This window comes from Manacus candei, unplaced genomic scaffold, assembly GCF_025592945.1.
Source record: "Manacus candei isolate 608988 ecotype Guabito, Panama unplaced genomic scaffold, ASM2559294v1 h1tg000010l, whole genome shotgun sequence".
Classification (NCBI taxonomy): Eukaryota; Metazoa; Chordata; class Aves; order Passeriformes; family Pipridae; genus Manacus; species Manacus candei.
The window spans coordinates 532,890-821,247 of NW_026138058.1; the positions used below are offsets into that span (position 1 = coordinate 532,890).

General features: G+C 46.6%; 4 protein-coding genes across 14 annotated transcripts in view; 3 read left to right on the plus strand and 1 right to left on the minus strand.

Annotated features, from left to right (window-relative positions):
- The first annotated feature begins 3,919 nt into the window (after positions 1-3,919).
- On the plus strand, positions 3,920-5,480 carry LOC127466560 (uncharacterized). Its single transcript, XM_051777454.1, has 3 exons — positions 3,920-4,010; positions 4,091-4,913; positions 5,336-5,480. Exons 1-3 carry the CDS (start codon positions 3,920-3,922, stop codon positions 5,478-5,480), a joined length of 1,059 nt encoding a protein of 352 aa, XP_051633414.1.
- A 273-nt stretch (positions 5,481-5,753) lies between these two features.
- On the plus strand, positions 5,754-34,651 carry MELK (maternal embryonic leucine zipper kinase). Of its 5 annotated transcripts, XM_051777623.1 has the most exons (19): positions 5,755-6,043; positions 8,061-8,339; positions 9,916-10,017; positions 10,309-10,394; positions 10,838-10,954; positions 11,421-11,564; positions 12,996-13,064; positions 14,149-14,241; positions 15,335-15,433; positions 17,975-18,043; positions 18,581-18,679; positions 19,614-19,700; positions 21,038-21,166; positions 23,528-23,674; positions 24,345-24,570; positions 26,285-26,375; positions 26,808-26,976; positions 28,786-28,889; positions 29,985-34,649. In XM_051777623.1, exons 3-19 carry the CDS (start codon positions 9,954-9,956, stop codon positions 30,160-30,162), a joined length of 1,971 nt encoding a protein of 656 aa, XP_051633583.1. In that variant the 5' UTR covers positions 5,755-6,043; positions 8,061-8,339; positions 9,916-9,953; the 3' UTR covers positions 30,163-34,649. The 5 variants fall into 5 exon arrangements, with proteins under 5 accessions (XP_051633585.1, XP_051633586.1, XP_051633583.1 ...); XM_051777625.1 differs by lacking the exon at positions 23,528-23,674 and having other exon boundaries at positions 5,754-6,043; positions 26,805-26,976; positions 29,985-34,651; XM_051777626.1 differs by lacking the exon at positions 23,528-23,674 and having other exon boundaries at positions 5,754-6,043; positions 29,985-34,650.
- A 63,301-nt stretch (positions 34,652-97,952) lies between these two features.
- On the minus strand, positions 97,953-222,575 carry PAX5 (paired box 5). Of its 4 annotated transcripts, XM_051777531.1 has the most exons (11): positions 222,420-222,575; positions 217,976-218,141; positions 213,415-213,612; positions 209,400-209,464; positions 207,298-207,426; positions 178,871-179,046; positions 161,266-161,322; positions 157,175-157,304; positions 131,678-131,779; positions 105,541-105,627; positions 97,953-98,422 (listed from the first exon to the last, which is right to left on the minus strand). In XM_051777531.1, the coding sequence occupies exons 1-11, from the start codon at positions 222,460-222,462 to the stop codon at positions 98,346-98,348; spliced, it is 1,230 nt and encodes a 409-aa protein (XP_051633491.1). In that variant the 5' UTR covers positions 222,463-222,575; the 3' UTR covers positions 97,953-98,345. The 4 variants fall into 4 exon arrangements, with proteins under 4 accessions (XP_051633491.1, XP_051633492.1, XP_051633493.1 ...); XM_051777532.1 differs by lacking the exon at positions 161,266-161,322; XM_051777533.1 differs by lacking the exons at positions 97,953-98,422; positions 105,541-105,627; positions 161,266-161,322 and adding an exon at positions 128,565-128,801.
- A 27,720-nt stretch (positions 222,576-250,295) lies between these two features.
- Positions 250,296-288,358, plus strand: part of ZCCHC7 (zinc finger CCHC-type containing 7) — an 87,155-nt gene continuing 49,092 nt past the window's right edge. The window contains exons 1-4 of one of the 4 annotated variants that reach the window (XM_051777603.1): positions 250,296-250,368; positions 251,045-251,181; positions 251,715-251,836; positions 253,591-254,294. In XM_051777603.1, the coding sequence (XP_051633563.1) occupies positions 253,592-254,294 (703 nt within the window). In that variant the 5' untranslated portion in view covers positions 250,296-250,368; positions 251,045-251,181; positions 251,715-251,836; position 253,591. Of the gene's footprint in view, positions 250,449-251,044; positions 251,182-251,714; positions 251,837-253,418; positions 254,295-288,358 lie in introns of those variants that run through there. The other 3 variants (XM_051777602.1, XM_051777601.1, XM_051777604.1) reach the window with 3 other exon arrangements.

Here is a 288,358-nt window from a genome sequence, read left to right on the forward strand (position 1 = left end):
TCCCAGCCCGCCCCGACCGCCGGGCGCTGCCTCGCAGTCGCGTGCCGCCTCCCCTTTCAAGATCCACGGCGCATTTCGGAAGTACGGGCCTTTCTTCCCTGAAACCTGCCCTTCCCTAGGAAAAGCTGAGCAATTCACAGAGTTGCTGTTTCTAGCCCAGCTTCCCAAAGGATTTCTCTCTCCCGGCGGCAGCGGCGGCGGCAGCAGCAGCAGCAGCGGCAGCAGCAGCAGCAGCCGCAGCAGCAGCAGCAGCAACGCTCCCCGAGAAGCCCTGACTGAGGCTGGGAATTGACACACAAACCAAGAGCATTAACTCGGCCCCAAAACACTCCACAACCAACCAATTTAAAGTCACCTTTGTCTCATCCCCCCACGCAGGCAGAGGCTTTGGGATTCCAAGGCAAACCCCGAGAGGCCCAGAGAGCAGCAGCCCCTCAGCCCCAGCACGGCCTCCCCCGGGGTCCCCCCGGCCGGGAACCGAGCTACCCAGCCCCTGCTGTGCTGCACAGCACGCGGGGGGATGACTTTTGGCATCCCTCCCTGGTTGCTGCAGAGCAATGCAGGCATCGGGGCCAAGTCCTGCCCGGCCCCCAGGCACTGCAGACAGTTCAGCCCCAGCAGTGGGCTTTTCTGCCTCTTGCTTCCTCTGTCATTTGGAACCAGACGGTGAGGAACAAGCCCCAAGCAGACGGCGCGGGGCCAGCCCCGGGCACAATCAGCACCGAGCAGCAAGGCCTGGGCTCACCAGAGGCCTGGGTCTTCCTAGCCCAGGCTCTGGGCTTCCTTTGCTTTCTTCCGCTGCAATTCTCCTGCCCCGGCAAGTGTTAAAAGATAGACTGCCCAGTGAGACCTGCCCCAAAACAGCAATCAGTTCCAAGGCCAGAAAATCTCAGGGCCACACTCAGAAACCCTTCCATGAGGCCCCCAGAGAAGTCAAGGGGAGCTGGGATTCCCTGGAGTCCCAGGGAACTGAGGGGAAGGTGGGAAAGGGGCAGAGAGCAAACCCCCCCAGCTGCTTCTCACTGCAGCCCCCGCGGCAAGTGCAGCTGCCCTGGGATTTCATGCCCTCTGTGTCTCTTCCATTGGGGGAAAGGACTGGGATGCACTGGGAGGGACTGGGGGCAGTGGGGAGCGACAGGGATGGGACTGGGGAGACTGGAGAAGGACTGGGGGCACTTGGGGGATTTGAGCTGGGAGTGGGGTATGAGAAATAAAAAATCTGGTTTTATTTTAAGTAAAATGAATTTAGTGGAAAACAGCAGGTGGTGGAGTTTTTCTTTTCTTTCATTTAATTCCAAAGTTTTTTTAGGTGCCTTGTGAAGACTGTAAGGTGAAAGGCCCATCTGGGCCTGACGCCAGGAAAACGTGGTGGGGATAGGGAAAATTCATCATCATGGCTAGGCTTTGCGAACGAAGATTTGGGAAGGGCTCTACCCATGTTTGTTGCAGGCACGTTGGTGGCTAAAAAGGCCAATATGAGACAGACACGTCCGGTTGCAAAAGGCACAGCAGAAAGACTCCTTAGATGGTAAATTCTGCAAGGCACGATTCTTTCTGCATTGTCTTTTCTCCTCAAGGTTGATCCTGCTGCGTTCTCAAAAGCATCAGCAGCGTTATAGATGGTGTGTCTCCAGACCTCCCGACTGGAGGCCAGAGTAGACCAGTTATGATGATCAGTACGGCCAAGGCTGAGATGTTGTTTCAGGGAGTCCTTGTATCTTCTCTTTGGGGCTCCTCTCTTGCGTGTTCACCATAGAGCAAGATCTTAGGGAGGTGGCGGTCCTTCATCCTGGAGATGTGCCCTGCCCAACGCAGCTGTGTTCTAGAACAGATGTATTGGTCACGTAATCTGACCAGTGGATGTTTAGGATTGTGTGGAGACAGCGTTGATGGAAGCGTTCTAGGAGACGCAGGTGGTGGCTGTAGATGACCCATGATTCAGATCCGTATAAGAGAGTAGACAGCACTGTGGCTCTGTAAACACTGACCTTTGTACTTTTCTTCAGGTGTTTATTTCGTCAAACTCTTTTATGAAGCTTTCTGAAGGCACTGTATGCCTTTGCTAACCTGTTGTCTGTCTCCCCGTCAATCTTACCATCCGAGGAGATGAGGCTACCTAGGTAATTAAACTGCTGAACTGATTTGAGCTCTGATTTGCCAATGGTGATATGGCCGCCAGGCAGACTCCCAGCCCCCAGCCAAGCCGCTGGGGGGCTACGCTGGGTGGGCTCCCCAGCGGCCGCCACGCTGGATAGGGAAAATTATAAAAATGGAAAATATACCCTGGCCACATGGCCGGCCTTTGTGTGCAGAAAGACCCTCCTGTACGTGTACAGGGGGGTACGTCATCAATCAATCAGGAGGGAGGGTGACATCCCCTCCTGAATTCGAAAAATTACCTTTTAAGGTAAAATACCTGTCACCTGTTGAATATTTAACAGCTTATGTAACCAAAAGGGTACAAAAAGAGCGCTGTTTTTCAAACCGCGTGTGCTTTCCAAGCCATGTGACTTGGGATTGCACCCAGCACTGCAATAAAGGACTTCTTGCTGCCATTTTCCTTGTCCTGCAGGTATTTTTTGCCATTTCATAAATCGAAAGCAAGGATTTTTCCAACAGGGACACTGGGGTGCAACTGTGATTTCAGCTCGAGACCCACAAGCTTCATTTCACTGCCAGCTCTGCTCTCTCAGCAGTAGCTCTGCATCTTGCCAGCACCGCCACGGGAAGCTGTTCCAGGTTCTCACTGCAGGATCTTCATCTTGGCTCCAGCTCTGGGACTTTCCAGCTCCAACCTCACACTCCCAATCCCAGTCCCCCAGTTACTCCTACAGCCCCACAACTCTTATCCCAACTCCAAAGTTGCAATCCCTGCCCTATACTGATTTCAGCTCTTCCCACCCATCAATCCCTATTTCACAGCTGCACAGGGATTTCAGTGACAGTGCCACAGTCTCTATCCGAGCTTGAGACACTCTCCCAGCTCCAGAGACGCAATTCCAGCCCAATACTGATTTCAGCCCCAGTCTCCCTGTCCACATTCCCACTTTACAATCCCTATGCCACCACACAGGGATTTCAGTGATGGTGCCACATTCCCTGTCTCAGTCCTACAGTGATTTCTGCTCCAGTGCCATGGTCCTTATCCCTGCTCCACGGTCCCTTTCCAAGCTCCACTCTCCCTGTCCCATAGCCAGACCCCCAAGTTTATTTCTCTGCCAGCTCCCAGTAAAGCTCCTGCACGTTCCAACCCTAGCATCTTTCTTTTGTTAAAGGTCTGAGTTTTCCACCCCAGCTTTCAAGCCCACATTCCATGCCAAGCCTGACTATTTTTATCCCAGCTCCATGTCTGTAGTACTTATGCCAGGTCCATGCTCCTTAACCCAGCCTCACTCATTTTGCCCACAGCCCTACCGACTTTATGTCTCCACCAGCTCTGCTGCCTGAGCTCCAGGTCCTCAGCTTTCTGCTGCCTCTGCCTAAAGCTGCTTCTGGGTATCTCTGCAGCCCGGGGCTGTTGACAAGGCCACAAATCAGCTTCAGTCATTCACTTAAATATCTCTAGGAGCTGTCCCACCCATCCCAATGGGAACAGTACTACAGCAACAAAACAATAGAATAAACAATCAAGTAGTCAAAGATGAAAATAAAAGTAAAATAAAGTGATAATAGAATGAAACACCTTTTATTACTTTTCTTCGTAACAATACTTTCAATACCAGCCCCCCTGAGAGGCTGCATTCTAGTCCTTCTGGTTCGGGGGAGCACCCCTGAGCACGGGCTGCTCCCCCACTGGGCACTGACTAAAGCCGGCCGGCACAGCTGCCCCGGGACACCGCCTACCCAACGCCCTGCCTCGGCAGCTGTGGAGGACCGACCCCGGCTCCCCCTGGATCGGTAGCCGAGGGGGTGCTACCCCATGGCTCCCCACCGCTCCCTGGAGCGGCAGCTGCGAAGGTCCCACCCTGGCTCACCGCCGCTCCTCGGCCCAGTGGCCGCGCCGATACCGGGTCGGCTCCCGCCGCTCCAGCGCCGCCCCCAGCCCCTCCGCAGAACTGCCCCGAGGGCCCGCCGCCCACGTTATTTGTAGCCCGCAGCCCGCACAGCCCCGCCTCCCCGTGCCAGCCCAGCCAATCCCAGCGTCCGGCAGCGTCCGGCCCCGCCAATCCCCGCCTGCCCGTTCCCGCCCTGCCCGTCCCCAAGAACGCCGCTGTCCCCTCAGGCCCCGCTCCCAGGGGCTGCTCCGCTTCCGCCCGCTCCCCGCCTCCCTCCCCTTCTCCCGGGAGAACTCCTGGACGGGACGGGACCGCGGACCTCCCGCCCGCCCTTCCAACAGCGCCTGCGGGCGCCGCGGCAGCGCAGGCGCGGCTCCGCCGGATCCCGAAGCATAGGCGCCGAGACTGGCGCCTGAGGGGAACGCGGGGGTCGAGGTGGAGAAGGGGGCGCCTCCGCGCCGCGGCTGAGCGGGCACAGCTTACGGGAAAGGGCGGGCTGCGATTGGACGGAGCGGAGAAAAGCGGGCTGGGAGTGGCGGGCCAGGATCGGACCTGCACGTCGGGAGCCAGAAGCTCCCGGAGAGAGCGACCCCTGTGCCCAAGGCAGGCCAGGTGCCTGGAGCGGCAGCCGCGGGAGTCCCGCCCCAGCTCACCGCCGATCCCGCTCCGGCTCCCGCAGCTCCAGCGCCGCTTCCACACCCGCCGCCGAATTGCCCTAACGCGCCGCCCTCCCCCTCCCCCCCCCCCCGTTATTTATAGCCTGCGGCCCGCACAGCCTCGCCCCCCCGTGCCAGCCCCGCAAATCCCCGCCCGCCCGTTCCCGAGAACCCCGCTGGCCCCGCAGGCCCCGCTCCTGGAGCCCCTCCCGCCCACTCCCCGCCTCCCTCCCCTTCTGCTGGGAGAGCTCCCGGACGAGACGTAACCGCGGAGCTCCCACCGCCCTTCCGTGGTCCCAGCAGCGCCAGAGGGGAACGGGGGGGCGGGGCCGCGCGGAAGGGCCGCGCCGCGGCTGAGCGGGCAGAGCTTGCGGGACCGCGGCCGGATTGAAAAGGCGGGCTGTGATTGGACGGCGCCGAGAAAGGCGGGCCGGGATTGGCGGGGTTTGGAGCCCGCGGGGCCGCGGCCGCGGGTAGCGGGAGGTGCTCGAGTGGTCGGGCGGAGGGACGAAAGCCGTGTCGGAGGGGCCCTTCCCGCGGGTCCGTGGCCGTCCCGCTCCCGGGACCCCGTCCCCTGCCCCGCCCCTTGGTCGGGCCGCACTCCCGGGGTCCCGGCCCCAAGGCCCCTGCAGAGCCCCTCGGGGAGCCCCCCACCGGCACACGGGACGGTTCCGGGTCCCGAAGGCGGACTGTGCGGCATGGGGGACCGGGGAGCAGCGGCGACGTGGTGGGCCGGGAGTCGGCGGCGGGGAGCGGGGAGGACGCAGAGCAGCAGTGCGTCTCTGACCGCCTCTCCCCCCGCAGCCGTTTTGCTTCTGCGGGGACTTAAAACTGCCCCGACTGGGCTGAGATCAGCTCCCTGGCCGAAATCTTTTAAGTGCCGTCCCGACCCCCTCTGTCCCCCTGCCCGCCGCCCACCCTCCTCCCGCGCAGTCCCCGCTGATGCTGAAGTTGATCTGCGCCCAGGTTCTGCGAACCACTCTCTGGCACACCTCTCTGCAATCCCAGCCCTACAGTGATTTCAGCTCCAGCTCCACGTCTTCCCACCACCAAGTGAAGTTGCTCCTTGATCAGAGCAGGATGTTTACTTCGGGTCCAGCTCTAGACACTATATTCCAGCTTCAGCCCCAGAGTAGCTATCCCAGCGTATGGGGATAGGGCTGAAGGTGGAATCACTGAGGGGCTGGCATAGTGGTTCTCCAGGTGTAGTGGTGAGGAGTCAGCACTTGGGACTCACTGTGTCCTCTTTTCTTGGCAGCAGCCATCAGAGAAGACAGAAGAGGCATCGTGTAGGACAGTGAGGCCAGAGTGAGTGAACAGAGGAGTGGCCTCAGGCTGGAGAGGGGCAAGAGAAAGGCAACGTGGGCAAAGGGACCTCCCCGTTTTCACCAGGTAACCTGCAGGGTTGTAATATACTTAAGATGCATTTGCTGTGCATCCATATGGATAGGCTGCATCATCACGGCTAGGCTTCGCGAATGAAGATTAAGGAAGGCTCTGTCCACATTTATTACAGGCATGCTGGTGGCTAATGAGGCCAATACGAGATAGACATAACCGATTGCAGGATAGGCTGCAAGCACGGGGGAAAAGTCTCACCTTAGAATGGTGACATGAAATCTTCTTCTATTAACCATCATGCATTTCTTAGTACATAAAATCTATTTAATGAAAACCAAAACATCAAACAGTGGATCGATCAAGTTGTGCCCTGGCTGCAGCAGATGCCTGACTGCACTCAGCAAACAGAAGGTGCCTCTGGGGACCAGTGAGTACTCTGGATGCTAATGCTGTCAGAGCTCAAAATCTAAGCTCTCAACAGAGAGATCTGAATAATTTCTGGTTCCTTCAGCTTCAGGAAGCCACAGTGGCAGATGGCCAAATGTGCAGTCAGTTGGCTGCAAGACCTTTAACTCATCGGACCAAAAGTTACTGCAGAAAGAAAAATAAAAATCTATCAGAGGAAGTTGTTCACGGATAAAAGTCTTCATGCATGGTTCCGTGCAAGTTTCTTTATGCCGTTCCTTCAGTTTTAACTCCATTACAACTGATTCCAAACCTTCTGTTTCTGAAGGTCTCATTCATTCAGGTTGCTTCTCCTCTGGCATTTCATCCACATGTCCTGCATAAAGTTTCTGAAGGCTGGTTCTTCATGACTCTCCTCAGTCACTGAGGGAAGAAATGACAGTTCAGTGCTATTTCAGTACTTGTTCTACTTGCGTTACTGAAAAAAAGCTAGATTCAGGACAGCCAAAGCAACATAGAAAGTCTATTCCATCTTCAACTACATTACAGGGCAAAGGAAATAAGTGATCCTACCCATCAGTGGAACAGGGAAAGAATGAAGATTGAGTCTGTGAGCTATGTAAGAGAAAAATCACACTGTAACAACTTAGAAGATTGCTCCAAGACCATAGTCACAGGAAAAGGGAAGAGAGCCAGGGGCAGAAACTGTAAGGCCAAAAAGATGATGGACACATCTGTGCATCAATCAGGTTCAGAGGTCACTGCATTCTCTGGTTTATGTGTGTTATACACCTATTAATTACTTGAATAGAAAATTTAAAATTCAACTTTCACAAAGGTTACAGAGTGATACCCCTAGAGTGACCATTGCAGCTGAGCTTCTGCTACAGATTCTGACACGTCAGGTGACTGAATGTTTGCTTGTTTTCTAAGCTCTCCTTACAGTCCATCCAGATCATGAAATACAGAGGGGATTTCTTGACTAGACAGGCAGCTTTTAGACCTCATTCCCTTACCTTCATGGTCAATGTCATCAGTGTCACCCTCCCTCTCTTCTTGCTCTTCATCAAGAGTTCCTCACTGTTAGTATTAGCTCAGAGGGACCCATTGCAGAAGCATCAGGTCCTTGAAGGGAACAGAAACGGCTGTACACAAACCAGCTTGCTAAAGGTAAGGTTTCTATCTACACAAAAACACAGCAATGAACACCTGCTCTAAGGGGACAGAAAGCTGCTTGAGGATCCCAGGCACAGGACTGACTCCTTCAGCACCTACTTGGCTCATATAAGGAACAGTGCAGCCAACAGCAGAACTTTCTCATATTCTAATCTGACCGTTTCACCTTTTTAAAGTATTTCATTATTTCTAGTAGGTTCACTGCTTTAGCTACACAGTGGGGTTTCTTCCAAACCTGTGACTGACACAAGAAGAGCTAAGTGTGACCAATCCCACAGGAACTAAAGCCCCACTGCTCTAACATGGAGCTGCTTTCACACTTCTTGTGAGGACAAAGAAGCACTGTATTACTTCACAAGGCAAACTCTTCAGAAAACTTCTGCAGTAAACTTTATCTTCCTGGGGAGGTACCTGCTTCCCTGCACACTCACACTGCCCATGTCCTTCCACAAGTGTTCCAGCTGCTCTCTCTTTTGTTTATTTTCAGCTTCCTCCTGTAGATAAAGATTTACATGTGGATTCTGAGAACATTTAAAACATCAGGAGAAACCTCACTCAAACCCAGCAGTCTGTCCCCCAGTCAGAGAGCAGAAGTCACTCTCTGCAGGTCTTACATTTCAACTAAGGTTACACAGAACTTCTGACTAAGCATGGAAAGCAACCTCCAGTATGGTGGGATTCTAGGACGTTTTCAGCAGCACCGGGAAGCCAAACTCTGTGTAGCTGTGCCTGCAGAGAACTGTCGTTTGGACAGCCAGAACTCAAGGTGAGCAGAGCTACTGATTTTGCACTGCAATTCAGTCTTTCTTACTGTCTAAGTCAAACTAGTACTCTTCACTTTCCCCCTTACATCTCTCACACTTTTCCCCTCACATTTTCTAGACTTTTTCTCCCCTCACTTTACTCCTACTTTCCCTCTCATGTTCTTCACACTTTTCCCCTCACGTTTCTCAAGACTTTCCCCCTCTCAAGACTTTCCCCCTCTCGTTTTAGCACTTTCCCCTTCATGTTTCCTGCCCTTTTTCTCTCCTCAGGTTTTCTGTCCTTTTCCGTCTGATGTTGCCCACCATTTCCCCTCATGTTTCTTTCACTTTCCCCCCCTTTTTTTCACTCATGTTTCCCACCTTTTCCCCCTCATGTTTCCCAAACTTTCCCCTTTGTGTTTCTCATAATTTCCCCCTCACATTTCTCATGCTTTTTTCTGCTTGTTTCCCACCCTTTTCCTGTCCCATTCCCTGGCCTTTTTCCCACGCATGTTCCCCACTTTCCCCTTCATGTTTCTCACACTTTCTCCCTCACACTTCCTGCTCTTTTCCTCATCACATTTCTTGCCTTTTTTTCCCTCGTGTTTCCCACCTTTTCCCCTCACATTTCCTGGCTTTTCTCTCCCCCCATGTTTCTTATGCTTTCCTCTCACGTTTCCTGGCCTTTTCTCCCCTCACATTTCCCTCACGTTTTTTCACTCATGTCTCCTGCCCTTTTCCTCTCACATTTCCTGCATTTTTAAATTAACTGACACATGAGGTTACAGACTGGCTTGTGGGTTTTGTGTGTACAGAGCAAAGCTGCAATACTGCATAATGAGCCTGTTGTCTGTTAATGGCCATCTACACAGAGGGACAGAGGGGATGACAGTGACCTCTCCGCCTGTCCTGCGCTGCTCCAGGCCAGAGCCATGCCTCACCGTGGCCAGGGGCGCCCACGAGCAGGCCGCGCAGGGTGCCGCGGGTGGCCGGGCCTGGGACGGGAGGGGCCGCCGAGCGCGCTGGGAGGCTTCGTCTCCCGGGGCCCGCAGTCCCGGCTGCCATCTTGTGCGTGGCGACAGCCCCAGCAATGCTGGTCCCATTGCAGTCTCAGGTGGCTGCAGGCGTGGATGCGCTTCCTGAAAGGTACGGGTGCTGTTTCCCGTCTCTGCAGGGGACCGTTCGCGGCCGAGGCCGCCCACCTTTGCTGCGAGCCGGGAGTTGACACCCACCCACCGTGGCGGCATCCGCTCGCTCTAGCCCTCCCTCCTGGCACGCCCCTCCCATCCCTACCCGTTCCGGTCCGGCAGCGTGAGGTGATTGGCCCCTCGGGCCCGGCAGCCGGAAGCGGGAGATTTGAACGGTAACGGGCTCCCGAGGCGACTGCGCTGCGGGGTCGCTGCTCCCAGCGGGGTTGAACTTGGGAGTCTCTTGCTGGCACCGCCCTGGGGACCGGGACTCGCTCGCGCCTGTCACCGGATAGCCCTTACGGAGTCCGCCTCGAACTTGCCCGTGAGAGCAGCCGCCCTCCCCGGGGCCGCAACCGAGGCGCTTCCCGTGCCCGAAAGCGTGAGCGCGGGCTACGATCTCTCCTCTCAGGAGCTGAGAAGAGCTGCCTAGCCCCTGCGGGTCGCAGAATGGCCGGAGGTGACTATGCGGAAGTTCTCAAGTACTATGAATTACACGGAACAGTCGGCACAGGTGGGCTCAGTCTGGGAATGCAGACAGGTGTATGTGACGTGTTCGCCCGCCTGAGCGTTTATCTGAGCAGAGATTAACTGTTACTGCGGAGGCAGTGGATCATATTTCCAGGGTGTATTTTGCGAGACAGAAGTCTGGAAATGTAGCTGGAAGGTAGTGGAGTGATCACTTTTTCCCCTAACAAAGGTGCTGTATGCTGTGCATATAGGACGTGTTCCAGGGCGATTGAGGTCACAGGTGAGAAAGCTTGTTGCCATGCAGAGCTTTACACATCTCTGTTTCAAATTCTAGGTGGGTTTGCAAAGGTAAAACTTGCGCGGCATCGTCTCACTGGTGAAAAAGTTGCGATAAAAATCATGGACAAACTTGCTCTACAGGTAAGTCAAAAGATACTTCTAAGTCGGTAACGTTCTGTTTCTGTGGAGTTCTTGGGAGCACAGGTGCAACTGTCTCTGTGGGCTGGTGGTGGATGCTATGGGCTTGAAAGAATGTTAACAGAGCACCACAAAATTCTGTGCCCTCATATGGAGTGGGCAACATTCTCTGGCTGTAAAACTGAGGGAGTTATAGATTTAAATAATGAATGACAAAATAAATTACAGTAATTCAAACGCAGTGCTGATGAGAATAGTAGCAATTGTACATCTATCACTTGGGGCTTTGCTGACTAGTGTGTGAGCAGTGACAGAGCTGGAGCTGCTTGAGTTTGAGCAGTTGGACTGTGCTGTGACATTTAATGTTGTGCAGTAGTCTACTTACTGTGATGTACAGGCTGTCAAACTAGTTGGCAATTTCATAGCTTGCTGTTGTGTTCTCTTAGGATGATTTGCCTCGTGTTAAATTAGAAATTGATGCCATGAAGGACTTGAGTCACCAGCACATTTGCCGGTTGTATCATGTGATTGAAACACCTCAGAAAATATTCATGGTTTTAGAGGTAAGAAACCGTGCTTCTGCTATGACAAAGGTCCCTGGGTTTAGCTATAGCAGCAGATGGTGACTAAGTCCAAATGAAACAATTCTTAGAAAGTCATCTCAATGGCAAGTGTGTCCAAGGTGCCATAGTTTAAAAATAAAGCTGGCAATATGTTCTGTCCTAACTAACTTTAATGCCCATCTCATGCTCCAAAAACTAGCACCAGTGGGATACACAGGACCCCAGAACTCCCACAGAGTTGTCACCTCCTGGGCAGTTTCTGTTGCCTGTGATGTTAAAGTGACATGTCTATAGCAACACGTTGGGCAACAGTTGGGCTCCTGGGCTTGTTGGGTTTGTTGCAGGCTGGCCTGGAACACACTTGGATGCTGCTGGGATAAAGCAGAGGGAAAGGAAGAGTGCTTTCGTTCGCGTTTAGATTTCATGACTGTATTCCAAATGTTTTCTTTCTCCTACCTTTGTGCAGTACTGTCCTGGAGGAGAGTTGTTTGATTACATAATTTCTAAGGACCGCCTTTCCGAGGAGGAAGCTCGTGTATTTTTTCGGCAGGTTGTTTCAGCAATTGCTTATGTGCACAGTCAAGGATACGCCCACAGGGATCTCAAACCAGTAAGTCTGAACAGTAGTCAGATTTGCACAAATAATAATGAAGACCCAGTTTTATTTCTCAATATGGAGCAGGTTTATCTAACATCTTCTCTAACATTTGCTGAAAGAGCATTATTTCTACTTGATGCTTTGTTCCTCAGCTGAGCTGGATGTGTCTGTATCTGAGGAAGGAACTTCCTCTGAAAGAGAAGCAGAACAGTGCACTCAGTTGAGACTGGAGCAGACACAGATCTGATTTGGTGCTTAGGCATTCCTTCTATCCTCTTTATTTCAGCTTGTACCCAGAGAGAGTTGTTATGCTTCCTCTCTGTTGTGCAAACCGTCATGCCCAAAGGAGAATGGTGACCCCCACAGCTTAAACTCAACAGGGCGCAGGGGGAGGGACATGCCACAGGACCTGTGGCTTTGCTGTCACTGCAGGGTTTAAGTGTGGGTTTAGCAAATGGAAGCCTTGAGACCATTTCTCTTTGAAGGGGTTAGAAGTCTGCATGTCTAGAGACGCTGGCAACCCTGAGAAAAGCAAATTCTTACTGTACAAGCATTTTACTAGGCAGCTCATAAAATCATTGTCTCCAAAGAACTTCTCTCCAAGGAAAACCTTCATTGCATCTCTTGGAAGGAGTTGTCTCATAGCTGGAGTGCTGACAGATTTATAGGATCATGTCATACTTTGGGTGGGAAGTGACTTCTAGTGGCTTCTGTTTGAATCTGTTGCTCAAAACAGCATCAGACTGAGCTTCTTGAGGCTTTATCCAGTCACATCTTGGACCTCTCCCAAGGATGAGGCACAGTGTCTCTGCTTTCTTCCTTACGAAGAGAAAGGGTTTTCCTTAGTTCCAGTCATCATCCCACCACATGCTGCTGTGGAGGGGCTGACTCTGTCTTCAGGCCCCCCCTTGAAGGAATTAAAAGGCTGCTATGAGGCCTCCACTGACGCTTTCTCACCTGCAGAGTGTCTCTCCCTCAGGCTCTCCTCACTGAAAAAGCGCTCCAGCATCCTTGGCAGGCTTGTGCCTAACCATGGAGCTTACCTTCGTTTGATGTCTTTCCTGTGCTGGGAGGGTGGGCAGAAACTCGATGGGCTGTTCTTGCTGTGCTGAACAGAGGGTGAGTCAGTTCCCCTACTCTGCCAGCTCTGCTCCTTTTCATACCACCTGGGATATTGCTGGCTCCCTTTTCTGCCAGGGCAGGCTTCTGCCTCACACTCAACTTCCTGTCTAGCAAACTTCCAGGCCCTTCTCAGCAGGTAGGAGCTCATATTGCCTGTCCAGAATACAGGACATAATCATTAACAACTGGTCAAAATCTCCAGAGGAGAGCTCTAGGTAAATTCTAGCTGCTAATGGCAAGAAGAAATAATATGAAAGGAAATGTTGTTTCTGGAATGACTTGGGTTACAGAAGAATTCATTACTGCTTTCTCTTTTACTAGGAAAATTTGCTGATTGATGAGGAACATAACCTGAAGCTGATAGACTTTGGACTTTGTGCAAAGCCAAAGGTAAGAGTGTCAGTTGCTCTCACAGAGCAGAGCTAAATCAGCTACAGTGCACACATAAGAATTGCAGATGTAACTTCAACGTGCAGTGCAGAGCCTTGCATTGAATTCAAGCTGTTTGTCTAGTTGTTGTCCCATTGCTGATTTCTTGGTGGAGCCTTAACAGTATGAGAAAGCAGTAACCTGCATGTTCTAAGCAGAATTTCAGATCACTTTCTCATCTTATACTTCATCTTTTATCCCAATATAAGGCAGAGATCACCTTGTGTGTGTGGAATACCTGCCTGTACTGTAAGAGTTATGTTGGTGTGCATTTTTCCCCAATAAATTTCGGTGGTGTGTGTCTTTTTTCATAAGATTTGTCTATGTGTGGAGATTGTGGATCAAATCAAATAGATTCCCCTTACATTTACAAAGCCTCTGGATCCATATGCTTGTACAGTTGTTTTCCAAGTTTAGAGTTGATTTCTAGACTGCTGCTCTGTCAGCTTCACCTGCAAGGTAGGTGCTTGTAAGAAACAATTTAATGAGAAGAAAGTCTTGCCTGACCCAAAGTCCTCGGATTGTTTTAGCTGACTCAAGTTAGAGCACCTTGCAACCACTGTCTTGATGGTACAATGTCATCTTACTCTGATCTGCTTAGAACAAAGCCCAGGCAAAGTATTTACATGGTTTTAATAAGGGAGCATTTTTTTGTGGTTCTTTATGAAGTTATTGCTTTAAATATTGGTATAAATATCCAACCAGCCTCATGCCCAGTAGCTCTTGGATCACTGCTTCCCAAGTTCCATCTCTTCTCTTTGTGGTCATGAAAGGAAGTATTCCTATCGGAGGAGGAGCTGCAGAAAAGACTAGTGGGATAACACGTGAATGAGCAGCTTGGGATCTGAATGTCTGCAGGACACTCATGGCCGTGGACAGTTTTTGCCTCGTGAACCCATATATTATGCCAAAGCAAAATATAAGGTGGATGTAGATAGACAACAGAGGAAAATGAAGCCTCTGAGGCCTCTTATGTTGTTGCTAGAAAACACCATCTGTGTTAGAGCCAGTGCTTCTGTGTCATTGATTTCTTGTCTTGTTCTAGGGTGGCCTTGACTACCATCTGAACACATGCTGTGGAAGCCCAGCTTATGCAGCACCAGAGCTGATTCAGGGCAAAGCATACATTGGCTCAGAGGTATGTAGCACAACTGTGAATTAGGGTGGTTTTTTTCCTGCCTCCTTTGTATTTAAAGGTGGTGAGGTTGAGATACATTCCCTTGATGTCTCTCTTCAATGCCACTGGATAATGTTGCCTCAGTGGCTCTCAGAAGCTGTATGACTGACAGCAGTCACAGCCTGGAATAGCATATCATGCTCTTAGCCAGCTGGCTTGTTCATGTCTGACTAATCCTTCACTGTCTCCAGGTGTTACTCTGTGTTTTAGTGCCCTGCAAAAAGTAACTTATACTTCTTCCGTCTACATTATTTCAAGCAGCAATTTGTTAATTATTCAACTCTTGTTGTGAAATTTTTATGCAGTCTCAGTGTCTTGTGTACTTTACCTTTAAATTTGTGTATGAAAACTTGCTCTTTGTACTGTGCAGTGTAGTAAAATTAGAGAGAAGAAAAACTGTGGCATTTATCCAACTTTGATTCCATGTCTGGAACATTAGGGCCTGCTACTTGCCTCTGTAAATCCATCCAAAATGCTGTAATTGCAATTCACTCAAACTTAGCTGGCTCTACTGTTGGGTGGAGTCAGTCTTTTTTCCTTTACTGCCCTTTGCACCACTGTCCCTGTCCTCTAACTCTTGTTTTCTTTTTTTTGTTTTGTTTTCCATGAAGTCAGTGCTTCTCTAAACCTCCTTTTGCTTTATGATTGAAGTGTGAATTACAGTATGAGGCACATGGACTTTTTCATGACTATATAGAAAAAATAGAGGGGCTTTAAAGCTGATTATAACTGTGCTGATAGGTATTGTAATCGGTAATACATTTCAGTACAAAATCTCTTCCAATGAGTTTGATTTCATTTTTGCTTGAGACATCCTCGTAGGCTGAAGGTAATGCAGCAATTTGGTGACCTAAGGAGAGGATAATAGTTTTACCAGTGCTCCAGCTTGAGTGAATTGAAAACTGAATTCAGGTTGTGTGCTTTCACTTGAAATGTAAAGACTTAGGGAGCCTACTTTTAGTGAGTTGCATGTGCCAAAGAGAGACAGTGTTACCTGTGTCTGAGCCATTTTAGACAGATCAGGTTTGTGAACTCTCACTCTTTTATTTTTTAGGCAGATATTTGGAGTATGGGAGTACTGCTGTATGCTCTGCTGTGTGGTTTTCTCCCCTTTGATGATGACAATGTCATGGCTGTCTACAGGAAGATACTGGTAGGTATTGATGGTGCTAGAATACATGAGGAACAGGCATCTCTAAGCATTATGAGAGGCTTTTGCTTTCTGATGACAGAACCTGTTGAGCTGTGCTTTGGGCAAAAGGCTTATTTGTGGAATTTTGTTATGCTTTGTTACTTTTCTGATCAATATTTTGTTTTGGATTTGTTTCTGTTTTCCATCAGCCTTTGCAGGACTCTAGGCCAGTCCTGTGATACGGTAGAAAACTGAGCTTCAGTAGAAGCATTTTCTTGCTAGTGGCCCAGATTTTTGTGTCTGAGCCTTTATCTATCTTCTCCTTGTATTTTATGGTTTACCAAAAGTATTGTTCTTAAATGTCAGCTATTCTCATATCTAGGAAAAGCAGGATTCTGCATCTGCTCTTACACTTTCCTCCTCCTAAATGAGTTGAATAAATAGTAAGTTATATAATTAAGCCATTGGTTCTGTTTCCCTGTAAACTCCTCTTGATGTGGCTAAACAGATGCTATTTTTTATCACACATGCACCTCTGCCAGCCACTTTCTGAGCTGCCATAAAATCTATGTTGATAAAGCTTACACTAAGTGAGTGGGATGAGGAACAGCAGTGTTCAGTATGGGCTTTGGGTTCATCTATCTCGTTCTCCTTCTCTTGTCCAGAGTCTAGTATGTTTAAACCCCCCTAGAAAAACTCCTTGAGGTGTTCAAGGGCTACTTTGGCAGGAGGCAGCTGACACTGCTCTGCACAGGAAGTCTTTTTAGCGTGCTAACAGTCTGGTCTCCATGAAGCACCAGACTAGTTCATCAAAGAGTGTGGCTTTTTATTCTGGAATTGGAGCGGACTTAAATACCTGGATAGAAGATCCCTAGGAAGCTTGGTTTGAGTGGTTGCAGAGAACTCTAAAAAATAAGAAGGAAGCAATGGCTTCAAAGAGGTTGTGTAAAGGTGCTGATGTTTAGATGAGGTGCCATTAAAATTACATGACTTCCATACTCACATAGTCATAGAATATCTTGAGTTGGAAGGGAGCTATGAAGTCCAACTCCCTGCTTCTTGCAGGACTACCTAAAACTAAACCACATGAGTGTTGAGGAGTGTTGACCAAATAATGCTAGTGCTGAAGTGTGCTGAGACAAGCGATGACATTTTAAAGTTTAGTCTGGAAGTGGTCAAAACCCAGTCGTGTCACAGGTGTTAAGATGCAGTCTTACTATTTCCACTCCAAATTTGTTTTAATTTCATGTGGCTATGAACTGGAAATTGCTTGAAATGAGAATACTTACCCACTGTTCTGGAATTTAATTTCACACATTACAAATCCTGAAATTTATTGTAATCTCAATTTGGACCAGTTGCTCCAAGTCAAATCTGCTGTTTGAATCTAATTAGAATCGTATGACTTACATACAATGTTTCTTTCCTCAGAATGTTCCACCTCTCTTCATTTGGGAATACTAGAATGAATGTCTTTTGAATGAAAAATCAAGTTGTGGTGTAAATTCTGTAAAAAAACCCTTATATCTGGTGTGATCTTATGTACCTGGTAGATATCGCAACCTATCCGGCATTGCCCATAGTCCAGTAGATGAGAATTGTTTGCTACATCATTTTCTGTAGCAATATATTAAAAGCAAAATGTAGATTACATACATTATTTAGTTTCAGAGTAAAACTGCATTGTGAAACACCCAACAAACTATTCACAAATAACCTTTTACTAAGGTCTGTAAAGAGGTAAGCTAAATTCTTTAACCGTGATGTCAAAGCAGTACATACTCTGCTTAGAAATGCAGGCTGCATATAATGCAAATGTTTTTTCATTGAGGAATTTATCTGTAGAAAGAAAACTGCCATGACAGAATGATAAATAGATTATTTGACAATGACTGTTTATTAATTTTATTTTTTTTGTCAATTTTCATTGCAAAGTAAATGATCCTTGATGGTGAATTTGGTTTGGTTTTTAGCCACTGTTGTACCTCACCTCTGAAAGCAGTTTTCAATTTTCTTCTAATTGAGAATTAAAGAAAACCAACAGTAAATCATCTGATTGAAAAAAACTTACCTCTTAGACCTGTAACCTTTCTCCTGTCTGCAGTATAAGATTGAGCATTAGATTTAACCTGTTCAAAAAAAGAATATCTTAATACTGAGGATGGTGTACTTTTAGTGTCTGAAAAGTATTGTTTTCAGTGAATCTTCACATTTCGGAGCGCTAATATCAGTCATTCATACTCCAGCATGTTTGCACTTCTAGAACTTCAGTATTGACTTGATACAATGGATAAAGGAGCAGGTTAGCTGCAAAAGTGGGCAGAGATGGAAGTTTCAAACAAGCTGAATGGGTCGAAACTACAGCTGGTGATTCAAACATGGTATTTTCCTTACTGATGCAGCTGGGTTTTAGTACTACCATGATGTTTATTCAAGTCATTCTTAAAGCTAACATGTTCCTGCTATTCTTTTTTTTCCGGGTGCAGATGTTACTATTGTCCAAGTACTTTAGTAGTTCCTTCTGAGATTCAAGGTTAGTTTAAATCCTCTTCTTTTCTGCAGAGAGGAAAATACAGTATTCCGAAGTGGCTCTCTCCTAGTAGTACACTGCTCCTTGACCAAATGCTGCAGGTAAAGGTATTGTTTCTGTTGCATAGGTCTATAAAGTACTGTTACATAGGTCAAAACATTACATCACTGAAACATTTAAAAAGAATTCAGTGTTTGAAAAAGGAATTTAATTCTTATACACTTTTGAAGAAATTATTACCGTTGCCTTTGGCTCAAAAATATTTGAGAATGGAAATAATTAAACAAAGTTTAAATGATTTAACAGAGTCTTTGAACAGCTTGCTTTCAGTTGTTCTTAATGTACTATAAAAACAAGAGCTCTTTTGTAAATGAAGGTAAACTTACTAAATATGTATTTGGGCTACGCCTAGGGAATGTAGTCAGTGCTGTATATCCCTGGGACATATATTGTAACTTGACAGTTTCTGTAACTGTCCTTCACAGCTCACATCTTTGAGTGTGAGCTTCCTTTTGATGAAGTTCTGAAACAGTATTGGTTTCCATTTTTACCCCTAGCCACCCATTCTGTGTAGAAGACAAATTATTTTTTCACTTCTCCACAGCTTATGTATCACTTTGATTTTTATTGCCCACCAGGTTGACCCAAAGAAGAGGATTACAGTCAAACACCTGTTAAGTCACCCTTGGCTTATGCAAGGCTACTCTGATGCTGTTGAGTGGCAAAGTAAATACCCAGTAAGTACTCTGGTCAGATGAATATTGAAGTGTTTAATGTAATCTTTACTGGCTTATTACCATCCTTACAGTATGGGGGTGTGAAGGCATTTCTTCAAAGATGAACTTTGAGATGGCCATGGTTCCTTTCTGATTCTTTAACTGTCAAAATATTATTATTTGCTCTTGATTTCTCTTGTGGAGAAATTTCAAATGTGTTTTCATCATATTCTGCAGCTGAATCTGCAAGATAACTGAATTCTCATCAAAATGTGAAGTATTTCTTCATATGAATGACCAATTCCTTCTCCAGGCTGCTTGATACTTTGTTTAAGGTGTAAAACACAAATATTCTGGAGAGCATGCTAAGACATGATTATGGTCTGTCTTGTATGTAGTCCTCACTGAAATAAAAAATTCAATCTCATTGAAAGAATATTTGTGCTGTCTCTCTGTCACTTGTTTTACTTGTGTGAGAGATGAAGGCAGAGGAAAAAAACCAGAATAATCTGGTTGTCAGCAGAAAGTGCTGAGAAGTTCCTGTATGTTGTCACCAGATGCCACTGTTTCTCTACATAAAGAAGAGCTTGACTGTGCTTGCAGTGTCAGTGCTACTAGCTGGCTCTGGAAAAGATATGCATATCTAGTGGCTTTGGATATTTATGGACAGATGAAAGAACGGCCTCTTATCTAGTAAAAATCTCACCTCCTGTTGGGTGGCTTACTTGAATTCACAAGCTCTCAGCTGTGAGGGGCCAGACTGTGAAGCTGTATGACTTTTACAGTCTACTCCCTACAATGTTTAGTTATGATGCTGAACATTTGAAAGATAAGGTCTAAAATCATCGTTGACTATTGATTCAGCCCACTGGGTTTCATGACAGTGTCACTGTGAGGTGTGGATTATGAGACAACTTGAAAACCTCATGTTTCAATATCCATCATGTTCTTACAGCTGGGACATCTTGATGAGGACTGCATAACAGAGCTTTCTGTGTTTCATGAGCAGAGCAGGGAGACTATAATGGAATTAATAACAGAGGTAAGGAGTATATATCAGTAACTTACAGTAATTAATGATGGTAATAGAGTAAAAAAATTTACTGTGTTATCAGATACTGTGTCATGTATTCTCAAGTATGACATTTTAAATACTTTGCAGATTTAAGGAACCCCTGCAGAACTAGAATCTGCCTGTAGCTTGTAACTATAGTTCTGAAGTTCAAATTTGTTTATTTCTTTTTATCTTTTAATTGTGCTCATGATGTTTCCTAAATCTTACTGTTATTTCCCACTATGGTAAAATCCTTCTGAATCTCTGGAAGTTAAAGTAGATTTACAGAAATTTATAGTTGAACAACAGATGCCATTTGCTGGGTTAGCTCTTTGCTTTGAAATGGTTCAATAAGTAGCAGGTGAAGAAAAAAGGAGAAAAATATCAGAGCAACACCAAGGTAGACTACAAAATATGTATTTTTTTGGAGTCACTATTCAGTTTTTTAAAAGTAGTGAGTCACTTTTGACTACAACTGACAAAAGTTGAACTGACTACTTCTAGAAGAATTGTGCAAAGGTTAGCAATAACATTGCAAACTGTAGAAGAGACTTAAAGCATGATGCATACTCCAGCTTTTACCTGAATCTGAAAATTCCTCCTTAAAATTGAATTTTTTGCTTCTTTGTAATTGTTAGCAGTGACAATAGTTGGGGTTTTTTTTCAACAGTTGGGTTTCCCATGTAACTGTAGCAGAAGCAGACTTTGAAACTGTGTGTTATACTTACGATAGGTTTGTGGAGTCGATGCTCCTTGTTTTTCAGTTACAGCAAATGATCAGAAAAGTCTGTCTACATGGGGAAAAGTCCTTCCAAATAGCTTTGTGATATTTGCATAGTCCTTTACTGAAGGACTTCTAATCCCTTATAACTAATTCAAACTAACTGTATATGCTGCAGACCTATCAAACACGGTGCTTGTGTTCCTCACACAAGCAGAGTTGCTGAAAATCCTGCAAAAAGTTGGTGCTGTTTGTAGGGGAAGAATGGGCAGGAGGGACTTCAAAAATATGGTTAAAATATTGGATAAACCCAATTACTAGGTTTGCCATTCACTTCAGTAGATATAGATCCTGATCCCAGCATTAGTTTCCATGCTAGCACATGAACTGCAAACTAACTTGCAAAGAACCTCCGTAGTGCCTGTTTCATGATCTCAGACACATAAAGTGATTCACCTGAAGTCTGAAATTACGCTGTGATCCAACATTAGGGTGGAAAAACTTGTGGAGACGCAGAAATTTTCAGAAGGCTGAGCTTGCCTCATATTTGCAAGGTTTCCAAAGAGGAGATTAAAATACTCTTTTTCTCTCTGTGTCTTGCCAGTGGAAATATGACCACATGTCAGCAACATACCTCTTGCTTCAATCCAAGAAGGCTCGCGGCAAGCGTGTGTGTTTAAGGTTTCCATGTCTAACACAACATGCCAGAACCATGCCGTTGGCAGGCCTCAAGGTAAGCTTGAGTTCAGCAGGATAGCATCCTGGTTAAAATCCTGCTCTGCATTGACAAAGCTCTGCCTGAGGAAACATGCTGGTGCTCTAAATATCATTAAGAGAACATGTATGCAGTCAGCCAAAGTCTTGGTCATTAAACAGTTGAGTCTTATTAACACGACTTAGCAACTGGGATGCTTCTATGGATTGGCTTTATTGGAATAGCTCTGGCAGGGCACAATGTATCAAGTGCTGCACAGAATCCCTCCTTGGCTCATGTTAATGGGCCTAATCCTCTGTTGTCTGACCTGTGTGATCATTCCAGATCTTGTTCTGTGATGACTAACTTCTTACTGCACTCCATGTTTCTCTCTATGTATTTTTGTACCTTGGGTTGCATTTCACATGGCTTAGTAAGGAAAATCTGAAATATCATGGCATGTCACCTGGGCAGCCTGCTTTGAGATGACATGGGCACTGTGTGAGCTGTTGATCAGAGAGCCAGTCCTTCCTCATCTGTTTCCTTTGGGAATGTAATCCTAGAGAGGACCCGGTTTATTTTGAGTAAAGGAATTGCTGCTTTTTTTCTGATGATTGGGATTTTCAAGCAGTTTTGTATATCTTAAGGGAGTTTCTATTCCTGTAGTTTGATAGCAAAGTGCACACAGGGCACTTCAGAAATTGGCCAAAGTTGCTAAATCGCTTGCGGTGTCATATATAATATGCAGCTATATGAGCTGTTGGTGATATTTGTCTGTTAGACAAACTGAGAAGCATTCAGTGGAATCTCAGACTTACCATTAGCCATTCCCCCTTGAGCTGAGGCACCTGTGTGAAACTGCTTGAACGTGCTGTTTTCTGTGTAGAGGCAAGCACTCAGGAGAAATACTTTCTTATGTATCTGATTCAGTTGCGTTTAAATCCTTTCAGTTAACCCATACAGCTTCTTTGAGATGAGAATTGTAGGCTTACTAGAGCTGCATAACAGATCGTGAACCATAAGTGTTTCTCAGGATGCATAATGTGACTTCATGATCATGGTAGGTTAGCCTTCTACACTCCAATGATTAAATGGAGGTTCTCTAGGTTTAGTTGCGCTGATACTGTGAAGTTACTGTATCGCTAGTGATGTCCTAGGTAAATTGGTCTGGCAAATGCTACTAACATATGCATTACGCCTTCCCAGGTGACGGTAGGGAATTGCTGCACAATACAGCAATCCATTAATCCTCCAGCACCACTCAGGACACATTTAACTTGCTTGTGTGTAGATGCTGTGGGTGAATATCAACTGAATTTGCTGAAACACCTACCTAGAAGAGCTCTCTAGCTGAACCTGGTCTAATGTGAAAACAACCAAACAAACAGAACCTTTAATTTAGGCATTTCTGAATCTGGTGGCACAAGCTTGTACGGAATACTTCTTTATTTCAAGCAGTTTAATGTTGAAGGATATTGCAAAAAATTCACCATGCCATGAATTTTATCTGGAACACAGTAGCCCAGGTATCCTAATCAGGCATTCATGTTGTAATGGAATGTGATTTCAACTGCAATATCAGGCTCCTAGATTCTTGGCTGTAGTTAGCAGCCCTCTGGTAAGGGCTTTTGAGTAAATCATCATGGTAGGTCTGGCAGCATACCAGGGAGCTCTGTCTCTATTCCAGTAGCAATGAGAGATCAGTTCACTGTGATATCCTTGATCATAGGCCAACAGAAACTTACCTGCCAGCAGACATAACTTCCTAAAATGGTATCCATTCCAGCCAAGGACTACCAAATGACCGTGTGCGGTTTCACTGAAATACTATGGAACAAGGCATCAGGAAGAGTTTCCCGAAAATAACAAAAGGTGTTGGAAACTAAGGATACCTTGACATGCATCTGATTGTATGTGGTGTGAGCCATGACGGTTAGAAATCTTCGCTGAAGTTATCAATTCCTTGATTTAACAAATGACAGCTTTTTTGGGGAGCTACCCATCAGATGAAAGGTTCCAAATGCTAGTTCCAAGTATGTGTTTACCTTTATCCAGCCCCCTTTCAAATTTTGCTCTATTCTTTTACTGTTAGGATTTTTGGTAAAAAGAGGTTGTAGTCCAAGCCTTGAATTCAAAGGTGGGTATTTCTATGAGTTGCTTCTCTTCTTGACACAGGTAATGAAAGATGACTTGGCAATGATGCTTTGAGAATAGTTTCACATCTGCTTTTGATACAAATAACAAATCCACAATGATGATATTAAAACTTAGGTCACCATCATGGGAACTTCCATTATTAGGAACTTAGAAAGATATTAGATTTAGATTTTAATGGTGCTTTTCTGATGAAATTCTACTTCTAAGCATGCAGTGGAATCTCAACTGAATCTTTCTTTTCAGTCTGAAAACATTGTGATGTGTGAAGACATGCCAGACTGCAGTGAAATGCCATGCGCGTTTGGATCCATGGAATTTTCAGATACAGCTTCACTGCTTAAAGAATCTCCTTTAGAAGAATTTATTCTAAATACTCATGGAACAAAACAGGTGTTTGATAAACTATTCTTAATCCAAAAACGATCTCATTGAACATAAAAATTATTGTGTATTTAAATGTTTAGTGGACCCAAGCCAAGACGAGGTACAAACTAAGTAATGAGGTGTTTTAAATATATAGGCTGCACATATGTTGTGACTTCTTCTAGCTGTAGGTCATGATTGATTTTTTTATAACTTGACATTCAATTTGCATAAAATTAGCATCTAGAAAATGAGTAAATGAAGATTTTAAAACTGCCTAGAAAAAATAAAGTGGAGCGAACAAGGTCTCGGAGCTAGGCTAGAGCTGCAAAAGTCTCCGAAGAAGCACAACCTGTCTGTATTGAACAACAAAATCCAGTGAAGCAATTAAAATTTTACAATTAAGCCAAATGAAAATTCTTAGCTGTGTTTCAATGAGTTGGTCACTAACAGTTTTAAATGGGCAAACAAAAGAGTTTAGAAGAGCAGATATAGTAGTGGCAAATTACTCAAGAACTTTATTAGCAAGTTATAGAAGGAATCAGAAGTATTGAAGAGTTTCTAACTATTTTGCTCTATAGGCAAGCATTGTACGGTATTTTTAACCTGCTTCAGAATTTCCTTTTCTGTAACATTCCTGAATATGATCAGAATACCGCAAAGGATGCCTCTTTTCTTTCTGTTACATCTTTTGTAGCATTCAAAGCCTGATGCTCAATTGGATGATACGGAATTCACACTGTCAACTCCAGTGACAAAAAAAGTGGCATCAAAGAAGCATAAAAACAAAGAGAATGTAGAGACAGAGCCAGCTTTAAGAAATGAAATGCCCTTTGCACTTCCTGCTCCAAAGACTCCTTTTGCGAAGAGTCAGATTGAGACACAGGAACAAGCCATACCCCCTCACACACCTGCCTTCAAAGGTACATGGAATGTAACTAATGACAGCTTAGAACATATATGTGGCTTGGGAATTATTGGAATTCAAATATGAGCACAATACTTGTGCATCCAACACATCTGTTTCTGGAAGACGTCTTTTGTCCTAGTCACCATCTTGATTTTTCTAGTACATCTGGTTGGTGCTGCAAGAGTTTTAACCATGCATCAGGGCATGTTACTTGTGTGCTAATAACAGGAGTTATTACTGCTCACAGTATCACATATGAGTGCCTTTTGACACATTCTAACATGGAACTAAGTGCTGTGTTCCTAAAACTTGCACCTGGTTCTGCTTTTCCGTGAAGGTTGAGAACATGATTTCCTCAACACTCCAGTTTTCCTTTGTGATTACCTTAAGTGAAAATAAAGGTACGCTTTTAGTCATCTGCTTTTATTGCTGCTTCTAAGAGAAGTCATCTAACTTTTGGATTTCTCATAGTTGCATATCAGCATTTTCACAGGAACAGTCCATTGTAGCAGTGAAAATACTTCTGTTAACAACATATAGGTCTTGCAGCTATGCAATAAACCTCAGAAATCTGTCTACATTATGTCAGCTTTTCTGAGTTATCACGTATTTCAATCCTCAGCCTATCTAGTCACGTACATGTTCTGTATGTACATTACTGTTTCCTTCAATGACTACCATAGAAGTTTTGGTGTTGATACTGTAAATGCTATCTCTGTCCTTCAAATGCCAAGTGCTCCTTGCAATAGGAGAGTCGTCTGTTCCAGATGCTAAGGAATATTGTTCAGGAACAGTAAGTCCTTGCAGACTGATTCAAGGAATAAGGGTTCTTGGACCTATTGCTGTTTAATGTCATCCTTCGTAAAGGGTTTAAACAATTGCAATAAAAAGACTAGTTTTTCATGAGTTTATCTTAAGATTGTGTGCGATAATGTGAAGTCTGACATCACAGTAAGTTTAAAAAGCAAAATAGGTACTCTCTGAAATGGGAAAGGCAGAAACACTGTTTTAGCTCACTTATTTAGATTTTTGATTATTAAACAATGAAAGCTAATTCTTCGATGCACTGAAAAATCTTTGATTCAGGAAAGGTATTAATACTTCCCTAGAAGTAGAAAAATGGAAGTATTCATTGGAAATTTTGAGGTTGTTTGTCTGGGATCAGGTGCAACTCTGTAGAAAGCTGAAACTTTGAACATTGAAGTTGGGTATAATTGCACCAACTCATTTGATGACTATTTCACTTAGTGTTTTCTCCTGCACATTCAAAACCATGCTCTGCAGACACTGACTTTTTAGGCTGCTATGTAACATCTACATCATGTATTAAACATGGCTATATAAACTTACACCCTTTGTATAAGGGAAATGAATCAGTGAAGAACACAACTATTTGATGCAGTGGATTGCTCAGTATTTATTGTGGGAGCAGTGGCAGAGCAAGAAAGCAATTCGGATCCTGAAATTCCTTATATTGAACTGCATTGCTGACTCTTTAGGTTTGACTTGTAGAGCCCTGGGGAAATCAGTTGCAGTTTTAATTTGTAGAGTAGAGGTAGTACTGTTGTTGTATGAAAAACATATTTTATCATTTTGAAAATACAGACCTGAGATAGAAAAGGGATCTGATTTTTGAAATAAATTATTAATAATGAGAAATTGTTGCTGAAGAAAAGAAAATCCTTTATGCAAAGACATACCTGTTTGGCTTGGATGCTTTCTTTCAGAGAGCCAGTTCACTGCAGTCACCCCAATTAAACCCACAAACCTGACAAACACAGATGAATTCACAGCAGCTGAGGTTCTTCCTGAAAGAAGGTAAGTGTCCAGTTATTTGTGTACACTCCCGATTTAGAGCAGGACTGCCTTAATCCATGTGCTGCCTAGGAAGTCTTGTTACAGCAGCAAGCAGTAATTTCTATTCTCTTGGTAAAAACCTCCCTTAAACCTCTTTCTACAACACTGATGGTACAGAAAAGTTTTAAAACTATGTAACTCAATTATCTTTAGGATATATTCCTATTTTCCATAATGTGAGTTCCTATCCCAGTTCTCCAGAGGACTGCAGTTTCTAGATACATCTCGGGATTTAAACCTTTCAAACTTTTGAACAGAAACTCCTACAATATCCTGCACTGGATTTGACTTTTTTTGTTATGGCATGTGTGGTAGTATTTTAGTGACATGTCCAAAATACTTAATTTTTTAACACTGAGAGAAAAATAACTGATTGATTTGTTCATGTAGCAGATACCACTCAGTGGAATTAGGTCTCAACCTAGGTCACATGGATAGCAGCCAAAAGAAGAGAAAAGCCAAAATATTTGGAAGTCTTGAAAGAGGCTTAGATAAAGTGATCACAATGCTTACGCCAAGCAAGAAGAAACGATGCACTAGAAGTTGTCCAAGGAAACGTAAGGTATGGTTGCTGCGAAAGTCTTACAGGAGAACAAGTATTAGGACTAAATTAATTATATATTAATTATTATATTACAATTATTATTATTATTGAAAACATCCAGTAGCTTCAGAAATGGTCTTGTGAAAGCTTCTGTGACCTGTCTTGCCTGCTTTCTACAGTAGGGTGCTCTTACTGCATTGTTGTTAACAAGACAATGCCCCAGTTTTCACAGTGAGGCATCTTTTAGTCTGGACTCAGGCAAGTCATCAGATCCAGGTAGGAGTTTCATCATTGCTGCTTATAGCCCATCTAAACCAAATGTGAAGGAAGCAGAATGGTTTTAAAAGAGCCCTAGCTGACAGGTTTTCATGTTATTTGTAAAGAAATACTGCTAGCTGTCCCACTGAAAAATGCTAACCTTCCTGGCTTAGGTTTCTGTAGCCCAGAAGCAATATGTCCATTCTAGGGTCATCCTTAGATGTCTAGGGAATCTGAAATTACACTTAGAGCCTAAATAACTACACCTTGTGAGAGAATTTCTGACAGTGTCCCTGTAATTTAGATTGTTTAGATTTCAATGTCACTGCATTCAAGCTGGTTGGCTATTTATCCTTTAGGTAGCCATAGAAAAAGCAGTTCCTCAGGCAGTGTGCTGTACAGAACACTTTAATATTTCATTATTAATTTGTTCTTACTGAAATTACTCATGAGGTTAATATTAGCTGGGTAGAATACACATCACATGGCATTGGCATGATACTGTTGTAGTGAACAGGACAATCATTTGGTGAAGCAGCAGCAGTGGCAAATGAGGTAAGTCCAGGTGTGAGCATCAGATCGAGCTGTACAGGAGCTCATGGACACCCAAGCAGCAGCTCCAAGCCCTGGCAGGACCCAGAAGCCCTTAGCAGGCAACCAGGTGTTGAGGGGCATTTCCAGAAGCAGCGAGGGAGATTTAAAAGCTCCAGGGAGCACAAGTGAACAGGTGGACAAACGACGTGGTGCAGCAAAGGGATGTGGTGCAGCAGTTTGCATGGCAGTTTGCATGGGCAGGGTGTGTGGGGAGGGTGCTGTACTCTGCAAGTAGGTGAAGGTGGCAGAGCACTGGAACAGGCTGCCCTGGGAGGTTGTGGAGTATCCCTTTCTGAAGACATTCCAAACTCACCTGAACGCATTCCTTTGTCACCTGCTCTGGGTGACCCTGCCTTGGCAGGGGTGTTGGATTTACAGAGGTCCCTTCCAAACCTAGCTATTCTGTTATACATCACTCAAATGCAACATATATACTTCAGAAGCTATACAAGGAGGAATTTGTACTTGAATCTGTAGGCAACATTTGAAAAATGTGATCACCATGAAAGAACGTAGGTTGTGTACCAAGGCATAAACAGTTCTGCAGAAGCCAGTGATGTGTCCCTTCAGTTGACTGGCTGCTGGGACATCTATTGCAGATGTCCGCAAGTTGTTCAAGAGTTCACTTAGTGCATAAGCTCTTATATGAAGTACTAGATGTGATGTATATAAAGTATACTTTACTTATAACAGTAAATTTTTGAGTAGTAAGTTACCTTTTTTCTTTCTACATGAAAAGCGGCATGGTGCTGTGCCTGTTCCTTGATATCGGAAGCACTCAGTCTCAGCTCTAGGCCATCTCCCAACTGTCGGGCACGCAGCAGGGTGATGGTTTGGGGAAGTTGAAGCATTTGTCACGAAGATTAGCTGTTCTGAAACTTTCTTTGTGAAAACATTTTGCAATGTCTTCGGTTTTAGGAGAGATATTTTTATTTTTTTATTCCTCTAATTGTTTTAACAAGCTGACTATTTTAGGCACACTGCAATGTTACCATCACTCACCTACTGAATGCAGACCAACTGTTGAATGAAATAATCACCGCTCTTTCGAAGAAGCATGTGGAATATGTTCAGAAGGGGTAAGTGTAAAATATGATGGCTCAAACTTATATTTGTCTAAATAGATGTTACTCCAATCTTTGATAAAGAGAGTATTTAAACTTACTTTCTCGACACCACTGTAAAATAATCTTATAGAAAATGTACAAAGCACTACATTAATGTGTGCGATAAAACTTGTTGACACAATGCAAAACTATGCTAAGTGAGCTCTAACAGATCTCTTTGACTAACAGTTATCAACCAATAATAGTGAGATAAAAATTCACATCATCTTGTGTCTCATGTGAAATTTTAAATACAAAAAGTTTGCTTGGGTACAGTCATATGACCAAATGGGACAATTTGGGAAGTAACTTACTAATTTTTTAACCCTCATTCTTGGCAGTTAAAAGACATTAGCCTTTAGCCAAGAGATCAGTATTGTCTAAAAGCTGTGCAGAATCTACACCATTGGTGGATTAACTTGTAGGGTTTACTAGCTAGACTAAGGTACTGATTGGTTAGATTGGTTCTTACTTCTGATCAAACTCAGTGTCTGTTTCCTGAGTACCTAACACATGAAATAAACATTGTGGGCACTTTTCAATATGCATTTTCTCAAGTTCTTGAGTATTTCAGTGATGGGCATTGTAAAACATCAGAGTATACATCAGCCTCTGATGCATTCCCAAGCTCTGAACCTGGAAGGATGTTGGATTGTACAGCAGCACCTTCTCCCATTGTAATGTTTCAAGCTGTGCATTCAGATTTTCCTATTTTCACACCAGCTAAGCTGTAACAACCAGAGATAAGAGTGGTCTTGTTTAGGAAAAACATGGTAACTTTCCATCATTCCAGCTCTGAGGATGAGTGTCTGTGGCTAGCAGGGGTTCCTGTGGCTGGGTGGAACATTGGCGCTGAACGCCTGGTCCTTGGTCATAATGATAACAATAGTACTCTGATAATAAAGTATTCATGAAGCTCTCAGTTGACTAAATTGTGGGTTGTTTCCCAATATTCTCAGTAGCAATGGGATATTTTTTGTAAAGTGGTTTTATTAATTTAAAATTGCATTGCAAAACAAACATTAAATGGTTCAATGATTATTCTGTTTTCCTTTTTGTTTTCTACAGTTATACCCTGAAATGTCGAACACGGTCAGATTTTGGTAGAGTAACTATGGAGTTTGAGTTAGAAGTGTGTCAACTCGATAAAACTGAAGCAGTGGGTATTTGGCGACAACGGCTTAAAGGTGATGCCTGGGTCTACAAGAGGCTGATGGAAGACATCTTATCTAGCTGCCAAGTGTGAGTGGCAGAGGCTTTTATCATGATGTTTTGGAAAGGTCTGTTCAGAGAAGTAATTCTTTGTCACAGTCACAGCTATATTTGAAAAATCTGTCATATTTCTTCGGTTTTAACCATCCCTTTTTGTACATATGCCTTCTGTACATTTCCTTTATTAGGTTCATAATAAATGTTCTGCAACTGCAACTTTTCTGAAGCAAAATTCTGTAAGCTGTTCCCTCTCTCATATATTTTTCACATATCTGGGTTAAAAAAGTAGTGGTGTTTATGTGCTGAAGCTTTTTGTGCTATGTCTTCAGTTATCAAGTGCATGTGGCACAGAAATTGTAATTTGCATAATTCTCTTGTCTCTGCTTAAGTAGGATTTATTGAGATCATTAACTAAGTCACAGCTGTGGTTCCCAGAGTTACACTATATGCTCAGTGTTGTACAAAATAGGACTGGCTTCAATAAATGTGAAGTCAAGAGTGCTTGGATTTAAACTGTGATCTCATATAAAGTGTTGCCGTATCTCATTACAAAGCCTCAATGACACTTAATAAGCCTGTGCACTTTCTGATGCTCTCATGTTAACGTGATGATATAAGGATCATTGAAGAACAACAGCACCTTTGAACTGTTGGGAATGGAGAAGGCATTTGTCACCCTGACTGTCTGCAAGGAATCCAGTGACACCTTTAACAGAATTTAAGCACCGGAAATAAAACTTGAAATATGCAGAACAAGAAAGGACACCTAAGAGGTGGCTGGGGGGTTGGGGTAATACCTTTAGAAAATGGTGCGTGTGCTTGTGCTGTCTGTTGTGTGGATTGTTTATTTTTGCCTTTAGCTATGCTTCAGCAGCAACCACATCCGGCTAAACCCAAGCAACAGCAGTGGGAAGACACATGTTAAAGCCTTTCTGTATGCAAAGACATCCAGTAATACCTAGACAAGTTGACAGTGTGCTGCAGCTTTTTCTTAAACTACCTGGAGGCAACTGGCACATGCTGCATGTACAGCCCACGTTATCGCCCCTTAACTGGAGCCTGAGGCACATCCACACAAGGGTTAGGTGGGTGGAGGGCTGAGCATTGCTGAAAACTTGCAGTGACAGACATGTGATATGGCTGGTAATGAAAGCTGTCTGCTTGTTTTCTGTGACCATTACTGCAGGAACTGGAGGAGATGTTTTGTGTCTACCAAGGTAGAAGTGTCCCTCAATGCTTTTTTCCAATGCCAAGTTGTCAGTTTACTGCTTTTTAGGCAAGTAAAGGAACAGGGACATTTTTAGCGGTTTTGAAGAAAAAGTAGGAATACTTGCAAGCAGGGAGAGCAAAGAAAACTGTTGCTCTTCGAAACATTTCTGGTCAAGAACCTTTTAGATGCAGAAGGGACTATAAGGAAAAGAGAGACAACATGAACAATGACGCAAATCCACCTGACAGAGGGTAAGAGAGGTTGTAACGAGAGTCAGGGTTGGTTGGTCATGTTAATTGATAAGGGGTGTGGAACGTGGTCGTGTTCACTTTGGAAAGGTTATCTAACTGAGGACCTTGTCAAATGGCATAATAAGGAAAAAGGGGAAAGTCAGAAATAAAAAATATAGGGATGCAAACCTGACAGGCAGTCCTGCAAGGAGAAGGGAGTCAGACTTGATGATCCTTGTGAGTTCCTTCAGCTTGATGTATTCTGTGATTCCGTTCAGTGACAGAAAGACAATAAATGCTGTCAGTCACAGCGAGTGGAGGGGCTTTGGGAAAACTGCAGCAAACTGGGACTTTGCAGCTAGTGAGACTGGAATCCCGAGGGTGTGGGATGTTGGGGGAGTCAATGGGAAGGTGCTAGCTGATGGGGTGATGCTCAGGGGTCTCAGCCCAGTGCTGGCTGTGGGGCAGAGCGTCTGCACCCCCCCAAGCCATGTTGAATGTGGGTATTCCCCAGCAAATGTGAAGCTGGACCAACAGGTAAGCAGGACGCCCTAGGTCTGGGCAGGGGTGTCAGGTGGGCAAAGACTGCATGCTGGTTTTGAGGGGGACACACAAGCCTGGGGTGTACCGAGGGGCCCATGTGTGACTGCTGCATGCTTTCAGTGAGCGCTGGGCTAGACCAGACAGCAAGGAGGGAACACACATACAGTCAAGGTACAGGCAGTGTTCTGCGGTAATCTTGGCTGTGCTTATGCTAGAGGAGACAATTATACTCTTGACATTCCTTAACTGCTAGTACTGAAGTATAAATGGTGATGCCCACACATATAGGAAATCTCCTAAGTGGAGTGTGACTGGCACATGAATTAAAGGTTTGTGTTGCCAAAAGCACAGCTAACCTATTGTTCTACTAAATTAGTGCTTAAAGCTTCATATCAGCATTTAAATACTTTTGGTATTCCCAGCTGCAACATGACACTCCTGTTTGGTTTCTGCATGCTGAAATTTGAGTTTGCTAAATACAGTTGTAAATCAGGTGCAAGTGGTGGAGCAGCCAAGGGTTGTAGCTGATGCGTCTCTTGAGTGCTGCAGTGTTGTGTGAGCTCTGTTTTTCCTTGCTTTCTTTTTTTTCAATACAAACTTCTCAAGAATTTGGCTTCTGTCTGGAACTTGATCAGAACTGAAGTAAGGGTAGAAGGGCTGATTGAAGGAGGCATATTGATAACAGTCTCACTAATGAATAGCATGCTATATGTTTTAAATCACCAATCACAACCGTGAAGCCCAAGGGCTGAAGAACTGAAACATTCAATTGCCTTTGCACTCCTTGAGTTTTAAATTCAGGAAAGACTACAGAAGTATGCTGGAACACCCTAACTGCCACTGCTCAGAAGCACATTCTGTGTAACTATCTCCTCCCTGTGGTGACAAAACTGATGTTGGGAATGCACAAATAGTAATTAAGATGCCTTCTTCATTCCTTTTAAGGTAAAAATCACTGATTTAATTCACATTGTCTTACAAGCTGATGTGCAAAATAAGGTGCCTCTTCATAGGCTACCATGTCGACTTTTTTTGCTAATATTCCTTGCTGTGAATGCATGCCATCTGGTGATAGGAATCAGTGAATGTGCAAGAACAAGAATCATCTGTGCTTTTTTTTTTTTTAAACTAAACTGCTGCTACTTGGTCAGTAATTGTTTTTACTGAGATTGCTGGAAATCTATTTCAGCTGACTTCAGGTGGAACTCGGAGAAAAAAACAAAGATGAATAGATGGAGGAGATATGTGGATAAGAAGAAGCACCAGTTGCGTGCCAAGCTTGTGGAAGTCTGCACAAAGGAACAGAGGGCCTGAAGATTTATTTTCAGGCAGCCAGGTTGTACATCACGTGTATCAGTCTTGAAAGCATGCTTGGTATGTACTAACCTCTCTCCCTTGGCTAGCAACCTCTTTGAGAGTCTAAACTCAGTTTATGTTCGTTATTATGCTGGTTTGGGCTGAGATTGATTTAATTTGTTCCCAGGAGCTGCTACAGTGCCATATTTTGGGTTTAGGATGAGGATAATGTTGAGAACACACAGATGTTTTACCTGTTGCTAGGCAGTGCTTAACCTAAGTCAAGGACTTTCAACTTCTCATGCTCTAAGCAGTCCTGGGGGCATAAGGAGTTGGAAGGGGGCAGAGCTGGGATAGCTGACCCCAAATGACCCAGTTGCCACTCCCAGATTCCAAGTACCTTCTGAATTGCAAAAGCCATCCAGGTTCACCTGAAGGCACATTGGTATATTTTGTTTGGTCAGATCTTAGTGTTTAAGTAGACTTGAACAAAGCAACTCAGTTTCTGAAAACCTGTTTTGCTTAGTGAAAACACTAAGCTAAAATCTTAAAACTTAGAGACTAAGCTAATTTTCCCAACATCAGAGATACTGAATAAACCATAGCGACTTCTTCTGCATGTCCTAGAAGTAGGAGGGACAATTGCACATTGGTAAATAAAACTGTTGTATCTTGTGAACAATGTATGCAGCATCATTCACATGGATACTTGACAGGTTAGAAAAATATGTATGGCCGATTTACTTATTTTTGTCAGTCAGCTCTGGTTAAATGATGTAGATTTGGACACCCTGTGAACTGTTCCTTTTGTTTAATATAAGGGCTGCACTTTGTTAGAGAAAATGAAATAATCCACTGTCATTTTTGGTTTTATCATATTAGGGTTTTGGCAGACAATTTGTTCAGTTTCCAGGATTTAGTTATTTATGTGCTACTAACTAGCTTTGCTACATTCCCTAGAGAAAGCTCCATTAAAAGTCTTAATGTGACACTACATATTTTTAGTAGATTAGAAAATAGTTGCAATTTTAATTTAAATTGAAATGACTGTGTAATGGCTGGACAGATCACTCTCAGATCCCTAGAGCTCTTAATTGTAATTCTCCATTGTTTCTGTGCATAAATTTTCTTTTTAAGTGCTCATTCTGAAATACTTAACTAATTTTTTTGAATGTACTGTACTCATTTAATAGTTTTTTTATGGTTAACAACTTCATGATTAAACTTAAATGTTAAATATAAGTGGTGGAAATCATATGCCTAATCAAGTGTTGGGAAAATAAAGTGTGTTTGTATCTTGAGATGACATTAATTTAAGGACCTTCTCTTTGAGGAAGGAAAGAGAAGGGGAAAAATATCCTACTGGGAGTAATGGGCAGATTTCATTGTAGCAAAGGAGCAATAACCATTTCTTTAGCCCTTCCTACTGCCTCCAGTCATCGTGACATTAAAACCACCCTTTACCCAACAACTCCCCAAAAAGAAATCAGGTAGTTTTTCTCTTGCATCACCCACATTCTGATTTGGTTTGAGCTGGGCAGACCAAGGGGCAGCTCCTGCCTCTTGGGGGTCAGCACCTGTCCTAACCCTGACTCCCATGGGAAGCTGTTTGGCCCTGCTTCACACAGGGTTTCCGAAGTCCATCTGAGCCAGATACACCTGCAAAGCTCTGTGCTCACCAGCAGCTCGTGGGGTGTGAGTTAGCTTCAGTGGGCACAGACCTCGAGAGCAGACTATAGGCTTTCTCCATCCTCAGCATTATGTTTTCACCTGTAGCAAGTCTTCCTTCCACATACATGTCCCACACCCTTTAGAGCCTTCTTACCCATATCACCTTCCTCCTCCTCCTCCTTCTCCCTTTCTTCCAGAAAACTTGTACCTTCTCAGTTTGTGGCAGCTTTCAGCTCCTTTGCCTCCCACTCAAAGCCTCCCTCTGGAGGATGCTCGTTACCTCCCACAACCCCTCTGGGTCCTTGGTTGCTTCTCCTGGATTTCAGTTTTCCCAGGCTCCCCTTCCTGCCAGCTTGAGTCCTGTGATTGCCACTTTTCCTGAAGACAATATAAACAAAGCAAGTTAAGGACCATCCCTTCTAGTGAAAAATTCTCCCTTTTATCTGCTGGCAAAAGGAGAAATTACTGTCTCAGACAGACTGTTTGCTGCAACAGCAAGATGAAGATGAACCTTCACAAGACATCACAATCCCAAGAAGGAACTATGAGTCATAAGAAACTCTGTAAAGCAAATCAAGATATCCTACAGGAGACAATTACTGCTGATGCCAGGCAGTATTCATAGAATCACAGAAGTATTAGGGCTGGAAGGGACCTTTAAAGGCCATGTAGTCCAACCCCCATGCAGTAAGCAGGGACATCTGCAACTGCTTTATTTTGTGATATGTGCCACCATGTTCATAAAACCACATATGAAAGCTTGTCTATCCCACATTAGGATGCAGCTTATATACATGTGGGAGATGAGATGCTCATTTGTCTTGGTTTAAAGACAGTGTATGCCAGAAGGTGGGACCTCAGATGGAATAGAAACCCCTCCCTCCAAATTACTGTAAATTTGAAATTATGAGACTTCTGAGAAAAGTATAGAAACGAATAATAGTTTTTACTGAAAACGAAGAACAAAACAGAACAAAACAAACAGAAGCAGCAAAACACAGTGACCACAGGAATATAGAGAGAAAACGGTCTGCCTCTCCACCCGCTCCCGTGAAGAGACTGGAGACCAGTCAGCTGCATGGCTCTCCCCTGCCCTCGACAAACAAAGGGAATATAGGGAACGTGGTGGAGAGCTTTTTTCCCACTGATTTCACCTTCCTAAAATAAAACAACACCTGAGTAGTTAATTCGTTCCTGCTGGTGGCATGCATTTGGGTGCGATGGTGAGCTATGTCCGGCGCAGCGTAGCCCTCCAGGCGCCGGCAGCTTGTGGCGCACGGGATTTGTGCGGCTGCGGCGGCTGCAGAAGTGGCATGTGGGCGGTGGCGGGCAGGGATGGGCGGGCAGCTCTGGTTCTGCCTGCGGTGTGTCGGTGCCCCAGTGGGTGGTGGGAGCGGGGGGAAAGCGCAGGGACCCGGTAGGTTGGAGCAGTGGGCAGCGTTTGGGGACCAGCCCGGCAAGCGCAGGGGCTCCGGGGACAGACGGCGCGGCTTCAGCCGGCACGGCGCAGCAGTGAGGCAGCGGCGGCTGAAAGGCGGCGGCGGCGACGGTCGAGGACTTCCTGGGTTCCACGGCAGGGGCAAGAGTGGCTGCAGCAGCTGTGGAGACCTCCCAGGACAAAGAGAAGCGGAGGTGGCTGCGGGAACTTCCTGGGTTCCATCCAGGAGCGAGAGCGGCGGTGGCTGCGGTCTCAGGGCAAAGAGAGCGAAAGTGGAACTGTTGGATTCTTTTATTTCGCCTCAGTTCTCGCAGGACCTTCACTTCAGGGGATCTCATCTCGTTTCCCATGGTGTTTTCGCTTCAGGGATCCCGTCTCCCCTGGCGCCTGCCCCGACCCCGCTCCGCGGCCAGCCCTCAAGCAGCGGCGGGCGCGGCGCGCCGCTGGAGCGCGGGGTGCGGCACAGCCTCCCTGCTCCGGGGCTGCTGCTCGGGCCTGGGGCAGTGGCAGTGGTGCTGCTGCCAGGCGCCATGCACCATCGTCTCCGCACACCACCTCCCCCTCCCACCAAAAACCTCATGGTGGCATGGAAAAATTCAGCAAGAAGATCTAAATCAAAACATTATTGCAGGGAAGTTGGACAAAATGACCTTTAATGTCCCTTCCAACACAAACTGTTAAATGACTCTCTGATTCTGTGAATGCCTGTGAAATTCGCAAGCTGATGTACAGCAGCAGGTTTAGGAGCTGCAGGGCTGAGGCCTCTCTCGATCTCTTATCAGGCCTTTCCCTGGAGCACAGGAGCTGGCTGTCCCTGCCAAGTTCTGGCCAGAAGGAGGATTCCCCACGTTTGAACTCAGGGAAGGTGCTCGTCAGCACCAGACAGTGAGCTCATGGGGCTCAGGAAACACCAGGGACGTTCTGAGGAGTTTCATGAGGCTGAGGAGCAGTATAGGAAGCAACCACAGAGACTGACCGGATTAGGTAACTTTGGCCCAACATCAGAAAGAAAAACAATAAACCTTTTCCTAGGGAGTGAAATGATTGATAGTAAAATGATGTTATCAATTGTGAAAATTAAATTTTCATTTACAATTTAAATTCCCCATCAAAAACAGTTTTCTTGAAAACCTTTAGCTAATTGGGAAAGAAGAAGCATAATCAACCTTGCTCCAGTATTAATTTTCAGGGTTTCAGCTTCACAGACTAGGCGGGAAAATGTGACTGAGTTGTTGGATGTGTTGGCCTAGCAAGGGGAAATTTAGCCAACATAAAGCAAAGTTCCCAAATGGGGAACAATGACATGGCTTCCTGCTGTTGGCAGCAACATCTTCATTTGGAAACATGAAGATCTGCATCCAGATCTTCTAAACTCTCTCAATTTCACTGCGCAACAATACTTTACAGCCTCCTAATGCAAATGTTCAGGGTAATACAGGTTTTCTTTTAATTGAAAGCTCAGCAACTAGAAACTCATTTGTTTTTAATTAATTACATAGTGATACATTTTTCAGTTGTTTAATTTATGGGATAAAAAAAGAGGTTAACATTGGGATCTGGGCTGCTTAGATAAAATCCTGATCAGTACAGAATAAAACTGTAAAGCAAAAACCAACAGAACACCTGCGTTCTGTTGAACGCTTGTGAATTCTGCAAGGCCATATATCATAAACCTGTGTTTCTAGCTGAGCCTGCTTATATAATAACCCTGTAGACATAGACTGTGACCAAATCTGAGACTAAGTAGACCTAAACTTCTCTGGGAAGTTCAGACGGAGAGGGCTCATGACTCAACAGGAGGGACTGTGACCCAACAATACTGTAATCTATTGTAATGGAACTGTACCGGCAATATTTATATACTGTATACTGTACTGTAATAAAATAAAATAAAAATAAATTAAAAAAAATCTGATCACAGTCTTTCTCAAAATCACTGTGTTCTACTTCCCATACATGGCCTAGAGTCTTCCCTCGGCTGCTTGGCCACAGCACAAAATACTGATGTACTCAGCTTTAGACAAATAGTCCTGTGACAGGTGATTATGGGTGTGTATGGAAAGGAAGAGGATATTGCATTTAGAGGGGGACTGACTGGTTGTTGGGGGGTTCCGCCTTACAGCAGCACAGAAGTCAGATGAAGAGCCTCAGATAGAGAGCCCCTGAAGGGCATCAGTGAGGCACAGGTCCAGAGTGGGATGCTGAACACAGGGACAGCAGTGGGGACACACCTCCTATGCCCTCCTGGCAGAGGGGAGGTCTGGGGCACTTTCTCCTCCCTCAGAGTCTGGAATGTGTTTTAGGAAAGGCGGGAGAAGGTGGTTTGCTGCAGTTGGAGAGCAGGCTCCTGCTTTTCTGTTTGTGGTGCTGCACATGACCCTCTGCTCTCCCACTTGACAGGTGTTGGTTCACAAGGAAAAGGCTTGTGCTGGGGACAGCTGGGCATGGAGAGTCCCTGAGGCTGAGGAGAAGGCGTGTTGCTGCCGAGTGTTCTGACCCTGGAACAGAGTGCTGTGAAGGGGCCAGCAACCCCTCTGGCAGCAACAGGGCTGTGGGCCAACAGGAACATGAAACTGCATATCCAAATCTCAAGGGCTCTCTGGGTGTGTGAATTGGAAAACTGGAAAAGGTGTCAGAACTGCATATGCACTCAAGTACAGAGTGGATAATCTCTGGAATCTTCCAACTCTAGAATCCTTGGTTCCGAATGTTATGAGTCCACAGCCATCCAGGCATGCTGACAGCCTGGGCTGCAACCAGCTGAGCTGCCAAGAGACAGCGTTTGGACAGGGCACAGGCTCATGGACACCCTATTGCTGGAAGTGTTCAAGACCAGACTGGATGGAGCTTGGAGTAAAAACTGGTCTAATACAAGTTGTCCCTGCCCTTGACAGAAGCATTGAATGCAATGATCTTTAATGTCCCTTCCAACTCAAACCATTCTGTGATTCTATGACTAACCTTGGCTTACCTCTATCCCTGCTGAGCCTGGGAATGGTGAAAATTACCTGCACGTGGGTCATTGCGGCTTGAGTGGGATGGGGAGTGACTGAGCAATATTGTGAGGGGCTGTGCAGGTTGCTGGACTCCTCTGGTGCCAGCACTCACTCCTCGGCAGGGGTTTTCCCTCTGCCCTCCTGTGGACCAGTCCTGTCCTGCCCACATAAGGAGTGGCTCTATACGCCCAGTCTGGATGCTTGCTCTGTTGGTCTCCCTTCCCCATGGAAAACCAGCTAGGAGCCACCAAAGATCATTCTGGGTGGAAGGAGAACACGATTCTCCTTGACTTTATTTTCAGGGTCAGGGAAGATGTTTTGTTCAATATGAAGCAAAAGGCATACCTTAACTTGCAGACAGATCTCCCTTAGAAAGGAGTTTGTGCAGTAGTAGAGGGAGAGAGGTCATTTCAATGTAACATTTAAAGGAAGCCCACTTTGCAGCAGAGCACCTTGTAGACCTGTGTCAAATCCAGGGATGGCTGTGATGAGGGTGTAATGCGTGACAGTTCCCCCTCCTGGAGGTGCTGTGATATACTGGGGACCAACACATCACAGGCTGCTGGGGATGGTGCCTCAACCACCTGAGTTGCTTTCAAATTGTGTGTCACTCTGTGTGTGGCTTTTTTCAATATGCTGTGTCTTTGCAATTTTGTTTATACAGTTTATAAGCTGTATGGCCAACCTTTCTTCCTTTTGCATCTCTTTTCCTATGATTATTCTGCAACTAATTTATAAACACTAGGATTGGCTGGGAATTACTGTCCCCTTTTCATGTTCCTGAGTTGGACATCTTGCTAAAAATAAGGTGTCAGATACTCATGAGCTGTAAATCATTACTTAGTTGGAGAATATTCCGTTAAAACCTTAACAGTGATGGCCATTTTGCTGTACTCTTCCAGGGACATCCCATACTGGTCACACTGAGATGGAGCAAATGAACTTGTATGGCCACTCTCACTGTTTCCCTTTGCTGAGAGAAGTTAATCTAACTACTTTTCATGTATATGGTTTCGCTTAGCAATGGTCATAGAGAAAGAGCTAATTTCTTCTTAAAAAGACAAACTGAAGAACTTTTACAACACACACACACACCCCTCCCCCACCAAGATGTAACAGAAGTGGCCAGTGAGCTTTTAGTGTATCCAACAGATTTGATTAAACTTGATATCAAGGATTGTGTAAGGTAAATTAATTAAATTGATTAAGTAGGGCTCAGGTGGCCATGGGCAGGTCACAATGATCTCTGGGTTGCTGCTGGCATGCCAAGGTTTATTAAAATGATAAAGTTACAAAAGGAGAAGATCCTGCTTACTATGCACAGAACAGAAAGAAAGAAAAAAGGTTAATCAAAAAATAATAATCATATAAACGAGCACAAGCTCATTCTGAAAAGCAATTACTTTTCTGGGCAATTCCATTCAACAATGGTAGTCTGTACTCCTGAATCATGTCTCTAGCAGACACACAATTAGCACCAAGATGGCCTCATTATGTCCTATCAAATGTAAACAAAATTAAAAAAAAAATCTCTCAGAAATACATACTGTTTGGTGATTTTCATGTATTAAAACATTTTATGTTAATTTAATCATAGAAAGGATCTTTAAGGATACACCTTGTAAATTAGTAGAACTCCATTTAACCCCAGTGTGCCAAACCTGTCCTCAGTGGATTCCAAGCAGCATGTTCTATTTTCTGCAACCAGTGATCTGAACATCACTAGGGATGCAACTCCCTCAATCTCAACCTCTAGTCCTCTGAAGTGAGTCAGCCAGGCTGTTGTCACATTTGAAGTTATGAAGGATTTGCATCTTCCACATGGTTTTGAACTTTTGAAAAGGGAAAATTAACATCTTTGTGTGCTCTGTCTGCTCCTGGCCAGTTAGCCCACACTGCCTCAAATGTGTGAGAGATGTTCTTACTGCTTTTGTCCATGCAAATGGTTTGCAATGGGTTTTTGGTTCTAGGACACGTATGCAAGGCAGAGAGGATTTGAGCTCTGGTCTGTTGATGGGGACCCCAGCTAAGGTCTCTTTGTGATAGCCACTTCTCCGGACACGTCAGCTGCTCAGAAACACAAAGACCTGGAACCCCTCTGTGTCTTATGGTAGAAAAATGCTCCTTCCCATTACAGCTGTCCTTTACCACCAATGGAGGACAGAGCACACACACATGGAGTATGTATCACAACATGCCCAGCGAGGGACCACACCAAAGTGCTGACTGCACACTGTCCATACGTGCACCTACATGCTCAGTGTGTGTTTTTCTGAATGTGCAAATTGATACTTCTCATCCTATCCTCAGTGTTTCACCTCAGGTAAGCCCATCTCTGTGCAGCTGACTGCTCCAGAGCAAGCTAATGCAAGCTTCAGTTATTAAATCCTTCTCTAGGGAGTTTTTTTGATTCTGACTACCTACCAACAAGCTAGAGAAGAACCTCATGAAGTTCAAAAAAACAAAAAGCCAAGTGCTGCCCCCAGGCACCCAACTGGAAAGCAGATGGCAGAAATAGCCCTGGGGGACCTGGTGAAACACATAGTTCGGGGTCCACAGTCAACACAAAATTGACCATGAGCCAGCAAAGAAGGCCAATGACATCTAGGACAAAGTGCCTCCAGAAGGTCGAGGAAGGTGAGCCATCCTTTTACTCAGCACTGGTGAGACACATCTGGAATGCTGGGCCTCCTAGAATCACAATGGTGATGAAGGGACTGGAGCATCTCTCCTATGAAGACAGGGTTAGGATCAGGGAGGAAGCTGGGACTATTCAGCCTCAAGAAGAGCAGGTTCATGAGGGGGTCTCATCCATGTGTATAAATAAGTGGTGACAGGAATGAAGATGAGGGAGCCCAGCTCTCTTCAGTGGTGCCCAGTGACAGGACCAGAGGCCGTGGGCACTCAAGGAAACACAGGAGATTCCTCCTGAACATCAGTGATGCCTTAAGCCCCTAATGGTTTTTTTATTTTTCTAATATTTGTAAGACTTGTAAATTTTATAGGTAGGTTTTAAAAGCAGAAACCCCTCTGTCCCTTGTTCCTTTCCCTTGTTTACACATTCCCTAACCCTTTTACCCCATTCTATGCCTTCTATATCGAACCTACCCCTGAATTCAGTAGCAGTGTTTAGTCTTTTGTCAAGGCAAAGGCCTAGACTGTTTGGAGAACAGCGTATCAGGGCCTAAACCACAGAGTACGGTCAAAAACTAGGTAACAATGTACCCTTTGTTCTCTGATGAAGTTGAAGATGATGAAGTAAGTGGTCCCAAAAAGACCCCAGACCCAATTCTCAGGGGGAGGGCCCGGGGCGGACCAGAGGAAGGGCCAAAGGGTGGACACATCTGGGATTGGATGGATAATGCTATAAAATGTAACCTCTCAGGCACGGCCTGGGCGCGCGTCTATATCACCTATTGCCTTGGCAAATAAACCCTTTCTTATCTCACCCCTAATTAACTGCTCCGGAGATTTTTTCAGCACCAAAATACACAGGCAACATCAGCAAACACTTTTTCACTGTGAGGGTGACGAAGCAGTGGCGCAGCAAAGGTGTGGAGTCTCCATCCTTGGAGATGTCTAAAACCTGACTGGCCACAGTTCTGCTGGCCCTGCTCAAGCAGACAGTTGAAGTGGACTTCAACTGAAGAGGTCCCTTCCAACCTGCAGCAATCTGAGATCCTGTCCTGGATTTTCATGGAAAGCAGAGAAACTTTACAGAAACTTTTACCTTTTTCTACCAGAGACATAGTAACACGGTGGATTTCTAAGGCAATGAAAAAACCTTGATAGAGGGGCAGCCTGTAGGTAGCCGAGTCTGCTGACAGAAAGTATATGTGGACAATATTTGGCAACTCTATGAAACCAATGTTCCCCCCCCCCAAACAAAGTATTACCAAGTATCATGAAAAACCTGAAGATCTGAGACAGAATCCATCCTGCTCCATGTCTGATGTTCCTGGGCACACAGACATTTGTGTTGGAAAAAATGGGACTGTTGACTTGTGTTGTGTTTTGTTATTCTGGCCCTTATTTGGAAGCTGTTCTAACATTTTCAGGGAGATCTAACTGTGAAATTGTTTCTGTCCCCTGGCTAAGCTTGTCAAAGCAAGAATGCCCATTTCTGTCATGGTGCTGTGAATGCTCTCGTTTTTCTGTCCTCATTCTGCTGCTACGTGTAGGCTTGTTTGCTATTTCAGTTAGATATAATGGTACTCAACAGTGGATGTGTCTTAAACCATGGGGTTTTTTCCCCTGAAAGTATTCTGTCTGTTCCCATAATCTGTTCCGATAAATTACTGTGCTCTGACATGGATTGTCGTGCATCAGGAGGAGTGCATTTCAGTCAGTATCGCTATCACATGCAGCTGGCTGTAATCTTTCAAAAACAGACCAAAAAGACCTTACAAAAGAGACTTCAGTTCAGGATGGCACCATACATTCGTATAGGAGATAAAAAGTCTGCATTCACGTGTGGCTGTAGCCATATATAAAGAATTCTGTACTTGTTACCCAGTCAGCAATCTTCACAAAATTAAAACATAATAGATTTAAGATCACTTAAGCTAGATTTGGAAGACTGCGATCTTGTAAGTTTGTGGTACATGCAGAAAACAGGGGCTGGTCGATCACAGTCAAAAGGTTAAGCCTTGTGTCTAAATCCTTGACAACACCAATGTGAATTTTCTCAGGCACAGACAGAGATTAAACGAATTTGGCTCTATTGAAATTGAAAGAGCAAAAAAAAAGCCCAAACCAAACAAGCCTGAACGGCACAATGTTATAGATAGAGCTGTCCTTGGCTTTTAAAACTGTTCTGGAAGAGGGATATAATTATCTGGTAAAAGCTATTGGTTATCATTTTCTATTAGTTCCATAGGACACTTCCATTATGGAAGGTCACTTTTCTCCAGCTACTATATTGCATTTTGTACAACAAAGTACTCATGGGATGTGACATTTGCTGTTCTGCAAAATAAATTACAATTCTTGTCCTGTGAAAGCAACTAAAAATAGGCAAGGGAGAACAGAGAGTTACCTTGCAGCATATGCCATGGTTAAATGCAGGCAGAGATCCTGACATTACAGGGGTGGCAGTTAGAGCACTCATGTGCACAGCCAGCACTGCTTGACTTCCTGATGCATGTTTTATCTTGCGAGGGGGGCATGGCTCCATGGTTATTAAATACCAGGCTCCAAGTGTTGTAGCAGCTTTGTCTGCCAGCCTCTTGAACACAGATGAGAGCTATTGGTCCTCTTTTATAGCAGTGGCAATGCAAGACAAAATCTTTTGAGTTTATTTTTATGCAATTTGGCATTTGGTTGGCTGATTGCATACACTAAGAAGTAGCCTCTTAGAATGGCCATGATGACTCAATAGTAGTGTGCATTTGCTGTGTGCACCTTGAAGGCATGTGGTGTGACCTGGCTCCATCTCAGGCCTGACTTCTGTGTGTTGTTGCCTGGGTCCAGTGCTAAGCTATACATCACAGTCCCACTTTGCAGGACTGAGGATGTGCCAGGAGTTTCCCACTGTCTGATCCTTGTCTCCAGGAGAAGCACTTCAAATATTTTTCCCTAATAGGCAGGTAATTGAAGGACTTCCTTTAACACCTATTCTTGTGTCTTTGCCTAGAAAAAGTAAATAAGTAAAAAGAAGAAATGGCATCTTGCTTGCCAGCCTAAATGGAATATTTTCTAGGAAGTGCATGCAGGTATCTTCTTATCTTTGAAGAGATGGTTACTCTTACCTTCAGCCCTCTTTTTCTGTGTCCCCCGTCCCTGCTCTATTTGAGTCTGAATGGCTTTGCCACAGCGCTGCTGAGCCCATGTCTTTTGTGAGCCCTTTCACAACATCACTGTGCTGCACACAGGAGATACTAATCTATGACTTATTACAGATGAATAAAAACTTGCATTAATACTTAAAAGTGGAGTATTAAAACTGTACTTTACTCAGGGATGATTGATGGCTTCCATTACACACCATTAGATATTTTATTCTTGTTAAATGAAGAGCAGCCAACTTTGTCAAGTATTTTTAGTTCCCTCTGGTCTTATTGGTTCCATCTATTCTCAGGGATGTCCTGTAAATGGCCACATATGGCTTTGTGTCTGTAGGAGTGATGACCGTACAGCTGGCTTTCATTGCCCACCAATTTACTGGAGCCCCCTTTATTGTGAGCCTGACAGCACCAGGGAGCTTTGTAGAACTAACAAAATATATCTATTTTCTAATTGTCTATTTATCACCTTCCATGGATTGGTGGGCCTCTCATCTGAAAGCAAAGGGGGAATGGACTTGAACAATGATGCTTGTCAGGGCAGTTGTTCACTTTAAATTAGGGTCTCATTGCTAAATAACTAATTTAGTCCTGCTATCAGACTGAAAAAGTGGGTATTCAGTGCAAAGTGCCAACTGGGGAATTGATTATGTCTCCTCTTAGTGTGCATGATAAAAGTGCCAGACCTGCAGGCAGTAGGTAGCTCCCTGGAGGCCAGCAGCTTCCCAGCATGGAGGGTCCATGCCAGACCACCAGGCAGGGGTTCTGTGAGGTGGCAGGACTCTGGGAGCTTTGGCATGTGTCTCAGGTGCTTGAGACTGCCGCTCAGACAGGGAGTGATGGAAGGAGAGAGGGTCACTGCAGGTGATCTGGAGATGGAAAAGGAGCGAGATGGGGAACAGTGTTGGCTCAGGAACAGGGACAGAGAAGTTCTGGGGGATGGAGACTGTGTGCATTGCTCCCAGATTTTGTCCCCCAGAAGCAATTTGCCCAACCTGCTGTCTGCTGCAAGACCTCTTCCCATTTTCATCCCAGGAGAACAACTGCAGCATCCTGCACTAACAGCAAAATCTCTCCTGTGTGCCCAGGTTGCCCTTCTCCGCCAGGTTCAGTCCCATCACAGAGGTGTGGCCGGGCTAGGATTTGTCACTACAGATGAACAGATCACACAGTCTGAGCATCAAGGAGCCCATTTCCCAGGGTAGCACAGGTATGGACTCACTTCAGAGCCTTCTAGAGGATGCTGGGAAGCCCCTCCAGAGTTGCTCAGTGGGTGACTGAGGGAAAGGGGTGTGCGGGCAGCAAACGGGTTAAGATCTGTTCCTCATCAATTCTCTTATGCATAGCCTCAGTGCTAAAAGTTAGAAACTTCAGTCTGACACTGAGTACCCCAAGCTGTTTCCTGTGCACAGCAGAGGATCTGACAAATCCAGGAATACCCCTCTTCCCTCCCCTCCCCTCCTCTTTCCTCCTGCTCTCTTCACCCCTCTCTTCACTGCTCTTCTCCCCTGGCCCAGCCCAGGCTTATCAACTGTAGGGTGGAAAAAGACTTCACTGTAAGAGCCGAGAGCAGAAATTTCTCATTTTGTTCTACCTTTACACCACCTGGACATATTTGGTTCCCCAGGAGAAGGACTGACTGTAGTACTTTTGGTTAAATGGGAAGGATTTCAGTGATGAATATTTCATATCACCACGTAGTTCGGAGCGTGGGAACTGCCCCTGCCTGAACTGTGTCGGTGGAAGACCATTCACGAGGTCTTGGGACCCGCTGGAAAGTCGGGTCCCTGGAGTGGAGCATCCCGGGAACTCGGGAAATAGGCCATAAAAGAGCAAGGACAGGCTGGAATTGGCTTTCTCTATATGTGGCTTTTGCCCGCAGGAGAGGAGCGGACCCTCCGAGTGTCTGCCGAGGTGGTCAGCATTTCCTTCACTGTCTGACCGAGCCCAGACGATCGGCTTTCCTGGCTGTCTCGTGCCGAGGCCAGGGGAACCAATGTAATGCTGTTTTTCAGAGCACTTTTGGAGCTGTTTCGCAATAGCCCGGATCCGCTATTGCCTCAGCGTGGGGGCGAGACCCTCTCAGCCGCAGCCGTCTCGCTCTCTCACCGCACAAAGCGCCGCTGCCCCGCAGCCTGAGCCTGCTCTGCCCCGCCGGGCCCCAGCATCACGCCGAGTCAGTCCCAGCCCCGTGGTTGCCATGCCGGAACCCACACCATCACCTCGGCAACATAAGACTTTTTCAGGAGAAATATCATTCCAGGTTTTGTTTTAACCCAGGGGGAGGGGAGCTAGGTAATAATTTTCTGGTCTTGTTTGTTTGTTTGTTTGTTTTTTTCTTTTTCGGTTTGTTTTTTATTTTTGTTTGTGCTTTGTTTGTTTGTTTTTGTTTGCTTGTTTTTGTGTTGTTTTTGTTGTTTGGGGTTTTTTGTGGTGTTTTGGGGGGGAGTTGTGGTTTTTTTGGTTGGTTGGTTGGTTGGTTTTTCCCCCCCTTTTTAGTAAAACCATTATTTTTTTCCCTTCATTCAGACTCCTTGCAATTTTTACCCTCTCAGTATTGTGGTAGGGAAATGGAAAGGTTCATCTCATTAATGTCTCAACCTCTTGAATATATATATATTGTCATTAAACCAAGACAAGGACCCTGGGCTGCAAGCAGGCCAGCATGATTATGCGCACATGTATTTGGGACGCCTCTTCCCCTTTCTCGGTGTGTCAGAGGTTGGTGCTGGCATATGGTCCAAAGCCCAGAGAGGCAATGGGCAGAGGCACAGGTCTTCCTTCACTCCAGGTTTCAGGTTCACTCGGTACTACTCAGGTTTCCTTTTAAAGCTGGAATTCATTATGCCAGTAGGGAAACAGAATGAAAGACCTTTTCCTTCCTGCTCCTCTGAGTTGCGGGGGTTGGCCTGCAGCATGGCTCACATCTGTGAATCCTCTCTGTGCTTGCTTTGTGTTGCATGACCCCCACCAGATCCCACGACAGCAGCTACAACAACTGAGTGGCACCATCAACATCAAACACCATCATGATGTCCTCTGCTGGCTTGGACAGGCCAAGCATGAAGGAGCATTTCTGCTTTCCTCTAAAGCTTAGTCTCTCAGGGTACCCTGTGCTCAGCCATGGTATTTACCATTCATGTCCTGATTTTGGTCACTAGCAGGTTTTCTATTAACAAAATAGAGATGTCCATTGGTTTTGAAGGAAGCTGAATCTTTTGTAAAAATTAATGTCCATTTTCAGCAAAACCAGCAAGTGAACACAATAATGAGTGTCTTCCAATGGACCTGTGCACAGCAGCACCAGAAGACAGAATCATAGATCCATAGAGTGGTTTGGATCATCTCGTTCCAACCCCCTGCCATGAGCAGGGACATCGTCCACTAGACCAGATTGCTAAAAGTCCTGTCTGACCTGGTCTTGAACACTTTCAGGGATGGGGGAGCCACAACTTCTCAGGGCAACCTCTGCCAGTGCCTTATCCCCCTCACAGTCAAGAATTTTTTCCTAATACCAAACCTAAATTAACCCTCTTTTAGTTTAAAATCATTAGCCCTTGTCCTATTGCAACAGGCCTTCGTTAAAAAGATGAAAATTTCTCTCCTCCTCCCTTAAAATAGTGGCTTTGGAAATAAATTTGGCAAACCTGCCTGCCATGAAAGGTGCTGTTCTTTTCAGGATCCAGACTATGAAAGGTCACATTAGCAGAATTCAGAGCATATTTCTCTTTTTAAACAGATTGTTATCTCAGCTCGGTGGAGTCTAGAGTTGTGGAGGGACCAACAAGGCACCATGTCTTTGGTACTGTTGGCAGGTACATGGACATCAGGTGTGGAGCAGCTGTGGCACTGCTGTTTGCAGCTGGGGTGCACCCCACTGGACCTGCATCTTGGGGGAAATTATCTGGGAAGCTCTACACTGGGCACTGCTGCCAGTGGCAGACACTGTCATTACTCACTGAGACATGCCACAGGACATGTGGTCTGGGCGACAACACATGGCAAAGGTATCAACTCCTCGTCAGGCACCCACCACTGGCTGGACTCAGTGCACAACTCACAGGTACTTCCTGAGAAGAGGAGAGCAGGTTAAGGACGTTGCTGCCATCCTGCTCAGGCTTTTCAGCAGGTACTCCCATGGTAATAAGCCACTGCATGCTGCCATGGAGATTGTCTTCTGCTCAGATTGCTGTCAAGTGGTTGATAAGTGCTTATTTTCAGACTTTCAAGAATGCCTGCTTCCATTCTAAGCTTTTATATATTTAGCAATTAAAACCTATAACCAGACAGTTATGAGAAAGAAATTCTTTGCTGTGAGTATATCTTCTCTCCGTCACTGAGCTGTGAGGGCTTCACAGATCTGGGTAACATGTATTTTGATCCCAAAATGGAGCTTAGAGCATGAGTAAACGTCAGTGTTAGGTGCAGGTTTGGTTGCAGGTTACCCTTCCCAAATGCGGAACACATAATGGAATGTAACAAGAGATGTTGTCAATTTGCTTTTTTAGCAAAATTCAGAGGAGATCTGGGTGTGGAATACTAACTGGATTGATCTTTTACCAATCACAGGAGTGGTATATGGAACCACAGAATAGATTGTGTTGGAAGGGACCTTTAAAGGTCACTTTGTTCAACCCCACCTGCCATGGGCAGATGCTGCAACAAAAACAAGCATGTCTCAACAAAAATCTCCAAGAGATAATTCCCTTGAAAGAGTTATCAAAACACCACACAGTACAGCTACAACCAGCTCTGCATCCATGCAGCAATTTGAGTTTGTAGTTGCTTTAAGTCTTCTTAGAAAGACAATTACAGCAAAATCAAAAAGCTGCAACTGATCAACTGAATGCTGTCTTCTAAATATAGTGATCAATTTGCACATGACACTTTAATAACAACTGCTTCTCACCAGCTGAAGCTGTTGTGCTTACACTTAGAGAAATACAATCATCATTGTCAAGGTACTGTTACCTTCAAGGACCCTGCTCTTTTTCTTAGGACATGGAAATCCATACTCATTTTTGACATGTTTTACACTGAACATAAAGTAAATGGGGAAAACAGGCACTACCCAAATTGTGGCCAGCTTATCCATGTCTCATCTGAGGTTTTGAATTAAAGTGTGGTCTCTTCCATGACTGTGTTTTCCACTTATGTCCATACTGAAAGAATATGGGGGGTTTCCCCCCTTGGTATTTACCTTGGTCGTGGTGTGTGTAAGGATGCCTATAAATTATACAACAATTGTGAATAAGTGCTAATTTTACGTTTGAAATAACATTAGTCATGTGAGCACCTTCTCCTGGTGGTCACAATTGTCACAGTAACAAGGCAACTACAGGGTTTAACATGCAAAGGGACCTGAATTTAAATGTAGGCTCAGCTATGCACAGTGTGCATAGAAGTCTTGCACCTGCACTGTGGGAGGCTGAATGTGTCACATGGAACTGGTGAAAACTTGAAATAACATAATGACAGTCATCCTTGGCTTTTGTACTGCTACTCTTTGTATCTGAAGTACTGGAAGAGGAAAATAACAAAGGGCTAAAAGAAAATGTGCCCTATATTTGTTGTTCTCTGTTGCCACTCCAGAACTGCTGAAACCCAACCTCATGAAGACTTTCTGGGATTTGCTTATCTGACACTGTAGTAAACTAAGAGAAAGTGCTATTTTATTTAGCACACCAAGTGCCCTGGAGTGCAGGTTCCTCCAATGTGGAGCGGATGGTTGCCACGGGCATCCACAGGATTTTGAACTGCCATGCACAGGGATGTTATTGGCATCTTGCTAAATAAAAGGTCTTGCATTACTACCTTCCAGAAATCATACCAGTGGGAGAGACACAGTAGTCTCAAGCCCACAGCACAGAGAAAAGCACTACAGATACAGAAAATGTCTCTTCCATTTCCCTTTTCCCATTTGCTTCCCTTTTTTCACTTCCTTCTAGCTGTAGGCACAACTCATGTGTATCAAGGTATACAGAAAGACAAATTTTCCTGGCTTCATGGGTCACTACCCAATGCTCAACACCTCCTAGAGCCCAACTTACAAGTCTCCCTTCATAGGCATTGCAAGCTGCAAAGTCTGTGGGTGAGAGCACACACAGGGACAGCTTCCAGGCACAAACCCAACTCTCCAGATAGGACTGTGCATTAGAGACAACTTCTACTGAGGCAGCTCAGTATGAGGAAGAAATAGAAGGGGCTTTTTCTTAGGGAAGAGCATCTCTCTGTAGATGCCAAGGCTGCTTGTCCATAATTTTAAAGTATTTGGTATTTATATAATCTAATCTGGCTAATCAGACACACGTTTCATTCCTTCTGAGTTATTTAGAAGTGCATCATGAATGTGTCAGACATTTGAACAGCCCAAATATTTCTAGTGTGTTGTTGATACCAGAATGCTGGAAGGTTCTCCCAAGCCTGACATAGATTCAAACTTTGCACTTGCAGTCTGCCCAATGAAAACAGAACCTGAAATCTCACAGTAATATTTTGCAGCAACTCAGCCTGTGTCTCTGCATTCATTAATTTTTTCTTAAACAAAAAAGGATATTGGGTTTTATGGTCCTTTAATTGTGGTGGTTGAGGCAAAAGCCACAGCAGCTTTACAGCCTGGAAGATTTTTCTTTGTTTTGCTGCCTTCAGCCCTTCTCAGGTTGCTCTCCAAAGGTGTATTCAAGAAAAGAATTTAAACTGTAATTTTTTTATATGTCTTTTATATGGATACTATAGATCCCATGATTGCTGTCTTCTGATTTATTCAGGCAGTGTCCTACACAAGATGATTGCCAGTAGATGTACTGGAGCAGAAGCCCATCCTGCAAGCAGAGAACTCTGTGGAGTTCTGTGGAGGAGGCAGTGCTGCAGCAGCTGCCTGGGGCTGGGTTCCTGCAGCCCAGAGAGCTGGCTGGCAGCACCCGCAGACAGGGAGCAGAAGCAGAAGCATCAGGCTGATGACCAAGAGCCCAGGATAGTTGCCCTTTTGCTCAATCCCTTCAGCAAAGGCATTGCAGACGTTTTCAGCAGCAGAGCCAGGGCACAGTGAGGCGTTGTCATGTCTCTTTTCCTCAGGCTCATCCCTTAGTGTGTCAGATGAGCACGAGTCCTTTCATTCTGTTTGCTGGCGTGGATGCCTGTCTTCCCAAAGCAGGGGCTGTTTTTTCGCTTGAATATGTAATAGCTACCTCCACCTGGGTGACAGGCACCTCCCATGACTCTCTAGGACGACATGACAACAGCAGAGCTGCAATTTTAATAGACTCCAAGTAGTTTTCACAGAGCGAAGCCTTAAAAACTCCCCAAGGAGAGATCATCAAGCAGAATGGTCCCAAGTGCTGGGTTTATTAGCAGGCAGGACGGTGAGGTTGATGAGCCCATGCCGCTGAGCAGACAAGCTGTCAGACAGAACTCCTAATCCAATCAGTTAACTGTCGGAGGGGACTGGTCTGTGGTCTCCTACTGCAGCACCTCTGGGGACCACCACACTGTGGCCCCCTACACTGGCTGCCTACCCTAGCTGGGGGCCAGGAGTTCTAGCAGTCCCCACCCTGTGGAGGAAGAACAGTTAAAGCCACACTTGGAGCCTTCCTCCCCTGAAAGACACCACTGGGGTGTAAAGGTTAGAGAATGCTGGGCTTGCTGGGAAGTCCTTGTAGAGGCACAATTAAACATTTTGGAGACTTTTCTTGCCTTTTCACCTAGGCAATGACCTGGGAGGGAGCACACAAATATGTTCAAAATAGTATTAGTGCTGTATGGCTAGCATGACTGCAGTACAGGTGCTCCGGATGGCAGGGGTTGAGCACCCCAGCAGGATTTACTGTGTGGAAGGCTGCAGCACACCAGGCACGTGTGAACACTGAGGTGGAAGAGCTCCTCCGGGCACAGGGACACCCAGCCACAGGCTGTCTTAGGGCAGGGAATCTCCCTGTGCCTCTCCACTGCCAGCTACAGTGACTGCTCTGTGCTTGCTGTGCATCTCAAAAACACTCACCACACAGTGGGCAGGGCAGGCCAGGTGGGCAGTGCCAGAGCATCGAACTGAGACAAACTCTGAGCAGCAGGGAGAACAGGGTGTGGGCTATGAATGAAAAGAGATGACTCCCTACCAGTCCACGAACTGTAGAGGGAATAACATCATTAAAACTAACATAATTAAACAAATTATGTAGAATATAACCTCTGTCTAGAAAATATTACATAGCTTGGAAAAAGAAATAATTTTCTAAGAATAAAACCTAATTTTTCTTTAAAATAAATGCAAAACCTGCATTACTTTATACCGTTTCTGTTCAATAATCACAAATTGAATGTGTGAATTTGTTATTTTTCTGTAAAGATCAGAAGTCCAATAGGTGCCAACAGTGGTTAGGTGCTCTGTGATTTGTGAGTGCTCATTTCTAACATTTTGCTTTCTGGTCCTTTAAAGGAAAATACAAGTTCTGTTTTATTCCTGTATGTCTATATGATTCTAGCAAATTTATACAGGATTAGTGACACTCTCCTCTGCTACAGGACCTGCTAGGAACATGCAGTGCTACTGCTCTTTTTTCTTCTAGTGGCTAGAGCCATCTTTTTATCAAGGAAACAATTTTTAACATGACCATTTGCATTTATACCAAAAAGATTTTTGTGTTTGAACTCTTCTTGAAAGCAACATCACCAGGCTTTTTCAGGGGCTTGTGAGACATTGTAGCAGGCTGACTACAAAAACATGGTTTGCCTGCCGTTTATATCTGCCATTTATGGCTGTGAAGAAGCTTGTCATGGTCTCCACAAGAATAAAAAGCAAATTCTTCTATGCCTCAATGAAATATTGGCCCCATAGACCACTGACTGAAATGCCTTGGCAGATGCAGAGTTCACGTGGCCAGATGCTCTGACTGCAATGGGAAGTGCAGCCAGTTATAGGTCTGGTCACTGTGTGCGAGCACAGACATCAGGACTGAAGTCAGCAGTAAAAGTGATGTTATACATCATGACATCTGCAGCCAACAGTATAGTGCATGCTGTCCCCATCCTTTCCCAGCTACAAACCCGGGCAGTTGCCTCTGTTGCCCTATGGCTCTGCACAGACAGCTTGTGGGGTTGCCCTTATAAAAGCATAATGGGAAAGAAACTGCTGGCTCAAGAAAAGCATTACAGTAAGTCCAAGGGCTCAAACTGCCCAAGTAGATGTGGCATCCCAGTTTAGGAGAATAAGTTGCACCGATTTGAAGTGAGATCGGTAATAAGAGCTGAGCCGAGCCTCTGAATCAAAACAAATTCCTCTTAAAAAAGCATACACTTTCCCAAGAGGTGCTTGTTTCCCTTAAAATGCTAGTGGGGAGGAAGAAGAAGGGTGCTGAGGACTAAAATATTTTTGGCATGTTGAGACTGATGTGTAGAGCTTTTAAAGGTTATTTTGGTGTGGAAAGTTGGAGTTCCACAGGTTTCCCCCATGCTCCATCAAAACTAACCCCTGGTTCCAAACAAAGCTACTGGCACATCCAGACCAGTCACTGGTACAGGCAATGGTGCTGGTGATAATTAGCAGCTAATTCTCCAGATTTAAATGTTTTTCACACAAGACATCACTGTTACTCCTTAGTGACCAACTTGCTCCATCATCAGCCTGGGGCTGAACTGTTTTATGACATGATTGTGTGAAATTAGACCTCTGAATGTTACATCTGCCCTTGCTTGCCAGATTTTGTCCAGCTTGTGCAAGACACTGTATGCAAGATTTCTGAGGAAGCTTTTCAAGGAAAACTTTGCACAGTGCCTGGGACAAAGAGTTAACCAAAACAGGAACTCCCGTGGAACATAGGTCTATGACCCTGGCTGAAATTATATCATAAAGCAAAGGAATTGGTGCATGGGGGGTGAAGGGGGAATGTCATACCCAGACATAACAAATGAGCTCATGGACAGAAACCTTTCTACTTATCCATTACGTGAATTGTCAGTGTTTGATTTTCCTTGGTAGGACTGACTTTTCCCTTTTTCTTTTTTTTTTTTTTTTCTGAAGACTTTTTTCTGTCTCTTTCCCAGTCCACTCAGCCCTGAAGCAATGAGAGTGCTATCACAGATTACAGGCAGGTCAGACAGGGCAAATTACTTGCCAAAATAGTCTCTCCAAAGGGTCTTCTTGGTGTTATGTGCTAAGTTATGTGATAAGTCAAAGTTAGCGTTGCATAACATTCTCCCAGTACTTCTTGTAACCATTTTTGCAGTACATGGAGTGATTCACTTTCTGCAATGCTGCTGCTGGTTTATTCCTGCTGAAGCTTTCCAAACTGCTGGTTTATTCCTGCTGAAACTTTGCTGAAACCAAATGCATGTGCTGGTTTATTTTCACTGATTCCTGCTTCTTGTTCCTTCCTTTTCCCCCAACACATGCTTGTTTTCACTTGATGATATTCCTCTGAATTAAATTCCTCTGAATAAAGTTATGGCTCAATGCAGGTTCAGTAGGAGTATCTTATTCTCAGTGATTGCCTGGTTCCTTAAACCTTGAATAACAGAAATCACTCTGAAACCCCTAAAAAGGATGAGATATTTTGATTTATACTGAGCCAAGAGACCTAAAGTTCTAAAGCCTGCAGGACCCTTCTCTGGAGGTTTTGATGAAGAGTACCTGTTTGGGACTAGGTTGGCAGGAAAGGGTAAAGTGTGCCACTGGGGCAGCTCCCATGCACCAAAAAAAAAGAGACTAAATACAGTGATGTTGGAGAATACCTCTGTGTATTTGGGAGGACTGTGCTGTGGGCCTGTGGGCTGTTTTACCCTGGATGAAGGTCGAGCCAGTGTGTAGTGTCAGATCCTGTGGTCTGGTTCTGCAAGGTCTGGGACTTGGTAGTGCAACCAAAGGCAGACCTTGAGATATCCTCATTACCCAGTAATAAAAACCAATCTTTTGTCATGCTCTCCTTCTTCCTTCTAATGGAGTTGTCCTTGGAGAGGTTGTTGACCCCTTGCCTCAAAGGACAGCTTTCTGGTGGCATCGCCATTGATGAGGCTGCTGCGTTCACCTCGTGTGGTGGCTCAACCACAGATGCATCAGTTATGGAATGCAAAAGCGTACAAACAGCAAGCAGTCTAACTAGGCAATTACCACTGTTGTTCGTTTTTTAAAGGAAAAAATGTGAAGTATTTTTGATACATTCCTCTAGTGTTATTATCAACAACAGCAAGGGCATATGATGTTGGGACGCAAGAGTGCCTGATTTTTTTGTTTTAGGTGCTGTGATGTCGGAAGCCTTCCCTTCTTCCTTCTTCCCTGTTTCTTCATTCTCACTCCTCATATAGTCCAGCAATGTGCTCCCTCCCATGCATGTATGCAAGAGGCACCAGCCATGGTGTGCAACCGAGGATGCTGCCTGGTGTCCACGTTCACCATTCATACGTTCCTGCACTACTAATAAACTTCCTGCAGCCCCAGGGAATAGATGGAAAGGCAGAACATCAACGATGAAGGATTCAGATTAAAGGAAAAATGTAGTTGGCCAAAGTGAACAATTATAGGAAATAAAGGAAAAATAATGACCAAAGATCCTTCATTGCAGCCAGCTAATTATCATGAGTTCTGGACAACTGTTCAGGCATAGAATTAAAACCCCTAATTATACTGTCACCTTTGTCTCTCAGCTCCTATTGCCCACAAATGAATCTATTTACTGTAACTCCTGCTGATGGGAAGAAATTGATGGCAATCACAGTGAGGTGGGAGAGGAGAGCTGGGGAAAAAAAAGTAAGAGGCAACACAGTGATGGCTGCACAGCTGGGTGACAACTACATTACAGGACATTATAAATTAAAAATCCTTTTAATAAGACAAATACAAGTTTGATGAATTTTGTGCTTTCCTTCTCCTTCCTCACTGCTTCCCACACTTCCCACACTCTTGCCACCACCAGCCTTGCCTTTTTAATTTTAAGTCATCTTTCCTGTCAGATCATTCTCCCTTCTTTGCCCCTGGTCTGTAGCACCACATCTCTATTGCATTTGGGTGCTGGAGGGGATGGACACAGCTGGAGAGTCATGGTTGTGGATCCTTGCCTGGGTAGGGGGTTTCTGCTAGTCACAAAGGTAAGTGTTGAATACTCAAGAGCCGCAAATCGGGCGGCCGTGTAGCATCATTGTCTCTGAAGAAACCAAAGCATTTTGCTGCTTGCCTGAAATCTTCCTATTTGGCTGAAGACATTTGCCTGTTTTCTCTGTTTTTTACCCTTAGTTCTGGGGACTATTTTCAAGACCTCTCTAACTGACAGTCTGTGAACAGAGGTGTTCCTGATGAACAAAATTAAGGGGTCTCATTAATGGTTTGCTCCCCACTGGCATGCTCATCAGGGCTGAGCTGAACAGTGGTGGATCTGGACCCGTCAACAGCATGTTTTCCACACCTGTTACCATGGCTACACAGGATGAGTTAATGTGACGGAACCGGCACACGGAGCAGAGGGCTCGCTGCAGCCGCGGCCGGTGCACGTGGCCGTGTCAGAGGCGGCATGCACTCACATCGCTTTATTACCCTCATGTAGCGGCAAGGCTTCCTGCTGGGACTGTGAAAGCTTGCACTTCAAACTCTATCTGAGCTCAGCGGCTGGGGCTGCGCCACCACCAATTGTCCCCTTGGCTACGTGTCAGTACCTGCATCGGCCAGAGGGACAATGCCTGCACTCTGACTGTCCTCCAGCATGGCCACTGGAATTAAGGTTTTGAGGAGAGGTGGGCTTCCCTCGGGTGGGCTGCCCAGAGCTAACAGCAACAGCACTGAATCCAGCATCCAGACTGCAGGGCTGCTTTCAGTCAGTTTTACCAGCACCCTACTAACAACTTGCAACCATCTTATTGTGCAGTCTGCTTTCTCCAGTTTTCTGTGAATAATTTTTTTTCCAATCATAATGTGGAAACCTGCTCTTCTCTCTTTAAATACTCAGTGCAGCATCTTCCCTCATTTTCTGCAACTGCAATACATTGCACTCTGGATTTTACAGCTGGTCTATGCTGATTTACCCTGTGAAGCTCCCTCTGTGTTGCAGACATTTATGTTTCTATCCTGCACTGGCACAGTGGATGCTGACAACTGAGCCACGCCAAATCTAGTTGGTCATTACTGCTTGATGTTTACTGACATAAAGTCAAGAGAGTGCTCTTGCTGCAGACTTATACATGAGGTTTTGCATTACTGGGACACACCCATGGACTTGTGCTCACAAACTCCCCTCTGATGCTGATGTGTTCTTGTGCCACTGGAGATTCTGGAAGCTTGAAGAAACATGCAGAACAAACTGAAATGAGGATCTCTAGTTTGCCGTGATTTTATTTATTTATTTTTATTTCCAAAGAGTGAAACTCAATGTACAACTTCGACAGGGGAAAAAAAAAAGATAACATTTTAAACCCTGTGAAAGTCCGATGTCACCTAGTGAAAGGTGTTACTGCTCACTGCAGGGTCGGGCTAGATGACCTGTAAAGGTATCTTCCAAGCAAACTTCTGTGATTCTGTAATTCTACTAGGAAGTTACAATACAGCATTAAAAATGGTTTAACAGAAGAAGAAAACCCCAACAGTGCTAATGAAACTGAGGAAGTGAAAACAAGTAATTTTTATCTCCTTAGAATTACATAAATCCATCTGATTCAGTTCAAATGTGTCTTGCTTTTCTTAAGGTTGTTTATATATTTTTTCTTTAAAATGGATCAGCTTTGTAATACACTTTCATGCTGGAACAACTGCATTTTCTGGCTGACAGCTCTTATCCAGACTCCTGAAACTTTCAGAACATCTCCTTACCTATACTTCAAATCAGAATAAAAAGTTTTAAGAATCTTTAGAAACTATTTGGATTGCAAAAACAATCCTCTGGAAGAGCAGTTCATTGCCACAGCAGCATGCAGGAATTCTCGTTCTGCTGACAGGCTGCTGTGACATCCTCTGGACGTGCTGCTGCCTGCAACTGTTCACCAGCCCCATGAGAGCTCTCCTGGCCTGGCCCATCTCTGTGGGCAGCTCAGTTCTTATCCATCATCCACTCGCTCCAGCCCAGACATGAATCTGGCACAAAAGGTTCCAGGGTGACCTGGAAAGTACCAGTGGTGACTACATGTGTCTGTGCCAATGGTCAGTGGGGACAGTCAGGGCATTTTCTTTCTCTTTGATCTTGTCAATGAGGGGCAAGGGCTGGAGGAGGAGTACGGACGTCCTGCAGGTCAACAGTTGATTTTGTCTCTGGTGTTGTCAACAGGGTTCTAGTGTTTATGACCATGAGATTCTCTTAGAGGACTGAGGCCAGCTTGGAGGAGATGGGATCCACCTGACCAAGCACAGAGAAAAGATCTTTGCCAACAGGCTTGGCAGCCTGGTAGAGGCTGTAAACTAGGCTCTGCAGGGTGGGGAGGGGACCACCGAAACAAGGTAAGGAAGTGGTAGACCAGGATGGCAAAGAAAGAACATGGGACGAAGTGAAAAGAAAGGAGATTGTCATCAACAAAACAGGGCTAAAGGGGGTCCATCCCAGGGGTACCCACATAAAGAAGGAAGACCTTACCAGACAGAGTTGTGGAGAAAGCTTTCCTACTCTTTCTGGGAAAACAACAGGTTTCAGAGGGGCATCCCTCTCTGAAATGCCCATACACAAACGTATGTCATGTGGGGCATGACTAGGATGAGGGGTCTGTTGTTCTGTAGTAGAATTCTGATGTCATTGGGATAATGGAAAGATGGTGGGATGGTGGGACTGGGATTGCAAAACGGGGGAGATGTGAGAGAAAGCAAGGCTCTGTCTGATGAGAGGTGATGAGGCCAGCGGGAGAAACAGGGCGCAGTGTACTTTTCCTTGGTAGAGGCAGAAAACTTAGAGAATTGTTAAACAATTCAGGTACATCTGCAATTTGCATAAATCCATGGGGACTAATGGGATGCATCTGTAAGTGCTAAGGGAGCTGGCTGGTGTCATTGCAGAACCTCTCTTGATTATCTTTGAAAGGCTGTGGTGATAGAAAGAGATTCCTCAGGACTGGAAGAGAGCAAATGTTTTTAGTTTTTTCAAGAATGGAAAGAAGGAAGATCCTGGGAACTACAGACCTACCAACCCCACGGTGATCTGTTGGTAGGTGATGGAGCAAACAGTCCAGTAGCTATTTCCAAATGCATGAAGAAGAAGGTGACTGGGAGCAGTCAGCATAGATTTACAAAGGGAAAGCCATGACTGACTAGCCTGATAGCTTCTGTGATGAAAAGGCTATCTCAGCGGAGAAAGGGAGAGACATGGGAGTTTTCTTGATTTTAACAAGGCTTTCAGCATTGCCTCCCATAAAATAGTCATAGATAAACTACTGGAGTGGATAAATGGATTGACAGCTGATGGAACAACTGGGTCCAGGGGGTTGTTATGAGTGATAAGAGGTCCTGCTTGAGGCCATTGACTAGTGGTGCACTGCAGGGGCACATACCCTACTCAATATCCTTTTACATCTTTGCTAATGGCCTGGATGATGGAGTAGAGTCCATCCTCAAAACATTCACAGGCAATACAAAAGTGAGAGGAGGTAGATGTGCTGCCTGTTAGATAGAGGGACCTTGACAGGCTGGACAATTGGAGAGAGAGGTGGCTCATGAAGTTCAATAAAAGAAAATTAAGAACCCACCTTCTGGGGAGGAATAACCCCAACCGCCAGGACAGGCTGCAGACTAATGGGCTGGGAAGTTGCTTCACAGATCAGGAACTCAGCATTCTGGTGGGCAGAAGGTGAATGTGAACCAGTAGTGTGTCCTTACGGCAGAGAGGGCTGATGGTCCATGGTTTATATTAGGAGACATGTCAGCATAATGGGGTTCTGCCCTCTGCTCAGCAGTGGTGAGATACATCTGGAATGCTGGGTCCAACCCTGATCTCCCTAGCACAAAAGATATAGACTTACTAGGAGATGTCCAGGGCAGGGCCACTAAATGCTGGAGGCACAGGAGCACATGGTCATATAGGGACAGGCTGAGAGCACTGCAGCTCTCCAGCAGGGACAGGGAAGGGGAAGTTCAGGGGAGATTTTGTCAATGTGTATAAATGTCTGATGAGAAGGAGTAAAGACTCCAGAGCCAGGCATTTCACAGTGGCATGCAATGAACTAATGAGAGTCTGTGGGCAGAAGTTTAAAGAAAATTCAAGAAGCCCCAGGGGGAGGTTCAGGATGGACATCAGGAAGAATTTCTTCACAGAAAGAGTGGTAAAGCATTGGAATAGACTGCCTAGGGAGGTGGTGGAGTCCCCATCCCTGGAGGTGTTCAAGACATGACTGGATGTGGTACTCAGTGCTCTGGTGTAGTTTACAAAGTGGTGATGGGTCACAGGTTGCGCTTGATGATCTTGGAGGTCTTTTCCAACCCAAATCATTCTGTGATTCTGTGAAAATAATTTTCATTTAAACATAAGAAGAAACATTTTTAATGTGAGGGTCAAGCACTGGAATAGGTTTACTCAAGGGAGGTCGTGGTGCCTCTGCCCTCAGATATACTCAAAACTGGACTGGACATGGCCCTGAGCAACCTGTTGTAGGTGACCCTGTGGTGAGCCAAGAGGACAGGACAAGACTACCTCCAGAGTTCCCTGTCAATCTCAGCCATGCTGTGATCCTGGCATCTTCCTGAGAAATAGCTTACAGAAAACCTGATCCCCGCAACCTACACCCTGCTGACCACAGTGCCATAAGATGGAAACTACAGAAAAAAATCTTGTGGGCACAATCCTGCACCAGAAACAATGGGGTAAACCCTTTCTCATCTAGGGGAATTCCTCTTCCCTATGCAGCTGGAGTAGCAGAAATGACCTTTCCTTGTAAAAACACTCAGAGCTACCAGGGAGCGTCACTATTGATCAACCGTACATCTTGGATTACTAATTGCAGAGTCTTGTTCTGCACAGGAATGTGTAGCAGATCCTCTTTCTTATCTTTGTGTAATTTAGAAATAGCGGAAGATCAGATGTGGACCAGTGCACATTATTATTGCCAATATGAGTTTCAATTGCTCTTCTTGAATTATTTGGCTTTAGTTGTCTTCTTGCTTTAATTTTTTTTCCGGTTTAGGGTCAGATGCTGCCATTTCCATATATGGTAAGCAGGTCGTTCTTACAAGAGGAGATCCGCTCTGGTCTGTGGAGTTCATTTAGTTTAAATGCTACAACAATTAAGCTGAAATGAGAAAGTTTAGAAAAGTCATCTTGCTTCTTTGTGAAGAGGCTTTACAAGCCTATGCTGGCCTTTACCTCAGGAATTTTCACGACTTTCAAGAAAAATACTCACGTCAGTGAGCAAATACCAGAGGCAATGCATACTTGGAAAGGGCTTCACCTCGACTGCCTAAACTCACAATGCGCAGGCAAAGCCAGTTGTTCCTAAACTAGGGTGTTGCTCTGCAGTGGGTAGCAGGAGGCCATGCAAAGGTACTGTTCTCTTAACTCCATTTCTGACTTCAGCAGCCACAGCCACCAACATAAGCCACCAATTTCTCTGCTCAAGGGAGCTGGTAGTGCAGCAAACTGAAAAGCAACCTTTTATCATGCCATCTGCTTCACACTGGCTCCCTGTGAGGAGGACCTTTCGTAGGCATGTGTTGACTTAGGGCTGGGATGGCACCGGGGGAATCCATGTTCAGCAGAGCCACCAGACCAATGCCAGTGTCTATCAGTGCTGAAGTAACGAGGGGTAAAACTGCATGTCGCAGTCATTAATGAATGGTGAGGTTCTGAACAGGACTCCTGCAGCCTAAGTGTTGTGGGTACCTGCCTCATGTTTTCTTCCAAAGCCTGAGAGGGTGTCTCAGCAGGGAGAAGTCTGCTTTTCTCACTCTTTCTGCCCAGTTCTGCAGTGATTACAAACTGAAACTCCAGCAGCAGCTGCTTGTGCATGTTTCTAACTTCCACTTCATCCCTGAGGCCCTGTGCCCTGAACACAGAGCTTTATAAAAGAAAATAAATCCACTAGTTTCTCTTGATTTGCCTTCTAGTCCTGGAAATATTCTTTGCTGCCAGGGGAAAGAGTTTCTCCCTTAACCTCTAAGTGAAAACTGATGTTTTGATTTTTCCTAGTTATTCTAGGACATACAAGTTTAAATGAAACACTAGCAAAAAAATTTAGACAAAATGCTAAAAGCAATACTGATGTTGCTGATGCTGTTTATTTATTGCAACAGCAAGGAAGGAAAGTCTGTTAGTGACTAGGGACCCCGACAGGTTTGAAAGGCACTGATGCAAACTTCATGAAGTTCAACAAAGTGAAGTGCAAGGTCCTACACCTGGTCATGGCAATCCCAGACACACCGCCCAGGTTGGGAGGAAAAGTGATTGAGAGCCGCCCTGCAGAGAAAAAGTTGGGAGTGATGGTTGATAAAAACTTACCATGACCCAGCCATGTGTGCTCATAGCCCTGAAACCAACAGAATCCTGGGCTGCTTGAAAAGTAGAGGGACCAGCAGGTCGACAGAGTGGGTTGTCCCCCTCTACTCTCCTCTTGTGACACCCCATCTGGAGTCCTGCATCCTCATGTCCCCAGTATGAGAATGACATGGAACTGTTGGAGCAAGTCCAGAGGAGGCCACAAAGTTGATAACAGGACTGGAGCACCTTCCCTACGGATACAGGCTGAGAAAGTTGGGGCTGTTCAGCCTGGAGCAGAGGTTGCGTGGGGAAACCTATGAGCAACCTTCCAGTATCTGAAGGGGCCTCCAGGGAAGCCAGAGAAAGACTCATCAGGAAGTGAGGTGATAGGACAGGGAGTAATGGGTACAGATTGAAAGAGGTGAAATTTAGATTATATATTAGGAAGAAATTTTTTACGGAGGGTGGTGAGTGTAGTGGGTTTGTATAGTTAAATAACATTTCCTTTTCCTGGGAGGAACAGGAAGATATTCCATACCGTGTTACGTCAGCTCAAATATAAAAAGGGGAGGAGGAGATAGCTCATTCTTCTTCTTCCAGGATGGCTGCCCTGTAGACAGCTATGCTTGTCTGAGACACTGCTTCTTGGGGGAGGTAGAATTTTACTGTTAGTTTCCTTTGCCCGTGTGTTTGTAGTGTTATTAGTTAATATAAAACTGCCTTTCTTGGTAAACCCCGGGTTTTTATGTCTTTTTTTTCATCTCCCCTTTGTAGGGGGGAGATCTGCACTGCCCTGGTGGACACCTGACGTTCAGCCAAGGTAAACAATAACAGTGAGACATTGAAATAGTGTGCCTGGGAAGGTTGTGGATGCCCCAACCCTGGCAGTGTCTAAGGCCAGATTGGAGAAGGCCTTGAGCAATCTGATCTAGTGGGAGGTGTCCCTGCCTACAGCAAGGAGATTGGGACTAGATGGCCTTTAAGGTCCATTCCAACCCTTAACAGTCTATGATTCTAGAATTCTGTGGCTCCACAGCTGCTGCCTGAGGGCCCTTCTCAATCAATCCCTTCTTCTGGCTGTTCATGGACAACCTAGCTTTGCCCTCAAAGGTGATGGTAGGGCACTCTCAGGAAGAAGCTCTCTCTATTTCATGCTGATGGTAGTGATGGGTGAGCTGGATGCCCATTGGTGCTGCCTGACATCAGAGCTGCAGGCAGGCTGGGAATAGAACTGGATGATGCTGGTTACCCAGGGAAGGAAATACTGCAGAAATCACCAGAGCAAATGTGTAGCCATGTCTTGTTCATGACGAGAAAAGTATGTCTGATTATTACCCAGCCTTCGCTAAGAGTACCAACTAATGGAGCAAGAGACATGAAAGATTTCTGAAGTCTACCTGGAGTGTAATTCAAACCTATCCCAAGGGAGGTCATGATAAGTGAGATGAATTTCTATCTTTCCTTTTCTTTCCAATAACCAACCTTTGGCTTCTAAAAAATTGCTTAAATAGTGATAGTCTGATGGTGGTTGGATGAATTCACTAACTGTCTGAGGGCTACAGATGTGTCAGATCTTGCAGCTGCTGGTAGAGGCAGATGCATATTTCTTGGTCCTTTGAATGAAGCTCTGGATTTAAACACTGTAGGCAAGGGGGAGCATTTTGAGAAGCTCTTTGTGATGGAAACTGAACTGTTCAGTTCTAATTTCAATAAAGTAATGCCATTGATACTTTTTTAAAAATCTCCATTTTCTAGCTAATGTTCTTCCAGATTTCTGTGCTGCTCTTGTAAATACCTGCAGACAAAATGATCGGATGTTGGCCTGTAAGAAACTCCTTGGAATCAAGGGCCAGATACAAGAATATCCATTTTTCAGATCAAAGCACTGATTCTGCATGTGCAGATATTCAGAACCTTATGTCAAAGAGTACGCCACTTGAGGAAGACATATATGGTCAGACTTGTAAGCCTCTTTTCTCAGTTCTTCTCCTTCCAGCTTTTCTTCAGACATATTTTGTTGGAGGAGACAAAGAGGAATGGGAGCGATACGAAGCCTGGAGACGAATTTATAATCCCTGAATGGACTTTTAATACACCGGATTTGACCTTTAATGCTGATTCTGACACTTTCTGGACATGATAGTTGTACCCCAGTTATTCCCCAGTTTATGGTTGTAATGTAATGCTGTTCTATGTACCCCCTGTTGTTGTTTTTAAAATTGTCCACCATGTTATCCCCTTCTTCTTCCCCCAGTTTTCCCGCCTTTTCCCTGCTTTCCTGCTCCTCTGCCTGCCATTGGTTAGAGTTTGGTGCAGTGCAGAGGTAGCTCTCATTGGTCCTTTCCCCCGGAGATATCCAAACTCCTCCCCTCCTTACCTGCTTGTCCAATCACCATGTTTCCCCAGTTGTCAGTCCCATGCTCCTCCCTAGCCCAAGTTCCTCCCCTTCAGCCTACCCTATTTAAGTCCTGGAGTTCTCTGAATAAAGTGACACTGCTTCACCGACCTTCCACCGTGTGAAAGACCCCTTTGTGCAGTGCCCGACCCTATTCCCTTTATCCCAGCAGGTCGGGACAATATTTTACTTTTTTTAATCTTTCATTTTTGCTTTGGGGATCTGAAGTGCTGCTGCTTCAAATTTCAAGCCAATGCTGGTTTTGCAGCTCTCTGCCCCACATGATCAGGTGTTTTTTCTTCACAGCAAAAGCTTCAACCACTGTGTCCCAGGCCTGTCCTCATGTACTGTAGAGACTTGGGGTGAGATCCTGAACCCACAGAAGATCTGATCAAATTGCATGAAGGTCACACAGATTTTTTTCTGTGACTCTGCTCTGATGCTCAAAGGTCAGAATTAGCTGGCTTTCTCTTAAGGTTCTCTCTTGCAAGGCAGTCTCTCATCCTGGTGTTCCAGCATCAATCTGTACCAAGAGGTTTTCTTCCTCAGCCAGGCTGAGAGAGGAACCTTTCCATAAGAAGCATGAAAGGCAGCAGACATGGGGCTGTCTCCCAGCTCAGCACTTCATTTCGTCTTCCTTGCTTCTGAATAAAGCTGAATTATGGGGCATTTTAGAACTCTTGGTTTTAGAAATTGCCTCTGCCTTCACAGGAGGTAAATGTAATGTTTTCTTCTATCACAGACTGTGGAATTGTCTGAGGGCTGAGAGAGTCAAAAAGCATCAGATTCTGCAAATATTTTGAAACAGAAGGTGTTTTAAAGTGTTTTTGAAAGGCTTTCACAGTAGGACTTTAATCTAATTGAGCAATTCTGAAATAAATTCTGTTGCCAGTAAAATGTAACCCTGAATATTCAAAAGCAAGAGATTGTTCCAAATTACAAATAGCTCATTAATGTTCTTTTACTGGGCTTTGTCAGTCCAACCTGAGCACCAGGAAGATACATGTGTTCCCTAATAAGGCCCTTCCCGGTGACAAATAAAAGCTGCAATTCTTTGTATTTCAATTCCTATTCCTTAATCACTTCAGATCCACTACTGGGCGGGAAAGATTGTGTCCAGTCAACAGATGTCAGCATGTTCCTTCCCATGGAGCCCAGTGCTGCATCCAAACCTGGACAACCAGTGGGGACCAGCTCCGAGCACCCAAGTTTCTACCACAGAGACAGCGCTAACCCCTGGCATGTCACTGCCATTGCCTTTTCCTGAGTATTTTTGGGACAGAAGTGACAAAAGAATGTTGAAATAGGGAATGATGTTTCTTCAAACAGTGCAAATTTTATTGCCAAAATGAAAAATAATATTTTTTCTTTGATTGAATCAGCTAAATTATATTTTCAGAGATATAACGGTAAACAGACTTTTCCACTCTACTAAAAAAAAAAGAAAAAGAAAAAGCTACTTAAATAAATAGTTTTGAAATCTTGAAAGAAAAAGTGCATTAAACATGGAATTATTTTCTAAAAGTAGATGAAAAAGAAAAATCATTTTTTTTCCAAAGGTATTACTTCTTAGAAGAAATACCAAATAAAACTGTCTGTGAAACTTTAGTCTAGAAAAGGTGTGAAGACACATTTCCCTCCAGCATTACAGGACAATATCCCTGCACATCTGAAGCAGTAGTTTTTAGAGGAATCCACTCATCAAAAAGTTTCAGGAGATTTTCAGGGAGTTTGGTCCTGGAGTCATTCTAGCCACAACATCCCTGAGGGTGTCATGTGGCGTGAAGGCAACAAATCCGTCACAGGGGTGAGAAGCAAATAAGTGAGCATGCAATTGACCAAATTTACCTTTTCCTGTTGTCCTAGTTAGGACAGCTGAGATGAGTTCATCATGGTGGGTGTAACCCAAAACTGTATTCTATAGCCTTCCATGTCATTTCCCAGAAACTAGACTATTGTTGTCAAAAGACTATTCGCACCCTCTGCCCATAGAGCCTGACTCCTCAGGCTATAAACTAGGTGTTAAGAGGCCTGTGTGATAGGAGGATGTTTCTGTCCTCACACCCTTTGTGGAACTCCCCGCCCTGAGGGGAGCACTGAACATTCCTACCTGAACTGGAGGATATATAATCTTGGAGTTTTGGAACATTTTTCAACCCACTCGTGGGATCCAGAGGACGGCTGCATCTCATCGCTCTCAACCAGACTTAGACCACCACTGGACTGCGATCACCAGTTCTGGCCAGACTGCAGCAGCTCTCCCACCAGCAGGTTCTTCCCCTCTCCCTTTACTTTGGACTCAAACAGGGCCCAAGGAACACCACTTTGTTCAGGCCCCAGGGCACTGGGTTATACATTTGGGTTTTTGTGGGTTGAGACCAATTGTTGGTTTGTATTATTGTACTTACTGTATTATTTTAATAAATTGTTATTCTGATTTATAATCTCTCCTTTGAGTTGAGTTCATTCCCCCTGCTGGTTAACTTTTAAACCAGCACACCTGTCTTGTGACCAATGAAGGCTGAACCACTTTTGGTAACACCCTGCCTGAGCCAGGAGAGGTTACACCCACTGAAACCTTGGAAACTGAGCTTGGAAATTCAGCTGACAAGCGACGGCTCCTGGAGACTCACATGCCATGGCTTGAGTGGCCAAATTCCTAGAATTGTGGAATCATAAAATTTTTAAGTTTTGACAAGAGCTCTAAGATCACTGAGTCCAACCAGTAACCCAGGACCACCATCTTCCCAGCCCTTCGCTTGTTCTTGGGATCACCGGTTTCCCTGGCTCTCATTTCTCCTGCCTCCAAAAATGCTGTTGTAGCCAGAGTCTGCTCTAACTGGCAGGGGTTTTTTTCCCTCTCAGTTTTTCATCTTCAGAATTTCTAAAGACATTAGCACCATGCAGGGCTGACAAGATGAATTCTGACAAAAGATAATTGCATGAGTCCTTTGTCGCCAAGCACTTTCAGTGCCTCGACACTGTCAGTTCCCATTTTGTTCAAATGTGTGTGTCAAAGCTGCCCAGCACACATAAGGTGACCAGGAGGTGCTTGGCCAAAACCGTTTTGATGATTGGAACAAGTGTGTGCTCAGGGATTTTTTCTTAACAAAATGAGGAGGATGAATGGAACTTGAGACCAAGGTGTACCTCAAGCAAGCTAATGCCTCATGTGAGGGACCAGAGAGGACACACCATGGACAGAGCACCTGTGGGTCGTCCCACAGGGGTGGCAGGATCCATCCTGAGTAATGGAGTCATGTGTCCTCCTGGGATAGGGATGAGCTCTGCAGAGGAAAGCTGACTGCTCTGTCAGCACTGGCACAGCTCCCTGTGGTCAGCACTCTGGGGCTTGACATGGGACTACCCTACACCACAGCACCACTATTCCTGCAGAGAAAAGTACTGCACACGCTCACGCACACACAACCTCAAAACCTCAAAGAAATGTGGTACATGTGCTTCCAGACAGAGGTCTAGGGAACACGAGGACAATTTTTACTTCTTCAGGCATCTCCTTTGGAAGAGCATGTCCATGGTTGAAGGACAGTGCCTGAGGCTCTCCATGGTTCTCAAGACTTGTGATGTCTCCCACAACAGAAGTTTCCCAGTTTTGCCCAAGTAAAGTTTTTAACAAAATCTGTTGTCCATAGCCTTCTTGTGGATATCAGTAGTCACAGACACTCCCCACACCTGCCTTAAGGTTATTTTGTTTATTTACAGTCCCTCTCTGTTTATTCATGGTCCCTTGTGGCACCTGGGGACATGGGTTACCGGTAGCCTTCGCAGTGCTGGGATAACAGTTGGACTCTATGATCTTAGAGGCCTTTTCCAACATAAATGATTCTATTTTTCTGTGATTCTTTTTCTCAATGCTGCTAATTGACGGTTTTCCATCCAGGAGCACAGACCTTGATTAACTCTTAGCTTTAATGAGAACCTGTCACTGTGCCATGGTTTTGTTTGCTTGGTCTGGCTGTGAGCCAGCTGAAGTGGGTCATGAACTTTTCAGCATATTTTGTAGGAAAATGTCAATTTCACCTAAACAGGGAGGTTTTAGCATATGTATTCATTTTGAGAAATTCAGAAATTTCTACCAGAGAAACTTCCACCAGAGAAACTTCCAAAGGTATTTTTAATTTTGGAATCTTCATTTTAAAACAATCCAGAGCAGTAGTTTGCAGTTTGTTTGTTTGATTGGTCAATTGGTTGTTTGGGTTTTTTTCGGGAGGGGGGAGTGGAGGAGAGGTCCCCCTATTTCCATTATTTTCATGCTTGCTATGAGGTTTTTTGAAGTGATACCAAGAAATGCAAAATAATAATATTCAAAAGGGCTTCAGTTCCACCATGAAATGCCAGGGTTGTGGAATGCCAACTTTCTGGGTCTAGTCGCTCTGATTGGTAATTCTAGAAATATTTGATTTCACTCTAACCAGAATGATAACAAGTTTCAAAACCCCAATGTTTGTGCTATGCAGAGGTACAAACCCAATAGCTTATTGTCTGGCTGCAGTGTGTTGTGCTTCCAGGCAGGTTAACGGCTGTGAGACTCACCAGGGTGGTGATGCTCGAAGCCAAAGCTCAGCCGAGTGTTCCTGAGATGGGCTGCAGGCAAAGACCTGCAAATCTACCTGTTCCTGGGACCAAAGGCAGCAGGCTGTCACTCTTGTAGCTGCTGAAGAAATTCCACCCTCTCTGGCGGGCATCTCATACCCGAAGCCAATGCCTGGTTTTGCAATGCTTACTGCCCCAAGGGCAGGGATGCTTTGATATGGGGACAGCCAAGCCTCAGCATGGGGCTGAGTGGGGCAGAGACTTGTGCACAACTGAGAAAAAACCAGAAAGAGAGGAGAAAATAAAAAGAGATGGCTTTCAATCAGCTGCACTAACTGCTGTGCACCCCTCTAGGAAGCTGAAATGAAATGTGTCTGTACAACTCTCTTGTGCCTTCCACTCGAAGCCCAAGAGAGTATCTCCAGTAACTCCTATCTGCTGAGAAACAGAGTGAAAAAGCAAAATCAGCCCAAGCTCAACCTACAAACTTGTGTTCATGCTGTGTGACCTTCCTTCTCTCCATTCCAACGCTTTTGTCCTAGTTCCAACCAGTGATGGGGAAGGCATAGGGATGAAAAAACTGCTGTTGGTCTGGAAGTCCGCCTGCTGCCCAGCTGCCCCAGCCTAACTGGACAGAGAAGTAACTTTCCGGTTCGCCAATCGCCAGTGCCAAGGGGTTCTTGCTTCCCAAAGTAATGCCACCTCTCTGGTGAGGGGAGATGTTCAGCTCATTTAGTTCAGGGACACCCCAGGACTGACATGTATTTGCTAGTTTGTTGCTTCAGTAAAATTTGGAGAAACAGGTAGAAGAAACATGGCTCTTTGCTTTCCTCTGCTATCATATTCAGACAATTCATTAACTTTACTCTCTCCCTAGCCTACCTCCAGTTAGCGGTTAATTTCAGGTGCTAAAAATGTAATTTAGTAACTGCACAAGATCAAGAGGGAGAATATAATTCACTTCCATGCCTCTTAGGGGACCTGTACATAAAGCAAATGAACCCAGACTTACTGTTATATAAAAGTTGGTTTTAGCAGGGGAAAAAATCAGTATAAGCAGACAACTGGCAAAGTCAACTGTCAAAAATTATGAGCCCTAATGGAATCAGTCAAAGACGCTAGGAATTTGTCAACCAGGAGTAATTAGAACCTAATGATGTGCTGTGATTTCACAACGTAATGCATGCAACAATGTGGCTTGATATAAAGCCCTTTTCCTTTCCCACCGAATTCCTTCTGCATCCTCAGATTTATGTAGTGTTTTGACCATAGGCAAGTAAAAAGAATGGTTAAGAACTGACAGAAACTTGCCCAATGATAATTCCAGGTTTAACCCAAAAAGAAGGAAAATCTATGGATGCCCATTCAACCTGAAACTCTAAGAAATCATTAGTAGGCCAAGTTCAATGAAGATGACAAAAGAAATTTAGGGGTGAAATGGAATTATTGGCATTTGCTTAAATTTGCCAGTTTCAATAGCACAGGAAAAAGATCTGTGCTGAGGAGCTTGCAGAAGGAAATATGGTTCAGGGGATGCACATGGCGCTGGGCTGGCAAGTGCTGAAATGATAGGCGTTGATCCTCTGCCTGCATTGGCTGTGTTGATCTCATCCAGTCTTGGGTGCCTCCTAGCCAGAGGTGAAGCCTTTGTTCCTCCTCTGGTTCATGGGCACAGGAGGGAGTAGCCACCTCCTAAGATGTCTTGAACTCAGTGTGTCTGAGGGCTTCCAAGTTCCTCCTTGTCAGCAAACCTGCGCTGTGACCAATGAGATGCCACTGAGGCATTTTATCCATCTCCTGAGACAAGATGCCATTCTGTCTGTCGGTCTAAATTTTCACTCTCCTTCTTCAGGTCAGGGAGGATGCTCTCATGCTTCTGCTGCATGAATGCCTTGTTGCTGGGTTGGGTGGTCTGTTATTCTTTCTGCTGAAAAGTAAAGCAGAGTAAGAAGATGCTATGTTCAGATTCAGCCCAGGTGAGATGCACGCACAGCTGTTTCCTTTCCTGTTTCAGCATTTTAATGTATTGGCTTCCCCAGAAAAGCAGGAAAACTCTGTACACAGAGTCCTTATAAAATGTCAGACTTCAGCTTTTTTTTAAAGTGGATTGGCCAGAAGTTAAGGGATGGTCTGCAAAAAGCAGTCCTCTAGCTATAAGAAACTAAACAAAGAGGAAGAACTTCTGCCTGGTTTTAGCCTTTCTGGTTTAGTTTCAGTTTAAAATTTTTGAAGAGCTATTGGTTTTATATAAAATAATAAAAAAGAGAGTTACTTCAAAATGGCAAATAGATTTATTTAATCCCTGTTGATAAAGGATTCTACAGTTCTTTCTGCAAAAACAAATTTTTTTCATTAAATATATTAATATTTTTTAAAAATTTTCATCATTATTATTTTTTACTTGATCTATAATAATAGAATCTTTAATGTGGTAAGGCTAAAGCTAGTCAGTTTTAGAGCTAAGGTTTTTGACTAACCCAGAAAATCTGTTCCAGTGTTGGAAAGCCCCTTTGCTGATCGTTGCCGGAGGATATTGAAGGATATTACTGGCTGTAAGCAGTCTTTGATTTTTGTTTCAAGCATTGGTATCCTACGTTTTTCCTCTGTTTCTTCATGGGCGGTGCCAGAGGCTCCAGTGAAGTCAATAGGATGGTGCTGCTGCAGGGTGGTGGGGGGAGATATAAGCTGTGACCCAGCTCCGCGGGAGTGTGGAGGAGGCAACAGCTCCCCTTCATCCCTGCCTGTGGTCACACACCACTCTTTCCTTGGGGTTTCCAGTATTTCTTTTGATCTTGATCTTGAGGATTATGAGTTTCAGAGGACATCTTACCTTGTAATGACACTCACAGGGTAAAGACAACAGGGAAAGGTTTTCGGTCTATTGTTTTATTTATTTTCCTTTTCTTTAAGCATGTCAACCATTCACTTGAAGTGCTTGTGTGGGAAGGGTCTCCTTCCCTGCCCCCAAGGTCAAGCAAGACACTAAAAATGGTGGATTGTTTTCCCACTCAGACATCAGACAAGCTGTTCACAGTGTGGTGTAAAGCCTCACACTGGGGGAATGCTTGTCCATCCTGGATGAAGGATGGACATTGTCGGAGCATGCAGGGGAATGGGAGCTGGGATAGGGTGCTGCTGGGTGGATGGGGACCTGTCCATTCTGCAGGCACCAGGAGAGTGGAGGTTGGGACTGTGGTGTGAGGACATGACTTTTGGGGCAATCCTGGAGCACTGCAGCCCATGGGGATTCACCTGCAGAGATGTCTATGTCCTACTCCTGTGTGCATATACCTCTGGATACACTATCTGAGCACCTAACTCCTCTGCTGCTCCGCATTACTACCTCACACTGGCAAAGGAAACCCTTTTTTCACACCTCCTGCTGTCTCTGCTGTCTTATTTCTACAATAGTCCATACAAATCTGGGACATTTAATAAGCAATAATGAGCAGTGTATATATAACCCATTTCTTACAAAGTATGTTGGGTTTGTGCCTCCTTAACCAGCAGGGTAAACATTTGCTGGGTTATTTCCCTGTGATTAAACCCTCCCTCTTGCTTCATGAAGTGAAGGAGCTTAAGCAGACTTGAGAAACTTAAAAGGCATCAAAACAGTTCAATTATTTCATTTCTGTACTTTGAGCTCTGTAAAATGCTGGCCGATGTCTCCTAATGTGCAAGCCCTGTGCAGAAAGAGGGACCCATGGAGCACCCAGGAGATGTTCTTCTGCTCTTCATCCCTGATCACCACTCACCTCCCACAGCAGTTGCTTCATCTATACCCTCCTGTCCTCTAATCAGATTTAAAGGTGTGCAGGTGCTTACTGCCTTTTTTTGGCAAGCAATGAAGGGGACCATCTTGGTCATACTTGTTTTCTCATGAAGGATGGATTTATAAAGGAGTGGCTAGCTTGTGCAACAGCCCTTGGCAGAGCTCTGTGCCATGGGACAGCCACACTGAAGAGCAGGTGTGTACATGCAGAGCTTCTTCTGTTCAGGTGCTGCCATTGCTCAACAGACTTCATTCAGTGGGGTCCTGCCATAGGACACAAACATGTTCATCCACTTTTTACATGGCTTCCTTGACAGAAGACGTCGAGTGATGCTTTTTCACTAGAAAACAATAACTCGGGGCTCCAAAATCCCAGGTACACAAGGAACAATCTCACCGAAATGCAGTTTTCCCGTGAAAATTTGAGTATAAACTTAAACTGATTTTTTTTTTTTTCCCCACAGAAGAGGAACTGTAAACTAACCAGCACCTGTGTCAGGCTGCAGGGAGTGCCAGTCTTGGGGTAATAGGCCACTCCACAGGAATATGTTCTGCAGTCCAAGATCCCAACCACAGGCTTACTGGCCATGTCATATATTCTCCTCTAACCCTGCAGCAGAAGCAGCAAGAGTGCTTTGGAAACCTGCAAGGGCTCCACAGACAGACCTGAATACTTCTACCCTGAGTGTCAGTTGCTGGCTGTAGTAGGGATCAATATATTGTTGCCTGCAACCAAGTTTGTTTTCTCAGATCCTAATAGGGTTGGAGGAAGCTGAGTCCTACATTTCTCGAAGGTCTGCGCTTCTTGCTGGAACACCTTCTTCTGGCTGACAGACAACTTCTCCCACACTAATAAATAAAAAGTTCATAATTCATTTTCATAAAACAATTATTCTTTTTAATTAAGATAAGCATCACACACATTTGCTAGTGGTTCCTCTATGCCTATGTGAGAACATCGTGCCATGAGAGACTTCTGTCAGAACTGACTTTGCAACTAATAATGTGGTCTTCGTCACTTAACTCAAAAGTCCCTATTGGCTTTAGCACAGTGAAGCATTAAGGAAATGAATATTAAAAAAAAATGCATACCCTGAAGTTTGATTTGTTGAAAGCACTTCCTGAACTGACAAGCTACATGCCATGTCTACGAAACCCACTGGGAACTTTCAAAACTTGAGCAGCAGTTTCTAATCACTGACTATCATTAGCATTTTAGTGAGTAGATTTTTGATAAGAAAAATCTTTGCCCCATGGAAAAAAAAAGAACCTGACATTTTTAGTGCAAACAGAGCTTCTCTTTCAATTATTCCTTTAGCTGTCCTCCAGGCACTGGGTGCTTCAGTGAGTGATGCTGTTGTGTAGTACTCTGGAAACAAATGCTGACACTATGCCAAAGCTTTACACTGTCACTTATATATTATTACACATAGTAACATGGCTTTTGCCATGCACAGAGGTGTGGCAGAGGGTGGGTTCCCAGTGTGGATGGCACACAAGCACTTCTGGTAGATCTCACAGCAGCTAAGCTGTGCCAATCCTGTTTCATGGCTGCCTGTAATGAACGCTACTGCATCATTAGACCAGAGCAGATGAGACCCCTAATTAGGTACACTACTGGAAGGTACACACCAAGGCAACTTCTGCACAGAAAACTTTGGCTGTTTTAATCTTACAGACAGGAAGCTCTACAGAGGGATCAGGACAGGCTGGATGAGTAGTCTGAAGCCAACAAAGTGTGGTTCAACAGGAAGTGCTAGGTCCTGCCCTTGGATCACAATGCCACCAGGCTCAGAGAAGAGTGTCTGAAAAACTGGAAAAGGACATGTGGGTGCTGGTCAACACTGGCTGAAAATGAGCCCAGGTGGGCAAGAAGGCCAGTGGCATCCTGGTCTGTATCAGCAATAGTGTGGCAGCAGGACCAGAGGCAGCAGGATTATCCATCTGTGCTGGGCACTGCTGAGATCACATCTCGAATCCTGGGATCAGTTTGGAGTCCTTCATTGAGGTGTCAGAGCATGCCCAGAGACAGGAATGGAGAGGAGGAAGGGTCTGGAGTGCAAGCCATATGGAGGATTGGCTGAGGGATCTGGGGGAGCTCAACCTGGAGAAAAGGAGGCACTGGGGCTGGGAAACATATCCTGCAGGGAGAGGGTGACTGGAAAGACAGTGTTTGGCAAGTGGGAGAAAGCCAGCTGGAGACATGCTGACAGTCCACAAAAAACAGCTTTAGATCACTCAGGAAGGAAATCTGGAAAATGGACCAGCTACAGCAGGGCAGCTGTGAGACACAGGGAACCCTGCCAAGGTAGAGAGGAGTGGCCCTTTGTCCCCGAGGGCAGGAAAGACATTGAGGGGCTGGAGTGTGCCCAGAAAAGGGAATGGAGTTAGGAAAGTGTCTAGAGCACAAGGAGCAGCTGAGGGAGCTGGGGGCGCTCAACCTGGAGAAAAGGAGGCTCATAAGGGAACCTTGCTCTCCACAACTCCCTGACAAGAGGGTGGAGCCTGGCTCTGCTCCCAGGGAACAAGTGACAGGACAAAAAGAAACAGTCTCAGGTGGTGCCAGGGGAGGTTTAGGTTGGATATTAGGGAAAATTTCTTCATCAAAAGGGTTATCTAGCCTTGGCACAGGCTTCCCGAGAGAGTGATGAGTCCTCATCCCTGGAGAGATTTAACAGCCATGTGATTGTGGCACCTGGGGACATGGGCTAGTGGCCTTGGCAGGGCTGGGGGAACAGTGAGACTGATGATCTCAGAGTGTTTTTGCAACTGAAAGGATTCTGTGACTCTGTGACTCTAAGGTGCAGAGCCAAATATTTAGACTGCAGGAGGCACGATGAGGAAGCACAGAGAATTTTCAGTGAAGAACTCCTGAGGTACAGAGAAATTATAGTGGAAAGAATAACAAGTTGGTATTATTTCTGTAGAGTTTCAAGAGGTATTTGGCAACGTCTCTCACAAAATGTTCATAAAACTGACCATGAAGTTCAAAGATAGGCCATTACAAGTTAGGGGAAGCCAGAAGCAAGAATAAGCTTCAGAACAGTTCGTTTCTTCCACAGGGCTGTGTAGCACGTACAGCAGCACCATGGCAGGCAGTAAAATACTCAACTGGCATCTGTTTCAGAGACAGCTCTGAAAGTGTCTGTGAGGCACCAAGAACAGCTAGAAAATGAGTACTGTGATCACCATAGCCACTTGTAATTTCCCAGTGATGCCACTCTCTGCTTTGGAAGGAGCTTACGTGTTCCTTGTCTGTAACTGGAAGGGAGTACTGATCGGGGGGAGTGCTCCTGCAGTAATTCAGGTGCTTTGACCAAACACCATATCATGTCCCCTGTAAATAATCTGTTCCTTTTAGAAATTATGATAAGTGTGGGGTCAAAGGAGAGATGGGGCAAGTACTCTGTGATATGAAGCAGCAGTGCTGAATAACAGCCTCTGGGTTTCACCAGTCAAGTGCTTTAGCAAGAGCTTAGACCTCAGTAAGGGGCTGAGGCTGGGGGAAGAGGCTACTTCACAAAAAGCAATGCCAAGATTTCCTTGAGATTTTCCTGTCAATGTCTATATGGAGGGCAGGGTAGGAACCGTGGCTTTGAAGGCTGTGGGAAGACCATCACGTGCTGGCTGTCACCCGCTGTGCCAGAGCCCACCAGGGAAAGTCAGTCGAGGGCTCACCCAGGTGAGCAGCTCTGCCTGCCCCTTCACCTACCCCACTGCTGTCTGCTTCTCCTGATGATTGGCAGGCACCTCAAGGGACAGGGCTGCCTTATCCCTGGGTCCAGTCCCTGTCCTCATGCAGCAGGGGAGATATCTCCTCATCGCCTACCTACAGGGGAGGGAACAGGGATGCAGAGGGGATGTGATGGGGCAGATTCAACCCCTGTTTGGTGTCTGAGCAGTCCTTCCCAGGGTGATGGGAGGGCTTTGGGGCCAACAGAGAAATGAGGGGGCTAGGGCTAGGACTGGGGGTGAAGTGTCATGGCTGGGATGTTTTGACGAAGGTGAAGCAGGAGGATGCATGAAGAGCTTGCAGTGCCTCCTCCTGCTGCCTGTGTGCCCAAGTTGTCTGCGGCCATGCAGCTGCCTCCTGCCTGACAAGGAGGAGGCAAGGCACTGACAGTGCTCAGTGGAGAAAAGGGATGGGGAAGAGGCAGAGCCGGCTGCAATCCCCACTCAAAGCTGATAATTAATAAATGAAATGCCCTGGGACTCCACTAAAGCTTCCTCAGATGACTTATCTGTCGTGGGCTCGGCAAAGCATTAAATGGCCATTTTCTGACAGAATGACTTCACTGCGCCAGAGCTTCCTTGACTTTCTGAAGAATATTTCTCCCCTCCTCCCGTGCCTTGTTTTTTTTAAATCTTCTCTCTTTCTTCCTCCCTCCCTCACTCCCTCTCCCTCTCTCTCTCCCCCTGGTTGACGGCTCTAGTTCATTTCTGCCTATTTAATTGGGCCCCGGATGAATTTACTCGACAGGGCCATTCATCATGTGGCAGCGGCTGGCGGACGAGCCCAGGGGGAGCGGGGCTGACAGCTCCGGCAGCCTTGGATGCTGCCTGACTCTGGAAGTTCACATATTTGGGCATTAGTGCAGCTATTAGTTTAACAAGCTTCGTTTATCCCTGTCACTACCACTTCAGCTTCCCATGTAATCATTTGAAATGTAGATTACTGCTAGACAAATGGGACAGAGCAAGAGTACACAGGAGGGAAAAAAAGTGACATGGATTGCTTGTTACGAGCTGGGGTTTTTTTCCCCTCCCCTCTTTTAATCCCTTCCAATGTGAGTGCTTTGATTATCTTAATATTCACATTATTTCTGCTGTAAGCAGTTTGTCACCAGTGTACTCCCCTTTTTGGGAAATAGTTGATAGGGATTTATTGACCCAAAGAAGAGGTTTAAAGCAATTATACAGATGTCCAGGGGCCAAGGTCTGTGTTGCTCCCTAGGAGCTGCTGGAGGTCACTCTCTTCCAGCCAGATACACCTATGGACTCCAAACCTGTACCTTCTGAGCACGGGTCTGTTCCCCACGATGAAAGTCTTTGAAGGTGTTGCAGTACATTGAAGCAGCATGGCACATTTATTCAGCCCTCCAGCCTCCATTTCTAAGGCTTCTGACCACCATGTTGGTTTTACACTCTAGGAGTAAAAGCAGATAAATGTCTCCAATGTTTAGAGAAAAGTGTGTTCCACCACTTCTGACTCAGGAGTAATGACTCAGATGATGCTGCAGGCCCTCCACCCAAAAATCTTCACAGATTCTATTGTGCTCTTGTTGAGGGTCAACACATAGCACCAAATGTGGGAAGGCCACACATTTGTCCTGTCCTGGCTCCCAGAATGAGATAGCTTGATACCATCAGCCTTTCCTAGCAAGTCCAAGCCCAGCACCAAGTTTATCTTTTGAAATTACATCTACAGGAGTCAACACTGACAAGCTCATTTTATTGCAATGGGTCCAGTGTTCAGTTATCTCCCCAACTTAAATATGTGTGACATATTCTATGTTTGTCTGACCCAGTTCTTGGCTCCTATTCTGTCTCTGCTCAGCACAGGAATTTTCCTCAGATTGCAGCCTTGTGCACAAAGCTCCTGCATGTAGATTAGGTAGGTCAAGTTGTTCTTAAACTGACCCTTGGACCAACCAAATGGTCTGCTCCTTCTTCAGTTTCTCAATGCAAGTAATCTTTCCAGGCCCTGAGTTATTCTAGTAGACCTCCTTAAAGCCATGTCCAGTTTGCCTACATATTTTCTGGAAAAGATCTTTAAGATCATGTAGTTCGACCCATTTCCGCAGCACTGCGAATGCCACTGCTAACCCCTATCCCTAAGCACCTACATCTACACAGCTTTTAAATGCCTCCAGGGATGGTGACTCAACAGTTTCCCTCCTTCCTATCAGTCTGACAACATTCAAATGCTCTTACCAGCCGGAGCTTGCATTTCATCGTGTGAAAGATGTGTTGTTCAAGTAAAACCAGCACACTTTGTAGATTTAAGTGATCTACCAAACCAGATACTCCACTAACCTGTGGTATTTGCAGACATTACTGCTATGGCCTTGGGATTTTCTTCCTGCTCCCTGATAGAGCTATGTGGAATTCAGAAATTCTGGTCCGGGGGAATCCTGATCATTCAGCACTCCTGTCTGCACTGGAGTAGGGTGAAACACTGAAAACCAAGAAGTTCTTCAGATTATTTTCCATGTTTGAATCCATTTGAAGACACTGATATATGTAATGAGAAAATAGTCAAACCTCCTTAAATGGAAGTTGCCAAAATTCCCTGGAGTGAGACATGTGTGTATTGTTTGTTTCTGGAATTGCAATTGTGGTGGTGTTCCTCTTGCAAGAAATGTGCTGGCAGCTCTGGTTTTGAATGTGATCACTGGCAACACCACTGCTTTGCTCTATTCATCTCCTGGCTCTTTACCTATTTGCACAGTAAGATCTCCAAGGTGCTGCTTGTGATATGTTGTTATCCCTTTCCAAGTCACTGCAAAGTGACACAATTCATTTATCCCTCTCTCCTCTGCAGCTCAGGGACTCTCCTGAGGGCCTCAGCAGCTGGTGTCTTCTCTTAATGAAAACAGCTCACAGGTCCATGTCAAACTCAGTGGCAGATTGGATCAAAGGCAGCTGATTTTCTTTCGTCATCAACAAGCTGGGGCATAGCAACCATCCACTGTCCTGTTCCCCCACCAGCATGGCCAGGACAAAGAAGAAGCTCCTGGCTTGACTATGGAACAAATCTCAGTCTTTTACCCCTGGATTTGCTCTGCAAAGCCCCTTCAGGACAGGTTGTTCTCTGTCCTATTCCACCCCTGTAGAGCTCTGGGAATGCAGCAGGAGACCAGATCTTCTTGTAATGCAGGGGATACTGCAGGAAATCCAGGATCAGTGAGACGGTGAATTATTCTAGTGGAAAAAGCCAGAAGGAGAGAAATGGAGCAGGGGGAGCAAGTGGAGTGAGTAATGAATGGGAGCTCCTCTCCCTGTCTGAACTTGGAAAATCACGGTTCTGCAAAAGAGGGGACGTCTCTGGGCTTCCCAGCTGAGCTGGAGCTCAGGGTCCCCAGGCTTCTGTAGGCTCCTGCCCTGTCACAACAGGTCAGCCTCAGGCTGCCCTCAGGGCTCTAGCCTTCAGAGAGCAGCAGAAAATATGTTGATTTAAGGTCCTCCAGCCTGCCTGACCCTTCATCGAGAGAGCTTCTTCCTTCTCATTCCCCAGCAGGGCAGCTATTGCCTCTCTGCTCCCAGGCTGGGCTATCCCAGCTTTTGAAGTATCCCTCCCCAGCAACTTTCTGCTGCATTTCCAGGTGGTTGTCCAGGAGAGGGGCATTCACAGCAAGACAGCTCTTCTAAATGACAGTATTTTCTGCAGCCTAAGGAAGTGCCTCTCCGACTAAAAGCAGAAACACGACACATGCTTCGAAAAGGCTAGGAGTAAGCCTCAAGGTAACACACTGACTCCCTTTGATCAGTTCTTTCTTCTGAATTACAATGTAGAAATTCTTTACGAACTGTAAACAACTCTTGGGAGTTTTTTAGCCTGTCGAATACCAACAATTCCTCAATTCCTCAAACTTGCATCCCTTGGATTCTATGCAGCTTCTACAACTACATGAAAGTAGGTAGTATGGAGGTGGAGGTTGAACTTTTCTCCCCAGTACCAAGTGACAGGACAAGAGGAAACACCCTTAAGTTGCACCTTAAGTGGAGGTTTAGTTCAGATATTAGGGGAAAATTCTTCACCAAAAGGGTTGTCCAGCCTGACACAAGCTTCAAAGGGCAGACCTAGAGTCACCATCCCTGGAGGAATTTAATAGATGTATAGATGTGGCCCTTGGGGACATGGTTTAGTGGTGGCCTTGGCAGTGCTGAATTAACAGTTTGACTTGATGATCCTAAGGAGCTTTTTCAACCTAAATGATTTGATGATTCCATGATTCTTCACTTCTTTCCAAGTTAGTGTATACCAGGATTGTGGGAAGTGACCTGAACCCTGCTCTTAGGTACTTAAAAAACAGCGATTTTGCATCATCTGCTGTGGTAATGGCACCCACTTCCCCTGGAGGTATGACCCTTCCTTCTCCGTGAAATATGGCCTTCTCCCCCAGGTTTTCCCCCCCCCCCCCGGGTTTGCCTCTGCTCATCCTTTGCAAAACACACTCTATAGCGTCCTGCATGGTCATATAGGTCCATGAGAACCTACTGGGAGGAAGAGAGAATCTTATTTTAAGGTTGTCTGAGGTCTGCTGAGGCTAGCATGTTGCTGCTGTCAAATCCAATCCAAAAAAAACTACAATCACCCCTGGGGGCACATCAGCAAGAGTGGTTCATTTACGAGGTGTTCAGCAATGGATAATTATTCTGAATAAGCAGGAAAATGTTAGAGACATAGATGCATCTGGAAAGGAGACTTTCCTTGCCAAACAGCAATGTTTCAAGCATTCTGCTTCCCAAAGGATTGTGGATAAACAAGTGTGATTTCCCTTCTCAGGAAGCAGATTTTCCTGCAAACAATGATCCTGACCCCCAGCAAGCAGGACTGGTGCAGGACTGGTGTAGGACAAATAAAACCTGTTGTCTGTTGCCTCCCTTTTACCTGAGATGAAATGTGAGTAGCTCACACCAGAAATGATAAAATGCGAACAAATCCCACCAGAACAGCTGTTTGAACTCCTTGTGCTTTTCTGTTTGTTAGATTTGAGGCCCAAAAGCCAACATGTAATCCACAGCCCTTGGAGAAGTGGCAGAGCTTGTATTTGCTGAAACCTCATTTAACCTCAGGAAACTTCTTTCTCTATTTGCCAAATATTTCTCTTTCCTTTATGTGTCAAGGCTAAAAAAAACCCAAACCAACTTCTCTCAACATTCAAGCAGTAATTACAAGACTGTACTTTACAAATGAAACATAAATAAAATTACATAGCTAATTAAGATGTATCATGAACTGAATCTCGTTTCTACGATACTAATTGCATATTTCACCTCGCTGTTAAATGGATTTGATGGTCTGAAAATAAGCCATTCATGTTATGCGGTAGGAGAGGTTTCTGTGAGCAGCTACTGCCCTCTGTCCAGCGGGACGTCAGGTTTCCCTGATTAGCCTGGAGATTAACTGGGTGAATTGATGACACTTTTTCCCAACCCTTTGAGAAGTGTGTTTTTGAATGTGCCAGATACCTTTTTCTGCCCCAGCCCCCTTTCTTCTACAAGGCATGCACGTCCAAGAGAAAAAAATTCATTGAAACAGTGCAAGTTTTTCAAATACAGACATTTTCTGCACAGACAAGGCAGGTCAGAAAATTGGCTTGGCTGCCGCTACCTCTAACTACAGTCACCTGCAGCATTTGTTGCTCGAACACGGTAATTAATTTAACTTAGTTAATAAGTTAAAGTCAAAACAAGTGTATAGGTTTAATATTGCAATTATTTACATTTCTGTACAACAGGCAGAGAGCTGCCAGCACCATGCGGCACATGAGGGCGTGTTAGTTACAGTGTTAGTGTGGGATCTGGAAAGCATGATATGAAGTCTTCACTTTGCAGAGCGTGTTCCTCATAAACTTGTTCGAGATCTGGGATTTTCCTTTCCTTGCCTCACAGCAGGGATGTATTTCTATACATGTACATAAGTGTATTTAATACCTCTAATACAAGCATAGGCTTGGTATTTCTGAGGAGCACTGCCTTTCTAACAAAATTCTGAAAATCACCACACAAAGGACAGAAACCTGAGGTCGGACAAATAGAGGGACAGATGAATATTCTAGAACTGAATGCTTTCAATCCTGTACTGAGGGAGAACAGAAAGGCATTGCTGTGCCATCGCCTTTGATGCTGCAGTGGAAGGATGCAACCTCCCACCTTGCTCCTCAGAGATGCAGGAGAGGGGCCCTCTCCTGGACAGGTGAGCCTCATTCCTCCACTTCTTTTTGTAAAGTTTTTGTCAGCTGTTAGTAGCTCTGAAAAAAAACGCATAGTATCTGTGGGGGCTGAGATACATCCCTAGGAAAAGCTAGTCATTTTCTCCCGAAGGGCTGTCCATGTTTGAGCCTGAGGCCCAACTTCCTGTCAGTGGCAGAAAAATTGTCCATGGTGTGGCATTAATATCAGGCAGGAGAACTTGCAGATGCAAGTTTTGCACATCTGACTATTTGAGGCAATTGCTGCCATGGAGGGGATCACACATTTGGTGTATAAAGCACTGTTTTAGTGACATATGGGATATGTCTCACAGTTGGCAGGTGGTGAAGGAGGGTGGTGGTAAGTGCTGGATCTAGCATCCCAGGTGAGGTCCAGCCAGCAGCAGGTTGAGCATGTACTCCCAGCAGGTGCATGCAGGAGCACACACATGTATCACAGCCAGCCACACAGACCGATACAGAAACACAGAGTGCACACAGGAACACAGAGAACACCAGTGGCCTCATCCTGCTCCCCAGAGGTGGGGCTGGGGGAGGAAGGCAGGGGCTGTGTAGGAGGGGTTGGCTCTGGGAACATCTCTTTGTCTCTGGGAATTCCCGTCAAGTGTAGTTCCCCTCTCCTCACCCTGCCCCTCTGTCCTGCATGCTGGGTCACCCACAGTGAAGTGAGGACACCCCCACAGAAGCAATGCGCTGGCTTCAAAAAGCAGAAACTTTTCTCATCTATTTGCCCCCTTTTCTTCTTAGCCTAGTGCCTGCTCTGAGTGCAATTCTTGACCTGTTCCCAGTAATAACACAAACCAGTGAAACCAATAAGCTATGAATCAATGCTGTTTCTTGCTATCATAAAAGAGACATCATAAAATGAAAACATAAAGACCATTTTATTTTTATTAATAGTTTAATGCATATTAGTGGCGGTCTGAAAAATAAAAGCTAGACACAATGCCAGTATGGGGGAACTGGAATGGTTTATTGAACACAAGAACACCATTTTAAAGGCATCTGGGGCTGGACATGTTAATGAGGAGGATGAGCTATGTTAATTAGGGAATTACACAAGTTTTTACTACCGTTGCCCAATGGGTTAAGTATTTCCCTCAACCAAGATTACATAGGGGGAAAGGGATTAAAGGGGTTTAGACATGGTCTGATACAATCATCTCAAGAGTCCTTTCTGACTTCTGCTGGAACCAGGCTTAATCCATAAGGTAGAACTTTAACAGGTCTTGTGAGAAGGGTCCAGCTCCTTCAGATCCCGAGGTTTTTGTCAACCTTGTTTTCCTTTGCTGAAAGCTGGTTTGGGCTCCCACACATATTAGAAAACTATTTAACATTTTTTACACCTCCAATTCTTTTCTTCATGCTAATAATTAGATTGAAGTCAGACCTGATACTTAGAGTGGGATAGATTGTCCCATTCCACTTAGTTCAGCAATTTGTAGACTCCTGTGTTGTATATTACCAGTACTTTTTAGAAATGGCTTTGTAGCAGAGGTTACCCTGCCCAAAGCTCCTCCAGAGTTTTCTCTTAGCTATTCCTTGCGAAATGCTGGCTATCTTGTGATAAGCCACTGCTTTTTGCATTTGATTTCCTTGAGAAAGTGTATTGCAAATATATGATGTGATTCGTTTTGCAGACTGAACTCACAATAGAAAGGCTTTAAGGACTAATCAACACTATAAGGAGTTGTTTTGGCAGTGAGACCTTGCCCATGTTCCACCTTGGTCTCATTTCTCCTTGGCTGCACCACAGTCCAGCTCCTGGCACTAGGTCCTTCCTCCTCTCCCATCCATCACTGGCCTCTCTCCCCTCCATCACTAGTCTCTTTCCCCACTTCATACTGCTACCAGCCTTCTCCTCTTTGGAGCCCTTCTTTGCTTCAAGCAAAACCCACGCATGTCAGTGCTTCCCCACCTGATGGACTGACCATGGGAAGATGGGGCTGGACCCTGGAGGAAAGGAGTGATGGCAGACAAAGTGTACACTGCTGCGGACATCAGGGTTTGTTCATCCCCATCCTCATCTCGTTCTGTGACCAAACCAGAGGGCAGCTCGCTTGCCTTTCAAACAAGGGGAGCCACAGAACCACTGTGAGGTGGCAGGAAGCAGCATGTGCAGCAGTGGACTGTGAAGCAGCTCCAGTGTCCATTTTCACAGAAAGCTGAACACTTTCATACAGTTACCCTGGAAAGATGTCCCCTTCCTATGCCCCACCAGTTGGTCCCCAGTGTCATGGCATGTCCTGACACCCAAACTCTGTTTTGCAGGAAGAGCAAAGCACATCAGGTGGACTGGCAGGGCTGACCCTGTGCTGTGCCTGAGGAGGGTGACTGGGTGGACTGTGGGCCAACCTGAAGGACGAGTCAGAAATTATTGTTTCGAGTCAGATGGACTTATGATGTGCCCCTGCTTCCTGTCCCACGTCTGAGGACCAACGGCACCTTCCAAGGGGGGTCTATGCCACACTTATGGTGTTTGTTGCAATAGTTATCATGGGATCAAGGGTATGTAGGATATTTTTCCACCATTTTCCCTGGCTGCAGTGTGTTTGCTTGCTCACTAACAGAGTAGTCACGGTGCCTTGAGCCAGTGATGCCATGTGAGAGCCCTGCTTCTGGAACAGCAACTGTTGCACCGGGAACATGGGGGCAAACCCATCCTCCATTCTGGATTCTCAGTGCCTCTTGGGGACTTTGTTTTCTAAGATAGCTGTCTTACAAATTACTAATAAAAAAGATTTTAAAAACTACTTTGCATTTTCTAGAAGTTGTTATCCTATTTAGCAAATAATCATCTTGTGTCTTGATAACTTAAATGATTACTCTTCTTGATTAACAACAAAAACTGATGAGCTGGCCTTTCCAGGGGCCATAAGCAGAGTCAGCCAAGCAGAAAATATAAGTGAAGGGAAAACAATTAAAAGTTGTTTTCGTTGTTACATTGGAGTTGATTGTTATATTTACATTTTTTTCCTGTACGGTATGAAAACCTTCACTGCATGCACAACTTTTCTCTTCCAATCATAGTATGTGGATATACAGAGTCAGAGTTTCATATTGATCACGTTTGTTATGGATTAGTAAGCAACACACATGGTAGTTTGAGCCTTCCTTTCATGATTGTGAAATAAATGATCACAGTAGAGAACTATTCTGTTACCCAGGATCATAGGACTTACAGTCCAAGGAAGTAACAGGAACCAGGCACAATTGGCTCTGACATAAGGAAGGATATACAATTGGGGCAGCATGCATGCTGTTCGTGAATGCATGGCATGATACAGAAAACTGCAGAATGTTTAAAAACACACATCACAACAAAACAAAAAAAAATAGAAAGAATCTTGATAGTATTCTGTGGTTATGTCCTAAAATGCCTAATTTTACAGCATTGTTTCCAGGTATAATAGATTTTAAAGAATCAGCCAAGGTCTTCTCATTTAAATGTTTATTGTTTATGTAAAAGGTGATAATATATTGAAAAATCATCCACACATTGGCACCTGCTCACAGCTAAATAGCTGCCAAGGGAGAAATCCAGCAAAACCAGCCAGAAGTGATTACATGTGAGGGTGAAACAGCGTCCAGGTTCTGTCTGGAGGTCTGAGTTCTGCAGTGATTTCCAGGAGCTGGCCTTGATGATTTTCCTGGGTCCCTTCCAACTAAGGAGGTTTCTAGGACCTTCTATGATTCTCTAACACTTCTGGCAAACCCCAAAGCCAGGTTCCCACAGGACTGGCACGCAGACATCCAGTCACATAAAGCTGGTGTGCCAGACTCCTGCCTTCTCCTCCCCTTTCCTGCCATATAGACACTGAATTATATTTTCCTACACTAATTGAATGTTCTAGTATCATATGCTTGCATCAGCTGTATGTAAATGAAAAAGACCTTAATGTGTTTGTTAATGAAAAAGTTACAGTGGTATATTATAGAAGAGTTTATTTAATTTTGTTTAATTTAAAGGCCATTTAGCAGACTGAGCATTAATGATGTACAGCAAATGTATGTCTTCGAAGGATTCTCCATTATTGGGTGTTCTTAGACAAGAGTCCACATTGCATATATAGGATTTAGATAAATTGCTTCTCTGGGTAACACAGTATGATAAGTGGACATTAATTCATGTTAAATTACAAAGAGATTCCTTCAGAGGAATTGTTATATCCCTGTGCATATAAAAGACATCCTCTGCATCTGACTTCCTGGGAAGCCAGACATTATGTGTGTTATACCAAATTGCACTTGTATTCATTTTAATAACATTAATCATGATGACTCCATTTGTCAGTTCCACCCTAACTAAGCATTGCTGCTGTAATGGACCATTTAAAGTGTTATCAAGGACTGTTTACAATGGGTTTAATAGAGTTAGGAGCCAGAATTTAGCAGTCTCCTATCAGGTGTGACTTTCCCTGTGTTGCAAGGTGGCAGAGGCTTAGTAGGGATATAAGGTAGCAGAGATGACTAGAGCATGCCTCTCAGTCTGATCAGATTTGCTACCTGCAGGCTGAGGTGCAGTGTCCTGGTTTTGGCTGGAATAGAGTTAATTTTCTTCCCAATAGCTCGTGCAGTGTTGTGTTTTGGATTGAGGATGACAATAATGAGATAAAACATTGATGTTTGGTTGATGCTAAGTAATGCTCATCTTAAATCAAGGATTTCTCTGTTGTTCATGAACAAACTTTTTGGTTTCCCAACAGAGAGGAGGTGCTCAAGGAGCAGGATGGAGCACGGCCAGGGCAGCTGACCCAAACTGCCTGAAGGGTTATTCTACACCATAGAGTGTCATGCCTAGTATATAAACTGGGGGAGCTGGCCAGGAGCCAGGAAGGCTTCCTTTTAGTTCTTCCACAGGGCTCTTACCTTTTCAATGCCTCTCTGTCTTTTTGCACACACAAATGAGGTTGTGCAGCATGATGCATATATTTATACCTTTTGGAAGTTCCTTGTGAAATCCATTCCTATTTTTTTGATGCTTCTGTAAAACATGTCTCATTGCTAATTCATGCTAATCCTAGCTGTTACTTGTGTTGGATGTTGTCAAATTCTACTTGTTTTGCTGTTGGTGAGCCAGTTTCTTGTGCACATGGTGACAAGTGTTGGCTGTGCAGTTTTGGCTACACTTTCAGTGCCTACTGCTGCATTTGAAGCAATGACATGGGATCCAGTTTCAGGTGTACCCAAAGCCTCTTGTCCAGCAGGGCCTTTTTGGAGGGTGAGTGAGTGAGAGTTACTACAAGTTGTAGGCAGAGAGAAGACCATCCAGCTGGGAGGCCACTGGAGCACACTTCTCAGTTCACTGCTCGAACATGATCAGTAGTCCCACTCCTTTGGAAATACTGCCCTAAAGGACACCTTCAGGTGGCTCCAAGACAGTGCACATACAGATAAAGAATTTTCTTTTCTCCCTAGGGCATTTCAAGTCTTTTAAGGTTTTTTCGAGAATGAAAATAGGTCATAAAATCTTGAGATAGAGGTTGCAAGTCCACACCAGCCATCTGTGACACTATTTCCAGATGTTCCTGATCATAGCCATCATGGCCCACTGCAGGAATACTGGCAAAGGAGCTGTCACTTTGATTTCTTTGTACCAACTCCTGTGTATCCGCCATCTCTGCTCCTGACTTTCCTGGCTGAACTGCATATTGCCCTTGTCTGCAAAATCTATTACAGTACAGAGACACTCCTTTGCTTAACCAAGGGTCTTCATTTCCTATTCATTAAAAGTATAAATGACAATTCCCGGGCATCTTAAACAATGGCCATTTGTATGGAGGCTTGAGCTAAAACCATATTTGCATCCTTGAAGGTCATTCTCACTGAAGGAAGCAGTATGGGGCCTCACACCTGGAGAGAGAGGAAGATCCCATGCCTCTCACCGCAGTTTTGTCAGGTATAATCCCAGTGTTCTGCTGCCAGCAGGCTGCCATGGCATTTCACATCCAGACATGGGAGGGCTTAATGAGGAATGGGCACTGCCTGCCTGCTGCAGGACAGATGACTTGCTCCTCTCTTAACCTAGTGAGGCTGAGAGACAGCAGAAATACAAAATGTGTGAAAAAACAGAGCAAGAAATGCCATCAGCACCTCATTGCAAAGACAGGACAGCCACAACACAGCTCCTGGTGTCATCACCACCTGACAATTCTGCAAAGTCCTTTTGCTGCTATGCTATGAATCTGCACTGAAGGCTGCCTGGGCATTGGCTCAGGTTTTATGAGGGAAAGTTGGTTTGGTTCATCCACACTCTGCCTTCCTGGTGAAGTGCTAGGAGGTGCACTGAAAGAATCTTAGAACCATAGAACAGTTTGGGTCGGAATGGACTTTAACAGTCATCTTGTGTGGTCTCCAAGCCCCGGACCCTTCTGGGAACTTTCTGCCTGAGGAGGTGAGCCATGCATTGTGACATAGTGTGATCTGAAGATCTGAGAGTTTTCCTCCCTTCCCAGAAGGCATCGCCACCAGTGGACATTGCCCACAAGAAACTGGGTCTCCCAGGGCTTGGAGGGCAGCACAAGGGATTCCTGCTGCATCCAGGGGCTTGGGGCACTGGGGGCCTTGATGGGGGCTGGAGGATGGCAAACACCAACACACAGCAATGAGGTGAGCAGTGGCACTGGGAGGTTGTCACTGCAGTCCACACAAGGTGAGGGATGTGAAGGGCAGTTCCAAAAGCTGTGCATCCCAGAGAGCTGTGCAGTGTGCATGGTGCATAGAGAACAAATTAGGAGATTAGGAGAGAAGTACAGGAGTGGAGGTGGATGCACCAAGTCCAGCCTGACTGGACAAGTGCTGCTGGATGAACCTGGCAACTACAGAAAACTGACTTTTGCGCACTTGCTCATAAATGCAGTCCATGACACTGCAGGCTCAAGAGTGGGAATACCCACTCCACACTGAAATACAACTGCATGGAAGTATCCCTGTTTTGTGCTGCTGGTGCAGACAGTAGACTTCTCCCCAGAGTGGAACCAGGTGGTCATTGAGTAAATACTGAATGGATGCTGCTGGTTAATTTAATTTTTCCTCTCTGCCCATTGTCCATGTGTCTATAGGCTGTGATTTTATTTATCTACAAATATTTGCTGAATTGTGGAAAGTTTTGAGTTCCACTTCTCAGGTTTAAGACTAAAATGTACAGTTCTGGGACACACACCCGTTCTTCTGAGCTCTTAGACTTTAGCTCTTAGAATCAGTGTTAATTTTTATTATAAGGAGTACATGCTGTGGAGAGTTTAGCATGGCTAGCAGCTTAGCATTCATTTTGCTCACTCCTTCCACAATAGGATGGGGGAGAGAATAGAAAAAGCAAAAGTGAGAAAACACGAGGATTGAGATAAAAACAGGTTAAGTGAAGGATGGAGGAAAACAAAAGCAAGTGATACAAAACATCTGCTCACCCCTTCCCACAAAGAGACTGATGGTGCCCAGCCAGTCCCTGAGTGACATCTGCTTTGGAAAAACTCCCTCCCCCATTTCTGCTGCTGAGCATGATACTGTATGGTAGAGACATCCTTTTGGTCAGTTGAGGTCAGCCCTCCAGCTGCATCCCCTGACAGCCTTTTGCCCACGCCCAGGCTCCTCTCTGAGGGAGAAGCAGAGAACATCTTGATGCTGTGCAAGCTTGCCCAGTGAGACCCAAATGTTGGCATGTTACCAACATTGTTTCAGCACCTGCTGGGCCTGATTGTGCTGCCAGCTGGGGAAAGTGTTCAGTGACCCACCACTGCAAGGCCTGGCCTTGTCCAATGGATGCCTTTTTCAAATGCAACCACCAAGTAACTTTTTTCCCAAGACAGGCAGGACACAAGCTGAGGACAAGAGTGAAAGCAGGCTTTTTGAACTTAAAAAAATTACTTTTATTTTGGGAACCAATAAAATTATGGTAAATATTTACAAATAATTATCTCACATGAAGGTTACATAAAACCAAATGTCCACAAGTAACAGTCACTTTCATGAAAAGACACACAGATATTGAACTACGCCAATCTTATTGCATGTTTCTTCAACTAATCTAAAAATAAAAAGTGTTGCAGTCAACCATTTAATTTAGAATAAAATCACAAATTTCATTATTGACAAGAAAAAGAATTTTTTAAAAAAAAAACAAATAAATGAAAACCTCCCCTTCAAATGTCCCCTCTTTTTTTGACCCATGCCGTAGCACCCCCGGTCCCCAGCCCACCACCTGTTTTGCTCCCCAAAACAAACCTCAAAACAAAATCCCCAAAATAATGTTCGACATCTTTGGCAAATTGGCACTGCTGTAATTACATTCAAATATTATAACACACAAAAGCAACACACAGCACTAAGGAAAAAACACCAAGATTTCAAGTCTGTTCTTTTCCTACTAGAAAAAAAGAATACAAAACATACACATTTTAAGAAGCATTTTTACATCTGTTTTGCAACAGATGTTATCCCCTACTTTCAAAGGCAATTCAACAGTTATTTTTATGAGTTGTTTTTTTTTTTTTGTAAGTTATTTTTTTGTTTGTAATGTATTTTTTCAAGGGGAGGAGGCTTTTATTTTTCTCCCTCTCTTTTCTTTTTCCTCTCTTTTTAAAGAAGTAAGGTTCAATGCAGGCATTGCAGACTTTGGTGGATACAGTAGATATGTATTTCTTTGATACTAGACATCCCTAATACAAAGTAGTTTGTCTGTAAGAAAAAAAAGCCTGTTCTTTTTTTTCTTGGAAAGGAATTCCATTTGCAATGAAATGAGTTTCTGTAATTTCAAAATGTACAAAGGCCACTACAAAGTGAAAACAAGGTTTCTTTCCACAGGAGACTCAGCAAAGGGAAAGGCAGGTCTAAATGCCCACTGACCACTTTTCCCATCTAGTTTTGACAAGGCAAAGCCAGAGACCTTGGACACAGGGGTCTGTCTGGGTGGTGTCTCGGGCTGATGCAGGACTAGATCCACCTCTCCACAACCTCCACCAGCATCTGAGAGATTTGAGTGTGCCTACACATACACATGTGGACAGCAATCCCTACATGCCCACCTGCCCCACAATGCTGTGGCCGCATCCAACTCAGTGCCCTTGATCTGGTTCCTGCCCTGGAGCTCTTGCATCCTGTGAGCCCTTTCACAGGACTGGTGAGCGAGGCCACTGCTGGAGCTGACACTTACTCCAGCCATGACACCAAGGGGAGCAATCCTGACACTGCTTTAACGTACTTTTCACTCAATATTTCCATGTCGAGTCTCATTAGCTCAACCAGAAAAAGGACACCGTTTTTGATCCTTTCAGATCTTTTTGTTTCTCACACTGCAGTAATGTGTGCCTGTGATAGGAGCAGGTCTGAGGGACCACAGGGCTCCACGGTTGGTGTCCCCGGCCTCACATCACCCCTGAGCACTCTGCCTCCAGCACGAAGCAGCTCTAGCCAGAGCTCAGGATATGTGCCCAGTGCCTGTGTCAGTGCAAGCCACCTGATCTGACTCTGCCTGACAATGCCCATACAGTACCATCACTTGTGTGCCCAGTAAGACACTAAAGGGCATGTTAGCCAAGAGCTGTTGGCCCTCTAACATTAAGCAATGAATCCAGAAGAAAAAGCAGGTTTTTCCAGAGTTTGCCGGGACAGAGTCATAGGGTGGATCAGCTTAGTGCTGTGCTACTTGTTTTGTCTGTGGACTCATATTTCCCAGTGGCAAATATATGCAGGAAAGAGCACAGCACCAGGGAGGACACTCAGTCATAGCTGTGTTGGAGCCAATAACATCTACACAAGTTGACTCCACCATGGCTCTTAAAGCTATGTGTACCTGTGGCTAGAAATAAGCAAGACCATAACGTGGCTTCCTCTCTCCTCCATGCTGAAGGACATGTAAAATAGGTAAATTAAAGAAAATAAGAATACACATACAACCCCATCAGCTAAGCGTGGCAGAGCATTTATTAAAACCCAGCAACTGCTAAGACTTGGCATAGCAAGCTCACCACACTACCCTCACCCCTTGCTCTGCCCTCTCCCACTGCACTGCCCTCACACCACAGCACCAAGAGAACTCAGCCACAGGGAGCCAAAGGGGGGTGATGGCTTGTAAGCACTCCACTGTTGTGAGTTCTATGGACTGGTCAGAAAAGACTTCTTCCAAAAGATGCCTCTCATCCTTTTACCCCTTTTTCCATTTTTCTTCCCCTGGTGCTACTTCTTTCCTGACTGCCTCCTTCCCAAGTGCATCAAGCACCGATGTTGTCCCAACACTTGCAGTCCCAGTGTCAATCAGATCACTGCTCAGACATCTTGGAATGAACGCACACTCTGGCCCCACTGTTTTTCTGATTTAACAGTGAACAAGCAAAGCTTTTGGTCTGTGGATCCAGTCCTAAGACATCCAGAGCTCTTCAGTCCATAGAGCTGCCTAACAAAAATGTCTCTGTAATGGAGTCTTTGGACACAGATGCTAAACAAACTCAGTGCCCACAATGTTTTATGTCTTCTTTACAGTCACAGTATCACAGCATTTGATTGAGGGTTTCCTCAAAACGTCAGTTCATGCAATCCTGTCTCATGACTTCTGTTGAGTTTGTCTTACGGCAGCATTTTCCTTCTCCACCTTTCAGATTTCATTTCTTAGCCTGTCTGTGTCAGCAATGTATTTAATAAAATTATTGCTGGAACGCACAGTACTGGAAAACCCTCCGTCTAGCCAAGTGTATTACTGAGTTTAGTGCTGAAACTGCCTGAAGGCACTTCGTGGGGCTGATTTCTGCAAGAGTTTAGTGATGATACACTGCTCTACAGGGCATCCCATCTGAGTAAAGGGTTGGCAGAGCAACTTAAACTCCTGCACTGGTCTTACTCTCTCTCCTCCTTGCAGTCCCAAGGGGTCATTTGCTTCTCCACCTCACCCAGTGACCTCTCCCCATGAAACAGAGAGACCACAGAGGACAGATGGATGCAGACAGTCCTCCATTATCGCTGGAGGACCACCTTCTTCTACCAAGAGTGCCTTTCAAAGACATTCTCCAAGGAGGACATTCCCCCCAGTGAAGGTCATGGTCAGAAAGTCCAGTCCTCCTGAGGAAAGTGAAACATTTTCAAAACCAGAAAGTACTATCAAGAAATGCCTTTTCCAGCAGCATGGCATGAATACTCCCATGGCCTAATTCTTACTGGCTATTCTTGCCAGGAACATGTCCCAGCAGATGTGAGCACGCTATGGCTGATGTGTTTTGGGAGAAGGGCGAGGCACAGGTCCCTGCCTAGCATGTGCAAGAGTGGGAGCTTTGGGTTTCCCCTTGGCAGCTCTGACTGAGACCTGTATGCTGCCTATGCACCCCTGCAGTCCCTGGGACAGAGCCCACCACTGTGCCTGGCAGGTAAGCTCTGGCAGAGGTCTGGCCCTGGGGAGTCCTGATGAAAGCCTTGAGGCCAGCCAGACCCACTGTGCCTTTCCTAAGTCCCTAGCTGAAGTACAAGGGCTGCTTGTCTGAGCACGCAAATATCTGCCAAAGTCTCATGTTTGGTCTTCTTAACGTTATCTAAATTAACGTACATCACACAACCCATGCTGCTAAGGAAACAAATAAAAGAAATGTGGTTGCAGGGCAGTCGGCAGAGTGGGTGAAAGACCCACATGCCAATGACAAGAGCTGCTGTTCCTTCACTGGTCACACAGATAGACTTGTTTTAGCCCAGTCTGGTCACCAAGCAGATGGTGTCCCCATAGCTGATGTAACTCAGTGCACCTCTGCTCCAGAACCAACAGCAGCACCTATGGTCATGCCCTTGTTTCTCACTTCTTCAGCAAAGGCACTGGATGGCCACATCCCTTCCTGAACTCACAGAGAAGGTGCATACAGGAAACCTCATCCAGGTTCTCACATGTGGTCCCAGGAATGGTAATGTCCTTTGCGGATTTGTCCAAGCAGTTGTGGGGTGCTCAGAAAGGTACAAACCCAAAGCAGTGCTTTGGAAGGTTACCTGTATAAACTGTCCATGCTGTTATTTGTCTTTAGTTAAAAATGGGTATGTATCAGTTATTAATTGCTGATAGATGAAAAGTAGGACTTATCTCACCAATAAGCTTGTCACAAAACTTACTTCTGGATTAGGGGCAAAATTTGAAAGACTCTGGCCAGAATCCCTGATGGGCTCTGTGAATATCCCACTGAAATGTCATTGAGCCAGTGGGACCTAAGTGTCTCTGTGGCTTTCGAGGATCAGAACACATCTGCCCTGGAAACTTGTAGGTGATGGCTGCACTTCCATAGCATAAGAAGATTCCACTGGAGTTGGAGAGAAAACTGCTCAGCACATCAGTGGCCACTGTGGACACCAGACATGCAGCACAAATGGTGAGGTGGGGAGACAGGAGAGACAATAGTGTTAACTCAGGAGCTGCCATTTCAGAGAAATGCTTGTACAGCTGGAAGCAGGTAAATACCTCCTTGAATGTTCATCCACAGGAATCAGTCTCAGGTTTGACACCAAAAACCCTTCTTCCACCTTGGGACACTCATGGGCAAGTGGCAATAGGACCCCTTAGCAGACCCTTTGTGGCTCCGGGTGGATGAGGATGGTTGGGCCAGAAGTAAGGAGGCTATGGCCAGATCTTCATCTCAACAGGACCAGGCAGCTTCTCCACTGCCTTCAGGAGGGAAGGGATGGAGTCATGCCCATCATCCTTATGTGATTGAGATTGTCTGCCCCTTGGCCTGGGGCGGGGGAAGGCTGTAGGGAGAGATCAGCAGTTCTCCTGACTCTGTAGAGCTGCCCTGATTGGTGTAGCTGCTTAGGGGATAATTTGCAGCCATTCTCCTCCCTTAGGTTAGTCCCCCACAAGCCACACATTGAAGGACATGTGACTATTAGTGCTCCTGCTCTGAGCAGGAGGGAAGAAATGTGGAATTAGCAGGGCAAAATTCCCCCCAGGCGTGTCTGGGCTACAGTGGCTGGAATCTGCGATGCCTTCACAGAAACACACAGACCCCCAAAACAAGCCCCTTCCCCTCTAGTTTGCCTTGGAAAGTGAGTGCAGCTGCCCTCATGCCCGGTACACCCCGCTAAGTACAATCCACTAAACAAAAATCATTACCATGGTACTTTTTCCCCTTCCGCTCAGGGTTTTCATGGCTGGGTTTTAGCACACAGTCTATTGTGATGTACATAAGGTGTCCGCTGCTATTTAGGAATTCCCTCCTGGAGGTCGCTTAACTTGAAGCCACCAATTTGTTTCAGGGCTATGATGGCAAATGAACATAAATGAATATTAAGCAGTAAAATATCACAAAATTACCCACATCTTTCAGTTGCCCATGTGTTTGATACCAGCATGTAGCATGATCTCACACAACTGTCAGATATGATGCTCTATACAGAAATAATATCAGCCCAAAATACAGCCACAATGAGTGTTAACCTGGTTCAAAGTTGCTTAAAGCTTACTGAGTTCTTTGAATCAGTGCACCTGTTTCAAAACACACTTTCAGATGTGTTTTGATTTTGTATTTTTACAATGTTGCTGCTTATGCTTAACCCACTCTTCTAGTAATACAAACAAGCAAGTAGCAAGTATTTACAGTGATGCTTGTGTAAAACTGAGCAAATTGATTTCTTTGCCTTGCCACAAAAAAAAACAAAAGAAAAAAAAAAAAAAGAGAAGAAAATTGCCTTGAGTCTCATAGCATGTTTCAGTGTGCAGCAAGAGGAAGCGGCCCCAAGGGGAGCTGCTCACACCTCTTCCTTATCCCCAGATACAGCCATGGCACCCGCAGGCGATTAAAGCAGTAACCAGCCGGCTGCAAAGAACATGAAGCTACTGTGCACTTTTGAGCACACAGAGTTTCAGGAGAACCCCTTCCTCCCATTTCTCTGTTTGATTCGAGACTCAACCAGATTTAAGAATACAACAATGAGTTCACCAAGTTTAAAGAGCAAAATTTCAATGATAATGTTCCTAGTAGGTACTTTCTCCTTCCCTTGTGGTGCAGCTGGCGTGGTTGTAGCAGGGTGACTGGCCGCGGTTGTCCCAGGCGGTGCCGTCAGCGCCAGTGCCGGGGCTCTGGCATCAGTGGCGGTCATAAGCAGTGGCAGTGGCTGGTGGGGCTGCCCCACGGGCCGCAGTGCTGTAGTAGTAGGGGGAGCCTGTGAGAGATGAGACCACCATGAGGAAGACAAAGGTGGAAAGGTGCCAGTTTGCAGCATTCTGACATGGGTGGTAGAGAGCTCTCCAGCCAGAGTTTCAATAAAGGCTGGGTAATTAGAATAAAAATCACATTCATGTATTCTGCATAAGAAGTGGGTACCGTTGCTTTGCATTGCTGCTGGCAGTTCAATACCTTCTTCCCTTCCTTCACTCAAAACATCAATTTCATTTACTTCACCAAAACAGTTAATCACTTTTTAGAATGAAAGGTCAAAATAATACAGCCCCAACCCACTACCACATTGTGACTTTTTTGATTTTCCCCCCTTCTTTCGGACAGGGGAAGAGGAGGTGGAGGAGGTTGAACCCCAAAGCATTCAACATATTTCACTGAAAGCACTCCTTTACTGAGAAAAGGCCTGAAAAATATTGGTAATGATTTTTTTCTGTCCTGCAAGGCTACAGAGTGGTAGATAGAGTGATCACTCAAGGATCACCAGGAACCTGGACTGTTTACTTGAAAGAGGAACAGTCTTTGACTTGTACTTGGAAAGACACCAATCTGTCCAGACAGCACCACTTGTTAAAAAACGTTCCAGGCACACCAGCAATGAAGCCAACTCTGCTCCATTCTAAGAGAGGAGCTGACTCCACCAGGAAAAGGTGGTGCCATAAGAGCTCAATAGGGCCTGTGGACCTCTCAGGAAAACATCAGTGGCAGTGAAGCCTAGGGTGTGTTTTTGGCTGTTTACTTCCCACCCCAGACTCTAGCAAACCCTGCTCCTGCAGGTCCAATGATTGCCCAGTCCCTGGGTGTAGTCTGAGTGTGGCAGCGCCCCAGTTGTTCCATCGCCATGACCCTGCACACCCTTTGGAGTAGGAAGGAGAAACCCAGTTGGCATGCCCTATGCTGTTGTTCACCTGCTCTCTGCTGAGCCAAGAGCCTCCACCTCTAGGAGGCTGGAGAACCTTTTGGCCTCTCCTCCTGCTGCACAGCCTCCAGATGAAGGCTTTGCTGTTCAGCCCAAAATGACCTGAGTGATTACTGCTGGTTCAAAAACCCAAACACAGAGTGTGAGTTGCACAGTCAGCCTCCAAGAGAAAGCTTATGCACGGTCACCATTAACCATTGGCAACATGCAGGGCTACCTCACTATTGTGGGTCCACCAGGATCCATCTAAAAGACAAGCCCACCTGTTCCTTCTAGTTTGCCACATCAGGCAGAGTGCCACTGTCCAGAGTGCCACATCAGGAAATCAGCTCAGTCTTCATCGCCAGCCTCCTGCTTCTCATTTCCAGGGGAGCATCTGCTATTGCACAGTATGTGCAATGCACTCCTTGGCACAGTCACAGCAAAGGAAACTTCTTTTTCGTGATCAGTGTCATACCACAGCATGTGGTACTCTGCAGCTGCAACTCCAAGGGGTCAGAAACAAAGGGGTTTGGCTACTGGAACGTGGCTTCCGCACCAGTCAGTACTGTGGCAGAACAGGAGCTTGTATGCAGGGAGGCAGTCTGTGTTGTCCTCAGTATCATCTTTAGTGACCCAGACATTCACACTTAAAAATCAGACAAAGCCACCACAAAGGGATGGGTTCAAAAAGAGATAACCTGATCTTCAGGAGTGTCCTCCCACCTGACTAGGAAGACAGTTTTACCATGTCCAAGAATAGCTCGAAAGAGTCTGTGAAATCACTGGCCAGGATAAGCATTTGTAAAGTTGTCTGTATACAAACTCCTAGGCGGGAACCTAACCCATCTAGGTTTATTTACTAAAAGGTAAAAATTTTAAGCCATAGCCAATGGCATCAGAGCAGATCCATTCAGAGGGTCATCATCCCATTTATGCTTGCAAAAGTGTAGAGCTGACATCCTTGTATTACCTGCTGAGGGCACCACAACAGCTAGCCTAGGCTGGACAGACAGTCCTCTTCCAGGTAACTGACACCAGGTTAATAAGCCCCTGACTCAGGAACTGTATTTCCTGGAGAGAATACTAGAAAGATTCAGAAAGACAGTGAATACCTTTCTCATTGGCAGTCTAAAATTAAATGCTGTATACTAAGTATCCCAGTCAAAATCAAGCCATTGAAAACATGGAAGCCTTCCTTGGTCAAATTGGCTAGTCTTGAATGAACAAAGGCAAGTGTAACAGTACACCAGACTTTGAAATGTGCATGTCCAGTCTAGCTGGGATTTTAGGGATGCTCGCTGTAGCAAGTGACCTGGGGGCTGCGCTCTCGGGGGTGCCAGTTTTCTGGCCCATGTCCATCCAATGATCCATGGGGATCATTTTGCACTGCAGGACAGGCGGTATCTTGAGACAAAACAACTCACAGGCCAGTGAAGGGTGGAAGTGCTCTCTTCACCTACCACATCACCACAAGGTCGATGTTGAGCAGCCAGTGGTGATCCCAGCAGAGACCCCAGTTCCCACCAGCACCAGAACCAGCACTGGCCATAACAGCTCAAATCAAGCAGAGGGGTGAAAAATCCAAAGGAGGGATCTAGCAGCAGCAAACAATTTCACCCTGACTCATTGAGCAGTGTCTGGGTCCCACCAGAGCTGGATGCAACACTTTAGGAGGTTATGGAGTAAATGGGGTCTTTTGGGAGTCAGGGCCTTCGTTTTCCCACTCCCTCTTCCTCCACTGCAGTTCTGATTCAATGCAGCTACCAAAGCCCAATATTTTTCCCATGCTTTCCAAAGGTCTTACACTTCTCTCAAGTTAGATGTTTCCCGTTTGCCTTTCAGAAGTGCAATTGAAAAAGCTTGTATTTAAAGTGAAAAATGAAAGTATTCACTCTTCCTGTCACCATGCCCCCATCCAGAATAGACTTCTCCATCCTTCTGTCATTTTTCCTTTCTAATTCATACTATCATCAATTTATCTCTTGACACAGTCATTTCTAGTGCCTGCTTGTTCTCCAATCTTTCCACAGAAACTCACAGAGGAATCGAATCCAATCCTAATTGACTAGCTCCAAGCTCTGCCTTTGCGAAGCACCATGCCAGCACTGGTAGCCAGAATGCCACAATGGTGCAGCCAAACCCACCCAACCAGTGCACAGGGACCACATCCGTGTTGGACATGGGACACCACATCAAGTAGAACATACAGCGAGCATCATTGAGCCAAATACTACAAGCCAGCACAAAACTGAACCGTTTTTCTTCATTAGACAGTGTTGCTGTTATCCACTCTTAGCACGCATGTGTTGAGCTGACCCTATGCTGGCAAGCACCAATCTGTGCTGACAGTGACAGTGTGAGCCCCAGAACTCAGGCACACGTGTTCATGTGCATCCCTGCACTGTACCACTTGCAAGCGATTCACTGCACAGTGTGGGGGAAAAATAAACAGGAAAAAGGGGCCTTCCCCTCATGTCTTTGTCTGGCTTTGAGATGGGTACACCTGCTACAGCCACCAAGCCAGACACCACATGAGTGACCAGGGTCTGTGTCCTCTTCCCAGCACATCCCCCTAAGAACTCAAGGTCTGTCGTCTCTCTTGCTATGGTCAAGGAAGGACTGAGCCAATCTCCACATAAAAGACTGTCGTGTCCCTGCCACACAAGAATGGTGTGGGTGCCACCAGGGCTGACAGCAGGACTCGAAGAGCAGGAAGATGCTGCAGAGCTGAAGCAAGCAACTGACTTCTTCTTCTGCCCCTGCTTCTCTTGACCACTCTGGAGGACTGTGGCTTGGTTTTCTGCCCTTCCCCAAGAGCAGTGGGGCACAGAACCTGGGATTGCCCCAGAGAGGAGGGAGAGCAGTCCCCCATCTGCAGCATTTCCCAAAACGGCTGGGGCAGACATGGCTTGGCTGCATGGTGCAGAGGAGTGGGGAGCACCAAAGCAAGAGCAGAGCAGGCACTGGGGTGATGGTGAGCAGCTGGTGCTCTTCTGGGTCCAGACAGCCTTTTCCCACTGTCTGCATGCCACAAGCATGGTTCTACCTTCCCATGAAGACACCACTTCACACCCCTCACTGCTGCTCCACACGCACAGGACAAAGATTAGAGACTAACAACCAAAGCTTTCTCACCATTCTCATCTCTCTCTCAGTTCCTATTCTCTTTACGCCCCCCAAAAAATAAAAAATAATTTTTCAGCCCAAGTATCCTTTCTTCCTACCACTTGCAAATCGTGGCATCTCTCCTTTTAGCTCCTTTTTCACAGGTCTCAGCCTGGTGTGATTGCTGCTGTGCAATTCTTCCTTGCCAGCCCAGGGAATTAATTGAACATAGGCACTGTTAAGTGCTTACAGTATTACACTTTCATCTCAGTGAAAGGAACAGGACTTTGTAAAACAAACTGTGTCAGGCAATGTACCAGTCCTGATTAATTTTGTCAGGGTTTCTGTTCTGAGGTTGATACTGCCAGAGCTTCCTCTCAGGAGAGAATTACTAAGTGCTCTCACGTATACTCCTGAGAGGAGTGGAAGCATCCTGGATATAGTGCAAATTAACCTCCTCTCCACTGCGGGTGCTCAGGCTCATCACATGGCACCTTCTGGGTGTGCAGGGCGACTTGGGGCAGCTTTTTAAAGCACTGCCAGAGAGTCCTACTTGCCCTGAATTACCAGTAGAATTAGCAGGCACTAGGAAGACAGGAGTGCAGGATCAGAATCAGGCTCCCAGTGACAAAGGCAGAGTTGTGGTTAAGAGGGATTTTTGCAAGGCACAAGAGATGTCTGACCCATAGCCTACGGCTGATTGTGGAGACATTGCTCAGATCATATCACTGTACTTAGACCTACCAGTGGTCAGGCAAGGGGATTCTCCCTCCAGGAACCTCCAGTTCACCCCATTTTGTGACCAGGCTGAACTGAAATGTTAAGTTAATCTTCAGGACTTGAAGCAGAACAAAAGTTCCCAATTTCTTTTTCTTTTTGATGCATCAAGACTTCCAGTCTCATAACTCCAAATCGAAGCGTCGTTAAACACTCAAAGCAATATAACCTTATCTGTACAATCACTGAGCCTGTGTTTACTGAAACAGAAGATTTTGAAAACGCCAAAAAAAGTATATCGAAGAGGGTAAAAAAGAGGAAGGCAAGATTATATATTTTAACAATTCGCAACAGCAAAAAATAAAATTAAACAAAAAAAAAATGAAACATTTCAATTTCAATAAAGCTGAAGTTTCTGAAAACAGGAGCATCCAAAGTTTTTTGCCCTTACCTCATTTAAACACAGATTCACAGCATGCTGCTGAGTAAATACTGCTGAAGAAATCCTTGCCAGCCTGAGACACAAGCATTGCTGCAAGGAGCATGCCATCCCCATAACTGTGCTCATATGGCAAAGATGAGATGGAATTTGCCCCCAAAATGCATCATGCAAAAAGGAAAAGAGAAAAAGAGAATGAATGGAGAAGAAAGGGAATGGCACAGGTAAAAGGTGTCCTGGCAGCAAGCAGCTGTCTCCTGGCCGGCCTCTGCTTTAAAGTCTTCTCCTGATCCAGACTTACGTATCTCCAACATATTCAGGGCACCATGGAGACCTACCCTGCCTGGCACCCTGGACAGCACACTCGGAGCTGATAAAAGACCATCACCTCAAATGAAGAGCTGAGCAGGTCATGGGCACAACCTGCTACTGATAGAGTCGAAAGGTTACTGTCCACCCCTGTGAGGCTGCACAGAGCTCAGGAATGGCTTTGAGATGGCTCCGGATGGTGCACACATCCTCCCCTGTGGTGGCGGACACCCACAGGCAGGAGCACAGTGCACAGCTAAGGTACCCCTCCAAAAGCCCTGTCTTCACGAAGAAGGGCAGGGTTAGGGCTGGGTTGTCATTTATTTTTAGTGTCATGCCTGGTTTTTTGCTGGTTTGCAAGCAAAATTTAGAAAGTCACCTACAACCAGGCTTCCTAGGCCCATCCATGATGCAAAGCATTGCTGAAGCAGTTCTTTTGCTTCCAAAGGAGTTGCAAAATGAGATGTGAAGAAAGCATGGTGTATGCTCTTCCTCCTGGCAAAAGCATCTTTCCCACGCAGTCCAGCCAAAATCCCACCAGCGCTACTGGCTGTGGCCATGGAAACTGTGAGTTTGAGCACAGGGACTCCCCTGGCTTTGTGCAGCTATGCCCATCCATATTAGCTGGAGATCTGTCTGCTGATTTATGATGGAAGCGCTAACAAACCCTTAAATGTGGCACAGCAAATAGCAGCATTATACCAGCACCATGGCATGAGAGGCAGAGGCAGTCTATGGTTCCCCAAGGATTTGTTTAAGGACAAGAACAATGATGAATACAGCCTGGGTGGTTCAATTACATGGGGACTCAATTACTTAAAACAAAGAAACTGGACTAAAAAAGTATGACAAAAATTCAGAATTATTTCGCTGCTGGAGGTCACATATAACAGCCCTGTCATCCATAAATCTGGAAATCTCTAAGGCATGCTAGTCCTCTGTTGAGAGACGACAATTAATTGGTATTTTACTTACCTCATCCATGCAAATTATGCAGGGAAAAATTCTAATTACTGCATGCTACATGTATATAAGGTCAAGGGGGGCCAGCTTTTGACAGTGGTGTAAAATGGATTATGTTTATCCTTCACATGAGGGCCATGATCCTGCATGAGCTACAGGGCTTCTGTTTCCCATCGCTTGTGCTGGCATCAGCAAGGCTGCACGGGCATAGTAGTCCCTTGCTAAGGAGGGACGGAGTGGGCAAACACACAATTGGGGCGCCAATGCAACATGAGGTCAGGGAGAGATGCAAAGCACTTGCATGAGCAAGCAGCAATGGCATGGGGACTGATGGGGCTTACATCTGGCTGTAAGCAAACTGGTACCTCAAGTTTTGTCTGAACAGGATCCCTTACCCTCAACAAAATGCAGATCATGCTTTCTGGCAACATCCCATGTCTCTGGAAGGATTTTATCAGGCAGAAGCAGGATGATGAGAGGTTTGGCTGGGGCTTTTTCTTGGCAAAGTGAATCAAGAATAATTATGCACCCCAAAGAAGACCTGCAGTCTCATGCATGGGCTGAGCATAGGGACTGAGGACCAGGTCAGTACACATGTTCTGCCCACCCCAGGGGTGGAAAAACACTACACACATTACTCTGAGCTCTCAAGGCGGGGGTAGCCACTTACCCAGGAGTCCAGGGTTGGGAAACCTCCAGGAGTCGTTGTATGTTGAATACTGCGGGTGGCTGTACGGGGTCCCAGAAAACTCACTCCCTGAGTTAAAGAGACAGAACAAAATATTATTTGATTTGAGATGACAGTTACAATTCTGAGAGAAAGGAGCTCTTCAGCGCACACTGTGCTCCAGTGATAGTCACAGTAAAAGCACTGCAGGACACCTTGAGGGAGGGCAATATGGGTGGGCAAATTATTAAGTAAATGAGTGCAGTCATCTTTTAGGCATCCTTTCCGTGCTGTAGCTCAGGCCTGCTAAGCTAGTGGGACTTTTTCAGGCAGCCCATGCTGAGGAACAAGGCAATGAGGAGGGATGGAGAGGCCTCTGGGACACACTGGTGGGGCTGGTCCTTGCCTCTATGGCCCAAGAGCACTCAGAGCAAGAAACGCAATACAAGGACAGGGCTGCTCAGATAGGGTCTCTACTGCAGGACAAGATGAACCAGCCAGTTTTCTAGATACTGGGTACCCTTCCAGGAGAACATGGTCACGGTCCCAGCTATTTGTCCAACACTGTAAGCCAAGGAGAAGGATGTTTGCATCAGTTTCAGACATCTTGAACCTCCTAGACAAAGGCAGAAAAAATGCTTGAAGAGCTATTTATCTCCTTGCCAGCACCCGCTCTCCCCATCTGTTTGTTCTCTTCACATGTCACCTCCTGCTTTGTACTTCAGCTCCAAGTTATTCAGTACAGAGCTTTGCACCATGGGGCTCTGACCCAGGCCCTCCACCATGCAAATACCAACACTGCTGCTGCTTTACTAGGAAATTTTCTTCAAATGACAGATTTCCACTCTCCTCTATCTCTTTCTTCCTCCTTTCCTTCTCTCTCTCCCACACATAAATATATACACGCACAGTGCAGCATGGCAGGAGAAAGGATAGGTTTCCTAAACCAAGAGGAGGGGGTTGCCACCCTGCAGCAGAAGATGCTCACCATGATTTTTGCCTGCTCTGGTCCTTGGTGCTGGTGCAGCCCCCATGCCGTACACAGGAGCTGCCTTTACCCCAGCTGTGCAGGAGACCCCTGATACCATGTCCTGAGCACCCAAGGCTCAGCACCCCTGCCCAGCACAACTGACAGACCCACCCTGGAGAACACTCCTGGGTCCCCAGGTCAGTAAGAGGCCTTCTCTCTCAGGACACAGTTTAGGCAAGTTGCTGGCCTGCTGGCTCCAGGAGAGAGGGGATGATGCTCTGGTCACCAAAATATAGGGTCAGATCTAGATCAGCCTGGTCTCCACATGATGCTGCTTCAGTGAAAATGAGTTGCCTCTCCATCTGCACCGCAAGGTGAACACACTGAGTGTGCTGACAGCAGGACCTGCCCATCACTGGTCTGCTCCAGGAGGTCTCTGTTAGCATCCCTTTCTTGTTTCTCACTGCCCTTCAGACCCATGGTATTGCATCTACCAGCCTCAGCCTGCTCTCTCCCCCTGACACAGCATCCACAGAGAGGAGGTCCCAAGTCAGCAACAGCAAGTGCTTCCACACTCAGTGTACCTTGCTGTGCCAACCACATCACTTCACAAGCTCAGAGAGGTTTTCTTTAGTGCCTCTAAGGAATGGTATTAATTCACCATGAGCCAGGAAAAATGAAGCTGTTTTCAGACCTTTCTTCACAGTGAAGTACACCATACCTATAATTCCTCTCCGCTCTTGACCCAATGGATGATAGACGACTTCAGCGCCTGAATGTTACCTCCATCACTATGCTCACTCTAAAAGACTGAGGCATGGCAAAGCTGGCAATGCCAGAAGATATGTCAGGAGCCACCTGATGCACCTGGGCCACTGGTAAAAGCATCTGCATTGCCTTCTGCAAGTTAGGAATCCAGCTCTCTCCCACAGGACACAGAAGCTTCTCTCTGGTCCTTTCTGCCTCTGCACCACCACAGCTGAGACTGTTGTCTCACCCAGAGCCCTCCCTGCTTGCCTCTTCCCCACAAAGCCTCTCAGCTTCCAGCAGGTTTCTGGTCCAGCTTAGTCTTTCTGGTGTTTGCCCAAGCCTGCAAAGCACATGGGCAGCAATAGGTCTGGGAATTTCACTTGTGGCTGTCATGATGTTTCCCAGTCCTTGAAGACTCACAGCCAGATCCTCCTGTCAGTGTGTAGCACACACAAATCCCTTCATCCTGTGGGTGTCTCTTCTACAGGGAGGAGATCACACAGCACTTTCTCCAGGGGTTTCATTTCTTCCTTTCCACAGGGAAGTGAGAAATTCAAAGATTTAGCCCTTTTTAGTTGCACAGAACAATTCGGCTGCCTGACCAACATGACATGTGAAAGCCGATGGGAGAGACTCTTGCTGCCACATCCTCCCCTGGAGCTGCACAGTGCATGGACAGAGGGACAGGACAGACAGGACAGCAGGACAGATCATGATCCCTGCTGCAGGTTTTTTGCACAGGGTGCAGAGAAGAGCCTGTCCTGTCCTTTGTGCACCAGGAGCACCCAGGCTTCAAATGAAGCTCACAATGAACTGTCATATGCCTGCAAGAGCTGTGTCCCAAGGGGGAGCATGCTCCCCTTGGACAACCCCTCATTTTCAGCTGTCCCACCGCCCTCTTTTCCTCCCTCTTTCTCTCCCTCCCTTCCCTTCACACCCATTACTCCTCTCTCCTGTTCTCCCAGGGCTGCACAGACCCAGTCTTTCCCATGTTGATGCTGTGCATGCCACGGAGCAGGCAGCAGTGCTTTCCAAATGTTCATCGGTGCTGCAGCAGGGCTGCGGGTGGGAATGGGCTGACACTTCATTGTTTCATCCTCTCCTGCCTTGCTCTCCTCCCCCACCATCCCCACTGCCCTCCTCCCCACACTCGCACACAGACACACATCGTGGACCCTCTCTGGGGGATGCTCCAGTGCCTGTCAGGCTGAGGCTTCCAATTCTCTGTTTTTTATGCCTCAGTGGTCAGGGTGTCAAGCTCCTGCAGTACAGACCAGCCAGGAGCTCGAGGAGTCACTGAGCACCATCAGCTCAGTGACAGTGTTGCTTGCTTCTTAACATACTCTGCATATCCATCAGCCTTGCAGGGGGGAAAAAGAGAAAGAGAGGGAGGGAGAGAGTGCGTGCGTGAGAGAGAGACAGAGAGAGAGTAGGACAGGAAGGAAAACTAGAGGAAATAAACATGAGAGAGGGGAGAGGAAAAGGAGAAGTGGGGAGAAAGTCTCAAGCCCTGCTATTATGACCGCAGCACTTGGGCAGACATAAGTGAAACTAAGATAGATGAATGAACACTGCGTGACTGCCTCATGAATTCCACCAGCTATTCTAAGGTCCATCAGCTATACTTCTTGACAGCAGTTTTTACCGGCCAGCCCTTGTCCTATTCAAAAACAAACACCACAGATCAGCCACCCAGGGGCACACACACATGCAGCGCATTGCGCACATGAGAATGATGCGTGCCTGCACCACGAGGAAGGGGTGGCAATTGGACACATCCCTCCTTCACATGAAATGGTAAGCCCCCTCCTCAATAGTTCTTACCTTGCTGAGACACAAAGACACAAACAAAGGGGTCCTGCCAGAGTTAGCCCACCTCTTGCCACAGACCAGGCTCCACACTGCCACGGAAAGGGGTCAGACCTTTCCACCACCCTGCCCCACCGAGGGAGAGGTACAGTGAAAGAAGGAAAAAAGAATGATTCCCAGTAACACTGTTGCTACAAGCCAGTGGCAAGACCTTGGAGATACATTCCACTTTGAGATGGTGGGACAGAGATATAGACCCCTTGCCTACAGGGTTAGCTCAGGTGGCTACAGGTAGTCTGATGGTGGTGGATGGACCTTCAGCTGCAAAACTGTCCATTCTGCAGCATTTTCTCTTGGAATTATCAACTCACATTTACCAGTCTGCTTGACTTTAAGGTAAGCTTCCTGCAAGTTTCCTTTGTAATTTTCAGGGAAACTGAAAAGCGTGAGCATAAAAATCTCCAGAACCAAGAGGTGAAGGAGGACGTCTTTTACACTGCTGTGGCTTTAGAGAACTGCTTCTGTAGGAAATGGGGAAGATGCAGGCACATTCATGCACTGGTACTGGATGTGGGGCAGAAAGGTGATGGAAAACTTCCTGCTCAGTGGAAAGGCGGGAGGATGGGCAGATGCTCAAAGCAGGGCCAGCTCAGACAGAGGCCATGTTCATTCAAGGTGTGGAAACTTCCTAGACCAGAGAAAGCCTGACCACTGTCACTGCACTAGCCCTGTTCACTGTGCAGAGTACCCAGCTGCAGTCCTTTGAGATAGCACAGCAGTCATGAGTGTGTCCCTTAGCCTGGTCTCCTTGAGACTGTGTGACAATACCAGCAGAAAACAGCAGCCTAGTCAAACATGGAACAGGCTTGTTGTCCAGCTGCTGGTAGCTTTGGACTGAAATGCAATTGGAGCAAACACTCAGCAAAGAAGTTCCATATGCCACTTCCAAGTATGCCACTGAAGTCTCAGAAGACCCCACAAATCAAAAGCTCCAGAGCTACTACAGCTCAACCAGAGCCAGCTGCGTGCAGACACACATGTTTGGACACTTTTTGCTGCGTTTTCTCAGATATCAGGTTTTTGCATGTGTATTTGCAAGAGGGAGAAACCATCAGGAACATGGGGGTGGATGATTGTTACCCATGTGATGGCTACTGGTAATACAATATGCAGGTGGTTCAAGGGCAGGTGATACAACATGTAGGTGATACAATGTGCCTTCCTCCCTGCCACAGCCATGTGATGGCTCCCAGTTGTCACCCACCAGGGGGAGTGACCACAACTCCGTGCCTGCGCTGTCCCTCCTGCCACACCTGTTACTGCCAGTGGTTGCTCAAGCAATTCCCACTACTGGGCCTTTTTGTTAATTAAGCTCTAGGTTTAGGACAACGCCTTATGCAGCTCTTCTATTTGACAGGAAATTAGGACAAATCAGAAAAAATGGTGTTCAATAAACACAGCTGCTTAAGTTAATAAGAATAGAAGGCTGGGGGACAAAACTCAGAGCCAAGCCAGGAACAGCAAGACATTGCTCACCCTTTTTTGGGGTTCTGGTAAGTTTAGAAAGAAACTGCCGTATTTTTCCCTAAATTGGGCTCCTGCAGACAAACATCTGTCCCCATGTAGCCTAACTCTACCCTTCTCTTGTGCCAAGGGACCTTACTTTTTTTAAATGAACACTCTCATGACTTTTATTTGTTTTCTATCATTTTCTTTTGTAGAAGTAATCACATGGATCATAAATTTCTTCAGTGAATTCCAATAACAGTCATTATCCTGGTAGTTAAGACGTGCTTGACTGCATGGGGAGCAGGGATAAGCACTGCACTGAGCCACACGTTCATACCTGCACATCATGAGCTGGCTCTGTGAGGCAGTGGCTATCCAAACAGAGCCTGGAAATCTATTACATCAAAGTTCTGCCTGCCATAAGGCAGCCATAGCCTGAGCTGGAGGTGGATATAAACCAAAACAGAATCGCAGAATCACAGAATCACGGAATATGCTGAGTTGGAAGAAACCCACAAGGATCATCAAGTCCAACCCTTATCCCTGCACAGGACCATCCCCAAGCATCACACCATGTGCCCAAGAATATCATCCAAATGCCTCTTGAACTCTGTCAGGCTTGGTGCTGTGACCACTGCCCTGGGGAGCCTGTTCCAGTGCCCAACCACCCTCTGGGTGAAGAACCTTTTTTCTGATATGCAATCTAAATCTCCCCTAACACAACTTCAGGCCATTCCCTTGGATCCTTTCACTGGTCACCAGAGAGAAGAGATCAGTGCCTGCCCCTCCTCTTCCCCTCACGAGAAAGTTGCAGACAGCAATGAGGTCTCCCCTCAGCCTCCTCTTCTCCAGCTGGACACACCAAGTGCCCTCAGCCACTGCTCACACAGTGTCAAAGGCCCTTCACAATCTTCATTACCCTTCTTTGGACACTCTCTAATTGCTTAATGTCTTTCTTATATTGCAGTGACTAAAACTGCACACAATATTCAAGGTGAGGCCGCACCACTGCAGAGCAGAGTGGGACAATCACCTCCCTCGATCGCCCGGCAATGCCTGATGTCCCCCAGGACATGGTTGACTGTCCTGGCTGCCAGGGTACTGCTGACTCATACTGAACTCACCATCAAACAGGACCCCCAGGTCCCTTTCCATGGCACTGCTTTCCATCACCTCATTCCTCAGTCTGTCCATCCATCCAGGGTTGACCCATCCCAGGAGCAGAATCCAGCACTTCCCCTTGTAGAATTTCATATGATTGGTGATTGCCCAGTCCTGTAATTTGTTGAGGTCTCTCTGCAGGGCCTCCCTGCTTTTGAGGTACTCCAAGTTTTGTACCATCTGGAAACTTGCTTAGTGTCCCCTCCAGTCCTGCATCCAAGTCATTTATGAAGATGTTGAAGAGGACAGGGCCTAAGATGGAGCTCTGTGGAACCCCACTAGTGACAGGTCACCAGTCTGATGTCACCCCAGTCACTGCTACCCTCTGTGCTTGATCCATGAGCCCATTGCTCACCCACCACATGATGTGTTTATCCAGCTGTGGGCTGGACAGTTTGTCCAGAAGGATCCTGGGATAGACAGTATCAAAAGCCTTTACTGAAATCTAAAATGATCACATCAACTGGCTTCCCTTGACCAACCCTTAACCCAGCCTTGGGTTACTTTGTCGTAAAAGAAAATCAGGTTTGATAAGCAGGACTTTCCTCTCATGAAGCTGTGCTGGCTGCGATCAATGACTGTGTTGTCCTTCAGGTGTTTTTCACTACCTCCAAGAATAATCTTCTCCACAGCTTTACCAGGCACTGGAGTGAGAATGACAGACCTGTAGTTTCTGGGGTCCTCCTTCTTGCCTTTCTTGAAAATTGGGACGTTTACCATCTTCCAGTCAGGTGGGATCTCTCTGGATTCCCAAGACCACTCAAAAACCCTTGAGTGAGGTTTTGCAATGACATCTGCAGCTCTTTGAGGATTCTGGGATGAATCCCATCAGGCCCCATAGATCTGTAGGGATCCAACTAGAGCAGTAGATCCCACACAATTTCAGGGTCAACTAGATGATCATTCTCACAGTCATGGTCCTCCAGCTCAGGGCACTGAGACCCCCTTGGTCTGTCATCCGTGTTCAAAACAGAGGCAAAGAAAGTATTAAACACCTCTGCCTTGTCTCTCTCCCTGTTTGTGAGCTTACCATCCTCATTCAGTAATGGGCCAATGATATTTTTATACTGCCTACTGCCGTTAATGTATTTGAAAAATAATCTTTTTATTGACCCTCACATTTCTGTCAGCTTCAACTCCAGCTGAGCTTTGGCTGCACGAATTTTCTCCCTACAGCAGCAAGCAGAATCTCTGTATGCTTCCCTTGTCACTTGAACTTGCTTCCACTGGGCACACACATTCCTTTTTTGCCTTATTTTCAAGAGAAGATCCCTGCTGAGCCAAGCCAGCCCTCTGCCTCGCCTGCTTGACTTCTGACATTTGGGAATTGCCTGCTCCTCTGTTTTTAGGAGGTGGTGTTTAAAAACTGACCAGCATTGATGGATCCCAGCACCTGCAAAACCATTTTTCCAGGGCACTTCCTTCCTAATTCCCTGAGCAGCCTGAAGTCTGCTCTACTCATGGCCAGAGTTGAGGTTTTGCTGGCACTTTTCCTCCTCTCAACAGAGATTTTAAACTCAATCTCTTCATGGCCGCTGTGGCCAAGATGACCACCAATCTCCACTCACAAGATCCACTCTGTTGACAAGCAGCAGGGCATTTTTTCCAGTTGTGTCCCTTAGGATCTGTTCTATAAAGCTGTCATCCAGGATTTTAGGAATCTTCTGGCCCAGGTTGTACTGGCTGTGTGATGGTCCCAGTTAATTTCTGGCAAATTGAAGTCACCCACAAGGACAAGGGGAGTTAATTTGGAAGTATCCCTTAATTAGAATAATTCATCAGTATCATCATCCAGGCTGGTTGTTCTATAGGAGACTCCCATGATGATATTTGCATTATTTGTTTGCCCCCTGATTCTTACCCAGAGGCTCTCAACTGTGCCATTGCCAACTGTGAGCTCCGTACATTCTAACCATTCTATTACATACAGTGCCACCCTTCTGCCTCTTTTGGCCTGTTTATCTCTCCTAAAGAGCCTGTAACCATCCACCTCCCTAGAGATGGCTTCATGATCCAGCAGCCCAGGCAGCATCTCGCATTATGTCAGAGGGATAAACTGTCGGGGACCTTAGAAATGCAGGAAAAGGGTCTGGGCTCTTGGAGAGAGAGAACAATAGTGTTGTTTTCTCTCAGTAAAATAAACTTTCCTCTCCACACCAAGCCATCACAGTGGCTCACAGTGGATGAGGTCTGCAGCCCTGCCTGGAAAGCTGCTGTCTCTGCAACTCACAGGACTCACTCACTTAGAAGTTTTCCTCATGAACAGGGAAGCTGGGAAACACCTTTCAGTTAAAACTTCATTTCTCATAAAGTTCTTTCACATCACTAGCATACTTTTGAAAATCTGTAACAATTTGGACAACATCTTTCAGTGAAAAAGAGTCCTGGATTTCAATTTTTTAAAAAATAAGTTGTTTTCCAAACAAGTCCTTTTCTTTTAAATTCAGAGAGATGCTAAGTTTTCAAATTGAGTGCAGTGAGGCTAAGAAAAGAAAACCTATCCAAAAGTCTCAACTGGAAAACAAACTGTTGTACCTTTGAAGAAAAATCCAAAATAATTTTTATTGTTGGTTTTTGTTTTGATTGAATCTTGGACTTTCTTCCAGTTTCAACTTTCATTAGCAAACAGCAGGATCAGTGATTTATACTGCTCTAATTTGTAAATATCAGCTGTATTTAAGCTGGGGGACAAGTGATCCAGGGCATGCCACAGGCTAACCATCAGTCATCTACCAGGTCTCCTCCTGGTCCCTTGCCTATTCTTTGTCCAGAAGTCCCACAGCAGGAAGGAAATGGATCACTCCGCTTTCTGCTCTGCAGACCAAGCACACTTGGCTGTTAACCTGTCTGCTTGAGACCAAGCAGTCTACATGCTACAAAAAACAGAAATGCAAAAAAATGGGAAAAATTACCAAACTACAGCCCTACTGTAATGAAGCACATATTTCAGAAACTACGTTCCTCCTGGGAAGAAACTGAGCAGGAAAATACATTATATATAGCAAAAGTGTGCCATGATCTACCCGATTTGTCTCAATGAAGACACTCAGGGTGATAACCAGCTAAAATCCAGGACAAGCCCATGGGATTCATAGGCCAGTCTTTGAAAGGCAGGCTGGGAGAATTTCCTGAAGATTGGATTACCAGAAATTGTACCAGGCTGCATGACAGGTCCAACATGTGGTAATGGATGCTGCAGCCAGATCATCCTGAAAGGACACAGCAGCTCGGGAGGGCCATACAGCCATTTCAGGTGTCCATGTGTTCCTCGTGCCCACTCTCGCATGCAGTGCACGAACCACCCCCACCACAACAGGACATAGCCCCGCTCTGAGTTCCCTGAGCTCCAGTGGCGCTGGACCTGGCATGAGTTGTGGTGGGAAGGAGCTTTAATGGAAAAGAAATATTTCCCAAGGAGACTAAAAACGCCATTTTGGAAAACCTCTTCAACAAGCAGTTTCAAAAAAGAGAAGCTGCTTTTCAACATACTTGAGACCTTCCCATCAAAATGGGAAGCCCCTCTCAGTCAATGGAAGCATGCTGACTTGATATTGTATGCAGCAATGTATCTATTCTGAGAGGAAAAAAGTGAATAAAGCACTAAAAAATGGAAAAGGGGAAATGTTTTCTATACAATTAATATCCTGCCCCCACCCTTTTGTTTGTTGGGGTTTTTTTGAGAATGGAATGTAAAGCAACAGATTTTGGCAAAAGAACAGCCCTCACCAATGATTTTCAAGTAAAACTTTCCTTGCACAGCACAAAACCTTCACTTGTTGATCTCAAATGAAAAAAAAAAAAAAAAAAAGCCTGACAGTGAGTTCTTAGAGCACTAAGCTCTCTATCTATACTGTTTAAAGACAATATGACAGAACAGTGTCAAAAATTTCATCCACCTCTAGCCAAGACAGGGCCTCTGGAGCTGCGATATGCTGTAACCATCAGGTCAACCCTGAGACACTGGCACTCAAAGGATCCTAGGTAGTGCCACTAATAAGGTAGTATGATTAATAAGACAGCATTCTGCCCTGCGCATTGGAAGAAGAGTGAAAAAATGTGGCAGTAACTGTTAATTACCAGGGCCAGTGATGTAAGCAACACTCTGCTTCGGCACCGGCAACACCCTTCTCAAACAAACCTGAACAAACAGGGAAAGACCTTTTGTTTGTTAAAGCTCTCTTCTCTCCTAAAAGCAGGACGAACAACCCTTTTTTTTCCTCAAGAAGCTACATACATATATATATAAAAAATAAACATATAAAACTATACACTTCATGTTCGGTTACCAACAGATACCTTCACAGCCTGGGTGCCAGTGCGATGCTGGGGGCAAAACCCAGGTCTGCTCCCTTAACTGGCAAGGTATTGCATAGGGAGCCACTGGAGAGGGAACCGATGAGTCTTTTCCTGGGATGTCAGGGACTGCAGCACCAGCAGCAAACAAATCCCAGAAGCACCAAGGATGCATGTGCAGAAACACACCCCACACACAGGGACAGACACACACTCATAGAGACCTGCCAACATAGACACACAGGTATGTGCATGCTCCTTACACATGTAGGCTTGTAAATCATCTGGCAAATCCACTGTAAGTGGATAAATAGATAACTTATAATCCTCTATGACCCCTCATATACTCACACTGGCCAAAAGCACAGCCAATTCATGTCTGTCATGTCTTGCAGTCATTGATTAAGTCTTAAATGAACAGCCAAGGTTCAGCCATTACCCAAATTTGCACACATGTGATTTCAAAGTGAAATTAGCCCCTACATTGGCTAATTGTTCCTGCACATCAGTCAAGGAGAAGTTTATCACAGTCGTGCTTGGAAAGCACTTGTCACATTCAGAGAGCATCTCTCCAAAGTTTCCAGTCCCATCAAGACTTCTAATGAATATTGTATATAATTTTATCACCACACAGATTGGCCACTCTTTCACTCTATTTTATCTTTACATTACCTAGCACCTGCTCAAAGAGGTACTATTTTAATGGTTCTGGATAGGCTGTCATTTTTTAAGAAAACAGTAACATGCAGATTTTTTTAATACTATCTCATTTCCAAGAAGCTACAAGGCACAAAATCCCATCAATGACTAATGAGTTGTGGGTTAAGGTGGACGTACCTTGCTGAGAAGTCACTGTAGTATTCTCGACCCGTGCTGCCTGCCATAAAATTTTAATGCTGCTTCTGACATATTTATGAAATATCTCACCTAGTCTTTGCAGGATGACAAAAAGATTTAGATCCGCAATTACTGCAAGCACATAGTTTTTAGCTATGCACTTTAAACTTTAGTACACAAAGGTATTTAACTTTAACACAACAAAGGTAGGTGGTGCCACAGAGCAACCATACTGAAACTGCATTAGGAGAGATTTATCTCCTTGTATCTGGAGGATATCTGCTCAACTCATCTACACAGAAGATAGCATTGCAATTAATGACAATGACGAGTTCACTCCTTCCCTCTCCGAGCTGCCCCTGCAGAGTCCTCTGCCCTCTCCACCAGCCACCAGCATGCAGACTCTTGGGACCCCAGGTAGACCCAGAAGCAAGAAGCTGCACTGCCAGCAGTGGTACCAAGATAAGCAAACCTCATTTGCCATATGCAGAGCCTCAACACTGGTGCTGCCCTATGCTGGTCAGGAACACGCTGATGCTCTGTTCAGTTGCAGCAGCTGCTCACCCCAGCCTGGCTCTCCCCAGGCCCGGTCTGTGGTGTTGCCAGCAAAGCCCCAGCGCACCCTGTGCCCAGTACAGGTGAGTGGCATAAAGTGGGTGAGGGGCACGGGGAGGATGAGGGGTACAGAGTGGACAAGGGGGCAGAGTAGATGAGAGCCACAGAGGAGATGAGGGGCATGTGGTGGATGAGCAGCACAGGGTGGACAAGGTCATGGAGTGGACAAGCAGCACAGGGGATGCATCCATGCAGGACATCTTTCCATGCCTGTGTGCCCAGGCTCTCCAGACCTGCACATATGTAGTCCCATGGCACACCAGGGCAGGCACCAGGGCATTTCACCTTCTTTGCTCCAGACTGACTAGCTTGGTAGGCAGGTGGAATGAGAGGGAAAACAGCTGTGTCACAGAATATATCAAGCTCTGCAATATGGTTTCATCCCAAACTGGTGTAATAAGTCCCAAGAAGTATCTTGTGGGATGAAATTCTCCAAATTATGCAGCAGAAATACTGTGCTTGGTTCAGATTAAATCATTCCACTCCATGCTCCATCCTGACTTGAGCCTTTTCTATAATTCCAGCCTTTATAATGACACTGTAATGTATGGTTAATTCCAGGAATTACACAAGTAATTTAAGTAGTAGCAGGAGCAGATGAAATGTTATGAGCCATTATAACATAGAGTGTGAAAATTATAAAGTCTGGAAATTAAGCATTTTGGTAGCTTGATAAATGCATTTTGCTGCCAAAATGAAGGCTGTTCTCAATTCTGTGCAAATGCAGGTATGTGAACAGGGGCAGGAAAGCATCTGCGTGGCTGAGGGAGCATCCTCCCACACCAGCATATTCTCAGGCCCTCCACTGGTGCCTCAGTCCCTGGTGACCATGTCAGACCACGCCATGGGCTAGCCACGGTTCAGCTGAGACTTGGCCAGCAGCTGTGGCTGCACTGGGCGAGGGCCAGGCGCTGCCCTTTCCATGGAGGTGGCAGACCTTCAATGGATGGAAAACTCTCTCATGCTTGTGTAAACCCCCTGCATGGATGAGCTCTGCCAGCTGAGCCACAGAAAATCTCAGCATCTCAGCCCTTCTGTCTGCAAGACCAGGCTTTCAACTGGACTGGAGTCTTCATCCACCCCTGGACTGGGGCTTTAGCACATCAGCAGGGTCTGCTATCCCCACTCTGCCATTGTGGATAGCTTGTACAAACTCTGAAATACAGATACAGGTCCCCAGCAGAGATGTCAGTTTTTCTTTCTGATGCCAAAGATAATGCAAATGAATGCCTGAGTGACAGAAGACAGATAATTTCTCACTTGATTTTCACAACAGTGCTTTGGTTCTACACCACATCCACATCACAGTCATCCTTTTAACGCAGAGTGAAAACACGTCAGCTGACCTCAGGTCAGCTTCTGGGGTGGGGCAGCTCAGTCCTCTGGCACAACAGACTCTGCTGGCAAATGCTTTGTAATCTAAGCCAGTTTCAAGTAATATATGCAGATGCTAGCCTGGTTTGATCCAGCTGAATCAGCCAAAAATTTTGCCAAGGAAGAGAATACACAGGTGGAGAAGAGATGATGCATAGCAAGCTGATGTTTGAGGACACTGTGGTTGTTGTGGCACATGCCCCAGGGGACTCATAGCTGCCAACAACCCTGTGCACAACTCTATGGGACCAGGCTCCTCACTGACTCCTGGCATTATGTTTCCTGACTTTAGTAAATATGCAAGAATCAAAGACAAGACAGTCTGGGCTGAGGCAGCTCCTTCATGCTGAAGGAGACTGGTAGGACAAAAAGATGGAGTAGCACCAACACCCTGTGCCCACACCTTCCACTGACACAGCAAGCAGCCCTTCTCCCACCTGGGCACTGCCTGTCCCACCACAGAGTCCATGCACACCCCTCCATGTGAGTAAAACATCTGTGTTTACCTGGCAATTATTTATTCTGCGACGAAACACTGATGGAGCAAAACATCTGAGACTGACAGGATTTAATGCATCTGCCGCTGAACGGATATCAAGTCAGGACAAAAAGTGCTGCTTTTAGTCTTTGACTTCAGATATCGCAGTTTGGGTCCCTGTCTCAGCCACAGTCTTTTTAAAGCATTGAACAGCAGCTCGATAGGCACAGGTCAGGCCTCAGTACAGGGTGAGAAGTTGCTGGTTTTGATGGGGGTAGGCAAGGCATTCTTTCATTAAACGACATGTCAGTTTGTTAGGATTGAATACTTGTTCTGGTGTGAAGTCCCAAGCAACAGGGGGTGTTAGACGCCCTAAGAACCTGTCTAAATTCATCCACGTCCCTTGCAACCCAGGAACTGGCCCCTTTAGAGAACATCCCAGGAAATTCTCTCTCAAAGTTGGTTTTGTCCTAACACAAGGCAACAAAAAAGATACTACCTTCCTCATTCCCCATAATGTTTTAAGAGCGTTGGTTATAAGCAGTAATATAGCCAGACAACTCAGGTAAGGGTTAGTAAGGATCACAGGCGCTTTCATTACCAGACCCTCTAGGTCGAAATTAAGAAGGGGAAAAAATTTGATTTTATCCCCTTCTAGGTCTCTTAAGGGGTAAGTTCTACACCTTATCAAAACTGTTAGTAAAATTACAGGGATAACCACTGAAACTGGGCAAATTGCCATGTTTTTGTTATATGTTCCGGGTTAGCAAAACAAACAGATAAGTGAGGCAGTTGTTTATATAAACAATCTTCCCTTGGCAGTCTTCCTGGGTTTCGGCACCAAATATGTAGCTGCTTACTTCGGCTGAATGCCAGGTGTCTACCGAGGCTGCACAGATCTCCCCTCCCAAAGGGGAGACGGGAAAAAAAATTTAAAACCCAGGGCTTACCAAGAAAGATAGTTTTATATTCACACGGAGATGGAAAACACTATAAGCAATATGCATACAGAGAAGAACTAAAAATAATGATACTTCCCACAACCGATGATCTTCTCCCTCCAAAGGAACCGCCCGAACCACCCCGCTCAGTACCCAGAAGAGAAGAGAGAGCTCACTTTCTTCCCATCTGTTACATATCCAAGCTGGTATAACATGGTATGGAATATCTTATTGGCAGAACACACATCAAATGACCTATCCTATTTCCATTTTCCTTCTCAAGGAGGATAACAAACCCATTACAGTCTTCTTATGTAGGAACTGAGGAGGTGACATTTAAATTTCCCAGCTGACTCTGCAGTCAGTGCAGAGCCTAATCCCAAACTTACTGTGGCCACAGGAGACAGATGACTTATTCTTAGTTGAAGCGCTCCAGTGCCATATTTGCTGCTAGAAATAAGTGACCACATCCTTCTTTTTGGAGACTTCTCAATTCCCCATGCAGGTTGTCCCTCTTCTCCTGACTCAGCCACGCAGCCCACAAGCAAGAGACACGTCCTCAGACTCTTACCACCTGCATCCCCCTCTCCAGGGATTCACACCTTCCCCACACAGCTGAACACACAGGAGTTTTCTAACATGTACACTGCTTCCTACAGCTTGCCAGCCTCTGCTTTAAACTGTGTCCGTGGAAATACCTTCTTTCATTTTTACTACAGCATGCCATTTTGATTAAAAGTTCTCTCTTAATTTGGCTTTCTTTCTGTTACTCCATTTTGTTTCTTTTGCACTGATCACACTACATTGCATCACATTGCAATCTATTGTAACGTCTAAGCACTTCCTCTCATTTTGATAAAGTCTCAATGGGTCCAGAAACTCCTGGAAAGAGAATACTTTATTCTCAAAGTATTTCATTTCAATTTGTGCCATAGACATCAGTTCTGAGCACTGCAGATTAACACAGGGCTGATGTTCTATGTTCAAACAGTCCTAACTGCAAGCAAATCCCCTTCAGCAACAATTACACAGAAATCACACCTACATTCTTGGAAAACAAGTTCAGCAAATTACAAAAAACCTGAATTCATAGACAACGCTCTGCAGAAGAATGGTTGCAAAGCCCCCCATGACAGGGGGTCATCCTGCCATGATAGACATGAGTGTGCAGGGAGCATGAGATGCCTGGTTGCAGGCCTCAGTCTCCAGCTTTCCCTTGGCAACACAAGTGCTAGAAGCAGGAGACATCCAGCTTATTGCAGGACAGCTTGGAAAGTGCTCAAAGCTGGGCCAAAATGGAACTCAGAACCAGGCACATCTCTCAGTGCACACAGAACTCCAGGCTGGGGATGGCACATGAGAAGACCCCGTGCCACAAGGCTTCACATGAGGTGGGCTAGCCAGGGTCTAACACCTAGGAGGAAAGAAACCACCTCCCATCCACCAGCACACAAGGAAGCACCGGGCAGTTTGCCTGTCGAGCTCAGATATGATGGGAACACAAAAGGCTCTGCTCTCCCATCACTGTTACCAGCTACCACCCTGGGGTGGCAAGGCATGGTGTGGCAGAGAAACAGCAGCCATGCCACACTCCTGCAGGCCATTAAGTGCTTTCCAGTCTGCTTACTTAGAGGATCTCAAAAACACAGTTTGTCAGGAAACTGCCTGCCTGATTCTGGTGGCTGGGTCTGGCTCTCACACCCCCCCACACATGTTAGGTGCTTCAGTGCCTGAGCCACTGCTGGCCGCCTTGACAGATGCTCAGCACTTCACAAGGCTCAAAGCTCCAAAAACTTGGCATTTTCAACCAGAACACTTTTGTAATCTCCAATTTTTTTAAACTCTGGGTGCTGACAAAACACAAGGCGACACAAACATGAAAAAACAAATGTTCAGAAATGATAAAGCATTTTGTGTGTTCTCACATGGCTCTTTCTCTGGTCTGAGAAACCGCACCATGTGCAAGTGGTTTGAGTTCAGCCCTACAAGTACAAAACAATCCAGGTCAACTCTAATTGCACCTTCCCCTTTCAGAGACAAGGCCTGTGTGTGGCCCAGGACACTGGGCACCTGAATCATAGGTTCACAGAATGGTTTGGGTTGGACAGAACCTTAAAGCTCATATAGTCACAATCCCCTGACATGGGCAGTGACATGTTCCACTACACCAGGTTGCTCCAAGCCCTGTCCAGCATGGTCTGGGACACATTTGGGGATGGAGCCACAACAACTTCTTTGGGCAACCTGTGCCAGTGCCTCACCACCCTCATAGTTCTGCTTCACTAACACAAAACATAACTTTCCAGAATCAGAACTAATTTACACCTCATGACTTTCTAATTACAATTAGCTTTTCCTGCTTTCCCTTATTGTATTTCCACTACAAGATAGCTGTCCATAATGACACATACCCAGCCAAAAGGAGTGGGCTCAGGTAGGGCAGAGGACGCAGCAATGTGCCTCAGCCCTGGCATGCCATATCCTGGCTGGATACCAAGCTTCTACGTTGGGGGTGGATCACCCAGACAGTTGCTGTCACTGCTAGCTTTGAGAGCTGGGAGAACAATGATCTGTTAGGAAATCCTCTGTAAAGGGTTACCTTCTTCTACCTTTCCAGAGGAGTTTGGCAGTGCCCCTGCAGCCCCTGCATACAGGGGGAGCGTCTTTAGCACCCAGAGGAGGTCCTAAGACAGCTTGGATAGGGACGAACTGACCCTGTGTAGGACAAACTCTGCCAAAGAGACCCTTTAGCAGGTCCTACACAGGAAATGCAATAAATGAGCTTTTAACATGTCACCTACAAGTACCTCATATTTAAATTTCTGTCTCTGGTTGTTTTGGGGCAGTCTGTTATAGCTCCAGCATTACAGGTCTCAGAACTACTGTCTTGCAGGGGACAGAAAAATGGCTACTAACATACCCCCCCCCCAAACCAAAATAAACAAACAAAACCCAAAATAAACAAAGAAACCCAGCAACAAAAGGCTTTTAAAATTCCCACTGTTGCTTTTATAATCACCAGTATTGCTTAAAGTTGGGCAGCACATCAGATCCATAACACTGAATGATCATTAACAGGGAATATCCTGGGTTCTCAGTTGCCGCCAGCATCTCTCTGTGGGTACCTCAGAGCTGGAATGGTCCCACAGTTCCCTTTTGGGGATGCAGTACAGAGCCCTGTGCCATCAACTTGGTGCCTCCCTCCATGTTTTCCTATCCGTAGGGGCCACGGGCAGCCACGGTGACAGGCAGCATCCCAGCTCTGCCTAGAGCAACATCCTCTGCAACGATGTGCCATGAGCTTCAGAATCAACACTCCTAGTTTGGCTGAGGTTATGTTGCCAACATCAACACATTCCGACCCAAACAGCAGCTTAACTTGAACACTGGTATCTGAGCAGTACACTACCCTATCTCAAGGGCAGCATCGTTCGGCTGCCGGAGCCCCAAACCCTGCCGTCATTCCAGAGTGGGGACGGGACAGTTTCAGCATGGAGGTCTGGCTGGAAGCTGCCCTCCACCCCACAGCCCTCAGTGTCGCTGCTGCCGGCTGACACGATGGATGCATTTGACTGAAGGTAGCCAAACTGTCACTCAGGAGGTGCCCCCTCGGTACCTCTTCTGGCTGGATCTACTGGAGGGTGGGCTTGCCTGAGCCGCTTCTGTCAAGGATTTCAAAGGGAACAAGCAGCTGAATGCGGATCTGACAGCTCGGCCGAATTAGGGCTATTTGCATGCTAATTTCCACCGTGCTTAACTCACTGGCAGACCTAGAGCGAGAGGCAGCCTCTGCATGTTTGGAACAATGCTTGACTGATCTAGCTGCGTTAACGAGCAAATTATGGTAATTTTGTTATTACTAATGCATAGAAATTTCCAAAGAGTGGAGCAATACAATATGTTTTCTCTCCTCCTCCTCACTCCTAAATACAGACCCCTTTGTTTATACACACTTCGCCTTGCTTACTTATGTTTAGATATGCAGAGTATATTACCTCGACAGGAGGCAGAAATTAGGGACAGAGCAGAGGGAGCCGGCAGAGCAGAGGGGTCCAGCTTTGCCATACATGGAGCACTGGGGACCACATCATCAGCTGGGATAAAGAGCAGAGAGCCTAACTGACTCCTGGTGAGGCTCAGCTCTGCAAGGGAAAGGTGGATCAGCAGATCCAAAGGCTGTTGGTTTTCCAGCATTTCACCTTCTTGTCCTCTCCAGTATAATTTCTAAATCAATTCAATGAAATAATATCTGACAACATCATATTGAAAACAATATAAATTTTATCTATATTCTGTGCAAGCATGGTAATTACATTCCTGAGAGAAGAAAACCAAAATGTTTCTCCAGGCTTCCAAGATGCCGGCAGACCCTCATTCAAAATGTACACGAGCAGTGGATAAATGCATACCATTTACTTAACTGCTTCATTATTAATTAGGGGAATCATTTGTCAGCTGATTTGCAATCTGGAATTGCCCCAAGATATTTGTGACGGCACATCATATGCTACATCATATGTAATGAAATTTCTCCAGGATTTGTCTTCTAAGACTACGGAAGGGTGGGGCAGCCCCAAACTTGGGGGGAAAACACAGAAAATTTGCTTAACCAGAGAAGGCCAGATGTCAGTACTTCTGTCCTTTGGTAGCAGCTCTTCTGGTGGTGGTGGTGAAGCTTTGGGTGCTTTTGTGTGCATCTGCAGAGCGTGAAGGTGGTTTTGAGGCACAGTGGGGGATGTTTGGGTTTGAGCTATTTGAGCTGCCAGAAGTGGCAATGTCAGCACAAGTGCCGTTAAACCCAATCAGAGATATCATCCCCACCACAACAGCAGCATGAAGCAGATGGCAAACTTGGGACCTCCAGGTTCTGAGGAGGTAACTTGCAAACTTTCTGCTTCACTAAAGAATTGTTAAGGTTTATTCCTCATTTGCTTTAGGTCCTTCTAGCATAAAGGGTCTGACTGGCTGTCAGTCATGCTGACTGGCCACAACAGTGTCACTGTCCAAATAACCAAGCAGTTTCAGTATTATGCTGTAGGTAAGAGGAGGACCTGGTTCACCAATGTCCTATGACATACTGCAATTTGCTTTCTCTGCCCCTGGTTTTAGGCATTTTACCTCTCAGCTGCCTCTCTTTTACTGCCACGTCAGGAGATTACAACACACTATTGCAAAACTTAGGCAAAGGTAGAGCCCGAATAAAAAACACAAACACATGAAATAACTATCAATAAAGTCTTCAGCATGGTAGGGGGGACCAAACCCCACCAATAACTACAGATTGGATCCTGATAGTCCCACATCTGAACAGGCTGCCTCCTGAACCCTCCATAACACGAGGCTGGCATTCTGGCCCCCTGTGCCCCTTGCTGCAGGCTAGATGCCAGTGAACTGAGGGAGGGTGCTATCCCCTGCAGGCTCAGGTGTGAGAAACAGCCCCAACAGGAAGAGGTCACACAACCTCACTGTTCCTCTGCATCAATACCTGCCAGCCACAATTAAAAAATATGTTTGAAAACCATGTATTTTGTTTCACAACATCTTCTCCTTCCCCTTCACACATAAGAATGAGCACCTTCTCCAGATAAAAGACTGCTAATGACAACGTTGCTATTTTTTATACCTTTCTTTTCAAAGCCCAGTTTTGAATGTCACTGTTTTCAGATCCCTTTAGTCAGGTAATTGCACATAGACTTCTTATAAAGGAAATTCATTTGTTCAGGGTCACTGCATGGTTTTTCATTAAAAACAAATTACCGCTGCTCAGAAAGGACATCTGGGTTTCGAGAGTCCCAATAATGACTATATTTTCAGCATCACTATTCCGGACAGTCTACCCTTTCCTGTCACTGGGCATGCAGGGCCCAGCAGGAGAGGAGGGGATGGGGTGAACGGCAGCCCCAGGGAGGGGAGAAGGGGTGGCAGATTGGGGGTTCCAACCCTGGAGATGGGATGAGGGAATGGGAATGAGAAACAGAAGGGCAGCAGGCTCTGCTGTCCCAGAACTTTTAACACAAGAATGGGAGTAAGTATTTCAGTGAATTATTATGGCTACTTAAATATGACCTTTGTCCAACTCAGCTGCAGCATCAGGAGCATGATGATGAGGGCATGCACATGCTGCAACTGGATACAGGCATAGTTTGTTCAAGCCCTGTCTTAGCAATGAAACTGCTGCAAGCCACTCTGCCCCAGTCCCATTAGGACCCAAAAGAGACACAGCTCCTGGAATAGTCATCGGAGCAGGCATGCATGCTGTAGCTCCAGCACCACTCCTCCTGTCTTCCCTTCTGTCCCCTTGCTGATGACCACCATCTGCCCCACACATGAGAGGACACAAACCTTCAGATACCTCTCAGGAATAGACCCACAGGCACAAGTAGTGGTCTGTGAAGACAGACCCGACCCAGTACTGGAAACAGGCTGGTTGTGTGTGAAGCAACAGAGGACCAAGAAAAGATCCCAGGCAAGCAGCACTGGTCCCTGCCAGCTGCAGAGCCCATGTCGAGGAGGAGCAAAGCTGGAGAGAAGGTCCAGCCTCCCAGAGGTGAGAGAAATATGGTAAAAGTGTGCTCTCTGTGACCAGTCAATGGCCACTCCAGCAGCTGCCCCTCTTTTCAAACACTTCACCTCAGGAAAGGGCTCTGAGTCACTCACATAGGCCAGGGAGTAAAATTCCTGCAAATCTTGCATTTCCCACTGTGTGCTCCCAGCCAGCTGATGCTCTGCTCCCAAACCCATATGTGAGGGAGTCAAGAGAACAGAGGGAGCAACAGCTGCAAGCAGAAGAGAGCACTGTCTCCATCTGAAGAGGCAAACAGCCCTGGGACTGCCTCTTTGGAACAGATCAAGCACAGCCGGATGGTACCATGCTCCAGGCTGCAAGTACAGGATGGGATGGAGAAGAGTTTGCTCCTGCTTGCTCTTCTCCAGAGACAAAGGAAAGGCTGCTGGGAAAACACTGCTCCATATTTCCAAAGTGACAGCACATTACGGGCACAGTCATGGTGTGAACAAATAGTAACAACAGTACCAAATTATTGGGGATAATTTCTGCATAGAGCATCTCAATAACCTGTGGGATCCTGTGCCCTCAGGTGGGCACAAATCTAGGAGGAATCAACAGTCGATTAAAGCTCTAATCAGATGAGAATATACAGAGAGATGCACTAGACAAAATGAGCATTTACAAGGAATATAAACTCTCATTCTTCAAGGCATCAGACACCAGACAATGAGGGCTAAAAAGAAGTGTTCACTCTGTGCAAGCTGCTGCAGGCGCTGCTGTGTCCCCTGCCCCAGGTGTGGTTGGTGGTTGTTCCTGGGACCCTGTGGCTTCCCATGAATGATGCCACACAAAGTAGGTAGGATACCACGCCAAGGGCTGGAAGCAGGCAACACTGGAGGCTGCTGAAGGGTGAGACCATAGTCATGGACTGGGAGAGGAACACAGAATGTGATTTCTCCTGGTCCCTTGTGTAGACATTAAGACCTTCCTTGTGACAGGAAAGCTGTCCACAGGGCTCCCTCTGGCCTCAAAGGGAGATTCATGGCTCTGTCTTTTAATGGTGACTGGGGTCTAGAGCAGAGTTGTCTCATCTGCATGGACTGTTGGCATCACTTCTTTTCCAGAGAGGGACCTGTTCTTTCCCTGTTAACAGCTTATTGACTACAACTGTGCTCACAGCATCAGGCAGAAGCATACAAATTTCTGCAGCACATTTCCAGTAGTGCCTTAATCAAAACTTTGAGTAATAGGATAACAGGGCTTTTCAGGATGGAAGAGTCTTCAGGTAGTCTCAAGACCCTTCTCACAGCGGGATCAGCAGTAAGACCAGGCCAGAAGGCTCAGGGCTTCACCCAGGCTGGCCTTGAAACCCTCAAGGATGGAGACTGCACAGCCCCTCTGAGAGACCTCTTGGGGGAAAAGTTTGGAGATTTTTCTCATACCCAGTTTGCATATTGCTTGTTCTGACTTGGGTCCATTGTTTTTTGTACTGGGGGGCCCAAAACAGAACTGTTCTCATTGTGAGTCTACAAATTCCAAATGAGGGGGATAATTCCTTCCCTCCAGCTCTTACCCAGAATGCTGTTGCCGTGAGCACCGCCAGTGCACATGGCAAACCAATGCTCAGCTTCCAGTCTGCTGCGTGCCTGGAGTCCCTTCAGCAGCCAAACAGTCCTCAGCCCTTTTTGTTGCAAAGTGCTGCTTTCCTCTGTGCAAGATTTTTTGTTTGCCCTTGCTAAGTTTCACACATCCCCAGTCTGCCTTGGTGACTGTAGCAGGGAGATTGCCGAAACTGAAACCAGTACACCGTTGAAAGTTCAACAAAACAATATTTATTACAAAGAAGCAGCCAACAAAACAAGAAGCCAAGAGACAGGAAAGAGAAGGGAAACAAGCCCCCAGGACAACCCCTCACTCACTCAGGCATTATTTATGAGGTTGTCTTACCGACCGCAGAATTCCCCATAGCATAGGCTGCATGCCCGGAGTGTTGGCAGGCTCACAGGATGGCGGGCGGCCCTGCAGAGGTAACATTGTCCTCCCTGGGGAGTTTGAATCCACTCCCAGCAAGAGCTCTCTACTTTTTATACAATTAACCTATGACATCTACCTGGGCAGGTGTGGCCAGCACCGCCCAGCCAGAGGCCTTTGGTCCCTCCCCCCGTTATGTCAGTGGTGCCCCTTTTACGCATGCGTGTGTACACTGGAATTTGCCTGCACCTACGTGCTGTGCCTCAGGGGGTCTTTTCTAAATTAGCCTGGGGGCTTACTTCATCACACTCCTCTTCACTTTCTTCTTCAAATGCCCTTGGAGGGCCATTGGCCAATAGTGAGGTCCCAAATTATTTCAGTTTATACAAAATGCTTCCTTCAAGGACGGAGTTCTCATTTATCAGTGCTTGTTTTCACATAATTTGGCAGGAAAAGAACAGACTCTCAAAGGTGGCTGGGCCAAAACACAGACCAAAAATAGCAGCATCTAATTAAGCACAAATACAGTGCCTCCATGTTACCGCTCTGCTCTGGAGCCTACTGGTGGCATCACACCATTTGGCATCATCTGAACACCTGACAAACTGTGTTCTTTCCTGGTTGTAGATGAAGGTGCTAACCCAGACATATCACCGGCCAAGCACTGCAGTTCCATGCCTGGCACCAGCACCCAGCTGGAATGTGACACTTGCAACATCTCCAAGCTTGACCACCCAGCCAGTAGTTTACCCACCTATCTGCCCATCTGTCCTCACCGTGGCATTTCACTTGTGCCCTGAGACATCAGAGCACTATGGGGTGCTGGGAGAGCTCCTTTCCAGTCACCTCTAAAGGGTGACAGCCATCAAAAGGCAGGAGAAGGGAGAAGGACCAGTGACCTTCAGAGAGAACGCATTCATGGGAGCCTCGAATCATGCTAGCTCTCAGTTCCTAAAGCTAAAGCTCTGGGCTGAAATCAAAGCCATGTGTTTTTTTTTTGATTCCTTTAGAGAAAAGTATTTGAATGGTTTATTGTCTGCCATGGCAGATATTCACAAGCCACATAGAAATGGAAATTCCGTGTTGATATGCAAGTCCCTGGTTTTGCAGGAAAGGGAGAAAGGAGATGTGAAATCGTAGAGCACGTGTTTGAACAAGGCACGGAGATGCAGCAGAGACAGGCTCCTATGTGCATTCTTGCCTGTATGAGAGACAGGGAAGGACCTGGGTCTGGCAGGGGACAACACTGCTCCTGTTGGGATGAGCAGTGTGGCAGCTGGTGAAGAGATAAGCACTGAGTACAAAGCTGAATCCACACAGCTTGCAAATGCTGTCTCCAGCTGAAGCAGAAGCCAGAGGGTCTCCCCTACCCCACAGGCAGCTATAGACACCAGAAAGTGGGAGATGAACACCTGCAGTGTGCTGAGGGCCAGGTTTACTCACAGCAGCAGAAGCAATGGCAGCAGCAACAAGCATGCAACAAAACACTGCCTATGTCTTATGATGTATATGTTTCTCCCATGTCTCTAAGCACTTAACTCACACAATTGCTTAATTATGAGCAGAAATTCATGGCTTATGATTAAAAATCTTATCAAGGAAGGAGATTTCTAGCAGAGGCTCCAAAAATGAGTACAAGGCAGACACAAGTCGTGAGATGAATCCCTGAGAGCTGGCACAACAAGCATGTGCCCATGCTCGGTCATGGCAATTTGGCCATTTTGGAACAAGTAGGGATGTGCCAGTGGCACCAGACCGGGTCTGTCACCTGCCTTACCATCAGCCCCTTGGGGACTGCAGTGTTTTCTCTAGCAAGGTTCTGAGAGTGATCCTGCAAAGGACAGAAGTCAAAGAAGAATTGAGAAGGCATTTTGAATGCTAGTTAGCAAATTCTCACTTAAATGAGATGGAGAACCTACAGGAATTGCAGCTGACCTTCACACTAGCTGGAGCAGAAGGTTGTTATTAAAGGAACCAGTGAGAGGAACAGTGCAGTTATTCAATATAATGGGTCACAGAAGCCTATATGTAGTTAAAAATAAAATCTATTAGCTGGGAAAATCAGCTCAGATGACTCTACATCACCAAAGCACACTCCTCGGGCTGAGCACCACCAAGCCCCACGTCCTGCAGCTTCACCATCCCACCCTGGCAGCTGCTCCCAAACAGCTGGTAACTCCCCAGAAAAGACAAAAGAGCAAGTACTCCCACTGCTGTGTCCCAATCATTGCTTGCTGCCAGCCCTGGATGTCACCATCCTATTTTAGATTGTGCACAGATCTGCAGCTGGGTGACACCAACGATGTGACCAACCTGCAGATCCTGCTGTGCCCACCCCAGATACCTGCACAACCCCCCTTCCTGATGCCATACAGGCAAGCAGTGGCCACCAGCTGGCTCATGCCACCTGCATTTCTCACTGTAAGGTTCCAAAAGGGGAAGGAAATTACAAAAATACGGTGTCCTGGGAACAACTCAGTGTCCCCAGGACTCGAGTTTGCACACAAGAATGTTGAGACACATCCAGCCCCCGGGGTCAGTGACCTCACCTCTGAGGCAGCAGAGAGGGACACAGTGTGCTGGGAGAAAACAGGTGGGTTAGAGCAAAGCCTGAATCAGATGGGAAGAGCCTGGCATGGCCCAACATGGGACAATCTTCATGGTCCACAGAAGGGAGGCTGGAAGCTCCTTCAGTATCCCAGTGCCAATGGCTTACTTTGGCACTCTGCAGGCTGCATGACCTCCTGTGCTAGGGAGCCTGGTCCTGCTTTACTCAGGAACACTCCACAGCCCCTTTCCCTTTCAGCATTGTGGCTTCTGCTTCATGCTCTCCTCAGCACAGAACATCCACAGAAAGCCTCCATCCTGAAATGCTATTTTCTTTCCTTTTATTTTTTCTTCCCCTCCCTCTTCTGAAGACTCACCAGGCACCATTCCTGTCAGCGCTGGAGTGGAGTAGCTGCCCTGTCCAGCAGGAGGGACATGAGGAGGGTATCCTGGGAGGGTTGTGCTTGCCAGCTCGCGACCTGAGGAATCAAACCAACAAATCACCACGTGAGCATTGCGGCAAGCGGACATGGTTTTACATCTCCCCAAGCACCCAGAACACAGCCATGCATTTGTCATCACGACTCTGTGAGGACCAGCATGGGATTTCCAGGCTGGCAGGGAGGGCAGGCACAGTTTTCTTTTCTCTATAAGCTGCCACAAAGCTCCAATGAAGTGAGAGACGGGAAGGGGAAGAGCAGAGCTCTGCAGGGAGACTAATGCACCCGATTGAACTCTGGCTGCTTGCCCCTATTCCCAAATTCCTCCAAAGCTTAGATTTGTAAAGTCAGAAACAGTGAAATGGTAAATAACACTGATCTTAAAGACACTTTCTCAGAAAACTCTCTAGAAAATCACAGTGCACAGGCTAAGGATGTTTGCTATCTAAATACAATGGAGGATGCCACTCATTAAAGCAGTTAAAAAAAAAAAAGGACAAACACAAGACCTTAAGACAGGAAAGTGGTTTAAAATACAGCTTGCTGTGGTGCCAGAAGAAGAGTCAGATTCCCAAACACAGCCTTATGCAATGTTCTTTCCTTAAGCTGCAGAAACATGATTTTTTTAATCAAGTACCCGCAGGTCTTCCATAGAAATAACCCCACAAAAACAAGCAGTGGAGGTGTTCTCCATCTCCCTCTGCCCCTGGGCCTGTCTTCCTTCCTGCCCTCCCAGAAACAGCTCCCAGTACCTCACGGCACATGGCACTGTGGGCAGAATAAACACAGTATGGCTCGCGCAGCACCGCAGAAGTGACGCCTCAATCCTGCCTGGATCCTGGTCCCATATGATAGTCACTGGATAGTCACCATCTCTTCAGGCTGCCACGGTGGAATTTCAGGGAAACTGGCAATGGCAGTAGCCAAAAGTGACCCTCCATTAGAAACTGATGCTCCGTGATCTCACCAGGTAGGATCCATTCCTTGTCCCAGAGGGACTCCTGGAGCTCACTCATGGTCTTCTGGACTCCCACAGCATCCTTGAGCAGACCACTTACCCAGAGATTAGTGGCCTTCAAGACACACTCAGGTGCCTGGTAGCATTAAACCTGCAGCATCACAGCTGGGCCAGCAGTTGGATGCAGGCCCTGCAATCCCTTCCCAGTGTGAGTATCACACAAGTTGCTCAGGGCGTCACTCTCGTATGGGGACCTGTCCCATCAGTCCACCACCCCTGCACTTCCAGGGCCTCTAGGATTGCTGAGTGGCTCCTCCAAGGATGAGGGGAACGAGACGACCCTCACAGCCAAACCATAGTTCAGGACCAGAGACACTGCATGGGTGCTGAGCTCTGAAAATCCGAGTGTGCACCTCAGGCAAGGGACCCTGCATGCAGGCAGCTCTTGGCCCAAAGGATGAACCCCTGCTGTTTCAGCCTCTACAGGTCAGGAACCACTCTGGCTCCACCTAGCTCCAAGATCCTGGTGGCTGAAAACAGCCCATAAGTTGGGCAAAAATCACAGTGAGTGCAGGTTCCTTCATCAAAATGTAGCATGTTGGATCAGGAAGAAAAGTAATGTGGTTTTGTTGATTTTACCACCACTGACAAGAAGAAATGCACAGATTCTGGTTTTCACACTGCTTTCCGCAGGCACTTGTTTTTATGTCAGTGAACTTTTTTCAAGTCTGTGGAGCTTGAAGAGGTTGAAACTGAATGTTTTCCCAAAAGCCAAAACCTTTTTTTTAAACTTTTTAGATTGGTAGCAATTTTGAGCCACAATTTCATTTTGAGCTGATCTAAAAATAAACTTAAAAATCTTTCTTTTTTTCCTATATCTTTCAAAGAAATGAGACGTCCTTTGATAAGAGAAAAGTACGTGAGTTATTGCAAATTGCAGCTTACAGTCCCTGGGCCATGGCCAGGAAGGCCATTTCCCCCCTGCCCTCTGATAAAGGGGTCTGTGCCAAAACTCTAGCATCGCTGCAGTGATCTCTCAGCGCATGCCCCAACTTTACTAAGCACTCTGCATCCACAAACTGGGATGCACACTGTTTCTCTCAGGCCCTTCCTACAGAATATTTATGGTGCATTCACATTCTGAAAGAATTTAAGTTTCAAAACAATTGATTAATTTGCTCTCCAGTTCTATGGAGAAGTCGGATCCCTCATGGAATGGCATCATGAATTCTAATTATTCAATGCAGAGAGAAAATGGCTCTTTCAGATTAAAATGTTCTCCCCTCATCACTGCCCTGCTTCCTTCTCTCCAACATAAAATTAAATTCTGATTGTGTCATCTCTGCAGCCTGGAGAAGACAAAAGTATCTGCTATCTACTTAAATCAAGTCACAGAAGGTAAGTTCAGACCCAGTGCTGGCAGGGACTCAGTTAAGGACTGTCCCTAATGCAGACAAACACCTCACAGCCTGACTGCTGTCATCCAGGAACCCTCCATAGACTCAGGAGTGACACCGTGGCTCTTCCCTTCCTCAGCAGTGTGGTGTTGCTGCACGATGGCATGACGCCTCTTGTCCCAAAGGTGCCTTGGCCTGTGAGTGAGCTCTCCTTCCTGAACTGCTCCACACTGACTACTCCCCACTCCTCACTTTCTAACAGCTAATAAGAAAAACTTGCAATTTATTTCAATATTTTGAAATACTACAAATTTTCCACTTTCTCCAAAGCCACTGTCACAATCAGCACAGTTAGCATCATTATCAAGGGCACCGAGCAATGCAACCACAGCTGGTTACAGCATGAAGAGTAAGACCTCTGGTCTTTAGTGAATCAAGGAAACACCACTTACAGTGTATTCCACAGGTTTGGCTGGTTTCCACTACATCCCATTTCCAAATTAAATGTTCTGTCATCAGCCGACAAATCTTTCCCCACAGCCAGGGCTCAGGCAGTGCCTTGGGGGGCTGGCCAAAGGTGACCAATGGCATAGCTGCAAGTGCTCAATCCCACCTCGCCCTGTCTATTGCATCCAATGTACCCCCCCCCCCAAAAAAAAGGTTGGAACATCCCATCTATTCCAGTACCCAGCACCCTCTGATTTTTCACCCAGAGCGTGGTTGGGTACTGGAACATTGAAGTGGTCACAGCACCAAGCCTGACAGAGTTCAAGATTCATTTGGACAGTAGTCTCAGGCACATGGTGTGACTCTTGGGGATGGTCCTGCACAAGGTTAAGGGTCAGACTCTATGATCCTTGTGGCTCCCTTCCAACTCATCATATTCTGTCATTCTATGAGATTTTTCCCCAATATTGTCAAGCTTCAATTGCACTGAAATAATTGATTTAAGAGAAAAACACTAATCCACCAGGCACAAAGAGAGAGTAAGAAGTAGTCTCTGTCCCAAGGTGTTCTGTTCCTGCCCTATCCATTCAGGCAAAACAGCCAAGAGGAACGGAACACCTACATTTTACCAGTGGGGCACACAGACATAGAGAGCAAGGTCCTTCAAGACACACTTGCTCCTAAATGTTTTTATTCTAAACTTTTTGGAGGTTATTTTGGATGCCTAAAGTTGGAGATGGGGCAGAGCTGCCCCCTTGCCTCACTGGGCTGGTGTTGTGCAGGACAGAGCAAATCAGGTGGCAGGTCCAGCCTACAGAGAGGCTCAAATGGAGCAGAGAACAGGATTTTCCAAGATAAGCACCAACCTCTTTCCAACAGCCTCTGACAACACTATTAAGCACCAACTACCAAAATATCTTGCTGAGCCTTGCCCGGAGTGGCCTCCCCATTGAGAAGCTGGTAGCCCCAGCAGTACCAGTACCTTCAGTGGTACTTGCTGACCTGAGACTGGCACACCTCCACGATAGAGAGAGCACACAGCAGCTCTGGTGCTCATGCAGCCAGGACCCTGCCATCTTCTTCACCCTGCCGCCTCTTCCAGACCACCTCATCAAGCTCTTTCGCATCACTGGTGAGCACCTCCAATGGGCTCATCAGCAAGGCAGTGCTGACCCATCTCTCATTCTCCCCCAGAGGGAAAATGTGTTAGGGAGAACACCAGCGACGGATTACTGCTGGGGGCAGTGGAGTAAATGCCTCTGCTACAAACACTCCTGCACATACACAGGCCACCATGGGCTCACTGCACAAGGCCAACAAGTTGCACATCATTTCCAGCCTTAGGCATGTCCTTGCCAGAATTCATCCCACATTACTCCAAAAACCAGAATATGACAATACTGAATAATAACAATATCAACAGTCTAGGGGACTGGATGGTAAAGCCACATGTCAATGGACTTGGCTCTGTAAACAGAAGATAGTCAACAAATGTCCGTCTCTCCACTCACCAGGAACTGGCAGCACTCACAATGAGAGCAAACTATCATTTAGTAAAGAAAGTGCAAATAAGTAATTTTCTTCCATAAGTGAAATTTTGCCACTAGCTTTAGAAGAGCTTAGCATCACCCCCTGAGCAGATGTGGCAAGCAGTGCTTGAGCATCAGCAAATGTTCCCATTGCAGGACAAGCTGGAACAGAGAGCAGCCTGTGACAGCAAAGGATTCTGCTGTGTCCAAACTGCAGTGAAAAAAAAAAAAAGTGGGAGCAGTTTAGAAGTATTCCTCAGTTTATCTACCTTTAAAAAAAATAAAAAGGTGGCAAAGAGCATTTCCAAGTGTGTCTTTGTACACTATTCTGTGTAAACGTGAATCCAATTAACTTCAAATTTAACTAGTAATGAAATTATCTCATTTTGCTATCAGCTCAGCTCTCATCCATGGCAGTAATTAACCACTGGGGGTTGTCATTCCCAGAAACATGACACAAGGACTTCCCCAAGCTCAGGTGCTTCAAACCCGTGCAGAATTCATTACCCTGACAGAGTGAAAACCCTTCACTTTCAATACCACAGGGCACTAAAGCATTTTTTTTCCCTTTATCTAACAGATTGGCGGTATATGAAAGAAATGAGCCCACTGGACACGTAATTAATTACAGCGAAGGATACATCAGAAAATGTAGGGGGTTCAGGTGGTGGGAGGGGGCTTACAAAGCCCCTTTACTGCTGTCTCAGAGACACCCTCTGCAACGGTGGGGCTGCTGATTTTGCTCTCGGAGATGCACCATGGTCTGCATCAAGGGAAGCCAACACTTCACCTGCCACTCCATGCTCATAGCAGGTATACAGTTGCCACCAGCTCAGGAGCATGATCAGGAATGAGGCAGTGCTCTGGGTTACTAGGGTAGCCTCCCCTCTCCAGAGTCAGAGGTTCCACATCAACAAGTCAGCAATGTTGGGAAAGTCAGTCCAGTGATGCTGGTGAATCCCCCTGTGTTCCCACTGTCATTGCAAGTATCACCACAAGGCATCAGTCCATCTGAAACAGCCACCCAAGGCAGCACACACTCTCCATCTGAAACCACCCAAGGTATCATGTACCTTACGTTGCACCCAGCACAAAGGTGCTCCAGGAGCAGAGACCAGCATCTCCCCAGGTTCCATCCCAGGCTGCCACACCCTCTCCACCCCTGCCAAAAGCATATCCTGCCCCAGACCTGCTGAGCAGCACAGAGCAGAGTTCCCCCCCCACCGCCCCGTGGCTCAACACACAGGCTGCTCTTCATGTCTTTCCAGAAAACAATTTTAGAAATGCAGGTTTGCACTAAGAAAGCTGGAAATGAAGAGATGCTGCCACATCAGCCCACAGGATCATGCAAGAAGCTGAGCAGGTGCTTCCAGTGCCATCCCACTCTGCAGTTCTACAGCCCTTTGCCCAGCAGTCTCTGCATGAGAGGAATCCTGACACTGCCTTCATGCAGGCATGCTACAGAATGGCTGCTGCAGGGCATCAGCAAAATGGATAAACTTCTTCCAAAAGGCCACCCAGCTGGATGAACTTGGCTTTAGGTTGTGCTCCCTCTGAAATGCCTCACATGGTCTCTAAGACCCCATATTGTGATGGGAGGAGGATGGCACCCATCCTGAGCTCTTGTTCCTGGCCCTGTCACATGGCACAGCCTTAGTCAGGTGCCTGCAAATGTCAGTGGCAAAGAAAGGGACCTGTATTGGTGCTGGTCTGCTGCCAGGACCCCTGGGGACCGCTGCCCCTAGGAGCCTGAACATGTTGCTCTCTTTATTGGTGGAAGCAGCAGCCTCCCTGCCACACTGGGCACCGGCTACCCCAGACATGAGGCAGCTGTGGAATGCTATAGCCAGGCATGCCATCACTTAACATTCAAAAAACCAAAAACAAGTAATTGGCAGAGACGTTTTTGGGGAGCCACTTCATGTCTGTGCAGTAAGCCCAAATTTCCAGCCTATCTCAGTTATACCCATTATCAGAACTGACTATAACTTTGAAAAATCCAGCTTCCACTTACAAAAGCTCTTCTCTTGCCCAGTTCCAACTGTTATCCTAAAGAAAAGGTTTTGGTCAAACGTACAATTCTGTTATCAGGAAAAGGACCTGATGAGTTCAGTCAACTGGCTCCTGAGCCCCTTACCACCTGGGGACTAGTATGTGTCACCCATGATGTGCCCAGTTAAGTGGCACAGGGCAGTGGAGCACTGGAACCAGAGACAATCATGTCTCAAAAAAACTACCTGGTTTTATTGCGTACAAATCACTGCTCTACACCGAGCACAACAGCACCTCAGTCATTACTGCCTTGGGTCCAGAGCCACTGGGCATATGACCAAAAGTGGCTCAGACTTTGCGTACCACCAATGCCTACAGGATGGCATCTCACCCCATTCTACTGGGAAAGGAGATGTCACCAGCGCAGGACCCCAACACACTGAATTGCTGCTGTTAATGAATAACTCCCCTCCTGTGGTCATCTTGCTCTATTTGTGGACATCAAACCCAGTGCAGTGTGCTTACTGTGATGAGTTACCTCTCCTGCACCTAATTAGAGGCAGATAAAACAGTGGTAACACACAGATCACCTGTAATGATTTTGCTGACTCGATTATTCTTCTGACAATTAGCTCTGGCTGCCAAAGCCTCACAGGAATGTCAAAGTCTACTTCCTACAAAGCAGGTAATGTCACAGGTATGACCATGAAATCAATAATGAGGCACAGCTCTTGCAAAGGGCACCCAGGTCAGATGGAACAGCCCTTAAATTAAACATTGATAAGCAGAACACAATTATCCATCATGTTTAAGGGCCTGCGTGAAATTAGCAGCCAAGGAGTGTGAGCAGTGGGGGAAAGATTAGTGCAGGAGGTATTGAAATGCACAGTGTCCACTGTGACTGGGGCTGCAAGTGCTCATGACAGTGGCACTGTAATCTGCTATCAAAGCCATAAAATTTATATTAAGCACACTGCACTGAAACAGAGACTGCAGATGTGGGTCTATTTTTCTCATCATCTGCAAGGCAGCAGCAGATGTCCAAAGCTGCCCTTTGGAGCAAGTGTGTCTGCTACTCTTCCCATTGACACAACTTCACTTTCAAAAAAGAGGCAGGGCAAGGAAAAGAGAAAGGAAGGAAGAACAATGCTTTCTAGCAAAGCAATAATGCAGTGGAGAAGTACAGACAAATACTCCCATGTTTTCTCTGCTTAGAAATCTCTGTGATTTCTAAGCAGGAGTCCTGGAGCTAGAGTGCTCTGCGCTTGCCACCTTCTCTTCTGGACAATCTCCTTTGGCTGCTGCTGCATAAAATTCCGTTCCCTTCTTCCGTGCAGCCACAGAGCTCTTGCACTCCAGGAACAACTCAACAGTCCTGCTTCTCACATACTTTTTAGGGTTGCTAGAATGAAGTTTTTTCTGCAGAGTTGAGCTGAGCTGCACCATTATCCACCTTGATCTTTAAAGTCCCCCTGGTTCTCTTCACCCTCCCATAACACATGCGAGGTTAGAATTCCCCAGCTTGACCCCTTCATTCAACGCACACATTCACACTGTATTGGAGGGGATACCTGTGTGAGGAGTAGGGAAAGATACTCTGACAACAACTCTGTAAGGACCCACCCCTACCCTAAGTCTTGTGTGGCTGACAATTGGCCACACATTAAAATGCATCAGCATAACGGAATCTTTCCCTGGCCCATGATAAGCAACACCTTCATGCCTCACAAAGTTTCCCTTTGTCAACACCAGCATGGGGCTAGTAGGGCCACTAGTGGTCAGGGTGGAGCCAGGCTTGGCTTGGCTAGGTCTCCAGTGCCCAGCTCCATGTGTGGAGGGATGTGGGAAAGTGTAGGGATGTGGGAAAGTGTGGGGATGCATGACAGAATGATAGAGAGCATCTCACTACACTCCAGATACACACTACCACAATCCCATCTCTGGTGTTTCATCTATCAGGGGGCACAGAGAGGAAGGGAGGGCAGATGGAGGTGAGTACGAGGATGATGAGATTTTATGGGAAGATACATGGTGGTCTGGATCTGTTGAATCCCTTTTGTGGGGCCCTTCCCCTCTCACACTTGCCTGGAGAACAGAAGACGAGCAACAGGTCATAAGCAGCATGGGGCACATGGTTGCGGCTGGAGCAGCACCCTGCAGGAGAGGGTCCTCTGGGGAGCTGGGTCTGCCTGGCATAGCCCACAAATCCCACACAGGTGCTTGTCTCTGCACTGCTCCTGCATGTCTAAACCCTGGGAACACCTCTGTCAACGAGGAGCACAGTGCCTCTGAAAGGAGGGGACAAACAGGCACAACAGAGCATCTTCAGGCACACAGTGAGGAGGAGGTAGCAGACCACAGACTTCAGGTTCACCTTTATACTACTGTATAAAGCCACAGACTTCAGGTTCACCTTTATACTACTGTATAAAGCAAGGATATTTTTAAATGAAACCTTTACATTAGAGACAGAAACGCCCCCAGAAAATTTGAAGGGTGGAACCCTGGATTATGCAAGTAGAGAGCTGTTCATCTGTGCATTTTAACTCTTAAACTGAGAGTTTATGTGAAAAGTTCTGAAGATGCTAGAATATTTGATTTTCCTTTAAAAAAAATTTCAGATCTCATTTTGAAGTTTAGGATTACTTTTCTATGTAAAATGTAATGTACTGAAGACAGATACAAAATGTGTCTCAAACAAAACCAAGAAGTGCACACTGCTCTGGGCCAGTTTTACCTTGTTTAGTAATTTCAATTGTTAAAATTTCTTCAGATCTGGGGGGTTTGGGTGGGGGTTTTTGTTTGTTTGTTTGTTTTTAATAGGAAACAGACCTGAACAAAGTAAAAATATTGAATATTTTCACAGGGCAGGAAAACCTATTCTCTGTTTTAGTTTCAAGTATGGCTCAGCACACGGTGGCAGCCGTTGGATCTGCAGGGCCTTGCCACAGCCAAAAGGGAGGCTGGACCCTGTGTGTGCTCAGCCAGAGATGGTGCCCACAAAAAGGGCTATGGTGGCCCAAGGACCCAAAAGCCCAAGCTTGGATAAAGCCCCACTGACTCCTGGTCCAAGGCTCGGTCCCTCCACCAGTGTGGTGGAGAAGAGCCTCCCCAGACACCAGGCTTCAGGAGCAGGGGAAGGCAGCTTGTCCTGGCCTTGACAGGATGGGATTTGCTGATGGTCAAAATGAGATCTCAAAAATGAGACTCCAGTTCCATACCACTGAAATGGAGAGTTTTAACTGAAATTCAGCTGGTTTCAGGTCTGCTGACACCTTCTCTGGAAAGCAGCCCGAAATTGGCTCCTCTGTCCATTTATATTTCCGTGGCTCACAATGCAAGGTAGGAAGAGCCAAAATTGAGACAGTTAGCATGTGGGAACTGATGAAGCAGCGTGAGGGAAGCCAAGCCAGCTTCCATAGGCTCTGGAAAGGAAACAGAGCAAGGAATGCAGCCTAGAAGCACGGATGCAAAAAGGTGTGCATGGGACAGAGAAAAACATAGGCTTGTCCGCCTGCTCTGGTTACACCACTGGTGCCAATTATACAGATCTGCAGTTTTCACTCTTTCAAAAGGGATTCACTGCACATTAAGTGCTTTCCTCAGCAATCTGTGTTGATTTGGAAATGACATCAAGTGTTTCCTTTGAAGGCAAAAACCCCATGTGTCTACTTATCTGAGAGACCAGTTAGCCTCCTCCTGTCAAATCTACATGTTTAAAGGGGAGGGAAAAGAAATCTCACGTAAAAATAATGGGCTTGCCACCATGGCAGGTCTTAGACTAGAAAATGTTATTTTTTGGTCAAGTGCCATTCATCACTCAGTGTAATTCACAAGAAGCAATGAAATGAAACTTTAAAATAGAAATAATAAACCCAACTTTAAATAGTTCAGCATTACATAAATGCAGAACAAACCAAAATCAAAAGCCAAAATATAAAATAACAATGCTAAAACAAAACACCTCTTCCTGCTAAAATGAGGAAAGTGTGAGTATGGCTGTTTTTCTGCTACTGTGTAATATGCTTCTGCATTTCATATCACCTCACATCTCAGGTCTGAACAACCTTACACACCTCACAACCACCACCAAATTAAAGATGGGTTTTTTTCATCCCATTATTTCTAAAATGTACTCTAGCCAGCACGCTACATTCAATGAATGAAAGAAGTAGGAGAATTAAACCACGCAATGAAACAGCTTTCTGACGAATAAAGCTATGGAAATTTTAGGCTCCATTTACTTCTCAATCTAATTTTGCCCTCCAATGCACATTATGTCTGAAATGGGATCTCATGTGGTTTGATCAGTGCTCTTAACGCATACAGAAGCAACATATTCCCTTTATTGTTGTTTCCTTTCTGCAGCACAGCAATACTTCTTATAAGAGCAGCACAGTAGGCTCAGGGAGACTGTCTCCAGAGTAATAACTGTGCTGCTGGAAAGACGCAAGATGACCAAGATGATTAGCGCCTTGAAAAGTTTGTGATCTGGGGGATCCCTGTTCCTGCAACTGCCCAGCTAGGTGTTCAATACTCCACAAAAATCACAAGAGAGACTGAGTTACCAAGAGATCTTTAAATAAAATATTTTTTCCTTTTGTTTCTTTTTCACTGTTTGAATTTTTGCAAAAGCCCAGAAGCTGTTTTCTATTCTCTCTTTGCAATAGAGGAGACTAAAAAGAAATAACCATCAATTTGTGAAGAGTTACAAACTCTTCTCACTGTAACAGGGCTCCCGACACTGGAACTATAGGAAAAAAACAAACAGTAGCAATTGTAGCCTAGAAACTAGAGCATTGTTAGCAATTTACTGTGGTGCCATGGATGCTCCCAAAAACTAATGGATATGTATGGGGAGAGGTGGCTGGCCTCCAACCTCTCCCTCTTCAAGAAATGGAAATGCAGAATGTTTCCAACCTCACATGTTCAGCCCATTTAACAAATCTCATTTATGAGTTTAGAAAAGGGATAAGCATGGCAAAGCCAGCCCTGGGGAGCAGTTCAGCACACTTTGCAGGTCCATAGCCTTGGCTCAAGCTAGGAGCTGCCCTTGGGACAGAGAAGCTGTTCCCAAGGGAGAGCATTCTTCAGTAGGGCTCAGACCTTCAGGATTCAGTCTGGAGACTTGACCAAAAGATCTCGCTGTCCACAGACAACTCGGAGGCAGCAGCACAGGCAGCTGCCTTGCCTGTACCAGGCCATGAATCCATCTCTGGGACCTTCCCATGGCAGTGCATGAGGAAAAGCATAGAGACATCCCCTCCATCACTGTCTGCCACCACAGCCATTCCATGATGGGCATCTGAGGATGCTCCTGACCTGGTACCCCACACACCATGAGCATGGCTGCCACTAGCTAGGGGTGCTGGGCTGTGACAGGAACTGCCTGAAAAGGCCCTGCAGGTGCAGATGTCGCTCCAGAGCATCTGTACTATGATATAAGATATATGATCTGATATATGATTCCAGGCAGGGCAGCCCACCTCCTCCTCCCATCCTGGCAGCTGAGGGTACACTGCCCCCAGGTCTGAGGACTACACATGATGGCCTGGGGAGGCTCCTAGAATCCAGGCAAGCCTGTGTTGGTAGGCTGCTGAGCACTAGGTCCCTGACACAACCTGGTAGGCTGGGATGGCACTGGCAGGGAGGGGGCCTCATGCTCCCCAGCTGTGTACGGGAAAGCGGGAAAGCAGGCAACCAGGCAAGAGGGGAGGACATGGGTTTCCAGGCACCTTGCAAAGGACAGCAGTGACATCCAGAGGGCCTTTGCAAGCAGTGAGACCAGAAGGAGAAGCTCAGGCACCACGTAAACCTGCCTTGATGGCAATCCCTTTGGTCCCAAGCCAGAGCAGTGAAACCCCCCAGCAGTGCCCACCCCAATGACTGACATTGTGCCACCAGGTCTCCACCTGGGGCTCTGGATGTCGAGCTGGGCTTGAGACAGCAGCAAAGTGCTGGGGCTGCAAGCACTTGGCCAGACACCAGGCAACCTAGGGCTTCACTGTCCCATCTGCTCTCATGCAGACAGACACCTTCCCATGCAGGGGAACCCTGTCAACACTGACATGGGTGGGTATAACCTGGCAGCCTACTGGCACATCCAGAGACAGAAACACTTGAGCATATTGACAACTGGTTATTCAACTCGCTATACAAGCACAGAGGGAAAGAAAACCCAACGGCTTCCACCAATCTTTTTGCAGCAACATTAAACCCATACTGATATTTTCATCTCACAAGAATCAGTATTTATGATCTGCATCTGGAATTAATCTGAGATGGAGACATTTCCAATCCAAGCATCATTGCTAATGTCATCAGCAGTTTTCTATTCACAAGAGAAATATTTACACCCTAGATTTCAACATCCTAATTAGGGTTCGACAAAGTCCAGATTGACAATCCATGTACTATTTTTCTGATATTTCTGTAATACTTTTTTTAACCTGGAATAAGTTGAAAAGTTGAAATCAGGCACTATACCTGAATCCTGTGATGGAAATAGTGAAGCTGCAGAAACATTGTCACCCTTGGGTTTCACTGTTTTCCATTAAATATTCTCAGTTGTCAGGTTTGAAATATTTTATTCTCTTTAGTTGAAGGAACCTGAAACATCTCATTTGAAATCACTTTAAGACAAATTGATTTTTCATCTGCCCTGTGCAGTAGCAGGACCAAGTTCAGATTTCCAAGTCTCACCTCTTTCTGAGCTGCCTGGTGAGTAGCCATCATCTCTCATAACATAGTAGATGTGTACCTCAACTGATGCAGCCATCATCTCTCATAACATAGTAGATGTGTACCTCAACTGATGCACCATGTAGTTCAGAAAATAACACACATATGGATTACTTTATGGGAAGCAACCTTCAGTGAGTTCAGATTAGAGGAGAGAAGGAGATGGGGAACTGGATTTGCTCCAAGCCACAGTGGGAGATTCCCCTTCTGCCACATAAATGCAGGACTGAAGCAGCCCATGAGTACCAGCACCAGGATGGGGGGATGCTGCACTGGTGCCCAAGGTCATGGGGCATCTCCACCCATCCTGAGAGCCAGGGGCTTTGCAGCCTGCCTGGATCTGGGTAAGACACTCAGGGCTTGCCCTGTCCTCAGCCATCACCCTCCACCTGGGAGTTCCCAGCTCACATTTCTCACTGTCTGCACCACAGTTGAGGATGTCAAGCAGGGACAAAAGCAGGGTAGGAGAGTGGCCAGAGGAGGTCCCCGGTGCCCGTCACGGCATCAGGATTTATAACTGTATTAAATGGCATGACAGTTGGTCACAATAAATCCGCTCCCCTTCTTCCCAAATCAGAGACAATAAAAGCTTTGGCAGTGAAAGTCATTCATCATCATAAAGACTTCAGACGTTACAGCCATCAATTTCACTCACATTCTTAATACACTGGAGAGGAGTGCTGGAGTTTTAGGGGAAAAAAAGAGGGGGAGAGAAGAAAGGGAAAAATAATTAAAAGAAAACAGGACGAAAGATTGGACAGGAATAATTAGAAAGCTCAGAGAAAGGAGTGACTTCAGGACAGCACTTCTGTTGATGGGGGTAGAAGTGCTCTGCTCTCCATGGGGCATATGTGATGCTGAGCAAAGCTGCCGGGTGTTCCTACCACCCCAATGGGTCCACTGAGGAGGAGGGGCTGGGACCATGTTCTGGAGGGGTGACAGAATGCCACCCTGACTCCCTTCTTCTCTCCAGTCCCGTGGTGCCACCACTGGTCCCTGCTGCCGTGTAGTGGGGCCAGAGGAATGGTGATGAGCGTGGGGGCTGGTTCTGGTGGAGCACCAGCCTCACAGCAATGACAGTGCCTTCACCTCTGTGGGGGAGGTCCACTCTTCCTCAGCAGGAGGGACACCCCCCCATCAGAGGCCTGCTGCAGCTGAGGGGCCTCAGAGCAGCCGCCACAGGAAGGGAGTGCTTGGCTGAGGGTCTGCAGGCAGCGCCTTGCAGAGGAAAGCACAAAGGTAACCCTGCGGTCTATGAAGCCTCAGGTGAGGTGACACACAGAAGCAGTGGCTTTGCATTACTCCAAGGGGCCAAGCACGGGGACAGGCACCACTGCCCACCACACAGTGGTCGAGGCAGGGAGGTAGTGTCACATCCAAGGAGCATTATCCATGTCACAGTAGGGTCCACCGATACTTCGCTCATATCTTGAGAACCTGAGAGCTTCTTTCATTAAAGCCTGAGTTGATATCAAGACTTGAAGGCAGTGAACACCCCAGCAGAACATGGACAAAATTTATCTCCTGAGTGGTGAGCCTGTGGCACTGCATGCTCAAGCCTGTTAAACAGCAGTGAACCCTTATACAATGAACAAGAGTGCACTTGGCCATGAGCTGGTGATCCCACCTCTACATGTCCCCAAAAGATCCAATGTACCTCCTGCAGCCTTGTGCATCCTCACAGTGGGAGACCACAGCAGCTACCTACACCTCTCATGACCAACTATTTGACTTCAGAGCTAACACCAGTCATTGTAGGGTGGATGAAGCCATGGGAATGCTCTGGAATAGGATGTAGGGATGCATGGAGCACCTCCTGGTGTGACCTCAGCAGCAACAGGCAAAAATACAAATAGCAAAGGCACAGTCCTGCACTTCTTCACCCTGCACACGTGCAGCTTACATGACACATGTAACATATGTCCCTGTCACACCAGTTATTGCCAGTGTCTGCTCATTCCTGTGATGACTGTTCTCAGTGCAGTTCCACAGGGAAAGATGGGCAATGCTCTCCAGACATCTCAGGGGACATGTGCAACTCTGTCACCTGGACTAGGCTGGGCAAAGCCCTGGCTCAGCAAGATCAGTTCAAGTTTTGCCCTCATCCAGTGCCTATCTCACTAGCTTTTCTGTCTCTGCACCAGACCTGGACACATTTAGGACTGCCTGTACTGGCTAGCATAGGCAGGTCAGGCAGCACAGGCAGCACAGGACACAGCTCCACTGCGAGCAGCTACTGGGCCTGTTCAAGGTTACATCAGTGCCTGGGAAAAGTCTTTGTCTATATTTCATAATTATAATTATATTAACAAAGACAGAAGGAGCAAAACCAAGGCCTCTGTTTAGCACCAAAAGTCTGATTTGCTGACAAAGCAAGTCTCATCCACATCCCCCAACATCCCACACGTCTTTTGGACTTTGCAATTAGTACAACTGCAGCAGCATCTGCTGCCTTCACACCACACTCTTCCAAACCCTAGATCCTCTTGCAATCCTTAATTACCAACAGTCCAGGATCATCCTTCCCACAGAGAATCCTCACATATGGGGAGGCCGCCAGGTCTGAACCCACAACTGCCAGAGCCGAAGCCTGCTGGGGAGGGGACAACCCACATATGACCCCTCTCTAGAGGAATACTGTTGATACACAAGCCTTTTTTTTAGGAACTAGTGCTCAAAAAAAGGTACAGTGTCATCATAGAGCTGCTGAGCTCAAGGAATTCAGGCTGTTACAAAGAATGTAGGATGAAAAGAAAAGCTCCAGAGGGACCCTGACACTCCTTTCACTCTTAACTGAATTCAGTTTTCAGCCACCTCTTTGTGAAAATCCCAAGCCAGGTGTCAAGTCTGTGGCAGCACAGGCAGTGCCTGTCCATGATGATTCTCAAGGGATTTCCACAAACAATATTCCCCATGCTGGTAGATGTGCCAGTTCCATTAAGCAGCTCAAAACCAGGCAATTCATATTTTGAGTGCCAGTGATGTTTTTCCTTTTTTTCCACTGCATTTTGCTTTTTGCATTTTTTTTAATTACAGTTTAACATTTTTATGAGAAATAATACCAAAACCTGAAATTCACACATTTTTAGCCTGATATAATACAAAGTCAAGAAGAAACAATGGTACATTACCAAAAAAAAAGCCCCAGGTAGATTTATAAAATCTCTATTCACAGCTAACACAGTCTTTTCCAAGGACAGCACTACAGGAAGAGCTCTTTCAAAAAATATAATAGAGAACATAAGCAAGAGCTTTCCTCATAAAATATGCTGCAGCACTATTAAAACAAGATTTTAAACACTTTACACTTTGCAGCTTTTCTTTCTTGAATCCTTTACAGTTTCTCTCAGATTTCTCCCAGATTTAAAAAAAGGCATGCTGCCATTTCTAGGGGATGGTAGGAAGGTGAGAGCAGACAGCAGACAGCAAGAGTACTTGTGGCATACTCTCCATTGCCCAGGGATGCCCTGGAATGATCTTTGTTTTGCCATTCCCTCTACTCCCTTTCCAGCACTGCTAAGGCCACCATTAACCATGCCCCCAATGCCACATTCACAGGGTTTTTAAATCCTTTCAGGAAAGAGGACTCACCACTGCCCTAGGCAGCCTGTGCCAGGGCTGGACAACCCTTTTGGTGAAGATATTTTCCCAATATCAAACCTAAACCTTCCCTGAGACAACTTGAGGCTATTTCCTCTCATCCTGTCACCATTTCTCTGGGAGCAGAGTCCAACTCCCACCTGGCTCCAACCCTCCTGTCAGGGAGTCTTAGAGAGTGAGAGGGTCCCTCCTGGGCCTCTTTTTCTCCAGACTGAGCCCCCTGAGCTTCCTCAGCCACTACACATCAAAATTGTTCTCCAGACCTTTCCCCAGCTCCATTGCTTGTCATTGGACACACTCCAGCACCTCAGTATCTTTTGGAGGTGTTTTCAACCACTATCATCAAAACAATTACCTTGTCCTAGACGTAATTTCTGTAGCCTGACTCAAACTGCCATTAGACTTTATTTTTGTGTTGTGCAGATACACAGATGCCAACACATCTCCCTACTCACCTGGAAATATCATTTTGGTGGTTTGCACAGACACTCTCAGATGTTTTGTTATTGTTCTGGGCCAAAAACAGGAATTTAGGAAGCATTTATGCTAACTCGAGCGTTTTACTTTCTTTTTTTTTCTTTCATTTTTCTTTTTTTTCATTATTTCCAGTTTGGAGATCTATAGGAGATTTACATAATTTCTCTGGCAGTGAGAAGTGCCGCCTGGGGGTTGAAGTGGCCTTGGATGCCCTAAAGCCACCAGCCAGCTCTGCACACCTGAATCCCTGGTTGCCATGGCGGTGGGTGGCACAGGTGGGTGAGAGTCCCCAGGACCCAAACACCAGCACAAGACTGTGCATGTACCCAGCAGGACATTTTCCACCCGTGGGTGCAGAGTTGGTTTGATGCCCTTTTTTTTTTTTTTTTTTAGGGCATTTCAGACCAGGGTAAAACATGAAGAGGTGGCTCAGCATGTTTGCAGAACAAGCCCCAGCCCTGCCGCAATCAGGGCAACACAGGGGCACCAGAACCCTCTTGTCTTAATCCTCTTGCCATCGCTGCTTTATTTAAAATTGTATTTATTATCCATACCACAGCGGTATTGGGGGTAGGGGGAAACAGATTTAATTAATTAGAGGTTGCAAAATCCTTAAGTAAAAGATGCTATGTAAATGCAAATTGTTATTATACATGCGTTGCACCAAAACATGTTTACCACAGTTAAATTCGACATTTAAATCCACGGCCAAACTCCCAACAGAGTCAGGCTGTACATCATCAAAAGAGGCAGTTAATAGCCTGAGTCTTAGTGGGGTACAAGTGCCCTCGTTTGCTTTCTCAAATGCGCTTGTTCTTTTTTAATGGCAAGATAAGAATTCATAAAAATGGAAAAACTCAACAGTGTTGCACTTAGACTCTGTACTATCATTAAAACTGGCACTTTCGTTTTTCAGAGTGGCTGCCTTTCCACGGAAGGTTATGTGGCCTTTTTTCAAGTCTTTAACGTGACAGGCCCTATTGGGAGTGACAAAGAGATTATTGGAAAACACATCTGTACTTTTATCTATTAAATGTAGAAACTAAGCTGTAAATCTTAGCATTATGGTTCACTGGAAACCAGTCATCTACCAACACCAATTTGCACTTCAGATCAGTCCCACAGAAATCAAAGTATAAGTCAGTGATAATGTTTAAACACAGATCAACATTTCCATGTTGGGACAGATTATATAGTGGCCTCAGAAGATTTGGTGGACAAAATATAGTGGCCTCAGAAGAAGATTTTTTTATTATTGCCATAGACAATATATATTGCTATAGACAACTAGACAACAACAACAACACAAACAAACAAACCAAAACAAACACCAAAGCATTTTTCCAGAAGAAAAAGCAATTTCAACAAAATCAAACCTTCTCTTTACTTTCTTCAAAACCATGTTGATTTGGGGATAGGGGAGTGAGTAGAGAAAAAAAAAGGAAGAAGGAATTGTGAAAATTTTACATGTCTTATTTCAAAGAGTTGGAACAGGAAGTATAAATTGAAACTACTTTTTATTATTAGAAATGCAAATATTTTTTAATTTGAAACCAAAATAATTGAAATACTTTCATTCAGCTGGTGAAAACACTGCTGGAAAACTGTTGTTGACCATTAGCTGGATAACAGTTCCCTCCAGGACTTTTGTGTGACCCTTCTTTCTCTGTGGGCCAGGCCCATTCCACCCACACAGGTCCAGCGTAAGCTAAGCACTCTTCATTCTCTCAATAGCCATTGGAAAGACCCAGCCACCCACTGATAAGGATCACTAACTTTATATGCAAAATTAATGAGAAAAGACACCTTCTAGTCCTAATTAAATATCTAATTTCTAACCTGTGGAGAGAGGAAGGCTTCCCCAGACCCCTCGACCCAAACGCTGTTTTCTAGGGTTGTTCAGATGAATCCTCCATCCACAGGCTGAGGAAGATCTGTTACTCAGATCTTCTGGAAATGATCTGCGTCTCACTGCCACTTGATTTCTTGTTGAAAAAAACAAGAAGTCCTTTTGGATTGCATTGAGCTAAATGCTGAAATCTATTGGGGTTTTATCCTGGCAAGAGATCAGACTGGAATTTTAGAGAAGCAACTCCTTTCCTCCTATTGAAGGCATCAGAATCCATAGTGGCTACCAATACTGAAGTCCTCAGGGAGAATTTGATTTTGGTATGGTTTGCAGTCTAACTGCACTACCACCGTGCCTAGCTTCAGAAGGGACCAGTAGTATCTGCCATTCAACAAAACCTAGCAAAACACTGGCCCATAAATTGCAGTCACAGCACAATGGGATGAACAAAGAAGAATGAAGAGTTAGGAAGCAGATGAGACTGAGCACTCCTAAGGAAAAACACACTGAGAGGCTGGGTGAGGACTATATGTCACAGCAGAATAGTAACAAGAAACATCTGGTCCTTTGACCTGCATTTATCCCATTTTAGCATCTTTGTTCCCTAACTACAAAAATGGAACATAATTCTCAGGAATATGGATTGTTATTCCTTACTCTCCCTGCATGGGTGTGTAAGCTGTGAGGAGGACCAAATGAGCAAAAGCTGATAGAGGTGTGCCCGCATGAAAGAAGATCAGCCTCCTCTACTCCAACATCTGGCAGAGGAACCAAACCAAAGCACCCTGACAACACTTTACCCTGTGATGCTTCTTTTAATAGAGTGATATAGTGTTCACATCGTACCCCACTGCAGTGAATCATGCTGCTCTGCCCCTGGGTGAGGCTGGCTGACAGCCACTCTTGGCTCTGCCACTGCAAACCGACCCCATTGCCAGACGCAGCCAGGGTTGCTGTGGGTTGATCAATCCACCCTTGGCACTGTATTGGAGAGCCACATAAAGGTGCCAGCTTAACATGGCTTTGTCCTCTCAGAGTGATACCCACCACGCTGAAATCAGCAAGTGGGAGCAGGAAAAATGCATGTGCAGGTAATTAGTAACAATCACAGGCTGCTTGGAAACTGCTGACGACAGCAGTAATGAACTGGGCACATGTCATTGGCTTGTAAATGGAGAGAACACTTAAGGACTGTGGCAGCACACAGTGATGGAAGGGATTTCTTTAAACTTAATATTTAATGTGGTATAAAATTGATGCAGAGAAAGCGAGTGGTTCTTTAATCAGATATATTTGGCTGGTGGTCCATAATACAACAGAGTTGGTGGCTGAAGCAATACTGAGAGCTGTCACTAAATTTTTCCTTAGCAGCAAGTATTAGCCTGAATGCCAATGTTTCAGCAATCCTTTGGTTTTCAAGAACCATTCCAAATGTTTGGATATGCCAGCTAGCTAAGAGAGAGAAATTTTACATTTTCTATCCACAACTGCATAGAAGATCTTTGTCATCTCAAACCTTTGCCGGCTACATCACAGCCTGGCAACAAGAACAACAAAAAACTGTAATCATAGTTCACTCAAGACCTCTGTTCTCAGACGTATTTCCATTATATTCTTTTACAGTCTGTCTTACAGATTTAAGACTGACAAGATGAAGTAGACTTAGTTCTCTTAGCGTATGGCAGCTCAGACTGCTCCAGACTTTCTCATAAAAACTGCCTTGAATAGCAGATATAGTTATCGAAAGGACATAAGTGTTCTTGGCTCAAACTCCTGCTTTTCATATTTCAAGTTACTTACCCACCTTTCAGCCTTACCAATAGCCTTATTCTTTATTGAAGCATCATGCAGTCGTGTTCACAGCTTTGCTTCACACACACCAGAAGAGTTCCTGGTACAAGTGACACAGTTGCTCTGGATACCACAACTCATTTGCCAATGTTTTAAGCAGCTCTAGGTCTTATGACAGTGAAGCTTTTACAAAAGTGTTTATAATCTGGAATGTCAACTGAGAAGTGAGGTCAGTCTCAAGGCATTAGCAACACCAGATACAGACTTTGATCATTTTGTGGACTTTTATCCAACTAACTCTCACTTTTTTACCTGAAAACACATTATCTAGCATGACTAAAACATGTTGTCCCCCAGGGCCTTTAGTCTCCTTCTCTGAGTTTGATCAGATAAATCACAGCCTTTCTGGAACAAGGAAGAGTGGAAACACTCAAAAAAGGGTGAAGAAATTAAAAGCAATGCAACTTCCTGAATCTCAAGAGAAGACTAGAGATCAGGTTGGCCCCTCCTCCTCCAATGACAAGCAGTTCACAAATGAAATGCCATCACAGATCTGCAAGACTTGGACTCTGGATGGCCAGACTGAGGGTGACCCAGAACCAGGGGCTGGCTCTGGCAAGACTTCTCTCATGAACCAGGGTATGACCACTGAAGTAGGTCAGCTGATACAAAGCTGACCGTCCTCCAGAGGTTGCTGCCTTATCGATTACCTACCTCTACCCACCCAGCCCAGCCCTAGAATGCTAAACCACCACTGAATTTTATCACAGCTTTAGTCAGACAACAGACAACTAAAAAAACTCTGAGAAGGCAGAGTAGGTAGTGTGTTTGCAGACATTTCTTGGACCTTGCACTCGTAACCGCCATTGTGCACCATTTCCCAGTTCCTGATTTTCAGAGGTACTTATCACAGATGAAAGTCCTGTGGCAATACACAGCTTGTGGTTACAATGGAAATAGGGTCAATAAAAGTGTATCCTTTTCCAAATCCCTTATCCTACTGAGGAAATAGGCTGGGAAAAGAGCTGTGACTGAAGAAATGAGTTAATTTTGGGGAGAAAATAGAGAAGTCTGTCCAGAACTAAAGTGAGAAATGCATCATCAAGCGTGCTATAATGGACACACCTTGCACATTACAAAGCATGGCTTGCTGCTGAAGCCCTCCTGCTCCTGACAGTCTGCACATCCTTTCAGCTCCTCAGGAAAGAATCAGGGCAGGGGGCATGACTTGGGCATATGGTACGTGCCTAGTGCTATACAATCCAGATTGTTATACAGATTTCTGAGCACTTCTAGAGCATATCCAGCACAAAACAATTCCTATGGTTATTTAAAAAGGAGGGAGGATAGCAGCTAGACAGCCTCCTCCAAAAATATATCAAGAGGCATACATTTTAAAAGGATTTTGGTATGCTTGTGTAAATCCAAGTTTTATGAATGCAGATGATAGAAGACTATACAGCACTATCAAACTAAAGATATAAATACCCACTGTCTTGAAAAACATGTTCTGTTGTAGCTCTCACTCTGTCATATTTTAAACCTGATGGCAGCTTTTTTCTAGAGCTGCTGCTCATAAAGTCTGCTCCATGTTTTTGAGGACAACTAGCAAATTTAACATTTGGAACTTTTGCTCAAGTGTAGGTAACACCACAGGGACAACCTCTATAAAATCAATACTAAGCTCCGCAGTATCACCTCTGTAGTTGGTTTTGCTCTAATAAATGATCAGCTAGCTCACCACATTCTAAGGAGGTAGCAACTAGAGACACGCGAGAAGTGCTTAAACAAGTGTAAAAGAAGAAGTGCTGCTGATGTACCAGCCAAAACAACAGCTCTTGGCTGAACCTCATTTTGGCCAGGTGCAGATCCTGGATGGGCAGTTCCTTAGAAGACAACAGAAGGGAGGGAGCATTCAGTTTCTCTATTATCATCTTGGTTTCCTAACTTTGGCCCATGATAATGTAGCTCAGTTATCTCCTGCTACTTTGCCTCCCCCCAAGGACACAGCTCCCGTCAGCTCCCACTGCGCACTGTGGACACTCCCAGGCGGGAGATGCCCGCAGTACCTGCTCATGCAGTTAGAGGTGCTATCAGGCTGCACAAATGTCTAACAGGGCACAAGGTTTGTCATGGGACAAACACTCAGGAGGAGGAACTAAAAGGCAGCAGAATGCCCATGATGGCCTGAGACAGCCTGGGTCTTCTGCAATGAGCAGCACTTCAGGCTTCAAATTAAAATGCAGGGAATCATAGAATCATTTAAGCTGGAGTTCTGCAGCAGATAAGTGAGAATAAATTGCCTGAGGAGAAATTACTTTTTAACTTTCATAGGTTGTATGAGTGACTTATGACGACCAGCATGACGATTCATGTTTCTTCTTACATATTCCTTTCAGTTTCCTTCTATTCTATGATTCTATAAACAGCACAGACTCATAGAATCATAGAGTGAATTGCATTGGAAAAGTTCTCTAGTTCCACCCCCTTGCATGGACAGGAACACCTTCCACTGGACCAGGTTACTCCAAGCCCTGTCCAATGTGACCTTGAACACCTCCAGGGATGGGGCATCTACAACCTCTCTGGGCAACTTGTGCCAGTGCCTCATCACCCTCACAGTAAAGAATTTTTCCCAATATCTAATCTAAACCTATTCTCTTTCAGTTTAAATCCATTTTCCTTTGTCACTCCAGGCCCTTGCAAATAGTCTCTCTCTAGCTGTCTTGTAGGCTCCCTTTAGTTACTGGAAGACTGCAGTTAGGTCATATTGAAGCTTCCCTTCTGCAGGCTGAACAATCCTAATTCTCTCAACCTTTCCTTACAGAAGAGGTGCTCCATCCTTTTAATCAACTTGATGGCCTCCTCTGGACTCACTCCAACAGGTCCATGTCCTTCCCATGCTGGGGCCCCAGAGCTGGAGGCAGCACTGCAGGTGGGGTCTCACCTGAGTGGGGCAGAGGAACAGAATCCCCCCACCCTTACCTGCTGCCCACACTATGGGATCAGCCCAGGACACAGGGGGTTTCTGTGCTGCCAGCACATATGACCACGCCATGTCCAGCCTCTCCCCCCGCAGCATCCCCAGGTCCTCCTCCTCAGGGCTTCTCTCAATCTGCTCATCCCCAGCCTGGATCGATCCCGAGGGCTGCCCTGACCCAGGTGAGCGCCAGCACCTGGCCTTGTTAAACTGCATGAGATTCCCATGGGCCACTTCTTGAGCTTGTCCAGGTTCCTCTGGATGGCTCTGTCCTTCAGGTATGTCACCTGCACCCTCAGCTTGGTGTCAATTGGTGAAGATGCCTTCGATCCCTTTGTCTACGTTATTAATGAAGATATTAAATAACACTGATATTGATAATGATTGATAATGAAGATATTAAATAAAACTGATCCCAGTACAGACCTATGAAAGACATAAATATATCTGTATCAATGCTCTATCTCCTTATCTCATATAAGCCACATACATCTCCAGGAGTCCCTCGTTCTGTCCATCCATCCCTAGGTCACACTGACAACTGAAGGGTCCCCAGACACCTTTCTTACCTATGAGTCCACCACTAAAACCACCCACCCAGTACCAAAGACGTATTAAAATAAGTCTCCCCATTGCCACTTCAAGATACATATGATTTTTTTAATACTTCTTCTAACTCCCTTATTTCTTTTGAATCTTCCTAAACTTTTGCTGAGAAAAGCCAAAGGCTAATGTTGTATTGGGGTAAAACAATTCTCTAACAATTGTTTTCAAAACTGCTCCTGTCCTAGATGAGACTGTAGGGCTTTAAAGATACAGAAATACTACACGAAAAACAGTATCATCTTCCCTTGTAGCAACAAAATAAAGAATTGCATGCAATCTTTGGCAAAACAGAAAAAAATCCAATAAAATTTGCACAAGTTAGACACAGCAGTAACACACAGAGGTAACATTTATATTAAACACAGAGCCTTACATTTTCAAATTCCTCATCTTTTCTGATTTGCACAATTCATTTGGGACACAATTTAATCATTTTCTTACCATTTGGCCAAACTCCTTCCAAGCAGTGTGGTCAGCCCCAAATAACTACGTAACCAAAGCATTTATCAATCTCTGTTTCTTAACTCTTGCCATATGTCTGCTGAACAAAAGCAGATGATGTGTTGTTCCCTGGATAAACAGCCTTTGCTTTTCATTTAAATGCTTAGCCTTATTGCATAGTTACAACTCTAGAAATGGTACAAAACATGAGCATTTGTAGGAACTAATAGCAGCCAAAATTCACATTTGTTTGAACTGTCATAAAAACCTTGTCCACTCAAACACACCAGGCGTATTTATGAAAAATGAGCACCAAAGCCCAAAGGCAGAGGCAAGCATTCTGCTTTTTGGTGACACAGTGGTACTCAGGATGCAGGTTTGGAGTAGAGGGGCACAGCCTTGGAGTGAAGGGATGGATACATCATTTGTTGGCTACAAGCAAACACAAATGATTTACACAAGACTTTCAATTGACTTTCAATAGAGCTGCTCTGAAACCACATTTTAAAATAGACTTTTGAGAAAATGACTCCACATCTGACACAATTATTCCATAAAGGGCCTCTCCCTACAATATGCAGGCATAGACAATTCATGTCACTTATCGGTGTTAGAAAATTGCTTACCTGTAACTATAGGATAGGACTGAGGACCAGGAACACTCGCTCCCAAATCTGCAGAAGTAGGGCTGGTTATATTTGCCTTCATGTCATCCAATCCACTAGCTAGTGAGGCCATGGCTGAGTATTCAGTTGCCTGGAAAAAGAAACAAAAGGCATTTTAGTGATAATAAATTTACTATTCAAGAGCTTTTACCTGTGCGACAGAAAGTAGGTGCAATATAGAACTCAAAAATCCTTTGTTCTGCCAGTTTTAAAGGCAATGCCCAGTTAAATGGGGCTTTCAGCACTCAGTCTGCTCAATAAGTGGGTTGGTGCTTATCACCACTGTTCTTGGAGAACACTAAAACGGGCTTTCTTTATAAAACAAAAGCCAAACTCATCAATATGTAACAAGATTTTCTTGAAGGTGGAAATTTTGTAGAATAACTGTCAAGTGCAAGTTACTTGCTTGTTAGAGAAAAATGTCCTTGCCTGTTAACCTGAACTCTCCATATTTCAGTGGTGGCACTTGAGTGGACATGCACTAACAAGAAGGGAGGAATGGTGTATCCCATTTCCCCCCTTTTCTTGGGAATGTCACATTTCTTCATCGTTTCACAAGAAAGTGCACATACATATTAATGTTTGCTTAATGGATGCATTCATAGCCAACTGTTCCTAAATTGAAATTATTTAGAAATAAATCACCTGACTGTAGTAAGGACGCTGTCTCATTTCAAGGGAATTTCTTAATTTCATTAGCCAAAGGTATTGTAAATGAGCACAGGTCCCAAGAAATTAGACCATTTGTGTCCCGTAACCTGTGTAAGTCCTGCAGCTACAGCAATCTACAGTCAGTTTGGAGGATATACATGTATATGGCACAAAGCTTATCTTCATTTGCCTTATTTCCATGACTTCTTATAGTCAGGATCATTCTCACAAAACTGGGAAGTTTCCTCATAAAGTTCTCCCTTCCCTGCTCCTATGTGCCCTTTAAGTTTTAATCTCTTATTTGTGAGATGGCAATCATGCCCATAACAAGTGGAGGATGATAATTTCAAACTAAGAATGGCAATAGGAACAGATAAACTAAAGAGCAACCACTGTGAGGCCAATCCCTGCTGAATTCCTGAAGATTAAGTCAATGCAGAAGCTGCACAGAGGTGAAGAAATGCTGGGGAAACCAGGATCACGTGGGGGTTTTTTTAAGTGACCAAAACAAAAATCAGAGTATCACAGAATCCTAGACGGGTTTGTGTGGGAAGGGACCTTAAAGACAATCTTATTCCACCCCCTACCATGGACAGGAACACCTTCCACTACACCAGGTTGCTCAAAGTCCTATCCAACTTGGCCTTGAACACTTCCAGGGATGGGACATCCATAAAAGTTAACTTTTTTTTCAAGGAAACAAAATCTGGTCTGAGTGAATACATCCTCTTGCAAGTTTGTCCAAGAACCCAGCACACAATCTGGTGCTTGCCACTAACACAACACTTTGGGTCAAATATACCTGTTAATGTCTCTGTTGCCCACCTCTCACTCAAACAGAAGTTAATTTACCTGGATAATTATGTATTAGCAGGTCTGTGTAATAAACATGTATTTTCTGGAGTACAGTCTGACACCTTGAAGGCTCCCCTGTATAAATCCCTTGCAGATGTGTGTGCCAAATGCATTTTGCGAGGGACTAGCCCCTGGCCACCCTTGTCCTGCACCCAGCCCATGGATCAGAGTCCTCTGACTCATCTTGTAGGCTCCTCCCTAACCTTTGCATTAAAGCTGTCCTGTTCCTCAGTCCTTTTAGCTCATTCCTTCTCTGACACCCTCCATACCCTCATGTTTGCCTTGCCTTCACGCACCCAGCCCCTTTCATCTGCCACGACTGCCTCAAAGACACCCACACCTCTGTCTCATCCCCCATTTCTGCCCATTGCAGAGGATGGGCCCAGGAGCATCCCTCCTCTGAGGAGGGTGCCAGTGATGGTCCCAGCCTTCCTCCTTCCTACAAGTGCAACCAAAGCTCCTTCTTCTCACTTCACATCACATCAAGGTGCATTTCTCAGTCTTCCAACACCAGTCTGAGCTCTCCTACATCTCCAACCCCACCTTCCCTTATTCAGAGTAAATGCACATGCGGCAACACTGCTGGGTTTTTTCTGTCCACAAGACACCAGACAAACAACAGCCCTGCAGAGGCATTCCAAGCAACTGATGATGCATGAGCATGGATGGGCTGGCAGCACAGCAGAGGAAAAACCTGTCTTTGTGTGCTGCTGTTTGGTATATCTGATATCTGGAAAAGAGCACACACCAATTCCTGGAGAAGGATGCCTGATTTTACCACGTTGTTCTATGAAAGCCACAACCCCACCATATCCAGACTGGAACATCTCTTCGTACTCTCCCATGGGGCACTGATCCACTGCCCCCAGTGAGCAGGGAATGAATGTGGTTTCTCACTTACAAAGTGGGAGCTACAAACTTGTAGTTTGGGAGGAAGCATCCAGCTGGGATGGGACTCTTGCCACAGGCTGGGTCATGCAAGACAACTGGGGTGGTGGTTGCACATCTAAACCCTGCCACCAAAAGCAGTTTTTGGAACTGCTGATCCTTGCACAAACCCAACTGGAACCAGCCTGGGCACCTGCCTGCAAATCTCCAACAACTCCACAGCTTGCTTCCCTTCAAAGGTCCAAGGAAGTGTCATGGGGAAAGCAGGACCAGAGTTAAAAGCTTTAACTGTAATGACCTCAAAACATTATGCCAACGAGCCATGAGCTGGTCCTTCAAGCTCAGAGAGACTAATCAGTTCCAGTGTCAGAAGCAAGCAGTGATCAGGGTGTAGCACACCCTGTCAGAGGTCAGGACAATGGTACCCCATGCTCTTCTGTGTCACTGCACCACAGAGAGTTGGAGCAATGTCAGCGGCACAGCTCCAAACCATGGAACCACATCTGTGGACTGGAGAGACTGGAAGCATTGTAGTTGCTGAGCACAGTGTGGAGGGAGAGCCCACAGTCAGGCAGTGCTGTGGTAGGAATGAGAAGGCGTAAGGTAGAGGTGTGCAAAATGGAGATCTGGAGTCCCTCCCTGCTTTTGGTCCAAATAATTTGCTGCAGACAGGAACTGCACCTCTTTTACAATGGCCCAGCAACATTTTCCTAGAGGTAAGAATAGCAAGATTTTTGGGGATTTTCCAGGCGCTTTCCAGTGTCCAGATCACTCCTTGAAGCCACCAGCAACTGAACACCAGCAGCCACACAGACCAGGCACCAACCACTCCTCCCAGCACCCAGGCGGAGCAAGTCCAGGCTGAGGGGCAGCCTGAGGTGGCTGCTGACCCCTCTCTGCTTATGCTGTCCCAGTGGAGGACTGATCATCAATATCACATCTACCTCTGCACTAGCAGTTCCCACTGCACAGCAGAGGGGGTGTGGTCAGGGCCATCAGCAGCAGGCTGGCACAGTGGCTGTGATCAACACTTGTCTGTGGGCGGAGAAGACACACCATTGCCAATGGTGAGAGACTGGGGAGAGGCGACAGTCAGCAGAAGCATCTTTTGGCCCATGAGGAGAGAAGAGCCACAGGTGCAGAGCAGAGGAGCCTTCACCCTAAAACCAGCTAGTTGGTGCTGCCTGCAGCTCTTCTCACCCCCGTGGAGGGGCAAGGGGACCCCAGTACCCCATGAAGAAGCACAAGCCTCTCTGTCACTGTGCCTTCACAATGCTGGGTGTTGACCCACTCCTGAGAGGTAAAGCGATGTCCCCTCTTCCCGCTCCCCCCAGACAGAGCTCTTTCTTTCAGGCACCCCATCCAGAGAGGAGAACCAACCCCAGGGGGAGGCAGTGCTCGTGGAGCAGCCCCTCACCCCATGGCCCCATTGAGACTCTCCTGCCAACTCTTCCCAGGAGCTTCTCCAGCTGGTCAGGGAGGGGCAGCAGAAGGGGTCAGACTTGGCTCCTGCACCAGTGACGTGGCACTGCTGCTGGTGAGGAGCAGCTCAAAATGACGATCATGGTTAGGGGTCCCTCCTCGCGCAGCTGGAAGCCTGACCTTCTGCTTGGTATGTGAAAAAGCAAGAGTCGGGTGTTCAGTACCCTAGAAATTACCTGAAAAATGACTGCCTGCGGTTGTACCACGCACTGTCTCATCAGCATGGAGCACCACTGCCATAGCATGGAGGAGAGAAAACACAAGACATGTGAAACGAGGAATAATATAAAGGAGAGAATGAGAAGCTCAAACTGAAAGGAGGAGCAAGACCAGATCTCCTGTGTCTCCCCTGCCCCGTCCCACTCAGCTCTGGCAGACAAGAGCTGGAGTCTGGCGGAGGATTGGTTGGGGTGGTGAGGAGAGAGGTGGTCTCTGAGCACCTTTGGGCAGCAGCACATGGGCAGCATGGTTTGCACAGTCCCTCCCCACCAGATTTCTCTGCAAAGTGCAAACAGGAAGATTTCTGCTCTGAGTAGATTTTTACATCCACTACCACTACAAAGGCTTTATGTCTAAATACTAACACCCCTGGAGTGGAGAAGTTAATGGGCAGATGGAGGGAAAAGGGGTGCAGGAAGGTTTCAGGATCATTTTCAAACCTGCTGCACTATAGTGAAACAGACAGACAGACCATCACCAGCTTCACCCTGCACTTTTCCTAGCAAAGATGCCGAAGTGTAACCCACTGAAAAGTCAACAGGTACAGAAATTTTCTCTTTGAGATTTATCTGGAATTTTATCCTAAATTGTTATGCAAAGATGGACACACAGTAGAGAACAAGATCATTCCCTGTAACAGCCTGGTTCTAGGGTGCCAATGTGGGAAAATCAGGGAGCTCCCATAAGCTTGGATGAGACCTGCAGCAGCATTGTGACCCAGGTAGTGTGAGACAAATGCATCCCCCTTCTACCCTGTCTCTTTCGCGGGGCACAGACCAGGTACACATCTTGAAGCGATTGCACCAAGCAAAGACAGACAAGAGCTGCCTGCTGCACAGGGCAAGTGGCCACTGAAATGAGCCAGCTGGGGTCCATTGGGACTTGCACATGTTGCTTTTTGCATCTGCTCAGTCTTCCCAATTAAAACACCAGGCAGGCATGAAGTAACACCTCCTGTGCCCTCCTGCCAATGACACAGCTGCCCCCAGGCCTACAACACTGCTCAGGACACAGCAGCAGCAGCACAACAGGGTCTCAGACTGTCAGAAGTCTTGGGGACTCTGGTCTTGGTCTGCCTCCTTACCGACCATGTGCACTGCCTTCCCTGCTGATAGAGATGGTGCACCGAGCACCTTCACTGTCAAAAAAGCCTTGAGGCCCCTGAAAGGCAGAGTGCTGTCCCTCAGGTCACATCCATTACATCCACTGTTCACCCATGATGCCAGCAGCAAGACAGACCTCACACAAATATCTCCAAGTCATTGTGTCTTAATACTTTAAAATTAATCAATAAATAGAGGTAGAAGTGGTACACGCCAGGCAGGCTGTCCAAAGAAACCCCCACCTCAGCTTGACAAAGGGAAAAAATTTGTAACATTAGATATGGTTCGAAGAGTTTAATCCAAAGAAGCTCTAATTAATCTCCCCAGGCTTTGAGAAACCCAGCACCACTTGCAGCTGCACAGGCACTGCTGTTGCTCTGCCTGGAGTTTCAAGGGAATGGAAAATCCATCCTAATGCCCTCCTCCTCAGCCACTCAGGATTTAGATGGGAAAGTCTTCCAAAAAGCTATATATCAAAGTCTCACCACTGCTGCCTGCCAGCCACCTCACCATTTCATAATTTACTTGGCATTCCCTGCACTGTCCACCACTGCCACCAAAACCAATCCTGCTTTGGAGTAAATGCTATTTACACACCTAATTTAGGCCAAACCCCAGTTATTCTTTGATTTCAGCCACGTTGGGATCATTGCTGTCTCACAGAACATGGAAGTTTGGCTTCAGTGGTACAACCTATTTCCCTTGGTTTAAATGGAGTATTTCTGAACCTCCCTTTCACAAAACATATATGTTTATAAAAAATTAGCAGCTGTGCTTCATTTTAGCCCAGATCGAATTAGGATTCATCCCCAGAGATTCCTCTGAAGGCAGTGGGAATTAGCTCATGCACCCTGCCATGAACACATTTACCCTCATACTTCAAAACAACTGACCTGTTTTTGACCCAATCTTCACATTATCTGCATGTGGGAAATGACACATTTTACATTTCCACAGTGCAATTCATAAGTGAGCGCAGTCCTTCTCAGATTTTCTGAAGGGATCCCCAAATCTAATCTAAATGCCTAGAATTTACCTGTTGTTTTTCTTTCATACATATAAATAGCTGCATTTCCATTCATTCTTTGTTTCTCATTTTCATTTTGTTCTAATATCTGCATGTAAATGTCTGAAAATAGCATCTGTAATTGAAGATTATGAAGTATAGCCAGCTCCTGACAGGCTGCTAAGGAAGATGGATTATCCTCATTTTTCTGTAAATTTTGTCAATTTTTGAATTCATAAGCTATCAACACTGATAAAAATGTGACCGCACAGCTGTGTCAAAGTGTACGGCATGGCATCGGTGCAGCTCCTGAGGAGGATGGCTCTCCCCAGCCACCCGGTCAGGGGCAGGCACTGCAGGAATCCTTCCTAACTGCTTGCAGTATCTACATCCCAATCACACCACCCCCTCCACCCTGCCACCCCCCCCCCTCCCAATTCAAATAAATAAATAAATTGAAAGTACGCAAATTCTCTGGTGCACCAATTCACATCACAAAGCACAATTTATTATGTGTTCTCCTTTTTTATTTATCCCTAAGTAGTAAACACGATTTCCATTCAGGGGGTTCGTTATGTTCCACTCCTACCAGACAATCACAGCACACTTGAGGCAATTGTTTAGCCTCTTCCTCTCAATTTTCCCATTACTGGGAGTAAGTACTGTTGGGACTCTTTAATAGCCCGACTGCAGCCCATATCAATAACAGATGAGGTTTAATCGTCCAACACAAAAATTATTTAGGCTCAGTAAGGACATTCAATGTCATTTGCATAATGGCATTTCTATCCTGAGCACCTAACCCATCGTGCATAAACAAGGCCCTGGGACCATAAATAATAATAAATCATGACGTCCACACTCCTATTGCTGTAATAGGAGCCTCTCTATGTAGAAATTATTTCAGTAGGAAAGGGGCACTATAATTTTAAAGACATGTGGCATTGCACGGACCAGTAAATCACACCCATGTGCACAATTGTGCACACACACGTGCCAGCAAGGCTGCCTATGGTGAGCAGCAAAACCCCAAGGAGTAGCAGCACAGAAAACTGTCCACACTGAGCACTGGGAATGCTTTTGATTATTGTTCCTTAGGCAGAGGTAGCAGGCTGAACAAAAGCAAGGTCTGTGTGCAGTGCCTGGGCACGTGTCCAATGGACCTGTTAGTCTGGCAGTCCCTGCTTGGTCATTGCTCATGCCTGCTCTCCTTTGACCTCTCCAGGAAGGTCTGGTGGAAAGAGAGCAGAGACCTGCAGATGCTCATGGGTATTTCCCAAGTAAGCCCTTCATGGGCCATTGCAGTCCCCAGTGTCCTCTCCCCCCTCCCCCATTCCAGGTAACTCAGCACTGCCAAGGCCACCACTAAACCATGTCCTCAAGAGCCAAAGTCTTCATCTGGTTTTCAAACAGAAGCTTCCATAGAAAACCATGGCAAGGCCAGCCCAAGGGAGGCAAATGTACACAGCAAACTGAGGTGGCTTTCCAGATTTCAGTCTTGCCTGGCCTCTAACAAGTGTGTGGGTGAACAGAGACAGCAGCACAGTGGCAACAGCTGGCCTCTGCGTCTGCCAGGATTTGCCAGCTTCATCATCGTATATTTGTCCTCAACAGCTCTGTCCTTTCTCAGTATAAACACTGCTCTGTCTCCTCTAGGACATGAAAGAAAAGTATGATTCACCCCAGCCCACACCCACCCCCAACAATACTGCTCAACCCTGCAAAGGCTCTTCCCTGCTGTCTCCATGACAGAACCACCCAGTTCAGTTTACTGAGAAAGGCAGAAACTCCAAGAAAGATTTTATAGGAGCCTGCTCCCAGTGCAACACCACTGCCTGCACAGGCACCTACTCCCCAAAACAGCGTCTCCCTAAGCCCCCTCCAACTTCTCCTCCCCAGTCCTCCTCCTCCTTCCCCTCCCGGGGCAGTCCTCACTAGCTCCTCTCTGGCTTTCCCCACAGACTCACATGGGGTGTTTCTCTTCTCCCCCTCCTTCCCGCCCTCTCCCTCTGTGGCTCCTCTCACCCCAGGACCAAAGGAGCTCTCTCAGCAGCCTCCACCGTCCTACATGCACTGCTGAAAAAAGAGGTACTTCATCAAAATAAAGCGCGAGACATCCAACTGAAACAAAGTGTAACACAACCTGCCCTGGTGGAAAAAACAGTTTGCTTTTTGTAAACCCAGCACATAATTTATGCCTTTATGCCTCTCACTGCCACAAGCCATTGTTAAAATGCACTGTTTCTCAGGAGAGGAACTGGACACTTTAACCCTTAACAGTAACAATTTCAGCCAAAGAAGGAGGGAAAAGGTACAATCCTCCATCATGGTGGCTCCACTGCTTCCACTGAAGCACCAACATGGGTGTGAAGAGAAAAAAATACAACACTCAGCATAGTCAAGTATTTCCTTATGGAGAAATACAAAACAGAAATATGAAGGCACACTGAGAATGTTCGTGAGGTTGACAACGATATTGTCCGATCTTCAATCCATCCCACCAACAGTTCTGAACCCTGAGAAGTCTTATGCAAATTTATGATAATAGTTTGGTTTTCTATAATGCTTTCAGATGAACTACCCAAAGACGTTTCACAGATGTCATCTAAGAATCCTATCATATCAGTTTCTGTATGATATTATGCATTGTGTACAATAAACTGCTCTCAAAGTGGCATCCCATGGCAGAATACCAGGGTCCAAGGCTCAGGGACAGCCAAAGCCACTGCAGCCGCCACAGACACAGGAGCACCAAACCTCTACCCAGGGGGAAGCCAGCAGAGAAAGCCAAGGAGATTGTTGGTTTGTGGCATGTTGCAAAGTCCAAGCTGAACAAATTCGTATCAACCCATGAAGTCCTGAATTTCAAAGCTGGACATCAAGCAACACACATGTTTCATTTTCTAAAAGACTCGCTTTTGCCCATGGGAACCTGGTGACTCTACAGGGGTCAGCAGCCTTCTGCCTTTCATTTTTGGGGTGGAAACTTTCCCTACAATGCTGAATTCCCCATCAAATCCCCAACATGGAACTGACTTCATTAAAAACCAACCAACCAAAAAACCCAAACAAATAAAAAAAAAAAACCATGCAACAAAACCCCCATAATTTCCCAAAGTTTTTCTTTCATTTCTTCACCCACACCCAAACTAGAATGGTAATGGCCACAATATTGTAAGCCAGTTTTCATTACAGCATTTTTATGGAAAAGCCAGGAATCTTAAAGAACCAGGAATCTTTTCCAACTTCGGTGATTCTATGGTTCTACATCAGAAGTTTAGATTAGGTATTAGGAAAAAAATTGTTATGAAAAGGGTTGTAAAGCATTGAAACAGGCTGCCCAGGGAAGTGGGAGTCACCATCCCTTGAAGTGTTCATAAAATATGTGGTTATGTTTGAGGACATAGTTTCATGGTGAACATTGTGGTGGTGCTGGGTTGACAACTGGACTTGATCTTAAAGGTCTTTTCCAGCCTTCAGATTTCTGTGATTCAGTAGGTACAAATGTTGTTTTCAGAAGATTTCTGTAGCACTTTCTGAATACAAGGTCTTCAGGGCAGGGGCAGAGGCAGCAGGAACCAAATTCTGTGCACACAGAGGGCAAAGCAACAGGTTTGGACACTTCAACCAGAGTGTTTTGTACAGAAAACAAGAAGTGCTAGGAAGGGTACTGGGGATGTGGAGCGGGGGAGACAGTCCTGTGCCTTCATGCATGCTGCAGGCATGCCTCATGCCAATGGAGGCCCTGGGAAGGCGAACATCAGGGGAATGATGTGGTGCTTGCTTTGATGTGGCATTCACCAAGGACGGACAGGCATGAAGCCCCACTCATCTTGTGGGGTAAATCTTGAGCTGTTTTTCCCCTTTGCTAATTAGCTGAGGCCCACTGAGAACCAAATCTGACCAGCAACAGGTCCAGAATGTGAAGGCCTCGGGACAAGGCACTCGAGACTGGGGCATGACAGAATCCCTAACTTCAGAAAAAAAACCACCCCATCCCACCTGCATGCCCATGGGGTGGGGAAATGGCCTCCTTGCCTTCAGAAAAGCACCTAGAAATACCAGAAATTATCTGCACATGGGTATAAAAAATGAAGCAAAATAGAGACAAGCCGACCAATGAGCAGGGTATCTATAGGGTGCTGGTCCCACATAAAGAGATTCTGTCTGAAAACACTCACAGTGTGCTGCTGCTGAAGGCCCTGTACCTCCCCGGTATCGTGACAGTCTCCGGGGAGGACCTTCTACACAGAAAAATTATCGAAGATTACAGGTTTTAGTGAAACATTTCAGCTTTTATCAAAACATTCTCTGAAAAGACAGGTTCAGCCAGGCATGCTGCTGTTATAATAATCACTATTTTGCCATTAAAACATCAGAAGAAGCCTGGGCACCACACAGAGAGTGGAACATCAGCACGAGCAAACAGTATGAAGCAAACAGAAAGGAATCCACCACTAGTATGACCTGAGCACCTCTCCCATCCCAACAGCAGATTGGGTTCTTATGTCAGAAGGGTATTTGGCATTATATTTTCAAAATTTCCCCCCCAGTCACAAGAACAAGACAGGAAACATTCAAACAAAAACAGATGTGGGATCAGTGCCCTCAGCAAAACCTCCACTGGTACAGAGCCTCGCAGTTTGGCAATGCCTGAAAACCATTCATCAGCCATGTAGCCTGATGACAATTTCTTGTGTACCATAACTTATTCTGTTACTTAATCCTGTGTTTCAATTATTTAGAGAGGTCCTAATAACCAGTGAAATACTGTAAGTCTAACATAGCATCAGACAAGTGTGATTCTTCTGCCTGGCTTCACTCCACAGCTCCCATTCCAGGAATGCACCCATCTCCTACAGTACCTCCTTCTCCCCAAGCCCTCTCGATGTGTCTCTGTATGTGACTTGTCTGGGCTGACTTGGACCTGAGGTCAGTCCTGAGCCTGGAGGGGGCTTTGCAGAGGACGTTGGCCTCTCCAAGGTTGCTCTTATTCCATTACCCTTTCAAGGGGAGAGGAGCAGAGCTGAAACCATGCTCCTACATATTAATCTTCTGTCTTAGCACACAAGTTCCCTCCTTTCAGATTTCCTTTTTTTTTTCCATTTTGAGAAATTCTGCTGCCACCAGGTTTTTAAGTAATCACTGTTCATAGAAGCAGAGAGGAATTTTGAAGCTATCTCTCTTGTCTGGAAGTAGCTTAGCTCTACAATTGCTTTTTGCCATTCAGACACTATTGTAGGTTGTTTCATTCAACCACCTCCTAAAAAAGGGCTACCCAAAACTATGGCATTCTTCTGAAAATTAAGCATTTGGATAAGCAAGTTTCTCAGGCTTCTGGGCGTTGCATGCTCCACCTCATCCCACATAGTGAGTGAACAGGTGCTGCTTGTCCACCTCAACCACACTTTTCACACTTTCCATTATAACCATACCAAAGTTTCCCTAAGTCACACCATAACAGTTGGAATGAACAAGGTGGCTGGACAGCCAGATCATGGGATGATCCAGGTTGGAAGGAAGTTTCAGAGGCCCCTCAAAGCAAGGCCAGCTATGGAGTCAGGCCAGGCCAGTCAGGGGTTTATTCAGCTTGGTCTTGAAAACACCACAGATGGAGACTGCACAATTTCTGAGGGCAAACTCTGCCCTGTCTGACTGCCCAGGTGGGAAGAACTGTCCCCTTGGGCCTTGCAGAGCCTCTCCTATGTCAGTTCATACCCCTTTCTCTTATGCTTCCACCACGCACACCCTTAAAGAGCCTGGCTCCTTCTGAGATGTTTTAGCACAACAAGTTCTTCAGGGAAGCATACTCCCATCATTGTCAATTATAAAATGATGGACAGGTTTAGAGAAAGGCCACAGAATTAGTGTAAAATAGCAGTGATTTCCAAACCAAAGGCTGGAAATTGTACTTGAAACTTGTCAAAGCCTGTGGGATCCAAACATTTACTGGAGACTAAGTAGAGAAGTCTTGTTCCATTCTTTGAATGCTGCTGCAAATCCTTTCCCTCAAATATAATGTGACTTGGCCAGGCACTAATTAAATCAATGGGCAAATATGTTTACTCACAGATTTGTCCCTGTCTTGCAGGGCTAACACAGACATAAGAAGGTCGGTCAATTTTTCTCTGACATAATTGGCCAACTAGTGCCGTAACATGACATTGTCTGATATTGGTGAAAGATGTGGTTTCTCTGTCTAAACTGAAAAAAAAAAAAAATTATTGCAAAACACACAATGAACAAATACGCAATTACTTAACGCCAGTTCCCAAATTTCAAAGAAATGTGAACACTTCTGTCAAGATAACAAGTGGGAAAATCTTTTCTTGAATTTTCCACCTCTCTATCACACTTAGAAGCCACGGAAAATCCCTGGAGGAAACCACCTGCTGCCTTTGGAAGATGTTGTGTTCCATGTCATCATTAAGCTCTGGATGTAAAGCTGATGGAAGGTGCTGAGATAAAACTTGGTGACTGGAAAAGCACCCCCTTCCAGCATTACCCAACAGTAATGTCTGCAATTTCCAAACACTGTTACCCAGATTCTCAGGGAAAAAAGCACACCACACTCCTCCTCAATGGCATCTCAGTCCCTGAGAAGCTTCCAGAACAGGGGAGAATGGTCTGCCCTTGCCAGCTGCCAATCCTCTCACATGTCACTGGCACCTACTCTGCATGAGCCTGTGCACAATGTGGGGAGCCTGTCCAGGGGAAAAGACATCCCCCCCACTGTGCACAGAGCAAGGAAAAAAAGAGACAAGGACAAAGGAGGTGTGAGAGCATGAGGCACAGCAAGGCTGGCCTTTCCTTTAGCTTGTGAATTTGTATTTTCACATATAGTCACATTTGAGAGCAGTCAGGAGGAAAGAAAAGGGATGCTTAAAACCAGGAATGCACTGCAATTCCCAAAGGAGATGTTTACCTGGGTATTTTGGGATTCCCCCTCCCTGATGGGTCAAAGGGAGGAGATTACAAGGATGACTCTATAGGAAAAGTACTCTCATTTGGCCCCACTGGAGTCAGAGGTAGTCCCTAGATAGAGCCATGTGAGTTGGGGTATGAGGCCCAGCAAACCCAACGCAGCAGACTCAGAGGTAAACAGCATTTGCATCAGCCTCAACCAGTGCTGAGGCTTCCCTAACAAAGTAACAGGCACTGGGAGAGCTCCAGTCACTCAAATTCACCCTGAAATCCCCAAGACCATGTGCTGCTGCTCTTCCCCAGCTTGGTCTCATTATGCTGATTGTCAGCACAGCAGGATGAGTGCAGAGAACCCCCAGCTCTGTCCTCTGGCAGCAGCTTTTCCTCGGCAGGATCATTCTCCCACAGCATTGCAGACCACAGGAAATGTTCCCAGTCTCCTTCTGGGAAAGCCTGCAGGAGAAATCCCAAACTCAGGCTGCCCACCGATTCCAGACAAAGTGGGAAAGCTGGTCACCACACAATTCTGTGGGGAGAAACCCTTGGGAAGGGGCATTGGGCTTTAGTGGGGCACAGAATATCTCCCTCTCTCTGCCGGACAGGAGAGCAGGCAACCCTTGGATTAGCCCACTAGGGCTTCTTCTCATCTCTTTTACTTACTCAAAGACCAGCTGTTTCAATTCCATCCCTCTCAGACAGCCTCAGCTGTCCCTGCAAGCTGCAGGGTGCTCTTCACAAAGATGATGCTGATGCAGGAAGACGTTAGCTGGATACATGGCTTCTGTCATGCTCCTTTCCCAGAAAACTCCCTGCCTCCACAGCCCCACTCTCACACAGAATACCAGATGTCATACAAAGGACTCTGCTGTGACTGTCACCAGCCAACATGACATGTCACAACAAGGCAGCACATGTGAGGAATTCTGTGCAGTCTTCAGACATTCACGCACAAAAAAATGCTCGTAAGGGAGGGCAGAGCAGTAGGAATGCAAAGGAGAGGTGTTGGCCCAGGGAGCTGTGCTTTCTGCTGCTATTCTAAAAGAAAAACGTTTCTACTCAAAAAAAAAGAAAGTTGATTTTCAGCAGGAAGAAACACCATGGAAGGTTTCTATCTCCTTTTTCAATCTAAAATGAGCAGAGCCGAAAGAGAAGGTGGTGCATCCTTCCCCATTCCCAGCAGTGCAATGGAGGAACATGGGGCTCAGAGAAGAGACTCTGTCCCGAGGAGACTTCAGCCTCTGCAGCAGACAAAGAAACTCTATCAGACAGCTTTGCAGAATAACCTGATGATGGTGAAACTGGAGACCACAGTTGGCAGCATAATCTTGGAGTTTTGTGCATGGAGCAGCTCATGGAGGGAGATGGGTGTAAGTGCTACTGTCATCTCAAAAAATCTGCTTCTCTGTCCCAGTGAAATGCTCCAAGTTATGGTTGAGCGCTGGTCCTCTCATCTTTTTTTTTTTATCTCTTTAGATTTTACCATTATTGAAAGGTTCTACTGGGCAAGGAAAAAATGTTGCCAGCCTGAGATTTCCTCCTGAGCAGTGCTCTAAGGACACTCTCCCCATTTCTTTTAATTTTAACAACCAGCCAGCAGAACTGAGCAGCACCAGGTGCAGGGAAACCCCTGCAGCACACACATGCTCTCCCCAGGGTGGGAGCAGCTCATTCCCACACCCCCTGAACCCCCCTAACATGACTTGTCATGAGGACCAGCAGCAAAGCCCAGCACTCAGGGAATCAACATAACAACTGCAGCAGGAGGCCAGTCCCATGTCCTGCCAACCAGCAGGAGCACAGCTTACCCCCCCCCCCCATCCCTGTGCAGGCCAGGGGTCATGGATGCCTGTCCTCCCAGCTGCTGTCCCTCCATCACCCTGCCTGCCCAGACCCTGCGCCCTTTCCATTCGGTAGGGGTATTGATCTGCTGGCAGCAATGGGCTGGATAATTAGCCAGGAATTAGGGTTTCTATTACAGCCAGGAGGCTGCCCCAGCTGATTTATCACCTGAATAATTTACTGTGATTGAAAGGAAATTAAAACGAACTCCATTTGACAACTGTGTGCTTTTATGGGCTTTAGTGAAGACTCAAAAGCCAAATTAATAGCCTGGTGTTGTTTGATAGTCTACTGAGGGTAAATATGGGAAGGTTTTTTGTCTCCTGATGTGCTCTCCTAGCCTGGCTTTTAGAGTGGGGTTTTTTCCCTCCCACCAATAAAGTCGCAGCCCTGATTACAGAAGAGGTTTCAGCCATAAAACCCACAGAACCACTCTGGCTCCCTGCTCCTCTGTGCGCTGCCAGCACTCACCCTCTCCTGCCCTTTTCTTCAGGTAGAGAGCCAGCAGAATGGAGGGGAGCAGGCAGGCCCCACTGGCAGCCCGCAGCCCACCCTGGCACCGGCACCAGCAGCCAGGGCAGCCCACCCAGCTGCTGATGCCAGCCAGTCTCCACTGGTGCAGGATGAGGGACTGGCTGCCACTGGGGCAGCCTGAGGAATAGCATGGGCATAATGCAGTCACCCACAGACTCGTCCTGTATCCTGCAACATCCAGTCATCACCTCGACCTGCTGCCACCCCGACAGGGCTGCAGGTGTGTTCCAGCATGGCACAGGGGGCTTCCCACCTGCTGCCAGTCAAACTCCTGCCTGCACTGAGGAACTGCCTGCAGAGCTGGCAGAGCAATGCTGGACTCCACTTCTCCTCTTCCTCTGTTTTTATTTTTTCTCAGTTTTAGTACTTGTGTACATTTATTGAACCCTGTGTTGTTTTGTTTTCCTTTTTAATTTTGCTTTTCATTTAGCACACCGTGCAATGCAGCCACAGTTAAGAGCCTACCTTGGAATGCTCAAATCATTTCTACAGGTGGCAGGTCAAGAAAAGATCTGGTTGTTCAAACAAATGATGAGTTAGTTTCATAATTTTCACTATTACTGGACTACATGAAGTTTTGGGAAGACACAAGCAAATATTAGCTCTGCATTTCTAATACAAGTGTCAGAGTATTTTCAGATCCTCGGCAGCCTCTGTAGGGCCAAGGGTTTCCCAGGACAAACCTATTTCTCACACTCCAGGGAACAGGACCATGCATATTGTTCCACAGTTCATAGAATTATGGCACATGATTGGTTGGGAGTGACCTTAAAGATCATCTCGTTTCAGCCTCCTGCCATGGGCAGGGACACCTTCCACCAGGTTCATTCCTTCCTTCTGCTTCTTCAGTAACTGCACTTGGGGACTGAGTGAGTCCACTTAAAATACAAACAGATTGTACTTTCTGGCTTTACTGGGATTTTCCTTGTTATTCCTGAAGATCAGACTCTAGTACTGTGAGGAGGATTGTGCATCTCTGTGCTATCAGGAGCTGCATTCCTGCGAACAGATCATACAGCACAGCTCTTCGGAGCAAAAAAATCCTAAGATTCCTCTTTCAAAGCCAAAGCATACTTGATAGGAAAGCAAAACTTGAAGATTTTCAAAAGGGCTTTATGCCCCTCTCTTTGTCAGTCCAGAGAACTCCTTCGTCATAAATCTCTCTGAATCAGGTTTCAACTTCATGCAATTCTTTGACTTTTCCAACTCATAAGTAATTTTAAGGGGTTCCTTAGCTGTCAGAATTCTCTTAGTTATCCAAATTCCATCTGCCTATGCTTATCCCTAGATCCATGTTTACTTGCATTCCATATCACAAACACATGTTACTATATGTTTGCCAGGTTACTGGTTTCTGCCAGACCCCAACATATCTACATTTTATACAGAAATTTATCTGAAAAAAGATATTCGGTTTAGTTCTAGCTAAAAGCAAACTAAAAAAACTAGTGCTAAATCCCTAGGAAGGGCCTGGGAATTATCTGCTATTAGCAGCAATAAGTTCTCTTCTATGTCAGGTGACCTACATAGTGTTGAATTTGGTCACATTATGTTATGTCTCATTATGGCCCTGTTCTAAAGTTTGTTGAAGTCAGTATAAATATTCCTCTTGGCTGCAATGAGTATTCAACTGGACCATGTGTGAAGCTGAAGTACAAGAGTCCATTTGTGTTGTGGACAGAAATCCAGCATGAATAATTCTCTTCTTTATTCTGAGGAAATTAATGCACTGACTCTCAGTTGAGCCAATCTGGCTGTATATCCGTCACCCTGTATTTTTCTCCTTAGAGGTGTTAATGCTGCTCTCACAGCTGCCACAAGCACATTCATCCACAAGCCCCCTTCCCACCTTGATGGGGCTTTCCTGAACCTGTCCAGCCTCCCATGCCTGAAGCCCCTGTCTCTTCTTGACTTTCCTGGGCCTTGGCCTCCAGGAACATCTCCTGTCTGTGCTTTGCCCTGGGGAATGTAAACAGTACACACAATGGATGCCACAGGCTCAGCCAGCCCAGGGCAGCTTCTCAGGGGTGCTGGGAAGAGCTTTTCCATCCTTCTGGTTGGAATCAAAGGAAGCCATTGGAGGACAATCACCCTCACAGCCAGGCTCAGGGTTTGCAGAGTACAGCCAGTGCCTCTAGTTCCTCCAGCTCTTAATGAACTATAGGCATTGGAAAATTTTGCAACTCAATGTTGCAGCTCTGCGCACAGGATGAGTGCCTGTTCTGAATAAAATCTGAATTGTCACTGCAGTGACCAGGAATGGTGGGGTTTTGCCTGCGGCAGGGGCCAGGCTGGAGTGTGTCAGTCTGCCACAGCACAACTCCAGGGCCAGCGGGGAAAAGCCACTCTTTGTGTCAGTATGGTTTGCTCCAAGGACAACTGGGGTGCAGCCTGTGCCAGCAACACAACAGCCTTCCCTGTGGGCAAGGGGACTTCACCACAGAGCTGACACACTGAGGATCAGTAAGGCCCATACACAAACATACACACACACAGAGAAGCACAGCGAGAACGGGAGCTGCTGCCAGCCCAGAGGTAAATGCTGTGAAGGTTCTTCTCCAGGACCTGAAAATTACGTTGAATTCAAGTTGTGGGCTTCATCCCGGCTGATGGAAGAGCTGTGTGGAAGTGGTGGGCAGCAGCCATGTACAGAATGGCAGTGCAACACTGACATTGCAAACACACCACTATGTGCATTTCCAGACCAGTGCCCAGAAACACGTGAAATTAGTTTTCCATGAACATATGCAGCCAGTGCAAATTGATCACAGGCTGTTTGCAAAAAATGAGTACAAAAGGGCACAAGCATGAGGGAAAGCCATTCATTCTACATAAGAATTCAAATTTATAGCAGGACTCTGCCGGGGGAAGTGGGTCAGGGTAATTCTAGAGTACTGACTTTATGCTGTGTTTTCTCCCCACAGTATATAGACACGAAAGGACTTGATGCTGTTTGCACAGAAGACCTTAATTCTCCAGGTCCCAGCTGCTGGAATTCCCCTGCTGTCAGATGTTTCTTATGCTCCACACATGCAGTGCTGCAGAGCACACACCTACATGTGCCCAACTGCACCACTGGCTGTCAGGTTGCAAAGTGAGGCAGGTAACAGGGGATGTCTCACTTCTGCCCCCCAACGCACACCATACGATGGAGTTTTTAATGGTAGGAACACACCATAGGATCCCCACCTCACCCAGCACACACAGTTGTCACCATTTCTGTCCAAGAACTGTCTAATGCTTTATTTTCCTGTCACTGTCCAGTGGTTGCCTTCTCTCTCAACATGGTATGAGCTCTTCCCCAAAGACAAGCATCCATTCCCTGTGGGTCTCTCCACAGGCAGCACAGCTTACAGCAGATGTGAAAACTCTTACGATGTTTATGGAAAGCACAACATGTCTTGAGGTGAGAAATAACTCAAGAGCTTCCATTTTATACAAATGAGCTGAGGGAAATGTAAAGACAGTAAAGTGAAGGAAGTACTCAAAACAAAGGGTTTGGAAGCTGTGAGCAAGCACTCCCACACAGACCTCGGTCCATCTACCTATACATGAGGAAGAACGGACATTTTCCAAAAGGCAAGGACAAATTTTGTCCAGAAATTTTGTTCAAAGGAAGACTTTGGGCAGCAGAGGCAAGTCTGCAGCTGGAGACCAAGCATGATGAGACTGCAAACATTGTGCTGTGCAGGAGGGACCTCTTCCTCTTGACCATGGCCAAGGGCCTTCCCCCAGCAGACAAATGAGGAGGAAGACTTGGAGAGGAGGCAAAATCAGGAAGAAAAAGGGAACTACCTTGTCTAGAGACTAACTTCTTCCAGTAAAATACCTGGAGCCCTCCTCAGGTGAACAGCACTGGAACATCAACAAGTTTTTGTGCAAAATTATTGATATTCAGATGGCTGCTACTGGATCAAATTTCTAATAAAATGGACAAACAGTGGGTCAGCAGCTCCTACCAGTCTTCTCCCCACATTCTGTCTCTACGGGGAGGAGCATCTTTTCCATATTTTCCTCTACGGAAATAGCTCAGGGTTCCATACATCCACCACTGATTTAGCTCCTACAGCATCACTTAGGAGTCCAGCAGCACTCTGGACAGCTTGATGTCACAGGCAGACCTTGCTTTACTACAGCAATCTATTGCAAGGACAACTGTGGTTTTCCAAGGCACATCATTAATGTTCTCAGTATTTTCTTTCTCATTGATTTCTTCAGCCTTACTAATTGATGCAGACAGCTTCTCTGCTTTGGTTAAGCATCATGACAGCTTTGCTTGACTTACCAAGGAGGTAAGACATGACTGTTTTGGTAACAGCTAGGGTTCATAGCTGTGACCCTGTGAAACACAGCAAGTCTTACACATCTGCTCACATTGAAAGTTATAGTTCACACACCATCAGAAAGCAGAAGCTGACCCCAAACAACCACAAGCCCTTGACCATGGTCCAGCCTTCCAAAAGCAAATGACCATGCTCCAAGCTATATGAAAGCAAACAACTACAAATTTCTCTTGTAATCAAATGCAAAAATGCCTAAGCAAGATGCTTCTGCAAAGCATCTTTTGAATCTCATAGTGTCACATTTCTTAGCATCTTATTTGACTTCCCAGAGCATTCAGAGAGTACCCTGTTCTCCAAACTGATAGCAGCATATCTCCAATTTTAATAATCCGGTTGCTCAGAGCTGTTCTAGTCACAGCTCCTTACATGGGCCTGGGAAGATCCCTGCTCCACCAACAGTCATACATCCCAAATTTGATAAATGGGATAACACTTCAGCAACATCCTTATTCAAATCTCCCATTCTTCCTATAAAAAAAAAGGAAAATTTTATATCTGGATAAATGTTCACTCGCTGCTGGACTGTCTCCCATGAGCTACAGCTGTCCATGACTCAGGGGATCCAGAACACAGAAAAAAATACACAGTCCTCTCCCATCGTTGCTCTCTTTGCAATGACTATTTGGGCCCGTAAAAGTTTTGCAGGGACAGATCTAATACTTTGGATGGGATAACCACCATCTAGTGGCACATGAAGGCCACTTCACCTTCCAGAGAAAATGATGGCTTGGCTTCCCATCTTTTTTCAGCTCAAGTTCAGATCTGCAGAGTTTCTCAGCATGTGTGAATCAGGGAAGCCAGAAAACCAGCAGAAGCTGGTGAAAAGTAAATGTCTCTATGAATGAAATAATAAATGTGAGCCTAAAGGCATGAGGAATTTCTACTCTACCATAGGACTTTCAGCGTAAGTAATTTTTTTTTTTAAATGTATGCTAATACACATTCCTTGAGTGGATCCATGATGGTAGTAATCTGCCATGAGAGAATCTCCAGTGGCCCTCAAAAGTACAGATTCCTCCAAAGGGAATCAGTGTTTGGCTGCAGTTAGAGGAGTCCATCCACCTTGCTAAAAAGCACATCTGTTATTAAGAACCCTGAAGACAAAAAGCTGAATACATCATTGAGTAGCAAGCTAGACCAATACCAGTGCTGACAGCAGTATATTAATTTCTACCTCCTTTTCAGCAGCTGAATTAAATACTGCTACCCAAGAAGAAGAACACAGAGATGTGGCTCATCAGTTTTTGCGTGTGCTTCTGCATCATGCCTGCACAAATGGAACTTTCCCAAAATATTAGTGCCAAGTCCTCCTCAAACACACTGCTGATCTGTAGGTGCAACTAATTTACCTTCACATGCTAATGGGTGTTTCTCTCAGCAAATGGCCAGTTACACTCCTAATAAGCCATTTCTGGATACAAAAATCTGATTTGTGCCCACAGTCATGATAACTAGGAACCAAAATTAGGCACTGGGTTTTGCAAGTCTTCCTCTTTTTATCTGCAATGCCTGCTTTTGATCTAACAAAAACATTAGAAGCTGTGATGCTCTTTAAAGGCTCATTTGATGCAACTGGTCGAGATCAGGCATAATTTCATACCCAAACATTTGCTAATGTTTGCTGAATGAGTGTTTTCCTTTATTTTTTTATAGACTTTCATGGTTAACATGCACTTGGCTGAGATGAGCTTGACAACACACCTGTTTTTCTGTGATTGTCTACTGAAACTGAGTAGCCTTTGGTGATGTCCACCAAACAGACCTCTGCCAGCAGGAAGCATATCAGGAAAACATGAAATACTTGCAATAGTACCTGCTCTGGCTTGATGGGCTCAGTTGCTGTGAAAATGTCGGAATAATGTTGCCTCTCGAAGACACGATCCAACACTTCCAGCTGCTGCTGGGTGAAAAGGTCTCCTCGCATCTGTTTCCGAAGAAAATCTCTGCTTGGGAGAGAATGGCCATTTGGCACTGGAGATTCCTGAATACCTTTCAAAGATGAGAGAGAAGAGGAAGAGTAAGTAGTCATGTCAGTGATGAGGTCTATAGAACAGTGTCACATTTTGTCCCTTGAATAGACGTGGGTATTCAATTATGTGCAGATACAGGTGATCACAAAGGTTTCTATGAGGCCTTGAAAACAGCATACGGGCCTACATACCAGGTACAAAGTCCTCTACTCAGTGCTGATGGTCAAACCCTTCTAACAGATAAAACCTCCATTCAGAATCGATGGTCTGAACACTTTCAGACTCTCTTCAGTACCAACCGTGTAGTCCAAGATTCAGCAATTCAGTCCATCACACAACAACCAGTAAAGTATGAATTGGATACTGCCCCCACTTTAGGAGAAACCCTCAAGGCCATACAGCAGGTGAAAATCGGCAAGGCAGCTGGGGTTGATGGAATTCCACCTGAAATCTGGAAACATGGGGGCCTTGCACTCCATGCTAAATTTCACTAGTTTTTGGTGTGCTGTTGGGAACTAGGCAAACTACCATCAGACCTTCGTGATGCAGTCATCATCACCTTGTATAAGAAGAAAGGTATTAAATCAGATTGCTCAAACTATCGTGGTATTACTCTGCTCTCCATTGCTGGCAAAATCCTGGCAAGAATACTCTTGAACAGACTAATACCCACTATAGCAGAAGGAATCCTTCCTGAAAGTCAGTGTGGTTTCAGAGCCAACAGGAGCACCACAGACGTGGTATTTGTCCTCAGACAACTGCAAGAGAAGTGTAGGGAACAGAACAAAGGTTTCTATGTAACCTTTGTCGACCTCACCAAGGCCTTTGATACTGTGAGCAGAAAAGGTCTGTGGCAGATTTTGGAACGTTTAGGTTGTCCCCCCAAGTTCCTTAAAATGATCATCTCACTCCATGAGGATCAGCATGGCCAAGTCAGATATGGCAACACACTTTCTGAGCCCTTTTTAATTAAGAATGGTGTGAAACAAGGCTGTGTTCTCGCTCCTACCCTATTCACCGTGTTCTTTAGCATGATGCTCCAAAGGGCCACAGCAGACCTCGATGATCAGGACGGGATCTACATTCGATACCGTACTGATGGAAGTCTATTCAATCTAAGGCGACTGAAGGCCCACACCAAGACCTTAAACCATCTTGTCCGGGAGCTGCTTTATGCTGATGACGCTGCCCTTGTTGCCCACACAGAAGCAGCTCTGCAGCGTTTAACATCCTGCTTTGCTGAGGCTGCTGAGCTCTTTGGGCTGGAAGTCAGCTTAAAGAAGACAGAGGTCCTCCATCAACCTGCACCTCAGGAAGTCCCCCATCATCCCCACATCACCATTGGCCAATCAGAGCTCAAATCAGTCCAACAGTTTAATTACCTAGGCAGCCTCATCTCCTCGGATGGTGAGAGTGACGGGGAGACAGACAACAGGTTAGCAAAGGCATACAGTGCTTTTGGAAAACTCCACAAAAGAGTATGGCGTAATAAACACTTGAAGAAAAGCACCAAGATCGGTGTTTACAAAGCCATAGTGCTGTCTACTCTCTTATATGGTTCCGAATCATGGGTCATCCACCGCCACCACCTGCGTCTCCTAGAACGCTTCCATCAACACTGCCTCCGTTCAATCTTAAACATCCACTGGTCAGATTATGTGATCAATACATCTGTTCTAGAACAAACAGTAGTCACCAGTATAGAGGCCATGTTGCTGAGAACACAGCTGCAATGGGCAGGACACGTCTCCAGGATGAAGGACCAACCACCGCCTCCCTAAGATCCTGCTCTATGGTGAACTTGCCACCGGCTGCCACATGGGAGGAGCCCCAAAGAAAAGATACAAGGACTCCCTGAAACAACATCTCAGCCTTGGCCATATTGATCACCATAACTGGTCTACTCTGGCCTCAAATCCGGAGGCCTGGAGACACGCCATCTATAACGCAGCTGTCTCCTTTGAGAACACACGCAGGATCACTCTCGAGGAAAAAAGGCAACGCAGAAAGAACCGTGTATTGCAGAATATACCACCTAAGGAGTCTTTCTGCTGTGCCTTATGTAATCGGATATGTCTGTCACGTATTGGCCTCATAAGCCACCAACGTGCCTGTAGCAAATGTGGATAGAGCCTTCCCAAATCTTCGTTCGCAAAGCCTAGCCATGATGACTATGGTGATGTCATGAAGACCTTGAGAGAGGTTACGTATCACTGGAAAACACACTGGACAGCCAACCCTCAACCCACCAATGATTTCACATATAATTTAAAGGCAGGGCAAAGGATAATGGTCCCATTTCTTCCTTCATCACTTTTACTGCACTACCTGAAAACCTATCTGGTTCATGGTTTGCGTGCAGGAGGACACAGGAGGATAATGACAGTCACGGTAAACTTCAGTTAGCACCCATACACTCTGTCCCCTTTCTGTGCTACCTGCAAATCCTGCTCAGCTCCATCCTGTGCTGAGCTCTGAGCTATGGGAGTACCCATGTTGGGAAACACAGACTCTCTGTGAAGCATCACCAGCAGCACTGCTCAGGCATTCCCAAAACACAGCCTGCATTGTACAGAAGTGGGACATCCCTGGGCTGAGTTACCACTGCAACACCCTCAAAAAGGCCTGATCCAAGGCACTGTTCTGACACTCCAATTCACTCAGTATTTCCTGGGTTTACCAGCAGGTTGCAAGCCTGGGCTCCAAGGCACGTTTTCCTACCTTTTCCCTTTGGCAGAGAGTTTCAGCAGAAGTCATAAGTGACAGCCCATAGCTGAAAAGCCACAAGACAAGTTTGAAAAATGTTTAGATTGGCAGTCTGAAAAGACTTTTGCAATACAGGGGCTTGTTTCAATTTGCTTTTTGCAGATTCACAGTGGTTTCCTACTTTTCCTTCACCTGTCAGTGCTGGAAACGTATCTTTTATGCAACTAAAAGCTGAGGTCTGCAGTATTCCCAGAACTCCAGGAGGTGGAACTCCAAGAACAACAGTAAATATCAGATTTCTTCTCCAGATGGCAACATCAGACTAGACAGAAGGAGGAAATGTTTTAAAAACAGAATCTTTCTGCCAGAATAGTTTTGAGGAGTAGAATTCAAATGCATCCTTAATGGCAAGATTTCCACGAATGCTGCAGTGGCTTACATCCAAGAAGTCTGCAGAGGAATAACATGACCCAGATCTCCTCTGGCAGATGCTACATCAAGTTTTTTGATGGCAAGTATAGAGGTGGTCTGACAGAAGTGATCTGTGCAAAAACACCCTGCTGCTGTAGACATCAGTTTTGTCCACAAACACGTACCAGCCATCAGTAACATGGGTGATGCACATTGGACAAAATTTTTCACAAGGGACTATTGATTTGAGATCATCCTTCAGCACAAATGGATTTTGCAAAATATCCTGTCTATCCAGAGAACTGGACTGCTATAAGGCAGAACTGTCAGACTGGGGGACCAACACAGGGAAATACAGTTTTCAACCTCGGTTTCTAACGCTGAACTGAAGCAGAATAGTGCTTATGCTGAACAGGCATTTGATGTAAGCAATTAATGCTGGAAACTTCCTTCTCTATTTCAGATCAGCGGTTTTGGTGACAACTTCATGTTTAACTGTTTAGAGAAAGTCATGCAATTTTATCGAGACTAGATGATGATGGCTTTTGTGAAGTGCAAGGATAAGTTTATTCAGAGTTTGGCATCAAAGTTAAAGCTTTATGCGCTTTTATGATAAAGGGTATGATGAAAGGGAGTGAAATGATACAAGATATGACATGACCTGGAAAATGTTCTTGGTGATGCCAGTACAGTCTATGCACTGTTTGTACACCCAGAGTTCAGGTGTATAATGAGATCTCATCGTGTTTGAAAATGGAGCAGCCATCCCACGGGTGTGCACTTGTGGGAAACTGAATCAGTGTCCTGAGCAGGGTGGGATGCTCAGGAAGGACTTGGATCAGACTGGCAGGGTGGCTGCTGGAGCAGGTGGGACAGGTGCTGAAGGAGGGGAGGTGTGAGCTCTCCTTGGGCCATTATGGCAGGTCTGGATGTGTTACATTTTTTAACACAATTCTAGGGTTAAATACTCATCCGTGACACGCTTTCTGGAATGGCAGGAGAATATTTGAACTTCCTAAATATGGCTAAACAAGAATTTTGGTGATACTCACTATACAACTCACTTGATTTAAAATACTGTTTTTAAGACTAAGGACCAAAATAGGAAGAAAAAAAGACCCTTGACCATATCTTCACAAAACATTAGAGCATGTTTAAAAGCCCTAGGGCGTAGTATTAAAACAAGACCAAAATATAGAAATCCCATGGCAGGGAGTAGGAACAAAATGATCTTTAAGGTTCCTTCCAGTCCAAACTGGTTTATGATTCTATTTAAGTACTGTGTTATAGTGTGAGACAGACCCTGCGCTGGTGCAGGGCCACTTGAGAGTCTCAGTGAGGCAACAACAGCTGAGAAATGGATGCCGTCCCCAAATCCAGCTGGAATAATATTTCCAGTGTTATTAATAATAAAGATGTGCCATGAAGTGTGCATCTCCTGAAGTGATCTGTCTGAAGTCAAAAGGAATCTACTGATTTTCGGGTTGGGTTTAGGGTTTTTTTTGGAACAATATGGTTTTACAGGGTGAATCAGGAAGTGAATAGCTAGTACCATGAACAGTTCACATTCATAAAGAACATGATTTCTGTCTCTAATTTGTACTGTCCAACTTCATTACCTGTTATCATACCTAATTACACCACCTTATAGGGAAATGCAGGCTAATTAAGGGAGGATGTTATTAACCACATTTAAAACATTATGAAGCAAATGAAATATTACCAGGAGGCAAAAAGGTGATTTGTTTCCATAGCATGCCTGTAAGTTAGTCCAGAGAAGATAGAGTCTGTTTAATTACAACATGGAAGGTTTTGTTTAAAAAGTAAGCTGAATTTTCTTACCACCTTCTCAGGATTGTGTGCATTTGACAGACAGCTGCCTCATGCTCTTCCCAGCAAAGCATTAGTTTTAGGACTGCATATGTGGTAAGAGATCTTTGTATTTACACTATTTGAGTTTTCTAAGCACTGGGGTTTTTTTAAAGAACAGTATCACTAAAAAGCTTTGTATTTTGAAGTGTATCTAGCTGAGCACTGTGCAAATATTTTCTAAAGAAATCATTACATTTCACAAAGATGGGTATAGGTTTTACCATAGATCAAAGTGAGAAAGAGGGGGGAAAAAAAGATAAATCATCAGAGATCCAAAAATACTTTTCATTTGGAGAAGATATCAGGCCATTTCAGTGGCACTGATAGAGTCTCTTCTCTGTCTCCATTACCCATTGAAGGTAGCCGGAGTCAGGAGCTGACTACGCTAGATTATATTCCCTATAAGGTGGTCACCAATATATATATGTATGATCTTCAACCTCTATTGATTGACCAATTTCACAAGCAAAGACTGGTGAAATGAAGCTGAAATGAACATCATGCTTTAACTCATTGAACCCATCAGGCCTGAGTTAATCTCACTGCCCACTGTCTCTGATAGAATTCAATTGATCAATCATGTTTCGGTGATAGTACCATTTCAGTGGCTTATTGCTTCTTCATTTCAAGCCTTGACCTGTTAGATATACTTGGACCAGCTCAGTTCCTTCTGGAGACACATAGACTCACATCTGCTGATGACAGCACATTGTCCTGCCTCTGGGCTTGGGAAAAGTCTGGGGAGTGCTGCTGAACACTCCCACCTTTGCATTCTGTTTTTACATGTATTTTACCAATTTTGCAGTCAGGATGGTGTGAGGACATGAGGAACCCAAATGGCTCAAGCCCCCTGCCCTCTGATCAGTGCTTGGACAAACAGGGACATCAGTGGTTTGGTGGCCATCTGGCCCCAGCTCTCATGTGCAGCAGAAGCTGTACATGCTGCCAGTACACAGCAGACTGTACTGGGGATGGTCCTGACTGGGCACTGCCAGCACACCCACACACCCCACAAGCACAGGGCTGACCAGGGCTCACCACACCTGTGGCTAGCACTGGGTGGCCAGTGGTCTTCACTGATGTCCCACCTGCGACTTCAATGCACGGCCAGCCTGGGGGCATCCCATTTGCCCCCAGCCTGGCCTCCCTCCTGCCCTTTGCTCCTGCAGAGTCCCCTGGCACTTCTTGGAGACAAGGGTCATTTGGACTCTGCTGCATCTTGGTCCCAGCTGCACTTAGCCCAGTCAGCAGCAAAAGCAAGGTCCCTGACTCTTGGCAGGTTGCCTTCACCACATGCACAGTAGCACAGACCAGGCTGCATCTCCCTGGCTCCCTGAGGTAAGACCTCATCACACCACACCCCTCTCAGCAGCACCTGTCTGCACACAGGGTACAGCTGGCCAGTCCCTGCAGGCCCAGCACCAAATTTGCACTGGCTCTGGGGAATAGAAGCAGCAAGACGGAAGGAGCTGAGCCCTCTCATTGGCCTGTCAGTGCTGCTCTTCCTAAAACACTCAGCAGCAGAGAGATTAGCACCTTTATCACCAACCAGCCACTTCTGGGGTTTCTTTGAGGAGTGAGTGAGCTCCTCTCCACTGTTAGAACATTTTTCTCTGCCGTCTAGGACAGCTGGAGGTCCTCCCTGATGTACGAGCTGAAGCCAGGTTGTACACCCACAGGATGGATGAGCTGGAGCCGTGCCAGTGCACTCACGAGGTGTCATCCTGCAGTGTTGATGCACACCCAGGGTGCAGCTCCACAGCTGCAAAGCCACACCACAAAGCTGGTTATGGGTATGACCAACAAAGGAGGTTTGATTTAACAGAAAAAATTTCCTATGACATTACAGCTCTCCTCTTCCTATAGTTATTTAATCCTGCAATTGCCATATGGAAATTTTGTTATTTATCTCCTAGGAAAGCCCTGCCATCTCCCCCATCCCATGCACAACAAAGGCCTGGTGGGACCTCACACCTTGGCAGCTTCAGTGCTTGTGAACCTGACATCCTATACATCTGAGCAAACACTTGTGCAAATAGTGCCACTGAGTGGAGCTGGATTGCTTGTGCACCTGTCCAGGCTACCAGCAGGGTGGACTTTGCTCACGCCGTGCAGGATGCTGCTCTGGAACACCATCCGTTCCTGGGCCTGGCAGTGCCCCAGGGCTGAAGGGGTACCCAAATGTCAGAGCATCCAGGAGCAGGGCTGGGCTTGTTCTGCTGCCCAGCAGCCCCAGCGAGGGCTGCAGTGGTGGAGGGGATTCAGGTGGACTGTCTCCCACGATGCTGCAGGGATGCAGCACAGCTGGCTGTGCAGATGTGCCCACCCCAGTGGGGGTCCCAGCATACAGGAGACAGCGACGTGTGGAGCAGCATGAGCTGTTATCCTGACTGTTCCTAGTCTGGGAGCTGTCAGTTCAGCCTCCACACAACACCCTCAAGGAGCCACAGTGATGCGCACGGGCACTAGCCATGTCAGATTCCACTCAAGAACAGTGGCTGAAGGGACCGATGGAACCTCTGCAGGTTTGGTGATTGCCCTTCTGATGCAGTTTTACATTTCAAAAACTAAAAATTATGTCAGTGATAGCCCCTTGCACCACAGGGTGGAGATGGAGGTTAGAAGGAAGATGCTAAGCAAAACAGAGCAGAAGCCCCAAGCCCGGCCCACAGACAGTGGGAAGGTGCATCCCCCCATGGCTGCTGAGGCCACAGCAGACTGTGACATCTGGACAAGTCCCTGGGTCCACAGGACCCCTCAGCCATCTGCTGCATGATGTAGGAATGGGCTTGTATTTCTGTAGTTTCTATAATAATTAGGGGAGGTATAACTACAGTAATTACGTAAGTCATTACAAGTTCTTTAACAAATGATTGCAAGAAACTGATTGTTTTCCTAATCTATTTCTGTAAGCTGTGTTCAGCAGCAATCTTTGGAGACATGCACTTTATATCATGTACTGCCAGTTCAAAGTACATTTTTAAATGCTCATTGAAGCAATTTTAACATAGTTTATACCTACTTCCATACCATGTCATAACACAACTTTTCATCACTTCTTTCAAAAAATAATTTCTAGCTATGCTTAGGAGACAAGGACTAATGCAGGTTACAGATGAAACTATGTTCTGTGTACCTTTGGAAATGCTAAACTGGCCACTGGTTATGAACAGCTGGGAGAGTATTTACAGCTTTGAAAAATACTGGGAGACAGAAATTTGACAGTCAAAGGAAACGTGGTGGTAGGACAAGCAGCCCAACAAGGTCTATGCAAGGAGTGACCACTGGGACAAGGATTGATGTCTTCTCACTGACAGAGGACAGGGTTAGATTGAATATTGGGAAAAAATTGTTCCCTGTGAGAGTGGTGAGGCCATGGCACAGGTTGCCCAAAGAAGCTGTGGCTGCCCCTGGATCCCTGGAAGTGTCCAAGGCCAGTGTCCAAGCTCCTGGGGCTTGGTGCAACCTGGGATAGGAGAAGGTGTCCCTGCCCATGGCAGGGCGTAGAATGAAATAGGGTTTAAGGTCCCTCCCAACCCAAACCATTCTGGGATTCTGTGACTTGCTGTCCTTATGGAGCAAAGTGCAGCAAAAAACAGAGCAGGAAACAGATCTGTAGGAGCCAGCAGGAAGTTTGCACACCTGGCATTGCACACCCTGCAACAGCTCAAGCCTGTGAAGACCTGGAAGAGGCTGACAAACTTCTACTCTCCCAAGGAACTGGCGTTTGATAAGAAAAATATGGACTATTCTATTGTTGTCAGTCAAAACTCATCTTTCCCTGCAAGCTTAGAACTGCAAAGCAATTTTTCAACCTAACACCTTGAATTCTTCACAAATGACTGTCTGGGAAACTTATCCAGAGAAGATAAAAGTGGCGAAGAGCTCACCTACATCCAACCCACATGATAAGCCCAGCTGAGAAGTACGAAGAGCACTGCTGCATCCCAGCAAGCTCTCCCTGGGGGAAGAAGCCTTCCACTCCTGCACTGCCAAAGATCCAGGCAGAGCTCCCGGGAAATGCAGAGAACTCCCAAACAGAGATGCTGTTCCTCCTAAAATGCAAATTTGTAGAAAACATTCAAGCAGAACCCCTAAGATATGACAAGGCTGGATTTACTACAAGCAAAGGAGAGAAAAAGACTGTGGAGGATGGAGCTCACTCCATCAGCAGCATGGCTGCTCTGCACTGTCTCACAAGTGGAAGGTGTCTGTTCACACTTCCTACATGATTGTCCACAAAGAGCACTCACAAAGAGCTCTTAATACCTGCAGATTTTTCTTGTGCATAAATTAAATATGTCATTTTCCAAAATCAAGAATGATAGTCTGCAGCCTGCACATTTTCATGCTTACAATGAAGCAAGCAATGTCACAGACAAATTCAGTGTATCACCTTACAGCTATAATGCAAAACACAGGAATAAAAAGCCATTATAAAATAGAATATGCAGCTACAAATTTTTACAAGTAACACAAGGTACAAATTTAATGATATTTTTATATATTTTATCCACATCAATTAGTAGGGAGGAATTATGTTTTAAAGATCATCCATGTGGCTCCTGAGTGTACTTCCTGCACTCAGGAGCCACATCTGTCCATCCATTGTCCTTTGGCTGCACTTCCTGTCTGCCTGAACATGAACACTCTGCTGCCGTGACAATAAGCCAGAGGTGTTCCCAGACTGGATCCACTGTATCATGCTTAAACAAAGCCCAGCAGAGAGGCCAGGACCCGCATGCTGCCAGGCATCCATCCACTCCTCTCAGTAATGCCAGGGGAGCACTGCACTTCCCATCTTCTGTTCTCCTCCAAGCACAGGCGGAAGATGGAAAAGGTCCATCAAACAGGCTCCTGAAGGAGAGATGTTGAGACAGTTTCCGGATCCCACTGAAGTTGGCTGCGACAGCCAGCGACAGGAGTGAGGAGCGTGGCTGGTATGCCAATGCCAGCAGCTCAACCTGGACCACCAACCACTGTGGCAGTCCTGATGCAGTTTGCTGCCTTTTGCATGGTCTGGCAGCTCCCACAGCCAGGGAGATCACCACCAGTGCCCAAGGGGTTGACGTTGATCAGAAGTCTCCCTAGCTGCACCTGTACTGTGCAGGGTAGCCTCTGCATCCCCCAGCCCCAGCATGCCACTCCACGAGGGAGAACACAATGCTGCTGCCACTCCTCAGCTGTCACCACTGCAATTTGGGAGATGCTGTCTACCCACACTGTGGGTACTGTGAATGAACAGGGTATGCAGACCAAAATTTGGTGGCATAAGCTGCAGACACTGGTTCCCTGAACGTCTCCAAGGTTTTCAACATGGTTTCCCATAGCCTCCTCCTGTGGACTCATAGGAACTGCTGTGGTCAAAGACTGGGCTCACATTAACCTTATGAAGTTCAGTTAAGACAAATGCAAAGTGTGGCACATGGAAAAACATAATCTAGGAGTGCCTCACAGGCTGGGATTGATCCAGCTGGAGAGCATCTCTGTGGAAGGGGCCCTGGGGGTGCTGGTGGACACCAAGCTCAGTCAAGTGACTAGGGTGCTTCCATGGCCAAGAGCCAGTGGGATGCTGGGCTGCATCAGCAAGGTCATCGCCGACAGAGATAGAGAAGTCAGCACCAGGAATACTGTGCTGAGTTTTGCACCCTGCTGTGCCACACAGATGTGGACAGATTGGAGAGGGTCCAGAGAAGGGCCACAAAGATGATCCAAGAGCTGGAAAGTTGCCGTACGATGAAAGGCTGAGTGACCTGAGTTTGTTCAGCCTTGAGAAGAGAAGGCTTAGAGGAGACCTTATTGCCATGTTCCACTTCTCCACAAGAAGATGAAGACTCCTTTTTTACGAGGAGTCACATGGAAAATATGTGGGGAAATGGGTACAAGTGACTCCTGTGGAGATTCCAGATGGCCACAGGAGGAAAATTTTTCAATCAGTCATTGGAATAATCTTCCCAGGGAAGAACTAGATTCCTCAAATGCTGGGCACTTTTAGGATTTGGCTGGACAGAGTGCTGGACTCTCTTGTCTAGACAGTGCTTTTGCCAAGAATGGTTGGACCAGATGATCCTTGATGTCCCTTCCAGCCTGATGTTCTAGGATTCTGTATGAAAAAGGCAGTTGGTGAAACAGCAAAAATGTTGTATCTCTGTATATGCTTGTATTTTATGGTTCTGCCTTAAATGTTCTGACACACTGGAGATGGAACAAAATTAAACAGCCAAGATTTTACTTTTAAGGAAAAGCAGTGTAACTCTTTGCTAATTGTCATAATTAATTTGTGTCATTTAAACATTAATTATTTAACCTGCAGTAAACTCAACAATCTACAGTACCACTCCCCTGATGCTGTGCTTATCACAGAGATGCCCTTATTAAGCAAGGTGGAAAAATCTCCCTGCACGTACTTGTGTTATTTCAAAACCTGCTTTCATTTAGTGGGTCACTTTTTGGGCTGCATCACAGAAATTCTTCCAAACATTTCTTGAGCTCGAGAGCCTGTTCCTGCAGGCTCGGTTGTGACAAAGACGCTAGCAGCAGCTGAGATTGATTCATGTCCCTTCCATCTAATGAGATAACTGCTCCAGGGAAAAGAATATTTTTTTTTTAAAAGTAACACATATATTGTTAGTATTTAACTTTATGTTTGTGTAAGTATATATGGAGAGAGAGAGAGAGAGAGAGAGAGAGAAAGATGGCTAAAATGTGGCAAATAATTTTTGAAGACTACTGTATCTGCGGTTCACTCTCTGTTCCCAACAGTCAGCTGTTGGCAAAACAGTGGTTTGCATGAATCAGTAATGGTGGTCTGAGAATAAATGCCTGGTATGGCAGACATGGGCCTTGCCTCTCTCTGTTTGCTTGGTGGTGCAGAAGCCAAGGGCAGGGGATGTGACTCTGACCACACTGCAAAGCTGCAGTGAAGGGGAAATTTTTGACACCTTTTTATATATAAAAGCAGTTATAGATTGAAACTGAATTTCATTTGCAAGCAGAGATCATTTCTGAAGAACTGTGTGAAAAAGCCCTACTGGGGAAAATCCTGAACACGTTGAGAGACCCCATCTTGAGACTTTTTGACTTTTCAGTTCAAAATCATTTTAGTGCTTAAATGTAAATTAATCATCTTACATAAAATCAGAGAATCACAAATTCAATTACGTTGGAAAAACCCTCTAAGATCATTACTCTACCACTGCCGAGATCACAGCTAAACCATGTCCACATGTCTTTTAAATCCCACTAGGGCTGATAACTCCTGGATAGCCTGTTCCAGTGTCTGACAGCCCTTTCAGAAAGGAATTTTTTCCTAATATCCAATCTAAACCTCCTTTGATACATCTGGAGGCTGTTTCCTTTCGTCCTATCACAAAATCACAGACTGTTTCTGATAGGAAGGGAGCTTAAAGCTCATCTTGTTCCACCCCTTGCCATGGGCAGGGACACCTCCCACTAGCCCAGGTTACTCCAAGCTGCATCCAGCCTGGGCTTGAACACTTCCAGGGATCCAGAGGCAGCCACAGCTTCTCTGGGCAACCTGTGCCAGGGTCTCCCCACCCTCACAGGGAAGAATTTCTTCCCAATATCCAATCTAACCCTGTTCTCTGTGAGTGTGAAGACATCACCCCTTGTCCTGTCATTCATTTATCTATCTATCTATCTATCTATCTATCTATCTATCTATCTATCTATCATTTGCATTTAGAAGTATTTAAAAGTAAATGAGCCATCACTCCTCATGAGTGACCAAGCCTGAGTACCAGTCCCTTCTTGCCCACCAGGTGCTCCTGTTAGTTAGGTAAAAGACAAGCACTTTTCCTTTAAAAAGACTTACAGAATCTCCAGGAGAGGTTCATTACAATTTTTCAGGGTGTTACTTCCCCATAGCTACTTGACTTTAATCCTTTTGAGAAGAAAAGCAGCCCACTCAAGATGCACACTGGCTGAAATTTTTCTTCCTTACATATGTAGGGGTGTGTATACATAAACATTTACACATAGCCATGGGTTCTTCGCAGAACCACACAGAACCACAACCACTTCCCCACCCCAGTTAAAGCCAGTGCTGACAAGACAAAACAACGCAGCGTTTGCAAAAATGACTGGATTGCACCATGTTGCTTCTAGGGAAAATCTCTGAAAGAGACCATTTTTTCAGATAAAAAGAAAAAAAAAGAAAGAAAACTTGTAATGAGTACCTCTGCTGCCACTGCAGAAGGGTAGTGGCTAGGGGCTTGGACAGAGAGGTTGTTACCCCTCACAGTAGGAAATGAGGTGTCCCTCCACCATCATCCATGCCAACTTTCCTCTCCCTGAACAAAATGTGGCAGCCAAGGACGGAGGGTCTGCTCTGCTACCACCAGTGGGATGAACCAGAAACACACTGCTGGCACCCTGCAACCCGGCATCATCCCCCTGGTGCCCACCTGCACCAGCTGAACCTCTCAAATGCTGCCAACTCCTGTACACGAGTTTGCCCTGTACCTAGCTCTCGAGAAGGCACACAGAGCCCAGGGGCTACACACCAACTCTAGTGTATTCCATGCCACTGGAATGCGGGCACCAGTCGTTACCATAACATACTCGATTGTTCTCAGCAGTGCTCCAACAAATAAAGCCATTAATTATAGCCTTTCCCTCAGCCACTGTTGGCTGGAGCAGCAATCAATGTGCAACCCCTCATTGCCTGCTCTCGGGGAGCAGAGACAGATGCCATAAAAATGATCCGCAGCCCACGCCGATCCCCGCCGGCGGGCTGTGCCCAGGAATGGCCACCACGCTGCTTTGACACACGATGCTGTATTTATTTGGCCTGCCACAGCCATGGGGGAAGGTATCCCATTAGGCAATTATTTTTATCTTATAACGTCAATTTACTTATACTGATTGGCTTCCTGCCGCCAAATATCAATTAAATTGCAAATGCCTGCTGAAGCTTATTTTATGTCTCTTTCTCTTTCCCCCATTTCCCTTCTTTTTTTCTCTCTCCCCTTTTTTACTTAAAGGGAGAGAGAGAGAACCCTATGTTCGAACATAATTTAGTTTATTTCCCTTTCCATATCTCAAAGGAAAATCTATATCTCCCTCTAGAAGGCCATTTGCCCTCTGTTATTGAGAGCTGAGGTATCACAGTAGTGGGCAATTTGTTTCAACCAGCTATCGGCAGCCCATCAGGACTCCTCAGGACCTCTGCCATCTCAATGCAATTGTATCTGGTATTGCCACTTATGATTTGTTTCTAACAGTACCACCAGATGAACAGATTTTGGATCTCACAGGATGTGCCCACCTAATTCCCTCCTGCCGCAGCCACATCCTGTCCCACAATGCCCATTATCTGCTGATGGAGATCTCTGCTTGTCCCACTGGCAGAGACCCTTGTTGGCTCAGGCTGCTGCTCCCTGACAGTTGTGTCTCAGGAGGTGACAGAGTGGTTGGAGCTGCTGGAGGTTGTAAGCTGTTCCAATGATAAACTGATGCACAAGCAGGCTTGGACACATGGTGAGCACAGGGAACATGAACCTGTCCAGCAGCTTCAAGTGGGTAGTGCTCACTTTGTCATGGGGATGGGGGCTATACCTGTGCACACTCATCACCCAAGCAGCACTCAGTCACCTCTGACCTAGGGAAAAATCTAACCAAGGCATGGCATCTGCTGGTGCCTGCACCAACGCAATATGTAAGACACCAGCCCCTCACTGCTGCAACCTTCCAGAACCAGTGAAGATGACCAGCACAAAACCCTAAAGCATCATACTTCACAAGCAAACACATAACCCATCACAACATCCTAGTGCCTGTAGAGCCCCTCTGCCTGTGCCTGCAGGGAAAGGGAAAGGGGGTGGTACTCCTTCACACTAATGGGGCTGGAGGGCTTGAGATGAGCTTCGCTGATCGAACTGAACATCCCCAGCAGCCAGAGACCAACAGCGGCAGTGTAATCTGGAGGGGGACTAGGAGCGTAAAGAGGACCAGAACTGCAATCAGGATGAACAAGTGAATACCAACCAGTGATTAAGAGGTGAAATCCCTCAGGTGCAGAGCACACCTGACGCAGGGAGACAGCAGTGGATCAAACCCCTCCAGCCCTGCTGGCACCAGCTCCGACTTTCTAGAGCACCTAGAGAGGGAAAAGCCGGGCAGAGCACAAACCCAGGGAAAATCAGCTACATTTTCTCTGGAGGCAGAGGAAGACCTTATGCCCATATCTCCATCACTCCCCACTGCTGTGCACACATGCTGGGCCCGTGAGGGGGTGCGGAGCACGAGGCACACGGGGGTGCAGAGGGAGAGCCCACACCTTGCCACACATGCACCTTCCTCCAGCTGAGCACTGAACACACAGTAACGTAGTAAAGATCTCCTATGAGCTAAGTCATACCTGTTACATACTATCTGCAATGTATTCAAAAGTTCTTTGGCACCTTATAAAAATGCAGGTGAGTTTATTCTGGGCTTGCCAGCTACCAAGGCGACTGTCATGGTGTTGGCACTTATATCCACAGGTTTGGCTAAAGCTGGTTTAAAAACCCAGCCCCACGTCTTTGAACACTGTGACCCAAAGGGAAGAGAACCAGCTACAGTGAGCACATCAGTGTACATGTACATACCTATGACTGTCTCTTCTTGTATATACACACATATATATTATATGTATATGCATGCATAGTAACAATCTGTATTCCATCTGTCCATCCATATAACTATTACCTATGTAGAGATGCTCATAAAAAAAAAATCAGGGGTAATAGGAAAGACCTCTGCACCCTTTGCAATGGTGATTATTGACTGGTTCATTCTGTGCCTGATGGAGATAGCATGATTGCCTGGGATGTACCTTGCAGGTTTCTAAACAGAAGGCTCCGGAATCAATTTTGTGGTAACTGGTTAGATGTGACCAGCTTACAAACTCAGCATGGGTGTCAGGAAGCAAATTCAAGCAGCGCCATTACGGTTTTTTTAAATATCAGAGGTGAGGAAAGCCTCCCAGTTGGCAAGCCACAGGAAAGAGCAGGGATTAATGATTTTGGCTTGGTTTTGTCTCCAAGGTGACAAATGGGTGCACAGCAGGCATGCTGCCATGGCTGGTGGTAGAAGGCGATGCTGAAACTCACAGTTTGCACAGGAAGATTTGTCTCTCCTGAAGTGAGGACAGTGCTGACAGCTTCCACTGAGCAGGACCTGATTAGCTGGAGATCACCACTTCCTTTGCTGTCCTAGGGGTCTGCTCTGCATGGCAGCCGCATGCTGAGGACAGCCCCCAACCCCTGCCCAACTTCCTCTACCCATCACTGCCACCACACCAGCTCCTCTCACAGCCTCTGTAGGAAGTGGTGGTCTTCAAGAGAGGAGCAGAACAGAGGATGTGAGCATCTCGGAAAGCTTGACAAGAACTTGTCCTTGGTGGCCTATATCAGGCAGAGACTCCAGCCCCAGTGGGGGGTAGGGGAACACGTGGATACCCCAGTGCCAAACAAGTTTTTCACTTCACTGATCGGTGGAGTGACACCACTTTCACACTCCAGAGACAAATTACTGGCTCGAGGGCTACATTTTCATCCATGACATTCTAGGAGGAAACGTTCTCAGGGACTTGCCTCAGCTGTGACAAGGCTCTGAAAGTGTGTCCTGGTGTGTGGGAACAAGACCAAGAAGCTTCAGAGGTTTTCACTGATTTGACACACTGGACACTAACTTCACAAGGAAGCATGGACAGATTTCAGCATCTCCTCATCCTCACATCCCTTTAAAGTAAACTGACCCCATAAGATGCTATGGTGGTCAAACCATCAGGCACCAAATGACTCCACAACAAGGACCACTTGGGTGTAAGAGAGGGAGAGCAGGTAAACCAAACACTTCTGCCAACTCAAAGCCACAAACTTAAACAATTCCAAAATTACCTTCCCTGGATTCAGGCATGCCTATAATTATGTTCCTCCCATTTCTGAGCACCTGCAACAGTCCTGGGCCACTCTCCACCCTACCTTCCTAGGCCATGATGGATGAGGACTGTTCTTTGTCCCCCCACTGGGGCTAGGCAGGAAAAGTCAGGCTCTACTGTGCCACAAAACCTTGCTTTCCAGAAATGCCACCTCCTGTGTCCTTCTGCCTTGGGGGAAACCCAGGCAAGAATGGGGAAAGAATTCTCGGGGAAGCAACTGGCAATCCAAGGAATCATAGAAGGAAAAGCCCACTACATGACTATTTCTTATTAGTTGACTTATAGACAAAAAAGTCAGGCACTGTCAAGCATGAAATCTTATTGGGACAATAGAGATGGAATTGCCACAGCTGACAGCAATGTTTACAAGGGCATCATCTGTCGATGCTGCACAGCATGAAACCAGCAGCCCCGTCTAACTCTGTGAATTGTAACAAGAGACAAAATGTCCCACTTGGGACAGGTAGGAATTGTACCACCAAAAATAACCGCTCAGGTGTAAAATCCATTAGAGGTGCATGGAAAGAAATCCAGAGGAGCCTGGTTGACACAGAGGGAGGCTCCTGAGCCCTCTCCAGCCACAGGAGATAGCAAATATGATCTCAGAGAGATCTCTGAGAAATTACTTGCCAGTGGGTTTGGTAGCTTGCCTTCACCTCCAGCCCAGGAGAGTTTGAGTAAGGGGACCAGGAATGCACTCATCCCCACTCTGTAGACTCTGACCCCCAACCGGCGAGTATCGCTGAAGGGTTTCCAGTCAACATACAAAATATCAGGCACTCTGAGGCCTGATATGAGGCTGCTGAGAAACCAGTACTACTTCTGAAGGGTGTGAGTGTTTTAAAAGTCTCCACCACCAAATCTGTCTAACTCAAAGGAACCATATTCAGGGTAGACTGAATATGGTTAGGTCCAACATGCACCTAACCAACGCTTTGTTGTGAGACCTTCCAAAGAATGGTCTGACACATAAATGTCCCAGAGACAGCAGCTACAGAAAACTATTGCAAGGTAAGTGAGACTAGAAGGAATACCTCAACAACAAAGTTCAACAGTAATTGCTCAGAGTGATAAGGGGCAAGACTAAATTGTGTTTAGCCAGTATAAGACATTCTGGTGTCTTCACTTGAAATGCTTAGTGACCACAAAGCCTTTGATATGCACACTTGTGCACCAACTGCTCGCAGCTTCTCTCTCAGGGTTGTGCCTTGTCTCTCTCAATACACACTAAAACATGAGGAGATACACCATAACCATTAGATGCGGTGGTATGCAGGCAAAACCAGCGGCCGCTCCCACATAACTATGTGACAGCCCACCAGGCAAAACCCAGCACCCCACCAATTACTGCTGCAATGAGGAGAAACGACACTGCTGTCTGAGATGATCACCATTCGACCAAAGCTGTTCTTACAGATGTCTTCTTACTGAAACTTTACTTTCTTCATTTTTTTTTGATTGTAAGTTGATGTGACTCATGTAAAGCACCTGAAAGAAGCACCTTCCCTCGAGATCATTACCACAGGAGCAGCATCTGTAGCCTTTGGCTTGCTCTGTTCATCAGAATCTCTGAAGTCCTGGTCTATTGCAAAATGTCCCTGCCCATGACAGGGGGGTCAGACTAGATGGCCTTTAAAGGTCCCTTCCAACCCAAACCATTCTTTGATTCTATGACTCTAAGTCCTATGAGAGACATCTTTTTACTGGCTTTGTGCCTGTTTACAAGATGTTGGAGTACCACAATGACAGGGTTGCTGGAAGTTTCTGAACAAACAAAGCTCTGGTGAGAGCCGCGCATCCCTACCCAGCCCATGATTAAAGAAATTCAGAGAGCAGTGGATGCAGATGGTTTGTTGTGGCAGCACCCCACTACAGAGCTACAGGGAAGCAGTTTTATGAAGATGGAATGCCTATGTGATAAGAAAGCTGTTGCATTTCACTGATGTTAGTCCCTGATTTCCAGTCAGTCCCGGATACTGAGATCAGCCAGATCAGCTAGATAGGAGATTTTAACTGGATTTCCTTTCAACACAAGGGCACCTCAAGATTTTCCCAACTTAGTCTTCCTTTTCCATCTGCAAAGTCTGCTCAAGTAAAACAAGAATAAGAAGAGGGATTTGGCTATTTGCAGCATATGTGAATGTCCCAAAGCTCCTGCTGATTGCTGATGATGACTGTTGTGCTCTGCCTGGGCTGCTGGATGTCTGGGACCCCAGAGAGCCACTGGACAGGCACAGGTTGCCCATGCCTCAGGAGTGCATGCATACAGCCTAAGTACTGGGGGTGATGGCATGTTGCCATGTCCTGCACACACACTGGCTACACTTGAGCCAGTTCATATACTCTTAAAAACATATCTTCCCTTGTGTTCCCAGAGCAAGACCTGTCCCGGGATTGGTTCTCCACCAGAGCACTCAGCAAATGCTGCCTTTGTAAGCACTACAGCTCTCTGAGCTCTCTTGTGTTCTCATCGCTATACCATGAGAAATTTATGAAGGGGTTTTTCTTGACTTCTGGCACATCCAGGAAATACAGACAGCCTGCAGGTATGAGTCCAGTGCTCCTGAAGACTCAATATGACCAGCTATTCACGTAACTAGCTAAAAACCACACAAAGTGCAAAATGCAGTCACCATGTTTGGTGTAAGTAAACCCAAATGGGACTATTCTGCAAACACCATGACAGGCCAAAATGGGCAGGATTCAATCAATACTGCACAACCACCTCTAGCAATGAACAACCCTCATGCAAACAGTACACACAAAGACCATGGCAGACAAAAACTGAACTGAAGAAAGCCTCTTGTCTCAAGACACCTCCATTTTCTGCGTCTCACTGATTTTGCACTGTCTGCTTATAAGGAACTTCCTGGTTGGCAGCAACAGCAATTACAGCTTAAAATATAAACTCCAGAGCTTCCCAAAGCACCAACAGAGAAAAAGTGGTTTTCCACTATCATTTAGGATTTCAGGAGGCTGTCATTTCAGCCAAAGAAATAATTCTGACTTTAAAACCCCAGTAAGCTCGAATCAAATCTCGCTCCAACTGCAAAAGCAAATTTGAGTTCTTACATGATAATCCTGGCACTAGGGCTGCATTTTGTGCAGCCATTGAGAAGGCAGATGACCTGCCATTACCTGCAGAACTGTTTACTGCTCCCCCAGGGGCAGGAGCAGACTTGGAAGGAGAAGGAAGACCCTGCCAACTTGCACCCCCAGCCACCTTGCACCCCCACCCTGGTGGTCACCCCAGCAGGCAGAACGAACACAGGACAAGGTGATGGGAAAGTCATTTACCTCTTCTGGGGGCAAGGGGGAAGCCTGACACAAAAATACATGATATTTGCATAGCTCCAGATACCACAAAGGTGCCAAATCATTTACTTAATGCCATGACACTGGACCTTTCATGTGGGAATACCCTCTGCGTCTTTTCAAGCACCGCCTGCAAATGGCCAAATCTCTATCTTCCAGGATAAACAAGGCTGAGCCACTGCAGCTCCCCTAAGCTCCCCAAACACATTTGAAGTACAAGCATTTGTTTTAACAGCACAAATGTATGCTGACAGACCCAAGCAAAACTGATGTACAAATGGGGAGAAAGGGAAAAAATCCAGCATCGCACACCACGACAAAAAGCATGTGACCCTTCTCTCACAGAAATGCCTCACCCAAGAGCATTGTGTGAAGAAAAGTCACAAAACTAACCAGGTAGACCACCAAAAAGCCAAACAATCTTTTCTTCATTTTGTTCTTCAGTTCTCTGAAAGATCTCTATCATCATTTAAGAGGTGGAAAACTATTTGTGAAAGTCTGTGAGTAATATAATTTATCCAACATAAGACCAAACTTTTATCACCTCTCTGTATATACACATAGGTGACAGATGCATTAGAGGCACATAGATACATGCTCTCTGCAGGTACATAGGTACATATGTGCTCTGTGACAGTACCTCAGCATTTCCTCCTCTCTGGACTCTACCAATTTCTCAGTAAATCAGAATGATCTTGCTTGTGACTTTTCCACTTTATTTTATATTAGCATTTATAACAAATATCCATCAAAACTGACAAGTCAAGTCCTGCTTGTCCACAAAATTGCTTCTTCTTTGGAAAATGCATTCCCACAGAAGAATCCTGGCCAGACCCAATGCTGGCACTGTCAGGATGATCTGTTGAGTCATCTAAACAGAATTTTAGCTAAACCTACATGGTTTTTTTTTAAAAACATCTAGCACTCAACAGCTCCTGATGTGAATAGCTGGAACTACAGCAGGGCTTTAAAGAGTGGTGGAAGTCTAGGCTTTTAATTAACATAGCTCCAGGAAAATCTCTGCTCTGCTGAAGTCAGTGGCAAACCCACAAGGCTTCACCCTGGAACCAGAGGAGAGCTCTCTAGAAAATAGGGGCCCCAGGGACTGGATTAGGAGAAATGCGACAAACATGCCTGATACGCACACAAGAGAGCTGATAAACCCCTCACTCAGAAGGGGCAGCTGCACTGGCAGAGAGTTTTCCTGCACTGAGTTGCAAACAGGCTAGCATCACCAACAGCCAGGGTAAAACCAGCCCATCCCTCCACACCTCTCAGGCACGAGGGCATGGGGACATCCCCCTCTGAGAACAACTGCCTGCCAGCCACTGCCATGTACCTGGTTATGCTCATGTCCACAGGGACCCCACAGAAGTCATCAGCTGGAAGCAATACCCCAGAGCCAGGGATGCAGGCAGTCCCAGGCATCCAGTATGCTTGCAGCTCAGAGCATCACAGAGGAGCTGGGAAGCACACGGATGGCTAAGAGTGTGGAATGCTTCACTGTTCCACAGAACTGAACGGCTTCGTCCGAGGAGGACTTCAGCCCACAGGCTCCCTGACCCAGCCAGCAGAGCCTGATCCTTCCCAATCCACTGTCCTGTATGAGCAGCACTCAGGTGAACACATTGCCCTCAAACATCAGAAGAGCTCAGTTTGGATGCTGAAATGGCTTTTTGTTTCATTTTCATGCATTTAGACATTCAGAACTTTCTCGGAAGCTAAGACTATGTAATTTTAATGCTGCTGTAGCAGAGATTTGAACTGACTCACGTTTATTCTTTTTTCCCTAGAATTTCATGAGGAATGTCAAAATATTCTCTTTTTCTCTCAAAGACAAATCCTGTGCCTGCTGAGCTCCCCTTGCTAATGTCTGGTGGCTGAATCAGCACCAATAAGACCACAGGTGGAGGGTAGTTCTTGAAACACTCAAAGATTTTATTATTATGCCTTGGGGCAGTCAAACTCCTCCTCCAGGCATCCACCATCATCCATGGGTGACACCATCACTGCTAGTGTCAAACCAATACTGTCCACATGTGACACCGTTACTGATGGCGTAAATAAAACATTGTCCATGGGTGATGTCATCAAGGCTCATGTCAAACTGCCAGCATGGGTAGAGTCTGCTGCCACTTCAGCACATTCAGGATGGACCATGTAAGATACACAAAAGGTAAATATAAAGAGTGAAACAAAAGAAACCCCCCGCTATTCTGGGAAATTATATCCAAGGATGTAAAAGAACAAAAAGCCTCCACCAAGCCACAGATGGCACAGATGAAGCCATCACTGCAATGTAATGGCAAAGTCCACATCAAACTCCTTTTAAAAAGGTGATGTCAGAATCCATGTGGTGAGGAAAAAACATCTCTTTCAGTTAAAGAACTGATGGGACAGCCTACCCTGCGCTGCAACCCCTGGAACAGAACCCTGAACACAACAGACAGTCTGCATCAGCAGGAGAACAGTATTTGCTGACTCTGCAAAATCCCATTCCCTTCAAATGCTTCATCTCATTGTAGTCATGTAGTCACTGGACTTGTCTACTGGGGTAAAAACAACTCCAGTGAGTAAGCGCTGCTGAAATGGCACTAGAAATCATTAAAGTAAACTCCAACACTTCTCTGGGACTCTGCAGCACCTATTCCACACTGGGCTCCCTTTGGAGGCCACTGACCTTCTGTCATGCAGCCTCTGAGACATTTGTGCCCACATCCCTGCAAACTTCTGCCTAGCTGTGAGTGTAGCTTCTTGTTTCTGTCCATCTGGGAAAACACAATTGATGGGCCTGCTATGGAGGAAAGTCACAAGATGCAGAAACACTCCGTTTTATCAATCCTTACTCATGTTTAGTTGTGTTTACTCTGCTTTTCCCTGTCTCTCTGTCCCCAGACGTGTCACTGACTCAGTGAGATCCTGCTCACCTTCATCACTGCCAAGAACTTCACCAGCTGATCCCAACAGTGGCCATAGTACTGGTGTCATTGAAAACAACCCCAGCAGCTTCAGCTGCTGCTCAGGTCAATGCTGCTTGGACACCCAGATGTGCCTAACCCAGGGCATCCCTTCATGACAATGTGGTGACTGTAAAACAGGATGGTTCTCTAAGACATTGGATTGCATCCACCCCTAGTTACCTCTCATTTCCATTAGGGTCCCAGTCCCTCTTGGAGGCTTATCCTCTTAGACAGAAGGCTGTGAGCCAAACACCTGGAAATATACTGTGTCTGTGATTAAAAGCAAGGCATTTTTCAGAGTTCAGTTGAGGAAATAAAGCACCAGTGCTTACATCATCACACTAGATGCTGACATCAACATCGGGTTATGATTGGTAAGAATGGAAACAAAACAACTGGTATAAGTGGAGGTCTCCTGCCACACTGGTTTCAATTCCCCAAACTGCTCCACTTCTGAGAAGACTCCATAAAGGTAAATTTGAAATATAGTCTGCTCTTTGGTGCAGGTACTTAAATCTGATAAACCTCTCCTGCGGCAAGAAAGGGAGGGTGGGGAGCATTCCATGCACCATTTGTTGAGGGTGTCTTGTTTAATTTGAGCAAACAGGGCCATAGACACTTTGCTGTCAGGCACTCATGAATGCATGTAGCCTTTTGCTCTAACCAGCTGCATTTACACAAGGAAAGCACACAGGCCAACTGGTCTAGCACACCCCATGTCCCTGCAGGGAAACTGCATTATCTTCTGTGTCACGAGGGCTACACCTGAGTAGTGGCACGGTGCCCCTCCATGCCAACCCCTTTGTTAGCAGACAGTAGCTGAGAGGATGCCAGCTTGCACACTCTAAAATCAGACCAGGGCAGTGACAACCCTATAGTGGGTTTTGTTGGGGTTTTTTCCAAAAGCTGAAATTTGATGATCCTGGTGAGTCCCTTCCAACTCATAGGATATTCTATGATTCTATGATTCTAACCATAGCAGGATGGGCCAGATGACATTTCTGCCTACACATTGATGGTCTCTATTTTAGCAGCATAGAAGTAGTGTTAGTTGGTAGACATGACAGATATCCAGAACTTACAGAGCAACTCTGTATGCAAACAGATTTCAGGCTGGCTTGGCTGCTGCTCATGTTCACCCACTGCCCTTATTACCTGCCAGTATCAGAGATTTCTGCACATTTCTGTTTCAGAAGTGAGAACTCAAGCATACTTCTGTGTTCTTGGACTGGGCTAAGCTGCTAAAGCATGTAAATCTCTAGGAGTGAAAAAACAGGGGGCTAGTAGAAGACTCACAGTCAGGCATACACACTCCAACATAACATGCAGTATTTGCTCTAAGGGGTATCATTCCCATCGGGAGGAATGGTTTGTGTTTTGCAAAAAGCAAGGAGGAGCCACAAGGATGGAGATTCTCATGATTATTCCAACTCCTGTTCATAAACCCACTGGCAACCAGTCTCATCTCTCTGCAATGGTACAGGAACGAGCCTCTTCCCACAGCCCCAGGGCAGCCCTGACAGCAATCACAGCTGGAGCAGAACACAAATGGTAGCTGCCTGCACCAAAGGCGGGGCTCATATGCAGATGTGCTCAAACCAAGCAGCTCAAGCCCTACACAGACCAGCAAGCAGAGGGCTCTGCATGAGGTACAACGGAACTCCTTCACTCAGCACGTCCCCACAGCAGCCAGCATTGCCCCCACACACTGCCCCCTTCCAGAGAGGTGAACACTCTTGGAAAGGACCAGCAGGCACAGTGTGCCTCTCATAGAGTACAGGGCTGGGCTCTTGGGAAAGCAGGAGTCCTTTGGTGGAGGGATGCCACTCTGCCACAGAGATATTCTCAGCTCTCAAGGAGACCCCAGATGAGAGGCACATTCCATGTTTCGGGCACACATGCTTGTTCCAGGCTCTCTCTCAGCTGGGGTTAAACAAACACAGCAGGCCCATCACACTTGGCCTTAAGCCCTTCTGACATCTCTCTCACACCTGCACAGCTCTGCAGGATGGAAATCAGGGCTGTGAAAGAGAGGACTGAAGGGAGAAGGAAGGGTGCGCTCTACCTTACCATGCACTGACCCTTCTGTACCCATCATCCTCAGAGCACACTTCAGAGCACTCCAGAGCAGCCCAGCAGCCTCCTTCATCCCCAAATTATGCCCTGGTCTCCTATGCACCCACCTGGGGACGAAGCTCCCTTTTGCCCTCTTCTCAGTGCTTGACAAGGATTATTTAACCCCACTTCAGAAAGCTTTGACTTCTGAACAGAGGATGCTCAGCACTTCCCAAAATATGTACCCTGTCAGGTGTCATTATGAGACCACCACTCCCTACCGTGGCCAGTGCAGTGTAATCTGTCCCTGCGTGTCCACTGGCTGTGGGCACTAGATGGAGCATTCAGATTGTTCTGACTCGGGGTCTTGCTGTCCTAAAACAGACCCCATTCAGGGCAGGCACCACAGCACAATGACTCCAAGCACCCCTATCACCCATCTGCACCCCTACATGCCTTCCCTGAGCCATGGGGCCAGGCAAATGTGCATCCACAACACTCAACGAGGCAATCTGCAGGCAGAACAGCAAGGCTGGTGCCCAGCATCCTCTGCTGCTGGAGGTTGCAGTGTCTGCCTTGTTACAGAACAGCCTGCTCTTCATGTCAGTCTCCAGTAGTATGTCCTTTAACCACAAGTGAAAGCAACCGATCCCCCACGAAGACACATCTGCTCCAAGTCCATATTACAACAGGGAAAAAAAATTACACCTTCAGCTATATAAACCAATAAAGACTGTCTGATTTGGCTTGCCCCTGTTGCTACTCAGCAAGCTTCCCACTGGGTTAAAGACTGGTGACATCTGCTAAAAAATTGTCAAGAGCAAGGAGAACAAAACTGGGTAATGAATCACACCAAGTGTTCAATGCAGCTGGAAGATGGAGGGGCAAGTCCACCCACCTCACCCCCAGGCCAAGGGTAGCCAGAACAGCCAGACAAGTGCTACACAGCAGGTGGCTCCAGCAAACGTGCACAGGGAAGCAGAGCAGCAGGCATGCACCTTCCAACAGCTATCAAGAAACGGTACATCACAGCAAAGGACACGATGTAAGGGGTTTGCTGCTGAGGGAGCCTCTTCAAAGTCACAAAATGGTAAAGTTAACTCTGCCCCCTTGTGCATCTACATCATGATACATCTACATCATGATACAGGCCATAATTAGGTGACATGCTTCTCCTCTTTTCGTCAGAGGCATATATAGCGGATACAACCCATCTCCCTGTCACCTGCAGCACAGACCTTTGGGACACCTCCATGGGCACCTCACACACACTCGGACTCATCCAGAGGGACCTTGTGCTAAGCAGGATGGGGAGGAGTTATGGATGCTCCTGGGGATCCTCCCAACAGACAAAGACGTTGGAGTACTTAACTATGCCTCTTCAAATCTGCAGCTCTGAGCCTATTATAAAAGCAGCTTAAACAGTCTGCTGAGGACAGCATTACTGTCCGGCTTAGGAGCTCGAAAACCATGACTCATCCTGCCAGACTGATGGGGGTTGCTTAGATATCACATGCTCACTTCTAGATGTGAACTGGCAAAAGCTGGGGAGGTTCTCAGTCCTGCTTCTGGTAACTGCTTTTGCTTTTCAAGGAAGAACTTCATTCTTTTCTCTGCTGTTAAACCAGAGTCTTCTCACAGGCACCCAAAAACTGGCAGCTCAGGAGAGTGCTGTGACACAGAAGCCATGTGGTCTCAACACAGGCAGCCTCTCTCCTGGCCTAGCTGATAAAATACAAAACTTCCACCCTACCTCCTTTAATGAATATATTTAACTAAGCACCTGTGGCCCGGATTTGGAAAAAAGTATCAGATGTACAATCACAGAGTTGAGTAACAACAGCATATTCAGCAAGTCCCTGAGCACAGGGACATTTGTACTCCCACCATCAGACCAGTTCTCACATAGCTGACATTGACCCCATCAACCTCTGGCAGTTTTCCCCCCAGTTTCAGTAAATCTAGCTCGACTCTGATCATGTGCTTCCACTAAAGCATCCACAGGCACATCGTCCTGTTTGTGCAACTCAGGCACCAGGTTGCTAGCATGATTTTAGCTGTGTCTCCCCCAGAGACGGGGGGTTAATGCCACTACAGCTTCATCACACCCACCCACCACCCCCTCCATCCCGGAGGGGTTGGGCAGCGGGGGACAGCGGGGGCAGTGCAGGGGTGCAGATCCATGCAGGCTGCAGGGCAGTGCTGGACCCACACCAGTAGCAGGAGCTGAGGAACATGAGTGCTCCCCAGAAGATGCAGAAGCCTGACACAGCAGGAAGGGGATTCCTCCTCCAGGAGACTTCCACATCCTCCGCTGCAGCATCCCCACTATGGCTCTGACATCCACTTCACAGCCACAGCCTCAGCTCCTCTCTTTAAGCTCTTACAAAATGAAAGGAATGGTCCTTCTAGTCCATCTCTGGTACCCTTCTCTCCAAAGCATTGTTTTCAGTAAGATGCAGAACAAAACAGGACCATAAACCTGGATCTGAGGAGTACTAGCAATATCCAATCCCAAAAGGCTGTGCTCAGTTCCACCCTCCAAGACTGATAAAAGCCCCTGCTGAGAAGGACCTTAGAGAAACATCATGGCGGACAGCTCTGCACTTTATTTTCTGTCTCTTTGTGGCTATTTCCTCTTTCAGATGTCCACAGAGTCAACACAATAGTGACTCTTCCCTTGTTCCCTGGTAGGAGGGAAATGTTCCACAGCTAGGACAAGGGTCTGGTTCAAAACTGACTCACTCACTGCCAGAGCTTTTTGACACACTCAGACAAGACCCTCCTCAAAGAGGTCCTGCTCCTGGCCACTGGCTCACTTCAAAGGTCCCTGACGTGGCTGTGACCTTGGCACAGTCCTGCTGAAAAAAACCAAACCGCACCACAGCCAACAGCAAGAGATGTCCACAGCTCCATCACATCACACACACAGAGCACCCACCCCAGCCCCATCCCACCCTTCTGGCCACGCATCCGTGCACACCCCCAAGAAAGCAGCTCCTGCTACCTTCGTCCCGCTTGCGCTTGTTGTTCTCGGTGCTGGGGGAGGCGATTCCCAGGATCCCACTGATGGAGTAGGATGAGCCAGCAGAGTCAGTGGTGACAGAGGACACCTGGGTGACAGATCCCGTGGAGGCTGCAAGGCAAGGACAGGCAGTCAGTCACAGGACAACATGGGCACCAACCTACCCAAAAGCCACTGGACCCCATGGCATGATGGAGGTGGGCCAGGGCTCTGCCAGCCACCATGGCTCCTCCAGCTCAGGAAGGACACTCACCCAGACTAACTACACCCAGTCCAACCCAGCTGCATGCCACAGCAGCCCAGTGCAGCAGTGGGAGCAGAGGCACGGTCAGCCCTTGCCCCTATCACAAGGGGCTGGGTGCATGCACTGTGAGATGGGAGGTGCTTTTCCTTTAGCAGTGAGATATCCCACCCCTCTTGAGGCTTGCGAGGAACACCCATTGCTTGGGGCAGCAGAAGCCACCCAGTGATACAGCAGCCCATGTCGCCAGCAAAGGCGGACAGAGCTTTGTGGGAACACAGCCATGCAGAAAGAAAGGAGCTGCCACAAAAAGGGTCCTGGGACAGGAACCTCCTTGGAGTGGAGCAACCCGCATTTCCTGTGCTAGGTGTGGTTCCTGCATCCTGATGAACCACCTGGCCAATGAAGATCCTGCACAGCTGGGGTTGCCCACGGATGGACAGCTGAATGGCCCTGAGGTTCCCCAAAATATGAATAAAATCCACTTGGCTTTGGTAGAGCCCTCAGGAAAGGGTACTGGGTGTGTCCACCAAGGGAGGTCACTCATCACAGCCAACATCATCCTGGAGTTGCCACACTACTCTGCAAACACTGTCCACATGATGCCGTGGGAGTCCAAGGTTGCAAGGAAGCAGGCAGAGGAGGAAACACACCATCAACTTGATCAACTCATAGACTGAGCCTGCCCTGCCACGTCCTTGCATCCTAAAAGTCACTGTGCAGACCACCAGGACAGGGTGCAGAGATATGCTGCAGGACCACACTGAAGACCCCTAGCAACAACTCACACAGAGCACACTAGTGCTGCCTTTATCAACTCCAATCCCTGAGAAAAAAGATTTTTCTTCTCTTCCCTGCTCTTGTTTTTCTCTAGAAGAGACAGGCCTTAAGCCACCACAGCGAGATAAGGCATGCTTTTCCTCTGTGAGATTGTTTTGCCATTTCCTAGAGAGAAAGGCTGATGACATGGGGTCTGCAGTGTGACTTTCTGACAAGCCCAAAGAGCACAAGCGACTCTGCAACTTCTCTCTCTGTCTCAGCACATCCTTGCCAAGCATGTGGTACCAAGAGTTTCACCAAATCACAGGTAACAGCACAAAGGCAGAGAGGAGCTAGGGCCCCCAGACCATCTCCTGCTGGGCAAGGGCTGACCTGTGCCACGGTGGGTTTCATGGAACAGGGACAGAAAGAAAGCAGCCCTGAGCCCTGACCGAGCCCCTCCATCCCCGCCACATCGCAGCACAGCAGCATCTACCCCCCACAGAAAGACACTGTCAGCCAGGGGAAGGGCTGAGGGTGCCTCACCAGCCTGGGTGTCTCCCTGTGCCAGCATCACCTGCCTAAAGGCACAGCACCACTGCTCTGCAGCTGAATTAAAAGTTTCAGAAAGTTTTGCTACCTCTTCACTCAAGACTGCAACTGCACAAAGAATTATGGAAGGGATAGCTGATAGACGAAAAAAACACATTCAAAACTACTTACTGACTAATGATGCAGAAAATGTTATGAATAAGTATCCCTTTCTTGATTTATTACTTTAATTATCTGACATTCTATAGACCCCCATTAGTGGGGTTTTTTTGGTTTAGATTTCAATTTTCTGTCTCATGGTGAAAGCTATTTATCATAATAATCAGTAAAATTCAAAACCTTTTAGCAGTATTTATAAAATTCATTTACTATGTTCAGCCCTTGGAGAATGACAAAGAAGGCACATTAGCACGTGTGCTGAAGTGTTTTATGCAGAATTATCTGTCCATAAGAATGATTAAAAGTTCTCTAGAATATTTGTAAGCCATTATGTGTTTTTTTTAATATATTTTTTAAAAAAAGTTTTCCTTACCTATGCTGTGACTGGAGGCTGGTACCTGCTGATTGGGTGGCTGCTGCACCTTCGTCCGTATGATCCTGTGAGCAGTGGAAAAGAAACAACCACTTAGCATTAAGCACACAATTGTAGGGGGCATCAGACACTATTTTTTCAGTGCAGAACACCTATATCAATACAAAAATTCCCTTCATGTGTATGCTCCCCTTGTCATTCACGGAAATATCAAAGTCTGATGAATGGATCCAGGACTACATTTGTGCCCCCAGCCCCTGCCATTAGGGACATTGGGGTGACATTTCACAGAATCATTTTGTGATTTTATTCAGGTTGGAAGGGACTTAATGGGTCATCTGATCCAATCTCCCTGCTCAAGCAGGGTCATCCCAGAGCACATTACACAGGATTGCATCCAGATGGTTCTCAGAATGCTTCAGAGTTTGATGCTTTGGTGTCTCTGAGGACCCAGTCCTCACTACCCAGGAAAGTGACATCCATCACTATCTGGGCAACCGCCAAGCCAGCACCCCCTCCCCAGGAAGCTGGACCTCTCTGAGCCCAGAGGTCCCAGCAGGCTGAGGTTTGCACTCTTGGGTGATGGGACACTTTTGCAAGGCTGTCCCTAGACTGCCCCAGCTATGGCACTCACACACCTTAGAAAAGGAGCTGCTTAGCCAAATTATTATTAAAAAAAAAAAAAAAAGACATGTGGGAACTAATGTCAATCTTAAAACCTGAATGCCCACATTGTCATCACTGGGGACATCAGTCTCTGGTCTGATTTATATTTGCGCTAATCAGGAAAAATTCAGAGATACAGAAAAAGCAGTAGGCATGTGTGGTGGTGCAGGACAAAGGGCACCAGCTACAAAGAGAGATGCTGAGGAGATGCTACACACAGTGCTCACCTGCCCATGTGCTACGGAAAAAGAAAAGACAGGATCAGAAACACTTCCAGAGATCACACAGCTCTGCCTCTGACTGCAGCAGAGGTGGAAGGGGCTGGAAGGAGTCATGTCCTTGGCTCACCACACATTCCCCCACTTCAGGCACAGCTGGCACAGCAGCAGGGCCACAGTGAGCATTTCTTCCCTCTATGCCGGACAAACTCTCCCCCATTCCTGCCTGCCGTGTATCTGGAAGACGGGAGAGGAGGGGGTGGAACGGGCGTGGGGGTCACAGGAACACACAGCAGTTCCTTGCTGGAAAGCCCCGCCATGAGCCAGCACAGGGACCACCACTGGTGACAGCCAACCCCATCCCAGAAGAGAGTGTTCTGCCATTCCCTTCCCTTCCCAATCCTCAGAGGAGTCTGATGGAGTCTGGCAGGGGTTTGGTCTGTCCACAAGCCATCTTTTTGCTGCCAGACCCTGGGTGTCAGGCACGGTCAGTGTGTTGGTCCCAGCAACACAACCCTCAGGACAATCAGCCCAGGACAATGGGCAGGAACAGCTGTGACAGCAGCTTTATTGGGGGAGCCAAAGCAATGGAGCCTGCATGGGTGAGAGTGGAAACAGCCCCCTGTACAAGCCTGTCATGGTGAAAGAAGTGTGTCCAGGGCCTTCTGACACATAAACATCTTCATCTCTGGAGGGTTGGAGGGCTAGAGCAGTTTGAAGCAGCTGGACAGCTCTCAGCTTATTTGGGCAAAGCTAATCACAATGATTAATTAAGTCTTAATCACAGAGACTTGCTCCTGCTATGGAAGAGTGGCCTGTTATTAATATTAATGTTATTAATTAATAACAGTAATTATTATTTACTCTTATGTGGGGTTAGCACCTAAACTCATCCGGTAAAAGGCTCCCTTGGCAGCGGGGATGTGCTGGGAATAGCCCATTCCCATAGCCCCAGTGTTTCACAGGAGCACCGTTAGCATCCTAGGAGGGAACAGCACAGCTTCAGGGAAGCCCCCTGCACCATGGAGTAGGGGGACAGTGCAGCGGCCCTGTCCTCCTCTGTGCAGAAATGCCAGCTGCAGGAGGACAGGAACTATGCTGCAAGATCTGGGTGGGCTCAAGTGTGCAACAACCAGGCAGCCCCTGATTTACACCTCAGTGGAGAGCAAGAGCATCATGGGCACAGGCCTGCATCCTTCCCACTCCAGCAAAGCCTCAAAATATATACTCAATATTAAATATGAGCATAAAGATCACAGACTACTGGAACTGGAAGGATTTAGCATTTAAGCCAAGTGTTTTGATGTGAATTCAAACTTCTTTGTCACATGGCTGTTCAGACTGGGTTTTCAGGATGAGGTCCTAGGCCAACAAAAACTATACTCCAGCTACCCCAACTGATTACAACAGATTGCATGCATTACTTAAAAGGTATTTCAAACCTTTGAGAAAAAAAAAAAAGATTTTAGCAGATGAGAAAGAATTGGATTTGCAGCAAAAAAACTTGGTGGTGGATCATCAAATGGGTTTCTGATACAAAGGCAGTGGGGATGTGGGCATTCATGAGTGTGGAAACACACAAGAACACAGCAAGAGAAACATGGAAACTGCCTCAAAACCTGACTGGAAGCTACTTAAATCTCCCTTTTTCCTAAAGATGTGAATGCCCTTTTTGTAGTTTTTTATGAGATGTTTGAAGTTCTCCTATACAAACATAGGACTGCTTACAGCACCCACACTTCTCACATGACCCCATCTGACATTAATGGAAACAGAGCTTTCCCTGAATTATTTGATATTTTTCTTTGTTTTTCCTTGTATCTGTATTATTTTTCAAACTCTCTTTAAAACTGAAGACACCATGTCCATATTTACTACATGCTGCTCTAGAGCCTCAACAAGTCAGGGGTTCCCAGGCAACAGCAAGGGTCATGCGTGAACTGATCCACTTTCTTCCCTTAGGTACATGAACGTGTGACTCGACGTTCAGTCCATCAAGGCAGAGACTGCACTTTCTGCTAACGCTGGGGAAGCCACTCCGGCTACTCAAGCGGCAACTCCATGAATGCAAATCAGGTTGTGATAGCCAATAAAAGAATATTGCATCAATTTATTTCATGTCTGTGGACACAAATGAGACACTTTATAGCAAGCTGCATTTGAAGGATTTGCATGCAGTTGCACAAGTGAAAATCATCTCACCAGAGTAGTGAGGTGGAAGCCTGGTGCAGAGTGAAAACGAAAGAACTCTGCTTGCCGTGGGTGTGTGTGAGGCTGCCCAAGCACTCTGCCATCCAAGTATTCATCCTTTACTGTTGCTCTGGCAGGGCTGGAGCCATCATGAAGTATTTCACTGGGTTTTCCTAGCACCAGCCTTATACATTGCTCAACTCGGGAGGAAGTGGTGAGCACAGAAGGTGTAACAGAGAAGGTAGTAAGTTGGAGCCCCTCCAGACCCCCCTGCAAGCCCAGCCCTGACTGGTAAGGTTGTAGCAAAACTCCCAAACACAGGACTGAGGCTTCAAATGAAATTACCTTGCATTTTTACAAAAGCAATTCAAGGCCACTCAAGTGCGTCCATGTAACAAGCAGATGGTTGAGGTCCTTGGTCACCATTAACCAAACTCTCCTGGTGATATTCATGCTGAGCATAGGCCTGGGCCAACGTCACCAACACAAAACAGGTGTCAGGGGACAGAATGGCACCCATGCCTTGAGCTCCCCTGTTTCCCAGATGACTGCCACCCTACTCAATGGCCATCTCAGCTTCCCTTCTGGGCAAAGCATGTCCCACTGAACCCCCACCACACTGAGCAGAACCGGGGCTTCATTCAAAGCAAACACACAGGGTCGTTCCCAGCAAGGTTCCCCCATTCACAGACTCGGGAAAGAATGGGAAAGAAGCAAAAGCTGGTAGCAGAACCTGTCCACTCCTAGAAAACGCTCATCGTCTGTGATGCTTCAGCCACCGAAGCAAGCCCACAGCTGCTCCCCAGCCCCAAACACCTCAGGGAAACACATGAAGTTGCTTTTCTTGCAAACAGCCCCAAACACCCAGTCATACTAAAAGACAAGGATGCAAAGACAGTGCTTCCGTGGAGCATCCACCCCAGGACCAGACCGAGCTTTACCTGTTAATGGAACTGACACTAGGCACGGTGTCATTGTCACACACTCGCTCAGCAAGGAGCCTGTCCCTGATCTCCCAGGCAAACATGGTGGGATTTTGGCGTTTGTACTCTGCAATTTTTTCGACAACTTTGGGTGTGGCGACCTTTGGTTTTGATCCTCCAATCACTCCAGGCTTAATACTCCCGGTTTCATAATACCTGGGACAACATCCAAAACAAAGCTTTAGTTATCACACACAGACAGAGAACATGCTCTGAGATTTATAGAGAACATCACTTCAAGGTAACCAAAGCCCAGCAAAACCTCAGATACATCTTCACTTTCACATACATATTTTCTGCCTATGTAGTGCTTTATCACCTAATAGATTAACTTATAGTAATTGGAATTGGGCCTCTGGATACAATATATATTTTTCTGTAATAGCAAGACAAAAGAAACAATGCAAGATTAAAGGGCATGCTGAGATCCAAAATTAACTGAAAATGTGTGTTATTAATCAGCAGTACTGGCAATAATAAAAACAAATCACACCAAAGAACACTTTTTGCAGTGGACTCTTCGGTAGCAAATTACTGCTTCTACAGAAATTCTCTGTCATTAATATCTACAGCTTGCTATCATTTCAGAGTAAAATAATGGCTAGGTATTCTATTTTATTTGTACATCTGGAATACCTATGCCAGCATATCTTTTTTCTATTTTATGGTTTGAATATGCATATTAGGGTTTTAATAGTTCATATTTTTTAAATGTATTTTTTTCAGCATTATGTTTTCACTAGTATCAATCACAATTTTTGAGGGAAAGGGAGCTGCCTGCACTCCAGAGGGATCCAGTTGATGCGGGGATTGGTTTCTGTGACCAGCTCTTCCTCAGGTGCAGCATCATCACCCCCACCAGCAACTCTGCTGATGCCATGCCCCCAGGAAATGTGGAGAATGGGATCCCTAAACCAACAGAAATCTGGCAGAATTCTTCACAAATAAAGCACACAAGAGCAACTGCTTTTAGTAGTTTTACAACAATACACCAAGATTCCTGAGCCAGGTGAGTCTCCCCTTTTAATAAACACACGCTGTTGAGAGCAGAAGTTGCACCTTGTCTGATGAGGGCCAGAATGGAGACCAAGAATGAGACCACGCTCTTCTCTGCTGCGGTCGGAATGCTCCATGCAGAAGGCTGTTTCCCAGACCTGCACTTCTTTGTATTTTGAGACCAGATAAAAAACAAGCCCCGTGCCTACCTTCAGCCACCACACCAGCTGCCCCAGTTCTGCACATCCCTTTCATATAGAGCAGACCCCAACTCCGTCAGTGTCTCGACCGGACGCCCACCGAGCTGCACTCTCAGGAGCTCAAACATGACCACTTGCTGCTCCGCACCCGTATTTCTAACTCAGAAGAAACTCTCAAGCAAGAATATAAGACTGTTTATTAATATATTTTCTCTGCAGCTATCTGACATAATCATTACATAAAAAAACCCCAGAAATTAATTCCCCCATCTTTCCAGCCTGAACAAAGCACAAACAGTCTGCACAGCCAAAGTCTGCCTCACTGAAACACACAACTGTGTTCATCAAATTTCTGCCAGGCTACCTGTCTTCCAGTCTTTCTGTATGCAGGGCCTAAAAGTCCTTTAAAGGGACCAACACCAAATTGTTCATACATGTTCTCAGATATTCTGGGTGCAGATGTTGACATGGAGCTACCAGTCTCCATGAGCCATTAAAGTAACTCTAAAGCATTGAGTGTCAGGAATGGGTTAACCCTCCCGCTGCCCCTAAATGCAGCAGGTTTTAGGTCAGAGAGGCAAAATCCAGCACCTTGTGAACTTTCACAAGAACATGACAAAACAATGGCAAATACGGCCCATAAACCTTATAAAACCTTGCACCCTTTATAAAACCTTGGCTGCTGGCACCTCTCCTGTGAGGAGGATGTAGAAGGCAGCCAGGCAATACCACAAATGCTACCAGACAAAAGTCACAATTTTCTTAGATCCAGTCAGAACAATGGATTTCACAAACATTTCTCAGTGTTTTTCTCCAACAGCACTCGTGGTCAGTGCCCTGCACCACAGGCCAAGCCTGGCAGAGAGGAGCATCCCCAGCGGCACCAGACACCATGGGGCACATGCCAGCTGATGCTTTCCCACAGCCAATCACCACAGTAGGAAAGCCACGGTAGTGAAGGGCCTTGACACCACCGTGCTGTGGCTGTGGCCAGCTCACCAGAGGACGAAGCCCTGGTGCCCTCTGGGCAGCAAGACCACTCTCAAGCTAACTCTTTAACCCCTGCCCACTCTCACAGCCTCAAGCCATGCCAAAGCACACGTGAGCCCATGGGAAGGCTTGACTTGCGCAAGAGGTGCAGGATTGGGCCCAGACCCCCTTCCCTGGGCATTGGGGGAACTCACAGTGATGGGCACAGCCCTCACACTGCACTGCTGCTGACATCCCTCTCCTCTCCATCCTGGTAATGAACCTGGGGGCAACTGCAGGGCCTGCAGTCTATACAGCTCTGTCATCCTTGGCTCTCATCTCCATTTTAAAGGCAAGAATGGCTGCACATCTTTTCATGCACATCAAGTCAAGGCCTTTTGCTCACGGAAAGTTGCCAAAGCAAGTGGAGGGTGGGCACGCCCACGGCACTCTCCTCCGAGGGGTGAGAGCTTCATTTGCCCTGCAACTGCTGGTTCCCTGCCTCTGGGTGTTTTTTAAAGTTGCGTTGAGGACTGAAAAATTCTAATAATAAAATTCCCAGTGTAAGGATTCCCATTTTTCACACACATGAACACATATGAAAAAAACACACACAACACAGAGCTGCAATTACAGAGACATTTTACCCACTGTACTTATTAGTTATGAAAATAATGAGCTATGAAATTCCAATTTATTGTTGACAACTTTAATGACAGAGCTCTGGAGCAGAACTCTGAGCTCTACAGTGCAAATATATCTAGCAGTAGACCTAAACTGTCAAAACTAAAACCACCAGACTTTTTCCTGGTGGGTAAATAAATTGGCAGTTTCCAAGCTATATGTTGGTCCTGATGGGAATTGGTGGCAATTCTGTTGCAGTAGTGAGCATCGCCAGCCAAACCACACCAGCCAGGCAGGGAGCTCAGGCCTCTGCTGGCTGCGGGTGCGGAGCCATAAGTGGGTGAAACAGCCTGTGATGGGCAGGATAAAGCCCATGGAAAGTTTGCCTTTATAAAACAGTCAAGGCATCTGTGTTTTCAAAAGTCCACTGGGAAGAATGCATGTAACTTGCCAGTGAAGACATGTAACTTCAAGGAAGGCATGAGAAAAAAAGCAGGGACACTGAGCACAGGCAGCAATGCCGGTTCCTGCAGCTCTGAGACTGAGCAGGGCTGTGGGGCTCATCAGTTTGGGCAGGTAGAGGTAAGGTGGATGTGGAGAAAGTAGTGACAAGAACTCCAAAACCAGAGACCTATGAACCTGACAAATCTGAACGCTTAAATGACCACTCCTTGGTAAGAAATGTTGTTAATCCAACAGATCCCATGCATGATACTACAAAACAAAAAAGCCTTAACAGTCTCTGCAGCTATGCTGTGTCCAGCAAGTTGGTAAGAAATTGGGAAAGAAAAAGATAGTTAAAATAAATGTAGTAAAATTCTAAACAATGAAATTAACTGGGAAAGTTTAGCAAACATATTGGGAATTAACTTTTCTAGATGAACAAGGAAAACATACTCTGAAAAAAAAATTTAAATTTCCCTTAATATAAGTTGCCCAAGTATGTCTGAATACCTGGGGTTAAAAACCATTTTAACATCATAATTTGCACTAATTAGGTTTAGACTTGTTCACAAAATTTAAAAATAAAAAAAAAATAAAAATAAAAAAGCGAGGATGGTATTTTTTACCAAAATCTACGTCAAATTTTAAAATGAAACCAGGAAATAAAATTAATTCAGAGTTTAATTTCCTGTGCCATAGTGTTTGGAGCAGCTCCCACCTGAATAGAGGGCTACTTCCAAAATAGCTACAATTAAGATGGTTCCTAGTTTCTTATTGTAACCTGTACTTTCATAATCCATCAGAAGAATGGAAAAAGATGTTTAATCATAAATAGTGGGACATATGCAGAGTAGCCTGTATGAGTGCACGCAATGTTGATGAAATGTATAACAATAGTATTGTTAAAAGACAGTTGTCTTCAGGAAGCAAAACAAGTAACTTCCATAACTTCTACTTTTTTTTCACATTTTGCTGAAGATGACTGCCAGATTTCCTCTCCTGTTCAGAACAGACAGCTGCAGGACATATACCATATATACAGCAAATACACACGGCGTTCTGCACTTTGCATTAGAGTTACGTACAAGAAGCTGTGAAACAAGACACAGTGGCTCTTTCTTTCCATAGCAGACATATAAACCCACGAGTGATCAGGAAGCCCTTCTCCTCACTGGACTGATCTCCTGATCACTACAAGTCTCCGTTTGTTTGTAGCCTCCAGTTCAGGACCAACACCGACACTCTTCTCTTGACGGACACAGAAGGATTCGCCGTCCCCCCATTACCTGCCAAGTATTTTGCTGACACAGCCATGGCTGACGCGGAGCTGCCGGGAGATGTCACACGGTCGGACCCCTTGATGGGCGAGCTCCACGATCCTTTGGCGAACGACATCTGGGAGGGGGCGGCCATTCACAAAAACACCCCCCAGCTGATTCACCCCTCCATGTCCTGAAACACACAGGGGAGGGGGAGAAGAGCAGGAGAAGAGCTGTGTGAGAGTTTTTGACGTCTCTGCAGAGCAGAACCCCCAGTCCCAGCGCTCCCCGACTCTTGGCATCGCCTCCCCAGCATCGGTCTGATTTCCCTGAGCAGAGCAGGAAGGCGGCCGCGCTGCCGCAATGCCACTCGCTGAAGGCACACCGGGGCCCCTCGGGGAAGATGGCCACGGGGAATCACGCAGCCGTGCCCGGCACCCCGGGTTAACCCCAATCCTCCTCCCAAAACCTCCTTCACCCAATCACGAACTCCAGGGCAGGTTTGGTGCTGCCCCGTGAAGCGGAGGCTGGTCAGAGCCTCTGGCTGGTCAGTGGAAAATAAGGCTGCGTGATCGCTCAGCCCACACAGTGCCTCTGTCTGAACATAGGAGATACCTGAAATGAAACACGCTGTGGTTTTGGTTTTGTTTTTACAGATGCCTTGAATTAATCAAGGGAGAAAAGAGGAAAAAAAAAAGAGGAAAATAAAAAGAGCATAATTCTGCTCCTAAAATTTGCGGCAGCCTTTGGAGATATTATGATCCCACAAATAAAGCATGAACACTTGGGCAAGCCCAGTATATTACTCCTATTTGAACAGATTTGCACCGTTCACCTTTAGCAAGGTGAATCATATATATGGTGGGAAACGGGATCCTCTAGGAGGAATAGCAATGAAACTGTAAACCCCATGAACACATAATAATCCCATGTACCAGGAGGTAATATAATTAACCCTAGTGTTGTTATTCATCCAAACTACTTATATTACAGAGGAGTGGAGAAGCTGAAAACAAGCCACAGGGGCAGTACAGATGCCAAATCTTGGGAAAAAAAAAAAAAAAAAGAAAATCTCTCTATTTGCACAGGGCTTGAACTGTATTGAATAAGTTGACAAGCCAAACGCCTCAGTGTTAAAAAAGCATAGATTATAGAGAGCTATTTTTATTTAAATTCGGTCATTTCACTATTGATTAACTGCTGTCAAACTTTGCAAACACCTTCTAAAACTGTCAGGACACATAATGAACCCACATGAAAAATGTGATGCTAAGCCCTGTGGTGAGCAGACAAGCGCCTGCTCTGCTTTCTCCGGTGCGAGAGGCAGACTGTGCCAGCGGCTCAGCCAGCCGCAGGCTCGTGCTTCCCTTCGAGTGCCGGGAGTCCGGAGCGGACTCCGGGGACGGGACTCCTGACCAGGGAGCTGCCGCGGCGCCCGGGACGCCGGGGTGGGGGTAAGGGACAACTCGGTGGCGGAGGCGAACGGGAGCTGCCCCACAAGGCTGCGGCGAACGAGACCTCGGGCTCCTCACCTCTTCTCAGGGCTTTAAGTTCGGGGAATCATTCACAGTGCACTCAGTGTGAGTGGGAAGGTCCTGTGGTGGTGTTCACGCAAGGGGAGAGGGAAGAAGGGGAGAACAGGACAGAAGAAAAGAAAAAGGAAAGAGAAGGGAAAGGGAAAAGAAAAGGGAAAGGGAAGAGGGTGGAAAGAAACGGGAAAGGGAAAAGAAAAGAGAAAAAGGATGGAATGGGAAAGGAAATGGAGAAAAAGAAAGGGAGGAAGGAGAGAGAAGGGAGGCACGGAGGGAGGGTGGAAGGAGGGGAGGGAGGGAGGGAGGGAAGAAGGAAGGAAAGGAAGAGAGGAAGGAAAGGGAGGTAGGAAAGAAAGGAAGGAAGGGAGAGAGGGAGGAAGCAAGGAAGAAAGGGAAGGAGGGAGGGAGGGAGGAAGGAAGAAAGGAAGTAAAGAAAGAAGGAAGGAAGGAAGGAAAGGAAGGAAGGAAGTAAAGAAGGAAGTAAAGGAAGGAAGGAAGGAAGGAAGGAAGGAAGGAAGGAAGGAAGGAAGGAAGGAAGGAAGGAAGGAAGGAAGGAAGGAAGGAAGGAAGGAAGGAAGGAAGGAAGGAAGGAAGGAAGGAAAAAGAAGGAAGGAAGGGAAGGAGGGAGAAAGAATATGAAGAAAAGAGTAGGGAAGGCATCATTAAGACATGCGTTTCCTCAGGGAAGTGGCCGACTCTGCCCCCGGAGCCCGTCCCAGCCCCCGGAGGCCGGCAGGGCTCGGGCCTGCCCAGGCCTGGAGCTTAGGCTCTCCAGGCGCCGGGAACAAAGGCTAGGGCCGCCGCCGTCCCTTCCCCTAAACCTGCCAGAGCCCCGGGAGCGGCACCGGCTCTCGCCCGCCGGGGCGTCTCTGCCGCGGCCGCGCTCCCGGGTGACTGCTGGTCGGGGGCCCCGTCGGGCCGTGGGCTGCTGGAGCCCGGGGGCCATCGAGCTCCGTCCGCGGCCCGGTGCGGGAATGAGGCAACCGCCCCACCTCCGTGCCCCTCTCCGCAGTCCGGGGCCTCCACAGGGAGCGGGGAGGGGGAGAGACTCGTATGCTCTTTCGGGGGTGGGGGCAGCACCGACAAGCGGCCCGCGGGCCGAGCCCGGAGCCGCGGTGCAACCGGGACGGGCGGGGGCCCAGACGAGCCGAGGTGCGGCCGATCCTGGGGAGCCACCGGCGGGGATCCAGGCCACCTCGGCTCTCCCCCGCCCGCCTCGGCGCCCCCGGGGCCCTGGACGGCGGCGGCCAAGGGCTCTGCCCATTTGGGACTAGGAAGCCTCAGGGACTGTGGCGGGACAGAAGGGCCCGAGGTGCCGCTCGGGACCCCCCAACCCCCTCCGCCGTTTCCCCGGGTCGAGCCGCCGCCCTGCTCCCCCGGTGGACAGCTGCCCCCGCTGCCCCCCCGGCTCCCCTTTTCACGGCGGTCCCGACCCCCACGTCCATCCACCCTTCTGCTCTGAGGAGACGCGGGTCCGGAGATCGTTAGGCAGAGAATGGCCTCGGTGACTCCCCAGCCGCGGCCGAGGCCGGAGCGAAGACACCGGCATTTTGGTTTTTATTCCTTCTGTTTGCCCCGAGATTTCTGCGGAAGACATCGATTTTCCACGGCCGCGAATGACGGAGGGCGCTGCTGAAACCCGCCTGGGGTGTCTGGCCCCACGCGTGGAGCCCGTCCTCTGTGGGCTGCGGGTCCGCTTGCCACCCTTGGCAAGGGGCGCTCTGGCGGAAGAGGGCTCCGCGCCACCCCCCCGCATCGCGCACCGCGGCCTTTCCGACCTTAAAGTTCGCCTTAAAATAAACGTGATTTTGTTCGGTGCCGGGAGAGAATTTAAACGCGGGTATCGAAAGCCGCGTTGCCGCGGAAGGGACAGTTCGCTTTCACGCGGACGGCAGAGCCCGTCACCGGCCGCCGTCCCCGCTCTGGACAACCCCAGAAAGCGAGCGATGGGGAGAGGGATGGGAAGTGAGCAAATGAACGGGGAGCGCAGGGAGCACGAGGAAGGGAGGTTAATCTCTAGTCCCGGCGTTCGGTGGTTTATTTTGCAAACAAATTTCTTTGAGCCGAAGGGCTGTGGTGCACCGGGAAATGAGATTAGTTCTACCTTAAATTTCCTCGCAATCTCTCGCCGTAATGCAGCGTTTAACTCACCGTGAGAGAAGATGTCATTTCACATAACACTGTGCTAATGGATAAGTCTTCCCCGACCTCTCAAGCACAACAAATCTCGGGCGAACCCACAGTGCACGACCTGTTAACTTCACCGGTCGCCCGCGCCGCCGCCAGGCTGCCCGGCGCCGGGCTCACAGAACCGCGATCACGACCACCGTTCTCCAGGGTTTAAAAAGAAAAAAAAAATCTTCCCTACAGCCCCGCTCCTCGCTCTTCGCATTGACTCGGTTTGGTTGGTTTCGGGTTTTTTTGTTTTGTTTTTTGGAGGGGGGGTTTGTTTGGTTGGTTGGTTTGCTTTTTGGGTGGTGGATTTTTTTTGTTTTGTTTTGTTTTGTTTGTTTGTGGGAGTTTTTTTGCTTTGTTTCCAATTAACGAATTTCAAAATTTTGAAAAAGAGAAAGGAGATCAACTTTTCCGTTCGCCGGGAACACCACGCGGCTGTCTTCCCGAAGATTTGATTTAGGGGGAAAAATAAACGCATGCACATATATATAACATCTATGTACTCATCTATGCACACAGGCACGCGTTCATATGTATCGATGGCTGTACACACATTGGTAGCCGTGTCTGTATATTCGTATGTACAGATACACACACGAAAGAGCATCAACTCTTTCTCTATGGTAAAATAACCCCCGGGCCAGCCCGCTCCCGCAGCACACTGGCCTTCCCGAGGGGACACGTCGGCGGCCGGCCCGGCGGGGCCCGCGGAGGGAGCCGGTCGCGCGCGGCCGCTCAGACAAGTTGAAGAAACAGCCACTTACTGTGCATTGCTGCGAACGGGTCGTGCTTACAGTGTATTTCCATCGGAGCGGTCCGGGGCCGGGCGGCCTCGGTGAGCTGATCTCGATTCGCCAGCAGTGCTCGGGTTTCGGGCTGGGGGAAGGAGCCCACGAAAAAGCCCGGAGACCGACCAGAAGGGGGGGGGGAACAAACAAACAAACAAACAAAAAACCAACCAAACAAAAAACACCAAAAAAACCAAACCACCACCAAAAAAAAAAAAAAAAAAAAAAAGGCGGAAAAAAAAATTGAACAAAAACCGAAAAAAAGCGCGGAGAGTCCCGCCTCGAGCGAGGTCGCGGTATCCCAGAGCGCTGGCCAAGCGCGACTCCTGCGCCGCTTGCAGACTCCGGAGGCCCCGTCGGGGCGGCGCGGAGCGGCCGCCCCGGGCTGCGCTCCTGCCCCCGGCCTCTTCCCGGGCGACCGCCGATCCTCGGCACCCGCCGCCCGGCTCCGGGGCGGTGCTGGGCGCGGAGGGGGCGGGCGTCTCGGTTCGGCGGCCGAGAGCCTGGCGCTGCCCGCCCGACGGCTCTTTGTGCTGGTGGTGCCGGCGGCTGCACGGCGGTGACAGTCGGGGCGGGCGGCGGCGGGGGCGGGCGCCCCGTCCTCGGGGCTCGGTCCCGGGGCGGTGGCGCGCTCCGCCTGTGCCGCCCCCCACCGCGCCGCTCGCAGCAACTCGCTGCACCGGGCGGGGCGGCGGCGGTGGGCGAGGGGAGCGACGGGGGAAGGTGTGTGAGAGGGCGGGGAGCGGGGCGGGGGCCGGCCTCGCCGCGGCCCCGCGGGACTGGGCCGCCCCGTCAGCGGCCGCCGTCCGACCTGGGGCTCAGGCGCGGCGCGCCCATTGCCGCCCGCCCGCCCGCCCGCCGGGACCGGGGCCGCGGCGGCGCCCCCTCTCCTCCCCTTCCCTCCCCTCCCCTCCCCTCCCCTCCTCTCCCCTAGCCTCCTCTCCTTCCTTCCCTCCCTTCCCTCCCTTCCCTCCCTCCCTCCCTCCCTCCCTCCCCTCCGCCCGCCGTCGGCCGCCGGGGCGGCGGAGCCTGGCTGGCTCGGGCGGTGCGCCCGGCGCGCTGTCGACCGGCGGCGGGCGGCGGGGGTTGTGGCGGGCGGCGGGGGCGGGGGGCGCGGGGCCTCAGGGCGGGGCTGGCGGGCGGGGCGGACGGGGGGGTCCGGCGGGGCCGCCCCGGGGCCGCCCCCGTCTCGCGGCCCCGGGCGGACACGGCGCGCGCGGAGGGGGCGGCGGGCGGAGCTTCAGCACTGCGCGGGCGGACAGCGGCGGGGGCGGGGCCCGATCGTCACTCAGCGCGCGGCCAATCGCAAAGTTCACCTGCCGTGCCCCGCATTGGCCGCCGGGCGGGGGCGCTGCCTATTGGCGGGCTGCGAGCCAATGGGGGGCGGGGCTGTACGCCCCCGCGGGGCGTGGCTGGAGCGCAGCCACGCGTGACAGTGGCGTGGGGGGTCCCCTTCGGGTCTGGGGGACCCCGGGGCCGCGGCCGCGGGACCCCCGATGGGGTGACGGGCCGTCCTGTGGGCGTGCGTCAGCCGGCGGCCCGATGGAGCCTCCTGAGGCCGTTGGTCTCCCCGGCGGTCGGATGGCACGTGTCGGGGCCGTGGGTCCTCCGTGCCCCCGGGAGCCCGGGCCATGGGTGCGGGCGCGGAGGGACGCCGGCCGGTGTCCTGGTAGGGATCTCCGCTCGCTCGTGCTACCTGCGGTCGAGTCGGGGCCGACGGCTGACGCGCCCAGAGGCGGCACGTTCCCGCTCTGGCTGCCGCGCCCGTGGGTCCCGCTCCCGGCAGTGCTGCCCCGTCCGGAGTTAAGGGCCCGGCGAGGAGGCCCGGATAAATCCCCTGGGGCTGCGCCTGTCCCGCTGCGGGTGACCCTGGTGTCGTGGCAGAGCCCCGCCAAACGAACGTCCCTGCCCTCGGCCTCGCCTTCCAGCTGTCCCCCTCACCGGGATCCTCGTGTGGGAGGGAGCTCCGAAGAGCTTCATCCGCCGGCCTCGGGCGAGACACATCCCCCCCCCAGCTCAGCCACTGGGTCTCGGTGGCGGTGGGACCGTGCCGTGGTGCCCCGTCGGCTGCAGGGGACCGGCAGGTGGACTCGGGGCGAGTTTTCGTTGAAGACGAAACTCCTGGCCGCGGCCGAGCCACCACCGCAGGGTCGGGACACAGGATCCAGCCGAGGGACAGCGAGGGCCACTCCCTGCGCAGCCCCGCAGCCGTCGGGCCGGCCGCCCCGCGCCGCCGCTCAGCATTTTGGCTCGGAGGAGCCCCCGGGGATGACGGGCAAGCAGAGCCCGGGGGGTACCCCGCCATCCTGCGCGGAGGGGCCGGGCAGGCAGGTAGGGCCGGGTCCCATCCTGCCCGGCCTTCATCTCTGCCTTTACTCCCCGTCCTCCTCCTCCTCCTCCTCCTCCTCCTTGCCTGCGCGGCACTGTTGTGAGGACCCATCGGCCCAAAGCATCTCAGGAATACGGCAGCCCCGCGGTGCCCGGGGCCAGAGACGGCAGAGGCCTCGGGGCGCCTTGTATCGGGGTCCCCTGTCCCGTCCTTCCCGTCCTGCCCAGCCCAGGCAGTGCTGCCGGTGCTGCCGCCCCTGTGGCCCCCCCCCGCCCCCGGCCGCCTCCGCCGCGCCATGAAATGCTTTATCGATTAAACGATTATTCAGGCGATTTAACTAATAAAAGGCCCCATCGATCGCTTCGGAATTGCATTCCGCCACCAAACCGCCAGGCCGACTCCGCAATGGCCACCGGCCGCGCTGCCGCCGCGCTCCCCGCGGGGACGCCGTGACAGGGCTCCTCGCTGCCACTCGCCAGTCCCCGGTCTCGGTCCCTTCGCCTGGCCGTCCCCTCAACCCGTCCGCTCCCAGCCGCCCCCTCAACCCGTCCGCTCCCAGCCGCGGGGCCACCGGGCACCAGGGCGGCCCCTCTGTGGAGCTCGGAAGTCTCGGCAGCCCCCCTCGCCACCCCGACGACCCCGCGGGGAGCTGGTCCCGCCGCCCGCTCGGACACTTCGCCCGCCCGCCCCTACCCACGCCGGCGTCCCCCTCGTCCGCAGAGCCGCTGGGCTCCCTGCAGCCCCCGGCCCGAGTCCCACCTGTCCGGCCGGCCCGGGGGGTCGCGTAGGTTTTCTCCAGCTCCATCCCGGTTCTGCAGGACTTGGGGAAACGGAGGGAAGGAAAAGTTTCCACGTCGTGTTCTACAGCTTCCTTTTTCTCCTTTTTTCCCTTTTCTTTTTATTGTTTTCTGTTCTCTTTTTCTTGTATTTTCTGTTTTTCTTTCCTCTTCCTCTTTTCTCGTTTGTTTTTCTTTTTTCCCCTCTTTTTTCTTTTCTTTCTTTTCCTTCTTTATTTTCTCTCCTTTTTTTCTTCTTTATTTTCTCTCTTTTTTTTCTTTTCTTTTTTTTTTCTTTTTTTGAGGGCCTCTCTCAGGTTGGAATAATTCAACTCTTCCGCTCCCCGCCGAGCTTTTGCAGCTGATCACTGAGCTGAAACTAAACGTTTTAGGTGGAAAAAAGCCTCTGAAGGAACCGTGAAATGATTAAGAGACTAAAGAGCTCCTCGCCATGTGAGATCATGTCCTGTTCTCTAAAACATCACAAGATGTCCCCAGACGCAGCCAAAACCCAAGAAAACTCTGACATGTGTTGTAGCAGGAATCAAACTTTGCTCGCAACCAGCCGCCTCCCGAGCGCTCCGCGGCTACGGCAGAGGCGGCGGCACCTGCCCGGTTTGCCTCTTCTGCCCCAGCCCGTCACCAACTTTTCAGCAGAACCGACTTCCCCTTCCCGGGTCGGGAGTGACGCTGACGCCCCCGGGGCCACGCTCCCCGCCGGGCCGGGCCGCCGCGGGGGTGGGACAGGGGCCCGCCTGCCGGCACCTGGGGGGCGGCGGAGAGATCCCCGCGCCCGCATCCCTCTGGCCCTGCCCTGCCCCGCGTCCCTCGGCGTAGGACATATCCTGGGCCGTGGAGGGGACTGGGGACCAGCGGCCCAGTGGAGGCGCGAGGGCCTGAGCAGGGCTTTCCTGGCCCAGAGAGGCTCCACTCGGGCTTTCCCCGCACCTTCCGTTCGCGCGGAGCATGCAGACCCACCGCTGTGGGTGAGGGTGGGTAGAGGGGAAGGGAAGAAATCACGAGGCCTCGACCTTTCCCAGGTTTATTTTTCAGCGAATCGAGTGGTGGTGGGGAATAACGGCCCTTCCCTTCCCAAAGGTCAAAACAAATTTCGGCCCCGCACACCTCCCGGGGCTACGGGCTCGGCGAGCAGTCCCCCTCTCAGCGCCCACCGGCATTTGCAGCCACGCACCTACTCCCACCCGCGCACACCCACGGCCCGCGGCCCCTCTCCCGAGGAACCCCAGGCACGGAACCGGTCTGCTTGGCAGGGACGCAGGAGGGCTCTGCTCTGCTCTGCTCCCCTTCCCGGGCTACCCCCACCGTCCCACCACCGCCACCGCGCCGGGGTATCGACCAGGGAAGGGGAGAGGAGGACTAAGAGTGGGGGACACGTCCGCTTCCCCCGAGCGAAGCGGCCTGGGGAGCCCCGCTCGGACCGGGTCCTGCCGGGACGGAGGATGTGTCGAATTTAGGACGAGGGCCCTTTCGCGAGGCTGGAGACGGGGCTGCCTCGCCCGGCGCAGCCCCTCCACCCCAACATGGACGCGAATCTTGTTTCCAAACTCTCCCATTTCTATCCCGACCATCTCTCCGCCTCGGACGCAGTCGCATCCGAAGACCGGTGTCCCCGTGGGGGTCCGCGGCTGGGACGGGCTGGGTCCTCCGGGACCCCCGCCTGCCTGGCTCAGGAAGTGAGGCCGGCTTCGGCCTCTCGCGCTTTTGCTTCCTTTCCCACCAGTCTCTGTTCGCTCTCATTTGCTTACACAGAAATAGCCGCCGCCGGAGCCGCTGCCGAAAATGAAACCCGCCGCTCTGGGATAGGGGGTCCTTCCCTAGGGGAGGCACACCCAAAGGAGCCGCCCAAATGCAAGGCAGACCCCCCCCCGTCCCATTCCGTCCCCTCCCTTCAGGCGCCCGTCTCGCCTCGCCTCTCCTGGCCGCACCGGCCCCGACAACGCAGCCCGGGAACGCTTCTCTGACCTCATCCAGGGAAAGGAACGAAAAATATTTTATTGTCTTAAAAAACAGGTCACAGGGCCGCTCGTCTCGGGCCGCTCGTCTCGGCCCGAGAGAGAGCGTGGGGAGGTGGCAGAGGCGCCGCGGCGGGGGACTGGCCTGGCCCCACCCGTCTGCCAGCGCGGCCGTAGTTGTGGGGACGCGCGGGCACCGACCCGTGTGGGCCCGCGGGATGCGCAGCTCTGCGGGGTGCGGGAATGGAGGCCGGCCCCCGGCACGCTGCGGAGTGCCGGGGCCGTGTGGTCTTCTCACAGTCCCGCCGGCCATCCCCGCGGCCTCGTTAACGAAAACAACGTGGGGGCTCCGGCGGGGAGCAACCCCCCTCACCCCCTGCCAAGGTGAGAGGGCTGGGACCCGCTCTGCTCCCCGCGCGGTGCCCCCCAGAGCGCGGCTGCAGGACCCCGCCGCGGCCTGGCACCGACCCCCGCGGTGCCGGGACCGAGGGTGAGATTTAAGGCCGGGTGCGAGAACCTGCGCCCCACGGACGCCGAGAAGAAGCTGCCGCTGTCCCCAAGAACGGACAGTGCCTGGGGGGCCAGCGGGGCTGGGGGTAGCTAGGATCCCCCCAGGATGTCCCTGGAAAACCCCTCCCGCTCTCCCTGGAGCAGCATCTGAGGGGGCACGGAGTCGTGCCATGGCAGAAAGCCCCGGGAAGGGGCGCTCGGGACCAGCCCGCTGCGATGCTGCGGCCACAGCCGAGGGTCCCCGGCCTTGGCATGTCCCGGACCACGTTTTGGAGTGATGCTGTGCTTTCTGTACACAGAAGGTAAAATGACAGCCAAGAGAAAAAAAAGAGTGGCGCAACAGAAATTCGGGTTTGGAGTTTTCCAAGGACAGTTGTTGTTGCCTGCCCTCTGAAGAAAGGAGAAGATCACGAACCCGGCCCAACCGTTTTTCCTTTTATATCTGATGCATAACGTTAGGACGTGAAGGTGTGCCCTCCCACCCCACGACGTTCACACTCGTCCTGCAGCGCTCGAGGTTGTGCGGGCTTAGCCGAACACCTGGCAGCCAAGTACACCTGGAGCGGCCGGAGCAGGGCGCCTCACCTCCCCAGGTACCGGCCTGTACTGCTCCTGAGGCTGCCTCCTCTTCCTGAGGCATAGGTAACCAAGATTTGGGAGAAGTGGAGGGGCAGGTGGTTGCAGGGAGCATCCAAAGGCCCGCAGTACCTTTGGATGCAGTGGTTACCTGCATTTTCCCACATTTATGTAAAACACACCAACACCAAATAGGGAGAGCGGGAGTGCTGCTACAAATCATAGACTGTCCCTCAGTCTGGGCAGCATTAAAGGTGGGAGGGCGGGTGTTACTGTTTTTGAAATAGCCGGTGCTCCTTTGCAGCACGGCAGCCTCCTTTTCCTTCCTTATCTGACATTTTAAATTCAAAGCAGAGGAGATTTAGCAAGAATCCTGGCCCGCTATGCTCCCAGTTAAAAGTCATCTCTGAGATGCGGATGCTAATTGGACTGGAGTAATTTAAAAGGTGTTAGGTGAGCAGTCCTGTAAAGTTGAGAGCACTTAGGCAGCTTAATCGAGTATCTTCAGTGATGTTTAGAGAGCTGTGAACGGGAAGCCATCAGAAAAACCGGCTTGAAAGAGCAAGGTGGAGGCATCCCGTCTGCACCAGTACACACGGAGGATGTGCGCTGTCCCCACTGACAACGATCACCCAATTGGAAGTGAATGAGGGGAGATGCTGACTGCTGACCATTCTGTCAGCGTTCCGTCCTCTCCCTGCCCAGTCAGTATAGTGAGGAGTCAGAGCCGAGGTGTCGCCGCTAACAAAAGCAGTTTTATTTTTGAGAGCGTGAGAGGAGGGCAGGAAATGCTGAGAGACTTCTCTTTTTCAACCAGTTTTCATTATTATTTTTCATTCCCCCCTTCTAACCCTAACTGCTGTCTCAGACTTGCTTCCAGTTGCCGAGGATCCTTGTCGGTCTATTCCCGGTGGTCTTTATTGGGCGTATTCCTCAGAGAGAGTCGCTGCCAGCCCCATACCCGGGTGAAATGCTTTTCTGAAAGACCTCCCTAGAGCTTCTCTGTCTGGCACCATGAAGGCTGCTCCCCTTACTGGCTTACAGGATTTTTTCCTCCATTCCACAGCCGCATTGACTGGGGCCTGCCTGATTTTGAATATAAACGTATGTCAAAGCAGAAGACTAGCCTGGTTTATCACAGCAATGAATAGTCCAGAACTGTTTTGTCAGCCTACTGTGGAACGGCTTAGGGCCACAGTGAACGCTTCAGTCCCCTCTCTCAGTCACTTTCACTGATCTCGAGTGTGGTTATTTTGATAGTTAAAAAGACACGGTTTTTAAAGTCAATTTTGCAGAACTTTCTGCCTGGTGACACGCTTACATGAGCAGCTGAAAATGATCTAGGATCCGAGGGAGGACAAGTCACAGCAGATGCTGGGTCCTATCTCTTCCTGAGAGCTCTGTGAGAAATTCCACCGTACTCTCTGAAATTACTGCAGTGACGTGACAGAGCGAGGGCTTGGCCTCCCGCTAGCGCAGCACGACTGGACGGCCGCGTTCCGGCTTCCTTGGCCCCTGGCGACGGCTCCTTGTTCAAACACGAGAGAAGCGTGACGCGAGGCACTGTCCGCTGCAGAGCTGGAGCCCTGCGGCCCGGGGGGCACGCCGGCAGCTCCTCGGGGAGGAAAAGTGCTTGTTCGGATGCAGCGGTAGAGGCGGGATGAGTGCTCCTTCTGTGACCAGCGCGCACAGCGGATTAAAGAGACGCCCTGAGACTCTCTGGGGTGTCTGGGGATGCAGAGTAGCCGGACCAGGGAAAGGAGGGAGATGGAACATGTTGATGATCTCTTTGCTAGACGGAGGGTGCCGTGAAGTGCCTGCGTACTACAGAGCTCTGGGCAGAGCACAGAGCAGGAATTTTATCTTCGCAGCTGTAGGTCAGGGAACTCATGGAATAGCACCCTTGAAGTCCAACCTCTGTCACTGCACTCGGACTTTAACAGTGGTCCCGAGTTCCTGGCAAGTGAGATGCCCTGAGGGGCAGGTTGTCAGCTCACTTTTGCGTCAAGCAGAACAGAGAATCTGGCTGTGGGGATGCCGTTGTGCTCGGAGGAACAGCTACTCAGTTGTAAGCCCCTCTTCCTGCAGTCTGAATGCATCCTCTCATGGACGTTTTGAGAGAAGGGGACTATTTTGGCTACATGCAAAATAAACAAACCAAGATTTAGTTGGGTTTGAGGTTGTTTTATGTGAGCTCTGGCTGGAAGTCGATTGACTCCACTACACAATGTTTACTTTTCCAGTCTCAAGTCTTGACAAAGCCAAGAAAAAAGAATTTCGACTGAAGTTCATCCAGTGCTGTAACTTTTGTGTTTGCTGCTATTAAAACGTTTGAAAAGGTCAAATTGATTCCTTTGCTTTGAGAATTGCTGGAAGAAGAGGTAGATTGGAAGATGGGAAGTTAAATCACTGAATAGTCTGCTTCCAAAAATTGCCAGCAGAGAGGAAAATACAGTGGATTACATTGGTTGACATAATAATGTCCAGAAAATGCAAGCAGAAAACTGAATGTTAAAGAATCTAAGCCTTTCTCGTGGGTCAAAAGCAGACACACCCAGAGTATTAGCCGTTACCTTTCCGAGATTAGGTTTTCTGCTATAAAACAAATACTCTTCTACTGAGCATAAAAAAAAAAAAAAAAAAAAGAAAAAAAAAAAAAGAAAAAAAAAAGGATAGTGTGTCACAGCCTCTGAACACATAATTAATTCTGATCAAATAAATGGGGAAAATCAGAAACCGAGTAGCATCAGAGTCCAGTGCGGTCCTGACTCTCTCCAGATCAGGTATTTAATACCCACAGGAAGAGGTACAAAATTCTCCTGATCCTCCTCAGCTAACCAGTGGTTGATTGCTAAGTAAGCACATCTCTTTGTTGACATGCTGCCACAAACACAAATAGATGCTGCTGTAAATCCCAGTTGCCAAAGTATTTTTCATCCAAATGTATTTTGCTTCCAAAGAGATTTCAAATTTACCCCGGACTGTTTAACAGATACCTCACAGCAGGTGCTTCAGGTAGGTGTATTAACCATCTCCTTACAGTGGCTTGGAGAAAGATTTCCATCTATGGTTTTAAGAACCATTCCAGTAGATGTAAGAATAAGTAAATGCACATTGCCTCTGTGCAACAAGGGCTAGATGTTCACAGCAGATATTGAAAGAAGAAGAGCATTAAAGAGGGATGGAAATGTCTGTATGTCTTCAAGCCCCAGGCCACACTGTTACAGCCCAGAAGTTTCTCATTCACGGCAGCCCTGGGTAGAACCTCCATTAGACACATGGTCCGGAGAGTGTTAGGGCAGAGCACGGGGGGATGCAAACCCTGGGGTGCTGAACTCCACTCTAAAATGGGTGTTGCAATGAGAAGCTGGGGCAGCAAAGGACTTGCCAACAGCCATTTGTCAGGTTTTAATAATGCAGACCAGCACCAGCAGCCAGGATGTTCCGCTAGCTATTGTGGACAAACAGATGTCCAAACAGATATTTAGCCAGAGGAGGCTAAATACATACTGGCCCATGAGCACAGATACTGCTGGAAGGAGCATGTGGCTGGAAGAGACCCTATGAGAGCACATGGATGGAGATTGGGATCAGGAAGGTAGTGCAAGGATGTCTGGGAAGGGATGTCTGTCATCAGCAATGTTATGTAGGGCTGTGGCAGAGCAGCTCACAAAGGCAGCCAGGGGCTTTCCCACGCAGCACCTGCAGCCAGGCTCACTCAGATGCCAGGAAGGAGTAAATGATGTTGGCTGGGCATGCGCAGAGGTTGCACATTCTGGTTGAGATGCTCAGGGTTTCAATCACCACATCATCCTTGGACCCAGCTGGAATGGTCTCTTACAAACTTGAAATGCCCAAAACATGACAGTGGGACAGACCTTGTGAATTGCACCATCCCCGAGGTGACTCCACAATGGTTGGCTAGTGCTGGCCTTCCAACCTTTTCCACTGAAGCACCTCTTCTGCTCAGTACCAGGATGTTTCTGGGGACCATTTTTTCCGTTTTGCCTTCTGCCAGGATACTCACAGACTGAGTCAGACCCCTCCTTCCTCCCTGTCTCTGGTCTCCCACCCCTGTTGACAGCCAAAGCTCTCCCTCTGGGAAGTTCTGCTGCACAGCACTGCATCACAGGACAACGTTCTGCCTAACACCAGGCTGAAAAAAAATGTCTGTTGCCCAACAAGGAAAAAAAAATTAAAACAACACAGGAAAGTCTCACCACACTTACTACCTAAACTTTAACAGTGATTTTACTTTAAAAAGTCAGGAAGATTTCTTTCATGTCAAGAATTGACTCCCTCTCTTTGCTTCTGCAGCATTTCTCTCACCTGCCACTGAGCCATTAGCCTCTCACACACTGCCATGCAATAAAACAAAGGACTTTTTTCCTCTGGAAATGCTCTTGGGCACTGTTTCAATCCACTGGGCTTTGAAGAACACCCAAAGCAGTAACAGAAGCCTCCAGAGGGACCAAATCCTGCATGGCAGTGGCATTGCTCATCCCTTCACCTCTGTCTCTTGCAAAGCTGTGTGCTTCCCCCCCCCATGACACACAGTGTGGCTGCTCCCCCGTGCCACACACACAGACACAGGAATGGTGCATGCACGGAATCCATCCCACAGAGGGGCCACAAGAGGATGGTGCATTGCAGGATGTGCAGGGTGTGAGACACTTGTATTGGTCCTGCTATCTACAGTGACAAGTCAGGGTGTTTTCAGTCCTTGAGTTCCTTTGAGAGTAATTACTGCACAAGATTGTTTTTCTCTTCTCCTTATGTGTTTTTGATGTAATTTCTTCTTTTTATTTGCATTCACTCTGATTCTGCAGGGGCACAGGCAGTGTTTGGAGCAGATGACAAAGAGCTCTGCTCTTTATCATCACACCTCTAATGGTCATTAGCTGGGAACTCTAAGAACAATGCAGAAATCTATTTCATTAACTCCAGATTCTGCTTACCTCCAATTATACAGCTGTATGAAAATTATCAAGTGTGAAATATAAAAAGGTTGTCTTGTAATTGAAACCTCTTTTTTAGGTAAATTTTGAAATCAATAAAAGGAAAATTAAAATGGAGCAGCTTGATAACACTCACCCTGTTTGCTCAATATGTAGCTATAACCATCATGAAAAGCCATTTGCCTCATGGTATGTTCTGGAGGAAGGAAAACCAAACTGAGCTGAAGAGGCACTTTGGATAAGGGCCTGGTGTAACAGGACAAGGGGAAATGGCGTCACACTGGCAAAGGGCAAGGTTAGATTGGACATTAGGAAGAAATTCTTCCCTGTGAGAGTGGTGAGGCCATGGCACAGGTTACCCAGAGAAGCTGTGGCTGCCTCTCCCTTGAAGTGTTCAAGGCCAAGTTGGACTGGACTTGAAGTAACCTGGTCTGGTAGAAGGTGTACCTGCCCATGGTACAGGGGTGGAACTATATGGTTTTTAAGGTCCCTCCCAACCCAAATTGTTTTATGATTCCATGATGCTCCCTGGGGAGCACTGTGTCTTTGCCCACTTAGCAGCTCAAACAGGAAGAAAAGATGCAATTTCCAGCATGTTTCAGTCCCTCTCTTTCTCAGTCTCAGAGATTTGTTTGAGCTGTGGCTCCAGGGATGAAACTGTGCCCAAAGAATGCCCAGGTGTGCAGGCTCAGGGGATAAACCTCCTCTTTCAAGGGATGGGCTCTTGTTCCCATGGCTTATGGCAGCCTCCAGCACGACAGAGACCGTGAAGACAAAGCCTCGTATTTACCGTCACTAAAGCGGAACAAAACATTCTTTAGGGGAATTTCCTCACTACTTTTACAGCTCAGCTGTGATATTTGCTTCACTCATTAGTGCTGCTATTTCAGTTTTTTCTCTATTTCTTGTTCTGTAGGACATGCGTTATTTTGAGTATTGCAACCAATTTTGGGGGAGTTTTTCAGAAATTTTGCAGCAAGGCACATGGGACATAATTAAACCCTTGTTTCCTCAGGGACAATGCTAGTTGCCTAGCTGGGAGACCCCTCTGGAAATTCAAGGTGTGACAAATATCTTGCTGTATGGCTGCCTTTCTCTGTTCCCCTCCCTGCCTTTAGGAGTCTCTAAAGAAACCATCCAAAGAAACCACAGTCCAGCCTCACCCACAGCACAGGACAGATGGAGCTTGCCACCATGGTGTAGGAAAGTGTACTGGTCTGATCAGGAGGGCTGTGAGCCCAGTTGAGTCTGTGCTGAGCAGCCTGGCATGGATGACCTGAGGGTACTTCCCCCATCTCTCTGTCTCACTGTCTGGCCCAGCAGAGAGAACACCACCTGTGCTATGACAGTGGCACTCTCCAAAGCAAGGTCTGTCCAAGCCTGAAAAGGGAAGTATGGTTGTACCAGGTGGACAGTAAGGGAAACTACAGGGAAAAAAAAGGAAAACCGTCTCTTGCTAGGGAAAGACAGCCTTGGGGGGCATTTGGGGTGGAGGGCAGGGCTTGACATGAGCAAAGATCTGCCAGGTCTATGTGATTAGGGCAAAAAGACCCCACCATAAACTGGGTGATGATCTGTGGAAACTCTCAGCTGCTGTTACTTTACCCTTTTATGTCAAATTTTTACCCACTTTTTGCTAAAAGCTCCACCACTTGGGTTCCTGTGAGGCTTCTTGGCCTGCCAGCTCTTCATGGAGAGAGCAACACATTTCACACAGTCTGTGGGACTGCAGAGGAGAAGCTGCAAGAGGCAGTTTCTGGCTATGCAAAGCTCACAGTGAGTAAGGGGGCTCCATATTAAAAGGAAAAACTAGTAGTTTTGCTAACTACATAATCCTGTGGCTGGTGACTTGACAGCTCTGGCTGCTGAGGGTTGTCTCTACTGTTTTATCCACAGGAGTGCCACTTAGGCACATCAGGAATTTCAATGACTGCCATGACTAGGGATTTCAGGAAGGAATGCAGGCATCCTAAAAGACAGCCCCAGCCCAGACTGTCTGTGCCTGTCCCTTGCACCAGTCACTGCCTGATCATTATGAGAAGAGTGGACGTGTCACCCACCCTGTCCACTCTCATGGCCTCACCAGCAAGGACATTACATGCTCCAGAGAGAGAGAATATGAGTGGGACAGTTTGCTCTCCCTTTCCCCCCAACTCAATCAAACCCACACTCTCTAATGAGCTAAGGACATTAGTACCACAGGAACTTGGCCACAGCCTGGCTCCCCAGCACTCCAGCAGCCATGCAAGCTTCTCCACTAAAGACACCTTACAGAAACACTTCTTCTCTTGTTCCTAATACTGTGTTGTAGTTGGTTTGTTGTCTTTTTTTCCAAAAGAATACCACTAGTGGGCTTCCTCCACCCATCCAAGCATTCTTAAGAAGCAGTCATAGTGAGACAGAAGATTTGGAATACAGATCCTTGCCCCATACAGGTAAGCCACCCAGATCTCATACTAATCAATTATATCAACATGATGAATCCTGCCTTGCAGATGGATGAAATTTAATCTAACAACTTCATCTGCTCCAGTTTAATACTGCTGGTCTAAATTATAAAAGTCTAACTGTGTACTGTGGTCTTTAATCCAACATTCGGGACGGAGGCCTGAAATTTTAAAACCACACACTAAAAAAAGAAAGGCTTTTCTACTTGCTGTATTTGCTACCTGAATATTGAAAATGATTTTAAAAACAGAGCTGTAGATCAGATATAATTTGAAGTAATGAGTGTATTTTTCTAATTTTCCCAATGTTAACCTAACAATCCATTTCCAATATCATGCATAATAATTAATTTGTTTTCTGTATGGTAATAAGATTAACAACTTCACATTTACATGGGGTACAGAGTTATGTTCAAATAAAATAAGTTCTAATGAGAAAAATTGAAAGTGGCAGCAAATCAATATTTCACTCAGCAGTCCAGGCTTATGTGTGTTTGTCTATCTTTCCTGTATGTATTTTTGTCAAAGTTCCACTGTAAACAAGATAATTTCTTTCATGTTAGGTAAGCCTGAGTAAACATGTTTAATGAACAACAAATACATTGTAAACATTGAAATAAATCTAAATACCTCAGAAAACATCCAGGAAACTATAGGGTGCTTCAACAGACACAGTATGCTAGAAACGATGCTGCACTGCTTGGACTCCCCACACAGAGCAAGCTGACATCAGGCATGGTGCAATTTCGAACTGATTCTTAAGTGCTTTATTTTAAAAGATCCATAGAACACACACACATCTATCAAACAAGCTTCTTTTTGTCCATCAGACTGGGAAATTTGCCTTCTTTTCAGTGAAATATTGAAGCAGCAGCAGAAGTCAGTGAGTTCTAACTAAGCAGAACAAAGATTAGAAAGATTTCTATTTTTTTCTAGAAATGGATATTCATAGAAAAGCCCGTGCTCCAATACTTTGCAGTGACTGTCTGAACCTAAATCTCCAGGATTTACCTAACAGTCCTTTTTCCAGGACTACCACTTAAGCCCACACCTCTCAGACACTGCAATAACAAGGTGACGAACACATTTCTGCACAACATGAGTGAGTCATTTTCCTTGAGCATTTATGTGCAAACACTGAAGGCACCCAGTGGCATGGAAGGAGCCAGGGGTCTCCACCACCTTTCACAGCTGAGGAAGCCAAGGCACTGGCCGCTGTGATATGGGTCAGGAGGCACCTGTAAATCTCGTGCATAAACGACACCCCCTATTACCAGGCAAAGCCCCCACACCTTCCTGAGGCAGGTGTGATGAAGCAGGGCCAGGCCTCCTGACAGAGCATCTCCAGCACAGCTCTGAGCCTGGTCCAGCCTGAACTGCTGGCTGGAGAGCAGTGAAAACGAAGCAGCTATTAATAGTTTGTTTGTATAGTTTCTGGTACATATGTTTCCTCACCTAATTATAGGTGATTCAAGGTTCACTGCCCAACTGAGCACAGCCATCTCTTCCTACAAGATCTTCAGTTGCTGACACCTTCACCAGACTGTAAGACTTTAGGCCAGAATTTTCCACACCATGTATATGACTCAGACTATGGGTTTGCCTTTTAAGGTTTCTGTATCTTTTTGTGCTTGTTTGTTTCAGAAAAAGCTTTGATTAAATGTAATTTTTTTCTCAAGGGTATAACAATCATAGAATCACAGAACATCCTAAGTTGGAAGGGACCCACAAGGATCATCAAAGTCCAGCTCCTGACAATCGTTGCTGTAGTCCTACCACCACTTTTTTTTCAGAATTATTTTGCTTCACAGCAGTACTCTTACCATTTTTGCGATGAGAACTTCACAGTTTTGGGGCTACAGGACTCCTCTAGGTGACACACCTACCTTTCCCCTTAGAAAGCCATACATGTTTGAGGACACTGCAAACTGCTTGTTCCCATATGATACGTAAACATCAGGAAACTGGCTGCTCAGACTGTCTCCTACTTCTGCCTGGCCCAGCTGTGTGTTGTCTTCACAAGGTCAGCAAGGAGTGTGTTTCAACCTGATCTGAACAAGGCATTCTGGGAAAGCCTTGCTCTTTAGCCTTGCCTTCAACTTCTCAGGGAAGGAAGCGAGATTTAGCAGGCCATCAGAATTTGGGTCCTTTCCAGGATGTGGGACTGTCATATTCTGAAGACACGGTTAAGCCTGTCTGCCCACTGACAAGTAGCCAGTCTGTCTCTCTCCATCACAGGAGTGGCCTAAGATGTTTTCAGAGACATTTCTTGTCTACTAAATGTGGGGAATTCAACTACACAGACACATTATGTGCTTCCTCCAGCTGCTCCTAGAATCATAAAATCATTTAGGTTGTAAAAGGGAACCGAACAGAGACAACCCCTTCCCATCACCTTGCTCCAGCAGCGCCATGTGAAACCCTTCCCCCTGTGCTCTTCTGGACCACTGTGCTCCTAGGGACATGCAGTACCTGGACAGGCTTTGTTGCTTTGAAGAGATCAGCAATTTTTGCTAATTCCATTGTTGAAACAAGTAGCAGCTCAAGTGGATTCTCAACAGGATGTTGAGCTAGGTATTTACTACTTATGTCTGCAATGGAATTAGGTAAAATTGCAATGTTTAAAAACATCCTCACTTACACCATCATGACCACAACATTCTTGTGCTGGCATCATATCAGCTCAGGAGTAGTGGCAGCCCTGTGCCCCCAGTACCTCCCACCAGCACAGCATACGTCATGGGCTGCCTTCCCATTGCCCTGGTAAAGGGCAGAGAGCTTTGCCTCCCCAGCCACATGCTGCCCTGAGCAGCTGCCTGCTTTGCCTAGACTTAATATGTCCCTTCACAGGAGACATGGTGCTCTGCTCCCACAGCCTCCCCAGGGATGTGCCCCTCCAGTCTCTACAGCAGAGGCTCCAAGGCAGCCATGACCAGACACAGCACAGACCAGGTCTCACGTGGATGTGTCACTGCCCCGGAAGGCTCCTCTATGCCCAGAAAACATGCTTGTATGCCAGGTTTTCATGTTCATAATCAGCACAGACACTGGGAACCCAGAGATCTTCGGTGACAAGAGTCAGAGACCGTGTCCAAATAGTGGCGTCTCGACATGAGACCATGGACTGTCCCTCCCACAGCTCTGTGCTGACAGGCAGGAGCTCTCCTGGAAGGTGTCTCCATAGGCTAAGGGAGGGGGAATGAAGCCAGGCTAAGATTGACTGGACACTGTTAACTACACAATTCCTGCTTCATTTTTCCTCCAGAAGGAAAAAGCGAAGGAAGAAGCAGTGAGCTGTGTGGTGGTCTTTTGGTTAATGTTGCTGCATCTATCCCAGTAGCTGTTGGCGTTGTCAGTGCACCAGCTGTTACACTCAGATGTGGCGTGGCTTGGGCTTCTTTGGGTGGTTTTGCCCCTGCACTGACTGCACTGCCTGTGTTACCCCTACTTACTGCAAATCTTGCACAAGACACCTGGGGCCTGGTCCTCTACCCAGCCAGCCACCCCCAAAGGCCATTCAAATCAACCATGGCTTCACAAATGCCCAAGGAAATGATGGCCAGGTTCCCCAAGGGGTTGGGGCTTATGTGCCACAGGCTGTGCCACACCTGGGTAAAGGGGGTTTGCACAGGTGTCCCAGCCTGAGCTGCTGTTCCACCTGGGAGTGGTCAGTCCTGAACATCCACAGAAATGGTATTGGGAGCAAGGAGAACCTGAGAGCTCACTTTGCCCTCACAAACTCTCTGCATCGATCTTCTGGTCTGCCCATCCTTGGAATGAGAGGAGCAGCTCTCTGGTGGGACCTTCTTCCCTTGAACAAGCAACACAAAATACGGTGCAGGGAGCAGGTTGTGGAGTTGCACGGATTAGGCACATGGCTTACATCCCTAGCCTGAGCAGAGTGTGTGTCACAGATCTGAAAAAGAGATGTTGGAATTTTTTCCCGATGTCTCCCCCTCCACCTGTTTCTTCCGGGATGGGGCGGGGGGAGCAGGGGCAGGCGGAGCGCTCTTGGGAAACGGGGTTTCCGCGGGGAGAGAGGGGGGAGTGCTTTGTTCGGGGGCTTTTGGGTTTGTTCCGCGGACGGGACAGAGCGGGGAGCCCAATTTCGGCCACCTCCTTTTCTTCTCCTGAGAGGAAGTTTGTTTTTTTTCCCCCGCGAGACACCTCGCAGAGGACGAGACGACAGAGAGAGAGAGACTGGCCCATCTCAGAGCGAGGTATTCAGTTTTCGGGACTGCCTGTGGGAGAAAGGACTTCTTCATCCCTGGCTGCGATGCCATCGGCTGCTGGCTGCTGCGGGCACACGTGGCTGCGAGCGGCTGTTGAACTGCCGCGACAGTCCTGCCTTCCCCCCCTGCTCCCCCCTTCTCCCCCCCCGGGGAATCGGGGCTTTGTTTTGTTTCTTCTGAAAGTTTTTGATTGCACCATTTGTAGTTTATTCAGATTTTTTTAATAAAAAGCTGGGTTTTTTTTCCTTTTCCACACTTCCATCTGAAGTTTCTTAATTTCTACATTGTAATCTTGTTAAACTAAGCCAGTATGTTTCCCTCCCTGGGTGCTGCCCGATAAGGTCTGGGTGTTCTGAAGGACCCCCAACTTGCAACCTCTACATCACCACCCCTCTGATTACTGCCAGCCCTCGGCAGAGGCTCCAGCACCCACCAAGGATGGGAGGGCTGGTCAGGGTCCATCCTCTCACAGCTTAGGCAGTGCCCAGTGCCACATCTCCAGCTGGCATAGACTGACTCTGCTCCAGATCTGTGCTAATACCCTTGTTTACATATGGCCTGATACACTCTTAATGCTAACAAGTAAATACAGGCCTGCAGTTAGATGTACTACACAATTACACTTGCAAAATAAGAAGGAAAAATAAGCTAGTATTAAACACTGATATGCACATTTTTTTCAAGCACAAGTGACATGTGACAATGTGGATTTGCCTTCTGAGATGTCAGAGTTTAATGAAGTAGGAGAAATCCTGAGGAGAGTAGCACAGGACTTAGATTTCTCCTTATGAGGATTAACTTCATACCCCTGTTTAGGAAAACAAACATTTTCTGCAACTATCCAGGTTATACAGCTCAGGATAGCCTTTTACCATCACTGCTGTATTATTTTCTCCTTTATTGGCCTGCTCCTGTCGATAGGGCACATATTCATACTTGGACCTGCAGCCCCATGGGTCACAAGGCTCCGAGGTCCTGGCACTGACAGCCCCCCGCATGCATAAGGTCCAGCCTGTCCTTCTTTCTCAAACAAAACAGTTTGCACTGACACCTATGTGTTTTTCTGGACCTAGTGAAGAAGACCTGCAGCCTTGTGGCGTGCAGTAGAGGGGAACCTGTGGCTATACAGTGGATCACTGTAACTCATGCTCACAGTGAAAGGCTGTCCTGCCTGTGCTTCCTGGACCAAACATGCAAGACAGTCATTTTGCTGAATCCTCAGGGCATCTGCCTAAGCATTGCTGAAACTACTTGGCTTTGGTTCATTTCCCAGAAGATATTCATTTAGATATTTCATATTAGAATGTCTTCAACAGCAGAGTGGAGGTGCTGCACACAGATCATCTTCCCCTGCTCCCAACACACCTGAGGTCAGGTACCCCCAGAAGTGCAACATCTGCTCAAAGGACTCCATGGCTGCACACAGCCCAGTGCACTGCACAGACCTGACAGGAGTCATCTGGCTGGAAACCTGGTTGTTGCATTTCACAGTTAGACTGATGCTCGGGCAAGGAGTTGAGCAGAGTGGGTAGGAAGAGAAGCACATTCACTCTGGGGGGAGAAGTGGCTTTTCTGGGGCAACTCCTCTTCAGGCTTCCATGAAACTTCCCTCAGAAGTCCCTGCTCAACCCTTAACTTCAGTCTCCTACAGAAAGTGGAAAATGTTCCATCACTTCCAAATAAACGGGTGAGCCATGGTGGGTGGTGGTTCACCACCTACCAGTGGCGAACACCCCAGACTGAAGGTGCTTGTCTGTCAGCACAAGAGACCACAGCAGACTTTCTGCTGACCATGACAGACTTTGGATAGTGGTTGCAGACAGTGTCAGAGCCCATGAACTAGAGCCCCTGTGCTGACCACGTGGTAAGCTGTCACAGCAGCTGCACTCCCTGCCATCAGCCATTTCTTTGCAAAGGTGGGAATTTAGGAGCACAGTAATGGCCACTTCATAAACCAATCTCAAAACTTTTCTAACATTGTGTTGTGGCTGTGGCTTGAACACTCTTTCCAAATTTGCTCTTTAACTGTCCCCAGGAGCAAGATCTGTGCTGAAAACCAAGCCCAACTGCCATTGTAATTATTCATACTAGTGAATTATTAGTAAGAATGTCATCAATTAGAAATTTCTCCAAAAACTAAAGAAACAAAGTCTGCAGCTCTTTTCCCCGTATCCCTATCTGCCTCTCTCACCCTATTAAACTCAGTTTCCTCCATTACATCTCCTCTGGCTTTCTGTGCAATCTCCTCTTCCCTTCAACTCTCATGTCCCAAGCAGTGATCATTTCACAGTTCCTGCTTCCCCAGCACACCCGACCCATCCTCAGCCCTGCTAACAGCATTGCACAGGAGGCAGCCTGTGGTCTGGCTGGTCCCAGGCTGCCTCCAAGGCAGGAGGCCACACAGACACTTCCTGACCCCATTTTGGAGCCCTGTGACCAGTGAGGACACGAGCCTGCCTCTCTCTTCTCTGCATAGATGTTGTTTTTCATGAAAAGCTTGTGAACAAAATTCCTCTCAAGTTCCTCACATCTCTGGTGCATTTGACTGGAGCTGGTGATCTATACAGCACAAGCTTCTGGTGGGGTGGAGAGCAGGACAAGGAAGAGGAGCAGGCAAGCACTGATGACGCAGTTCCATAACTCATTCTTTAGGGAAATCCAGCTAAAAACAGTTCATGGGTTGTTTTCAGGTTTATGTGAAGAGAAGTCAGACCTTTAGCTCCTCTCCTAATTTGACTGCAAACTGGAATACTGGGTGAGCAGGTGGGATGCTCCTATTACCCTGCTAAAGCTCATGGGCTCTTGACACACTCCCAGGCACAGAGAGCAGAGATCCAGGATATAGTTCTGCACAGCCTTAAAGGCTGTTTAGACAACCTCTTGGAACTCCAGCAGGAAAGTTTATTGTGCAGATGTTGAACATCCTCCTGCTCCAACCTTCTATCTATCAGAGATTGGGGTCACAGGACAATTCAGGCTGGAAGGGACCTTAGGAACTTTCTAGACAACCCTCTGCTCACAGTGGAGCCAGCTATGAGACCAGACCAGGACACTGGGCTTTACCCAGCCTGGCCTCGGGAGCTCCCAGTGACAGAGACTGCACCATACAGGTCTCATTTTGCACCAATATTGACTGCTGATGCAGTGCAAATCCTTGAGACATGGTCTAAGAGCAGAGGGTGGAACAGCTGATTTGCTTCCAAGCAGGTGACTTTCCTGCTCTTCCTTATGTATTTGTGATCAAACCAACCAAATCAAGCAATCTGGAATCCTGGGTGGATCCTCTGTTGTGCCTTTCCTCTTCTCTTTCCATATACATTATGTTTAGGCACAGTCATCCTCCCAGAAGGCTCTGCCATACTTACATCACAATTAACGCAGAATAACAAACTTGTAAACTCTGAGCAGATTTGATTTGGAACATGTTGACGTATTTGGCACTAGAAACTGGGCCACTGATTATATTCCCTCTATGCATCTGGTACTTGTTCACTTTCTGCTGCCATGCCAGGAACACAGGTGCTAAAGATTGAACACTATCGCTCTGGATTTAGGAGTCTGTACTGCATTTGGTGCACAATGTCTTAAACTTATCTTTCACCTTCTGATAATGCTATTAGGCAGAATTATTCCTTTTTAAGGTTGTGCCTTTTCCCAAGAACCCCTCAAAAGGAATGAAATCTTCCAAACAGATCCATGAATAGGCTAGAGGATGAAACAGGGAATTTAATCATAATGCTTGTGCATGGCTTTCAGACTGACATCTGTACATTAAGAATATGTAAAAATACCAATTTCATGCTCTGACAGCTTATTCCGCATTGATGGGGGATAATGGGGATAATGCCATGGGAATGCCAAATGTCAAAGCATTACATAATGCAAAGCATTCACACACTGTCTCCTGGGCCATCACTGGTGGCTCCTTTAGGGAAATTTTCCAGCAAAAGGAGTTAAATAGAGACTGGAAGCTGCCAAAAGAAAGTGGAAATCATGAAGTCAGAGCTAAAAACTACTAGCAATGCAGCATCAAGTCTTTGAGTATGTAGTCTTTCCTAGCTCTGAACTATCCTTTTGCTTCTGTCAAAGAGGAAATTCCCATTTCAGAAGCTGCAGAGAGGCCCAAAATTGTTTCCAACGGAGAACCTGAACATTCTTCCCACCATTATCCTCTTTTAAATAACTTCTTTCTGGAAATTGTGGATGTCCAGAAGGGCAGATTCTCCCCTTAATCACAGAACCCTCAGTCCAGGGGACAGCAGCAGAAGTGGTGTTCTCTAGCAGTGGCTGTCTCAGGGGCAAGGGGAATAAATGGGAAGCTATCTCCTCCCTTCAGTGGAGAAGAGATGTTGCAGGTTTTGCCCTTAAAATGCTGAGGGTTCTCAGCTGATGGAATTTGGAGAGAGGCAAAACACTGTTCCAATTATTTTGCTTATTTAGTGAGAAAATTAGGGTGATCAAGGAAAGGAAATATGGTCTATATGGGGAAAAAGAAAATAGGGTCAATATGTTGTAAAATCCATTCTGTCCTTCAGCAACCATGCCCTACCAAACAGCACCAGCAGCACTTGGATCTAAAGCCTGGGTAGTTATCTGTTCTGCCAGAGAAGGCAGGTGAGCACAAAGGACACGCTTCAGTGTCATCACTGCACAGCATCGCTCAGTGCCTAACCTACATCTCCATCACCCTACGCAGACACTCCATGCTGCTCCCTTATGCAGCTCCGTCTTTCCCCTCCTTTCACCATCTCCCTCTGCTTCCCAGCTGCTTCTCACTCCCTGTGGCTTTTTCCCAGGTTTCTATCTGTCAGTGCCTCTGGGCCTCTGCCCTGTCTCACCCTGGTTCTTCCCACTGTCAGCCTTTGTGGCTTCAACTTCATGGCATCCTTCCCTTCCCTCAACCCATGCCCCCCACTCCCCACATGCTCTTCTGGTCCTCCACAGACTTGAGCGGCTGAAACTGTAATTAACAAGCTTTGAAGCACTGTAGAGCTGGTTCTAAGGAGCTAAATAATTACACTCCCTTCCCTCTCCCGCTGCTCGGTTTGAAGCAGCAAAGTGGAGCACTGGGAAGAGGAGGAGTGGATCAGGTGGGGGGTGAGAATTTAATTAACTTCTGAAGTGCTCCTGTCCCTGCCGCGGACAGCTGAGGATGATGATGGGCTGGGGCTCAGGAGGTTGCATAGGTCCAAACATGGTGTGATGACCAATGTCCCCATGGTCTGTGCCCAGACCCGGTGGCTCTGGGTTCAGCACTGGCGATTATTTTTAAGCCATTTCAGTGAAAGTCTGTTGAAGGTGCCATTCCTGTGACCTAGGCAATTCAGTTTGTTGATGCTGAAACGGGAGTAAAGGTGGGAAAATGGCAACTGCAGTGGCAAATGTCAGCCACCTCTTCTGTCCTGGTTCAGTTGTTCCTCATCTCATCACCCATCTCTGTGCAGCCTCTTGCTGCCTCCTTGCCCAGCATTTCCTGAACCGTTTCAGCCCTTCTGCAGCTGCCACCCCTCCAGTTCCATGTGAGGCCAGTGCAGAGGATGCTGCCTGATCCTGCCTGGCACAGTGGGGCAGGTCCACTTTTGAGCTTCAAGGAGAAAGAGTGGTTCCTCATATCAAAGTTTACTTATTTTACTGGATCAGGACAGACAAGAATGGTGTTCACATTCCCAGACACACAACACAAAAAACCACCATCAGTTACAGCTTCTAGATGAAAACAGTGTGATTGTCAGGAAATAGCCTGTGAAGGTCAGAGGAGCTTCCCTGGGCACAGGTAACCAGAAGCAGTTTCAGTCCACCTCATTCCACAAGTGCAGAGAAAAACACAGTTTGACAAGATTGCTAAGTTAGGCTCTTAAAAATAAAGAGATCATTGCCTGCACACATTTAGTTGACCTACTTGCATGCCTACATCCTTCAATCACATCCTCATGTTGTTCCACAGTAGAAGAATCATCACACAATGTTTCCACCATGGCTGGGACTCCTGTGACTTTTCTTAGTGACACTCTTGAACAGCGTGGATCCTTCCAGCTGTGAATTCTCCAAGGAAAGCCAGATGAAGCTGCAGGAAAGCTCTTGAAGGCCATTTCACCTCACAGGGTTGGCATCTTGCAAAGTTAGGGGCAACAGGAGCCAGCACCCTGACACAGACATTTTATTAATGTGTAATGCTGCTGAGGTTTGTTCTAGATTCTTTTGTGCTGTTTCCTTCAGCACTCAGAAACACACTTTAGAAAGGAGCAAAGGGAAATCATCATTTCAGGGTCCTTTTTGATGGCTACCCATCCTAGCGACAGAGCCCCTGAGGCCCCCTCGGTGCTGGGAGAACTGAGGAGGCTGAAGACCCCTCTGGTGAGCAGCACCAGGCTCACAGAAAGGCTGTGCATTCTGGGGTGCCACCTGCCGGCACCGGGACCCCAAACTCACAGGTTACATCTCAGGGAAATTTCCCTCTTCCTTCCTTTTTTTTTTTTTTTTTTTTTTTTAACCACGGACAGGTTGCGGTGGAAGAACAACGATCTTCACCGGGCTCCTGCAGGGCTGCAGGAGACCCCCAGACTGTCCCCAGGCAGTTGAAGCTGCTGCAAAGCCCCCTATCCCTGCAACCCACATAGGGCTCCCCCCCGGCTCTCGCGGGCCCTTTCGTTCTTGCTGGGTTTGTGCAGCCATTTGGCCTCCCTGCACAGGGAAGGCAGGCAGGGAGAGGAAGGGCACTGTAGGGCTGCCAGGCAGCGTCGACGGGCGTGGAGAATGAATGCTCCTTCCCTTGCACTGGCACTGTCACTTTTGGTGGGTCTGGGCAAACGGCAGCGGGAAGATGGTACCGTGGCGGCCAGAACACCTCCGACTCCTCCCACGCCCTTCCGCAGAGCAGCCCGCTGCCTGGAGCCGAGTGCGGAGGGTGCCGGTGCCGCAGGCACAGCTTCGGCAGCCTGGGCTGTGCCGCGCTGTCCTCGCAAAAGGCACTTGGAGCGCACGGTGTCAGGTCGGCAGGAGAGAGGGTTGTTCTGCTCCCCGCAGCCATGGGGCCCGGTTCTGGGATGCAGGAAGGTGCCTTCTGTCACCTCGAACAGCTCAGAAAGCTGTGGGGTGTGGAGGAAGAGGGGGCGTTCTCCGGGGACGGAGTGCAGCCCCCCCAGCTGAGCTGAGCACAGCCAGGGATGTGGCTCACTACCCGCAGGAGGATGCCACCGCTTCGCCTTTCTCGTGTGAGCACCAGAACCTCAGGCTCTGTGCCGAGCTCCTCTCTCGCGAGTGAGTCACCAGAGCACCAAAGACGGGATATTTAGGGGAGGAGGGGAGCAGTTTGAGCTGGACTCCGGTGCATGGCAGGTAGAGCTTATCACTCCTCTCGAGAAACGGCTCTCAGAAGCAAAGGCAGCAGCAGGACTCAACTGGCTTGAGAAAGAGAGGATTGCAAGGGAGAAAACGCCGGTAGCTGAGGATCACACCTGAGCCACTCTGCATGGAACGCAGGCACCTCTGCCTGCTCCTGTGCAGCAGCAAAGCGCCCTGCGGCACGGTCGGGCTGCAGCGCTGCCGCTCCCTCCCCGGGCGGATCAGTTGGTGTCCCTGGAGATGCAGCGGCTCCGGGCAGTGTGGGACAGCAGGAGTCCTTGGGACAGGTGACCTGCGCAGGACGCCTCAGGGGAGACGCTGACTTTCCGCCATGACACCACCAAAAAAACCCACTTCCTTTCAAGGGCAAATATGGCAAGAATGAGTTCTTGCAAGTGTAAAATACTGCTGTAGTCAGTGTTAAATCCAAACGCTCTAATCCTTCTTCTGCTGTTTTTATACACAAAAATTTTGTTTCTTGCAAATGCTCTGAGGAAAGGTACCTGACCTTCCCCAGACGTGTTTTACACCATTTCAGTAGCTCCCTGGCAGAGGCTGATGGGGCAGGGCCTGCTACTGCTCACCTCACCACTCCAGCAAGGAGCAGAGCAGCCCCAACGGTGGGCCTCGGGCACCTGCCTGGGGACAGGGACAGGCAAAGGCCATGGCAGCGTGGCAGACTGAAGAGAGGTGTCAGGGTCAGGAATTTGGGGAACTAGGGTCAGACACAGCCCCGGGTCCAGGCAGTCCATGAGTATTCTCAGGGCTCTGACAGTTGCATAACATTCTGCAGTTCCAGCTCATCCTTTAATCATCTTAACAGCATATGTTTTACCACAATTATTTGTATGATATATTTGAGAAGGTTTTGTAACATCCAGAGGCATTGTTTTGAAAGGTGTCATAAAATCAGAGCAAAGTACCTGTGGCCAGTACCAGGCATCACAGCTATGCCAGGTTCTACTTGCTCTCTGCTAGAAGATAAAACCTTTCTTCTTGTTGGTCAGTTTTGCTCACTTCCTTCTGGACCCAGAGCCTAGAGGATCAAAGAAACACATCATTTCACCCTTCAAGAGGCACTTTTTCAGCCCACACATACACGCCTGTGCTAGTGTTCCCAGAGGCAAATCACAGGCTGTAATTACATGCCAGTAAAGTTGAAAATAGAGTACTAGCACTGCATTAATGAAACCCCCGAAGTCTGAAATACCTACAAAAAATGAGATGGAAAATGAAAGCTCTGGGCTCAGCAGACACGGCAGCACACACGTGTTTGTCTGCACAGGCAGCCCCGCCAGCCTCGGGGGAGCACGGCAGAACAGAGGGGGAGCTCTGCAGCTGCAGGGAGACCAGGCACTGCTATCCCAGATGCAGCCTCCCTCAGCTCCCTGCATCCTCTCACTCGTCCCTGCTCACCTCTCCTGCTCCTTGGAGGCTCTGACTGACTCTGCTGCTACCTGCTGCAGCTCATTCCACCTGTTAAGATCACAAAGGCAGAAGCAGACCATGCACACCCCTACACGATATCATTTGGCAATATTAAATAAGATGTCTGTTTACCTGCGTGAGGGGCCCTTTCTGATGCATGCACGTATTTACATGGAGGTCCCAGAGCTGGCTAGAGGAACTGCGTATGGAAGGACAGCAGCTGGAGGGAGGCAGTGCATCCCTGCTGCGCAGGCACATGTCAACAAGGGCAGTCACCACTGATCATAAAGGTGGTTCCCAGCATCAGAGTGGTGTACCGGAGAGACTAGGACCTCTGGGAGCTCACTGGTAAGAGACAGTGAGTGCAGAAAGGTCTGTGCAGGGCCACTGGGAACAGTGGGGCAGCCATGGCTGCTGGGCACACAAGTCCAGCCAGGACTTCCATGGTGTGTGTACACCTGTATGTACCTGCATGTGCATGCACATGTCCATATGATGCTCCCAGAGCTGGAGCACCTCTGCTATGAAGACAGGCTGAGATAGTCGGGGGTGTTCAGCCTAGAGAAGGGAAGGCTCTGGGGGATCTTAGAGTCCCTTCCAGTGCCTAAAGGGCCTCCAAAAATGCTGGAGAGGGACTTTGGACAAGGGCCTGGAGTGACAGGACAGGGGAGATGGCTTCCCACTGCCAGAGGGCAGGATTAGATGGGATATTGGGAAGAAATCCTTCCCTGTGAGGCCCTGACACAGGTTGCCCAGAGAAGCTGTGGCTGCCCCCTCCCTGGAAGTGTCCAAGGCCAGGTTGGACGGGGCTTGTAGCAACCTGGTCTAGTGGAAGGTGTCCCTGCCCACGGCAGGGGAGTGGCACTGGAAGGGTTGTAAGGTCCCTTTCCACGCCGTCTCCTCCCAGATCACGCTGCCTGCGGTGCACGGCACGGCGCGGACTCAGTCCCCGCCGCACATGGAGCCGCGGTCCTGGCACAGGACCTGGGCAGCGGCTGGACTGTGCTGTCGGGCGAGGCGCAGACCAAACCCCGAGGCTTGCACACCCCTGGGAACCCCCGAGGCTTGCACACCCCCGGGAACCGCCGTCCCCGAGCACGCCCTCCTCGGCAAACTGTCCGCAAAGCCCCGCCCCCCAAACCACTCCCCGGGCGGGGCCGGAGCGCGGGGGCGGGGCCGGAGCGCGGGGGCGGGGCCGGAGCGCGGGGGCGGGGCGGGCGGGGGGGTGGAATGCAGGGGCGGGGCCGGAATGCAGGGGCGGGGCCGGACGCACGTGGCCGGGGGCGGGGCCAGTGCGGGGCCACTTCCTGCTCTGCGGGTCCCGGCGCGGTCGGAACCGGGGGAATGCGTCCCGGGTGAGTCCCGGCATCGGCACCGAGCGAGGGAGTCCCGGGACCGGGTGAGTCCCAGTACGGACTATCGGCACTGACACTGAGTGAGTCTCGGCAGTCAGTGAGTCCCGGTACCCGGTAGTGAGCACCGTCACGCTGGCCCCGCCACCGCCCGGCCCCCCGTCCGTCCCGATGGACCCTGCTCCCCGAGGCCCCGGCCCCGGGGCCCTCCACGCCTCAGCGGCCTCGGCTCAGGCCCTTCCCGCCGCTCTGGGCCGGCCAGGCGGCCTCTACCCGGGCATGGTGTCCCTGTATTTCTGGCGGCAGCGTGTCCCGGTGACTCCGGCGTGTCGTGGTCCCTCCGTCAGTCCCGGAAACAAGCCCCGGTTCCGAGCAGCCCCCGAGCTCCGCAGGAGGGGGTCGATACCCGCATGGCACGGCGTGTGCCCGGATCAGCGCCCCGCATCCTCTCTCGGCCGCTCCCGATGCTCGGGAACGCATCCCCTCCCCCCAGAATCTCCATGCCTTTCCCTCGGGATCTCCATTCCTGATTTGTCCCACCCACCAGACCAAATCCAACCTTAGGATCCAAGGACAAGCAAGTCTCTGTTACTCTTAAACACAATTTAGAAAATGGCTGAAGGGAGAAAAATCTTCTTAAGGGATCGAAATAAACTTGGAATGTTTTGTTATTTTCCAGTGTTCGAGTGTGGAAGAGATATTCCTGTGGTCTCTTGAAGGCATAGCTGTCACCTGACCTCTTCTCCAAAGCTTTTCCTCTCTATTTGCACTGCATTTAAAGAAAGTCCAGAACAGTCACGTCTCCTCAAACACGCGGTAAATCGGCACAAGGATGGGGTTTGTTTCTCATGGTTTAGCCAAAAATCACCATTAGATCATGAAGAGTGAGGGCAGGGGCCCCAACCTGTCTCCCAACACTTTTCAATGTTCCACTGTGAGGGCTTTTCTACTCCCCAGAGGCAGACGCAGGTGACTGGTGGCCGCACATCTCACCTGCAGCAGTGGAGGAGGGTTGTGCACAGGAAACGAGGGGTTGGCAGGGAGGGTTGAGATATGTGTACAGGAATGACATGAGAAGGACTGCCCTGGCATCTTACTGCAAAGCCATTCTGCAGGTATAGGACACCTCAGTGTCCAAACCGTCTTTGGGATTTTGACTGAGGGAGTCACTGCCTGCGCGCAGTGACTGTGTTTGTGTCTGCTTTGATGCCAGATCCCTGACACGGCTGTTTCTCACTCCTAAAGAGGTGGCATGTGGCTGCAGCCTGAGTGTGAGGGTGCTGACCAGTGGAACTGAGCTTCTTCATACCGTGTTGCAGTGCTTAAATTGGATGTTTCTTGTTTCCCAGTGGCCTGCTGTACGTGCTGAGCAAGAGGAAGAGCCCTTCATCATCCCAGTCACGTGTGGACCTGAGAGGAGAAGGAGGAGGAGCCATTGTTTGACCGAAGCTTCTGGGGAGGGTAGATCAAAGTGAGTGTAGTGCTTGCTGCCTGTCCATGCTGTTGGCTGTGCTGTGAAGTGTCTGTGAGTCAGCTCCTCAGATGCTTGAGAGCCATCAGTCTTGTCCAGCTGCATACTTTCAGCAATGGTCACTACTTACTTTATCTACTGGGTAATGAGGGAAGGAAGGAGTGCTTGTATTCAGTTGGCTTTTTGAGTATCACTAACAATGATTAATTTCTTATATTACTGAAACTCTCTTTTCTCATGCCCCATAACTACAGGTTAATCTTATGAACGTGCTTGATTAGAGTTTTATTCTCACCCCATGGATGATCTGTTTGAAAAGGTGACCCCATGTGAAGTTGAGAAAAATACTGAAGTTTAGGGGCTTCATTTAGTCTGTCAGATGCTTTTCTGTCTATTTTTTTTCTAACTACAACTGTTCAGGTGACCAGTGTTTAACTTTTTCTTCCTACCTACAGCCTCCAAAGCTAAGTAGTGCTGTAGAGTAGGTTTATTTCATCTATTATCACCTCATTCTTTCATATTTTATTTAGCCTATTCGGTGTTGCATTTACCTAGGAACCTGGGTGAGAAAAGCAGAGCCTTCACAGAAAGAGCCTTTGGGTTCTTTAAATACCGTCATCACACAAATTGCTTCTATACAGAGCTGACAAATCTGAATTTTTGTACATGCTTATGAGTATGTGTATTCAAATATTGCCATGGAACTTTCTTCCACAACCAAAAAACTGAAATCAATCTAACAGTTTTCATGTCTAAAAAAAGCTTGTTGTCTTCCCTGGGAGTAACTGTAACACAGAAATACAGACAGACTTTTCAGAGGAAGCATTTCCTCTGCTTTGTGCATCATGTGGTGATGTACATGAAGTAAGGTATTCTCTGAATGAGGCAGAGTGACTTTAGGATGTCTCTGTATTGCCTGTCTTCCTTGACAGAAAGCAGGTAATGAGCTTTGTACACCCTCGCCCTTGGGCAGGGACCACAGGATAGCTGAGGTAGGAAGGAGCCTCTGGCATTTTCAGCCCTCTCGCTAAAAGCAGGGTGACATGGAACAGTTTTCTCAGGGCCATGTCCTGCTGAAGTCTGAACATTCTTGAGGAGGGAGGCTCTGCAGCTTTTCTGGGCAACATAGTTAGGTTTAAGTGACATTCCCTGTATTTTCTTATTTGTGTCCGTTGCCTCTCATCTTGTTGCTGGATGCTACTTGGGAGAGCCTGGCTCTGTCATGTTTAGTCGCCCCACCCCAGGTATTTATGGACATGGATAGATCCCCCTGAGCCTCCTCTTCCTGAGGAGGAGCAGTCCCAAGTCTTTCAGCCTCGCCTCCCATGACAGATGCTCCAATCCCTTAATTATTTTAGTGGCCCTCTGTCACACTTGCTCCAGTACATCTGTCTGTAACGGAGAGCCCAAGCTGTACATAGCACTGCAGGTGTGGCCCTGTGAGCGGAGGGATGACCTCCCGCACATGGGAGCACAGAGCACATTAAATGCCACATGCATTAAGCCAGAGTAGTTGAGCTGAAGTAGTAGTTACAGTTAAGCAAATACACCCTTAAGTAGCTTTCTGCTGTTATGGATTTGAGCACAGATTGCTGTTAAATCTTCTCTGTGTGATGTTCTGTCTACAGAGCTCTATGACTCACCTGAGCAATTCCAAGTAGACTAGAGGTATCATTTGAAGGACTGTTCTGGTCATATGACCATTCTGATAGAACCTTTTGGCTTTTTGTAGACACAGACTCTTTACTTTCCAGAATGTTCACTGGGTATGACGACGCTGAGGATTCCGAAGCGTACGAAGATGAACTTTATCACGAGGAGTCATCCAGTGAGCAGAGTGTTGATAGTGAGGTGGAGTTCCATCTCTATAGCCAGATCCACTATTCCCAGAATCTTGGAGAAATCAGCATGCTGGGAATTGACAAAGAAACTGGTGTTGCAGAAGTTATGGGTCATAGTTCAGCTCTAACTGAGAAACAGGATGAAGACAAGAAACATGTTTCTTGTCAGGATGAAGAATTCACTGATGGTGGTGCTCAGCTTTCAGATGACGCTGACATAATTGTCCTATCTGATACACCAGATGAAGTCAGCATCTACAAAAGCAAAGCAAAGAGGTTAAGAAGCTTTTCAGCTCAAGATAAAACACACATCCACCCTGTATCTTCCACACCAAGTCATGCCAGAGCTGCTGGATATAATGCCCTGTGTCCCCCTGGATCAGGTGTGGGCATGCCAAGGCAGAGGAAAAACGCTGTTGGGAGGCCTGGCCCAATCCATTCTGCTGGAGCTGCGTCCACCCACGACGTGTTGGTAATAGATGACAGCTCAGAGGAGGCGAGCTTGATCTCTGACAGTGATAATGTCGAGAGCTGGATGCTTTTGGGAGCTGGTGCAGATGACAGGGATGGAGACATCATTTTGAACCTTGAGGGCTGCGCCACTCCTGCCAGCGAAGGTTAGTGATTTTTTTTGGCTTGTTTGTTCTTCTGTGTGAGGGACAATTTCTCTGCGACGATGCTGATGTCAGTGTTTGAAAAGAAAGATAAACAGAAAGCAAACTGGAGTGTGTGATGATGGATGCAATGCTGTGGTGAATGAAATGGCCATTATTTGTACCATTTCAATACCTTTATTTCAGCAGCATGACATATGAAAGGAAAGACAGCATTTTTGCTGGTAGAAATTTAGAAGTAATAGCAGAGTGGCTTGTATTGTGAACTTTCCAACCTTCCTGTGTATTTTGTATTCTTAAGAGCGTATAAAAAGTTCATATGTGCTAGACCAGAGACCTTGCAACTTGGGACAGGGATGAGTGGTAACAGGAGGGGGCAAGGGGCAGAGGGAGACCTGAGTGTTTCCCCTGCCTGAATTCAGCAGGTAACTGTCCCCTCAGGAGTCTGGTAGTTTGGGCTGTTGATCTGAAATTGAGTGTAATTTCTTATGTGGACTGTAAGCTAAATAATTCAGAGAGATCCCTCCCCAGCCACTGAGGCTAACCTCTAACATTTTGGTGTTTTACAAAATACTCTTCCACATTACAGGGAAGAAAGTCAGTAAACGTGTCAATGCGACAGAGTGTAGGTATTGTATTTGTAATAACCATGCAGTGTGATACACACCATGTCACTAGCAACTGAAGACTCTGTTAGATGATCAACCAGCATCTTTTCTTGCCTACCGGTTTCCTGGAGCACAAAGATCATTCCCAGGAACAGCGTCCCCTGCCAGGCTGAGGGAAACCACGACCCGATCAGGGGATGGAGAAAGAAATGAAAGTTTATTCATAAAGTAAAGTAGACCATACTTTAAAAGAAGTTAAAAAAAAAAAGTATGCCATAATTTTACTTAGTGCACATGTAAATGAGGCAGTTTGGAGTGAAATGGAATGTTCAGCGATGCTGACACCAGTGGAGTTTTTTGTTGGGGTGTCTGTAAATAGTCCTGCTGTTCATGTACTGCTGCTGAGCTGTTTGAGAGGAAAGAGCTGAGTAATGGTCTTTGCCTTCTTTTCAGGTGAAACACATGTTTCAGGCCCGTAAATGTTTGATAACCTTCTGCTAGAGCTGTGTATGTTATTCCATAGCTAAGCACACTGTTGTGTGTTCGGTCACCATGCCAGGACCCCTGGCAACCACACTGTGCTTGAAATTTATGTAGTTTTTCCTCTCTGTAAATCTTTAAAATGCAGTTTCTAAGAATTTCCTTGTGGGTGTGCCAGTGCTCACTGAAGGGAGGCTGTTAAAAACAGCACAGGAGGTTGGTACCAAGGGACAGTTTTGCTAACTTACAGCATGTTTTTGTGACAAACCTCGTATTGTTTCTGATTTGTAGATCTATTCATGGATGTTGGCGGTAAGCAAGCCACATCCAGAGCAGTCAACAAGAGCAGGATTTCCCCATGCTGTATGAACGGGTCACGCTATCCAGAACCAAAATTGTTTCATTGAGGGTCGGCAATGTGAACAGTTTTTGAGATGTTTGAGTGGGAAGTCAAAGACAGCCACACGAGGCTCATAAATAGCACCCGCTCTTTTCCTATTCTGGTTTTTATTTTCAACCCTAGGCCAGAAACCTTTCCAAACCCCTCCAGATTCTGGTGGATGGGATCCATGTAGCTCCAGTGCGTGGAAGTTTGGTTCAACTGCTCCTTTTCTAATACATACAGTGATGGGGATGCAAAGACATAGGCTTAGAATAAATTGTGTTGTAGATATGTGTGTGTAATGAAAAGCCAAAAGAGCATCAAAATAGCTGTTAGGGAAGAAAAGCCATAAATCTTCCTAATGTACAGTAACCCTAATTTGTTTATTGAGCTTGTGCAGCACTGTATCTCCCATCGTATAGACTACAATAAATAATATAGGCTATATTATATAACTGGTCTTGTGGAAGATGCCCCTGCCAATGGCAGAGGCTTGGAACAAGATGATCTTTAAGGTCCCTTCCCATTCAGGGATTGTGTGATTCTATAAATGACTTCTTTGCTGAAACATGAACATAAAAATTTAGTGTTCAAAGGAATGCATTTTAAAAATATGTGTGTTGGCAAACTATCCTCTCAAAGATAATCTCTGCTAATTCATTTAAATTGTTTTGAGACATGCACAGTTCTGTTTTCAGGGTTTCTAAAGAATGAGATCAGGTGTTTTGGTGATGACATAGTATGTTAATTACAATTTTAGGGCCTGTGGTGTCAGTAGGGGTGGTTGTAATGTATAGGGACTGGTGAGGCCTTGCCTTTCCCTTCTCCCCGAGAACTACCTGTGACTGTACATTGGACAGACCTCCCATAACAGTGTCATGGTGTGTCCAGTGTCCAGTTTGCTTCCTGTGAAAAAAGGAACTGAAACGTGGACAGTCCTCTGACTGTGAAAGCAGCTGGTTGTATCGGTTATTTGATGAGTCTGTTTTCATGTCTGAGTTCCTGAACAGAGATGCTGAGCTTCCACTGGAGTCCAAAACAACTCTTCAAGGAAAGGAATTCAGTATACCTCCTAATTCTGTTCACTCCTCTACTCCTTGTTTGCCTGACCTGCTCTTGTTTAACAGCCTTATTATTTTTAATATTCACTGTAAACAGATAATGCTGTCTTGATGCATCCAGTACACAGAGAGTCTTTTCCTCATGCAACCTTCCAGATCCAGTCACCAGCGTCTGCTGTGATGGAAGGAGATGTCCCTTTGCCATGGGACATGAGCTCTGGGCCTTTCTGGCAGATCAGGGTTCACTCTTTGTTCCTCAGCTGCCATCCTGCGGATTACGGCCAGTCCATGAGCACCAGTGTTCTGTGCAGAGATGTGAGCCTTCCTTCACCTCTCTGACCTGCTTCCCTGTGGCTCTAGGTGCCTTCCACATTTTATTTTTGTTTGTCTAATACCACACTAAGCCACAGACAATTTGTGCCTGTATTTCTGTGAAATGCATGGTTTCTCTGCCAAAAGGCAGGTACCAGTTTGTTTCCACCTGGCTGCCAGTGGGCTTCTGTCATGGTTTGAGATAGTCCCCAAAATCCAATTCCCTAGCTCCATCCCCCCTCCTACATCTCAACCTAATGTGAGATGGGTTTTTCCAGACAAAACACACCAGACTCAAAGTGGGGAAAGGGAATATATTACAATGACTGTACAAATAAATACCATATCACATTATACACACGATCACAACTATCTCTACCATGACATATGTATTTACAGTGGACCAGATCTCTTCTCCCCTCCAAATAAAAGTCCAGGAGGGAAAGAAGGACAGATCCCTTCCAGTCCTTAAGCAGCAGCATCTTCTGAGGCAGCAGTCTGTCTGTCTTCTCCACATGCAGCAGCTGATAGCTGGCTTTCTGCCAGCATCCACGAGGGAGGTATTCAAGCCTCTCTTGGCCCCATCGCCTCCAACCGAGGGGTCTTCCGTGGGCTTCGTAACCCCAGACAAGGTCGTATCACCACGTCATATCACGAAGACACAGGGGGGTCTTCGTGACGGTCTGGTATCTCCAGGAGACTCAGCTCCTTGCAGAGCCTCTGTGCCCTGCTCTCAGGCTGCCACCGTGGCAGCAGTGCAAGGGGGGGGGGGAGCCAAGGTCAACTCCCCCCGCATTCCATCTGGCTATCCCGGTCCGTCTTTTGAGCTTCTTAGCTCCTCTCTCTCTCCGGTGCTGCATGTCTAAAACTCTTCTCCTTAATAGGAGTCCATCTCCCTCTTTTCTCAGAGGGATCTCAAAGGAGTTTTGGGGGCTGGTACAGTCTTACCCCCAGAACTCTCTCTCTCAGGCTGCTGGCTCTCTTTTTCCCGGCTCTCCTTCCAGGAGTCCTTTCTCTGGTGCTGCATGTTGCTTCTGCTGCTCCTCCAGTTCAGGTTCTTATCTCTGGCTCTCTGCCACCGTTTCTCTGGTCAGTGCCGGCTGCTGCTCTGTGCCCATGGAGAAAACATCTCCTGGCATAACTACAGGCACCTAGCCCAGCTTTATGCTGTTCCAGGTCCCCGCCGCCCCCCAACCAGGGGCTGGGAGGCCCCAGAGGGCCCGAGGGGCTCAGAGCCCCTTCCTCGTGGCTCACAACATGGCCACCTCTCCTGCAACAACCAAAACTACAAGTCATCTCTTCCGGTGAGCTTGTGATATATTTACATTTTTGCAGGAGCGCCCATTGGACAGAACTCCAAAACTTCCACGGGTTTCCACCCCTTGGGGTCTACCACTTTTCTTAGCCTCTGGGGGAAAACAAAGATCCAAACCACTACAGCTTCCTAGCGTGGCTTTCAGAAAAGTGTGGGACAATGCTGCTGGTTGCTCTGCTTAAAGGGTCCTATCAGCTTCACGTGGTGTTTCAAAAATGGGTAATCCAGCAAATCTAGATCTTTGGTATTATTTACCCCTCTTTTTTTTTTAAGTTTAAGTCCAGAAGAAAGTGTGCAAAGACAATCATGACAAACTGTGCTGTGCACTAAATGTAGATAATTAATTTTCAGTGTCAGAGAGTTTCCAGGTCTTTGGAGGAGAGCTCTTCCCCCCACCCCTGCCTTCCGCTTTGCAGTAAGAGTTTATAAGATAAGAACGTTAATCTCCTGTAGTTGGAAGTCTTTCATCCATTTCTTCATTAAAACCTTCCTTTTAACATATTTCTTCCCCCACAAATATCTTCAATCCTAATCTCAACTTCTTTTTTTTTTTTTTTTTTTTTGGAAAGACAATTTTCAGAGCTGCAGCATTGATGTCCAGCCACTAAGGGGTACAAAAACCAATTTATCCTCTCCCTGTTTTATCCTTTGCCCACTTGGCCCCTTCCTCAGGGACCAGGGGTGAGTGTGATCCAATTCTGGGCTTGGCAGGTTTGTGGTGTGTGGCTGTTTTTAAATCCAAAGTACACCTGCAAAACAAGAAAGAGAACAAAGAAGTGCGTTTGAACATTTAGTGAATAAAACCGTGAAAACATACCTAAAATGAAAAAAAAATTAACTGGAATCCATTTTGTTTCTGCCTCTTCCCTAAAAAATCATGTAGGAAGGAGTTCTCTGTTCAACAGCAGTAACCACAGCTTCTGGAATCAGAATGGAAATAGCAGTCTCTGACAAATTTGGCTTGTTTTTTTTATTTCTGTCAAAAAGAAAGTGCCCTTTGTGAACTATCAGTGTTTTAAATGGCTTCTTAATTTTATCTTAACACTGCAGAAACCATTAAAAAATCTGACCATATCTGTATTTCTTTTCTCTCTGTGCTGTTATTCAAAGTGTATTTTTAAACAGTGAAAAGATGTAAGCTTATTTCTAAAATGACAACTAAGTACAGGGAATTGTGCCTTTCTTCTTTAACTTTCCCTCGACAGCTGGTTTTGAATGGTGACCTTTGCGCAATACAGTGTATTGTATGTTTTTGTTCTGCAGTCTTGTGATTTGTAGTAACAACTTACTTTTTCCCTCAAAAATGTCTACAAGAAATTTTTCACAGGCCACAAAAGAGCTCTGTAAAGAGCCACACTTCCCTCTGGTTGTTGGATGCCCAAGTTGTGGAATTGGTGGATTCAGTCTCAGCCAAAGTTACTTTCAGAAGTAAAAAGATTTCTTTGTGACAATCAGTTAAACAATCAAAAGATCTTTGTTACTAATACCTAATGGTGTTTGCTGCATTTCTTAAAAGCAGCAGGACTTTCTGGTGTGGTCTGTGTGCCAGTTTCAGTGTCAACAAAGCTCCAAAAGGAGGGGTTATGCCCCAGCAGCTTTGTGGTGTCTTAGCTGGCTGTCACAGGCCACTGCTCCAGAGGCCACTCACAGTGGCCATGGCCATGTCCCCATTCAAGGAGTGGCCTCAGGCCCGTGTGACACTGCCTGGAGCAGGGCACCTTCTCATGGGGGGCCCAACGTGGGCACCAGGCAGCCCCAGGAGCCAGCTGATGGAAAAGCACACAGGAAGGATGTCTTAGTGTGAAATCAGTGGTTTTTCTGGAAGCAGCCTGCGCTGCAACCTGTGTTCACATGGGCTGGTCAGCCATGCATGTGGAAGGGCCATCCATTGCCTCAGTGAGACTGGGGACAGAAGGGCTTCCAGAGGAGGGTGGGAGCTGATGGTCCTTGGTGTGCTGCCCAGGCTGTGCCCGTCCCACACTGGCACAGATCTCCTCTCTCATCTCCCCTCCTCAGCACAGCCCTTGGGGCTGGGGCTTGATCCCTGTCAGGGGGATAGATGGACAGACAGATGGATAGAGTGGTGCCAGGTCACACTGCTGCATGTGAAAGCAGAGTCCAATTTTTGTATGTGTATGAGCTGCTGAACCCCTTTATGGGTTTGTGTCCCCCAGAACTGCACCCTGCTGAGCACTGTGATTTGGGGGTTTTCCTATGATTTGGTGAGTTTTCTTCTCGCTCGCCTTTGCTGGAACCCTACCGTCATGGAAATGTGGTAGGAGTGGTTTGTGCATGAGTTCCTGCAGCAGAACACCCCCTGGAGCAGGAATCAGCAGTGGGAATCCACCTACCCCTTGGAAGATACAGCACATGCATATGGATATTTTGATTAAAGAAAAAATCTTAATCTTCTTCACCATGTAGTGTGGATACACTGAAATCTCTTGATTATTTAAGAAAAAAATTAATAAATCTAATAAAGTTCCTTTGCAAATCTGAAGAGGTTGAGGCTGAGCACACCTGCAACCTGAGCAGCCCCTTGTATCCGTCACTATTGTGGACCTGGGCTCTCATTTAAATTCCCCCTGGCTTAGGATTGCTGACTAGGTTTTCCACAAGAGTGCCCAGGCTTATGTGGTCATACATTCTGTGTGACTTTTTCACTTTTTTCTCTCTTTTTTTTTCCTGTTCAGTTGATTGTTAAAAGGGGATTTTTCCCTCCCCCCAGTCCTGTTATCAGTTTGATCTTTCTTCCTTGTCCCTGTTCCCCGGGGTTTCTTACAGATAGTTACAAACTCTCATACTGCAATTAATTTTTGGAACACTAATGGAAAACTGATTTAATCCTTCCTAAGCAAAAGTTCAAGGTGTTTAGGCAATTTAAAAATGCAGTAGAGAGTATACTGGAGACAAAGGTCTTGGGGGTTTCAAAGGGGAAAAGGTAAGTCTGAGGTGAGCTTCTAGGTGTAGTTGTGTACTGAGGGGGACAGAAACCTGACCCTGTGGCACGACCACAGTGACACTGATCATGTGGTAGGGGTGTGTGGTCACTCACATTAAATCTGGAGGAGGTGCAGAAGTAGCTCCTCAGGCTGCTGCAGTGCCTGTGCAGGTACACAAACCTCCATGACACAGGCTGGCAAGCCCTGGGGTGATGGCAGTGGTGGTCTTTATACTCTGTTAATGTATATAATTGGTATTTCTAGTATCTGTAACTGTTGAGTGCTATGTGCCTTCCATGACTGTATCTCACGCGGAATGACCTTCCTCCAGTGGCTTTTTCCATGGGAGAATTATGATTGCAGGGAAGAGGCTGGAGTGTATAGGTGCACATCCCATGTGTGGGCGCACACCCCTGCTCTTTTGCTGAGGGTCTCCAGTTCACCAGAGTGTTTCCCTCCAGCATGGAAGTTTTTCTAGCTGTGGAATTTAGCTTTAAGCCATTTCTTTTTATGTGGAAATTTTTAGCAGTGGGAAGATTTCCTACCTGCCAGGCTCAGCCTCTGCTAGATCTCCATGGTGGTGTTTGACTGTTTTTCTACTAAAGCTTTTGCTTTAGTTTCTGATTAGTTTCTGATTTCACACTTGGTGTGACAGTCCCAGCTATATAGAATATGTCTTTTGAGGCAATGACATTGTTAGCAGTGAGGAAAGAAGAAAATAAAAACTCTCCCCATTCCTGGATGTTTTGTGGTGGATGTGTGATGTGTGCTTTACCTTAGCAAGACTAACATGTCCCCCACATGCTGCTGAGAACCATGTGCAAAGCTGCCAAGGTGTGTTCTGTCACTGATTTGGTGTGTTCTATCACCAGTTTGGTGCGAGTTCTGTCCATCCTTTGCTGCCTTTGCACAGCTTCAGGTGTTACGCGTTGTGGTTGTTTTTCCTTTGTTTGCCCACTTTTGAAGCACGGGTGAGGGGAATGTGCTCAGAGAGCCTGAAGGGGCCCATCGGAGACAGCAGATTCCAGTGACAATCACAAAGGAGCTCTTTGCTCAAAGTGGTCAGATTTCTCTGTGCTTTGCTGTCTTGCACCGTGCCGCGTGGGCAGTTGTGTTGTGATTCTTTCCTCCGAGGCCTGAGGCACCAGGAGCAGCAGGGCATCCTCAAGACAAATCTTTCTCCATCAACTGATTTAAAACCTCAACAGCTAGGCAGTGAGGGGGGGAGGATGGCGGGGGGGGAAGCTGCCAGATGCTCTTTTCGGCCTCTTTTTAAACTCTCTGTGCATGGTGAAACAGCAGAGCTTGCTGTGCCCTGCTGGCGCGGGGGCGGTGAGCGCGGGGTGTGTTACAGCCCGGTGCTGACGGTCCCTCCCTGTCGTGACCCTGCCCGAAGGTAAGACACCGACCCTGGAACCGTGTCTTGTGCTTTTAAAACTTTTTCTGCGGAACTCGGAGGATTCTCCCTCCCCCTCGGAGCCGGGGATGCTCCGGCTGCCGCTTCGAGACGTGGGGGCTCGCTCCTCGTGAGCGCGTACTGCAACATGCATACGCACACGTGTGAGGACAGGCACACGTGTGCTTGTATGTGTGTTTGTAGGTGTGTATGTGTAGGTTTGGCATTTCCACCTGCGTTGTGTTCCCGTGGTATCCCGCGGGATAAGACCTATCTTGCCAAAGAAAACTAAAGTGGAAAAAGTTGCCAACTTTGATCACGGATTTCTCTGATGTCCCAAAACACCCTTGAGAGAGGCAACAGTGTTCCCAGCTCTGCGTTCTGTGCCAGAGGCTTCAGCCAATGGCAGCCTGGCACAAAACTGTCCCTCAGACTGGCTACCCAGGACACAGGCAAAGTTGGCATAATTTCTGTGTACTTTAGATGCTTTTACAACTAAAGCTGAGTGGGCATGTACTGGGGGGATTTCCTCATCGGAATTTTAATTATTATAACTTTGTTTTGGTGTAAAAAGAGCAGACAAGAGGATTCCTCTAAGAAATACATGTCAGCAGTTGGAGCCAAGAGGCAATTCCGTTGACCTTGGTGGTGTGTGTGTGTGTGTGTTGCTCATGCTGTGCATCCGTGGTGTGTGTGTGTGACTTGGATTTTCAGATAGAAAACCCAAGTTTTTAAAACACACCCTTCTGTCAAAAACAAAGCCCTTAAAAGCCAAGGTTCGAGCACTCACTTGTGATTTTTGTGGTGGCTTTTTTTTTTTCATTTTGAGCAGCAACTCTGTCCAGGTGGAACCACAGCATTTTTCTTGTCATTTCCCTAAAAATGGAGTGATTTAGTGGTGGCTGAAGGTCATGGTCTGTTGTGTTTCGCTGTGGTTTCTCTTACAGGACGTGGTGAGGGGGTCCCAAAGGCTGCTGCCTCCAAGGGCCAGGGGCTGTCGGTCCCTGTTGTAGTGTGTGGAGGCAGCAGGGACCCTGCGGCCACTGCTTTGGGTCAGAAGGGACCTTAAAAACCATCCAGTTCCACCTTCCTGCCATGGGCAGTGACACCTTCCACTACACAGGGGTTGGTCAGTTATATGTATAAGTTAATCTTTTGTAGGGCCAACCATAAGTTTCTAGTGAAGAAAAATACTTATTCTGCAAAACAACTGAAAAAATATTCTGGAAAATACAAATTACATGTTCATGATGTGTCAGTGACATGATTTTATGTTTTTAAACACAAATGACAGGTTTACAATGTTTAGTGACGTAATTTTTTTTTCTTTTTTTGCTGTGCTCACATGCAATATCTGAATGACAAAAGCTGAAAAACACTTTTCCTTTTATGGAAATGCATATTTGAAAATAATTTTCCAGTACAGTCAAATAATTAGAAGGAGCACATGGAGTTTAAATTTGAAAGCTTAACTAGTCCTGAGTGGCTTTGTGAAACACAAAATCTGCAGGACTTTGAAGGAGCAAGCAGGCTCTTTAGGAACTGAATTCTTCAGAAAAGAAAATTTTTGTGGTCCTAATTTATTTTAGTGTTGTAGGAAAAGCTGAAAATTAGGGATTACTTCATTGAAACTTTATTTCTTTTTAGTTTGGCAAATACTTGATCTGATTTTCATCAGTAAGACTGAAACTGTTTCTCAGTCCATGTTCTTATGTTGCCATTCCAGTTTGTGTCTTACAGAGAGGACTCATGCTCAAAATCAGACATAAGTGGAAAATTTGCCCCAAATTCCTTAGCAGTGCTTCAGAAAATGTACAGGTGCAAGAACAGTCCATTCAGGTGTCACTCCCCTTTCATGTAGTTTCTCTGAGAACATAAGCATGCAAAGGGAGCATTTGGGCAGGTGGGATGTGCAGGTGGGGTTTAATATGTTTTATTTTTGAAGGTTATGCTTACCATCCACAAAGAAAACATGGAAACTACTGTTAAATATCAACTCATCCAAGGACAAAGAGAAGCATAAAAAATGCACTTCCAGCCCGAATGGGTAATTTAGACAGTCAGCAAGTTCTTTTCAGTTTGCTTTCTAAAATTTAGCTTTGTTATTTTAATTTCAGCATTTATTAATCAAACATGCCACACAAGACACAGTTCTGTACTGAACTAGTGAAAAATCAGAATCTGTTCAAACAGTTCTCATCGAGGAAAAGAAAAAGCAAAAATAAAGAAAATCAAAATGACATCAAGGAATCAGTTATCAGACTGTCTTCAACCGACCCTACACTTAAAATTCCAAGTTTTAGTTATTGACTGACATCAACTGTTAATAGTTAACACATAGTTAATAGAACAATTTCTTTAATATTTACACAAATCGTAGTATAAACATAGATCTTCAAAATAAGCTTTCATTGTCTCTTTCCAGAAACAATTATGTTACCTGTGTGCCTTTCAACTCTGCACACATAAATTTTATATAACAAAACTGATCCCTGTATGTTTGTTTGCAGCAAAATCCTTAGTCTTATACATATATAGTATTTCTAATTGCACAAATGTTACATGTTTAAAGTAACATTTGTTATTTCTTCTTTGATTTCACTCTGCCTCTCCTTTTTTTTTTCTGAGAGATTCTGTAAAATATATGATGATTATTTTAAAAACTGTAAATAAGTTGAAAGGAAACAAAAAAATCCTGGTTTGACTACAATTTGTAAAAAGGACAGTAATGACGACTTCTGCCTTTAACAGAAAGCTCCCACTGTACTTCTGTTTGTTTGGGGGTTTTTTGGTAACAAGTAATAATGAGTAATTCACATAGATTTTGACACAAACTGAAGCTGAGAAAATACTGATATCTCATATATCAGTTCTATATTGGAGAAGTTAAACTTTTCTGTCTTTTTAGTACAGTCACAAGATATGCCTTAGGGAATATGTTTTATTGTTAAAGTGTGGTCTCAGCATAACTGCTCTCTTCATTTTGATACTGCTGTGCTTCATCCTTGGACTTGAAGATGAATCATCAATCCAGAGGAAGGAAAGAGTAATAAAAGCTGTTGTTGGGCTCTGTATGGTCAGCCTTGTTACCCCATACCAGTACGTACTTTTGATTCTGAAGGAGGGAAAATGTTGCTGCAGTTTCTCTCGTGTGCTCTTTTTTGCTCTAACTTTTCTGGTTGAAAATTTATTCACCTCTTCCAAGTTCTACCAGTGAGTTACAATATCATCCAAAGTGCAGTAAATGTCCTCTCCCCACCTTGCCAAAAGCTCTACAATTCCACCTTTGAGAGTTAAAATTATTCCCCTTGGCCTTTCTGCCCTGTCCCCAGAGTAATATCCCCTGACATAATTTTAAATAATGGGAAATGTCTATTTTTGGAAATAGACAGGTAATGCTTTTGGTGGCACATGTAATAATTTGAACTATATGGTGAGGTTATTAAATTGGAATGCTGTCAATACCGTGAATATTGTATTTTTTTATTTATTCATACTTTTTGAAAACTGTGGTGAGGGATAAAAAGCAACCAACTGTGTGACCTTAAAATTTATGTTAGTTATCACACTTAAAAAAAAAAAAAAAAAAAAAAAAAAAGAAGAAGAAAGAAAAGCAGCTGTTAAATACCGTTTTGGAGGCATTGTTTGTTTCCCATGGCTGAGGAAATCTCCTGTATTTTGCTGCTTGAGGATCTTCACTGTCAGCAAATTTGGGGTTTTGTGGTGTTTAGGGCATGTTGCATGTGTGGGTTGCTAATGTGTCATGCTTAAGGACAAGAGTGTGGTAAATAAGAAGAGGTCTAATTTTCACATCTTTGTAAAACTAAACTGGGGTATTTCATGCCAGCAGCCATTCCATCACTGGACTGAGTCAGTGAAGAGCACAGCTCGAGAAGTCCTGTTCTCAGGCTCAAGTTTTGAACATAAGAGGCCTTGGATGTGTCAAACATCTCACATTCATATAGGTTTGGGAGTCAAAATCAGTCTTACAAAGACAGAGCATTTGTCAGGGTTCTCTTATTCATAAATGGAGATGACCCACAGTGAAGGGAATCCTTACAGGGCAGGTGGCATTTCAAGGCTCCGGGGTTGTAATGCAGGTAAGCCAGAGGATGGCATTTCCTTGGAAATTACCATCCCGCAACACAGAGCATCCCCGGAGCAGCACAGACTCACACAGAGGCTGTGGGACATTTAAGCCTTGCGAAAAGAAGACATGCACGACCCAGAAGGCAAATTTTTGAGACAAAATGTTAGAATGTGTTATTTTATGCAAACCTTTTTTCTGGATGGACTTTGAGTACATGTGTGACTGAGGGATATGCTGAGGGTTTGGAGTATGTGTGTGACTGAGATGTATGCTGAGGGTTTGGACCTCTGTGTCTTTGTGGAGGGAGGGGGGGATGTGCTGCATCGGGGCACACAGTGGGGATATTGGCACAGCCTGAAGATGGGGCTCCCAGAGTTCCTGGAGCAGCAGCAGGCTACTGCCTAGCTCATCTGGGTGGGAAGACCTCTATTCTAACCAGGAGCTGGTGCCGGACAGCCATGAGAAAGGATTCCAGGGGACAACCAGCTCTGGGGAGAGGAGCCAGCAGCACACCAGCTGTGCTCTGCTTCCTCCAGCCCTCAGCTTGCCCCAGCAGCTCACCCAGGGAGGCAGAGCCTTGGCTCATCCAATGACTTAAAAAAGTGAATTTGCTTACTTAATAACAAGGCTCCCTTAATTCTAGCAAAGATGCATAATACGCAACGCTAAATACACTGGTTCTGTTATTTTCATCGGAAAAACAACACTAAAACTTTGAAAAGCATTTAGTAGCAAGTATGTCCTCTGTGAGAAACTAACTTTAATGACAGAAATTACAAAGACCAAAGATTATTTCTGGTGCTTCATTTCCTCCTCGCAGTGAGTTCAGATAGGCCCATGCAGTCAAAGCCCCGTGTGCTGCTGGCAGTGCTCACCTGCCCTATGACCCATTGAGCTGTCACAGTCCCATCGGGTGTGTGTTGACAGACTTGCCCACGATGTGGTAAAGGTGGTGGCCTGAGGGTTCAGGTTCAGGTGTTCACTGTCCTGTGGGTCTGAAGCCTCCTCTTGGCCACTGTTATTACTGCAGGAGGAAAATCTAGTGCAAAGGGGAAATTGTAGTGTGTGTCTCTCTTCTTTAATTTTCACTATTATTTCTGAAATCCTAGCTGCTCTGTTTGAGTTGTGGCAGTACAAGTAAGTGAAGAATGTACAATTAAAAAATGCAACAGCTTCTTCTGTGTCTAACGGTGGCTCAGACTATTAAATTAATGAATTGAGTGAAGTTCTTACTATTTCTCTATATATTGCAGAGATCTCCTTAAGTCGAGTAACAACTGTTGGATTTAAGAGGTAAAAGTACTGTGCTGTTCTTTGCAGAAAGAAATAGCAGTGCTTGAGTGATGTTCTTTCAGCCTTTGCGTAACTGTGAGGCCAACAGACATTCACTGTGCAAAACTGTCTTCCAAAATGTTAGAAAATAATTTTCTGCTGTAGTATGGTAATTGAGCACAGATTCTTGAAGCTAGAAGTCTTAATTATGGTCAGTTTCCTCTCTTCACAGTGGCAGCTTTCCTTTAATTTAAAAAAAGAAGAAAAGAAGAAAAGAAAAAAAAGGAAAAAAAGAGAGTTCTCTTTTTAAATAAATTAGTCTCAAATTTCACTAGCAGTTGCTTCTATTTAACTTTGAAGTTAATCAAAATTATGTTCTGTTCCATCATGAATGTGCCACTGAGCTCTGTGCTGTTCTTTTCAAAATTTATTTCATTTTTTGGGGAGAGAAACTACTTTTCAGACATGTTAAATGCCAAAAAAGTAGGGTATATGCAAAATTTAATTTATGCAGTATTTCAGTACTTGCAGATCTATGAAAGATTGGAAATTAATTGCCTATCATTTTAAGGGAATTTTTAGTTTTCTTGAATATGTAATCTGAATTTTTAACTCTATAGCATTGCAATGCTTTGTCAATAATTCTGGCTAACTTCTGCTTCCTTTAAAAGAGAAATTATATGCAAAAATAATCTTTAATATAGTTACTAAGTTGAAGGATCAAATATTTGGATGTTAAGCAGAGCAGTTTTAACATTGAATACTCATAATAATGTTGCATTGGTTTTAAAGAATGTATCACAATATTCTCCTATGGCAAGTTACTCCTAGAGAACTTTAAAGTAAAAGTTACAGCACAGTATACCTTGTCTCAAAGTCAGATATTTTTCAGGTCTTGGTTCTAAAAGCTGTCTGGGTGGGATGGAAAGTAACACATCTTCCAGGCTGAGACCACCTGATGATGTTGTACAGGTTAATGTTTTTTAAACTGGGGGGTGGGGAAGTAACACCCCAAAACCAAAAACACAGAAGTAACTAGCAGTAACAAAAAAAAAAAAAAGAGTACATAGAACAATAAAACTCAATGTTAAAATTGTCCAGGCATTTTAATTAGTAATTTGAACAGTGTGCAGTGAATGCGATGAAAATATGCAGGAAGGCTTTGGTTCAGCAAAACACTCACCGTGTGCTTTACCTCAAATGCTGGCTTGTGTCCACTGGATTAGGGGTTATTCCCGGGCCAGGGCAGCTCAGCTGGTTGTGCCTGGCTCCGGGCTGTGAACCGGGTAATGTCACTGCAGTGAGGAACATTTCAGTTCACAGTGTAAGACTGAATGAGTGCATGGCCATGAGGCAGCTTTTAAGAAAGAGAATATTTGCTCTGCATTTCTCTCTTCTGTGGCCCTGCCAGTGTCCTGGCACTGCCATATGTCAGGAAATGGCATCTCCAGGTGTTCTACACAAGGACGTGTGATGCCTTCAGAGGCAGGCACAGGCCTTCAGAGGTCTTGATTTTTCATGGAATCACAGAATCCCAGGCTGGTTTGGATCAGAAGAGACCTTAAATCCCATCTCATTCTACCCCCTGCCATGGGCAGGGACACCTTCCCTTTGATCACGTTACTCCAAGCCCCGTCCAACCTGGCCTTGAACACTTCCAGGGGTGAGGCAGCAAGAGCTTCTCTGGGCAACCTGTGCCAGGATCTCCCCACCCTCACAGGGGAGAATCTCTTCCCAGTATCCCATCTAACCCTGCCTTCTGTGAGTTCAGAGCCATTTTTGATGTACTGTTTTAAATTCTAACATAATGTTCATTTAAAGCTTTGTGGGAGGGGTCTAGTGAAATATTTTAGCAACCCCAAACAGCCCTTCCTGCCTGGTGACAGCAGGGCACTCTGGGTTTGTCTGGCATTGACTGTCACAAGCTGTTCCACTCCGGGCAGGACTATGATCTGGGGCAATTCACATTTGCTGAATCATATCAATAAAACCCAGAATGTAGTACGATACATATAATGTTTGTTTTCTTTTGGCTGCTTGGTATATTTAATATAGAGTGGTATTAGTGAAATCAGGACCTGTATTGTAATGTGTCTCTTTTTTCCCAAACCATTTCTCTACCAGGTGAATGTATACTGCCTTAGCTCCCTAAGACACATAAGCAGAGTTCTTTTCAAAATTCGGACAGAACCTTTTCACCTGGTTGGTGAAGAGCTACTTTACTCACTTAAGAAAAATCATATTTTTATCAACTTTTCAGCAACAGTTGAAAGAGATGTAAACACTCTGCTCTTTTGACTGTACTAATACCTAAAAGGGCTCCAAGACAGCTTGAGAGTGACAGGACAAAGGGGAATGGCTTCCCACTGAGAGAGGGCAGGGTTAGATGGGGTATTGGGAAGAAATTCTGAGGGTGGGGAGGCCCTGGCACAGGTTGCCCAGAGAAGCTGTGGCTGCCCCATCCCTGGAAGTGTCCAAGGCCAGGTTGGATGGGGCTTGGAGCAACCTGGGCTAGGGGAAGGTGTCCCTGCCCATGGCAGGGGATAGGATGAGATGAGCTTTGAGGTCATCCCTGCCAAAACTGGTGTGTGATTCTCTGTTGTGGCTGGGGTTCATGGCAGCGAACGGTCAAGCCTTGGCTGAGGTGCAGCAGTGACAGCAGTGGGTGTGGAGGTAAGTGCAGCACTGACCACGTCACCAGGGTGTGGTAGACCAGATGTGAACCACAGGACTCTCAGAATTTATAATCGTTAAGCAGCTGCAGTGTCCAAACTGTTGCAAGGTTTAAAACATGCCAATGTAAAATGGATGTATCTTTTAAACGGGATTTGCTTTCCTGATCTGAACTATAAGCCCAGATACACCATGCTGAAGTAACTGTTAAATTTTTTTTGCTTGTAGGAGCAATTGTTTAGTAAATATAATAGCATGAAAATAACACAGTTTATTGAATTCCTACAGGAAAAAAGGGAGAAATTATCTTAATAGTCTTAATATGTGGCATATGGGGTTTGGGTGCTGAGGCAGTGTGCAGAGGACAGCACAGGGGCACAATAAAGCATGGGAGCTTAAAGCTTTAATAATTGACAGTCTTCCAGATGTCTGCTGTCAGTTTGTGTTCATCCTGATGTAAAAAAAAAAAAAAAGTAGATATGCATAATTTATCAATGCCATGCACAAGACTCATATGGATCTCATTTTAAAATTAAGATGAAAGATTCCTATTTCTGGCACTTTTTAGGGTGTCACTGTCAAGAGTAGGAGCTGAACACTGTATTTCTTCTATTTAGATAATACTGCTTTTACCACAGCAGTGTTTACACAGATAAGTGTACTATAAGTGAAACCCTGAGTCAGGACATCAGTACCAGTGTTTAAAAGTGGTGAGCTGAACCACGGAGAAGTTGGGTGGTGGAGGCTGACGTGTCTGGGATAGCCAGGAAATGGACTGGCAGAAAAGTCACATTATTGCTTCCCTAAGATATTTTGGATTTTTTGGAGGATCTTGCCTTTTATTTTATTGTGGGAGTAATACGAGAGATTTTTTGTGCTGTGCCTTGATCTTAGCATATCCTGACACACGACTTAGATGAGCATGAAGCAGATAGGAGCAACCTGTGTAAATCTTTATTGGCTTTTTTGTAGGAAAGAGGTGGAGCTTATTTTTTTCCCCGTCACTGTTAATGGTGTGTTCCTAAAATGTGATGGTTTTATGAATATGTTGAACATGCCTTTCGGTTTTTTGTCTTACTTCTGTGCTCCTCACTTGCAGGCGCGGTAGGTGAACAATGAGCCGTGTGGTGTGACAGGTAAATTTCACAATTTACCTGCTGTAATGGTGTGCTCTATGCTGGTGTTCAATCATCTCAGAATTTTACTTGCCTGATTAGTTGAGTGCAGCAGATTTTCAATTTAAATGTAACTTCATCTGCTTGATTAAAAATGTAACAGAACATTATCTGTTGCAAATAAATTTCAGAGGAAGAGATGATTTTGCCTGTTTAAAAATAACATCTGCTTATGTTGGCTGGGAGCAGATGATTAATACCTCTCTAATTTCGAGGTTTACCAGTCCAGCTCACCTGTCTCTTTGCATGGATAACTGAAATTGATGGCTGTCAAGTATAAACATTTACCTGTTGATGTTTATTTGATGGATTTCTTTTTTAAGGATAATATAGAATCCCATCATTGGGCATTCATTTATTTGCTGCTCATCAAGATGATTGACAGTTTTGCCAGCAACACAGAAAAAGGCTTTCCTCTTTGGCACGCGCCGGAGAAATTCACTCCTGAGCGATAAGTGCCTTGCTGAAGAGAACAGATTTCCCAGATTTTCCACTTCCAGTGTTTATTTCGATGGTGCTGAGGGGAGGCTCACAGCCAGCCTGTGGCAGGACGTGGTGGGTGGTGGGTGTCTGACAAACAGCTGGGTGATCCCGCGGCAGTTCCTTATGAACTGATGGCTGGTGTAGGCCACAGAGAGAAACCAGGGAAGCACCCTCCAGCTGGAGTGGTGGCGGTTCCCAGTAGCCTTCCAGGCCAGTGGAGGTGTCTGCAGGGCACTGACTGAGTGCTGGGTGTGGACCTCAGCAGATGGGGACCTCCAGATAGCTGGCCCCCGTGAGCTCCTTTCCATCATATGGGAGCACCGTGGCTGCTGGTCCCTGGCCAGCATTAGCTGCTCCTGACCTCCACCAGCCAGTTCCAGCCACCAGCCACTGCTCTGCCCACTGCTCTGCCCCCACTCTCTGGTGAGCTCCTGGCCCCTAGGGGCGCCCCTACTGTGCCCTGCACCAGCCTCATTCCCTCCCAGCACTGCCCCGACTCTCCTGCCCACACTTGCTGGGAGTGATCCCAGGACTTGTGGCTGCAGCCACAAAGGGTGGGAACAAGCACACCCTGCTGTAAACATGATGGCTGGGCAGGGTGGAAAATGTGGATCAGGACAGCACTGCCTGTGCCAGGGGGCTGTTCTGCAGCCTGTGACAAAGGTGTGCCCAGCCCCACACAGGATTGTGTCCCTGTGTTCCTGCTAGTTTCTTCAGGTTTGGGTTTTTATCCAGAAATTAGATGTTACGAAAAGATCTACAGTCTTTCCATTCCACTCCTCTCGTAAAGCTATGAAAAAATAATTATTTCTGTGAGAGACAAGGCTGTATTTAAATTCAATTCGTAGTAAGGTAGCTGAGGAAAATGCTGTAAAATTTTTGTCTTATCTTTAACTGAAACCAAACTATGCACACCTGGGTCACACTGGTCCACAGGACAGGGCCGGTGGCTCCCAGTTCTCAGCTGCTTTGCCAGGGCCCAATTCCAAACCATGGTGAGTTTCCTGTGCAGCCCGCAGCAGAGGCTGCTGCTGGAGGAAATAAATACAGCACTGGTCCATGCTTTCTTCATGTTCATGCCTCTTATTTGTCCCAGGCTAAGCAGTAATGCAGGCTTTTTCCCATTTGTTCTTCATGAGTCTGGATTTTCCCAGCCTTTCAAGATCCAATTACATTGTTCCCACAGCATAAAGTGAGAACAGCTCTGCAAAGGAGCTAAAACTCTGATGTCAAAGGCTGTGTGTGGCGATGCTTCCCTGTGCCGAGTGCAGCCTCTGGACATTCCTCACAAACTAAGTGTGATACACAACTTACCTGTGGAGTTATTCTTTTTTTCCTGTTGTCATAATACTTAGGAAAACTCCCATCATAAGTTCAGTTCTTTTCCAGTGGTTTTGAATTGTCAAATACGCATTTATATAAAAATCACAGTCTGTTACCAGCTTGACCCTCCTGTCACTGAGGTTGGCATCAAAAAAATTTTCCCTTCCCAGCTGCAGGATCTACCACAAACACACCTCACTTTCAAACAAAAATAACCCTGCATTAGGAAAGCAGCCCTTGGTGTTCAGCTTTTCCTTTGGCAATTTTCAGCAGTTTTTAGTGGATGTAATTGCACGTGTGAATTTGTTTATTCTTATATTATTATATAAAATAGTATAAATATTAATATTATAAATATTAAAAATATAAGTTTGTTAACATACAGTCCTGATACCACAAGAGGCCTCCGCGTTCATGAGCTCGAGACATGAATGCCCTTTACTTGGCACCACTTGCCTTGAACATGGCAAACCACGTCCAAAGAGCTTGGAAAAACCCCCTTTTTTTTTGAACTGCCGTTCATTTTGTATTGTTTTGCCCTCTGTATTGTAAATACAGAAGAGTTCTATGTGCTGGGCATGTAAATAAACCTGTTAGGTTTGGGTTTTTTTAGTATAGTCTATTTCTCTTTATTATATATGAGTGAAAGGGTTATTGTATTTTCAGATCTAGAAGCTCAAGACTAATCCAGGCTGCGTGGAAAACAAGGGGGTGTACTTCAGAGGATTTGCTGGAGTTCTGCCATTGTTGGTCTCAAAACACAACTTCAGTAGGCCTAGATGACCTCATCTTTCGCTGCCCGTTAATCCACCACCTCCATTTTCACCATGTCTCAGAAAAGTTTATTTAAGGAGACTTGCACTGGAACAATAGCTGACGCTTTGCATAAGTCATAAAGTCAAAGTTAAACAAGTACATCTGTGTTGTAGTCATGTACTGAACACTGAAGGAAAAAAACTTAAAAATTTACCATTGAACTAAATTTTTATAATAATGTTTTAATTTTACAGGGTGACGTTAAAACATAAAGAAGCCTCAGGCAGTCCATAGCTAGAGCTACGGTTTAGTATCTGTGGTTCAGTTATCATCTTTTGAAATGCATTTACTCCCTTTTTCAATCAATGCTAGGAAAAAAAACAGTGAAACTGTCTTTTGGTGGAAATCTCATTCCTTGTGTGCCTGTGCCTCTGCCCCATTCCTAGAAGTGTTCAAGGTCGGGTTGGACAGGGCTTGGAGCAACCAGGTCTAATGGAAGGTGTCCCTGCCCATAGCTGGCAGGGGTTTTGGATTAGATGGACTTTAAAGTCGATCCCAACCCAAACCATTCCATGATTCTGTACTTCTGTGATTCCTGGATCTGCTGCTTGTGTTGGAGCCCTCCTGACCCATGTCCAGCTGTGAATGGGCACAAACAGATCATTCTTCAGGTGTGGATTCTGTCACTGCCACTGCACCCAGCAGCTGAAGTTGTCTGCGAGTGCTGAAAAATGCCATCCCTCTCTGACTGGAAAATATTGTTTTACCACCCATTTTAGTTGAAAGCTTCAGCCTTTTTGTGCCACAGAGAAGAGAGAATGCTCTGTGGAGATCCTTGCTTTTAGTTTTTTCAAGGAGCCAATAAGAGTTAACTATAAAAGAGCAAAAAGGCAAAGCAGATCTGCAAAAGCACTTTTACAGTCCTACCCCAGCTTATTTTTAGGGTAGCTGGTAAGCAAGAGGTGTGTGGGATGTGCAGTTATTCGATCAGTCACGGAGCCATAAAATAGGATTTGGAGGTTAAAAAGCTGAATAAATAATTAGAGTCAGACGTTGATCCCCTTGTCTGTCAGTCACGCCACCAACTTCTGTAGCCATTGGACTGGCAGTTGGACCATGAATATCAATGTTTTCATTTTGTTGGGAAGGATCCATGTGGCTGTGCCTCGTGCCTGGTTTGGCTCCATCCTGAACCTCTCAGGAAATCCCAGACTTGCACTTCTGCTGGCACCCCTTTCCCTCACCTTTTTCTTTCTTTCCCTCACCTTTTTCAGCCCTTCTTATCCCACCTTTATTCCAGACAGAGTATTTGATCCAGTGTGCCAAGAGGACAGTTTGGCCATGTTGCACAGAACCCATCAGCAGGCAAACAGGTGAAAAGGGTGCCTTAAAGCCTGTGTGGCACTGTCACCTGCCCGTCCAGCACAGAGAGGCTGTGGGAGATAAGCCAAGCAGGAGCAGGAGCTGGCAGTGCAGTTGGACACAGCCCCGTCCGTGCCCTCCGCTCTGAGTCCCGGTGATCCCACAGGCCGGTGGGACAGGCTTTTTCCTGCTGGTCACTCTGCTTATCTCCCCATTCCCAGAGCCCAGCAGCTACATTCACAGCCTGGAAAGGCCACCCTTGGCTCGCTAGAAGAGGAGGTTGGACTTTGCAGGGCCCACTTGTGTCCCAGTGCCCTTGTGTCACTGCCAGGGCCTTTCACTACCCGCTCATGGCATCCACCACGTGGGGAGGATGGAGGCAGCTGCTTGGGGACAGAACATGATAAAAGTCTGGCAGCAGCAAAATTGCACTCTCTGAGGAGAAATGCTGAGTTTCTTTGCCTCTTGGAGAAAAACTAAAAAGCCTCAGGCCTGGGGACTTAAGGATTTGAGATGAATTTTTTAGCTTTGACCTTCAAATAATCTTCTTGCAGATGTGAGGATGCCAGGTCCTTCAAACCCTCTTCCCAAACCTGTGATGATAGGAATTTATACACTGATTTTACATCCTGAATTACAGTGTAGAGGGCAAGGGGAACACTGTAACACAATTCATGGCTGCATAACTCAGTTGTGGTAGGGCTTGTTAAAATGTCACGTATTAAGTGTTTTTCCATTGATTTGTTTTCATGGTCACATTTTTTTAATCCACATAGGTAGCATTACAGCAAATGTTTAAGTATTTTGAATGTCTTTAGGTTAACATATTTACATCAGCATCCAAGGTAGGAAAGGCTGTATAGCAATAGCAGGTAGTTGTAGATTGCTGTTCATACCCTTTCATTGTTTTGCAGTTTGGATCTGGCAAGGAGATGTTTTCCTTTTGCAGATTTCCTTGTACACTCCTGTTTTTAGCAATGCCAAGGTGTGCTCATGACTAGAAAAATTATTGTAGCTTTAACATCTGTTTGAAAGCAATTTTACTAATTATTTTCTAACAATTTTGCTAGTAAAAATAACATTATCAGGATTTTACGTTTCTTCTGCTGTTGGCCAGAAAGTTGCAGTTTACAACCTGCTACCTTAAAAACCTGCCCAGGAGGTGCCAATGGGACTTTGTGGCTACACAGGTTTTTATTAGTTTCCATGGTTTTTATAGGGGCTCGTGAAAACTCATTCATCCGTTGCAAAAAAGCTGTTTGTGAACCTCCAGCTTTCCCTGTGTTAAGCCACCACCATGACAGACAAAGATTTTTTTTTTTCCTTTTCACACAATAGTCCTGTGCTCAGCCCTTGCCCCAGTCCACGACGACAGAGCATTGTCCCGTGGGGAGGCTGCGGCTGGGTGGGATGGGGCAGGTAGACAGTGCTGCTGTCAGCAAGCACTTGGCTGCCCCTTGCCATCCTTGGGGTGCCCAGTCCAGCCAACACCCTCGCCGATGAGTGGAAAGGGGCAATGGAGGGCTCCAGGTCTTTGTTCAGTGCCCATCAGAGCAGCCACCTCCTCTGTACCCCTCGCTGCTGTGCCAGGTGCCACGCGAGAGCCCAGAGAAGGTAAAAAGGAGGTGGGTGAGAAACTCACCCAGTCCAAGGCCGACATTTCCAGGGGAATGGATTCCCAGGGCAAACAGGATATGTTATGAGTAATATCTGTGAGAAATGGATTTTCATAAACTTTATATCCAAAGTAGTGGAATCTTCTGCACAATGTAAATGGTATTATGAAAATGTAAAGTTCATTAACAAGCTGTGTATTTTTTTATCCACTTGAGTGTAATTTAGAGATTATATAGTGTAATAGGATTTATACCATTATGCTGTTTAATCTTTATGGTGTTGCAAACATGTTAAGCACAGCTGGCAGAACCGAGCTCTTGTCTTCGATGTGAGGGTGCCCCAACACACAACGAACAACGCATGTCGATCTGTGGAACTTGGGTTTCTTGTATCAGCATTAGTGGAAATAAAGAAATCTCTGTAAGCCCTGTACAGCGTGAACCCAATGGACTCAACCATCTTACTTTGAAGGATGAGGTGGTACTGGTTTGAGCACAATTTATGTTAGATGTGGAGAGTGTTTGTATCTCTGTCAGCAAGGTACTCTGCTCGAGAATGTGTTTTTAAAAGCAACCTAGAAAGTGCCATATTAGCCAGGGAAAAGATGGTATTTTTCTGGAACTGGAGGAATTAAAGTTCTTTAGTCTTGTGGTGTATGCAGCTCTAAACTAAATGGTTTGGGAATACGTGATTTCCCCTTTGCAGTCTGGAGGCACATGGAAAGTGAAAGTCTGGAAATGTCGGATTGACCACTGAAAGCAGAGGATGCTGTGACAGACACTGTGGTACTTCCAATGAGTATTAAAGCACTAGTCCAGGTCAAGGCATGCTTCCTCAGTGCAAAATACTTCTAGGCATTCCTTTATCCTTTCTTGCTTTCTAAAATATATCATCTTAGTTCTCTCTTTAACCTTAAAATATCACACAAAGACAAGCTTCTTCTGCAGGGTCTAATATTGTCTGGAATTCAGAACCTCATCTGCCCCTACCCCCCTCCCCAGAAGGCACTTTACCATAGACCTAATTTTGGGGCACCCTGTCTCCCTTGTTTCTGGCTAGATGCAGGTAGCTGTGTCCCTCTTTTCTGCCCCTTGTCAGAAATTGCCAACATAGCCAGGTGCTCTTGCCAGGCATTCCTTGTCCTTAACAAAGTCTTGATGGCATTTACTTTGTGATGAATCGCAGTCCCTGGCAACAGTTAAAGGAGATGAGGTGATGCTTCATCTGTGGGTGTTGTGTTGGGTATAAACCATCTTCTTTGGGGAAAAGAAAACTTCCAACCCTGCTGTCATCCTGCTGTGTCGAGTTCAGCACAGGGCACAGCCTGTAGTGACACACCTTTACCTGAGGACAACTTTGTGCTGGGCTGAACCTGGTTGTCAAAGTGCTAGGAATTTTGTGGTAAGGTAGAAGCATGGCTTATGTCCATGTTTTGTCATTGATGTATTTTTACAACAATTGATCAGGCATTACACCCTCAAAGGCTGCAGAGTTACACCGATTTTGAGACACAGTGCTGATTTTTCCCCCGTTTAATTCCACACTGAACCATCACGGAATGCTGCTAGTCTACTGAAACACAGATTATTTTAGAGAGAGGGATAAGACATAAGAATTTCTGTGTCAATGACAAGCTGTGTCTTGTTAAACAGAAACAGAGTTTCAATATTAATCCCCTGTAAATTATGATGAACCAGTTATTACTGACCCCCAAGACCCAAGGGCAGGTTGCTGCTCTTTGCATAGAGAAAAGAAGCATAACCAGGCCTTTTTGTGAAGCAGAAAAAATTAGGAACATTTAGAAGCTGGGAATAACTTTCCAATTCTTCCACCCAGAATGGCTTACAGCTCCTGAGTTTTTGCTTTTTAAAAAAAACGCTGTGTAATATATCTGTCAAAAGCACCAGATGTCAAATGCCCACCTTGCAAAGACCCAAATCAGAGCGATTTTTGCGTGAAAACGTGATGCAGGCAATTCACATTTGTGGTGATGAGACCAGGGCCATGTTGTTGCCCTGTTGTCAGTGTGGGTGTGGGTCGGGCTGCCCTAGCCCCCCTGGCTGTTGTCTGGGGCTCACAGGGTTGCCAGACCCCTGAGCGGCCACACACCCCCTTGCCTGTGCACGCGCTGGCTGCAGGGTCCCTGTCCTCCTGCAGGCTGCTCAGCCTGGCCTTTCATCGCTCCAGAGGGTCGGATGGGTCAGGCTGAGCTCCCGCATTGCATCGGGAAACATCACTTGGAGAAAGACATCCAGGAACAGAGCAGGCGTGTGAGCAGCGCGGCTCCAACAAAGGTCCGTCTGTCAGTGGCTGTCACCTCACAAACCTACCTAAAATGTCCTTTCCTTTCTTCCGTCTTCCTGTACAGCTTTGCTTTATTTTTTTATACAAAATGTCAGCTTTTTGGCATTTGGGTTATTCCTTAGAATGGATCTGCTCTTTGTGTAAAATAAGCTTTGGGTGTTTATTTAGATGTTCACTGAAACTGTGTGGAGAGCAGTAATTGTGTGGTACTAAAGAATTAATCCATTTAGTCATGGGAAGCCCTACTTAGATTTCTTTTTCTTTTTTTTTTCCCCCAGCATAACAGGTAATTTTAAGGAAATGCAACTTTAATTTAGAAATTTTATTTTAATAATTATATTGATAAACTTGTTTTTATCTAGGGGAAAAGAAAATCTTTTTTATTTGCTTATTTTTCAGAAGAAGCATCACTTTCCATAAAACTGTATTTTTATGCTTCTGTTCCTTTTATGCTTCACCTTCTAAATGGACATTCTTCTTGTAACACAGGTGCTTCAAACTATTTTATGGAGACTGCTAATTCATCTTAGGGAATCTTAACATTTAAGCATATAATTGTCTACTTAGAACCCTAGACTGGTAAAATAATGTCCGCAGCTTGCTGTACCTCCTGTGTGCTGCCTTTCACTCACGTTAAAGTGGTCGTGCTTTGGGGTTTTTTTGTTGTTTTGTTTTGTTTTGTTTTTTAACCTCCCCGAGCATGTTCTGGGTTTCACTGTGCAGAGCCGCTGTCTCTGTTAGGAACGCAGCAGGGAGCCATTTGTTTACTGGCTGTTCAGACCCCTTCCAGCAAAATTGCAATGCGTCTTCATTGGCCTTGTGAGTGTCCAAGGGGGGCATTCCAACCACGGACAGTGGGTCCGGCTGCCCAGGGAGTGCCTGCTGGAGCACTGGTCCTCAAAGGGACCAGCAGTCTCCTGTGGATGGGCTGGGGCAAGGAGAGGAGCTGGAGCAGGGGTATCCCAGGGCACAGGCCTTGGGATTCCTGGGGGAACACCATCTGTAGCTGGAGGCAAACACACTGATACTTGTGGGGCCAAGGCAGAAGGTGTCCCTGAATGTGTCCACTGTCTGTCCCCAGAGGGAAAAACACAAGGCGTCTGGTGCTCGGTCAGGGGGAGACCTTCATATTTTGTGGTTTTAGGAAAGTGTTTAAAGTAACAGAGAATACAAAAACAAAGCTCAGGGAGCATTTGGGCAACGCTCTCAGGCACATGGTGGGATTCCTGGGGCTGTCCTGTGCAGGGCCAGGAGTGGAACTCAATGATTATTGTGGGTCCCTTCCAACTTGGGATGTTCTGTGATTCTGTGATAGTACATTAGAGATTGCGGGAGGTTTTGAGTGCTGAAGTGTTTGATGCTGAAACTCAATGACTGGCTTTTTAGCTCTACCTATTTTCCTTTTGTATTTGTGAAACGGTACACAAGTAGGGAAGAAATTGTAGAAAATACACCAACAAATGATTTTATCAGTAGCAAAAAGGTGACAGAGTCAGCAGTTTGCCTGCAACATCCTGGTCCCTCAGAAATGGTAAGTGAAAATGCTTTTAAAATTATCTGTTCAGGCCAGAGCAGAGTAGCATATAGACTGGGAGCTGCCACTGAATGTGCTGGTTCTTATTCTTCCAAACCTCATGTATTGCTGGCACTCAACTCAGTTGTAGTATCTACCTGTCAAATACAATATCTTCATTATAGTTGTGCAAAAGTAGCATATCTTTTTGATCTGTATTTGTGTGTCAGAAGGTGTTAAACTTGGCATATGAACAGACTATCTGGCAGGAGTAGAACAGGTAAGAAGGTAGGACATACAGGGTTATTAGTTACAGAAATACAATTATTTTTGTTTTACCATCAGAGAAGGTTATTATGCATATCAGCATCTCTTGGAGTTGGAACCTGAATTTCAGGTGTTTAGAATTGCATCTATATTTATGCTATTAAATGCTTTTGTTACACAAAACTAAACATTACAAAGGCATTCAAATAGGATAAATGTCACACTTTGTGGCAGCCTCAAATGCTTTTTAATTGCTGTTGTTAAACGAGGCCTCAAACAGTGGGAGAGTGGTGGAGGGGCTGTGTAACATCATGTGTGTGTGAACAGGATCATGGAAGAGATTCTGTTATCTGTTCTGTGCAAGAACCCAGGCAGTGTCCACCAAAACTGGTGCTTGGAACAAAGTCCTCACCGGGCTCCATGTCATTAAGCCACATAACTTTGTGACACTAGATTCTTGGTGGGCTCGGAAGACTGTCAAGGGGTCATGAGGACCATGAGAGCTGCTGGCCATGGGGCAGGAGTGGTCTGTGGGTCTCCCCGCTGGTGCCACTGGTGCTGCACATCCCAGCCCTGGTCCAGTGAGCCACACCAAGGGAGCTGCTGTGGCAGAAGAGTGACCTAGTGGCAGAGTGGATGAGAGCTGGTGGCACAGTGGAGGGACTCGGAGGGACTGCAGGGGCTGCTCGGGGGCTGCCCTGCACCAGCAGGAGGGTCCTCACCTGCTGCAGGCCCCGTGGATGTTGCAGCTGATCACAGCTCTGGGACCCCCTGGGAAGAGGCAGAGGTTGGTTCTTCCTTTGGTCACATTTCATTCAGTCACATTTCCTTTGGTCACATTTCCTGGACAATGCATGGTAGCTGTGCTTTGGGTAGGAAAAAGGTAAATGGATAGGCTCTGCTGTGCAGATGTCAAAATGTCAAAAAATGTCGGATGTAATGTCAGAAATCTGTAGCTTGTTCTAATTAAAAAAAAAAAAAAGAAGAAAAAGTCTACAATTATCTTCTAGTTAGTCTTGACTTTATTTAAAGGTTTAATATGAATGTAGAAATTTGGTTCCCAACACCTGTGTTTGAAACACCATCACACCTGTCTGGACGGTGCTGAGCATCTGGCACTGAAGCACCCAGAGCCTCCTGTGCAGTGTTAGGGTGCTCAGGGCCACCTTTACAACATCACATCCAGAAGCATCTGGCTTCTGCTTAAGGCATGCATGGAGGGGTTGCATGCTTGGTCCAGGCAGCAGGATGAGTATTTAATTATTTTCTGCTGATCTGGTGTGTCCTGTCTTCAGCCAACTTGTCTGGGCGTCTTCACCATCCCGTCTCCTGGTACTCAGTACAGGACATGGTGAGCATTTCCAGCCAGGTTCAGGAAACTGGCAATAATGGGAACTCCTAATCCAAATTCAGAGCTGAAGCATCAGCTTTGAAAAGCACATGCAGAGATCACACCAAAATTTTTCCTTCCTCTTTCTCATTGTTTTGTTCCACTCCTTTTTAATAACTTTTTAATCAGCAGTACTTCCTTAAAAAAATAATTTAATTGTTTTAATGAGATTTATTGGTTTTAGGCAGTGCCTTGTGGTTTGCTTAACATAATTACAAAGCAAGGTGCAGCTGCAGCAGAAAATAAGTGAAGTAAGGAAGAAAAGAGTGACTAGAGAAGAGAGTGCCAAAAATCTCTAGTCAAGGGCTCTCTTGGCCAACACAGCAGACAACCTATGTGCTCATGACTTGCCAGTTCCCTCATTCCTTCTTGGTACCTACAAAGAAATCCTGACAGGACTGTGATATCCCTCTAACTATGTGCCTTTGACTACTACCTTTGATTTCTTACCTGCAGGGAAAACTACATGTTTTGGGTACCTAAATTTGCAGCCCTTCCAACGGTTTGCTTTACCCATTTTAGACATTTGGAAGTTTTCTTTTTCAGTGAATGACAACAGGTGAGTGTACTGAAAGCGCCAGTTCTGCTGGCCATATCCTGTTTTTTCTGAAGTCTTTTCCCCGCACCAGCTCACCATGTCCCTCGTTGACAGGGGGTTTTCTTTGAGGCAGAGGGCAGTGCAGAGGGATGCAGAGCTGCAGTAAACATCCACTGGCACTTCTCTGCCAAGAAGGAGAGTCGCTCTGTTGTTTATTTTCCCTTTTTTTTCTCGAAAGATAGCAAACTATAATTGAAACCAAGTTGCAGCAACTTGTTAAACACTCCAGGACCAGCACCCGTTTTCACCCCGCACTGATATTTGGGCTGCAGCTGCTGCAGGTCAACGGGAGGCCCCAGATGGTGCTGCCTAATCCCCAGGAGAATCCGTGTCCTGGAGGCAGCTCTTATCGCTCCAGACCATTGCAGACATTGTCTGCAAGTCTGCTGTAACAGGAATAATACAAACATGCAATGCATGAGTTTCACTTCCTTGATCAACACAAAGACACAGGAAGTGAAATGTTACAAGAATAGAATTCACATTACCGAAAGCTGAGCTATTTTTGCTGCCCCAATAGGTAACTGGTGGTTTGGGGGGCAAGGGGCACACTCCGAATGTGGTGCCGATTGTGTTTTGCCGCTCAGAATTGCGGTGTAGAGACCGTTTTAAAGAACATTTTTGCATTTGTTTTGTCTGTGCTGCCGGTTGCCGTTAGCTCACCTGGGTAGCACTAAACATGCCACTGTGCCTGAGGTGTTGGAAATGCTCAGATTTCTCAATTTTCCCAATAGAAGTGTATCCTGGTTTCCCTCTGTCGTCCTGTGCACCTGTTTGGTTGTCCTGGCAGGTGTAGGATGGACGGGCTCTGCTCCTTTCCAGCTCTGCCCAGGAGTTAGAGAGGTTTCTGTCCACTGATGGGGAATATCTCCTGGCAATTCTTTATTAATCACTTTGCTGCTACTTAACAGGCATAATTTTGGACCTTCTTGCCTATTTCCATCTGCACATGCCTTTAAAAACCATTCATGTTAGGCTTTTGGTGATGTAATTTTGTCTTTAAAAAATGGTTAATCAGTTAATTCTGGCAGGTAGTGCAGGTATTTCTGTTGTGTTCATGTATGACTTGGTCTTGTCACCTCTAGAGTTCATTTTGAGGTCCGCAGAAGTTATGACCATCCCTCAGTGGAGACCAAGGCGTAGCACTTAGTGAAAATTAAAAATAAAATTAAGTTAAAATATATTAAAAAAAGAAAACTATTTAGAAGTTGCTGGAATAGTGTTTATAGAAACAGATTATCATCAGTTTATCAGTGTCTTGTTATTTATCAAGCTGTAAAACTTGTCCTGATTTCACACTGTATGTGATTTATGCCATGCTGAGTTTTTCCTCTCCATATCTGAAAAATTCCAGAGGCACTCAGGTTCCTGATGGCTCTTTCTGGCACTATATAAGACTCTCTTTTATTGCCTAATATATAATCTGCTGCTCTGGGACCGAAAAATAGAACATTTCGGGTTGTTCTGCAGAAAATATCTACGTCCCTGTAACATTGGAGTAGATGGAGTCATAATTTGGGTTTTTTCCACTTTATTTAAAAGAGAGTGAGCAAAAGTTATTGGACTTTTCATTCGAGAATAAACTAAAATCCTGTAGCATTTTTTACCATGTGGAAGAAAAGAACAAAAATCACACACTAAACTATTGAGAGTTTTGGTCAGTTTAGGTCCAGCTGCACTCACATGAGAGCACAGGTGTGGTTTTTTTCCCTATTTTAAATAACAGCATCCTAACCAATAGCAGCTTGGTGAGGATGTACATATGTTGGAAGCGTCATTATTCAGACTTACTTCGGTTGAAACTGTTTCATGAGGAACTACATAATTTTATCTCTCTAGTTTAATTTTGGCAAAAGCTGATGGAAGGCATAATATTTCCTAGCAAGAGTGGTGCTAGCAAGTTCTTATCCATTCTGTTTGTGTCCCTCAGTAATTACTTCTAGCATTATTTAGACCACATACAGGTTTCTGGGGCACACGTTGTCGCATGGCAATAACTACAGGAGCACAACAGGATCCTCTCTCCAGAGCTGAACGTACAAGATAAAAGATGCTTGAGATTAATATGCAAACATTTGGAAAACAATGGAGACAGGAGATGAACTGTGCCACTTGTGGAAGTTGGATTTCCTGCGTCACAAAACGCCCAAAGACAAGGAATGTGGATTAAAGTGGCTGTGACCACCAGGAGCACAGTCATCACAGAATTTGGCCGTTGTTAGTGTGGAGAGTGAGCCAGGTACAGCAAGGGTTTATTCCCAGTATAACCACAGAAAATAAGGTGCAGCAGGAATGAACTTCCTTGTTTGCACTTGAAAGGTTTCGCTGTGTTCTCTTTAATTTTAACAGCATTGATATTCCGTTTGCTTTATGAAACCCTTTATTACAAACAGTTATGAATATGAACATCTCATTTGACTGCTGATGAACAGAGGGGAAAATCTAAATTAAAACTTTAAATACCACTATTTAATTACCCAAATGGCTTTGACTGTGTTAAAGAGTGTCTGGGATTATTCTGTTTTTCAATTTGTTTTAATGCTTTCTCTGTAAAAGCTGATGGATTCCCAGGCCCATTGCTGTCACTGATGAACTATATAAAGATAAATGACATTATGGTAAATTCCACTTAATGACACATTTTTAATTTTCAGAACACAGACATTTTCTGTCTAGTGAATGAAGGCTAATTACCTCAAGATCAGAACAAAATAACTCCTCATTTTGAAAGATAATAGAAAAGAAATGTTGCAGATTAATGATGCTATTTATCTTTAAAAGAAAAAAAACTCTATCTTTATCCTGATAGTGCTGTTCCCTGAGGAACACGGTTATAAAATGAATCTGAAGTCGCAACTTAATAGGTTATTAAAATTATTTGAGTGCGGGCTCCTCTGGTTCAGCCTTTCCATAAATTTAAATTGGAGGTCTGCTGTATTTCTAAAGAAAGCAGCTTGTTTACGAGGCCACAGGGAGCAGACAGGATCCTGACAAAAGATACGCCTCACCCTGTGCTGCAGCTCCTTTTCTAAGCCTGAATGGAACTGATACGTTTCAGAAACAGTTGAGAGAAAAGTTTGAAATGTCTGAATTATGTTGCACCAGTGTCTTTTCTTTCCAGCGTGTGTCATGAGAAGAGTAAGTGGTGGGAATACAGGGCACAGAGGTAAACCAGATGCAGGGACACGGCAGCAAACGGCATCGGCTGCTGCCAGGATCAGAGGGTTTGTGGCTGATGGCACAGGTGGCACCATTAGTTCCTGCTGGAAGGCTTGGGCAGTGCAACCTCACCTTCAAAAAGAATGGGTGGAAAAACATTCCAAGCATGAGTTTGCATGCACTCATTCAGACTGTCCTGCTCCATCCGTTGTTGTTCCAAGCCAGATCATGGGTAACACTTCTGTCCCTCTCCCGGCTGTCATGACATGTGTGTCATGAAATCATATTCCTTCTCCTGCAGAGAACTAAAATGTATGAAAATGTAACTGAAAAAGGACATTTTCATCCTTGAAAATACCTTTTATGTCCATTGTTGCCTAGTCCTGGAAAGCTGGACCCTGGTGCCCTGACAGCCACACTGCTGGAATGCATTGTGCATGGTGAAGCCTCCTCAAGGCTTTCCCAGTACCGTGGCCATTCCATAGACACATGGTTTGTTGCTCAGCCCTGGATGAGTTCACTGTGGAGTGGAAAGTGGCCAGTGTGTCCTCAGCAGAACAGGTCAGGAGAGTTCTTGGAGTTTCTGAGGCTGAAAGACAAGAAGGTGGAGGGAGATCCCACTCACTAGGTTCAGATATCGTGGGCTGAAGGCATAACTGGGTTTTAGGATTGGGTACTGGGTTTTTTCATGTGCCTGTTCACAGTGCAGTGTCATTTTCCCTCAACCACACTCAGCTGTGTGCCAGTGGTTGCTTGCTGTGGCTCCATCCAGAGTAGCGAGGGTCTGCTCCTGCCCCCAGTGCTGCAGGAGCCCACCTGGATGAGTGTGTCCCTCTGTGTTGGCTCAGCTCAGTGGTGCAGGGGTCAGTACTCCCATCTCTTCCCCAAGGTGCTCGTCCTCCCCTGCCTTTGGACAACAAAGTAGTTTGGTATTTAATTACTGAATTAAATACCAAATTTGGTGTTTAAGTACAGCCTGGGCTTCAGGGACCTCCCTTTATTTGCAGCAGTTCCAGTATTTTCTGTCCTCCAAGCACCTCTCAGTGCTCCCCATCCAGCCCTGCCCTCCATAGTGTAATAGACTGGGGTTTCACAGTGCAAGAGGCTGCCAGAGGGGCCGGTGGTCCTGCCATGTGCTCTCCTTTCCGTGTCCTCCGAGTCAGAGAGGCACTTCCAGAACTGGCTGTGCAGCCGCTCTGGGGCCAGTTACATCCCTTCACTTCTCTCTCAGAGACTGCCCTGTGCTACTAAAGCTGCCCATTCACCACCTCCCTCTCACCCAAATCTGCTTGAGGAGGTTCTGAAAACCCCTCAGTGGTACTTACTTGTAAAATAGTAATCTAAAGGGATTATTTTATATTGTTTGGGTTTGGATACAAATTACATCCAAAAAGATGGATATATAGTCCTAAGAAAAGTCCTATGTATAGTCCTATATTTCTTAGGATATATAGTCTGAAGAAAAAATATCTTAGTGGCAACTTAGAGTTTAGTATTTGTTTAATATTTGTTGAGTTTAGTATTATTTGCTTCAGTATTAGGCATGCTGGAACGCATTGGCTTGTGTGTGAGGTTAAGCAGAGTTAGAA

Bases quoted from the DNA above. Each gene is read 5' to 3' on its own strand.
- PAX5 (XM_051777531.1), bottom strand. From the start codon at position 222,462: ATGGAAATACACTGTAAGCACGACCCGTTCGCAGCAATGCACA. The intron at 209,465-213,414 runs GTAAAGCTCGGT...CACTGCTCACAG, and splicing joins AGTGTCAGTTCCATTAACAG to GATCATACGGACGAAGGTGC. The intron at 207,427-209,399 runs GTAAGGAAAACT...CTTGCCTTGCAG, and splicing joins AGCCTCCAGTCACAGCATAG to CCTCCACGGGATCTGTCACC.
- LOC127466560 (XM_051777454.1), top strand. From the start codon at position 3,920: ATGGCTCCCCACCGCTCCCTGGAGCGGCAGCTGCGAAGGTCCCACCCT. The intron at 4,011-4,090 runs GTCGGCTCCCGC...CGTTATTTGTAG, and splicing joins AGTGGCCGCGCCGATACCGG to CCCGCAGCCCGCACAGCCCC. The intron at 4,914-5,335 runs GTAACCGCGGAG...CGGGTCCCGAAG, and splicing joins GGAGAGCTCCCGGACGAGAC to GCGGACTGTGCGGCATGGGG.
- MELK (XM_051777622.1), top strand. From the start codon at position 9,954: ATGGCCGGAGGTGACTATGCGGAAGTTCTCAAGTACTATGAATTACAC. The intron at 10,018-10,308 runs GTGGGCTCAGTC...TTCAAATTCTAG, and splicing joins ACACGGAACAGTCGGCACAG to GTGGGTTTGCAAAGGTAAAA. The intron at 18,044-18,580 runs GTAAAGGTATTG...ATTGCCCACCAG, and splicing joins TCCTTGACCAAATGCTGCAG to GTTGACCCAAAGAAGAGGAT.